This window comes from Hyaena hyaena, unplaced genomic scaffold (genome assembly GCF_003009895.1).
Source record: "Hyaena hyaena isolate Hyena2069 unplaced genomic scaffold, ASM300989v1 scaffold_112, whole genome shotgun sequence".
Lineage (NCBI taxonomy): Eukaryota > Metazoa > Chordata > Mammalia > Carnivora > Hyaenidae > Hyaena > Hyaena hyaena.
This window is the reverse complement of record NW_024080744.1, coordinates 906,998-1,176,830: the sequence shown is the minus strand read 5'-3', so window position 1 is coordinate 1,176,830 and position 269,833 is coordinate 906,998. Positions and strand designations below refer to the sequence as shown.

Genomic DNA, 269,833 nt, shown 5'->3' with positions numbered 1-269,833 from the left:
GTTTGATTTTATTTCCCACCTTCAATTTCTCCTTTTTCTCATTTCATCCATGAGACAAAAAAGGAGGGAGGGAGAGAGAGAAGTTGGAAGTAAGAGAAAGAGAAACTAGAAGTTCTGGTTAACTTATGCCATTTATCAGTTCCTGTCACATGCAAATGTAAGAGCAATGTCTACTTTATAAATAGTAAGATGACTTTCAAGGTATTTGTATCAAGAGATTCTCAAAGCTGAGACAGAGGCCAAAGAGTTAATATTTCCATTTATCTTGTCCCTATAATTTAATTGGATAATTTGATTGAATAGATATCCATTCCATTTACTTCTAGTCACTTAGAGGTAGAAGATTATAAAGACACCCATAACTGGAACCAGAAAGACTTCAGGCTCTTTGGTAGCCTGGGACCACCTTAATATCATCATAATTGACTTACACAATGGCATCCTTTCATTTGAGCTCTTTTCATGTCTCTACCTTTAAACTGTTAAAGAAGGAGACTCTTATGGGCTCAGAATGTCTTTCTTAGCTGGGCTTTGCTGATCAGGCCACACCTGGGAGTGACATTCTGTGAGTCATGTAACCATCTTTTACTTACCTTGCTAGAACAGGAGTCATGGGTATTAAAACATGATGGCCCAGAATAAGCTTTGAGCAAGACAGATTCTTTTTTTTTTTAATTTTTAAAAAATGTTTTATTTATTTTTGAGAGAGAGAGAGAGACAGCATGAGCAGGGGAGGGTCAGAGAGACAGGGAGTCACAGAATCTGAAGACAAGCTCCAAGCCCTGAACTAGACGTCAGTACAGAGCCCCAATGTGGGGCTCAAACCAACAAACCATGAGATCATGACCTGAGCTGAAGTCGGACGTTTAACCAACTGAGCCACCCAGGCACCCCACAAGACAGCTTCTTTAGAGGGAATGCAAACAAGCAGGCACTAGAAACATCAAGTATACCATGAAAGAATTAGATAGGAAGAGAGCTCTCTCTCCCCTTAACACCTACTAAAATTTGGGTCACCCTTCAAAGCTAGAGTCAATTCCCAGATCTTATGTAAGGCTTTGCCTATCTATCCTCAACCTTTCAGGAAAGGCTGATATTCACATTATGTATAAAAATGTAATTTTATGATCTTAGATCATCATCTGTATTAAAAGATCTGGTGGGGCAGGAACTGCTTATTCACGTCCACATCTCCCATGGGATTTGGTATGGTTCCTTTCCATGGTACTCTTAGTATTTGTTCTTTACAATGCAGAAATTGATACAGTCAGCCTTCCTACTAACCCACCACGTAAGTTAATAATCCTAACAGCAAGATCCTGAAACATACCCAAAATCCTGGGTTTTTTGTAACAGTTTCTGACCACAGATATTTCGATAATAATGAGGGAGAACCTCAGAATTATTTTTAAATTGAATAGAAATCAACCAATCATAGAGAGGAAAGAAGTATGTTCCTTGCCTCTTTCCTAGGCCCTTAATCCTCCTCCCACTGCCCTTTACTCCCTTATAGAGTCCAGGAAAGTCTCTGGTGACTGAAACGTCTAGACATGCCCTTTGCCTGTGTGTATAAAGGATGCCCTTTGGAGCCAATCGATGTGGCCACAGCCAGTGAGTCCTGACTGGGGCTCTTCTGACTCTCTACCAGGATGGATTTCCTGTCTGGCTGATACCCTGGTGTACTGATTCTTATCATTAGGTCAACACAGACAGGCTCCCACGAGAGGGCCTTTTTCCTGGTAGTGCATTTCCTCCCCATTCTTGCTTCGTCAGTTTGATATGCAAAATATTTTTTAATCCACTCTGATTAGACCCTAGAGTTCTCTACTGATTATCAAAGAGAGGGATGTACTGCCAAAAAAAAGTCTAGATTCAGCTCCAGTATAGGTTTAGGTTTAGGTCTGCTGCAGGAATCCTGAATTTGACTAAACAATATATATATATAGCTCAGGCCTAGGGGCACGTGGGTGGCTCAGTCGGTTAAGCATCCGACCTCAGCCCAGGTCATATCTCATGGTTCGTGAGTTCGAGCCCCACATTGGGCTCCGTGCTGACAGGGCAGAGCTTGCTTGGGATTCTGTCTCCTTCTCTCTATGGCCCTCCCCTGCTTGTGTGCGCTCTCTCAATAAACAAACAAACAAACAAATAAATATCAAAACAAAGGAATATAACTCAGACCTGTGCTCTTTAGTCTCCAGGGTTCTCTCTCTATGTGCCATTGAATTTGAATACTTTCAGATAGAACACGTGCTTCTCAATTCACCATACTCCTTCTTATCACTGGCCCTGGCACACATTTTCACACTCAGCAATTACTACCTTTCACAGTAACCAGCTACACTGTATCTTCTTGTCTCTGGAGACCCAGACTAACTCCAAGGGCTCTGGGACAAGCCAGAGGGGGCCTGGACATCTACACTAGCTTTCTGACTCTGTTGTAAAGAAAGCCAATCCTGTGGGATAATAGTTGGTGGGACAGGAAGGCAAAAAAATAAGCTTCTCTTTATCCTGATATGTACCTCTAAACAACAAATTTTTTTTAGTTTTTTTTTAATGTTTAATTTTGAGAGAGAGAGAGAGACAGAGACAGAGAGACAGAGCGTGAGAGGGGAAAGGGGAGAAAGAGACAGAGCATGAGTGGGGAAGATAGAGGGAGACACAGTATCTGAAGTAGGTTCCAGACTCTGAGCTGTCAGCAGAGTCTGACATGAGGCTCAAACCCATGAAATGTGAAATCATGACCTGAGCCGAAGTCAGATGCTTAATCAACTGAGCCACCCAGGCTCCCCCAAATAACAATTCTTTTAAAAACAATCACCACACCGATGCAATACCTTAAATAATTAACAGTAATTCCTTAGTATCATCAAATATCTAGTCACTGTTCATACTTCCTTTTATTGTCTGACAAAGGCTTTTTTGCTTGCTATTATAGTTGATATGTTTGAATCAAGATCCACATACTACACTTGGGTGTTTCTCGAGTCTTTTAATCTACATGTATGCCTTTTTCCTTGCAATTTATTTGTGGAAGAAATTGCCATTTGCCCTGTACAGTTTCCCATATTCTGATTTTTGGTGATTTTGTTGACTGCATCCCTATAATATCCGTTTTTCATGTTCCTGCTCCCTCTCTTTTCCTTGATAATAGTAGTAAAATCTAGAGACTTGATCTGATTGTGTGATTTGTTGGCAAGAATATTTTATTGGCAGTGTTGTGTACTTCCTACTTACATCACATGAGACATGATGTCTGCTTGACTCTCTTTTCTGTGATATTAAGATCAATCAGCGTTTTCCACCAATTGGGTGTTCTCAGCCTGGTCCATCTATTCTCAAGTTCCTCATCAGGGTTCAACAAACGATTTAACAGACCATTGATGAACATTGCCTGGATTTGTTATTTCATTAGAGGTTGTAATAGCATCCATTCCTTCCTCATTTCTTAGCTAGGATGTGTTTTTAAAGGAACTCTCTCTGATTATCTATTGGTTACCCTGGGGTACAGGAGGGTGTGTTTGTTTTTGTTTTTTATTTTTCAGGGAAGGCAGGATGTTTGCCTTTTATTTACTGGTTTTCAGGATGATAAGCATCCTCCACAGATAACCAAGGAATACTTTAGGCTTCAATCTTTGCGTCCTTATGAACTCATGGATTTTAGTGTATTGTCTGTATCTCAATCTATTACAGTTTGTTTTTGGCCACAGGAGCTGCTTTGGTTTTTAGAGATGAATGACCCATAGTCACATTGGCATTTACTTCCCAATATGTCTAAGAGCTACTTTTTGGAAACTTACTAGAGGATTTGTTATGAGTTACTTAAATCTGGTGTTTATAGAGAAACTCCGTGTGCGACTAGAGTTCAAGAGGATTCTGCATTCCACTGTGAAGTCCAGCTGTCATGCAGATGTCTGGAGTCAGCTCCAAATGGGAGAGGGAACTTCTCTTCAGTGTGTCACTCGTATTGGATTGCTCCTGGTTTTCAGGTGCTGTTACTCCTGCATGGACACTATGACTTTTATTTTATAAAACTGAGGTTGGGGAATGTCACATTTCTACTAACCCATAAGCAGCCATCCTGAAAAAATAATATCTACGTCTTTCTGAGCCTTCATTAAAATGGGGGCACCCAGGGGTGCTTGGGTGGCTCAGTTGGTTAAGCGTCCGACTCTTGCTTTCGACTCAGGTCATGGTCTCAAGGTTTTGTGAGTTCCATCCTCACATCAGTCTCTGCGCTGACAGCACAGAGCCTGCTTGGGATTCTGTCTCTGCCTCCACCTCAGCCTCTTTCCCACTTGAGCTGTCTCTGTCTCTCTCAACATAAATAAAGTTAAAAATAAGGGAAGTAAATGAATAAAGTAAGCACAAACAAGAACAGCAGCAACAAAATGCCAGAGATGAAGACAAAGGACAGAAAGACGAGAAGGATGTGGAAGGGAACCCCCAGATGACAAGCATGTTCCAGGCCAGGTTAGGGCAGAAGAATGAGAAATGACAGAAAATGATACGTTGCCTAATGTTTGAACCTATTTAGAGAGCCCTACTATGTAGTGAGAAAGTTTGAAGACGAATGAGTGATAAATGGGTAAAGAGAAAACTAAACAAACTTTTGGGGTTTTTTTAAGGTAACTCTAGAGAAAAAAAATCACTCATGAAAGGATTTCATAATTTATGTGAATAAAACTGGCCTAGTCCTAGAAATGTAAATCCTCTATAAGTAACCAAAATTGTGCAGTTGTGATATACCTATATCGAGAGGAAGGAAGGAGGGTAAAGTGTGTGTGTGTACGAGTGCGTACGTGTTTGTACGTATAAAGGAGTTGAACTTTCACCTCCATAGTAAGAAGTGTAAATAATATCTAAAACTCAAGAACTTCAGAAGTAGTATGAATACCTTATTTAGAATTATGGAGGTAAATGTGGGAAGAAACAGCTAAAAAAGCTGAAGGTGGCTGTTCCTGGGAAGGAGGAATCTACAGTGTGGAGGTGGGATGAGGGACTTTTATTTGCATTTCTACTTGACGTTTCAAATTATGTAACTATGTACATTTATAAATTAAGATATTTTTCATGAAAAACTTGTCACATTTCTATTTCAAATAATTCTACCGCCACAAAATTAATCTCAGTCATGATTTGGAATCCTCCTCTCCCTAAGGTCATTCAAGAGTCCCAGAAGATCTCGTGTATTCTGGAATGCATGGGGGCAGGTCCTCGGGTCTCTAGCATACATAGGTTCTCATGCCGTGTCAAAGCCCACAGCCTCTTCAGTTCTTGGTCCAAACTTGGACAGAGGAGTCTTTCTTTCACTGCTGCCTTCAAATCTTAGTGTCTCCCTACACTTTTCATCAGAAAGGTCTTGTCGCCTCTGGGGGCCCTACGTGGAACAGAACTCCATGGCCCCTGCTCATAGAACCTAATAACGTTAAGTACTGGCTCCTTCCCTACTTTCTTCTATCCTTTCTCTTCTGAATGAGCGTTAGAAACTCAGAGCCCAAGGGGTGGGGTGCAGAGGAGGGGAGACAAGATACCAATCAGAACCTAGGGTATACCTTAGTCTTACCCCCTAATCTGTGATTCAAACCTGTGACAATTTTGTAATCCGAGGTAAAGTTCTGTTTTTGTCTTTTCAGTTTTGTTTTAAGTAAGCGCCACACACAATGTGGGATTGAACTCATAATCCTGAGATGAGTCACATGCTCTGTGCTCTACCAACTGAGCCAGCCAGGGGTCCCTAGGTAAGGATCTGTGTACAGATAGCTTCGGGGGACTGGATCTCACTGACTCTGGCCCCTCCTCCATTTGCCCCCCTGTGAACCAACTTCTACAGTTCCAACAGAAGAGAGCCCCTTGAGAGCCTTGTTTCTTACTCAAGGTGCAATATTTGTTATATTTGACTTTGATTGTACTTGTGTAATCTGTGTATTGTTAACAATTTTTATTGTAATGTTGTTTCTCTCTGATTATAAGCACCCGGTTCCCCTACTCCCCAAAGGAGTGTGAAGAAATAGGTCCTTTGCCTCATTCGAAAGCCAGCCAGGACTAAGGTAGCAATGTCCAAAGGGGCATTGTATTACATCTCAGGGGTACACTTGGTGATCATTGGGGTGTGGAAAGACTTCCATTCATGTGTTTGCTTTCTATTTCTGTGTTTTCTAATGTATATAAAGTAAACTTCTAACAAAAAAATAATACATTTTGGGGGGGTGCATTCTCAAACTTTTTTCTCATTGATGAATTGTGTGAGCTGAGATATTTCAGAGTTATGTTCTAGGACAACACCGTCCAATAGAAACATAACGTGGGCCAAAAATGCGAGTCCCATGTGTAACTTTAGGTATTCCATAGCCACAGTTTTAAAAAGTAAACTAACCCAGGGGCGCCTGAGTGGCTCAGTCGGTTCAGCGTCCGACTGGCTCAGGTCATGATCTCATGGTTCTTGGGTTCGGGCCTCGCGTTGGGTTCTATGCTGACAGCCAGCTCAGAGCCTGGAGGCTGTTTCGGATTCTGTGCGTGTGTCTCTCTCTGACCCTCCCCTGCTCATGCTGTCTCTCTCCCTCTCTCAGAAATAAATAAAACATTAAAAAAAAAGTAAAAGGAGGTGAAATTAATTGTAATATATTTTATTTAGCACAGTATGTCCAAGGACACCCCGGTGACTCAGTCAGTTGAGCGTCCAACTTCGGCTCAGGTCATGATCTTGCAGTTTGTGAGTTGGAGAGCCCCACATCAGGCTTACTGCTGTCAGTGCGGAGCACTTACTGCTGTCCCCCTCTCTCTGCCCCTCCCCCGCTTGTGCTCTCTCTCAAAAAGAAATAAACATTTAAAAACAAACACACGGTGTGTCTAAAGTATTCTTATTTCAACATATCATAAATATACAAATTATTAATAAAAATGTTTACTTTTTTTTCTTACTAAGTCTTCAAAATCTGGTGTGTAGTCCACACTGCCAGGTCATCTGAATCTGAGCTAGCCTAATGCTCAATAGTACATGTGGCTCATGGCCAGCGCATTAGACAGTGCAACTCAGAGCTATTCAAGGGCATCTGAGAAGCAAGGAGACTGTAGAACCGCTTCTCAGATGGGGGCCCCCTGTGGTTAAGACAGGAGTGTACCTGCCTCATGCCGGCAGCTCACCCGAGGCAGAACGACAGTTCATGGAGTATCTACTCTGCACCGAAGCATGTTTTCCACCCATTTCATTTCATTTTCTAGAATCCTGTTTGAGATAGAGGTTATTAAACCCGTGAAATGAAGAAACAGAGACTTGGATCACAGAACTCGTTAGGATCCCAGCCTTCTTCATCCAAAGCCCGGAACTGCCGATTCTTCTGAATGACACTCCATTCCTCCCCCTAAAAGCTGCTGAACTGATTCCACTCAGCGCTGTGTAATGCTGTGGGCTGTTGAGACGCTTTCACAGAGCCAGCGGGCAAAATCTGCAGTAGGGCCGGAGCGTGGCCGCGATGCCCTCCCCCACCCCTTAACAAAAAATGCAAATTATGCCACAGGCCATTCTCCCGCCCTCTTAGACTCTCCAACTGTGCACTGTCAGATTTCCTAGTGCAGTACTCTTCTGGTTGGGGCTCCTTCATGTGAAGTCAATCTGCAGTAGATTAATTAAACACTGTATTGATTTTCTGTTCTCTGGGGGTATTTCTAAAAGGGCTATATTCTTGCAGCCCCTCCTCTGGGTTAGTAGAACATTTCCCTTTTGGAAATGTGATACTTGGAACTCAGTCACAGCCACCCCTACCCAGACATCACCCCCACCCCTATCGTTTGGCATAAAATCTAACTTCTTGCCTTCCCCCAAAAGACGGTTGTGGCAAGAAAAGGGGGAGGGAGCCCTGCTGGTTTTCAGGTCTTGTTGATTTAACACTTCATGATTTATGCATCCTGTCTGTCTTGCTTGTAGATTTTCATTTTTGCATCTTGCTAAATACCTTGCAGGGGTGTTGTTCCTCTTAATTAGTGAATGTTTGTAAGGCACGTTACAGATGAAAGTGCTGTGTCAGTGCTAAATATGAACACTCGGGTATCCTCAAGCTGTCCTTTGTCCGTCTGCACGGGGTTTTCAGTAGAAGACAAATCGTGAAAGATCTGCATGGGGAAAAGGCTTGGGTAATTCTCCTCTGAAGCGTAGATTACTAAAATATACATAAACTTGGGGACTAAGAGTGGCAATAAACACAGGGCTATTTGCATTCAGACAGTTTTCTGACCCCAGTGTAACAGTGCTTTCCTCACTTGGTCAAAGTGCTATGATGGTGGGGAGTGAACGAAAACAGAACCTTCCTTGTGAACCGTGCTGCCTTCGTGGCAGACCCTTCACCTTCCCGATATGTAGCCAGCAATAAGTCATTTTTTCGGTTCAGTGAGTGAGTGGCTGAAACAATCTAGCTGCATCTCCAAGGTGTCTGAGTAGGAAAAAAGAGTCATTTAAAATTATAGCATACTAGGGGCACCTGGGTGGCTGGGTCGGTTAAGTGTCTGACTTCGGCTCAGGTAATGATCTCACAGTTCGTGGATTCTAGCCCTGCGTCAGCCTCTGTGCTGACAGCTTGGAGCCAGGAGCCTGCTTCAGATTCTGTGTCTCCCTCTCTCTCTCTGCCCCTCCTCTGCTCGTGCTCTCTCTCTCTCTCTCTCTCTCTTTCTCTCTCTCTCTGTGTGTGTCTCTCAAAAATGAATAAACATTAAAAATTTTTTTAATTACAGCATATTAAATTAAGTGTTGAGCAATATTTCACTAAGAAAAAATTTTAAATACCAGTTTCACTTGCTTTTATGAACACCATCACTAAGCCTGACTTCATCAAATTTCTGAATGTGTAAAGAATCCTGCTCAGCATTCTTATTAAGGTATTGATTTTAGTGGCCCAACTTTGAACACAAATAAAAAATGTTTTCTTTTAGAAGATTGAGTGGCTTTATTCTTTATTGTTTTCTAATCCCTAGCTTTTAAGCTAGATTTATATTTCAGAATAAGAAAACTGCTTGAAACGGAACACAGAAAGTTTCAGGCTTATATTTTAATGGCAAGAGTTTGTGAAAACTGATTTTGGGGGTACCTATCATTTTTTTATCAACAAAAAACAGAACGTAAACCTACAGCCTAAAACCCACTTTAGAGTCCCTCTCAAATCCACAAAATGGCTGTTTCCTGCAAGTAATTTACAGTAATGTTAATAAATGTTATTTTTGCTGATCCAGATTTCATGCTAAGACTCTAGCAAATTGTCCTTCAGTTCAATTCCTTTGCAATGTAAGAACATTTTAGATTTATTTTTAATAATCAAAATTCCTAAATGCTCAAACAGGATCCTCAGTCAATGTAAATTTACATAATTCATCTTCTTCCACTCAACTTGTTTTTCTATAATTAGTGCAGCTGTCACCAGGGAGCCACATTCTTGTGGGCAGGTAGCTATGGGTACAGCAGTCAAACATTTCCTTTTAAACCATCCATCAGTTTTTTCCTTCATTCCAAATAAACGGGGTTCTTTAAAAGAGAATGTATTTCCTACCTGGCCGATTTCCCCTTTTCAAATTTTGAATATGATTTCATGATTTACAATTCCTTCTCCAGGTTCACCTAGTCCAAAGATATAAATGAAGGTCTGAAGAATTTCTTGATTAGGTCAACTTGTAGCCTGCATAGATGATATTTCTCTTTATAGCTGCCATATTTTTATGAAGACAGATCCTCATTTCAAAATGTAGTTATAATGCTGTTAAAAGCACAGCCATACCACATTATGGGTACAATGACAAAGCAAGCTTCCAAATGGTACATAAATATCTAGGATATTTATGGATCCTAGATATTTAGGATATCTTTCTTTCTAGGATAGATAGTCTTTAAGCAGCCTTTCTCTTTAGTTTTTGATAAACTTTTCCTCGGGAGGGCTATATATTTAGCCTTTTCTGTTGTCTCTTCTGTCATTGCTTGTTTGGTAATAATTATTTTAGGGGCTGAGTAGCCAATGCTTAAGTCATCTAAACCTTCACTTTAAATAGGGTTTCTCCTGGGGCACCTGGGTGGCTCAGTTGGCTAAGCATCCGACTTTCGGTTTCAGCTCAGGTCATGACTCCATGGTTTCACGAGTTCAAACTCCGCGCTGGGCTCTGTGCTGACAGCACGGAGCCTGCTTGGGATTCTCTGTCTCCTTCTCTCTCTGCCCCTCCCCCACTCACAGTTTCTCTGTCTCTCTCAAAATAAATGAATAAACTTAAAAAAAAAAGTAAAAGGGATTTCCATTAAAATAGTAAATGGATGAGGCAAGAGCTAGTATTGATTACATTTAGTGTGTGCCAGGTGTCATGGAGTAAACAAAGAAGCATATATGTGCCACAGTATTTAGGTTATAAAATACTCATTAAATATAGATCAAGAGTTTCCAACTTAGATAGGCAAGGGGTGGCAGGTCACCTACTTAAAAATAATCCCACCGTTACAAGGCTGTTGAAGTGCCAAATGAAGGATTCTTACTGAGTCTATTTTGTGTCAAACATGTCTTCCTTACTGCCTGGGACACAGAAGACTTCCTAGCTAGGGAGCACCTCACAGGAAGAAGCTGGGCCTTGGCCCCTAGGCCCCTAACATAGATGCGGTCTGCAGCTTGGGAGAGCAAAACAAGCTGAGTGTGCTTGGGTGTGAAATAGACAACTTCAAAAAGGCCAAACCAGCAACTAGCCTTGGGGGGAAGGTCAGATGGAGGTGAGGAGAACAAAGGAAGAGACCAAAGTGTCAAAGCCAATGGGAGGCCGTAAGGGGCTGCCACCTGGGCATTGGGGCATCAGGACCAGGGCTCAGAGCCCGGGAGCTGCTGTCATTAGGAGGAATACAATGGGACTCACAAGACCCTTGAGCCAAAAGCAGAGGAGCTCAGCAGACAGCTGACTAAGAGACCTGGAGACTCAGTGGGCACATCCTGCATAGCAAGGAGAGACTGTGAGCCTGAGGCCACACTGACTGGGAGCAGGGCACCGGAGGAGGGCAAAGGAAGAGGCTGCAAGTCCAGCTGAGCCAGGGACTGAAGAAGGAAGTCGAAGCAGGTGATAGCAGCAGGTACCAAGAGGAGGTTGTGGTGGCGACCCTCTGATCACAGTTTAGGACTTCCCACCTGATCTGTCTCAGTCTGAAACATAGGCTGATGTCCCTCCAAGCAGCAGTTCAGGGCCTCTCATCTGATGTGTCTCAGTCTGAAAGAAATTCTGCTGCAGGAGCGTCGAGGCACCTGGCAGGCCACCAATAGCTAGTTACCTCTTCTTCCTGGGCTCACTGCAGGCTGGCGTTCTTCAGCCTCCTTTGCAGTAGGAAAGGGCAAAGGACTGAGTCCTAGAAGAAGTAACGTGAGCCTAAGTGAGGCAAGCTACGTCGGGGCCTGGGCCATAGTCTGTCCTGTATGTACCTTCAGGCCTTACCTATTCTTGTGGTTTGAGGACGGCAGAGCCATCAGCAGCCTGGGTCCCGGAATGTCAATGGGAAACAGAACCCCATCCTTCCAGCTACAGACCCAGAGTATCCATCCTGGACTGTTAAGAGAGGAAGAAATAAACTTCCACCACCTTACAAGTCTATTTGTTAGAGCAGCCACCTATCTTAAAGTAATAGTCAGGCCACAGACTGACCAAGGCCCCAAAAGGATTGTCACAGAGAGAATGTCCCGGAGCATTGCCCTTATGTGTGTTATGTGTATGACCACCCATGCGTACACATAGAGACTGTTTCCACGGTAACAGTAGGTGTACTAGTTTGCTTGTCTGTTCGTATTTGGAACATAGAATATCTTTCCCCATGTACACGGTGTTAGAAATGGCAGTTGAGTCCTAACACCTACCGACAATTGCTTAACCTACAATACAAAAAGCAATAATTCAGTACGGTCCACCATCATTTATAACATCTCTCTCTGATGTCAGAGGGTGAAGAAAACAGGAAATTGAGAAGAGGAAATCAGACATGGTTTCTGTTAAGCTCACATTAATAGAAAGGGACTTTGTAATGTTACTCCAGGTTTTAAAAGGAGACAGATGCTCTTTTAATTCCCAAAGGCCCAAGAATCATGCTAGCAGAGAGAGTATGAATCTTAATTGTAAGACCTGGAAACATAGCCACAGGATATTAATCCTCACAGTGCAAGATGTCCGATTTTTCAAAAAAAAAAAGGAATTTAGAAGTGACCAAATATCAAAACAAAACAAAGGAAAGAAAAAAACACAGAAAATGAAAGCCAGGCAGATGCAATTCTCTTCTGCCCTCTGCCAACCCCAGAAATGCCTGTTTCCTCTACCTCTGTTTGCAGCAGAGATGGGATGTAGGGTAAGAATTGCAGTTACTCATGTGGTAAAGGAGATAGATTTAGGATGGAGAGTGGGGGGAGAGAAAGGGGAGCTCTGGTTGGGACATTCTCTAGGATCATAGAGAGCACCCATGTGAGGACACCCACAGGCCTGTGGCTAAAACCCTGGGTGAGCTTCTAGGGACAAGGATTCTAAACTAGAGGTGCAAGGCCTCTCATTACCTCTGCACACCCCAACCCTATGAAACCCCACTATGAGTAACCTGGAGTGCGGAACTAATAAAATACTCTTCTGGGTTCTGCAAATATAGGCTTGGAAGAGCCTTTGGAAGTGTCCCCTCTCTACCCTCAGGTGCATAGCAAGCAGCTATGGTACTTTCAATGCGCTAGACGCAGAGACAAAGGGCACAGAGTTGGGGAATCATTGTGCTGGAGAAAAAATATGTTCTCTAGGTCATCATTTCTTCTTCCCTGAGAATTTAAGTCCTTCTCTGAGGGGCAAAGAGAGGGAGCAAAATGGCCCATTTACCTCAAAGTCATTCCAGCAGAGGCTCTTCCATCAGCTTGTAGGAAGGGGGGGCGGGGGAATTAAGGTCCTCATTTCCAGAACAGTACTTCCCAGGTTTGCTGCCCAAATAAGACTTGACTCCAAATAGCTTTTGAGTATTTCTGAGAATCAAATCCACCTTCAAAGTATGAAAAGTGCTTCCACTAAGCATTTTCATTAGGATTTGCTTGGTTAAGGCGATAGAGGCAATCTATAAACTGAAATTCTTCTCTCCTAAATTCTTCCTACAAAACAGAAAAGTAACAATCAACTAAATTAGTCTATGCTTTGCAGTATCTTCAATATTTTGGAAGGCCCCCCCTTTTCCCCCAATTTCCATTTATTACCTGAGAAATTTGGGGCCTTCTCTAAAAGGTTCCGTTTACATCAGTGCTGGGGAATCCCACAAAACCCCAGAATGATTCACCTGCCCAACTGTAGCGAGAAGTTTCTTTGGCTTAGGTCAGCATTTAGCGTGTGGGTGAAGGCCTTCTCCTAGCTCAGTTTTCCAGTCTTTATTAAAGCAGAAGAAACATCTGCACGGTCTGTTACAAGTACTGGTTCCTTAGCCCCAACTCTGCTATGAGAAACTATGAGAGTTTCTCTGCCAATCTCTACTCATGGGGAAATCAGATGCCACTGGGAGCTTTCTTTTTCCAAAGTACAGAGCTCATGTTTGTTCATTTGCTCATTTATGCATTCATTTAATAACTCTTGCTGGAGGGTCTATGTGCCAAGCATTGCTCTTGGTGCAGGGACTACAGTGGTAAGTGAAAATGACATGGCCCCTGTCCTCATGCATCTCCCAGAGTGGTGGAAGTGACAGATGATAATAAAAGAAGCCAGCAAATGCATCAAAAACGCATGAAGTGCAATAGAGAATAGGGGAGGGGCCGCCAGCTGGTGTAGCCGAGGTTGTCCTCTCTGTACAAGAGACACATGCCTGAAGGATGTAAGGCGCCCACCCGCAGGGTGTGGGGGTGTATTACAGGCATGGGAACAGCACATGTTAAGGTCCTTAGGTGGCAATGGGTGTGGTAGAAAAAAGACTGATGAGAAAGAAGGGATGGGGGTGGTGTGTGGTTGGATGTGGGATCCTGAATCTGTGGAGACACTCCTACTTAGATTTAATGCTAAAGGTTTAGCATATGCCTGGCTCACGTCAGTTATTAAAACCTATAAATAATATTCCTTTTTCGGTGGACCCAACATCGAGGAGCAACTTTCTTTGGGAAACTGAAATTCCTCTGGCATCATTGAAAATCGAACAGAAGTAAAAACCAAACCAAACCAAACCAAACCAAAACAAAATACCAAGCCTCATTATAAAGTACAAGCTTTGACTTCTGTTTTTTTTTAAGTTTATTTATTTATTTTCAGAGTGGGGGGGGGGGTGTGGTGGTGCAGAGGGAGAGACAGAGAATCCCAAGCCCCGATGCAAGGCTTGAACTTAACGAATCTTGAGATTGTGACCTAAAGAGAAATCAAGAGTCAGTGGCTTAACTGACTGAGCCAGCCAGGTCGCACCTCCCCTCTATTAAAAAAAAAAAAAAGAAAGAAAGAAAGAAAGAGAGGAACTCTTACCCTTTCAAGAATACTTTGCAAGTGGACAACCATCATGCTTCCTAGTTACTCTTGCTACCACGTTACAATGTGCAGGCTATAAAGTGGTGTCAACAACAATCTAAAAAAGTTGTTGATGAAAAACCCGTGAAGGAGAAGGTGTGAAGTTGTTGAATGCAACTTAAGGCATCTTGTACAATTGGTTATTTTGGGCACTGAAGTAAATAACTGCCTGGAATTAAGGCACGGTGGAAATTTTCAGCAGGATTAACAGGAATATCTCTTTTCTTGGCAAATTGATGCTTTCAGCTATTTACCTCCAGTACAAGAGTGTTCAGTATTTGTGAAATAGCAACATAGTCAAAATTCTTCTGAAATCATGATTTTGATGGACAATCTGAACGTCTACCAATATTCATGGGTTAAATCTGTGATGCCATGCAATACTTGATTTAGAATTCCACAAATGAAAGAATGTGAACAATTTCTTGCATTTTGTTTTCACTGAATTTCTCAGCATTTAAATGACCAAAAACAGTCTTGATTTTCTTTTCAGCTAAAGGTATCCTCCATAGATGGAAAAATGTGCAGATAGCAATAAATATATGGCTAAATTCTTTCTTGATATATCACCAGTGCCTGGCACATAGTAGGTCCTCATTTGTGTTTAATAAATATGAAAGTTCTAACACCCAGAAGGCAGAGCCGTTCTATGAAAACTTGCCAGACTCCCACATATAACATATTTGAGATTTCCTCCAGAAAGGCAATTCAAATGTTGATTTCTGATAGTTCTGTAAAATTGAACTACACGTATTTAGCGCTGATGAAATCCTGGAATCTGTTGTTAACTAGCCTGTAGTGAATAGACTGCCTCTTTCAGAGGGCTAAGGTGCTGGTAACTCTGACCTTCATTACAGCAAGAGACTGGCCCCTGGTGGCGGTAAAGTGGATAGGATCACCATTCAGAGAAGGGATATAGCGCCGTCTCCCATTTCCATGCTTCAGACCTCAGTACCTGGGGAAGAATGTTAATTTTTATTTTAATCATAGGAGATATCCCCAACCTAAAGGGATAACATACACACAGAATTTTCTTTTCAGTTGAAGCCAGCTTTTCTGGAATGAATTTATTCTTTATGTCACAAATTCCTTATAATAAAATGTTTCTAAATCCTGAAGAATTGGTAGAGTGCTCGACACGTTGTAATGCCTCCAATAAATAGAATTAAAAATTTAAACGTCAAGAAAGTAGAATAATTTAGCAAAGCATCGAGTATTTGCCACAGAGATTTAGATTTCCTCACTAAAATATTGTTTCAAACTGGGTAAACTTTCAAATTGTTCACAAATGCACATCCTTTCATGATCCTTAAATTTTAAAACCTGACTTTTAATTAAAAATCTAGAGAGCCTAGAAACAACTTTTACTTAGAAAAGAAAATGTTCTGTAAAAGGCCATAAAATGTGAGTTAAAATAGGTTCTTGTACTTAACTCTACCTTTACCTGATTTTCCCCTAAATATATTATGAATAATGTAAAAAGTCACCAAGTAAAACCACCCACATAGCAGATAGTTTATATCATGTAAGTTTTAAATCTTGTTACGCAGCACTACCTCTAGAAACCCAGAGCTTACCTTTTATGGGAAAAACAAAGCATCTGATTTTCCAAGGATTTTGCTAGAGCTTTTCAACTGGCTCTTTCTTCTCTCCTTTCTAATGGGTTTTCCTACACAATCAGAATTTGCTTCTGATAAGCTAAATTGTCAATGACAAGATAAAGCTCTCTCAAATTCTCAAACCCATCTGGCATGGGTTTTAACTTTCAGACGTCCTATAAAAGATCACACCAAACACTTAACTCTTGGAAAAATTATAATTTAATTGTATTCAATAAATACATCAGGAATAGTAATTACAGTGAAAATAGTGTTAACGCCAGTAAGGCACATATTGCTACGTGAAGGTAAACCGTACTGCAAAAATCACTCTCAAATTCTGAGCTGGATTCATTTTAACCATAAATTTCAGAGATGAGTTGTACAAAATCTAATCTAAGCAGAAGCATCTAACAATTTTCTCTCCCATTCCCATTCATATTTCTGGGCACAAAAGCCAAAAACAATCAAATAAAAATATACAAAAGAATGTATGTGTATGTATGAATTCTTACTGTGTATATATGAATTCTGAAAGCTCTACCTACCATAAATCTGAAAAATATCTAGCATAAATTACATATGAATGTCAAGTAAAACTCATACAAGTTTCATTGATGAAGCTGATAAAACTATCATGACTACATAATGTATATTTTACTGCATTTATTTGGGTCCTATAACTGGACTATTTGCTCTACATATGAACATCTTTCTCAGTATGTTCATTCTGTGTCTTGAAGGTCAAGGGCAGAGATTGTCCTCTTTAGCACCATGCATAACAAATTCAGTATATTCTGGAACGTTAAACTATGGATACAAACTACTCAGACTATCTGCCTTAACTGATCCCTTAAGGGCTAAGGCAGAGGAGGATTAATCTACGAAGGGAGCTAGGCCATTGATAGACCAAATGACTCAGTATTGGGTGTTCAGAAACCAAGTTGCTGAATTTTTACCGATTGGAGATTAGCTTTGCCTTTCAGGAAGAAACTGGTTGCCCTCGTGACTGCCTTACTGCACCATTTCCCTAAAGCTTCAAGCTCCTCTTTGGACTCTGTTTCAGGATTTTGCTAACAAAGAAAACAACCAAATGTGTGATTTGGTACAGGGGTTACCCCGAATGGACCTTTGTTGATATTGTCTATAACTCCATTTTAAGCAGCAATTGAAATTAGGATAAAATAATAAGACAAGGGGGAGCCAGTCTAGCACAGCTGGTAGAGCATGCAACTCTTTTATTTCAGGATTGTAAATTTGAGCCCCATGTTGGGTGTAGAGATTAAAGTAAAATTTTTTAATTTGGGTTTTGTTTTTAATTATTTTTAAATTTTATATCCAAGTTAGTTAGCATATAGTGCAACAATGATTTCAGTAGATTGCTTAATGCCTCTTACCCATTTAGCCCATCCCCCCATTCCACAACCTCTCCAGCAACCCTCTGTTTGTTCTCTGTATTTAAGAGTCTCCCATGTTTTGTCCCCCCTCCTCCCCGTTTTTTTTTTTTTTTTAAATATTTTTATTTATTTATTTATTTCTAGGAGAGAGAGAGACAGCATGAGCAGGGGAGGGTCAGAGAGAGAGGGAGACACAGACTCGGAAACAGGCTCCAGGCTCTGAGCTGGCAGTCAGCACAAAGCCCGACGCGGGGCTCGAACCCACGAACCGCGAGATCATGACCTAAGCGAAAGTCGGACGCTCAACCGACTAAGCCACCCAGGCGCCCCTCCCTCCTCCCCGTTTTTGTATTATTTTTGCTTCCCTTCATGTTCATCAGTTTTGTATTTAAATTCCTCATAGGAGTGAAGTCATACGATATTTGTCTTTCTCTAATTTTGCTTAGCATCATACTGTCTAGTTCCATCCACATAGTTGAAAATGGCAAGACTTCATTCTTTTTGATTGCTGAGTAATACTCCATTGTATATATATACCACACCTTCTTTATCCATTCATCTGTTGATGGACACTTGGGCTCTTTCCATACTTTGGTGATTGTCAATAGCACCGCTATCAACATTGGGGTGCAGGTATCCCTTGGATAAATACCTAGTAGTGCAATTGCTGGGTCATAGGGTAGTTCTCTATTTCTGTTGTTACCTGAGTTGTTACTGTTAGCCATTGTGACACACGTAAGGTGGTATCTGATTGTGGTTTTGGTTTGTATTTCCCTGATGATGAGTGATGTTGGGCATTTTTTCATGTGTCTGTTGGCCATCTGAATGTCTTCTTTGGAGAAGTGTCTATTCATGTCTTTTGCCCATTTCTTCACTGGATTATTTGTTTTTTGGGTGTTGAGTTTGATGAGTTCTTTATAAATTTTGGGTATTAATCTTTTATCTGTCATTTACAAATATCTTCTCCCATTCCATTGGTTGCCTTTTAGTTTTGCTGATTGTTTCCTTTCCTGTGCAGAAGCTTTTTATTTTGATGAGGTCCCAATAGTTCATTTTTGCTTTTGTTTCCCTTGCCTCCAGAGTCGTGTTGAGCAAGAAGGTGCTGTGGCCAAGGTCAAAGAGCTTCTTCCCTGCTTTCTCTCTAGGATGTTGATGGTTTCCTGTCTTATGTTTAGTTCTTTCCTCATCCTTGAGATTATGTTTGTGTAGGGTGCAAGAAAGTGGCCCAGGTTCATGTTTTTGCATGTTGTTGTCCAGTTTTCCCAGCACAGCTTGCTGAAGAGACTGTCTTTATTCCATTGAATATTCTTTTCTGCTTTGTCAAAGATTAGTTGGCCATGCATTTGTGGGTCCGTTTCTGGGTTTTCTATTTTGCTCCCTTGATCTGAGTGTCTGTTTTTGTGCCAGTACCATACTGTCTTGATGATTACAACTTTGTAATACATCTTGAAGTCTGGGACTGTGATGCCTCCAGTTTTGGTTTTTCCTTAAAATCTTTAAGGGGCACCTGGGTAACTCAGTCTGTTAAGCATCTGACTCATGATTTCGGCTCAGGTTGTGACCTCATGGTTCTTGAGATCAAGCCCCATGTGGGGCTCTGCACTGACAGCACAGAGTCTGTTTGGGATTCTCTCTCTCTCTCTCTCTCAAAATAAATAAACATTTAAAAATCTTTAATAAAATATAATGATAAGATAGAGGTCAGTCTTTGGTGGTTTTCATATACAGGCCCTAGCTCTTTGACAAGTGTACTGAGAAAAAAGTCAAGGCTCTTAAAATTTCATTCTTCTCATGAAGGTAAGAAGACATGAAGTTACGGTAAAGAGGTTTGTAAGTGTGGAATGCCAGGCTCATGCATGTTATATATGGACACCAGCTACTATGCAGAAAGAAGTCCTGGAACTTTAGATCACTGTACAATATAATTTGGGAATAATCTGCTCTGAACCTGTTTAAATTTGCTTCCATCTTAAAACTAGTTAAAATGCTCTGTTTGGCTGAGTTTTTACTACTTTGTTTTCTAATAGAAGGGATGCATAGAAGGGCAAGCTTGAAAACACACTGAACAATATTTTATGCACACATGTCTGTAATACAGCATTAGTACTACCAGAATGCTGCTGTAAGTACAGCAAAATTCCACACTCTAAAATTTTTACTTTTCTCCTTGAACCAATTTTGATACACCCTGTTCTTACAAATTTGATATGCTACATATTAAACATGTTCCAATCTTGATTGAGTATTAAACATTTTATTTAAAGATTTTAAAGTAAAAAAAAGGGTACACAAATACAGATTATGTTATGATGACCAAGGCAGTATTCTGTATGACAAAAAGCAAAACAAAACAGAGTTTAAAAAGTAAATGTACAGGTACTGAACAAGTATAATACCTGATATCCAATTCAGGCTGCATTCACATAAAATGATCTGACCACATACATGCTTATGCAAAATAAATTTTTTCTTAGAACACCAAAATTCCAACCATTCTGCCAACTGCCTTATTCCCGCTGAGTATTTTGAGAGAACTTCTCTATAATATAAAAAGAATTGGCATGGCACTTAAAAACTACAAAAAACAGAACACAGTTAAAAACATATTTGTAATGCAATTCTGTATAAAATATACACAGTAAATGTTATTAGTTAAAAAAAATTTTTAAACACAAAAGACCACCCTGAATAATGGTTAAAACCTCATCACAGAAAAGTGTTCATCGTTTGTAATATTACTGATAGAAAATGGATGGAAATTTTTGGGAAAGAGAGATCTAACTTGAAGAGGTCATTCAAAATTTATTTAAAATTGTAGATAAGATAGCAACTCATTGCCTACCCTTTTCTCAAAACTTATCATGAATATTCTAATATATAACTACTGCCAAAATAAAAGAATAAGTCAAAGGAAGTGTTTCTCAAAATAAGGCCCAAAGACCCAACAGAATTCTAAGGTGGGCCCAGCAATGGGCATTTTAAACAAATGTCCCAAGTAATTGTTCCCCATTCTCAAATTTGAGAACTAATGCCCTAGGAGAAACAGTACCACTTAAAAGCAAGGTCATAAACATATTTCTGATAAGTCAGAACTTTCTAGAAGTTTATGATTTGAAGTGTATACTGCTTTTTAAAACAAGTTTCAGGTATTAAGAAAAACATTTATATACCTCTTACATAAACATGGGAATGTACATAAACTTTATCCTTTGAGGTTTTCATTGCTTTCAGACTGTCATTTGAAGAAAAAGGAGTACATGGACAGACACTTCAGAAAAATTACATTTCAAATAAAATGCAGCATCCAAAGAAAAGATGATCTTTTAAATGCCTATAAATTTTAAATCATTCTAAATTTAAGAGTAGATAGCTTTCCCCAAAATTAACTTTTACTAGGATTGGACAATTGTAGGTAATTTAGATTATTATTGTTATTTTTTACATCCCTTTTCATTAAAAAAATATTCAGGGGCACCTGAGTGGCTCAGCTGGTTGAGCATTCGACTTTAGCTCAGCCTGTAATCTCACAGTTTGTAAGATCGAGCCCCACATCAAGCTCGCCACTGTCAGCACAGTGCCCATTTCAGATCCTCTATACCCACCCACCCCCGCTCTCTGCCCCTCCACCATTCACAAGCTCTCTCTCAAAAATAAACATTAAAAAAATATTCAAAATAATCAGATGCAATCATAGGCATCCCTTTAAATAATAAATTGCTAAGCACTAGTATTAATAAAAAATAATCTGAAGAACTCTGCCCCTGAAATGTATTCCACTCTGATTATATGTGTTACCTACTTAACAAAAACTCAGTTGAGGAGCTGAAACTTGTGATATATGTATGTCTGTGTCCTGAATATTTGTTCATGTTGACCTTATTTTTTTTAATTTCACTGAAGACTCCGTACCACAAACAGGGTCCAAAAATATGGACAATGTGGTTTTGGTGAAGAAGTGAGTATGGATAAGACACTATTTGGAAGATAAATACTTTTTCTGTATACTAAATTATAAGGAAAAAACTGGATACATTCTGTCTCCACTGGATAATGGAATGCTTTTACAAGTTTGATAAGGAGTGTTTCCTTATTATCTAAAATCACAAAAAAATCATTGTGGGATTCACTGTTTAATAAGAAATAAATATCACCATTGCACTTTTCTGGGTTTTTTTTTTTAGATTAAAATTTTTTTCACTTCTATTTTTTTTTTCCTTTCTATATCCTGAGAAATGTTCCATTCAAATGCATCCTGGGTTCTTTCAATGACAGTTATTAACAGTCCAGTTAGAGTTCTGGCTAAAGGGATAAGGTCAGAAGCTGACACCCCTATACTAGGAAATCACTCTCATCAGTTTTTCAAAAACAGCTAATGATTTAGAATCTGATACTTAATAAAATGTACCTGCTTTTTTTCCTCAAGGAGAAACTGTATTTCCTAATTCTAAGCAAGTGACATCCTTTATTACCAATTTAATAACTGCTGCCTTAAAAATCAATAACTTAATTATCCAAGGCAATAAAATTTACAGCTGAATTCTTAAACACAAAGAATTGAGAAAGTAACAGGTAATATAATAAGTTGTTGTATTTTGAATTACTCTTCTATTCCAAAATTTAAAACTTTGAGGACTAAATGAAGAGTGACAAAAATCATGGGAGGCTTATGACATAATCCCACCACGTGCCTTAAAAGCGGTGGTTAAGTATTTCCTTTAAACACAAAGGACAACTTCATCACTCATCAGGAGGCTGCTGGATTACCAGTTAACTGAATGCTGACACCACCGTCTGGAAACTAGTTTCATTTTCTTTTTTCATAGTTAGATGTAATAATTGACTCTTACAGTCAACAACAGAAGATATTGAATGCTTTTTTTTGTAGGTAAGAAATATAAAATGGTTCACTGTATCCAGGCTGGTAACGGGTTTATTCATGCAGTAAATGGCAACACAAGCGAAAATGCAGTTGGAAAACGACGATCAGACACATTCTTCTGCAGACATCAAAAGAGGATTGATGTACTCAAAACCTTCAAATTCAGACTGATCGATCTTCCTCACAATGTCACTGTTGAAAAAAAATAAATTAATTTTCATAATCTAGACTTCTTCAACTTTTTACTTAACTGCTCAAAGAAAATTAAAAAACAAAACATACGGCTAATTTACATAAATTATGGGGGAAGAAATCTATTAAGTGTTTAGATGAATCCCAAAACATTTTCTAGAAGAATCAAGAGTACTGAAAATAAAAGATTAACAATCCTGTAAGAAGCTTTAGAACCAAAAGGTAGTCCAAAATTGAAGGCTAGAAATTAAAAGTCACTAATTGTCACAATTCTGGTTAATCTTTTGACCTGAGCAACATTCATACTTATAGGTGAACATCCAGGTCTCAATTAGCATTCAATTTAGTAGTCACCTCAACAGGAAGATGGTGATGAGAAACGCCCAGAAGTTCACCAAAAGGAAAAGGCAATAGGGACAAGTACACAGAAAGACCTAGAGTAAGGAGAGGACATCACAAGGAGGTCATGGGTCACAGTACAGAGACGTCAGCATTCTGCTATACTGGGCTTCTAATTCAACTGCAATAAGAGTAATAGCAATGAATATTGGAATACTTAAACGCCCACACCATACTGCAGAGCAAAGTTACAAAGGGTACAGTCCCTTCCTTCGAGGAGGGAAGGTACCCCATATAACGAAAAGCTACAAGGGAAAGCAGTACCTGCTAAGTTTCATACAGGACAGCTAAATCTTAATCTAAGCACAGTTCTGATGAGAAGGATGACTTCTGGTTGTGGAAATTGAGAAAGCCAGCATTCATTCCACAACCACTTACTGAATGGATTTATGAAAGATTAGGTCTGGGAGAGCGCCAAGTAATTTATTGGAGTTGAAGGCACAGGAGCAGAAGCATGTCAAATGCAGATGATCCTGGGAGGAAGGTAGTTCCTTCCTAGCAGATGGCCAGTTCAAGGAAGCCAGTGATGCTTACAGTAAGGAGTTTCACCTTGATTCATCAAAGGTCTGGTTGCATTTGAGGTAGCTCGGCAAGATGGAGAAGGTTTCAGAATATAAAAATAAAGGGGCATACAGAGGGAACAGCATAAGCAAAGGTAACAGCACACTATCCAGGGATGCGCAGTAATGGAGACTGGTCAAAACACAGCATTTGCGTTGCAGCACAGTGAGAGAGGACTGGAGAGTTGGGCGGGAGGAGAGGGTGGGAGGCTGTGGCCGTGACCGCTGTCTGAGATGACAGGTTTATCTGCTAGGCAAGCAGGAGGTTATTGGAGGCTTCTGACAAAGGGGGGTTAAAGAACTGGTAGTGCTGTATCATGAGAGGTACATGGTGGGTTGCAAAGCAAAGGAGGAGCCCGATGAGGAGGATGCTGTAATATTCTAGGCATGATTTGAAAGAGGTGTGAACGGGGCTGATGGCAGTGGGAACAGAAACAAAGAATCCGACACAAGTGAAGAAGGAAAGAAAGGACAAGGACTTGGCAGCTGAACATGTTATCGTTTGTTAAGGAAAAGGAGGCATCAATAATCATGGACATTTTGGATCTGAATGCAGGAATACATGATGGCATAATGAGCACAGAAAAGTAAATAAAAATAAGGAACTGACTGAGAGCAACAGAAAAAGAGACTTTAAAGAGTCATTTCATTTCTTTTCTTTCCTTTTATAAAGGAATTTCTAGGGGTGCCTGGGTGGTTCAGTCGGTTAAGCAACCACTTCAGCTCAGGTCACGATCTCACGGTTTGTAGGTTCGAGCCCTGTGTCGGGCTCTGTGCTGACAGTCAGCTCAGAGCCTGGAGCCTGCTTCTGATTCTGTATCTCCCTCTCTCTCTGACCCTCCCCTGCTCACGCTGCCTCTTTCTCTCTCTCTCAGAAATAAATAAAAACATTAAAAAAAAATTTTTAAGTAATTTCTACACTCAACGTGGGGCTCAAACTCACCACCCTGAGATCAAGAGTTGCATGCTCCCCTGACTGAACCAGCCAGGTGCCCCAAGAGTCATTACTTTTATTTCAGATTGTGTATGTTTGAGGTGCTTGTCTGACAAACTAGGGGAGATGTTTAAACAAGCAGACGGAAAGGCAGCACAGGAAAGGCACTGGGTGGGGGTGCTCTAGAAACTGTGGCTCATTTATTCTTCATAGCAGCCTTCTGAGGTAGGCAGTAAGAGAGGAAAGAGACTCAGAGGGGGCGCCTGGGTGGCTCAGTCGGTTAAGCATCCAACTTCGGTTCAGGTCATGATCTCACAGCTCGAGAGTTCGAGCCCCACATCGGGCTCTGTGCTGACAGCTCAGAGCCTGGAGCCTGCTTCAGATGCTGTCTCCCTCTCTCTCTGCCCCTTCCCAGTTCACACTCTGTTTCTCTCTCTCAAAAATGAATAAACATTAAACAAAAATTAGAAATTAAGAAATGAATTCAACCATCAAAAGCCAAAGAAGCAGGTTAAATTGTAAAGAGTTAAAGTGCTTTAAGTAAGAAAAGTACAAGACATTCAATGTTGACTACTTCGAAGGAGTTTGACAGAGATACTACTTATTTATTTTTTTTACCATGAGCATGTAGTAATTATCTTGAAAAGAAAATGAGGGAAGAAAATATGGTGGTTTAAAGATATGCTAAGATTCAGGGGGAAAATTAGGCTATCTGAGCATGTTTACAAGTAGAAGAGAAGCAGCAGGAAAAGAGAAATTAAAGAAGGTAGAGTAATGGACATAACTGACAAAATGAAATCCTGGCAGAAGCTAAGGAAACGGATCTAGGAAAATGGACCACCCTTTGCACAAGAGGGACAGCCTTCCAAGAATAGGGAAGAAGAAAAAGGAGGTGAGCGAGAGAGCAATTCTGAGATGCAAGGGGGTCTGTGACAGCTGGAAGGGAGCAAGCTCACACCAGGGAGGCCTCAATCCTTGCAGTCGAGCTAAGGCAAAGTTAATCCATCAGAAGTCGTGGAGGCAGGGGTAGTACTAATGGCTTTCAAAATATAGAGACAGTACGCACAGCTGCATGAGGAATGTGATAAGAAGTAACAAGACATAAGTGAAAACACTGCCGAGTACTAAGGGCCTCCTTGAGATGAGAGAATGAATCTGTAATGACAGGTAAACAATCAAATAGCCCCAAATTATTCTAAACCATACTTTTTTTTTTAATGTTTTTTATTTATTTCTGAGAGAGAGAGAGAGAGAGAGAGAGAGAGAAACAACATGAGCAGAAGAGGGTCAGAGAGAAAGGGAGACACAGAATCTGAAACAGGCCTCAGGCTCTGAGCTAGCTGTCAGTACAGAGCCCAACGTGGGGCTCGAACCCAGGAACAGGGATCATGACCTGAGCCATAGTCAGACGCCCAACTGACTGAGCTACCCAGGTGCCCCTAAACCATGCTTTTAAAAGATGAACATAAACGTAAAAAATATGTCAGATCACTGCTGGCTAGACTTGGTAAGTTAATGTAATCTTTTTAATAAGCAATTTGGCAATACATATGGAGAGCTTTCAAAATTTCATACTCTTTAGGGGTGACTGGGTTGCTCATTTGGTTTGAGTGTCCAACTCTCAATTTTGGCTCAAGTCATGATCTCAGAGTTTATGAGTTTGAGCTCCGCATTAGGCTCTGCATGGACAGCACGGAGCCTGCTTGGGATGCGCGCGTGCTCTCTCTCTCTCTTTGCCCAGCCCCACACTCTTTGACCTAAATCCTTTTCTTGGAATCTATCTTAAAGTAATACTCAGGAACTCAAAGACAATTATCTTCAAAACAGTGCAGTGCAGTAGAAAGAGCTCAGGCCTCAGTCAGACTCGGGTTTGCATCCTGACTCTGCCCCCTGATAGCCATGCTACTCTGCTTAACCTGAGTTTCAGTTTCCTCATCTGTAAGAGGAGGATGACAGTGAGTAGATTTATCAGGTTGTTGTGGGAATTAGAGATAAGGCATGGAAGGCAAAGTAGAAAAGGGCAGTTGTTATAATTTATAATAGTGTAACAGATTCAAATATTCCATAACTGAACAGCTAAATCAAGTACACTATAATCTGGTAATGAAGCACCGTGTAGCCACTAAAAATGAAATTTTCAAATCACTTTAGAAATATTTCAGTCTATAGAGTTACTTACTCATCGTCTGGAGTGAGCTGGACAGGTTCGTTAGTAAACTGAGAATCAAAGTTGTCCAAACCAAATTCCCCAGAAATATTTGGTTTAAAGGGAGGTACCACTTGCTTTTGCTCCATCTAGAAAGACATATTAGATGACAGCTCAAGCCTAGTTCTTAGAAAAATTCCACCTCTACATTCCTCCTCTTCCCTCAGATGTCTCCACATCCTATCACAGTGAGTCCCGAGGCAGGGTTCCACAGGATTCACAATGATGGAAATAATGTACAAAAGTGAACACTGCTGTAGGCTTTGCTAATATTAAAACCTGCTCCATTAAATTAATATTCTAAGCTCTTATTGTCTTAAAAGCTTTTTAAAAAGCATTTTAGAATGTAGTTTTACGTTATTTAAGCTATGATACATTTGTTTTTTCAACATTCTTTTAAGATAATAAAATTTGGCCCAAGATAATAATGAAACCTAATACGGAAAACAATGGAAATTTACATACCATATCCCAATCAACATTTCGAAAGAATGGGTGCCCCTGAATATCAGCAAATCCTGTTTGAGGATGACAACCCAATCGTTCCTTTGGGTCCTAGGACGGAAAGAAATGGTTCAAGAACTGAGTGGATGTCATTCTTTGGAATAAATAGATCGTCTTTGTGACCTGGGTCTTGTGTCTATTATATAATACCTTTAACTCTGAAATCACAACAGTCTATCTTTCACTTCTACATGGTATATCACTAGATTTAAATGAGGATCTGAAGCTTATGCCGAGTATGACTTCCTCATGGCTCTCTCTCCAGCTAACATGAGATTAGAGTGGACACAGGGCACTCCTTGCTACAGTAAAATGGGAGGAAAAAGAGAGCAGCAGAATCATTTCAGCAGCATCTACTTATTTCTTTCGCACAGGTTAGAGTGCTGGTCAAAATATATAAACCCGAAACTTCACAAGTTTGTTCCTAGCTCATTTGAAAAGCTCTATGTCCAATTACAGCAACAAACCAATATAATCTGTGTATAACCATGATACAACCATTTTGTGACCCACTGGACTAAGAAGGGGGCTGTGACTTACAAAAAAACAGTTGTGACTTATTCATTACAGTGAATGAGAACATTACCATTTTCCTTTCCAATAAAAGGCACTTTATTTGAACATTAAAACCTCTCACCATCAGTTTTTCAGTGTGCTAATACTTAGATTTCCATTTTAAATCTTTCTTCATATAAAGTACTCAAAGGCTTCAATTTCTCATTTTTTAAAATTCATCATTATCTATATTTATTTACCTTAGAAGGTAAATGCACATTAACCTACTTTTTCTAACCTACAATTTATTTAAGAAAAGACTTATGCTTGCCAAGATCACCGTGATATAATAACCATATCTGGTCTCTGTCCCAAATCCGCTGACACAGGTTCTAAAACCTGAGTGAGTAATTTCCAGAGTGATCCAAGTATCTTTTGTTATTCACAACAAATCCCTTTCAATTATGCCTGAGTTAATGCTAATAAGGTGACTCTTGGTGGGCGGGCAGATACCTCAGGATGGAAAATGGTTGCTGGAAGAACCATCCATGTGATTAGAGAGCTGCAACTTGTAGCCTCATTTTCAGAGGGGTGGAGCTCAACCACCAATAGCTAGTGATTTAATCGACTGTGCCAATGTAATGGAGCCTCCATAAAACCCTCTGAACCATGGGGTTTGGGGAGTTTCTGGATTGGTGAATACCTCCATAGCTGGGGAATGTGTGTAAACCCTAATTCCACAGGACAGAAGCTCCTGTGCTCAGGATCCTTCTGGGCTCCATCCCCTGTATCTTTTCATCTGGCTATTCATCTGCATCCTTAATAACAAACCAGTGAGAGTAAGTTAACTATTTTCCAGGGGTCTGTGAGCCATCTAGCAAATTACTGAACCCGAAGTGGGAGAATTGTGGGAACCCCAACTTTGTAGCCAAGTCTGACAGAAGTGTGGGTACTCGATACTTGTGACTGGCACCTGAGGTAAAGACAGTCTTATGGGACTAAGTCCTTAAACCCCTGGAATCTGATGCTAACGCCAGGTAGTTAGAATCAGAAGTAAACGGAATTGTAGGACACCCAGTTGATGTCTAAAAAGGTAGAGAATTGGTTGTTGGTGTGGAAAAAAACTACACATTTGGTGTTAGAAGTGTTATGAGTAAAGACCATTCAGAATCATAATATTAGATCCTAAAACTCTTCTAACCTACCGACCACAACAAAGAATTGAATGGTCTTCAGATTTCTTAAGAACCAATGACAGCATTTCATGTCTTCTGAATTTTAAGTGATTACAGGGCTTTTGACATGATAATCTGTAGAGAACACTACTGTCCCAAGTGCTCAATAAGAGATCTATGAACAACAATCCCAAGGAAACTGAATAAAAGAGCTGAAAGTACGATTGAGGTTATCCCCAAAGATGTAATTTTTCCCTGAGTACACGGGACATATATATCATTTACATTAAAAACCCATATGTAATATAGAGCTGACAGTGACTTACAGTGCCAAAATGGAAAGGAAATTCATCTCAGGATCTAATACTCCTTGGTAAAGAGATAAATTTCAGATCTAACTGAGAAAATTATATACTCTAGTGTTTTGGAATATTACACTGCCTGAATCTCTACTTAGTTTCATCTATATAGAGATAAATCACTGAAGATGTTTATATTCAATTTATACCTTGTTGAGAAAACTCTTCAGGACACTTGCTGCTTTTACAGACAGAGAACGTGGTATGCGGATTTGTTTTTCCAAAATAACTAGAAAGATAAAATTATGGCATTATATTTCACTTTTACATGGCTTCAATCTTTGCATTTTTATTATGAGCGACTTAAGGCATTCTGGCAGAAAAAAATAAGACATTACATATACTACTTCAGCGTCTCATGTGCTTTCCCACTCTTACCCCTCTCCTCCCTTCTCAGAGAGCCTCTTCTCTGAATGCTGTCCTTATCATTTATACACATATTTTATTTTTTGACTACCTTACTCTATCTCGGTTTCCTCACCCGTAAAATTAGAATAAAAATAATACCCACTTCCTAGGGTTGTTATGAGGTTTAAATGAGTTAACAGCTACAAAATGTGTGGTACATATTACTATACTCGAGCTTATTAGACATTGCCAAATTGTTCTCCAAAGTTGTTAAAACAATTTTCACTGCTCGCCAGCAGTCTATGAGGGTTCTGTTTGCTCCACATCCTCACCAGCCCTGGTATTATCGGACTTTAAAATTTTTGGCAAATGCATGGGTAGGAAATAGTAGCTTGATAACGTTTTAATGTGCAAACCCCTAATTACTAGTAAAGTTGAACGTTTTTTCATATATTCCATGGCCACCTGGATTTTCTATTACATGAAACAGCTATTCATTTCCTGTGATGGCCTTAATTGTTAAATGTAGAATTTCTTGGAAATCTTTGTACTTCTTTGGACTGTGTGTTGGGAGCAGGGGTGATCTCTTGTTGGCTTGTTTTTGTTCTGTTTGATTCTTTGTATTTCCAATTGTGGCCCTTCTTTTTTTCACCTTTTGATCCTCCTATATTCTTGGTACCCTACTTTTTCTCCATATTGTTCTTGGACTTATGCACTCAGCCTCAGGGTCCATGTGGAAAGATATTCCTCTCTAGCCACAGGATTCCCCCCTCTAATCTCTGTGATATACAATCTGAAGTAACCTCTTTGTTATATTTCTGAATATGAGAAAGTAGTTGGCAAATGGGACCGAAGGTGTAGAAGTAGGAAGATATATTTTTAAAAAATGAAGGGGTGCGTGGGTGGTTCAGTTGGTTGGGCATCTGACTCTTGATTTTAGCTCAGGTCCTGATCTCCCAGTTTGTGAGTGTGAGCCCCATGTTGGGCTCTGTACTGACAGTGCAGAGTCTGCCTGAGGTTCTCTGTCTCCCCCTCTCTCTGCTCCTCCCTCTCTTTCTCTCTCAAAAATACATAAACATTAAATTGAAGACTTACATATTAATAAGCATATTGTCCAGATTATTCTCCTCTTTCTTGCTCAAAATAAAAATCTGAACCATCCTCATTCACACTCTAGAATAGGTTATTCACAGAGAATCACTGTAAAATACTGCAAGTTACCTTGGAAAAGATAATCCTCTGTGTTTTGATCAGGGTTATCAGAGCTCCCAACAATATCAAATGGAGATCTTCCTGCCATCATCTCAAACATTAGTACTCCAAGAGCCCACCAGTCGACACTGAAACCTTCAAAAAAGAAATTTTTTGAAGCAACAGATTATCTATTCTGCATTTTTAAAAGTCAATAACTTGAGGTTCATTTCATTATACAATGAAAAAATAAACATAATGAAAGATAAACTCTAAATGCTTTATATCATGGTTGACAGTGAAGATTACAGGAATATTTCACTTATCAAAAAGGGGAGGTTCCTAAAAGATAACTTTAAAAATAAAATATTGGGGAAAAATATTGGAAATGAAACAAGTTTCTTTTCCCAAATATGCCTGTAATTTCAGACTCATGGCCTATATCTTTTCTTTTTTTGAGAGTGTAATTAAATTGTATTTCAGAATAAATTTCCTGGGTCTGAAACTTAATCTTCTGCTAGCTGATTAAAGATCCTTGAAGGACCTTGGAATCAGATTCTGAACAGCTGTTGAAAGTACCCATCCTCCTTTACATCTGCTGAAATCAGAGGGCCAGAACCCAAGAAATCAAATGTTTTAAGATAAATATATTCTCTGGTTCTTGACAAGCAGTCAACTTTTTCCTCGTTTTTCCAATTCCTGGAGGAAATATCCCAGGAAATCTTCCCGGAGTTCTTGACGCTGTAGTCACATGGCTAAAGTTTAAATCCCTACTCTGCCACCTTCTAGCTGTATGACCTCAGGGAAGTTATTTAAACTTTGTGTAAAACAGGAATTAACAATGCTTATCTCCTAGGATTATTGAGAAGATCAATTTAGCTAATATAATGTAAACTGCTTGGATTAGTGCCTAGAACTTTTAGTGTTGCCATTAATAAAATATTATTCAAATCTGTACCCACTGTCTCCCATTTCATGTTTTAGGGTTTTCATGTAGGTTTTAAGGGGATAAGGAAGTTTATATTAATAAGATTAGTATTTAAATACTAGAGAGTACTATAATGCCGTTGGTACCATATTTAACCACCCATCTAGCAATTAGCTAAAATAACACCTATTTATTTATTACCATAATCTTCTCCTCTTAAAATTTCAGGAGCAATGTAATTGGGAGTACCACAAAAAGTGCTGGTTGTATCTCCTGGCCGTAATCCTTCCTTTTAGAAAAAGAAAAAAAGAAAGAAAAAAGGAAAAAAATAGTTAAGATCAAAAACTTATTTTTTAAATTCATCTCTGTTATTTCATCTATTATATAAGCTCAGCATCTATAGATAAGAAACTTAAATAAAATATCACTTGTACAGATGTCTTTATTATTAAAATCATGAGTTGCCCCTAAATAGCTTAAAGAAAACCTGTCCTCATTAGATGCTGGTAAAGAGTCCAAGTAAGATAAAAATTGTACTTGAAATAATTTATATTCAGGCTAAACCCAAATATAACAGTTTAAATTATACTAGTAAAATGAATCATATTATATGAAGAAAACCACTATAAATCCCACCTGCTAACACAAGCACTGTTGGTTGTTTTCCCTAAAGCAGAAATTTTTTGGTTTTATTATTTCAATAGCTACCATATGGAAAAAAATTAAGGCAGAATACACTAATGTGTGTAAATAGAAAACTACACACTGACAAATGGAACAATCACCAAAACGTTATAACAAACTTATATGCACCTAATAACACAGCCTCAAAATACAAGGGGTAAAAAGAGACAAACTGGAAGAATTTCACAATCCCCGCTATGGAATGAACATCTGTATGTCCCCCAAATTCATATGTTGAAGCCCTAATGTGATAATACTGGGAGATGGAGACTTTGGGAGGTAATCAGTTATTAGGGATGATGGGATTAGTATCTTTATATGAGGAAGAGAACTCCCTGCCACGTAAGAATACAAGGAAAAGACACATCTGCAAACCATGAGGAATGCCTTCATCCATCTGCAAGCCATGAAGAGTGCCTTCACCCATCTGCAAACCATGAAAATGCCTTCACCAGACACTGGAGATCTGCTAGCACTTTGATCTTTAACTTCCCAGTCTCCAGAACCATGGGAAATAAATGTCTGTTCTTTAAGCCACCTAGCCTAAAGTATATTGATATAGCAGGCTGAACTGATAATACAATCCCCAATCATGCCAGGTGATTTCAAAACATCTATATCAGAAAATGATATATCATACAAAAAAATTAGGAGGAAAAAGATTTAGACCAAAGCTAAATAGATATCTTTTATATATATTATATATGTTATATACATAACACACACATGCTATATATGTATATTATATACATATAGAATATGTATAATCTATGTGCACATGAGGAGAAACAGGGAAGAGAGTGTGTGAAGGACACAGACTCCTTGCATGCAAAAAAGAGATTATATATCCTTTTTAAAGTACATATGGGATACTAACCAAATACTAAGTCACAAAGGAAATTTAAGTAAATGAAAATTCATTTTTGTGAGTTTCATTAAGTAATGCATACCCATTAAAATAACTTCAAAAATATGTAAAAGTAAACAGAATGTATGATGCTATTTAATAGAACATATAACACATATAGAAGCAGACAATGCCATACTTTAGAACTTTATTTAATGTTATAAACATTTTACATTGTTATGAACTTTTGGCAAACATCTTCTAAATGACTTTATAATGCTATGCTTTGTGGTCATTCTGTAATTTCTTCTAATTATTCTCCTTACTAGTGGCCATTTAGATTATTTAAAATATTTATCACCAACTACAAGAAAAAAATTTTGGTCATAAACCTTTTCTCATAGACCAAAATTCTCACTCAGAATATCCCAGTAGCAGAGAAGATATATGCAAATGACATATCAGATAAAGGGTTAGTATCCAAATTCTATCAAGAATTTATCAAACTCAACACCCAAAAAACAAATAATCCAGTTAAGAAATGGGCAAAAGACATCCAGATGGTTAACAGACACATGAAAAAAATGCTCAACATTACTCATCATCCGGGAAATACAAATCAAAATCACAATGAGATACAACTTCCCACCTGTCAGAATGGCTAAAATTACCAACTCAGGCAGCGACAGATGCTGGCGAGGATGCAGAGAAAGAGGCACCCTCTCGCACTTTCGCAATATTCAAGATAAAATGTTACAGACCATAAAAAGAAATTAACTCTTATTAAACACATGTAACAGTCACAGAAAATATGGAATTTTGTAAATGGTTACAAAATATGTATGTTTGTCTTTGTACTGAAATTCCAAAAAGCATCCCAAACAAGGTAGTAATGATTTCCCCATCTTCAAATATTTGTTATTTTACCAAAACAGTATTATGAGTTGCTGAGACTTTCTGATTAACTAGAAATTCCTCTTACCTTACACATGCCATAGTCAGTGAGTTTAATATGTCCTTCTGAGTCCAGCAATACATTGTCCAACTTCAAATCTCTATAAATTATCCCTCGTTCATGAAGATAATTTAATGCTAGGCTGATTTCTGCAGAGTAAAATCTAAAATGAAAAATAACTCATTTGATTCAAATTTTGGAATTGTGATACGTTTCTAGAAGAGGTATTTAAGTCCTATCCCCATCTGCAAATGAAAACACCAAAATCATGTCAAAAGACTTTTTTCTCCCAATGTTTTTAGAAATGATACCGAAACACAAATTGAAGTACCACTTTAAAATATCTGAGGGGTGCCTGGGTGGCTCAGTTCATTGAGCGTCCAACTTCAGCTCAGGTATGATCTCATGGTTCATGGGTTCAAGCCTCCTATCAGGCTCTGCGCTGGCTGCATAGAGCTTTCTTGGGATTCTCTCTCTCCGTCTCTCTGTCCAACCCCTGCTCGAGCACACGCATATGTGTGCACTCTCTCTCTCTCAAAATAAACTTTAAAAATTTTAAAAAGAAAGAAAGAAAAAAATATCTGTCCCCGAAACACAATTGTAAAAGTTTCAGTTTACATGAAACTCATACTTTTCAAAAATTATTAATTTGAAAGTCTCAAACAGAAGTTCTTAATCTGGGTCCTTGCATAGCCTTCAGGCAGTCCATACTGCTTCCACTGGAGGCTCAGTTGTGTGTACGTGTGTACAGCTACATCTCATGCTCTACAGAGTTTCCACAGCTTCTGTCACTTCTCTAAGAGACAAATGATCTCTCCAAATGCTAAGAATCACTGATTGGTCTAGAATAGAAAAAATACTAAAAGTTCTACTCAAAGTATAAAATCCATACCAAAATTCTAGAAAATGAATTAAAATAAATTATTCTACAACCATACCATTTAACATCAAAGAAAGAGTTTTTTAAAAAACTGCCACTAACTCACTGTGATAACCAGAACCTTTTGACCTGAATAATGAAAGTGAAACACTCAAGTTGGTTTATTGCCACTTTGGTGAAAGTTATCATGATCATGTTTGGAGGTGCATAACACAAATCTTCTAAGCTACTTAATTCTATGAATAGAGAACCTGAGCCCTAATTTTGTACTTTGGTTCCCAGAAAAGTAAAGATGGCACAAAACCAGACTGACACTTGAATACAGTAAAAACTACTTTCTCCAAGTCCACCTGAACAAACAAGGGACAAATACAGGCTCTGGTCACAATTAGAAATGTCACTTGTGGCTCTGTAATGAAGGGCAGCCATTTAATAAAGACTAAATAAATTAATATACAGGAAATTAAAACAAAACAAAACACAGTTTGATCTGAGATTAGCACAAGTTCTACCTTTTTTATAAAATTGAAGGATATTATCTCTTTTTTGATAAGAAAGAATCAATGTATGAGCAAGATTTTCACTAAATGGGGGCACGTGGGGGCTCAGTTGGTTAAGCATCCAACTTTGGCTCAGGTCATGATTTCATGGTTTGTGAGTTCGAGCCCTGCATTGGGCTCTGTGCTGACAGCTCAGAGCTTGGGATTCTGTGTTTCCCTGTCTCTCTGACCCTCCCCACCTTGCATTCCGTGTGTCTCTCAAAAATAAACATTAAAAATTTTTAAAAAAGATTTCCACTGAATAAGTACTTATAAAAATAAAATCTTTAACCTTTGTTACACACATATACAAACTCCTATGCCTCATCTTTTGTGGAGCACAAAAGGGTGAGAATTATTGCTAATTATGAGTACAAAACAAAACAAAACATGGCACTGATGAATTAAACTTCTCCTAGGCCATGACCCTTTCCCACCTAATTCCTCCAACATATAAACAAAATATTTACAATCTTATATAATAATATCAAATTAAGAACTCAAAATAAAGAAATAAATAATATTTAATGATCTTTCTTTTATTTGTCAACATGTATGAGATCAGAGGGAAAAAAAATCCAGAGGAAGAACAATTCAGAAATTAGAATTACAGAAAGAATTGTAATTCTTGGCGTGAGAATTACATAAAAGTTTAAAAGGAATTGTGTTATTACATCTCAAGTATATACAAATAATAAGTGCTTATAAATTCATCAATTATTTCGGTGGTGAATGTTGAACAAATAATTGGGTTTAGTAAACTAAAGGTTTCCCCTTGAATAGTTTTTATACTTTTCAATTACTTATATTAATATATGGAATATATAATGTTACCCATATATATTACAATATAAACTTTTAGCTTAGCCTCTACATGACTTACAAAAAATTAGCTAGTATCAAAATAAGTGATTTATCTACCCTGTCAACCACTGGCACATAAAAAGTTCCATGGCATCCCCTACCCCTGGCAAAAATCCAATACAAACAGTACCTGGCGTGTTCCTCAGGAAGTTTTCTTTGTCGCTGCATATGAAACATTAGATCTCCTCCATTTACATACTCTATGACAAAGAACAATCTAAAACACAAGAGATTTGAAAAAAACACATAAACATGGGGGGAATAAAAAGAGGGGCAAACCAAGAAACAGATTCAACTATAGAGAACAAACTGATTGTTACTAGAGGGGAGGTGGGTGAGGGGATGCCTTAAATGGGTGATGGGGACACACCTGTGAGGAGCACTGGGTGTTGGATGTCAGTGATGAATCACTAAATCCTATACCAGAAACTAATATTACGCTGTATGTTAATGAACTGGAATTTAAATAAAAACTTGGGAGAAGCAAAATTAAAAAGAGAGAAATACAGAAAATTAGCAGGGCTTAAATCTAGGAACTTTACATGTCAGCAGGCTTAAAAAATAAAAATTAAAAAAACACACAAGAGAGCTCATGACAGCAAGATCCAAAACAAGGCAGTGTAACTTTGCATTTTAAACACTATAGAGACCAGTTACAACACAGAGAGTATTCTAAGATTTATCCTGAACAAACATTCCAAGGAATTTAGTGGAAAGAAAGGGAAGCTGGAGTAGAAAACTGTTTCATCATAGAAGATACAAGAAAGCAAACCAGCATTAACTGTGCGAACTGCTTCTTCCATTTGGAAATAGTTACCACCAGCAATCCAGAGCCTCTTGCTCTCACTGCAACTTTGGCCCTTGTGAAACAAGTCCTTTTTAACTGTCACTTAAGATAAAGAAGTTAGGATTTCTCCCTCTAGGTGAATTCTGGGAAACTTTAAGTCCTAAAACTAGAATCTTGAAAATACTTTAAAAGTTAGATTTTTAGGGCCATAATTATGACCTGTTTTTTTTGTTGTTGCTTTTTTGTTTTTGTTTGTTTTTGGTTTTTTTGCCCAAAGAGGGTAATTTCCTACTGCTGATCCAATTTTAGACTGATATCACTGATTGGACTTGAGTAGCGGGAAATATTAAGCATAGTACTTTTATGTCCGTCTCCATGTCTTCTGCTTCAGGCTTATAGTAGAGAAAGCAGTTTTCATTGTGTAATATACCAAAATGTGTGGAGCCCAGGAATCATTTCATTATCTTTCGATCTTACCTGCTTTCTGTCTGAAAGCAAGAATGAAGCCCAACCAGAAAAGGATGATTGGATGCCTGCTCAAAAACATGCTTCTCTGTCTGTACCCAGTCAATATCCTATTTCAAAATATGAAAAAAATCTATGTCAAACTGAATTATCGTCAAAACTATGATAAATTTCTTAGTAATTCAATGATCACAAATACAATTAGTAAGTAGGCTACATATCAAAAGCATTGATAATCATGAAATGACAGCTTCTATACAAAAACACCAATAAATCTTTCAATATTCTGAAACAGTCTAGAAAACTTTTACAAAGATCAAGTACTTTCCCTTGATAATAATACGGCTTGGTTTATATTTTTTAAAAATCTGGTAATCACCAGATTATTTTAAATATACTGTATGTAATCTGTTTGAAGCATACATTTAGAAAAGTAGACTGAAATTATATGACATAAACATTGAGGTTTTGTCTGAAATAGTACACTTAAGCCAGCTTAACAGTTCAGAAGTATAAAACATCATTGTGCTTACCTCATCGTCATTGACCAGCTCTTTTTTCACAACTTTCATTGCATAAATACGATCTGTTTTTTTTAATCGCACCAGTAATACTTTGGCATAACTTCCTCTGCCTATTACCCGAAGCAAATCAAAATCCTGAAGACCTAAACTGGATGACGCTTTGCCACTTTCCCTGGTGTTCATTGCCTGTTGAGAACATTTATATCAGAGAGTTATACTGGGAGGAATTGTGCATAATACATTATATTTCCAGCACCTAAGATGATTGTTAAATATTTTCTGATTTAAGTTCTTAATAACTCTTTTCTTACTTCGTTCCAAACAATATAATCTAACTACTCAAGGGTAGGATGAATTCATGAACTGAGGTCAGAGGAGTACTGATAGGAATGGAAAAGGAATTGAAATCTGAGAAATGTTAAAGGAGGTCTTTAGATGTGATAACTTTGGGTATGGAGGCAATGGAGATACGTGAATTTAAAAAATGGCACTAACTTTGATGATGGGGAGACTGGAGGTACTACTGACAGAAAAACAAAGTGTGCACACAGGATAAGATTGACAGCTGTTGAGATAACGAGCTTGGTTTTTCATACTGAAGATACAAGATACAATGGGATATCAAAATTAGAGAGTCCACTGGAAGCTTGACATGTGAAATGTGAACTAATAAGCCAATACTTTCAGAGGTATTTTCGGAAGCTATAGACAGAAAATAAGCATGAGGCAGCTTGACTAATGGAAAATATTTTTTTCTACACAATACCAAGTTCCTTTCGAATGACAAAATTGGCCTTATAATCCATTTACAACTAGAAACGTAGGCTTCTGGTAATTTACAGAGAAGACCGAAGATAATCTGTTTTAACATACCTGCAAAATCCTCCACATACTATCAACAGATGTAGCCATAACTATTAAGTATGAGTTTTCTCAAGTGAAGAGTATCAAGAAAACAAAGAACAAATTGAGAAAAACTAGTAAGCACAAAAAGGGGGGGTGGGGAGTATGAAAACTGAAGGAGAATGACGTTTCAAGAGAAGGGTCATATACAAAAATCCAGAAATAATAATCTGATGTGGTAACAGGGATAAATAAAGAGGAGTGAAAGAAACCAGATTAGAGCAGATTAAGAAAGCATAGAATGGTAAGAAGAAAAAGTAATATACAGACTTTAAATGTGGTTAATGGGAAACTATAAAGGAGAATGAAATGAGACAAAAGCACAGTACCTTCACAGAATCACTAACAAGACAGAAACCAGAAACTAGTGGCTGGCATGCCACCTTCAAAGAATCTAAATAAAACATACCCTGCTGACCTATAAAAATAGCCTTCAAAATGAAAGTGAAATACAAACATTTTAGACAAACACAAACTAAAGAAATTCATCACTAGTAGCTTCTCACTAAAGGAAATATTGACTTATTCAAGAAAGATGATCTCATACTTAAGAACAGACATACAGGAAGGAATGTAGAACAAAAAGAAGAAAATGTAGATAAACCTAAAATGATTGACTGTGTATTTTTTTTAACATTTATTTATTTTTGAGAGACAGAGAGAGATAGAGCATGAGGAGGGAAGGGTCAGAGAGAGAGGGAGACACAGGATCTGAAGCAGGCTCCAGGCTCTGAGCTGTCAGCACAGAGCCGATGATGCGGGGCTCAAACCCACAGACCACGAGATCATGACCCAAGCCAAAGATGGACGCTTAACCGATTGAGCCACCCAAGCACCCCTGGATTGACTGTTTAAAAACACTAGTATATACACACAAAACGCACACAGAATTTTAAAATATGAAAGAAAAAAATGGAAAATATGAAAGAGGGGCGCCTGGGTGGCTCAGTCAGTTAAGCATCTGACTCTTGGTTTCAGCTCAGGTCATGATCTCACAGTTCATGAGCTCAAGTCCTGTACTGAGCCCTGACATTGCAGAGCTGCCCCTCCCCAATTTGTGCATGTGCAACTCTCTCTCAGAATAAATAATACATTTTATTATTAAAAAATAATAATAAAAATAAAAGCAAAGTAAATATGAAAGAAATAGCAACAAAGGCAGTAAGGGAGAGTAAGTAACTTTAAAGTATTCAAAAGTCCTTGAATATTCTGGGAAGTGGTAAAAGTATTATTAATAATTTGCACTGAATTTAAGTAAATTAAGGATGTAAGACACAGTCTCTAGAACATCTAGTAACAGAATAGCAAAAGAATGTCAAATAAGCAGGGCACCTATGTGGCTTAGTCGGTTGGGCGACCAACTTTGGCTTGGGTCATGATCTCACAGTTCATGGGTTCGAGCCCATGAACTGCTGTCAGCATGGAACCCATCTTGGATCCTGTCTCCCTCTCTCGGTGCCTCTCTCCCCTGCCCTCTCAAAAGTAAATAAACATTAAAAAATTAAAAAAGAAAAAATGTCAAACAAGCTAAAAGAGATGAAAATGGAATAATAAATAATTAACCCAAAGGAAGGCTAAAAGAATAACATAGTGAGACACAGAAAACACAGTAAAATGGAGGATTTAAACACAAATCAGTAATTATAATTATTATATATTTATTGTATAATAAATATATATTATATATAAATTATATAATTATTATATATAATATACATATATAACTTATAAATATAATTACATTAAATGTAAAAATTCCACAAACAGTAAAGCATGCTAAATACTACAGCCAAGGACTAGCAGACTAGAGGGGGAAAAAAGCTCAACGATATGATGTTAACAAGGCATACCTTAATTGTGTAGGTATAGAAAAGTTAAAAGGATAAAAAACCATATACCATGTAATTACTAACCAAAAGAGTTGTTATAGTTAAGCCAATAGAAGACAAAATAGTTGTAGCCTGCTATGGAAGGCTGACTTCTAAGATGTCCCCCAGTAATCCTCACCTCCTAGTAATCATGCCTTTGTGTAATCCCCTCTCCTTGATAGGCAAGATATAGTGACTTGTTTCTAATTTTAAAAATATGGCAAAAGTTATAGGATGTCACTTCTAAGATTAGGTTACAAAAGACTGAGGGGCGCCTAAGTGGCTCAGTCAGTTAAACATCCGACTTTGGCTCAGGTCATGATCTCATGGCTCATGTGTTTGAGCCCTGTGTCAGACTCTGGATTGACAGCTCTGAGTCTAGAGCCTACTTTGGATTCTGTGTCTCCCTCTCTCTCTATGCCTCCCCTACTTGCTCGCTCTCTCTCTCCCTCAAAAATAAACATTTTTTAAAAAGTTAAAAATAAAATAAATTCAAAAGACTTTAAGTCCTGTTCTGCTAGCATTCACTCTCTCTGAATTTTACTGCTTACTTGCTCTGATGAAATAAAGCAAGCTACTTTGTTGGGAGCTGCCTTACAAAGAGGCCCATGTGGCAAGGAAGAGAATCCTGCCAACAATTAGGAAGTATGGAAGCAGCTTCTTCCCCAGTCAAGCTTTGAGATAACAGCAGTCCTTGCCAGCACCTTGACTGCAAGACTGTAAGGGATTCTGAGGCAAAGGACCCAGATAAGTCATGCTCGAATTCCTGACCCATGGAAACCATGGCATAATAAATTTTGTTTTAGGTCATTACATTTTGAGCAATAGGGACTTTAAGGCAAAGGGCATTATTATAAACAGAAAGGGATATTTCATGATTAAAAAAAGGTTGATCCAATAGAAGATAGTATGATTGTAAATTTGTGTACTTAATAACATGGCCTCAAAATACATAAAGCAAAAACCAAACAAAAAAGGAACCGGCAAATCCACAATGTAACCTTGTGGTAGGGAAAGAACAAGCAGTCAGTGAAGTAACAGAGAATAAATAATATTGTTAATAATCTTGACCTAATTGACCTGTGTAGAGCACTGCACCCAACACCTACATATCACACAGTATTTAAAAATACTTATGGAATATATACCAAGGTCTATGTGCTTGGCCTCAGCAAGTTTCAATAAAATTCAAAGGATGGAAATCACATGGAATGTGTTTTCTGATTTGTAGCAGAATTAAGATTGAAGTTAAAAAAAATTTCCCAAATACATAAAAATCAGTATACTTTAAAATAATGCCAAGTCAGTTAAGCGCCTGACTTCGGCTCAGGTCATGATCTCACGGTTCATGGGTTCAAGCTCCGTGTCAGGCTCTGTGCTGACAACTCAGAGCTTGGAGCCTGCTTTGGATTCTGTGTCTCCCTCTCTCTCTGCCGCTCCCCCACTCATACTCACTCTCTCAATCTCTCTCTCTCTCTCTCAAAAATAAACAATAAAAGAAAAAAAGCAGACATTGCTAAACCACAAAAACAAAACAAGAACATCTATTCATCAAGAGATATCATTAATAAAGTAGAAATACTAGCCAGAGTGGGAGAATATATTTGCAATATATAGCTGATAAAAGGCTAAATAATGTCGAGAAATAAAGAACTTCTGTAAATCAATACAATAAATGCTGCCCACTCATTAAAAAAAATATACTGCATGAAAGATGATACCCAAATGGCCAAGAAATATATGAAAATTGTATAGCAAGGAAATGCACATTAAAAACTATAATGAGCTACCACTACACACTCAACAGGCTATACAAAGTGTTGACAAAGATTTGTGGAGCCAGTGAAACACAGTATTGGTGAAAGTATAAACTGATACAAGTGCTTTGGAAAACTGTTTGTTATTATCTACTAAAGTTCACTTACACATGACTCAGGAATTCTACTCCTAATTACATACCTAACAGAAATGTTTATTTATTTGTGCCAATTCACACTTAAAAGAATGTTCATACCAGCATATCACAATAATTCCTATCAGGGGGGAAAATCAATGGTAGAATAGATAAATTGAAAAAAATAGTGAAAATACATGAAATATGACCACCTGAAACATAACTGAATCTCACAAACACAATACTGAGCAAAAGAAGCCAGACACAAAAAAAATATATACTGTATGAATCCATTCATATAAAGTTTGGGGGAAAAAGCAAAATTAATTTCTGACATTAAGATGATAGTTACTTATAGGGAGAAAGGGGTGTTAGTGACTAGGAGAAGGTACAAGTCGGGCTTCTGGGATATTAGTAGGAACTATTTCCTGGTCTGGGTGGTCATCACACAGTGTCCACTCTGAACACTCATCTAGCTATATACTCATGATTTGTGTACTTCACTCTATGTTATTCCTCAATTTATTTTTAAAAATATTTTAAATGTTTATTTAGTTTTGAGAGAGAGAGACACAGAGTGTGAGTGGGGGAGGGTCAGAGAGAGAGGGAGACACAGAATCTGAAACAGGCTCCAGGCTCTGAGCTGCCAGCACGGAGCCTGACGCAGGGCTCAAACCCACGAACTGTGAGATCATGACCTGAGCTGAAGTTGGCCACTTAACCACCTGAGCCACCCAGGTGCCCCTGTTATTCTTCAACTTAAAACTATATTAAAAATCTTGAAGATCAAAGCAAATGAGTCTTGGGTAAACAACCAAACCAATAAATAATAACAGTAAAGACAATGAGACACTCAAAAAACCACAAAAAGCTATAAAAGGGTGTCAAGGATCAAACAGAAAGAAATATTAACTAGAAGAATAGAGAATTCGTTCCTTATTATTAGGAATAATAAGGATTATTAGGAATCTTTTTGAATGATTCGTTCAACTTGTGGACAAAATATGGAAGACATAGTTACAGTTGGAGGACAGATTATAGACATTAATCACCTTGACAATGTAAAGATAATAAAGTAGGTAAAAGAGGAAAATAGAGAGAAAGAGAAAGAATGGCTAAAGAGTCAAAGTTGACTTAAATAGAACAAAAACCTAAGATCTGAGATTAAATATGTAACCAACAGATAACACAAAATGTATACAGGAGTACATACAATATAGGAGTGAGGCAAGTGGACAGCCAAAACAACACTGGCCATATACTGATAACTGTTTTATCTGGGTAATGGATACAGGGGCTTTGCTATACTACTCTGCTTACTTTTAATTATGTTAGAAATTTTCCATAATAAAAAGTTAGGATTTTATTTATTTATTTATTTAAGGTTTATTTTTGAGACAGAAAGAGAGAGAAAGCACAAGCAAGGGAGGGGCGCAGAGAGAAAGAGAGAGAATCTCAAGCAGACTCCATGTTGTCAGTGCAGAGCTCAATACAGGGCTTGATGTCACAAACTAGGAGATCATGACCTGAGCTGAAATCAAGAGTTAGTTGGACACTCAACCAACTGAGCCACCCAAGCATCCTAAAGTTGGGTATTTTTAAAGGTAACCAAGAGAAAAACATAATATACCTAGTAAGTATTGGAAAGAGATGGGAAAAGGGGGAAGTATTGTGAAGAAAATCTTTCTGGCCTAAAATATATGAAGTTGGAAAACTGAAAAACAGAGGTACAAACATTATAGACACAACTAGAAATGATTAAAGAGAGTTGCCTCTCAGAAGTCAAAGCAGGAGTGGAAGGTGTGAAGCATGATAAATCTTTTCTTCTCTTTTTTTTCCCTTTAGGTTTATTTCTTTATTTTGAAAGAAAGGGAGAGCACAAGTGGGGGAGGGGCAGAGAGAAGGGGAGAGAGAGAATCCCAAGCAGGCTCCACACTGTCAGTGCAGAGCCCGACTTAGGCTTGAATGCACAAACCATGAGATCACAACCTAGGCTGAAATCAAGAGCTGGACACTTAAACAACTGAGCCACTCAGGTGCCTCTAAATCTTTTTCACTACAATCTTTTTTTAAAAAATTTATTACTTTCAATATTTTTAATTAAGAACTTACTGCTTTAAAAGTTGATAAAACATTTAATAGAAAAAATAATAACAGGGGCGCCTGGGTGGCTTAGTCGGTGAAGTGTCCGACTTTCGCTTAGGTCATGATCTCGCTGTTTGTGGGTTTGAGCCCTGCGTCGGGCTCTGTGCTGACTGCCAGCTCGGAGCCTGGAGCCTATTTCAGAGTCTGTGACTCCCTCTCTCTCTGACCCTCCCCTGCTCACGCTGTCTCTCTCTCCTAGAAATAAATAAAAACATTAAAAAAAAAAAAAGAAAAAATAATAACAGTGAAGATGCTTAACCATTTATACTTTAAATAACAACTAGCCCATAATATGGAAAGATCTATAATATATCTTAACATTACTACCAAGTATTCTAAACCTCATTCTTTTTTCTTTTTTCTTTTTTAATTTTTTTAATGTTTTTTTATTTATTTCTAGGAGAGTGAGAGAGACAGTGTGAACAGGGGAGGGTCAGAGAGAGAGGGAGTGACAGACTCTGAAACAGGCTCCAGGCTCTGAGCTGGCAGTCAGCACAGAGCCCAACGCGGGGCTCGAACCCACGAACCGCGAGATCATGACCCGAGCGAAAGTCAGACGCTTAACCGACTAAGCCACCCAGGCGCCCCACTAAACCTCATTCTTAATTAAATCACAATTTTTAGATTATGCTGTCTTAAAATAAAAATAAGTTATCACTGTATGGTATTAAATTTGATTTTCTTTTTTTTTTTTTAACAGGAGACAAAGAAAAGAAGTTATCCCACCAGATTTAGTTTAGTATATATGCAGCCGAAGCGAGCACCCACCAGATTTAGTTTAAATGAAATTAGAAATTATTAGATTAAATCAGAACAAAACTCAAGCATCATTAAAAATCATTCCTGCATTTTACCATTTTGATTTAAAATCTAAGCAAGCTAATTTTCATATTTTTAAACTGTCAAGTCTTAATAAAAAGGTGATAATGTAATATACAATAAAACTAATTATCTTACCTCCTTTTCTTCACCAACTTGGTCCAAACTCTCATGACTTGAAGGATTATATGGAATTACTGAAAATCCAATCCAAACATGGAAAGAAAAAAAAAAGGAGAAAAACAACAGTACCCATTAACGGAGCTTGACTTAAAATGTTCTCATGATTTAAGTTTTTATTTCAGAATAACTTTTCATTATTTTTTTTAAGTAGGCTCCACCCCCAGTACCGAACCCGACATGGGGTTTGAACTCTCAACCCTGAGATCAAGACCTGAGCTGAGATCAACAGTCAGATGCTTAACCGACTGAGCCACCCAGGTGCCCCTAAGTTTTCATTATTTAAAATGGAATATTTGTCCTGCTAGTAATAAATTGCATGTATTTATGAGTTAAATCCTAACCTTTAATGAGAGTAGACAGCAACAACCAATTAACAGCCAAGTACTGATTTCAACAAATATTTTTGTTTTTTAAAAAATATTTCTCCACTTCACAAATAATCAATTTCTTTTATAAGGGTGATTCCATAAACCTTAATTATTTTAGTATGACAAAGGCATGGAGATAGGGGCCTTTAGTTTTTACTTCTCACTTTCTTCATACTCAAAAATTGGATTATAGGCTTCTATTCCTTGAAGCTACTTGGAGCCAAAAAAAAAAAAAAAAAAAAAAAAAAGCACACATTTCATGGATTGCGTGAACAAGAGACTACATTCCATCCTTCCAGAAAAACTCCCTCCTCTTCCTTTTCTTGACTGTTCTGAGATCATTATGCTCCCTCCCAGAGCTCTCTGGGAATTTGCTCTCCAAATTTCCCAGATACATATTTAAGGTTCTGTGTATCTATTTGACATATGAACTCACATGATCTTTTCTGAACTTCCTATACTACATCTCTGGATCTTTTACATAATTTCTACTTCTGATAATAAAGCTTTTAATAAGAAACAGATCACCTGAACAGAGTCAACGTGGCCCACAAAATCAGGATGTTTTCATTATTGAAAAAACTAGATTTGCTGAACTTTAAAAAGGTCTCAGAAGAAATTTACCTGCATTAGAGAAGAGTTATTTGCTGTACTTTACATAGTTGTCTTCTTAAAATGCCACAGGTATATGTTAGATATTGTAACTGATAACACCATCACTAAATATGGTTACCTAACTTCTTTCAGCAACAACATAAATGTTTTTAAGCTTAAGTTAAAGAAAGAGTCATCTAAAGAAATCTTTAAATGATACTTTGTTGATGAACAATGGTTAGTCCCAATGGAATTCTTACCTGTCTGTGCGTGGTCCGAATGCATGGATGACTGATCCATGGACATCATTGGTTCCTACAAACATTCCCAAACATATAGTAATTTAGTGGATTCTTTTTAAATCCCAATACCTCTATAAATTCAGAAACAACATTTTGATGAGACACAGCATGTTAAAATTTAAGCTTGAAAGAACACAACTTAATAAGTGACAACTGTGTTTACTAAACTTAATTATATGAAACCATGCAATATTCTTGTGAATGAGGTAACATTAGTCACATTTTACAGATAACAGAAGAAACAAAACTTTCAGACCATCAATTAGAAATCAAATTAAACTTCTATATACTCTCATCTGTTTCCCTTTTACACTATCTATTCTTCCTTCGAGCTCCATACATTCACTTTACATCTCTGACAAAAGAAATCATTAGTATGTAAGTTCCTCAGCTGAGTCCAGAGATGGACTTCAAAATGGTGTATACAGCTAAAATTTTGTGGGATTCCCATTTTTCTGAAGATTCCCAAAGGTGCCAATGATCTAAATAAGGAAAAGAAATATCCTCTAGAAAGTGACTTAACCCACTAACTGCCAATAACCTTAGGAAAAATGTTAATTCAAACTAAAATGTTACTAATTCATTAATCTTGGACCCAGGTTTAATGAATACCAGCAATAAAGGGTAAACCTGAGAAGGAACTGTTATACAGTTATAGTTTCTTATTTTTAGAGGTTTTTTGTTTTGTTATATTTTGTTTTAAGTAATCTCTACACCCAACATGGGGCTCAAATTCATTCAAGAGTCACATGCTCTACTGACTGAGCCTGCCAGGCATCCCTACACCATTGCAATTATAAGGCTGTCTTAAAGACAACATCCAAAAGAAGGTACCATGAATAAACATGGTATACTCATTCTAGAAAGCAATTTAGAAAGATGTTTCCAGATCTCTTTAAAAATGCATATCCTTTAGACCAATAATTCTAGTTATGGATCCTTAAGGAAATAATAAGATTATTTACCAGAAAGCTCATTACGATTTTCTTTATAGGAAAATTCAGAAAACAACTCAAATGTTCAACCACAGGGAACATACTAAGTAAGCCATGACACAGACATATAACAAAGTATTATGCTAAAATTGATGAGGATATAGACAGACAGATATAGAAAGATGAACAAAATATGTAGTTAAGTGAGAAAAATGGGTTGAAAACAGTATATATATGATCTCACTTTTGTTAAAATGTAAAAGAATGAGACTAAATCAAACACTATGCACATTCTGATGAATAAACACCCCACCTTCTATGAAGCAGTCTCAGAAACAACCTACAGAAACCAAAACCCAGAATCTAATTATAGATTCAACTATAACATACAGAAAATAAAGAAGACAGGGAAACATTTTAAACATAACCATGGAGAAGCAAAGAGGAAAATTCTGTAACACTTGAAATGACAACATAACTTCTTCTACATTTAAATTTTAAGGGGGGAAAAATAAGAGAGATGGAAGCATCAGTAAGTTAAAAAATATCTAGGACACATATCAATCCACTGCAAATATGGACCTCATTTGGATCCTAATTCAGAATGAAAACCATAAAAACAAAATTTTCACATTTATGAGGCAACTGAAATTTTTAACACTGCCTGGATGAATGTTTGATATAAGGAATTTGTTTCTTAGTTAGTTTTGAAAAGAGCCCTTATCTTTTAGATTTGCTTCAAAATTATACAGGATAAGAGCAGGTCACATGGGAAGGTTGTAGCTGAAATATCAGTCATGAGTTGATACCAGTTAGAGCCAGATGATTGATATAGGGAAGTTCATTACACTGTTATATCTACTTTTAAAATATATTTAAAACTTTTCCATTATTCTACATGGAAAAATTTCAAATGTTTATACATATAAATTTGCAAAGAAAAAGAAAAAAGAAAAGAATATACACCAAAAGACAATTACCCTTAGATAGTAAATTTCATGGGGGGTGGTTATTTTATTTCATTTTTTAATTTAATTTTTATTTTTTAAGTAGGCTTCATGCCCAGTATGGAGCCCAATGCAGGGCTTGAATTCACAATGCTGAGATCAAGACTTGAGGTGAGATCAAGAGTCGGATGTTCAACCAACTGAGCCATCCAGGTGCCCCTCAGGAGGGATTTGTATTTAATTTTTCTTTATTCATCTGTATTCTCTATTTCTTCTAAAACCAACATGTTTTAATTGCATATTTAAATAAAACGTGAAAATAAAAATTTTTAATTCAAAAACTCTGCCTAGTAATCTCACACTTTTTAAAAAATAGTTTATTGTCAAGTTGGTTTCCATGTAACACCCAGTGCTCATCCCCACAAGTGCCCTCCTCCACACCCATCACCCCCTTCCCACCCCCCCATCAGCCTTCAGTTTGTTCTCAACTTTAAATAGCCAACATGATTCCTGATTCTTCTTACTTGATCTTTCTTATTGTGGATGCTACAGAACACTGGGAGCTACAAACTAATGAGTTTGGCTTAGAGAAGAGAAAAAGTCTCTTAAGTAGTTTTCCCTATCTCTTCCTAATTTAGACCAGATGATTTTGTAGCAAATTAAATAAAGAAGTTACCTATATACTACAATCAAATTTGTAATAACAATTCCCAAACTCACCTTATGTCAACCGGACCGTAAAGTTACATTTTGTAACAACACTGTTGAACTCGGATTCCTTACCACCTCTGGATTTTAGCCCTCTGTTCTAGAAGTGTTACTGAAAATGCCCTATTTAAAAGAGACAGTTGTGTCTTACCGGTGGCATAGAATGCCGCCCACATTCAATTGTGACAAGTTTGTGGCACTTCTTATGAACCAGGAGTTTGCAGTTGATGCACTTATATCCCTGGCGTCCAAGTCCCCATATTCGGTCAGTGCAGATAGCACAGTGGGCACGCTGGAAAGAGTAATTCAACAAACAGTATTTTATTAACCAAAAGACAGTCATAATCATTTGCCAACAGTTTGCTCATAAAATAGTGAAAATAAATGGCTTTCTTCTCTAACTTAATTCCCTTCATCATATGTAACTTTTCTAAAGCTACGATAGAGAATAAACAGAAAAGAGCTTTGTTTGCAAGAGTGAAATTTGCAAGCATGTTGTTTTCTAAGTTAAAGAATTTTTAGTCTTCACATAAATTCAGAATATTGATGAATTAAACTTGAAAACCATATAGCAGAAAAAGCTATGCAAGGACTCCCAAACAAACATAAACCTTCCAGAATATTCAGAGGTCAAACCAAAGCCCTGCTCTCTTAAAGAGTAACACCTAAAGTAATTGTTTATTTCAAGCTTTCAACTATTAGTGATAGTGGAAAAAGGATTTTTGGAAACCTCAGGTGGTGGCTTTTATTTACATTAACGAATTCAGAACATGGCACTAGTTTCACAATGGAAATGGGGTCCATATATTTGTAGTTCAAGAGCAGTGAAAAACATGGACTACTGGAAACAGATTTCTTTCAAACCTTGGCTCTGCCACTTACTAGCTGTGTCATCTTGGGCAAGTTTCTAAATTGCCCCACACCTCAGTTTTTTCATCTATAAAATAGAAATATATAGTACCTATCTTACAAGGTTGTTGTAAAGATTAAATGGGTTAATATATGTCAAGCATTTGGAAAAGCACCTGATACATAGTTAAAGTTAGGTAAGTGTTTTGCAATTACTATATTCAAAACAGTGAAAGTTAAAATTACAGCATTAAATGGTTTACAAAATAAACTTTATTTTCTGGCTGTCTGGCATTATATTTAAAAAGTCAACTTTCGGGGTGCCTGGGTGGCTCAGTTGGTTAAGCATCTGACTTTTGATTTTGGCTCAGGTCACGATCTCATGGTTCATGGGATTGAGCCCCACATCAGGCTCTGTGCTGACAGCATGGAGCCTGCTTGGAATAATCTGGCCCCCTCTCTCCCAGCCCCTCCTCCACAAGCACATGCGCACATGCTCTCTATCTCTAAATAAATAAACTTCAGAAATAAATAAATAAAATAAAAAGCCAACTTTCTTTTAGCTTGGGTAACCATATAATTACTCATATCTACTCTGGAGCATTTTTAAGAAAGGAGAGGCTATTAAAAAGTACATCAAGGGGCACCTGAGTGGCTCAGTCGGTTAAGCACTGACTTTGGCTCAGGTCATGATCTCACAGTTCATGGGTTTGAGCTCCACATCCTGCTCTGTGCTGACAGCTCAGAGCTTGGGGCCTGGTTCAGATTCTGTGTCTCCCTCTCCCTGCTCCTCCCCTGCTTGCACTGTCTCTGTGTCTCTCTCTCTCAAAATTAAATAAACATTTAAAAATTATTTTAAAAAATTACCTCAAGATAACAGGGATACTGCCCCCAGGGAAACTGGGAATGTTGTCACTCTACTTACTCCTTTAAAAATGAAAACAAGACTATCTTTCCTTCACAGTAGTGAGGGAAAAAACAGATACCTCAAATTATCAACATTTAACAAACTGTGGTTTACCCTATTAAAACGCTTGGCTTGAAAAGTGTGGCCGTTTGCACAATAAAGCTTTCTCCACCGGCGTGCACCTCTGCGGTAGATGGATTCTGAAGAGAGATAAAAAGTTAAAAAGAGAAAAAAGAAGAGCAAGTGTGAGTAAAGTCTTTTTATAATTAAGTCTGTGATTTTTCTTCACTACAAGAAAAAAAATATTTGGATAAAAACCTGAAAGTAAAAAGCTAAAATAGATTCATCAAGGGACTAAATGAAAACAAAGCCCATGGAGTAAAAATGCTGGAATAGGGGCACCTGGGTAGCTCAGTCGGCTGAGCATCCAACTTCAGCTCAGGTCATGATCTCACGGTTCATGGGTTTGAGCCCCGCATAGGGCTCTGTGCTGACAGCTAGCTCAGAGCCTGGAGCCTGTCTTCGGATTCTGTGTCTCCCTCTCTCTCTGACCCTCCCCTGCTCATGCTGTCTCTCTCTCTCTCTCTCAAAAATAAATAAAACATTAAAAAAAAATTTTTAAATGCTGGAATAACCATTTCAGCTTTCGTGTTTTTTAATTTTCTCCCAGCTTTTATTTTGATGAATTTTAAGCCCACGGAGAAGTTGAAAAAATAGAACAATACACACCTGCATCCTTCACATAGATTTGCCAATTACTAACATTATGCCCCATTTGCTTTCCACTTTATACACGTTTTTTTTTTTTTTCTTGGAATCATTTAAAAGTAAGTTGCAGACATTCCACTTCACCCTTAAGCACCTAAATATCCACTGCCATAGATTAAGGATGTTCCCCTACTTCTACTTAGGCACAATACCATTACCATGATTGAGAAAATCAGTATTAATTCAATTGGCACCTAATATACAGCTCATATGCAAATTCCCTTATTTGTCCTCAGAGTGTCTTTCATAGCTTTCTTTTCCCTCTCCAGGATCCAACCAAGATTCAAGCATTGCCATTTGGTTGCTATACCTTTTTGGTCTCTTTAATGTATGCTGAAATATTCACAGTGCCATATTTGCTGTTGTTTACTCTTCGTGATATTGACTTTTTTTTTTTTTTTAACAAGAGTCCAGTTGTCTTATGTTATGTCCTACATTCAGGATTTGTCTGTTTCCTCATTAGAATCAGTATTAAATACTTTAGGCAAAAATAACACATAGGTGATATGTGTTGCTTATTGTATCACATTAAGAGAGAGACAAATGTCAGATTGCTGACTCCCACTTACTAGTGTTCAGTCACTCTGTTAAAGGCAGTGATTCCTAGTTCTCTTCATTGTAAAGGTACATTTTACTTTTTGTAGGTGCTCTCTATAAGGGACGTTTTGTAATCACAGGTATATTAACTTCTCCAATAATCTTTTTAAAATTTTTTTCTAATTTTTTTTTTGAGTGAGTGAGAGAGAGAGAGAAAAAAAAAAAAAGAGAGAGAGAGAGAAAGCAGGGGAGAGGCAGAGAGAGAGGGAGACACAGAATCTGAAGCAGGCTCCAAGCTCCAAGCTGTCAGCATAGAGCCTGATGCAGGGCTCAAACTCACAGACTGTGAGATCATGACTTGAGCCCAAGTCTGACACTTAACTGACTGAGCCACACAGGCACCCCTCCAATAATCTTTAACCCAATAGTTTTTATATAATACTTTTTCTGAACAGATTAAGAGGTTCCACCAGATCAAATCTAATCCAGTTGTATAATTTTGGTTAAATCAATCACTATTATATCCATTGTCTATTTATAGTATATTCATCGTACACTATTATATTCATTGAATTACTATTCATTGCATACAATGAATATACTATTAATAGAATATAGTATATAGTGTCATTGTATATACATTGTATATTATATAAATTGTGTATTAATAATAATGTTCCACAGTGATAGTTAATACTGTGGAAAGATTCCATTAGGTTTTTAAACTCATGTTTTAAAGCAGATGTAGCACTTAATTTAAAATTAAGATAGAACAGACCAGTCGAAATCCTCTGAATTAGAAATCTTAAGGTGGCATAATACAGAACCCTAAATATAAATGTTTTTATTTAATTTATCTATTCTGTTAGGAGTAACCAAAGCAGAAAGTTTCCATTAATAAGATCTTAACCTAAAAAAAATCCTATTTCAGAAGCTCTCATGAACTACAAATTGATATACCTTAAATTTAAACATATTAATGTTGCCGAGGAATTAAATGAGCCAAGAGATGATATTAATAGTTATTAATTTTCCTCCATGCTCTAGTTTAGAAACATTTATTATACTGGGGGAGAAGTGGTATCAAATCCCCACCAGCAAATTTTAAATGTGAGATGAAATATAGTGAAAAGTTAGGAAATTATTATTTTATCTGGAAAGTGTGCCACAGACCCATAATCAATTTGGAGATGGAACTCTGGAACCAAGACCTGCTGCAATAGCAAGTCTTTCAAAAATGTGGAGACGAAGAACATAGCTAGCTGCCTCTCCAACAGCTCTGTAAAGGCAGCCTACATTGTCTTTGGTCCATCCACCACTGAAACTCCAGCAAAATATTAACCGAATCCAAAACTAAATTTTTCACTAGAGCTTCAAGGGTCTACCTACTTCCTTATGTTTCTCCCTCTTCTTATATAGTATATGACCCCTGTTCAACTGTATATACAAACACTCAGCTGTTTAATCTTTCCTTCTCACCAAGTTGCAGGAAGAGTCACAGAACTAAAAGTTTAAAACTTTTCACTTAATTCAAAGGAAAACATTTACCACTATTCTCTCTAAAGTCATGGGTAAGTGCAGAAACCACAAGTGAAAATGAGTAATATCTACAACTAATACATTATACAAGGTATCAAAAGCAGTAACTTATGACTCTATATAAGTTTGTATATTTAAGTTACATCAGACCAAATAGTTGTTTGACTCTTTCAATTTCTCTCACTAATGGGAACCATCAGCTTAGATATTCAAAAGAAGATCTCTAACAATTTCTAACTGCACATGTTCAAGTATTTAGAGATGAAGCATCATGTTACTTTCAAATAGTACACCAAAAAATAAAAATAAAACAAGCATGTTTCTTATGTATACACATCTATGCCTATGCGTGGACACATACAGATACAGAGATACAGGACACACAGAAAATGTTAATAATTGGTGAATGAAGGCAAAGGATATCTTTGTTTTCAAAGTTGTTTCAACTTCTACATAGGTTTGAAATTTTCCAAAATTAAAACCAGGATGAAACACGACAGAATTAACTTAATTTTCTTTTCAAATGTGCAAAAGACACTTATGTCAGTAACTTGTAACTAAGGACTGCCTGATTTTGATCTGGGAAAAGTAGAGTTTAGGCAGTTGCTAAGATATTCTAAATTAGACTGAAGAATGGAAAGGAAATCAAATGGACTAAAAGTTCTATTTTTGATTTCTTTTCACTTGTGCCACTGTATCATAAATAACTTTATCCTCAAAAATATGAATATATACACACTCACTATCTTCTCCTGGACAGGGCATTCCAGGACGTTCTGGTACACAGGGGAAGACTGAAAGAAAATAAACTAAAATTAATATAGCATATTTAAAACACACAAATTATACATAATGTCAAATTCTAATATAAAAAAACTGACCCAAATTTCAACCTGACTCTCTCTTAACACAAGACACTTAGCATATGGTCAATAATAATTTTTCAAGGGATCTGTTTTACCAAGTTTTTATGAAAGTGAACATCTAAAAACAAATGCATCAGAAACTCAAATTATTCATTCTAGTCCCTGTTAACATTACTAACTGATTTTCTTGTCCTTAGAAAAACTATTTCCTTAAATCTCTGTTGTAGTATCAAGTTTGCTACAATGAAGAATTAAAATTAAATTACAAAAATGTACACAAATATGAATATAAACCATTACAGTTTTCAAAAGATGTATATATACTAAATTTAAGAATAAATTTACAATAGTAACATGTACCCAATCCAACAAAATACAAATTTTATCTTAGAAACTATAAATTTATAAACATGCTAATTCAGACCATCATTCTAAAGAGACAGAATATAGAGCCATAGTATATGAACTAGACTACTAGTTGTAGTCTGTAATATACAAAAGGACATGGCTTAATAACGTACACAGAGTATGGGAAGCACAGTTGCTAATATATTCTTTTTTTAAATGTACATTGTAAACTTAAAAAAAATTTTTTTAATGTTTATTTATTTTTGAAAGACAAAGAGAGATAGTGCAAGTAGGGAGAGGGACGGAAAAAAGGAGACACAGAATTCGAAGCAGGCTCCAGGCTCCTGTCAGTACAGAGCCTAACGCAGGGCTTGAACCCACAAACTGTGAGATCATAATATGAGCCAAAGTTGGATGCTTAACGAACTAAGCCTAGGCACCCCGCTAATATATTCTTAAAAGTTGAAATATAAGCCAGTTTCTAAAAAGAGATCTGTGATATGGTATAAAAGTAATGAAAGTGGGGAGCCTCGGTGGCTCAGTTGGCTAAGCATCTGACTCTTGATTTTGGCTCAGTTCCTGATCCCACAGTCATGAGATCGAACCCTGTGTTGGACTCTGCTGTGTGTGGAGCCTGCTTAAGATTCTCTCTTCCCCTCTCTCTCTCTCTGGTCCTCTCCTGCTCGTGCATGCTCTCTCTCTCAAAAGAAAAGAAAACAAAACTTAAACTATTTAATATCATTGATCAATCACTTCTTTAAACATTCACTGTAGTTTTATTCTAAAACGAAATGACCCCAAAAATGGACGACCCCTAAAACTCTGCTAGGATCTCAACAAATTAGATTATGGATCCCTTTGGGAGTCACTATGTCAAATTCTGAAGATATATTAAACTCCTCACTTTAAAATAACACATTGTAAAGAGAGGTACAAGGGAATAACAAGGTGCTGACTCATTATTCTTATGGGAGATTCATATTTGTTTGGAGTTTTAAAGAGTCTGTCTGGTCTCCAAAATGTTACATGAAATATTGCCAATGAATTGCAATTAAATGCGCTATATTAAGGGGTTCTACATTACATGAAAAATTTGAGGAGTAGCACAGTAGAATGAAAAAAACATAGATTTGGAACCAGAATACCTAGATTTTATAACTAGGTCTACAGTGCACTAGTTACATGACGGCTGAGTTTCTTCTCTTCTTCTGTCCCACAATGTAATTTGCAGGCTTGCGGATAACTATGTAATATAATCTCTGTAACTATATAAATAGTTTCACTGCTAACCTTCAAATAAAAGAAAGGACACTTAAGATACCTTCACATTGGAGATCATTACTTGCATACATTACAAAACTGCATGGGAATGACTTAGAGAATTCTGTTGGGCACTCAATTTTAAATTCTACCCTACACTTTGCTGTGAAAACTGAGAGATGATCAGTGTAATATCCAAGAAGGCATAACTAAATAACAAATTTCCCAAGATTATAAGATGATTTTATTTTCTCTAGCATTTGAGAAACTGCTGAATGTGAACAATTACATAGCAGTGAGGGATAGAAATTAAGAAAATGACATCAGGATGATGTTTTAAAATGGTCAAGAACATAGGGTTATTTTTTTTAAAAAAATTATAGCTCTAAAAGAGTAAGAAATGACTATTCCTTTACCATGTATCAAGAGTTCAGAATCCTTGTTTAGCTCATAAAGCCTAAAGGCTTCTTCTAACTCCAACTGAGATGATACTGTACACGGGTCTCCTAAAAAAATATAAAAAGTAAAGTAAAGCTCACTTTTTAAATTCTCTAAAATGTGACGTTTAGTAAACAACTTCTATTACATAAAATCTTGAGCAAAAACAACTACATATATACATAGAGAAATACTTGACAAGCACAAATCTTTAGATATTTAAAATTCTATTCTCTAAAGCAGCTACATAACTTCCATTTCTATTTCCAAAAAAATATTGCATGAGGTTCATAGATACCAAATTTGATACATACAAGCCAATTAATTCTCAGTAACATATACAGTATATTCGAAATATAGCAAACAGAGCCTACCCTGACCACATTTGGATTGTCACTACAATATGACTAATTGCCAGGGACAAGCTTTCTGTTACCTCTTTAAAGGAGGAAGTGAAAGTGGTTCCCTTGCCACAATATGGTCGGTTAGAGGTCTCCATGTAATCATTCTGTCAAATTTTTCCTTCGCCTGAGAGCCTGCTCAAGAGGCTCACAGAAAGGAAGCACAACTACTAAAGTACTCTGGACTGAAGAGTGGTCCTATTTGAGTTGCTTTTAAATGTAAATGTATAGGGGCGCCTGGGTGGCTTAGTCGGTTAAGCGTCCGACTTTCGCTTGGGTCATGATCTCACTGTTCGTGGGTTCGAGCCCCGCGTCGGGCTCTGTGCTGACTGCCAGCTCAGAGCCTGGAGCCTGTTTCAGTCTGTGACTCCCTCTCTCTCTGACCCTCCCCTGCTCACGCTGTCTCTCTCTCTCTCTCCTAGAAATAAATAAAAAACATTAAAAAAAGTTAAAAAAAAAAATAAATGTAAATGCATAGTTTTAGTAAACTTCTACACAGAAAGACGAAGGAAGAAACACCTTCCTAGTCTACCAGCCAAAGAACTGAGTCATCCCTGGCAAACAAGGAGATGGCACGGCTCCCTGAATGATGGCACTCCTCGATGAAAAGTCATTTAGATCACAGCTGGGGCCTGAGCTGGGCCCTCCACACTGCAATGCTTTTGCTCATTCCTGTGGTCGCACCAAATGCTACCACACACAAGACGCCACCAACCCCATCCAAACCTCAGTCACTCTCAGTAGAGAATTATGTTTATTGCTTAAGAAAAATGAAGCCATCTCCTTTCCTCCAGTCTCAAAGAAATGAGTGCCTCTGTACCTTTCTCCAATTTGGGAGATTACCTTACTGAATTTCTTCCTTTTATCTTCTCTGGGCCTTATCCCATTAGCCCTTTCAGTACCATTTCAATTTTTTCTTTCCTTCCACTAGCTCTTAGGCACAGGCACGTTCGAGTCTCCCTCTCAACAATCTCCCTCACACTCAGGTTGCCATTCCATTCAGTCAGCAGCCACACGTCTCAAGAGCAAACTGCTGACTGAAACTGAAGGGGGTGGATAAGAAGGGGAAAAGTATAGGGTAGGGCCTTTGATTTTTGACTTCATACTTTTCTTTTGTACTTTTTAAGTCACAGGTTTATAATAAATCCTTTAGATTTATTAGAAATAACTTTTTAAAATCTACTTATTTTGAGAGATCGAGAGAGTGAGCACACGCACATGCACGCAAGTGATGGGCAGAGAGAGAGGGGGAGAGAATCCCAAGCAGGCTCTGCACTGTAGGCACAGAGCCTGATACAGGGCTCCATCTCACAAGCTGTGCGATCATCATCTGAGCCCAAATCAAGAGTCAGACACTTAACTGACTGAGCCACCCAGCTGCCTCTAGAAATCACTTTTCTTGTGGCGTGGGTGACTCAGTCGGTAAGCCTCTGACTTCAGCTCAGGTCATGATCTTGCAGTTCTTGAGTTCAAGCCCCACATCAGGCTCTGTGCTGGCAGCTCGGAGCCTGGAACCTGCTTCGGATTCTGTGTCTCCCTCTCTCTCTGCCCCATTCCCTCTCATACTCTCTCTCTCAAAAAAAAACATTAAAAAATTTTTAGAAATAAGTTTTCTTAACATTAAGAGTGACCCCACTCTACTTTCCCCATGTTCCTCTCTTCCATGAATGTCTCAAAATTCTGCCATCAGGTTTTAGTCCAAACACTCTACTAAACTGCTATATCCCAGGTCATGAAAAGAGCTGCTAAAACCTACAGCATCTTTTCTGTCTTTATTCTAATTGATCTCTGTATAGCATCTAACAAAGTTCCTTACTGACCATCTACAGAGTAGAATGGCATCTAAGTTTCTAAACACCATTCTCCTGGTTTATAAACTCTCTTTTCTAACTTTTCACTTTGGAATTTTTCAAACATATTACCAAATCTTGCTTCCTCCTACATACCCACTCATTCCCTTCCACCATATCATTGTGAACAAATCCTTGTAAGTCTAGATTAAAATTCCTTAACATAACCACAAAACCATTATAAACCTATAAAAACTAACAAGAATTCACTATAAAATATCCAAACATGACCAAATACAAAAGAATAAAGATGAACTTTTATCTTACACCATTAACAAAAATTAACTCAAAATTGATCGAAGACCTAAATGTAAGAATGAGAAGTATAAAACTCATGGAAGAAAACATAGGGAGAAAGCTTTATGACATTGGACTTGGCAATGATTTCTTGGATATGACACCAAAAGCACAGGCAAGGTAATGAAAAATGCCCATTTCTCCAAAGAAGATATACAAATGGCCAATGAGCACATGAAAAGATGTTCAACAGCACTCATCAGTAAGAAAATGAAAATCAACAAGATATCACTTCACCGTGATGAGGCTGCACAGATAGGGAGACCCGACTAGGCCTGTGTCCTGGGTGAGCCTCCATGTCACTTCAGACCCAGCTGCCACATGATTACCGCTGCATGAGAGTCCTCGTGTGAGACCAGCAGAGCCAGCCAACTCAGTGTGAGAGATTATGAAATAAAGTGGTGGGATTGGGGTGCCCGTTGGCTCAGTCAGTTAAGCATTTGAGTCTTTATTTCTGCTTAGGTCACAATCTCATGGTTCCTGGGTTTGAGCCCTGTGTTGGGCTCCCTGCTGGGCATGCAGCCTGCTTAAGATTCTCTCTCTCACTCTCCCTGTCTGCTCCTCCCCCTGCTTGTGCTCTCCCCCCACCAAAAAAAATTCATTAAGAAAAATATAAAATGGTGGGTTTTTTAAAGCTACTAAGCTTTGAGGTGATTTGTTATGTAACGAACACCTTACTACCACCTTTTAAGTTGAATCCTGAAATTCTGTGAAATCTTACAAGACCCAGAACAAATGCCACTTCTTCTGAATAGCCTTACCTAAGGGGATAATAGTTCACATTTTATGCAAAGCCTAAAGATAACCTGATTTTTAATAATGACTTTATTGAGATATAATTCACATAGCATTCAATTTACCCACTTGAAGTATATAATGGTTGTCTGTTCACAGAGCTGTCAACTATCTATATAATCAATTTTAGAACATTTTCATTACCTCCTCCTCAAAAAACCTCCTTTCCCATTAGCAGTCAGTCCCCATCTCCACCCAACCTCTCCTCCTACTACCAGACCTAGGCAACCACTGATCTATTTTCAGTATCTACAGATTTGCCTTTTCAGGACATTTCATAAATGGAATCACATAATACGTGATCTTTTATGTCTGTCTTTTTTCACTTGGAATATTTTCCAGTTTCATCCATTTGTAGCATGTATCAGTACTTCAGTCTTTTTTTATTAGTAATACAGTAAATATTCTTGAACTTAAGTATTTGTACGTTTGAATAACGTCTCATAATTTCCTAAAAGTAGGGTTAATTGGTTTAAAGTGTGCCCATTTAAAATTTTGACTATTCCAATATGGAAACCAACTTGACAATAAACTATTTGTAAAAAAATAAAATAAAATAAAATTTTGACTATTCCAAAATTTGGAATGACAGTAACTCCAAAAAGGTTACCGTAAACACAGTCAACTGAGTGTATCTATCCTAACTCCCCACAAGTAATCATTAAATTTTAAACATCTTCTAATCTGACAGGTGAAAATGTCTTCTTTTTAAATCTTTGTTTCTTTGATTATTAGTAATTTTTGAGCTTTTGTGTCATTTATACATTTTTTTAATGTTTATTTTTGAGAAAGAGAGTCAGAGTGAGAGCAGGGGAGGAACAGAGAGAGAGGGAGACACAGGATCTGAAGCAGGCTCCAGGCTCTGAGCTGTCAGCACAGAGACCGACATGGGGCTCAAACTCATGAACAGGGAGATCATGACTTGAGCTGAAGTTGGACACTTACCTGACTGAGCCACCCAGGAGCCTCCTGTTTGTCATTCATGAATTAGCTACCTACACCTCTTTAAGTAGATTTTTCATCTATTTCTTTTTGACTTACTTTATAGTAGAGATAATAATCCTCTGTAAATGTTACAAACATTTTGTCAGTTGTTACCACTCTCATATATAGGATGACGGTAATTTTTCAACACACAAAATCAAGTAAAGTCTTCCCTCTTTACATTTCCTTTTTCAGAATTTTCCTGTTTATTTTCCAGATGAAATGGTCAGTTTTTAAAAAATCCTATTAGGAATTTTTGGGGGGATCATGCTCTTTACAGACTGATCTGTAGAGAGCTCTCATTTTACATGATGCTTCTTCCTCACCCTATTCATTCACAGTTAGTTTTCTTTATATGGTTTCTACACATTTCTTTAAAAGTTTATTCCTAGATAGGGGTGCCAGGGTGGTTCAGTCAGTAAAGCGTCCAACTTCAGTTCAGGTCACGATCTCAGAGTTCATGGGTTTGAGCCCCATGTCAGGCTCTGTGCTGACAGCTCAGAGCCTGGAGCCTGCTTTGGATTGTGTGTGTATGTGTGTGTGTCTCTCTCTCTGCCCCTCCCCCACTCATGCTTTGTCTCTCTTTCTCAAAAATAAATAAACATTTAAAAAATTAAAACTTAGGGGCACCTGGGTGGCTCACTTGGTTAAGCATCTGACTTTAGCTCAGGTCATGATCTCACAGTCGTGGGTTCGAGCCCCACATCGGGTTCTGTGCTGACAGCTCAGAGTCTGGAGCCTGCTTCAGATTCTGTATCTCCCCCTCTCTCTGACCTTCCCCTACTCACACTGTCTCTCTCTCTCAGAAATAAATAAAACATTAAAAAAACCCACAAATTTATAAAAAAATAAAAATTAAAAAAAAATAAAGCTTATTCCTAGGTTAAAAACAAAATCTATGTTTTACTATGGATGAAATCTTTTCTTCCAGTATACTTTCTGATTTGAGCATTATCTACATAAAAGAAAGGTTAGTTCTCTCATATACTCACTTCATAACGTGGTATTATTGGTATCTTAAAGATGCTAGATGAAAAATAGGTCAAAATGATTCAACCATGTTACACAGATAAACCATTTTTGGATTAACACTCAATACACTGAAAATAACAAGTGTCGGTGGGGATGCAGAGAAACTAGAATCAATCCTTATGTACTATTGGTGGGAATGTGAAATAGTGCTGCCACTTCAGCAAACACAGTGGTAGCTCCTTAGAAGATGAAACATAGTTACCATATGACCTAGCAGTTCCACTCTTGGTATATGAAAGAGAAATGAAAACCTATGTCCACACAAAAAGTTGAAACCAAAAGTTCACTGCGGTATTATTAATAGCCAAAGAGTGGAAATAACCCAAATGTCCAACAAAATTGAGTAAGTACTGGTATGACATGTTTAGATTAGGCAAATCTGTAGAAACATGAAGTAGATCAGTGGTTACCTATATCTGAGGGCTGTGGAAGGTAAAGAGCTTAAGGGGAAATAGGTAGTGAATGTTAATGACCATGGGGTTTATTTTTTGGATGATGAAATGTTTTAAAATTGATCGCAGTGATGGTTGCACAACTCTGTGAATATACTACAAACCACTGAATTACACACTTTAAATAATAAATTATATCTCAGTGCAACTGTTTTAGAAAAAATGTTTACTGCAGCATTTTTATCAAAGTGAGTCTGATAATAAAGTAACATTCTAGTAAAAAACAAAATCTGTCTTAGCTTGCCTCAAAGAAATAAAATTACTCATTTACACAGACTCACTTTTTTAGTACACAAATGTCTTCCATTTTGCCACATTTATGAAAGTGAAAGTCAATATAATTACATTTCATTTTTGACATAGGTTTAAAAAAACTTTTTTCTACAGAAGTAGATTTAAGTTTAAGTCAAAAAAAAGCAATATAAAAAATAATGAAAATTTCACACATAAATAAGTGTGTAAATTATTCTTTCAGTTAGACAAAGAAGCTGGTTGAGTAAATTAATTCTATTTTTTTAAATGTTTTTTTTTTATTATTTCTGAGAGGGAGAGAGAGAGAGAGAGTGTGAGCAGGGGAGGGCCAGAGAGAGAGGGAGACACAGAATCTGAAACAGGCTCCAGGCTCTGAGCTGGTTGTCAGCACAGAGCCCAATGCGGGGCTCGAACATACGAACTGCGAGATCATGACCTGAGCCAAAGTCGGACACTGAACCGACTGAGCCACCCAGGCGCACCAAGTAAATTAATTCTAAATAATAAAATATACAAAGAATTCTAGAAATAGAAGGAGTCTGAGATTTAATTAACACTTCATTTCCAATTATCCAGGTGAGGAAACCAATACCTTTTAAATACATTTCAGCTCACCTCAGATTGTTTTTAAACAATGAGGAATATATGGCATTCATATGTATATAGATCTATGTATGTATGTGTGTGTAGATATATATATATCTACAGAGGACTATTACCTATATTGTGAGGATGATGGGCAAACTAAAGATCATATATTTAAAGTTAACTCATAGTATGCTTGGTCCATTATACATGTGACTTTTATTATTGTACTTTGATTAAATGCCATGAATGGAATTAATTATTTTTAAAAGTATCATTATAACCAGGGGCACCTGGGTGTCTCATTCAGTTGAGTGTCTGACTCTTGATTTCGGCTTATGTCCTGATCCCAGGGTCGTGGGATTGAGACCCACATTGGGCTCTCTGCTGGCCGTGGAGCCTGACTGAGATTCTCTCTCCCTTTGTCCCTTCCCCTCTTGCAATGCTCTCTCTCTTTCTCTAAAAAACAAAAAAATTAAAATTTAAAAAAAGTATCATTATAACCATATTTTAAAAAATCAATCTTTCCCTTCTGCTAGACACTGTCTTTTTACCAGACCAGGACCTTCTTGCTGTTGGTTGAAACCCAGACCAGGTAAAGTATCTGCATGCAGTATTTACCTAGCGATTGGCACTTGTGAATAATCACAAGGAAGTGTGAAAACAGGAGTTAATTCTTGACATTACGTATACTCAAATCTATTTTATTTTTATTGGAATGAATGTCTGTGGTTCAAGTATCACCCTTTTGAGCCAACTGTTTAATGCCTGATAAAGCAGGACACATAACTCAGAAGTAAAACATTCCATGAAGAGTAATCATGAAACAAAGGTAGGAGGCAAAGCTATTTCTGACAGCCTACTGTATTACTAAAGTACAAATGCATATCCTAAAACAAGCATACCACCAGAATGAGATCCGCTCAGATCAATGAATTTCAAGGTAATAAAAAATATATATATTATAATCAGCAGATCAAGTATTTCTTTCAATGCATCTGCATGTTCTTTTTACCTATAAAAAGAAAGAACCAAATTTGGGCATTGGGCCTCAAGTATTTAATAAATACGTAAGATTCAATTACTTATAAAATAACCTGACAAAATGCAGAACTTAAAACACATATGTAACACTTGTTATATTAGGTATCCCAGCATATTGCTCAGTTCAGTGCCCCACACTTGAAAGAATCTATACAGCATAAAACCAAGGCTGGCAACCTTTAACATTTGCCTGAGATAGCATCACAACACTCCTCTCCCCAATGTTTGAGTCTGTCATAGATCTGGACTCATTCTGTTCCCACCAGATGTTTCCACTGTCATTCCACCTCTGGATACTGGGTTCAGAACATTACATACCATTTGTGAAATTCCCTGTATGTATTCCCTGCTCTGAAGGGCTGCATTGCTTAAAATATAGATTTGCAAAATTTTTCCAAGAATGCTACAGTGTTTAGGTGATCATCCTTTCAATATTAGGCCCGATCACAACAGTAATGCATTCCTGGTTTCTTGCTTCTTTCTTTCTAGGAGGTAGAAATCAGTGGTTACAGAAGCATATGCTATCCTATCAAGCTGCCCATCTCCAACTTCCACTTCTGGAGATGATGAAGTAATAAGGACTGTTTTAACCCTCTACCTAAAACACAAAAAAACTATACAAAACAAGTGAAAAAAATGGTTCAAGATACTGGAAATAAGCAACAAAAGATCAACTGTAACTTAAATGTATACCTGAACAAAACACAAAAATATTTATAAAACCACAAATATATCCAATACCCAATAAAGCAAAAGCACAATGACCAAGATCCAATAAAATATACCCAGGCATGTGAAGCAGAAAATATGACCTATGACAGGAGAAACATCAATCAATTAAAATTGACCCCGAATTGACAGATGAAAGAAATTTATAGAAATGGTTACTGAAAGTTAAAATTATATCCAATATATGCTCAAGAAGCTGGAGGTATTGGGCATGTTAAGTAAAGATGGAGGATATTTTAAAAGGCCCAAGCTATGGGGCGCCTGGGTGGCTTAGTCGGTTAAGCATCCGACTTTCGCTTAGGTCATGATCTCGCGGTTCGTGGGTTCAAGCCCCGCGTCGGGCTCTGTGCTGGCTGGCAGCTCAGAGCCTGGAGCCTGTTTCGGAGTCTGTCACTCCCTCTCTCTCTGACCCTCCCCTGCTCACGCTGTCTCTCTCTCTCCTAGAAATAAATAAAACATTTAAAAAAAAATAAAAGGCCCAAGCTGAACATTTAGAAATAAAAACTATACTGAAATGAAAACTATACTAGGTGAGATTAATGGCAGATTATACATTGTAGAAGAAAAAACTAGTGAACTTAAATGCAAGCAATAATACTACCCAAAATGAAATGCAAAGAAAAAGACTAGAAAAAAAAGAAGAGAACTTTAGAGAGCTTGATGACACCTTAAGAAGCCTAATATTCATGTTAAATGCAGTCCCCTGAAGGAGGGACATGGTGACAGAAAAAAATGTTTGAAAAGATAATGGCCAAAATTTTTCTAAACTTGATGAAAACTATAAAAACCCATGGATCCAATAAGCTTAATAAATCTTAATACACGAAACATGAAGAAAAGTGAACTAAGGCCTGTCATGATCAAACTGCTTAAAACAACGATAAAGAGAAAAATCAAACTGCTTAAAACCAACGATAAAGAGAAAAATCGTAAAGGCAGCCAAAGAGACACATTACATAGAAAACAAAGGTCACTGCATTGACCACAGACTTGCATCAGAGACAATACAAGCTAGAAGACAGTGTACAGAATGCAAAAAAAAAAAAAAAAAAAAAAATTGCTAACCTGGAATTATTTGCTCAGCAAAACTATCTTTCAAAAACAAAGGTGACCTAGAGACAAATTCATAGTAGAAATTCATAGGAAAAGAAAGACCAATTCACAGAAACAGAAAGTGTAAGACAGGCATGTGGGGAGTTAATAAGCAGAGTTTGTTTGGGGTGATAAAAAAAATTCTGGATTGGGGCGCCTGGGTGGCTTAGTCGGTTAAGCGTCCGACTTTCGCTTGGGTCATGATCTCGTGGTTCGTGGGTTCGAGCCCCGCGTCGGGCTCTGTGCTGACCGCCAGCTTGGAGCCTGGAGCCTGTTTCAGTCTGTGACTCCCTCTCTCTCTGACCCTCCCCTGATCACGCTGTCTCTCTCTCTCAGAAATAAATAAAACATTAAAAAAAATTAAAAAAAAAAAATTCTGGATTATGGTAGTGGGGATGTTTGCATAAAACTATGAATATGCTTAATGTCACTGAGTTGTACACTTAAAAAAAGGTTAAAATTTTATGTTAAGTATATTTTACAATAAAAAAAGAATTAAAAAAAAGAAGCACATTAGTTTTCTGTGCTCATGAAGAGACCTCAAGACAATGCCCAGTGAAAAAAGGGAAGTTTCAGAATATGTGCTTCAGAAGAATACCAGTTGTATGAATTGAAAAGCACATAAAAGCACTGTACTTTGTTACTTATATATATAGAAAAGTGACAGAAAGTGTATCAGTTGATAATCAAACTTTTTTCTCACCCATATCCTCCAGAAAACGGGCAATGGAGGGATATGGGTGAGAAAAAAGTTTGATTATAAACTTAATCAATGGTAGCAGCTGCCCCTTAGAAAGGGAAGGAAGACCATGTAATTGGAGATGGAGATGCCAACAAGGACAGACCTTGCCACAGACCAGAGCACAAGTTTGGGAGTCCTGGGGCCCCGAGTCCCCTTGCTTCACCTTTTAACTCATCTTCATCCTCCCACTGCAAGGGATTTCTCCTGGGTGGGCCCCCCTTTGATCCCTTTGCCTTTCAGATATCTACACAGCCTGCTGTACAAATGGCAGCAGCCAGAGTTTACCGGGCAGAACGCCTGAAGCACAGAGTTGGGGCAGAGGCCAGAACCAAAAGAAGCGCTTGAGTACTTCTCTAAGTCATCCAGCTGTCTTCTGTGTGGAGTACTGTACCCCTGGGAGTGCAGGAAGACTTTCCAATGATGACCAGGCATAGATAGTTTTTAAAAGGTATCAATCCGCAGGGATGCCTGGGTGGCTCAGCTGGGTAAGCATCCAACTCTTGATTTCAGCTCAGGTCATGATCTCATGGTTTGTGGAATCAAGCCCTACAATGGGCTCTCTGTGGAAGCCCAGCGCCTGCTTGGAATTCTCTCTGTCTGCCCCTCCCCTGAGTGTGCACGTGCTCTCTCTCAAAAACAAAAACAAACCAAAAAAACCCTGTATCAATTTCAAGATCCTCAACTTCCATGTAAACTCCTCTCTAAAAATCATCAGCCCGAGAATGTGCCTGGAGTACATTACCCCACCTCATCTCTTTTTCAAATATTTCTTTTCCTACTTAATTTTTTTAAAAAAAGATATTTATCTACCCTATGATTCAGCCATTCCACTTCTAGACATACGCCCATGAGAAAAGGGAACTTATACCTATACAAAGACTTATACATGATTGCCAAGAGGTTTTATTCATAATAGCCCCAAACTGGAAACAACCTCAATGCCCATCAACAGAGGAACAGATAAACAAATTGTAGTAGATCCACATAATGGAATACCACTCAATACAAAGAAATGAACTACTGATACACACAACACACATATCAATAATACCGCCAAATGAAAGAAGCCAGACCAGCCCTCCCCCTCAAAAAAGAGTACATATTGTATGATTCCATTCCTACAAAATTCTAGGAAATGCAAACCAATCAACAGTGACAGAAAACAAGTCAGTAGTTGCTTGGAATGGATGGGCAGGAGCCAGGAACTGCAAAGCATACAGCAACACTCGTGGGTAATGCATATGGTCTCCACCTCGTGCGTGGTGATGTTTTCCTGGGTGTCAAAGTTGATCAAATTATACGCTTTCAATATTAATATGTACAATTTATTTCAGGTGAGTTATGCCTCAAAAGAACTTTCTTTTTTTAAGGTGAAAAAGAAGACATGAAAAAGAGGAAAGAATGAATGAAAAGCAAACCTCTATAGGAAATGTTGAAAGAAGTTCTCTAAGTGGAAGGAAAATACCAATTACAAAACAAGATCTGTTCAAGGAGTATTTAGATTTTTTTTATTAATGTCAATTTTCATTGTTTAATTTTCAGGTTTGGATCCACAATACTGCTCTCTAGGTAACTGACATCACACTGAACATAGATTCAGTCAGAAAGTTTTCTCCTCCCTCTTCCTTCTGACATGTTACTGCTTAATATAGTGCCAATATACAATGTGGGGTAATAGAGAAAAAGTATGAAGAATGATTTGCTTTGTTAGTTCCTAACACACCAGCTAAAAGAAAATCAAATTAAAGGTATTTGGAAAATATCAGGGTGCCTGGGTGCTTAGTCAATTGAGCGTCCAACTTCAGCTCAGGTCATGATCTCACGGTCTGTGAGTTCGATCCTCGCATCGGGCTCTCTCCTGAAGGCTCAAAGCTTGGAGCCTGTTTCAGATCCTGTGTTTCCCTCTCTCTCTCTGCCCCTTTCATACTTGCACTCTGTCTCTGTCTCTCAAAAAAATGAATAAACATTAAAAAGCTTTTTAAAAGATGTTTGTAAATTATCACATAAGAGAAATAGGTTTCCTTCCATTCTAAGTATGGTTTTGTTACATCTTGACACTCAATAATATGAACACATCAGATTTAATAGTGCAAGCCAGGAAGAAAGTTTAACCTCATAGATTCAGAAACACTGCACATATACTCTTTATGTCAAAGAATGCTTAGATGCATTTCAAGTTTCCATGAATCTACCTACTGAAGTCAACAGTACATGAATTAAAGAACTACATCCAAATTACGTCTTCTCCCACTCTCTGCAAATCATCTACTTTTTCCCTCACGTAGTTTTTTACAGGGTGTAAATAAAATAATTTACATATGTTATTTCTGAAACATACAACAAAAAGTACAATATTTTTGGACATCACTTCCAGGCAATTGACCCTATAAAAAATACAGTGCAGATACCCCCAAAAAACATATGCACAAATATATTCTCTGCTCTAATATTTTTATACACTACAAATAATCCAAATATCCATCAAAGGTGGAATGATTAAATAAATCATGTACAACCACATTCTGTAAACTACATTATATAAATCTATATACACTGATATAGAAAGATATCCACAAGAGGTTAAGGGGAAAAGTGGGTTAAATAACAGCTTGTACAATATTTGGCTACTTGCAAGAAAGAAAAAAAGTGTTGCCCTATCCCTTCTAATTGTACATTCACAGAAAAAGACATCTTCAGTTTATAGCAGCTATTAGGGGATCTGAGGGTCCTTAGAGACACCTTTTCCTTCAAGCAAATCAAGATTTCTGTTAACAGGAACTATTTCTTTTATTTTTTTATTTTAGAGAGAGAGAAAGCACAAGCCAGGGAGAGGGGTAGAGTCATGATCTGATAGTTTGACTTCGGGCTCCCTTGGGATTCTCCCTCCCACTCTGCCCCTCCGCCCACCTCGCCTCACACAAGTGCACAAGCACGTTTTTTCTCTCAAAATAAATAAAGAAAGGAAAAAAAAGAAACGTAGAAAATACTTAATAATTGGTTGTAAATAAAAAGTACATCTGGGGTGCCTAGGTGCCTCAGTCGATTAAGCAGTCAACTTCGGCTGAGGTCATGATCTCAAGGCTTGTGAGTTCAAGCCCTGCATCAGACTCTGTGCTGAAAGCTCAGAGCCTGGAGCTTGCTTCAGATTCTGTGTTTCCCTCTCTCTCTGCCCCTCCCTTACTTGCCCTTTATCTCTCTGTCTCTTTCAAAAATAAACAAACATTAAAAAAAATATTTTTAAAGAACATCCTTATAGAAAAACAGTCACAATTAAAATATGATGAACTAAAAAGTCATTTATCATTCTCTGCCCCATATTCTTTCTTCATATGAGAAGGGAGGTATAATTGTTACAAAATTACTATTCATTCTAAAATGTTTAGTTAGATTAAGCAAACCAGTTTTTCCACAGGCACATCAAATCAGTAAAACTGGTTTTAAACGCAAGGAAAAAGAATGGTTGTCATGAATCTATTTAAAGAAATGAAGCAAGCTTATGATCATTACTTGCTCTAATATGAAATCCCACAATTAAAAGCTTAGCTTCTAGAAAGTGTTCCTCATAAACCAGAGAAATTATAGTCCTGTCTTCCACAGATTCTAGAGAGAATTTTTTTCTCCAGATAAGCAAACCCCAGTGCTTATATGGCTAAAAATAAAGGTAACACAATTACAACTGAAAAATAATTGCAAGGAGCTTAAAAATAATTACTATTGGCTCTATATTCCTAAAATTAAGAAAAGACTGGTATCAGAATTAACCAGGGTAAGAAGGATCACATGGGAATCAACACACCTTAATAGAAAGTTTAACCTTTTATTTGAATGAGGCTATAGTTTTGTAAAATTAGGACGCTTAATAGCTATTTAGAGAGAAAGAACTTTGAATTGCATTATGAAAGGTAAGAGGTTTCATCAGAGAATTAATTTAATTTACTATGTGAATCTGTTAATTAAAATATGCTATTATGTTAAGAAAAAATAGAACAAACCATAACTCCCCATACTTAAATCTCTAATAAAGAACATAAAACTACATTGTGGAAAGGCTTCTTGCTATTAGCCTTCTGTACAATTTGCAAATGTTTTCTGAGCGTACTATTATTCAGTACTGCTCCAGGCTTTGGATTTCCAAGGCAAAGGCAAGAACTCTGTTCTCATGGAGCTTACATTCTACCATATAAATAAGATACAAAGCGAATAGGAGTGAAAAGCTTCTTAGAGACAGGACATTTGAGTAACCTGAATGACAGGAAAGAGACAGCCATGTAACAATCTGGGAACAGAGCTCCCCAGATAAAGACAATACAAAGTATAAGAGTATAAGAAAAATTTTTAATGGATCATCTCTAAATCAATTTCTTTTAATAAAATGCATTATCTGTGATTCATTATGTGCACCAACTTGAAAACCACCAGCTGCAAAAATCTTAAGTGGCAAATAAATGGCATGAAATGATCAGGACAGAATTAAAATGAGAATAACACTGGGGTGCCTGGCTGGTTCAGCTGGTAGAGTATGAAACTCTTGATCTCGGGGTTGTGAGTTCAAGCCCCACATTGAGTGTAGAGCTTATGTTAAAAAAAAAATAAGAACAACATTAGTTCATTATAATAATCAAACTATTGATGCTAACTATATTGTATGTACCGTGCTAAATTATAGACTCATTTTCAGACTCCAGATATACTGTGAGGTAGCCACACCATTTAGAATTAACAATATTTAAGTTAACTTTGTGACAAGTCAGAAAGTGGTTGAATAAAGATATTCAGTCTTAACCTTAAAAAATAGAAAATTTCAAAGACCAAGCCTGCATTTCACCAGATTCCAAAATAAAATGTTAAACTCATGAGGTTAGTAAGAGCAAGAGCGAAAGGATGCTCTCATTCAATGTAGTTGTGCCATAAATTGGTTTAAACATTTTTTGATAGCAAATTGTCACTAGCTACCAAAATTTATGAAGGATATGTTCTATGAATTTGCTAGAGAGTCCCACACAATAGCACAAAATTACATATAAAGATGTTCATTATGTACTGTCTTATGGTAGCAAAAAATTGGAAATAGTCCAAATATCCATCAATAAAGGGTTAAATAAATAATGAAATACTTACAATGTGGAATATTATACAGTGTTTAAAAAGGTAATGATGCTGGGCACCTGGGTAGCTCAGTCAGTTAAACGTCTGATTCTTGAGTGATTTCCACGCAGGTCATGATCTCACGGTTATGAGATAGAGCCCCGCATCAGGCTCCTTGCTGGGTATGGAGCCTGCTTAAGATTCTCTCTTCCTCTTCATCTGCCCCTCCCCCACTTGCAATCTCCCAGGCTCTCTCAATCTCTCTCAAAAAAAAAAAAAGGTAATGGGTGCGCCTGGGTGGCTCAGTCGGTTAAGCGTCCGACTTCGGCTCAGGTCATGATCTCGCGGTTCATGGGTTCGAGCCCTGCATCGGGTTCTGTGCTGACAGTCAGCTCAGAGCCTGGAGCCTGTTTCAGATTCTGTGTGTGTCTCTCTCTCTCTGACCTTCCCGTGCTCACACTGTCTCTCTTTCTCTCTCTCAGAAATAAATAAAAAACATTAAAAAAATTTTTTTTTAAAAGGTAATGATGTAATTTCACGCAGACTTAAGTGAAAAAATGTTCAATTTACAACATAAAAGGAAAATAATACTTAATGCTTTATATGGTTTCATTATTTTTGTACAAAGAAAGTATACTTATAAATAATGCACAGAAATAAGAATGTTTATGTAAGCAGAGAAAATATCTCAAAGGATATAGACTAAGCTGTTATCAGTGGTTTTCTCTCTTACTACCGGGACTGGTGAGGTAGGAAAAAAGAAAAGGCGGATAGAAGACTTTTTAAATTTCATAAACATCTGTACTACTTTTTTCCCCCCAAACAGTGAATTGTAAAGTAACATGGATTACTTTAGAAAAACTTTAAAAAGGTTTTTAAAGGGGTGCCTACCTGGCTCAGTCAGAGGAGTGTGTGGCTCTTGATGTTGAGGTCATGAGTTCAAGCCCCACACTGGGCATAGCAATTAAATAAAACTTTTAGGGACACCAGTCATTTCAGTGTCCGACTTCAGTGCAGGTCATGATTTTGCGGTTCATGAGTTCAAGCCCCACACTGGGCTCTGTGCTGACAGCTCAGAGCCTGTAGCCTGCTTCAGATTCTGTGTCTCCCTCTCTCTGCCCCTCCCCTGCTCACACTCTGTCTCTATCTCAAAACAAAATAAACATTTAAAAAATGAAAAAAAGAAAACTTTTTTTAAAAAATGGTTTCAGGCACCTGGGTGGCTCAGTTGGTTGAGCAGTCCGACTTCAGCTCAGGTCATGATCTTACAGTTCATGAGTTCAAGCCCCATATCAGGCTTTCTGCTGTCAGTAGAGCCCGCTTCTGATCCTCTGTCCCCCTCTCTCTTTCCCTCCTTTACTCATGCTCTCGATCTCTCTCTCAAAAATAAATAAGCATTTAAAAATAAATAAATCAAATAAAAATGTCTTTAAAAAATGACAATGGGCTTGAGTTTATCTATAGCTTGTAGCTGGGATATCTTCCCAGTGCTCTCATCAGAAAACACAGAAATAGCCCCAAATATTCAACCAACTATTATAATGGCATTCATTAAAATGAAATTCCATTCACAGTACAATTAATAGAAGGCCCTAATACAAAACTAGTATATATAAGGTATCTTTATTTTTTTTAATGTTGATTTATTTATTTTGAGAGAAAGAATGCATGAGTAGGCGTACAGAGGGAAGGGGCAGAGAGGGAGGGAGAGGGAGAATCTCAAGCAGGCTCCACACTGTCAGCGAAAAGTCAGGTGTGGGGTGATCCCACAAATCATAAGATCATGACCTGAGCCAAAATCAAGAGTTACAAGCCCAACCAACTGAACCACCCAAGTACCCCTATTTAGGGTATCTTTAAACTATACTTCAATGACATTCTATCATGGAAGAGAAAGTCTAATGTGGTTTGCAAAGCCTTCTAGGATTGGATCCTAAGCTTCTGAAAGTTAAATATTCGTGCAACTCGGGGCACCTGGGTGGCTCAGTCAGTTAAGTGTCTGATTCTCGATTTCTGCTTAGGTCATGATCTCCGGGTTCGTGAGGCTGAGCCCTGCTGTCAGGCTCAGCACTGAGAGCTTGGAGCCCGCATGGTGTTCTCTCTCTCCCTCTCCATCCCTCCCCAACTCATGTTCACAAATGGTGATCTCTCTCAAAATAAATACACTTTATTTACTCTTAATAAATAAACTTTAAAACAGTATTTATGCAACTCACCTGTAGTTCCTATTAAAGTGTAGATTCAGATCCAGGGATCTGTGATGGGGCCTGAGAGTCCCATTTTCTGAAAATTCTACAGACCACACCAAGGAGCAAGGATCTAGCCTTGGTTTGTACCTTACTACACCTTGCACTTTAACTTAGTGCATTACTGTTCTTCCATATACACCATGTCCTGTCTTTTTTCTATCTTATTCTTCATCAAAAATGGTTTTCCCCTCACCTCCTCACTTCAAAAACTTTTACTCTTTGTCATATTTTTAGTCCAAATATCACAAATATTTCAGGGGCATGCAGATGCTGCTTCTTTTGGATTCCAAGACGCCTATGCATTTATATTCAACTTATCACATTGGTTATTTGCATGTCCACCACCCTATGAGACTATGAGTTTGAATATAGAAAATTTCTATCTTCAGCATGCAGATATTCTATAGATGTTTTCAGAGTCCAAGTCAGTAAGGCATCAAGTTTCTGCCACCACCTTTGAAATCATGGCTATCACAATCACTTTTATTCTGTATTTGAAATATGGGCTATCACAGTCACTTTTATTCTGTATTTGAAATCACAGCTATTGGGGCACCTGGGTGGCTCAGTCAGTTAAGCATCTGACTTCAGCTCAGGTCATGATCTCATGGTTCATGGGTTTGAGCCCTGTGTCAGGCTCTGTGCTAACAGCCAGCTCAGAGCCTGGAGCCTGTTTTAGATTCTGTGTCTCCCTCTCTTTCTGACTCTCCCCTGCTCATGCTGTCTCTCTCTCTCAATCTCAGAAATAAATAAAACATTTAAAAAAAAAAGAAAAAAGAAATCATGACTATCACAATCACTTTTATTCTGTAACATTTTCTTTGAAGTATTTAAAGTATTCAGCAAAAACAATACTGCCAAATTATTGAAGGTAATCTCTAAAATGTCAGACAATATTCATATTCAAAATTCAAGTGAAATATAACACTACTTGTTTGATGAGATGTTTATATTCATGGTGGAAAATAAGTCACATTAATTTTACTCCATTTTGGAGTAAAAAGGACAAAACAAAGATTGTTCCCTTTGGTATTTTCATTTAAGTCCTTGAAGCAAAGTAAGAATAATATCAAATTTCTAATATACCTAGTAGTCCTAAATAATTTGAACTTTTATTACATTTTAAAAAGAAATGACAGGGGTGCCTGGGTGGCCCAGTTGGTTAGGCATCTAACTCTTGATTTTGGCTCAGGTCATGATCTCACGGTTTGTGGGATGAGCTCTGAGTTGTCAGTGTAGAACACTTGCTTGGGATTCTCTCTCTCCCTCTCGCTATGTCCCTTCCCAGCTCACATGCATGTGTGCATGCTCTTTTTCTCTCTCTCCAAGTAAATAAATAAGCTTTAAAAAAGAAAACAAATAAATGATGAAAAGTCTCTTAAATCAAATGCTTACACGGGCAGCCCTCTTTACCACTCACCTTCCTCATCTATCCATTTCATGGTGAAAAGCTGTTCGTTGTCAAAAGAACACATGTCTCGAACCTCACTGCAAAGACCCTCAAAGGAGATTGAAGGTTCAAAATGTGTTATCATGATATCCCTGGAAAAAAAAAAAGGAGTTTTAAGTGTGACAATGACTGAAACTAATGATGTACGTAACACTACAAGCCTGACAATCAGATGAACATCAGTTATTTGGTAAGTGTATCAACATGCATTGCTTCGAGTAAACAATCTCTATAAAGGTAAATTTAAAATTCCATATTAAATAATGTTTAAAAGTAAAAATAGTGGGGGTTCCTGGGTGGCTCAGTTGATTGGGCATCTGACTTGGTTTCAGCTCAGGTCATGATCTTTTGGTGTGTGTGTTCAAGCCCCACAGTGGGCTCTGTGCTGACAGCGTGGAGCCTTCTTGGGATTCTCACTTTCTCTCTCTGCCCCTCCCCCACTCACGCTTTTTCTCTCTCAAAATAAGTAAATAAACTTAGGAGAAAAAAAAAGTAAATATAGTGGATTTGTGAGAAACTTTCGTTCAATCACCCTTCTCATTCAGGAAGGCCACCCTAGCTGCTCTGATGGTTGTCCTACTTTTGCTTTAATATCAGTTATCAAAAGCACATTCTTTTGTGAGGCACTACACTCCACAGATGAACAGCTCTATTATTAATGAACTTACACTTAACTGAACTCTGTTCCAATTACCAGTCGCAGATCTCTCCTCTCCCAAAAGTCCACCCTTCATCTAAGAAACAGTTCTTCAATAATCCAACAAAGATCCGTCAAGTCCTCTTCCCCAGCCATCACTTCCACAGGTTCACCACCCATGAGATTGTTACCCATTCTGTGTATGGCATGATTTTTAGACCTTACACCTTCATTTTCACCATTTCCCAAATTCCCATTTGCCACAATTGGTTTTAAAATAGGGCTAATATTTTAAGGTAGATACCCAAAGAACATAGGAACAGACATAAATGTGTATTTGTTTGTATTAGTGTTAGATAAGCAACCATATTCAAATAAAGCTACCTAGCAGCTATTTACTATAAAATTTAAAACCGTGACAAAATGTTTTAGAGCAGAGGCCTGGGCCTTCCTCCAAGGAACCAGGAGAAGGTTCCCTGTGGTCACATCTCTACCCAGTAGCCAGCCATAGTCATCCTTTCAAATGTAGGCCAGACTGCTGAATGACCCTAATAAACACTTACAGAGTGATGTCTATGTGTGAGATTGTGCCCTAACAGTTTTACAACACTAATGTAGTTCATGTTCTTTCTGTTTTAAACTCTTCGAATGCCTTTCTCTCTCCTGAATAGTAAAATCTAGTCCCTGGCCAAGTCTACAACACCCTGGCTACCTCTCTGACCAACCTCTTCTATTACCTGAGCAGGTAAACCAGTGTTTATAGTCTACCATCTACCCCAGCTAGAATGTAAGTTTGGTGAAAGTACAGGTTTTATTTTGTTCATTATATTCCTAGCAGCCAAACATAGTGCCTAGCACAGAATGGATGCTTAAGAAATATCTGTTCAAGAAAGGAAGGAACTGTGAACAGACATGGGTAGCTGGAACACAGAACACAGAGTTGGAAATAGGAATTTCAAATTTTAGTCATCTGCAAAAAAAAAAAAAAAAAGCTTAAAACTGCAGTCTTTATGGGCTATCAAAGGTAAGCAAAGAGCAGAGCATCAAAACGGATTGCCCTTTTCTTGATAATCATTCTAAGCATCTCCTAGGTTTTTGTGCCCTGCCTCTGAGAACTTGCCGTGGCTTTCACAGCTTAAGGCTCCTTCCATCTTCAATCGCAAGGTACTCTTTCCATTCTCCCTCATATTCATCTTCTGTCATTCTTACTTTTTCTCTGAAACCGAAGTCACAGTCAATGTTTTAACTGCAATCTCTATGTAGAGGTCTCCTAAATCCGTAATTCTACCTCTCTGTGTGGTATTTCAGTCTTTTGATAATCTGGTTCTAATTCCCATTCTCAACTTGACCCACCATTCCCACCACAAATACTCTACTGCAGACATCGGTTTACTCCTAACTCCTACACATAAGACCTTCATGATCCAAGTTTTAATGCTGACCTTTCCTCAGTTCAAGGCCCAGTTTATAGAGGGAGGTGGGGATCAAGTCTCTAATAGGCACTTCAACATCAACTTCCATTAAGCTGTTTTCAACCGCACAAGCCCAATGCTCCATACTTTTAAACCTGTCCAACATGTATCTTATGTTTCATCTTGTTATTTAACTCATATACTGACAACACATCCTCAATTAAATTGTATACAACCGGGAGACAAAAATTTGCAGACTTTTCCATAGATTCACGTAGCTATTATCATAATAAGGACTCCAAGACTACACTGTAAATTAACTAACTTGAGAGTAATAGATATTAATTAAAAAGTTAGATATCTAAAAATTAGAAAGCCAATTGTCATGGTAGTAGATAGCTACAATTTGGAAGAACCTTAAAGCATTTTTTTTGAAAGTAATAAAAACAATTCTCTTATTATGACTCACAATTTCCTCTAATAACAGTACTTTAAATTGTGTGTATACATGTATGTATATTATATATGTGTGTATATATAACATATATACATTACAGTTTACAAATTTTTTTAAATTATAATAAGGACTCAAGCATTTCTTAATTGAATATAGAAGAAATGCTTACTAGGAGAAACCCATCTTCCAGAAAATGTACTTTTGACAAGGAAATATCACTGTTTATTTCCTTTGCCTATAAACATTTATAGAAAACTGAGTGTGCTCTGGGTGTCTAAACAAACTTTATCTTATATAATCTTCACAATAACTGTCAAACTAGACATACTGATCTATTTTACAGATTTAAAAATCAAAACACAAAGGAATACTTGCCAGTCTCTTACAGTTAAAAAATAGAATACAGATTCAAACCAAATCTCCTAATGACACCTGTGGGGATGCTATGATCTGACTTTCCTCTCCCCACCCCACCCGAAAATCCCCCATTAACAATGGGGCACTTATTGTACCAGCTGCTGGACATGTTACCAGTAGATAATCCCCAGTTGTCAGCCTCTTTCAGAGATTTGAATCTCACCTATGATCACACCCACAGCGAATGACTGATTCCATGTGAGGGCTAAAGGTCATAAACAACTCAGGAAAGTTCTCAAGTATCAACTCATCTTCAGAACTCCTAGGAGGGTCAATTGAGGCTTCTACTGAGACTTCAGGGCATCTTGATTTCCTCCTACCTACGGCTGCTTCCTTCCCTTGCCTTCCCCTCCATAGCTGTCCACCTGAGTAAACCTCCTGCACATGAGACACCACGTTCCACAGCAGCATCCACCCAATGCACAGCTATTCCTAGATGGTTTTTTCACAAAAACATACTGGTTAATCTCACTTTTAAAAGACTGGCTAATGAAAAATGGAACCCCTGGTAAGGATATTAAATTAGTCTATTCTGGGGTGCCTGGGTGGCTCAGTCACTTAAGCGTCTGACTCTTGATTTCAGCTTGGGTCATGATCTCCGCCACATCAGGCTCTGCACTGCAGCATGGAGCCTGCTTGGGATTCTCTGTCTCCCCTCTCCATGCCCCTCTCCACGCTCATGCTCTCTAAATAAATAAATATTTTAAAAAATAAATTAATTACTCTACTTTAGTACATGAAGCTGGTTCAATTTTTTTAATGTTTATTTATTTTTGAGAGACAGAGCTCAAGCGGGTAAGGGGCAGAGAAAGAGGGAGACACAGAATCTGAAGCAGGCTGAAGGCTCTGAGCTGTCAGCACAGAGCCTGATATGGGGCTCGAACTCACAAACCCTGAGATCATGACCTGAGCCAAAGTCGGAGGCTTAACTGACTGAGCCACCCAGAAGCCCCGCCCTGCTAGTTAAATTTTTATTCTTCAGAGACAATACTTTGCCAGCATATATAAATTATACAGATTTTTATAGTCTATCTCCCTTGACTAAATGTAAAATCCATGAGAGCAGGCACTTAGTTTTGCTCACTGCTATGTCACCAATAACTGAAGTAGTGTCTGGCTCAGAGTGGACGTTCAATTACTCTAGGCTGAGTGAATGGAGTTGTCACATGGTTGGACCCTACGGGTTCACGAAATGTAAAAAATACTATATATATATATATATATATATATATATATATATATATATATATATATATGTAAAACTTTAAATAGAAATGAAGCCTAATTAGAGACATAAAAAATCATCTAACTTTCTGAAATCAACACTCAGATACTTCTGGTACATTATGGCAGAGGGAACACGTATCTATATCCTTTCATTTGAAGGGTCCATTGAAACAACAGATAACTGAAATGACAAATTATCAAAGTCTTAGAAAACAAAAAAGCCACCAGCAACAGAAGAGAAAGCAGAAGAAAATCCCAGACGACTGAAAACAGATGAGATAAAAGTGACTGAGAAAACATACTAGCCCCAAACACAAATTTAAGAGGAACCTTTAAAAGAGGAAAGTTTTATTGACACAAGATTACTTTTCTTTGTCTAAGTATCTAACCATACTACTTATGTCTTCAGGTGCTTAACACTTACATAAGCATTCATTTCTTTAAAGAAAAATGTATAAGTTAAAGAACAGAATAATGTTACAAACCTTTACAATATAAAAATTACTAAGAAAAATCAAGATGTGGATAAAGTAAAAGGACGTGTAAATTCAAAATGTGTTTTTCCTAGTGGAGAATCAATACTCTATCTAAAACCAATAATTTAAAAAAGCACAGAAAAAGAAAAAAAATTAATGCAAATAAAAGATGGGCAAAGGACTTGAACCTACATTTCTCCAAAAAGGATATACAAATGGCTAACAAGCCTATGAAAACATGTTCAGGGTGCTTGGGTGGCTCAGTTGGTTTAAACATCCAACTTCAGCTCAGGTCACAATCTCAAAGTTTGTGGGTTCAAGCCCCGCACCAGGCTCTGTGCTGATAGCTCAGGGCCTGCAGCCTGCTTTGGATCCTGTGTCTCCCTCTCTCTCTGCACCTCCCCGACATGCACTCTGTCTCTCTCTGTCTCTCAAAAATAAATAAACATTAAAAAAATTAAAAAAAAAAAAAAAGATGTTCAACATCACTGATCATTAGGGAGATGCAAATCAAAACCAAAATGAAATATCACCTCACACCCGTTAGGATAAGTACTAAAAAAAAAAAAACCAAAAAAAACCCCAGGGGCGCCTGGGTGGCTCAGTTGGTGGAGCATCCGACTCGATCTCAGATTGTGAATTCAAGCCTCAGATTGGGCACTGAACCTACTTTAAAACAAAACAAAACAAAACAAAACAAAACAAAACAAAACAAAACAACCCAGAGAATCACAAGTGTTGACAAGGATGTGGAGAAACAGAAGCCTTGTGCACTGTTGGTAGGAATATAAAACAGTGCAGCAGCTATAAAAAGAAACAGTATGGAGTTTCCTTAGAAACTTAAAAGTAGAATTTCCATATGGTCCAGGAATTCCACTTCTGGGTATATGTCCAAGAGAACTGAAAGTAGGGACTCCCAACAGATATTTGTATCGCCATGTTTGGAGTAGCATTACTCACAACAGCCAAAGGATGGAAGCGACCCAAGGGTCCACTGACAGAAGAATGGATAAACAAAATGTGATATATAAACACGAGGGAATATTAATCAGTCTTTAAAAGTAAGGAAATTCTGACACATGGATGAATCTTGAAGACATTATGCTAAGTGAAATGGGCCAGTCACAAAAGGACAAATACTGTATGACTCCACTTAATTGGAACAGTGGTTGCCAGAGGTTGGAGGGAGAAGGAAATGGGGAGTTGTTCAAAAGGTACAGTTTCAGTTTTGCAAAATGAAAAAGTTCTGGAAACCGGTTGCGCAGCAATGTGAATACAGTCGACACTACTGAGCTGTACACTTAAAAATGGTTAATGTGGTAAATTTAATATTTTTTAACCACAATTAAAAACAAAAGCAGAAGGTACATTATTTAAGTTAAAACATAACCATTAGAAGAACTAAACATAGGCAGAAGAAATGGCGATGAAGTAGTACTAAATTTCTCATCTTTCATATCTATCAAAAGATATAATAAAACAAAACAAAATTTTAAAAGTAGTTAACTCTAGGTAGTGTAACTGGGAATTGAGGAGAGACTACAGATGGAAAGAATATGTACTTTGTACTGACCTATCTGAATGGTATAGATTATCATTAATTTCTCTACCACATAAGCTTCTGCACAGCCAAGGAAACAACCCAGAAAATTAATAGGCAACCAACGGAATGGGAAAAGATAGTTGCAAATGACATATCAGATAAAGGGTTAATATCCAGAATCTATAAGGAACTCACCAAACTACACGGCCGAAAAACAAACAACCCAGTGAAGAAATGGGCAGAAGACATGAACAGACACTTCTCCAAAGAGGACATCCAGATGGCCAACAGACACATGAAACGATGCTCAGCATCCCTCCTCATCAGGGAAATACAAATCAAAACCACACTGAGATACCACCTCACGCCAGTCAGAGTGGCTAAAATGAGCAAATCAGAGAACTCTAGATGCTGGCGAGGATGTGGAGAAACGGGCACCCTCCTACACTCTGGGTGGGTGGGAATGTAAACTGGTACAGCCCCTCTGGAAAACAGTGTGGAGGTTCCTCAGGAAACTAACAATAGAACTCCCCTATGACCCGGCAATAGCACTGCTAGGAATTTACCCAAGGGATACAGAAATGCTGAGGCATAGGAGCACGTGTACCCCAATGTTCATAGCAGCACTCTCCACAATAGCTAAAACATGGAAAGAGCCTAAGTGTCCATCAACAGATGAATGGATCAAGAAGATGTGGTTTATCTATACCATGGAATACTACATGGCAATGAGAAAGAATGAAATCTGGCCATGTGTAGCAACATGGATGGACCTTGAGGGTGTTATGCTGAGCGAAATAAGTCAGGCAGAGAAGGACAAATATCATATGTTTGCACGTATAGGAGGATTAGGAGGAACTTGACGGAGGACCAAGGGGGAGAAGAAGGGCGGAAATGGTGGGGGAAAAGGAGAGAGGCAAACCATGAGAGACTCTTGAATGCTGACAAAAACTGAGGACTGATGGATGTGGGGGGGAGGGGGGATGGGCATGGAGGAGGGCACTTTGGGGATGAGCACTGAGTCTTATGTGGAAACTAATTTGACAATAAACTATTCGTAAAAAAAAAAAAAATTTCTCTACCACATAAAGGTGTGATTTTATTATAAAATTTACTTTCTAATAAAAAAATAAAATAGAGAGCAATTTTTTGAAGTTTATTTCAGAGAGAGAGAGAACACAAGTGAGTAGAGGAGGGGCAGAAAGAGAGGGAGAAAGAGAATCCCAAGCAGTCTCTGTGCTATCAGCCCAGAACCTGACATGGGGCTTGATCTCACAAGCTGTGAGATCATGATCTGAGCCAAGACCTAGAGTCATATGCTTAACTGACTGAGCCACCAACATACCCTTAAAATATACAACAGATTTAAAATGACTTTTTAAAAATAAAATGTTTTAAATATGTTAAAATTTTATTTTAAAAATACAAATTAGTTCCTTCTTCTAACAACATTATTAGAGAACGCTTACCTTACAGCAACTTTTCTTTCAAAATACCCTCAAGGTTACTAGTATAAGGGATATAAGGATTAGGAGAACGTATTTTAAAACTAAGTCAGAAGAGAAGGAAGGTTCCCAGAGAATTCCTCTAGCAAAGAACAAGGATGACATCTTTTTTGAATGCAAAGGAAAAAAATTAATATTGGACACCACTGAAATACAACTTTCTTAGGTCCACACGGAATTACAATTAACACATATAGAAGCATGTCTGTATACAATAGGGATTTTTAAGAAATCTTGTTTTTCAAGGACTAAAAAGCACTTATCAGAACATACAAACATTTTTTTAAACATCTGCATGATCCTTAAAAAAACGTAAGTACAAACATCCTAAAGAGACTCGAGGAAGGAATCATGCTTTATCAACGGGCACTCCTTAAGTTCCAGGAACTAAAACGTTTAAGGGAGTTTTATATAAACACTTCTCAAAGTAATTGAGAAAGCACCATGTTCGGACCCTCAACAAACACCAGATTCTTATTATAGCACTAAAGCTAAAAATGAGCTGTAAAATAAAGTAATTACATTGTAAAGGTATAAAACAAATTATGCATGAAAGATTTTTTTCCTCTGGTTTTAACTTCAGTGTTAGCATAAATTATCTTACCACTGGTCTTTGACAGAATATATTCTGCTTCACCACAAAGATTCCGAAAATGGAAAATTTAGATATAGTTTTAGCTGAATTTTTTAAAAAGGAAAAAAAAAGGCAGTTTTAATTTTGCTACTGGGCCTCAGAAGATAAACTGCTTTAAGCATTCATTATGTTCCTATGTTCTAAAATATACAATCTAAAGTTTTTCCTTAGGACTAATTGCTTTTAAAAATAAACCAGAAAAAAGAACCACCAGTTCAGTCCTTCTGCTATCTCAAAATAAGCTTTTTCTCCAAAATTAAATGTAGTATAAACAGAAAAAAGTTTTATTTGTAATCACTGATACAAGAAATTTAGGCAGAATTATCCAATAATGGTAAAATCACTGGGCTAAAGATTCTGGGAAAGAGAATATTCATACAAATCATAGTATCATTCCTCAAAGTAATTGTTATTCATTGAAAGGCATAAAGAAAGGCATATTTTTTTAATGATCAAGAAGACAGAAAATTGGCTCAAAAAGAACTGTGAGATATGAATTTGACAATAGCACAAAAAGGTGATTTTTAAAAGCCCCATCAATATAGTAAAAAGGAGAAAGAGAAATTTTTCTGAAGGGTAAGACTCAGTTTTGTACGGTGGCTTACTAAGCCTCAATGTTACCATCCATATGATGCAGAGGATGATACCTGCCTCTGAATATTGTTGTGAATACAAATAAGGGCAAAACACTTATCAGAGTTCTTGACACAACTGAGTCCATTATCAAAGTTAGTTTCTATGCTCTTTAGCATACTTAAAAGGGACAAAAGGAGACTGGGTATCCTTGAAGATAATTTGTGAAATTTTTCTAATTACTGATAATATTTTAAGATAAAAGTTCACTGCTAAAATTCAATACTGGAAAACCTAGCCAATGGTTAAGATAAGAAAATGGGCACCTGGGTGGCTGAGTCGATTAAGCATCTGACTCTTTGATCTCGGCTCAGGTCATGATTTCACAGTCCATTGTGAGATCAGGCCCCACCTGGGGCTCTGCACTGAGCATGGAGCCTGCCTGGGATTCTCTCTCTCTACCCCTTCTTCACTCGTGTGCATTCTCTCTCTCTCCCAAAAATAAATAAACTTAAGAAAACAAGAAAAAGAAGATAAACAGTAAAGAAGAGGCACAATTGTTATTTGCAGATGACATGACATTCTCTAGCTATAAATTCTAATAAAGTGAACTAAGAAATTATTAGAAAAACGTGACCAGTTCCAATTAAATATTCAAAAATAGATGGTATAAAATAAGCCTACGAGAATACAAGATCCCATTCACAAAAGCAACAAAATTATAAAGCATTTAAGAATCAATTTAATGGGAAATGTGCAAAATCTAAGGGACAGGAACCTTACCGAAAAACATGTAAAAAAAAATCAATAAATAGGTATTATCCCACATACTTATAAGGCCAGCCTCAGTATTAGAAAAATTATCAGTTCTCACATTCATCTATAAATTCAATGCAATTCCAAATCAAAGTAACAATAAGATTTTTTTTTTGAAACCTACAAAACTTTCAAAAACTCATCAAGAAGATAAAATAAATGTGGGGCGCTTGGGTGGCTTAGTCGGTTAAGCGTCCAACTTTCGCTTAGGTCATGATCTAAGGGAGTCTGTGACTCCCTCTCTCTCTGACCCTCCCCTGCTCACGCTGTCTCCCTCTCTCTCTCCTAGAAATAAATAAAACATTTAAAAAAAAAAAAAAAAGAAGATAAAATAAATGTATAAGAATAGCCAAGAAAATCTGGATATAGAAAATTAATGAAATGACCTTTCTATAACATATTATCAAAATTAATCATGATAATTAAACCAATGCAAAAACAGATTCCTCCCCCAAAATCAATGAAACAGAATAGAAAGTACTTATGTTCATCTGAGAAATTTAGTATAGAACGAAGTTGTCCTTCAAATAAGTTGTGAAAGAACCTATTCAATAGCAGTATTAGAATACATCTTAGAAAATTAACTTGTATCAGTACACCACAAATAATTAAAACTGCCAAATATCAGATTTATTGATAACCACTGGAAAAGCTGCATAATAGATACAAAAATGGAGTATTTTTGGATGAGAAACACATTTACCTAAGAGAACACAGAAGCCATAAACAAATTGTATCAAGGACAGATTTGATTAAAGAAAAATGAAAAACTCTAGACAAGCAACAGTTTAGAGCAATGCAGGTACCTTTTTAACAGACAACATGTCAATGTCTCTTCAAATAAATTCATAAGAAAAAGAGAAAGAACCCAAGAGGAAAACTGGGAAAAAGATATGAACAAACAACCCGGAGAGGAAATACAAATGATGAGTAATATATAAAAAGCTGTATAAAAAAGTTAACATTTGTTGCCTATTCTATTAGGAAAATTTTTTTTTATTTTTTTTTAATGTTTTATTTATTTCTAGGAGAGAGAGACAGCGTGAGCAGGGGAGGGTCAGAGAGAGAGGGAGTCACAGACTGAAACAGGCTCCAGGCTCCAAGCTGGCAGTCAGCACAGAGCCCGACACGGGGCTCGAACCCACGAACGGCGAGATCATGACCCGAGCGAAAGTCGGACGCCTAACCGACTAAGCCACCCGGGCGCCCCTCTATTGGGAAAATTTTTAAAGACCAAAATTGTACAACGGGAAAAAAAGGAAAACACTTCATTGTACTTATTGTCGGGAACGTAAATTGGTGAGTGTTTGGAAGACAGACAGTATCAAGTTTTAAAACAGGCAAATTTTGGACCATGTTTGCAAGAATATATATTAAATATAATTATGTTCCCTCAGCATAGTTTGAAATAGTGATTTAATGAAAGCAACTTTTTGTGCTTATCAATTAGGAAAGAAGATTAAATTATGGTGTGTCAATACTATAGAACACCATACGTCAATTATAAAAAGTAAGCAGATCACTCTCTATGTATGTATCTACTTATCCCTGTCCATCCTACCATGGAAAGATGATTGTGAATGAAAAAAAAAAATCAAGTTGCAAAAATGTGTGTAGAAATATGAACCTGTTTACTTGAAAAATAAAAGGGTATGTGTGTATCTGTATCTATACTTAGAGATATATTAATACAATGTAGAATATCCCAAACTGTTAGTAATGGCTACCATTAGGAAGTGCGGGTGAGAAGCTACAAGGGGAACTTTCCATTTTAGGTATAACTGTGTCTTTAAATTTTAGTTTCAGTGCATGGTCTTTATCATCGGCATTTGGTCACTAGTGGCATTTTAGTTTCTGTCGTCATCATTCTCAGCCACATTCCTATGTAGGTTAGCTGTCACGTACAGGGCTTGGGACATACAGCAGGCACACAACAAATGACTGTTCAGTTAATGCTGGACATTTCTACCTGGATGTCCCCAAAGTATGAAGAACTAAGATTTCAGTTACTTGTTCCAGGAAATGAGTTACCTCCTGTCACTAATCTCTTCCTTCTATATTCCCTCGTCTTTCTCAAATAAGTAACCTAAGAGTTGTCAGATTCCCTCTCTCTTCCCCACAGGCAATCGATCTGTAATTCATATTGATTCTATACCGCCTAAAACTGCCATTCAATCCATATCCTCTTCTCCTCCCCTGAATCTCTCACCTGGACTACTTCCAAAGCCTCCAAATCAGTCTTCATCCATTGCTAATTCATCACCCATACTGGTTCCAAAAGTGACCTTTCTAAAATGAAAATCTCAGTATGTATACCTCTTACTTAAAACCCTCGCCAGTGAGAAAAAGTCCAAAGCCCCATGTATAATATTCAAGAATCTTCACGGGGCGCCTGGGTGGCTTAGTCGGTTAAGCGTCCGACTTTCGCTTAGGTCATGATCTCGCGGTTGTGGGTTCGAGCCCCGCGTCGGGCTCTGTGCTGACTGCCAGCTCGGAGCCTGGAGCCTGTTTCAGTCTGTGTCTCCCTCTCTCTCTGACCCTCCCCTGCTCACGCTGTCNAAAAAAAAAAAAAAAAAAAAAAAAAAAAAAAACATTTAAAAAAAAAAAAAAAAAAGAATCTTCATGAGTAGCGCCGTGAGCCTTCTTAGCCTCACTTCTTATCAGTGCCCGCTTCACACTTCATGTCCTAATAAGGAAGGACCATGGCACTAACAACTAAACTGACCTGAATTCCCCAAACATATCACACAGCTGTGCAATGCCCGGAATGACCCCCACCCCCAACATCTTCATCCACCAGCCAAACCTCTTTATCTTTTAAAAGCCTCAAATATGTCGTCCTCTAGGAAGGTTTACCTTTACCCCACTTTCCCAATATCCATCCCTGCAAGTATCTTACACATAAACACATACACACTCCTTTATTAATTCTTCTAGGTCTTTCCTCCTATAAGTCTCTCAGGTCTTCAAGGGCAGAGCCATCTATTCTCCAGCTCTACCTCCGCTGTGCCCACCCTAGTATCACGTGCCTGCTTTCTAGTAGGCAGTAGGTGTTCAACAATATTTATCAAAGTGAGTTTAAACACACTTCAGGTAATACGTGAAATCCTAAGCAAGACTGCAATTTTAAAAATTCAGGTTTTAATTATGCTCATTTCAGCCGTAAAACAACAAACACTCAAGTTACCTTAATAAGAGGGTTGGGAGTTGTATTAGAAAGCTTTCACGGGGGCGCCTGGGTGGCTTAGTCGGTTAAGCGTCCCACTTTCGCTTAGGTCATGACCTCGCGGTTCGTGGGTTCGAGCCCCGCGTCGGGCTCTGTGCTGACTGCCAGCTCAGAGCCTGGAGCCTGTTTCAGAGTCTGTGACTCCCTCTCTCTCTGACCCTCCCCTGCTCACGCTGTCCCTCTCTCTCTCTCTCTCTCCTAGAAATAAATAAAACATTAAAAAGAAGAAAGAAAGCAAGCTTTCACGTTAGAATCCAGGAAGGATTCTCCACAAGCAGCTGCTTCCTTCTCTGTGTTCTCAGACCTGCCGTTTGTACATGGTTGGTCTTGGCCCCACTAACCTCCCACTTAACTCTTCAGTTCCAGTGTTCACTGCTAACAAGCAATTTATCTCTTTGTTACCTGATTCAGATTTCTGAGAGAGCTGTTTTGGTTTCTGGCACTAGGCCACCAAGTCCTTTCTCTTTCTCTGATAAAACTACAGATCAGTTGTCCTGTGGTTAGGTGCCAGGCCAGAAGCTCCAGGACCGGTACCTCACATTCCCCCAACTTCCAACTCAACAGACTAGTTGTATTTCCTTAGAACATTAGAGTGATGTACTTTGTATTGCTAAAATTATTTTGCAATACTTTTAAAAACAAGTCTTGCCAAGACTTGTTCACAGAAAAATCCTGCATACTTCTTCACTGAACCAGCTATACATTCCAAATAATACAAGTAGTTAATAATCTCTATTTGTAGATGTTCACAGAAAGACTCCTCTAGATTATTATAACTGTTCAATGGCACTGGTTTAAAAAGCATTTTTACAACCTTTTTGCAGAATTTTCCATACATCTATGATGTAAAGAAATGAGCAGTCTAGATATTTTCTTGTTAAACTCTATCCCATAATATCAAGTAACTTTAATATAAGGATAAGCACATGCAACAGCAATCTATCACTAACCAACAAAACCTGTTTCTCTTCCTCCTAACACTACTAGCTAATGATTGAAGGAAGGAAGGCCACTTACTGACAGGCTCCTGTGTCAAGGAAAAAAGGGTGTATAGGCCGTCACAGAGCCACTCTTAGGTGGTCTCCAATATAATCAGAGTCTTAATGCTATTAATCTCCTGCTTAAAAAGTAGAAAAAGTCCAATTAAATGTCTGTGATATCTAGGGAGACACCACATTTGCACGAGGAGCAAAGTTAAGTGAATGAGAACACTACACATATCTCTGAAAGAAGACAAGTTATTCACTAAAAAATTCTGGCTATTCGAAAATTCAGCGTTCACTGGAAAGAAATACTGTTAGAAGGGGATAAGGAGAAAGCTTTCTGATAATGGCCTTTCATAAGATTTGAAGGAAAAGAAACTTTTTCAAACGCAGATTGTCCTTACATTTCTTGGTATAAAGGAAGGATTTTCTATTTAAGAAGCAGGTAGGTGTTCTAGTTAGCCAACTTGTTTATTAGCTATCCTTGTTGGTGACTCATTTTAGTTTCATCTGTAGTAATGAGCAGCTGACTATGTAATATCATAACCACCAGTTTAGACTATTGTTAATAAACATATAATCTTAACAGATTTAATTTCAGGGGACAGAAATTGGTACAATTTAGAGTGCCGATGTTGTCTTTAAATAAGGCTTGAAATGAAGGCACTATTAGAAAGCTTTCAGTGAATAAAAAGCACTAAAGGGCAAAGGCTTGATTCTTTCATTACTTAGCAAAAATTCATAGGTTTTAAACAACAAAACGTTACTTGAATGTCTTGGAAACATTTTATTCAGGCAGTAAAAGAGTTATATGTCCTTATTCTCTTTTATAAAAACAACTGTAACAATAAGTCAAGAAAAAATGATGCCTAAATTCCTAAAATATAGCTGACTTTGATTTCTTTCCAAAGTAGTTTACAATGATTCTAATTTACTAACTAGGCTTATTTACATTTGTCAAACCAATAAAAATGGGAAAATAAAGGAAGAAGCACTAATTTCTTCCTCTTCATTGTTAAAATCATTGGAAACTGTCTAAATTTAAGACAAGAATTTATATTATTTAAAGTCATAAAGGTAAACCAGAAAACTAAAAATAATAGTTTAACAATTAAAAATTGAGAAGTATCAAACAGGAAAAAGGCAAGCAAAAGGTAGTATTCACCCAATTTCTTATCTTTCAGAGAAAGGAATCAATAGGTACTATCTAAAGTTAAATCACTAAACAGAAGTATAACTTTTTAAAGTAAAAAAGACAACCGCCAGGAGAACAGAAATAAACTCTCAACAGTATACCTCTGAAAGTTGGAAGGACGGGATGGAAGACCCTTTTTATTTTATAGATCTACAGAGTGTGCACATTCCCACCACCTAAGTATGCTCACTTTTAGTTTTTTCAACTGTCAATAATCAGACGCCTTTAAAAAAAGAAACACATACTACATATTTTACTCTCTGTACCTAACAAGTCATGGTCTGTCTACTTTATAATATGGAAAGTGAACTATCTCATCTATCAAATTAAAGGTAAAGGAGGCAAAGCTTTTCTCCCCTACAGTGCAAAGTTCATAGCTGACCATACTCAAGTCAAAACAGCTCTTGTGACCACTACAAACTTAAAAAAAAAAAAAAAAAACATACACACACTTCTTGGTATTGTTTTAAAATGAAGACACTGGTACTGTCCAAAATAATTCTTGTAAACTACTGCTGAAGACAGTCAAGCTAATAAACGAGGTCAGAGGCTACATGGCAGCAGGCAAACCAGCAAGTTGTTACATCAAATCAGTAAGACATTTCAGGGCTTCTATTTCCCTTGAAATCAAAACAAGAGAGGCATTTTGAAAGTTTGCTATCTTCACTGATCCTCTCAGGAATGTAAAAGTATGCACTGCAGTTTTAACCTCCTAGTGCTTGAGTTTTGTTTTTGTTTTTTTTTTTTAAAGCAATTTACTTCTACTTGAACAAGCAGTAAGACAGGCCCAAGCCATCGGGTTTTCTGTTAACCCTTAGTTTCAAAACTTCATGCCTACACTAACATTTCACCTTTCTAATGCTCCTAAATAGAATTCTTTCAAATTTCAAACCAAGACTCAATTCAAGGGACAGGGAATACTTCAGGGCACTGATTAGAAAATCTGATTTAATACAACGATATTAGGACTGGATTATTTCTGTTAAGCACGGGAATTATAACTTAGGTAAAAATATGACTAAAAATCACAGATTTCAAAACTCGGTTCGTCCTATTTCTCTCTTTGCAGTATCTCCCTCTATCAAATGGTCCTTAAAGAAACACTGACAAAGAAGCGTTCACAAATTTTTAATTTACACACATATAACCTAATCTTGGCGACGTATAAGTACCTAATGCACATCCCTGAAAACGCATCCACTTTACTCTTAAATAATAACGCCTATGTTTAATACACTGGCATCCGGATACACTTCATGAACTCTTCTAGGCGATGAAGATAAACCTGACTTAGAGAACCAGAGCCTTTGGGCCTGGTAACCAAAAGGGCTGGCATACTGAAGTCCTGCCGTTTAAGCCTATAGCAAACTCAGTTAATTAACTAAGGCATCAGTCGTAATCAACTCTCAACCCCAACACATTCAGACTTAATGACGTAAAGTCCTTGTGAATCTCTTAGCAGGCGAGTCTCTCTCGAACCCACCAGGTGGACCTACTCTCTTCCAAGGCTCCTCCCTGGGACCCTAATCTTGACCAACAGCCGCGCGACTCCCGGGCGCCCTGCAACACACCACGGGGTGCCCCAACCTAGCGCCCCATGCTCCTCCCCCGATCGCTTGGTCACCCACCCCGAGTCCCCAGAGTCGCCCGCCCAGACCAATCCGCCCACAACATCTCCAGCCCCTCACCCTCCCCTCCTCCAGTCCAAGTCGAGCGGGCCTTTCCTCTCCCCTCCCACTCCCACGCCTACCCTGGGAGACTCACCCGCGATAGTAGGCTTTAACCCGGACCTGGTGAGAATGGTCCCCGCTGCCGCCGCCTGCGATCGGGTGAGCCATGGTACTGCTGTCCCTCTGGGTCGGCATCTCTTTACTCCCCCGCCTCAACGCCGGAGGCCGAGGCTGCGCGGTGCGCGCCGGGCGCCGAGGGGGACTCCGCTGCCCGAGCTTTCCCCCGAGCCGCGGCTGCGGCTTGCCTACCTGTCCCCTCCGCCCGCGGCGCGGACCCAAGGGTCGGCTCGCCGGGGCAGCCGGAACCGCGCGGCTCCTCCCGCCGCCCGGGCCCAGCACGCCTCCCCGCCGGGGCCCCTCCCACCTCGCTTGCTCCAAAGGCCCACATTCCGGGGGAGGGCGGGCGCAACCATCGATCCAACTCAAGGAGCCGCAACGCCCGGCTGAACCATTCTTACGGGGGCTAGGAAAAGGGAGAGAGGGGACGCGAGACGCTGCCTGTCACATCAAATAGGCCGGGAGAGGGCCTTTCGTGGAAGCTGTGGCTGAGAGAATGCCAAAGGTCTCCGTATAAAGTCCTCTTCCTACTGGGAAAACAGTAGGTGACAAACACTGCGCCATCTCCCCACGGTGTCCTAACTTGGTCGCGTCCACGGTCAGCCGACGAGGGACTGGGGGTAGACTCGCCCTGCGGGTTTCTGGGATTTGGAGTCCCGGTGGGATACCGGGACTGGCGGATCGCTGTGTAGGAAACCGTCCTCCCCTTCTGGCCGACTGAGTCTGTCACCGGCTTGCACGCCCCCGGGAGTATAGGAAACCCTGAATCCAGCTTGGTTATCTGAGGTCACTGGGAATGACTGGGCTTCGTCACGATCTACACTTTGTTCTCTGATGAATTTTCCCTTCCAATTGCATATATCATCTCAATCATACAGTGCCTTTTTTGGGAACATTGGTTACCGACTCAGCACAGGCTCTTTAAGGGAAAGAATTTAGTAACATATGTAACAAATGTGATAATGAAGGAAGGAGGCAACTCATCTAGAAGGTATAATGGAAGGCCGACGTTTCTTCCTTTGCAGCCCCCGTATCCCTTGTATATTGCCACTGCAAAGAACAGTTTCACGATATTTATCCAATGCATCCATCGGCATGTTTTTTTTTTCTATTAACACTGGCTCACCAAAGATTAAAATATAAAGAATCCGTCCTTGCAGACTAGTCTCTGACCTTCCACTGATCTTGGCTGTGTCATATTGCAATTACAGGTAGCATAAATCCAGCTCCTGCGTAAGTCCGGGGACCCACACATGCTGAAAAGGTTGGGATAGTCAGGGTAATAACTTTCTTTACTATGATAAAATAGGGTTGGAGGATTAATTCATCAGAGTTAGGTGTGCCACGTAGTCTGCATGATGTCCTTCGACTGCTACAAATTTGGATTATAGGGGTGCCTGGGTGGCTCAGTCGGTTAGGCGTCCAGACTCTGGCTCAGGTCATGATCTCATGGTTCCTGGGTTGGAGCCCCGGGTGGGGCTCTGTGCTGACAGCTCAGAGCCTGGAGCCTATTTCAGATTGTGTCTCTCTCCCTCTCTGCCCCTCCCCCACTCGTGCTCTGTCTCTGTATCAAAAATAAATAAACTATAAAACAAAATTGGATTATAAACTCTTCATAAAAATTCCTATCAGGTGGCGCCTGGGCGGCTCAGTCCTGGAGCATTCAGCTCTGGATCTCGTGTTTGTAAGTTCAATCCCCATGTTGGGTGTAGAGATTGCTTAAAAAATAAAATCGTAAAAAAAAATAGTTTGGGGTTTGTTTAGTGCCTCTTCTCTATCTATTGAGATAATATAATCATGGTTTTTTTTTTATCCTTTATTCTATTGATACGGTATGTTACATTAACAGATTTTTGGACATAGGCCAACTTTGCATTCCTAGGACAAATCTCAACTGGTTATGACATATAATTCTTTCTATAGGTTGCTCCATTCAGTTTGCTAGTATTTTGTTGAGGAATTTTGAAGCTGTACTCATAGGAACTGTTTCCTTTAGCTCTTTGAACATAATTATAACAGCTGTTTTGAAGTCTTGGTCTGCTAAGTCCAATGTCTTTGTCCTCTCAATGGCAGTTTCTATGTGCCTGGGTCCCCTCGCCTATCTGTATGTCTCACTACTGTATTTACATTTCCATTTTAGCAACTCTGGAGACTGATCCAGACTGGCTCCAGGGCTTGTTGTCATGGTTGTTGTTCGCTTGTCCATTTGTTTAGTGACTTGGCCAGACTAGTTCAGTAGAGCCTATGTCCCCCACAGTGTGCAGGAGGCTCTGATGTCTCCTCAGTGCTCGGCGTGCACACTGTCACCCTGACTCCTTCTCCCTCCCCTGGGGATGACAGTGGTTTTAGCAGGCTCTCTCTGACTATCCCACATCACCCTATCAAAGACTTTGGCTGGTTTGTCTTTATTGATATTACTCCTAACTGTGAGCCTCTACTAATTGGCAAATGATTGCCCCAGTACTTCTGACAATGCCCTGGGGCATAAATTGCTCCATGGTCTGAGCCAATGGTCATTTTTTATTTATGATTGTCTTCAGTTATGCCTGTGTCGCTGGGGAGAATATATAGGGAGCTCCTTGTGTTTCCATTCTGGAAGTGCTCTGACATTGATCTTTTAAAGTCAATGTGGTACAATTAAAACAGATGGAAGGCACAAAGAATTATGCATATAGGGTGATCAGGTCACAGAAATCATGTTATTTTTAGTAACAACAACAATAACAACAACAACAACAAAAAACCCTGGCAATTATTGAGCCATCTATTTAGCTTGGAGAACACAGAACTCTGTAAAAAGGTTTAAAAGGAACCTGGCATCACATGAATCATCTTTAGGAAAGTTTGACTTCCTTTATACAGATTGAGCTGTTCTAATAAAAATAATCAGAAGAGGTTGACCTTTAAGTTCAGTCTCAGTTAGCCTCACCAGTGTGGCCTGCAGTCAGGATCAAATCTGAAAATTTGTTTGCCATGTTCTTTACGTCGTCTAATAAATCCTGATCCTGGATTTCTGAGACCTCTTCCTCAACTGAGGATCAAATGATATAAAATGTGAAGTCAATGGCAGACTCTGTGAACAAGTCTCCCACAGCCCATTTTCTTTCTGTTGTTCTTAAAATAGTGCTTACTAATACCCTCAGCTTTGAGTAAGCTTGCTGCTCTTAACCGAGCATTCTTCAGTGGTTACAGTGAGCAGGGGATCACGTCATTAAAAAGAGGAAAAGAAATTTTAAAGATTTTGGCCAGCATTTTCTCATTTTGTGATCGCAAGAGTACTTGTCCCAATGTAAGGCAAAAATAACCTGCTTGGAAAATGGTGAATGATGAGGTGCCTGGGGGCTCAGCTGGTTGAGTGTCTGACTTCGGCTCGGGTCATGATCTTGTGGTTTGTGAGTTCAAGCCCCATATTGGGCTCTGTGCTGACAGCACAGAGCTGGAGCCTTCTTCAGATTCTGTGTCTCCTTCTCTTTCTGCCCCTTCCCTGCTCATGCATTCTCACTCTCTCTCAAAAATAAACATTTAAGAACAAAGAAAAGAAAATGGCAAATGAGATAATAAATAGCAGACACAGGTCCTGTGTGATAGTGTCTTAGTATTTATTATATTGTTTCATTTAACCTTCAAGAGCAGAAGCAAAACTCCTACTTGGAGTTCTGACAGCTGAGGTTATTGAGAGAGTTTAGTTTTTACTGTGTTAACCGTGCCACTTTAGAGTGGAAAGCTGACAATACCCCCAAGACTTCCTCTTCCCCCTTCTTGTGTTCTTTCACTGCCTCACTGACATTGCCGACTTTATCTCCAAGTTATCTGAGTATTCCCTTCACTCTAGCCTTGCAAACTTATTTCCATTATGGGTCCCCAAATTCACTCCCACAGTACAGATAATGGCATATAGCAGTTTTAGCCTTAACTCATTTTGCTTTTGGAATAAAATGTCTTTACTTGGAGGTAGCTGGCTGGCTCAGTTGGTAGAGCATGCAATACTTGATGCTGGGGTGATGAGTTCCAGTCCCACACGGGGGTGGTGGTAGAGATTTAAGGTAGAGATTACTTTAAAAATACAATCTTTGGGTGCCTGGGTGGCTCAGTTGGTTAAGCAATGGACTTCGGCACAGGTCATAATCTCATGGTTCATGAGTTCGAGCCCCAGGTTGGGTTCTGTGCTGCTGATGCAGAGCCTACTTCAGATCCTGTCTCCCTCTCTCTGTGCCGCTTCTCTCTCTCTCTCTCAAAAATAATTAAACATTAAAAAATCATAGGGGTGCCTGGGTGGCTCAGTCAGTTAAGCATCCGACTTCAGCTCAGGTCAAACTCTCACGGTTCTTGAGTTCAAGCCCCATGTCAGGCTCTGTGTTGAGAGCTGAGGGCCTGGAGCCTGCCTCAGATTCTGTGGTCTCCCTCTCTCTCTCTGCTCCTGGCCTGTTCGTGCTCTGTCTGTCTGTCTCAAAAATAAACATTTAAAAAAATGTAATCATAAAAAATTAAAATAATAAAATCTTTAAGGGGCACCTGGGTGGCTCAGTCAGTTAAGCAGCCAGCTCCTGATTTAGGTTCAGGTCATCATCTTCTGGTTAATGAGTTCAAGGCCTGCATCAGACTCTGCACTGAGAGTGCAGAGCCTGCTTGGGATTCTCCTTCTTTCCCTTATCTCTGCCCTTTCCCCCCACTCTCTCTCTCTCTCTTTCTCTCTCATTCTCAAAATAAATAAACTTTTAAAAGGTATTCCCTTTGGGGCGCCTGGGTGGCTTAGTCGGTTGAGGTCCGACTTTCGCTTAGGTCATGATCTCGCGGTTCGTGGGTTCGAGCCCCGCGTCGGGCTCTGTGCTGACTGCCAGCTCAGAGCCTGGAGCCTGTTTCAGTCCGTGACTCCCTCTCTCTCTGACCCTCCCCTGCTCACGCTGTCTCTCTCTCTCTCTCTCCTAGAAATAAATAAAAACATTAAAAAAATTAAAAAAAAAAGGTATTCCCTTTGAACTTAAAGTAATTTTAATATTCATGTCATATGTTCCCTGATAATCACAGAAAAGGAAGCTCATGTATGCCAATAACAACATATCCCTGTCTTTGTATAGATAGTACCATATATAGGACCCTCTGCTTAGTCTGAAATGCCGTCCCATACTCAGTCCCCACCAGTCCTGGCCGAATTCCACTCCAGGAACCATTTACAAACTCACCTCTGCTTCTTATGCCATTAGGTACCCTTTCTCTTAATTTTTCCTCTTTGTGTGTACTCCTGCTCTACTTTCTGTTATCAACTACAGCACACGCATTGCACAGTATCATAGTTTATTTTCTTGCTGGCATGCTCATAATGCTGGAACTGTAATTGGTTCATCACTGTGTCCTCTGGACCTAGCCCATATTGGGTTCTCAATAATGTCTATCGACACTGAACAATACCACTCTGCTTCATTTTTCTTATCTGGAAGAAAAGGATAAGCTTTTGATGTATTTGATAAGGATGTCCTCAGGCTGGAAATTCTTTTTTTTTTAAGTTTATTTATTATGAGAGAGAGCGTGTGCACCAGGGGAGGGATAAAGAGAGAGGGAGAGAGAGAATCTCAAGCAGGCTCTGTGCTGTCAGTGCAGAGCTGGATGTGGGGCTCAATCTCACTTCCCAGAAGATCTTGACCTGCGCCAAAATCAAGAGTTGGATGCGTAACCAACTGAGCCATCCAGGAGCCCCTAATTATTTAATTCCTAAAATATAATGTAACACTATGTTAATACAAAAAAACACCTGAAAGAAGAGGTTTGTCTTAATGAGCCATCAATGGAGAGTTCCATTAAGTGGTAGAGTCAGTAATGCAAAAAATTATAAAACATTTACTTAATGAAAGTTGCTGAATACTCCAAGAGGTCTAAGAAATCTCAACATAATTAACTCCTATCGGGTTAACTGGTGCCAGGCACTATTGTCTCCTTTTCAAGAAAGGTACCATCCAGATAGAATGTCAGGACGTATACCAATAAAGAGAGAGAAAATGCCAAAATAGTATGTGTACCAAAAAGTGATAAAGAAAAATTGCAACAGCTCGTGAATACCACCTTGTCTTCTTTGGGATCCAGAAGAACCCTCTTGTGTCTGGCTAGATTGAAAGGCCCAAAGCTGACTGGTAAATTGACATGTTGAAAGAGCCTCCATTAACATATAGAAACTTGAATTTGAAGTATCAGTGTCTAATGGTGTTTGCATACCAAGTAGGCTGTCGCTAACAGCAAACAACCATTAAATGTAAGCAACCCTCCAAATTTGAAAAAGCACACCTGTCCCTAAGGCTGGCATATTTCAACTGAAAATGTAAACCTTGTCTAATAAATTCTCTGTGCTCCAGCCCCTCATCCACCCCACTACTGGCCTTTTTCAGTAAGCCAGTTTTCTCTTACAGCCTCTAGAGTAACCCCTCTCCCCTCCCACAGAGGACTTGCTTATTTTCTCTACAGCCACCACCTACTTCCCATTGGATTCAAATGCTTTCATATTGAATTTCTGCTGACCTTGAATTAAACCATATTCTATTTTGGGCCACAGAGAAATCAGAGGAAAAAGGAGAGCTCATAGTCTATAATGATTTCTGGCTGCTTAATCACACATACAGTGTCAATGGGAACAGCACTCTAGAGAAAACGCTGCCTGTTAGGTCACCTACACCCCGGGCTTGTTATCCTGCAGCTTGAGCATGAGATATTTTACTGAATTGGTATGGCTTCTTATTCCAGATAATAACAAATTATGAATCAGTCTACAATTAACTCAGCAAAGGGCTGCAGACACAGAGACTTTCAGAGCGAGGCTACTATCTTCACTTGGTACCTCAAGAGCAGGGATCCTACCTTTTCATTTCTTTTGGCATTTGGAAAATTCTAGATATCCAACTTATATTACATTGCTTAATTTGACACTTAAGTAATTTTATGTCGGTTTATGTCTACGTAAATACTAAAATTAATCTTAGTGAAAGAGGAAGGAAGCTGGCAACACCAAACCCGCAGAGCAAGTCTTTATTTTCTGTTTGCCTTTAAGCTGTTAAAGACGTGACCTGAAAAGTTAGTTCAACTTGCTGAGCAATCTATTTACTCAAGTCAAACACAACTTGTAAAGAAGGGATTTTCATTTTACCCAACTTGGAATCTTTCAACTAGAATCATGAGTTGGTAGAATTTACTAATTAGAAGTTACTTTATTTCATCTCAGTCAGGCTTCTCAGACTTTCCCATGCATACAAATTAGGTGGGGATTTTATTAAAGTGCAGATTCTGATTTAAAAGGTGTAGAATGGGACCCAGATTCTGCATTTCAGACCAGTGTTCGTGGGTTGCTTATGCTGCTGGCCCACTGATGAGTTTGAGGAGCAAAAAGTCTAGGCCTCATTTTGTCCAGAGAAGTGAAATGATAACAATGATTTTATCATCATGCCAAAGTTCTTCATTTATTAGCATAATTTTTAAATGTCATGAATTTGAAATAGGGGATGAGCGATTTCTGGCAGATGAAGAAAAAAATTAACTTTACAAAATTCTTAGATTTGTTTTTTGTCCCTTATTTATTTGTTTTTCATGATCTAACCATGTGGGAACATGCTGTCTGGATTTGTTGTAATTAGAGAATCACTTTAACCCACACATAATTTGTTCTCATCACAATCAATTAATAGGCTCCTGGTGTACTGAATGAATATCATGTCATGACATACGCATTCTGCCTCTTTTTGCAACCTTTTATTTAGTCTTAATTTAAAATTTTAACTTGGAGTGCCTGGCTGGCTCGGTCAATAGAACATGTGACTCTTGGTCTCAGGGTTGTGAGTTTGAGACCCACGTTGGGTGTAGAGTTTATTTAAAGGATAAAATCTTTAAAGGGGAGTCTGGGTGGCTCAGTTGGTTAGGCATCTGACTTGGCACAGGTCATGATCTCACGGCTTGTGGGTTCAAGCCCCGCATCAGGATCTGTGCTGACAGCTCAGAGCCTGGAGCCTGCTTTGGACTCTGTGACTCCCTCTCTCTCTGCCCCTCCCCTTCCCTTGCTCATGCTCTATCTCTATGTCTCTCTCAAAATAAAAAAACATTAAAAAATAATATCTTTAAAAATAAGTAAAATTTTAACTTAATTTCAAAGATTTTGGTTATGTCCTGCAAGGCTGTCTTCTTTTTTCCACCTTATAACTAGAAAGCAAGCCTGAGATAAGAAGAAAAACAGGATGTCTTTCTCTACTTCTGACTCAGTAATTTGAAACTATAACTCAGAGTTCCCTTGAGAGTTAGTTTAATTTACTCAGTTCCTAGGGGAACGCTGCCAATCGTTTTTCATCCCTTTAATAGAATTTAAAAGCTTTAATAGTAATATAAAGAAATATTTAAGTATACATCTGTACTAAATGATTGGGTCTCTCGTCTCTCCATTCCTCTAGGAAAGCAAGTAGAGAGGCACTAGAAAATTTCCCAACAATAGAAGGTTCTTTTCCCTTAGAGACTCTTACCCTGAGCATCTGAGAAAGCTGCCTTATATTATCTGTGGAACAGGGAAAACAGAATGACACTTAGGCTGACTAGCTTCTGATTTTAAACATGAATTATTTAGATATGCAAATAATATCAAGAAACATGTACTGCATGTCTCCTAGGTACAAGGCTCTATATTTCATACAATAAAATGTAAAATCCAATTTTTGCTCCTAAGTCCAAGTGGGCTAGTCTACTTAGGAAGGTCACACATAAACCTGTGATAGATAATAATTCAAGATTATATAACAACTCAAAGCAATAGGGCAGTAGAGAAGAAATTGCTAATTTTGTAGAAGAGCAAGTATGATCTATAGAAATTCAGAGAGAGGAGTAATTATGTACAGCTAGGTTGGAGGAATTTTTTTGCAATCTCTGATAGCAGTTATCTCAGAAGATAAGTGTGATATAAAACAGAAGCAGTTGTCTTTCATCTGGAAGGGACTTTATCGAGGACTAACTGAAAAAATGCTTTATCAAGAACTCACTGAAAAGTCCTTTGTTAACTTGTAATAGGATGTAATTTCAAAGAAACCTGGGTCCTTCTGGCAGATTAACATGAGATAGGCCACAAGCTGCTATTTAGCCTTTCAAGGTCTGCTTTTGTCTTACTGAAAAATGAGGGGGCCCATGATCTCCAAAACTCATTCCAGTCTAGAATTATAAGATTCTGGGGCCTCTTAGAAACTTCTGTTTTGAAAAATTCACTTGACTGTGAGCTTTCTTTCTGTATTAAACTTCCCCAGCACCCAGCAAAATCTACGACACTTAATATTTGTTGGTTGACACTAGGAATTTCCAATCAGCTTTTCACTCATAGAACATGTTAGTTGAGGGTTCACTATGTCATACTCCCATGCTGGACATGGAGATAGGAACACAAAAAAAACTCACCCCAGGAAGTTCACAGTAGTAGTTATATGTCAACAATTATTTAAAAACATGTGGTCAGGGATGCCTGGGTGGCTCAGTTGGTTAAGCATCCAACTCTTGATTTTGGCTCAGGTCACGATCTCATGGAAGTTCTTGGGATAGAACCCTGTGTTGGGCTCTGCGCTGACAGCATAGAGCCTGCTTGGGATTCTCTTTCACTCTCCCATTGTCTCTATCCCTACTTGTGAATGCTCTTGCATTCTCTCGCTCTCAAAATAAATAAATAAACATTAAAAAATAAATAAATAAAATCATGTGGTAAGGGCCAACCCAATTAAATTGGGGGAAATAATCGTTGTTGTTCTTGTTGTCTTTTAACAAATAGTGCCAGAACAACTGGATATCCATGTACAGAAAAATGAAGTTGGACCCCCTACCCAAACCATTTACAAAAATTAACTGAAAATGGATTAAAAATCTAAACGTAAGAGCTAAAATTATAAAACTCATAGAAGAAAACATAGTAAATCTTTGTGACCTAAGATTAGGCAATGGTTTCTGAGACTGACACCAGAAACACATATAATAAAAGAAAAAAGATAGGTTGAACTTCATCAAAATTAAAAATGCTAGTATTTCAAAGGATGTCATCAAGAAAGTGAAAAATCATCCCACAGAATGTGAGAATATATTTGCAAATTAGATATCTGATAAGGTACTAGTATTCAGATATTTATGCAACTCTTACAACTAAACCATAAAAAGACACATAACTCAATTTCTCTTTGTGGGCAAAGGATTTGAATAAATATTTCCCTAAAGAAGACATACAAATGGCCAATGAAAACATGAAAAAGTATTCATCACCAGTCATTCAAGAAATGCAGCTCAAAATCACAATGAAGTACTACTTCACACCTATTGGTGTGACTATAATCAAAAGGTGGATAATAACAAATGTTGGCAATGATGAGCAGAAGTTAGAACCTTCATACATTGCTGGTAGGAATCTAAACTGGTGCAGCTGCTTTAGAAACAGTTGGACTATTCCTTAAGGTATAAAACACCAAGTATGACCCAGACATTCCACTCTTAGTTATATAACCAAGAAAAGTAAAAACATATGTCTGCACAAAAACTAGTATATAGAGGTGCTATTTGTAAGAGCTGAAAAGTGAAATCAAACCAAATATCTATTCATTGAAGAATGGATAACAAAATGTGGCATATTCATAAAATGGAATCATATTTATCTGTAAAAAGAAATCAAGTCCTGAAAGATATTACAATATTAATGAACCTTGAAAACATTATGCTAAGAAGCCAGATACAAAAAGCCACATACTGTATAATCCATTTATATTAAATGTCCAGAATAAGCAAATCCAAAGAAACAAAAAGTAGAGTAGATATTGCCAGGGGTTGCAGAGAAGGTGAATGAAGAATGATTGCTGGGGTGCCTGGGTGGCTCTGTTGGTTGAGCTTTGGACTCTTGATTTCAGCTCAGTTCATGATCTCACAATTCATGGGTTTGAGCCCCACATCAGACTCTGCACTGACGGTATGGAGTCTACTTGGGATTCTCTCTCTCTCTCTCTCTCTCTCTCTCTCTCTGCCTCTCCCCTACTCACACTCACTCTCTCAAAACAAATAAATAAACTTAAAGAAAAAGGAATGATTGCCTTATGATCATGAAGTTTCTTTTGGAGTGATGGAAATGTTCTGAAATTAGATAGTAGTGATCATTACACAACATTTTGAATATACACTGAGTTACACGTTTTATTGTTTTTTTATGTAAACTCTACCCCCAAGGTGGGACTCAAGTCCCACATCAAGAGTCACATGCTCTACCAAATGAGCCTGCAAGGTGCCTCATGAGTTGCATACTTTAAACAGATGGATTTTATATTCTGTAAATTATATCTCAATTAAAAATATATGTACTCATAGAGGAGTATAAACAGAGTACTATGGGAGCAGCTAACTCCATCTGGGAGAGGCTGTGAAGGCCAGAGGAAGAAAACCTTGGGTGGGATTTGAAGGATAATGCTGGATGACAACAGTGGATGGAGAGAGTCAGGCATACTGAAAAGGACAGAACACGTATGTTGGAATTGGACTTCTGTTCCTAAGCTAGTCCTGCTACATACTAGCTGTGTGACCTTGAACAGGTTACTTAATCCCACTAAAATAAATATCCTCATCAGCAAAACGGAGGATGCCTACTTCATGGGTGCAAATTAGACAGGATACTGTATGTAGAACACTCAGTAAGTATTCAACAAGCATAGCCCTCTCTTTCTACCCTCAACCTCATACTGCTATTTTAGGTGGAACTAATGTTAAGTGTAAAGGCAGAGCAGGAAAAAGGCCTAGCTTGGGTTTGAATGGCAAGAAGTTCAATAAGGCTTAAGTATAAAGGCAGCTAGAAACAGAAGAAGGTGTTTTAGTTAGAAAATAGAGACTCTGAGGATGCCTGGGTGGCTTAGTCAGTTGAGCATCCAACTTCAGCTCAGGTCATGATCTTGCAGCTAGTGAATTCAGGCCCCACATCAGGCTCCGTGCTGACAGCCTGGATGTCTGTGTCAGATTCTGTGTCTCCCTCTCTCTCTCTGCCCCTCCCCCACTTGTTCTCTCTCTCTCTCTCTCTCTCTCTCAAAAATAAAAACAAACAAAAAAATTTTTAAGTGATTAAAAAAAAAAATAGAGACTCTGTAAGCCAAAGAAGGAGCTTTGGATTTGGTCCTATAATTTAGTCCTAAATCCACTGAAGTTTTAAAGAGAAGAGGAATGTGAAGATACTGGTTCTTTAGATGAGAGAAGAGGGAAGGGCGGCCCAGAGTAGACAATAGTAGCAGCTCTGGGACCTCAGGAGAGGGTGTTGATTTTTTAACTATATTAAGTGTAAACCAAATCCATGCATATTAGGATGTGGCCTATTTGCTTGATGTGGCCTATTTGCTACTGAATTGTTAATAATTATTTGGTGACAGGGGCACTTGGGTGGCTCAGTTCGTTAAGCATCTTGCTCTTGGTTTTGGCTCACGTCATGAGCTCATGGTTTCATTCAAGCCCTGCATTGGGCTTTATGTTGGCAGCAAGGAGCCTGTTTGGGATTCTCTGTCTCCCTCTCTCTACTCCTCCTCCAATTGCTCTCTCTCTCAAAATAAATACACTTGACAGATTTTCTATATTTTAATTGCTTACTTCAGTTAGTATTTTGGTAAAACCAAATCTTAGATAATTCCAGTAAAAAAAAAAAAAGTGCTTATTGTTGAGAACAGTACAATCTCCAGCCTAAGCACTATGTGGCTAAATTGAAAGACTTGGCTCTATTTTTGACTGAAGCAGGTTATGTAACGTGCTGTGAATTTATTTCCCTTTCAGAGAATAAATAATGACAACGTTAACCTGGCTGACTTCAAAATATTGTGAATATAAACAAACATCTCAAAGCTCTTTGAAGTTCATTGATGGAAAGTACCCTTCAAATAAAAAATTTCATTGTATAAATAGACAGTGAATTATTATTCTTTTCCTGAATCAATTTTTAGTGTTCCTTCCTCTAATCTTGCCCTTGAACATTTCTACAATTACAACAACAATGAAAAACCTTCTGAATTCTTTATTTTTTAATGTGTTATTTATTTTTGAGAGAGAGAGAGAGACAGAGAGAGAGAGAGCATGAACAGGGGAGGGGCAGAGAGAGAGGGAGACACAGAATCTGAAGCAGGCTCCAGGCTCCGAGCTGTCAGCACAGAGCCCCAGGGGTGGAGCTCGAACTCATGGACCTTAAGATCATGACCTGAGCCGAAGTACGATGTCCAACTGACTGAGCCACCCAGGCGCCCCTTGAATTCTTATTCTGAAAAAGTCCCTGCAGTGTATTGCAGTTAGTAAATTCTAAACACATGTGCATAGTGCACTGCAGTTACAAAACACTTTTACAAATACAGTCACATTCAGATTAATTGATTTCTCCCAATAAGCTCATCTGGTAGTGTTGATGAACTTGGTATGCGAAGAGGTGAAATGAATTGACTAAGAGCACCCAGCTAGAAATGAGCAGGACCAGTGCTTAAACTCAGGTTAACTCTAGATTCCAAGCTTTGCCTATCTCCATTAAACTAGGCAAAGATTCTTACACACACACACACACACACACACACACACACTTAATTCCCTACAATATGTTCCATATTTCTTATAAAGAATAAGCTACTTCTTGGGGTGACTCAGCTGGTTAAGCATCCAACTCCTGGTTTCAGCTCAAATCGTAATCTCATGGTTCCTGAGAGTTCTACATTGTGCTCCATGCTGACAGTGCAGAGCCTGCTTGGGATTCTCTCTCTCCCTTTCTTTTTGCCCCTCGTATGCTTGTACATGTGGGTATGCTCTCTCTCTCTCTCAAATAAATAAACTTAAAAAAAAAGAATAGGGTGCTTCTGGGCTCTTAAGTACTATATTGAGACAGGGGTAATTTAAAAAAATCTTTTATGTTTATTTTTGAGAGAGAGAGAACACGCAGAAGTGAGCAGGGGAGGGGCAGAGAAGGAGGGAGACAGGACCCAAAGTGGTCCCACAGCAGACATCCTGATGCAGAGCTGGAACTCAGGAACCTTGAGATCATGGCCTGAGCCTAAGTCAGACGCTTAACTGACTGAGCCACCCAGGTGCCCCAAAACAGAGGTAATTTATTTGTAGATCAAATAGTACTAGCTAAGAGAAATTTATCAGCTTTTAAATGTTTTAATTTATTTCTATAAAACTACTTTAAATGAGTAACCCAAGCATTTCTCAAAACATGTCAATATCACACAAATTATTTGAATCGATATATATTAAATCATTATAGCAGCAATTATTCTGAAATGAACGTACATATTATACTACTCTCTGCATAAATGTATAGCGTATTTATTTTATAAATAGTTTATTGTCAAATAAATATATAGTGTATTTAAAATACAACATAGTAATAATGGTTTATAGTCAATTTGAAGAATTCGATCAGGGAATAAACTTTCATAATACCTAAATTGGACATGTATTAATCATGATTTTTTATTTTGTATATTTTGTGAGGCTTTGACATCTTGCTGGCCTTACTGACAGAGGAGTCCTCTCAGGGCTAATTCCTAGAGATAACAAATGACTCCCCAGTGACCGTACTTTTCATATGCAAACCAACCCACCCAAAGTTTATATCCCTAAGCACCTCCTTTATCTAACTCATAGACAAGCCACTATTCTCCCTGCTCTAAATTACTCCAGGGAAACTAGAGACCACCCTATAGACAAGAACCTGCTAAAATTATTCAAATTATCCAATCCAAAATTTGCTCAAACTTTCTTACACTGCCTTGTCCACTCCTTCCTGCAGACGCCACAATAAATGCTCTGGCCCTGCTTTCTCTTTCACTCTTTTCTGCCTCTTACTTGACTCCGGTACTTCCCCTGTGGCCCCCATAGTGTGGCATGCCCCCCACCCTAGAAGCTGTAAATAATAAACTCTTCTTTATTGTCCCTGTGTCTGTCACCTTACCATACCTAACTAAAACAAATCTCAGGTACAAATCAAGACAACTGTGGTATTGTTCCTTAACTAAGAGTAAATAAAGAACTGGGAGAAAAAAAAAGAAGGCGATGTTCCATTCATTACGTACCAGAAATGAAAGATCAAAGACGAATTACACTTTTTTGGGTGAGTGACTTCTAAATTTATTTATTCTTCCAACATTTATCTATTGAGAGTTTACTAAGTGCGTGGCGCTGTGTTAGGCAGTGAATATACAGTAAGGAAGAAAACAGATTTAATCCCTCTCCTTGTGAGATTCACAGTTTAGAGAGAAAAGATCAGCAAGAAAGCAAGTGAACAAACACATAACTACAAAGCATGCTACACTTCCAAAGCCATCCAGGTGCCCCTGATTTACAGTTTTAAAAGCTTACTTACTGTGTAGAGAATAGACTGTAGCGGAACAAGACTAGACGTTGGGTGACCTGTCAGGAGTCTAGTGCAGTAGGCCAGGAGAAAGATGATGGTGGGTTGGCCTAGGTAGATAATAGTGGAGATGGTCAGATTTGGGGGTGCCTGGGTGGTTCAATCAGTTTGGCGTCTGACTCCTGATTGAGGCTCAGGTCATGAACCCAGGGTTGTGGGATCCAGCCCCATGTCGGGCTCTGTGCTGAGTATGGAGACTGCTTAAGAATCTCTCTCTCCCTCTACCCTTCTCCTTTGCTCACACACTCTCTCTAAAAACTAAAAATAAATAAAAATAAAATGAAAGATTGTTAAACAAAAAAGAGAAGAAGAAGTGTCAGATTTGGTTAATTTCTTGATGATTTCATGCATGGTGTGGCCAGAGATGAGGTGATATTTTGAAGGTGGAGCTGACAGGATTGCCATGGGTCACACGGCTAGTGAGTGGTGGGGGCTTTATTCAAATCTCAGTTTGTCTGATTCTACAGCCATGCTTCTAACAATACTAGGCTGTTGCAATGCTGAATGACAAAAGCATAAATGCAGAAAGGAAAGTACAGAGTATCTTCAAGTCTTGAGTATCTTGAGCCACTATATGCTTGAGGTAAGGCTTTGTGGCACAAGGCAAAAACAAAACCTCTGGACTAGATGCACAGGAGATCAGGGTTCAAATTCTGCTTTTGCCTTGGCTTCTTCATCAGCATGGATCACATGGCATCTAATGTCCCTTCTAGCTTTAACGCTCTGTGTTTCTACTATTCAGCTCCTGGGGAGATACAGCTGACTATGTATGGTGCCACCCACAGGTGTACAAGGGAAGATAAGAAGGCTTAGCATATGATTAGCATACTAATTACTGCAAGAGCAGATGAGAGGTGCAGGACTAGAGACTGTCTTCAGTTTCAACACTATTTGGTTTAGTAGAAGTACTTGGTTTTAGTAGATTGCTTTCAAGGAAAACAGAAAGCAGGTCTATACATTGTTGTCATTCCAATTTTCAGGATATGCTAGAATTTTACACTTCATTCATCCAAATATTCAAGCATTTATTCCCTCAATGAGCATTTAAAACCTATTGAGTATTAGGTGTACTCAATAACATTTATTGAGCAAATTTAAGTGAAGTTAAAAAACAAACAAGAGAGGGGCGCCTGGGTGGCTCAGTTGGTTAAGTGTCTGACTTCATTCAGCTCAGGTCATGACCTCACAGTCCGTGGGTTCAAGCCCTGGATTGGGCTCTGTGCTCAACACTTGCTCAGAGCCTGGAGCATGCTTCAGATTCTGTGTCTCCTCCTCTCTCTGCCCCTCCTCTGCTTGAGATCTGTCTATGTCTCTCAAAAATAAATAAATGTAAAAACAAACAAACCAGGACTTTTTTAGACTTTACATCTGGCTTTTTAAGACTTTAAAACGATCTTATACGGTACTGTTGGGCAGTCTAATCACTTGCCCAAGGCAACTCACTCGGTAAGGTAGTGAGCCCAGTATTCATATCTGGGTCTGCTGGATTTTTTGCCTCACCACATAGGAGCTTATGAAAGCGATCACAGTCTAGTTGGGGCGTGGGACAGTGTGTGTGCTGTATTAACTACCCTGAAAAGGTACAGCATGGAGTGATCCATGGTCTAGAATAGAAGTCAGCAGACTTTCTCTGTAAATGGCCACATAGTATGTGGGTCATGATAGGGTCTGAGGCAGCCACTCAGTCCTGCTGTTGTAGCACAAAAGCAGCTACAGACGACAAAACATAAATGAATGGGCATGGCTGTGTTCCACTAGGACTCTGCTTCATGGATAATGAAATTTAAATTTCACATAATTTTCACTTGTCACAAAATATCATTCTTCTTTTGATCTCCCCCACCCCAATCATTAGAAATGTAAAAACAAATTCTTAGCTTGAGAGCTGTAGGAAAAATAAGTGGCAGGCTGGATTTGGCCCTTGGGCTTGTGTTGGCCAGTTTGGGGTGCTATGACAAATACCACAGACTGGGTGGCTCACACAATGAACAATCATTTCTCACAGTTCTAGAGGCTGTGAGGTCCAAGATCAAGATGCTGGCAGTTGTGGTATCTGGTGAGAGACTTATTCCTGCTTTGCAGACAGCCAACTTATTGCTGTATCCTCACGTGGCAGTGAGAGAGATCATCTCTCTCTCCTGTCTCTTCTTCTAAGGGCATTAATTCCATTTATGAAGGCTCCTTCCTGATGACCTATTTAGCTCCCAAAGGCTCTAAATACCATTACAGTGGGAATTCAAGCTTCAACATACAGAGTTTGGGGACACACATTCACTCTGTAACAGTTTATGAGGAGGTCCTGGCATCATGAAGATTTCTGTGATCATTCTTCTCTGCAGGCCAGACTTCACAGTAGGAACTGCAGCAATGGATTGGGAAACTAAATGCAATAGGAGTAATCGTATCCTTGCACAGCAGGGGCCAAGTGTCAGCACTTAACTGCTAAGGGCTAAGTGGGCATGGTTGCCACAATGGACAGCAGAGTCAAAGCAGTAATTAGTCTGACTTGTGCAGACCTATGTCATTGGCTCGTCATGGTGTTCCTAGAAATGAAATAGATAGGGCGCTTATTAAAGTCTTACTTGAACTGGATCAGTAGAGAAGTCCTTGGTTAAGTAAACAAAAGACTAGCCTGTATCATAAAAAGAGAGTCACAGCCTTTCAATCAAATTCTCAGACTCCAGCCGGTTTACAGACCCCAGAAACGCTTAAATGAAGGGGAGGCTACATCCCTTAGAAGGACGACATTGGGAACTACCAAAAATTTATAGTTAATCTTTCTCTAGCCTCTACCAAAGGGACTTACAACCTTTACTAGGGTAACTGTGCACTGGGGGAAAGGAAACAATCAGACCCTTTGGGGACTACTGGACAATGGGCCTGAACTGACATTGATTCCAGGAGACCCAAATGTCACTATGGCCCATTAGTCAGAGGAGAGGCTTAGAGAGGTTAGGTGATAGGTAGAGTTTGATCTCAGGTCTGTCTCACAGTGGACCCAGTTGGACCCCAACTCCATCCTTTGTTAATTTATTCAGTTCTGGAATGCATACGTGGAATAGATATACTTAGCAGATAGCAGAATCCTCGCATTGCTTCCATGACCTGTGACATGAGGGCTATTATTGTAGAAAAGGCCAAGTGGGAGCTCCTGGAACTGCATCTACCCATAGAAATCGTAAGTCAAAATCAATAGCCCATTCCTGGAGGGGCTACAGAGATTATTGCTACCACAAACCTATTCCACCCCCCTATCTGGCTTGTGCAGAAGACAGATGGGTCCTGGAAAATGACAGTGGACAATCAAGAGCTTAACCAGGTGGTGGCTCCAGTTACAGCTCTTGCACCAGATGTGATTTCCTTGCTTGGACAAATGAACATACCCCTGGTACCTTGTGTATAGCTGCTGATCTGGCAAATGCTTTTTTTTCTTGATACCTGTTAGTAAAACCTACCAGAAGCAGCTCGCTTTTGAATGGCAAGGTCACCAATATACTTCACTGTCCTACCTTGGGGTACATCAGCTCTCCAGCCCTATGTCATAATTTAGCTCACGAAGATCTTGATCACTTTTCCCTCCCACAAGGTATCACACTGGTCCCTTATATTGATGACATTATGTTGATTGGACCTAGTCAGCAAGAAGTAGCAATGACTCTAGACTTATCAGTAAGGTGTTTGCATGTCACAAGGTGGGAAATAAATCCAAAATGATCTTAGGGGCTTCTACCTCAGTGAAATTTCTAGGGGTCCAGGAATACAGAGGCAACATATTTCTCAGTTGGGTGTTCTACTCCATGCTACTTACTGAGCAACCTAAAAAGCTGCTAATTTTGAATGGGGCCCCGGACAAGAGAAGGCTCTGTGACAGGCCCAGGCTGCTGTGCATGCTGCATTGCCAACTTGGGCCAGATGATCCAGCAGATCCAATGGGGCTTGGAGTGTACGTTGCCGATAGGGATGCTGTTTGGAGCCTTTGATAGGCCCCTAGGTGCATCACAATGCATGCAGGCCCTTAAAATTTTGGGAAAAAGGCCTACCATCTTCTACAGATAATTCCTTTTGGAAACAGCTCTTGGCTTGCTACTGTGCCTGAACAGAGACTAAATTGTTCACCCAGTTACCATGAGACCTGAGCTACCCATCATAAACTGAGTGTTGTCTGACTTACCAAGCCATATAGTTGGTTGTGCATAGCAGCATTCCACCATCAAATGGAAAGGGCCCAGCAGGCCCTGAAGGCACAGGTGTGTTACAGGAAGAAGTGGCCCGTATGCCTGTGGTTCCCACTCCTGCTCCAATGGAAGGATCCAGCAAGGAGGCAGCTGTCTGCAAACTAGGAAGAGGGCTCTCACTAGACACTGAATCCACTTGCACCTTGATCTTAGACTTCCCAGCCAGCCTCCAGAACTCTGAGAAAGAAATGTTGTTTAAGCCACCCAATCGAAGGTGTTTGTTATAGTGGCCCAAACTGACTAAGGGAGAAACTGTAATTTGCCAACCCCTGACCTAGAGTCCAGACTGGCCCTGTCCAATAGAACTTTCCGTAACAATGGAAATATTCTATACCTGCTCTGCACAATATAGTTGTCACTAGCTACATGTGGCTATTGAGCACTTGAAGTGTGACTAATGCAACTAAGGAGCTGAAATTTTAATCTAGCCTTCTTTTCCATTCCTGTGGCCCTTATCATTTCTCGTAGGATTCATATAGTTCTCAATTAGCTCCCCTGTCTCCATTTTTCATTCTCCTCCAATCCATCCTTCACAAGGCTAGAGGGGGTTTTCTAAAACCAGCTAGGACCCTAGCACTTCTCCAAGGTTATGATTCCTGGAAATTTTAGAAAGAAGTTCAATTCATTAACATGCCATGTACATACTTTCCTTAGGAAATCATACCCCAAAAACCAAGAGCACACTTTACACACTGTATATTAGACAATTTGACAATAAATTATATTTAAAAATAGTGAAATAAAAAAAGGAAATCACAAAGAAGTAAAATACCTTCCTTTGATAAATTTTATAAGAGTAGTCCCTCATCAGGGCGCCAGGGGCGCTTAGTTGGTTAAGCGTCCGACTTTCGCTTAGGTCATGATCTCGCGGTTCGTGGGTTCGAGCCCCGCGTCGGGCTCTGTGCTGACTGCCAGCTCAGAGCCTGGAGCCTGTTTCAGTCTGTGACTCCCTCTCTCTCTGACCCTCCCCTGCTCACGCTGTCTCTCCCTCTGTCTCTCTCCTAGAAATAAATAAAACATTAAAAAAAAAAAAGAGTAGTCCCTCATCATACTTTGTCTCTTCTAACATTCCGCACAGTGGCCTTCTGAATGCTACCATGAAAAAACTTGGCTTTGGAAATGGAAATTAGAATCCTGCTTCTGGTACATTCGAGCAGAGACAACATGGGTTCTTAATCACCTTGAGCCTTACTATACCTCTGTGCTAAATGGGAATGGTGTTAATTATATCAAGGGTTTTGGTGAGGATTAAATTAGTCGGCACTTAGTAAAAAGGCTGTATACATGATTGCTCTTGTTATAATAACTATCAACTTTAGAAATGTTTCTCAAAAAGCAATACTGGTCTGACTTTACCTAACATGTTTATCCCAAACACTCCTTTGACATTTTCCATCTTTAGGTTCAAGACTGTAATTTTTCCTCACTTGTTTCTCTAACCAAAATTTTCAGCAATACCAATGGACATTTGATTTTTGAGAGTCAAATGACAATGCCATTATATAAGCATGTCAGAAATGAAAGAAAAAGCAGTAATATTTTAAGTACCCATAGGGACTTTTCAAAGGGGACTTTCTCAGTGAGTTCTTCTAGGAGTAGTAGGAGAGGCACTGCCCTCAGAGAGGAAAATGAAGTAAAGAAACCACATTTTCAGGGGTGCCTGGCTGGCTCAGTTAGAATAGCGTGCTACTTTTGGTCTTAGGGTTGTGAGTTTGAGCCCTATCTTGGGGGTGTGGAGATTACTTAAGAATAAAAATCTTTTTTTTAAGGTTTATTTATTTGGGGAGAGAGAGAGAGTGCATGAGCAGGGAAGGGGCAGAGAGAGAAAGAGAGAGAGAGAGAGAGAGAGAGAGAATCCCATGCAGGCTTTGCGCTGGGCCTGATGCGGGGTTCAGTCTCATAACTGTGAGATCATAACCTGCGCCGATATCAAGAGTGGGACGCTTAACTGACTGAGCCACCCAGGTGCCCCAAGAATAAAATCTTTAGGAAAAAAAAACCAAACAAACCTATGTTTTCAGAGGGGGTAAAAGAAGTGACAATTTAGTTTATATTGAAAACGTTCTTTTGCCTTCCCTAGGGAGAGCCTGAAAGCACAAGATTTCTAAGATTAAGTATACTTTTCATTAGTCCACATTACACTTTATGATGGATTTATATCAATAGTTTATTTATCAGGTCTTGAAATCAGTGCAATTCCACCATCTTAAGAAATACCAAAAGAAGACATTGTCATCAGTATGCTTTAAGGGCAGGACATTGTCATCAGTACGCTTTAAGGGCAGTAAAGATTGATTATTACGTGAACTTAAGGTTTTCAAAGCACAAACTGAATCTGTTATATTGAGGGATATCTCTACAAAAACACCCAACTCTCAAGGTTAAAATTTCTTGGAAGACAGGGACTTTTTATAATCATCTTTACTTATTTGTGTCAGTCTGCCTCAGTGTAGTTACCATATATACTGCACAGTAAAACATATTAGGAAACTGGTAGCCATACCTGCATATTCTCTCTGGTGCTCAAGTTTGCAATCCCTACTAAATGCTCAGTAAATTCATGCCAAAGACGTGAATAATATTCATAGGGTAATCATGGTGATTCCTTAATCTCACCAGCGAGTGGAACACAATTTTTGAGCCTGCGAGAGGACTGCTGGTTTGTACCCCTAATCAAGAGCCCGAAGAAACAAGCCCTGTAGCCACCAAGCCGTTTTCTTTTCCGCTGAAACTTCAGCCTCCAATCTTGGTTGTATTTTCTTTCATTTTACTTACGGCAGTTTGCATACACTTTGGTATATTTTAGACGTTCTTAAAAATTTTAACTGTCCAAGGAGAACTTTTTGTATCTTGGTTACACACCCCTTCCTCAAGAAGGCCATCGGCAAGACAAAGAGAGGGACTGGAGGGGAGGTAGGGGCATTTAAATTGGAGAAACCTGGTCATTTCCCAGGGCGACCAAGGCCTCAGGTGGGAGGGGGGAAATGGAAGCCGAGAACGCCACGTGACCTTGGGGGCCCCCGGGCTGAGTCGACCCCGCCCCTCCGCTCGCCGCCGGGGGGCGCATGCGCAGCCCGTGTTAGTGATGGAGGAGAGAAGATGGCGGAAGCGGAGTGAGTGACTTGCTGGTGACTGATGTCGTAACCGGGGGGCGAGTGGGGCAGCGACATGTCCCCTGAGGGGAAAGCTCAAGGCTCTTTTGCGGGCAGTTCAGGGAAAGGGAGACCCAAGAGCTTCCTTATCTTGCTTGGAGGAGCCCGCTTGGCCCATATGGGGGGCGGAGGCTAACTGTAAGGGTCTAGTTACCTCCAGGCGGGAGCGCCCCTTCCGCCGTGTGATCCCGAATCGGCAGGGCCCTGCCGGCAGAGTCACCCCAGGGACTCCGACCGCTGGGGTCTTCCGGGAGGTGAGCCCCAGGGGGCCCCTCAGGCGCTGTCATCCCTGCAAGTGGGCCCCGCGGGGAGCCTTGTCACGGATGCCCGCGCCAGGGGCCCGCGGAGGCTGGGTAGGGTTGGGCGGGCACTGCCAGGCCTCCTTAGCGCTCCCCTCCTTCCCGCCCCGGCGTCACCCCACTCCTCCTCAGAGGGAGAACCTGAGACGAAGCTGCTCACCGCCCTCCCCCAGGAGGCGTGGAGAAGGTGTCCTAGCGCGGGCCTTAGCGCGGCGGGGGCTCCTGCGGGTCTGGCCAGGCTGTAACACCCCGGAAAGAAAGCCCTTATTTCCCCCTGGGTCTCTGGCTGCAGTGTTGCTGCCTGCGTTAGAGGGCCATGTTCTTGCGTGGCGGTGTGGTGTGACGGTATCCTTAGTTAGCTACTCAAACTTCGTGTTTCCTGGGTAGGCCTCTTGTGCACCAAGACTGCCAGCTGTATTTTGCAGACAGTACTACGCACAGACGGTGGAGTTAGTAAAATTGGTTTTTTTGTGCCAGGTCTCCAAATGCAATACAATGGTTTGGTCATTTCTACTCACTGATGTTTAGATTTGGGCCTAGAATTTGGATTATCTGTGACCATTTTTGGTTTATGTTAGTGAACGAACTCACCGTAGGGTTTCAGTTTGAGGACATGGTTGTGCAAAATAGCAGTCTCAAAGGACCAGGTTTTAAACTGGCTCTTTGCATATCACTGCTACACGGTTAAGAAGTTTTGACAGCCAGCAATTCAGCAAAAAGTGTCCCTTATCTACCTCTAAATCTGTATGCTGTTAAACAGTTACCATATGATTTGATGATTGGAAGGCATTTTGAAAAGCTATTAAACAATCCTAGAGTAGTGTAGAGATGTGTGAGTCATTTACTCATGAAAAAAGTGAAGTCAGCTGTTTTCCTCGACTATTTTCCTTTCATTTTTCCTTTCATTAATTGAGTTTTTGTTTCTTTTAATTCCTTGGAGAGCATATAAATACTATTTGCATAAATGATGTAAAGAACAAAGATAATTTGTACGTAAAGGGACACCATATGGGAATAGTGTGTGTATGCACAATTAGTGCGAAATTCCTTTGTCTTTCCATGAAGTAGAAAGTGTTCTTGTTACATCCTTGTCAATGATTCTGATGTGATGTGTGTCAGATATTGTTTCTCAGAAGAAAAGACAGGATAAGAAAGGCAGATAAAATTAGTATATCTTCGAGTGTGCTTTTCACTAGTCTGGTGCATTTCTAACCCTACAAAAACTATTGTAGTTTTACTTTAGAACCATAGTGAGGCCCTCAGATTTTACTTAAAATGTTGTTTGAATTTGTTCAGTTATAGATTCAGTGTTAAGTGGAATTTTATACCACAACAGTGAAGTGACTTTGAAAGAATCAAAGTCTGGTACAAAAAGGGCCTTTACTGTCCATATATGAGGAAAATGACGTAATTATGCTGTTTTCAAAATTTGGAGCAATTCTTTGTGAAAGGAGTTTTTGGAAGGAAGTGAGGAAATTGTTGTCAGCTGCTTCTCTGTTTTCCAGGAGTAATCTGCTTATAAGTATAACCAGAGTCAGTAGGTGTATTAAGGACCATGTTGTAGACTAATTAGGGGAAAAACCAGTGTGAGTTAATAAAAAATTATTTTTACTTTTTTTTTTAAAGTGTTTAGTTTTGAGAGAGCGAGAGAGCGTGTGCGCATGCATGAGTGGGAGTGAGATAGAGGACCTGAAGCCAGCTCTGTGCTGATAGCAGAGAGCCCAACACAGGGCTCGAGCTCATGAACCGTTGAGATCATGACCTGAGCCAAAGTTGGGTCGCTTAGCCAACTGAGCCCGGTGCCCCTACTTTTTTTTTTTTTTTTTTTTTAAATGTAAGCTCTGTACCCAATGTGGAGCTTGAACTCACCATGAATCTGAGATCAAGAGTTGTATGTTGTACCCACTGAGCCAGCCAGGTGCCCACCCCTTGGAGGCCCCACATTGGGTTGTAGAGATTACTTAAAAAATAAAATCTTAAATTATTTTAAAAATTAACTTATTTAGTAAGAGAACGTATTTTTAAAGCAGAGTGTATGTGGTAACCAGAAATAAGCTAATGAACGCAAGTCCTTCAGCATCCTATTTTAATGAATAGATTAGAATGACTTTGGTCGAAGGAAAGTAAAGAAAAACTTTAAAGTATTCTGAGGTTGCTCTAGTATTTATCTTTTAGGTATAGTATTCTCTTATAAGCCTGTTTTGTTTTCAATCATCTTTCAATTATGAAAGATAAACTTTAGGCCAGGATTTATTAAAGTTGCATATCCTGAATTATTTGAACTCAAATTTAGAAGAAATTAACTATCAAACATGCTAAATGTTGTGAAGTGCTTTTCCTTTCTAAGTGCTTATGGTAACTGTGTGCCATCTGTGCTATTTTATGAGAGTTGCCTTAAAATTTTAGATTGTTGCTGATTATTTCTTTGAAGTAATTAATATTCTTTAAAGCCTATAATATAATGCTTTTGCCAATGCACACCCTTTGTGTTATCTGACAGATTCAAGGACCACAATACAGCTATGGATAGTGAGGCAAACTCTGGCACATCTTCTGTGTCGACAACAACCAGTAGTACCACCACCACAACTATCACCACTTCCTCCTCTCGAATGCAGCAACCACAGATCTCTGTCTACAGTGGCTCAGACCGACATGCTGTACAGGTATTTCAGTTATAATGAAGGGTGCACCGGCTAAGACTTAGGATGCCATTATTTTTCTCTTAAGCCTGATGAACCTATTGTTTTACACCCTCAAATGAGTGAAATGATATTTTCTAAATGAGTACAGTGAGAATACTTAATATTTGAAACACTCAAAAGTTATTTAATAGTCACTCTTGAGAAGGCTGACATTTGTCAGCATGTGGCTTAGAAAACCATAGGTCAGGAAAATTATAATTGGAAAGTCTCTAGGTGGCTGCTACAATGTGGAGACCCTCTGTCTACAGCCTTAATATGCTGAATGGATCTAGGTTTTTGTAGGTTCTTTTATATTTGAACCCAAAACATAGACTTAGGAAGATCTATTCAGGTCTTTGGATGATTTAAGAGGTTCATTTTATTTATTTATTATTATTATTATTATTTTTTACAAATCGTTTATTGTCAAATTGGTTTCCACATAACACCCAGTGCTCATCCCCACGAGTGCCCTCCTCCATGCCCATCGCCCCTCCCCCCCCACATCCATCAGTCCTCAGTTTTTGTCAGCATTCAGGAGTCTTTCATGGTTTGCCTCTCTCCCTCTCCCCCACCATTTCCCCCCTTCCTCTCACCCTTGTTTCTCAGTTAGGTTCCTCCTAATCCTCCTATACCTGCAAACATATGATATTTGTCCTTCTCTGCCTGACTTATTTCACTCAGCATAACACCCTCAAGGTCCATCCATGATTTCACTCAGCATAACACCCTCAAGATCCACCCATGTTGCTACACATGGCCAGATTTCATTCTTTCTCATTGCCACGTAGTATTCCATGGTCTAGATAAACCACATCTTCTTGATTAATTCATCCGTTGATGGACACTTAGGCTCTTTCGATGTTTTGGCTATTGTTGAGAGTGCTGCTATGAACTAAGAGGTTCATTTTAAACTCAAGTGGCTCAAGAACCTAAGCAGAAGAAGCCATTTAAAGTTGTTAAGGGCAGAGGGGGAAGGGTATATTCAGGAAAAGTTTTAGTTTCTTCACTTGGTTGACAAAATTAATTTTGGTTAACTTTTATAATGAGGTTGAGGCAATATGGTATTTCATAAAAAGGGCATGGGTATTATAGTCTGATATGTTCTTTGTTTGAATTCCATTTTCTTTTTTTTTTTTAATATTTTTATTTATTTCTAGGAAAGAGAGAGAGAGAGAGCGCGCGAGCAGGGGAGGGTCAGAGAGAGAGGGAGTCACAGACTGAAACAGGCTCCAGGCTCTGAGCCGGCAGTCAGCACAGAGCCCGACACAGGGCTCGAACCCACAAACCGCGAGATCATGCCCTAAGCAAAAGTTGGGTGTGTAACAGACTAAGCCACCCAGGCGCCCCTGAATTCCATTTTCTTAATCCTTAGTAGCTATGTGTCTTGGCTGAGAGGCATGATCTCTTTGAGCATCAGGAAACTGTAAAATGAGGATGAGACTACCTACTTCCTTAGTTATTATCATTTATGGAAGCATTAGAACTGTGTGGGGAATATTATATATGCCTAATCAATAACAATAGCTAATATTTATTGAACAATTACTATGTGCCAGGTATTTGATGAATGCTTTACATGGATTATCTTTTTTAAAGTTTATTTATTTTTGAGAGAAAGAGAGCACAAGCAGGGGAGGGGCAGAGAGAGAGAGGAGACAGAACCCTAAGCAAGCAAGGTACCTGCCGACAGCACAGGGCTGGATGTGGGGCTCAAACCCATGACCCATGAGATCATGACCTGAGCTAAAATCAGGAGTTGGACTTTGAACTGACTGAGCCACCCTGGGGTGGGGGTTCCCTCTTTTTTTTCGTTTTTTTTAAAGTTTATTTTTTCTGGAGAGAGAGCATATGCATGAGCAGGGGAGGGGCAGAGAGTGAGAGAGGGACAGAAAGAAAGAATCCTAAGCAGGCTCTGAACTGCCAGCTCAGAGCCTGACGCAGGGCTTGAACTTACAAACTATGAGATCATGACCTTAGCTGAGGTCAGGAGTCAGATGCTTAACCTACTGAGCCACTGAGTCATTTCTGGATTATCTCCTTTAATCCTCACCACACCTCTATAAAGTGGTTGGTGTTATTAGCTCCCATTTTACAGATAGGAAGGCTGATCTTTTAAATAGATTAAATAACTTTTCCTAAATGCACATAGCTGGTAGATTGTCTGGTTTTAGAGCTGTGCCTTTAACCACTCTGAGTTTTTATTTTTCCCATTATATCTGCTTACTCTTTCTACAGTCTCCACAATTTCATTCTACTCTGAAAATATTTTAACCTGTTTGCAGTATAGTCTTGACTTCCATTTTTCTAGATTGGATATCCCAGCATAATGGCTATTTAACTGTTGTGTTGTTTTGGATTCTGAAGTTACCATGGGGTGGAATCAGTTGTTGGAAATTGAGTCAGTCCAGCAAATGTTCAAACTGGAATGAGGAATATGTTTTTAATGTTCTTTACCTTCTTTGCGGGGGTATAGGAGAGAGCATCTAGATCTTTGAGCATGCAGTTGATGTGGTATTTTAATATGATATTTTGATCTCTAGTTTTTATCTAAGCCGGATGTGTTAATAAAAAATAAAATGTTACTGGAGATGGATAGGTATAGATATATCTCACAAATAGCACTTACACTAGTTCTTATGAGATCATAGAATTGCTTCCCCTAAAATACAATCATATCAATATTTATTGAAATACCTAAGTAGTTCTTTAATACCTTCCAGCATTATTTTCCAGTACCGTGAATTCTCTTTACCCTTTTTGCTTCTTTGAAGAATAAGAGCAATGTGTTGTACCTTTAACTTGTCTTCTAGTAGCCTCTCTCCCATGAGTGTATCATTGAATGATAATGAAAGACTACGTTGACAATAGGAGAAATGGCTACCCTCTGACAAAAATGTGTCAAATAGATTATTTAAGTTTGCTTTTAGTTTTGTTACAGAATTTGAAGAACATACATAGATTTACCTGACCCAAAAGATGTACTGCTGTAATTCTAAATTGCTTAATGCTGGCCTATATATAGTCTCCTGCAACTAGAGGTCAAAAGCCTACATTGATATTGTGACAGGAGTCTGTAGCAGATATAGCAAACTGTAGTTGGAGAGATGAGATATGAATACATGAAAGTAAACAAGGAAATGTATTTTCTTGGAATTTGGATAAAGAGATTCATTGCTTTGTGGTTCATGGTGTCCTGACTCAGACCTCAAGCTATCGGATAATGACTCTGTTACTCCCTTAGTTCTGAACACCGTGGTTTGATCCTGAGATTAGGGTTCTGTGCTGTTTCAGATCACTGCGGGCATGATGTGACTTTGGAATGTGGTTGCAGAGGACTGATATAGTCTGATTTACGGGTTTGGACAGATCAAGGAGTTTGTCTCTAGAATACTTTTCTACATTTACCTATTTATGAAGTTTCAGGCTCAGATTTTATATTTTATTAATATTCACAGTAATTAACACTTTTTCAAGAATTTTTAGTTAGAATAGTTTTATTTTATGTTGAAAGGAACCCAACATTTAAAAAACATTTAAAAAGTAATAGTAATTTAAAACATGAAATGGCTTTATAGTTTTACATGATTATTAATATAATACCTACTTCCAGATTTTTTTTCCAGATATTTACAGAAAAGTTCAAATGAGAAGGTAAAAATCTTCTTGAATCTAGCTGTCTATTGGTAGTCTTTTAATGTTTTTCTGAATATTCTTTCAAATATTTTTATATAAAAATGGTATCTTACTTTATACACTATTTAATATGTTTTTTTCACCAAATGATATATTTGGGATTTTTTTTGTTGGTAAAAGTAGAAATATCTGTGCTTTTGAATACAGTAGCTCCTAGGTGCTTGTGGCCATTTATATTAAAATTAAAATTTAGGAAAATTAAAAAGTCATTTTCTCAGTTGCATTAGCTGCATTTGTTAAGTGCTCAGGAGACACATGTCGCTAGTGGCTGCTATATTTGGCAGTGTTGATCTGCATTATTATTTGTAATGGCTGTAGAGTTATGCATATTCCTCTCAATACCCAACCCCTGAGTTCCACCAAATTTTGTCTAAAACACCATGCCTATATACATTCTTACTAACACTTTGAGAGTTATCTACTTTCCCATTTAGTGGTAATATTCTTTTAAGTTGGTTGTTCATCTGAAAGTTGGAAAATAGTATCATGTTTTAATTTGTAAATTTTGATGACTAATGAGATTGAAGATGTTTTCAAGTGCTTATTTGGCTCTTTTAGATTGTTTCGTGAATTGCCTCTTTTGGGTAGTTTTAATTTGTACAGATTAGTGAATCTTCGTCATATGTAACTGGGAGAGCACTATATTAATAAACTTGACATTGAATATTAAAGTAGTGAAATTTTAAACTGCCACTTGTTTTATACTTTATAGTTGAATTAACATGAAGATCATGATTTGACGTTGGTTCACTTGACTCACCGCAGGTGATTCAGCAGGCGTTGCATCGGCCCCCCAGCTCTGCTGCTCAGTACCTGCAGCAGATGTATGCAGCTCAGCAGCAGCACCTGATGCTGCACACCGCCGCCCTCCAGCAGCAGCACCTGAGCAGCTCCCAGCTCCAGAGCCTCGCTGCCGTCCAGGTGAGACTTAACTAAATTCAGGCTTTATGAGGCTAATGGTGACATAATGTTGACATTATTTGCAGATAATTACTGAAAATAAATACATTGGTTATTATTTCAGTTCTCAAATGCTCTGTGATTAGTTTTCCTTAAAGAAATTAGTAGGCTGCCAAATAGAAATTAATAAAAAATATACGGATAGGTTTTATATGTTACTCTGTTGCTAACTTCCATCCCACTTCTTTTCATCTGCGTTGCAGAAATACTATGCTAGTGTCATGGTTTTGTGGGTAATACAATTCTGGGTACAACAGTGAATACTTACGGTTATAGGAATTGTGTTTACATTTCAGTGAAAACAATTTTTTAATGTAAATAACTTACATTAATTAAAAAAATCTAGCAGTATAAAATTGTTTATAAGAGGCCAAGTGGAGATATTCCTTTTCCAGACCTACTACTGTTTTTCATTCTTTACAGGTAGCCACTGTTTAATATATATTTCTCCAGAAATTTTCTGTATAAAAGTATATGTACATGCGCCTTTCTTATATCCAGTCATACTGTTCCTAGTGATAACAGGATAGTTTTATGATTAAATACTTGTTTAAAAAAAGATTGTCATTCTTATTCTATTTATTTAAACAAGACTACATGTGAGATTTAATCTTAAATCTTCTTATGAGAGGAGGATTTCAGTTGACTGAACCTGAAAAAGGTTTATTTCTGTTAGGAACACATCCCCAGCTGTTGTGTCTTCTTCACAGTATGATTTTAAATAACGTGTTCATGATGCAAGTTAGGAAACTGAAACCCACTGGCACTTGATGTAGCTCCGATTTCTTTTTCATAACGTTGGAGTGGTGGTTCCACTTGAAAGAAGAGAGACTTGTAGAGTAAAACTGACAATGAGTGCAGTTATTAAAATAAGATTAGCCTTTGGGTCCTTTGTTTTCATCGTTCAGCTTTTTGTTTTTTTCCCTTAATCTTTTGGGCCAAAACTTAATCTCTGTTGATTGTGAATTAGATTGGTTCATACCTAGACGTTTTGACCTTTATTGTGATTTTTTCTGGTATCTTGGTACCAGAAAGTTTTTAACTTCAGATTTTTATAGACATGTTATAAAGATCTTATTATTTTAGGCAAGTTTGTCCAGTGGAAGACCATCTACATCCCCTACAGGAAGTGTCACACAACAGTCAAGTATGTCCCAGACATCTGTAAGTGCCCTAAATTTTTTCCTGGATTTAAAAATGTTAATTACTGCTTTACAGACATAAACTTAATGTTTACAAAGTTGCTGTTGTATGTTTGTTGATTGGTACTTAGGTGATAAGCGCCTAGAAATAGAAAGAAGTTTCAAGAATTCAGAGCTAATGTTAAGCTTCTGAAAATCTGAGTCTTTTTTTTTTTATACAATTTTTTTTTAAATGTCTGTTTATTTTTGAGAGAGAGAGAATGAGCAGGGGAGGGGCAGAGAGAGAGAGAGGGAGACACATAATCTGAAGCAAGCTCCAGGCTCTGAGCTGTCAGCACAGAGCCCGACACAAGGCTTGAACTCACAAACAGCAAGATCATGACCTGAACTGAAGTCAGATGCTTAACCGACTGAACCACCCAGGCGCTCCAAAAATCTGAGTCTTGAAAAAAAAAATGTTTTTGTTTTATTTCTAATACATGCTTTTCCACTGATTTTGTTCAGATCTTATGTGATTCAAAATGATTACAGTTTTCAATGTGTATTGAAAGCCCGAAATGTACAATGCAGGGGTATTAAGCCATACATTTACTGTGATGTATTAAAGAATGTTGACCCTTAGTACACATCTAAATGTTTCTAGCTTTTTGGACACCTCACATTTTAGAAATTAATACTTTTCAATGTTTGCTTACTTGACTTAGCTTGGCAAATTTACAAGTATCCATTCAAGATAATGTAACTTTTAAAAAAAATTTTAAATTTATTTATTTTGAGAAAGAGTGGGGTGGGGTGGGGGCAGAGAGAGTGGAAGAGAGAATCCTAAGCAGGCATGCACTGTCAGCACAGAGCCTGACACGGTGCTTGATCTCAAGAACTGTGAGATCATGACCTGAGCTGAAATCAAGAGTTGGACATTTAACCGACTGAGCCACCCAGCACCCCTAAGGTAATGTAATTTATTTTGAGGAAGGAGTAAATCTGATTTGCTATATTGCACATATATACTGGGAAATTGTGCAGAGTTTCCCAGTTAAAAGAAATTTACAGGCATGTAATACTTGCTTAATTTTTATATCTTGATAGAATTTCACATTGTAAGAATATTGAAAATTTCTGTATACTCTTTACTCAGATTCACCAGTTGTTAGCATTTGGCTCATTGCTTTATCATTCTTTCTCTCTCTCTCTCTCTTTATATATATATACATATAGACAGATATCTTTTTCTGAACCATTTGCGGTTTCCTTTATTCTTAAATACTTTAATATGTATTTCCTAGGAACAAAGTTGTTCTTTTATAAAACCACATGAAAATGATCAGATGCAGGAAATTTAACATTCATACAGTGTAGTCCATATTCACATTTCATTAGTTCCAGATTGCTCTGCCTCCTCACTGTAGACGTTACTTACGGACCAGATAATTTCTTGCTGTGTGTGTGTGGGGGTGGGGGGTGGTGGCGGGCTATCTTGTGCACTATAGGATCCTTAGCAGCATCCCCTAGCTTCTACCCACTAGCTACTAAGTAGGGTATGGCTCTCCTCTCTGCCACAGTGTGACAACCAGAAATGTCCCTAGGTACTGGCAGATGTTTTCCTGGAAGGCAAACTGTCCCTGGTTGTAAACCATTGAGTTAACCTAGTAATATCCTTTCTAGCTAATTTTTCCTGATCCCGGATGATAATACTTTGATACTTTGTAAAATTGACTGCTGTAGAGTTTAGTTGTAGATTGCTAAGGAATTGAATACTTGTGCTGTATTTCTTTAGCTAGGGATATGGTTTTTGCTAAGTACATATATAGGAGCATACTATTTTTATGGCTTTTGATTGACATTTTTAATTTAAAAATCTATTTTTTTTAGCATGGAAGTATCCTGGAACATGAGTAAAATTAGGTAAAAAAAATAGCGCCTCTTGCTCAGTCAGTTAAGAGTCCAACTGTTGACTTTGGTTCTGGTCATGATCTCATACATCCTGAGATCAAGTCCTCTGTCAGGCTCTGTGTTAACAGCGCATGCCTGTTTGGGATTCTCTCTTTCTCTCTCTGTCCCCTCCCCTTCTGTCTTTCTCTCAAAATAAATAACTAAACTTAAAAAAAAAAGATACTACTTATGACTTGAAAAAAGATGGAAAATGAAAATTTTAAGTGATGTAATCTAGCCCTAAGCCTTGATACTCTAATTATGGTATTGATGTCAGATATGTTTTTAATTAATACATTGGTAGTTAAGGCAAGCACTATAAACATTTGTGGACTAATTAAAAAAAATTATAGGCAAATGTTTTTTATTCTTTGGAATATCATAAATATCAAAGAGAGATTTTCAAATTATTAAAAGGTATTCTTTTAAACTATTTTTCTCTCATGAATTTTTGTATGTGACTTTCACAGAAATTATGATTCCAGTGCTTGTGCTTATTTTTTATGACATTATTAGTGCTGCTTATCATAAACCAAGCAAGCTTGTATGTATGATAAAGTATGCCAGATCCTGTGATCGGTTGGTGGGGGAAAAGAGGTAAGCACGGAGAGCAGATGTCCAGGGGAAATAAAAGGAATAATGCACTGCATTTGTTTTATTTTCTATCCCAGTTGAGCAATAGCTCAAGTGAGTTGACTGGCTGTCCAAATTATGATACCCAAGGTAGCCTAGGAAATATGGGTCAGTCTCCAAAAGAGGGGCAGAACGTGATAGCAGAAATCTCTAGGTAGTGATACTCATGAGCCATGTCAGGTGGCAGTCTGGTAGTTTTCAGAGTTTTGGTTATTTCAAGGTAGGGTTCCAGATTAACAGTGAAAGCCCATCAGGAAGGGTCCAGCCTCCAGAAGGAAAAAGGGTTTAGAAGGTTGTCAAATCATCAGCGAGATAGACTTAAATTTAGAGTAGGAGTGGGATCCCAATGGAAAAATGGAATGTTATTAAACAGGGGAGTCAAAAGTTCAATCGTTGCGATCAGGGGAAACTGTGGAGAAAGCTATTGTTAATTAAATATATAGGTAATCAGTGGGTGCTAGCATCTTGTTCTTTCCAAGTCTCATTAAAACAGACTAATTCTAGATTCTGATCAGTAGTGTGAGTGGTGATTTTATGATTGTTTGGCTTTTAAACTAGTTGGGACTGAGTGTTTAGGTTGATGCCTTTGTACTTTTACTGAATGGAACTTAGATTTAGTTAAATTTGATTGCCAAAATGAAGTCTGAACCAATTAAAAACTCTTTCTGCAAAAAAAGCATCCACAAAGTTAAAAAGCAACAGAATGATGAAAATACATTTGTACCTTGTAGGTTAACCAGCTTATATTTGTGAAATAACAAGGACTCTTTTATAGTAGTAAGGTAAACAATGAGAATTCACAGAAGACCTGCACTGGTAATTTTCAAAGAAAAATTTCTGGCTTCTCAACATATAAAAATGTATTTGCTGTATTATTAACAAAGAAGTATATGTAAAAATAACATCTCTCAAATTAGAAAACAAGGAACAGCATTGGGTCAATACCCATTGTTGGCAAGGATGTGAGAAAGTAGACATACACTATAAGTGGGAATGTATTGGTACAACTTTTCTGAAGGATTATTTGGCAGTGTGTATGAAAATCTCAACTGTGCATTCCCTTTTTAGTGATGTCATTTGCTAAAAATGACAGATAATTATGACATAATCATGCAAAAATGGCATAATTATGCAACTGTGGCTGGTTTATAATTGTGAAAAATTATAAATAATATAAATAAGTGCCCATCAATTAAAGATTAGTTAAACAAATTATAGTTATTTCATACAGTGGAGTATAATAGCTACTGAAAAATACTGCACGTGTGTATACAGAGAGACTTAGATTTTCTTTAGGTATTAAGTGAAAAAAGCAAAAAATTATAGTATGATCTCATTTACTTATTTAAGTTATTCTGTTTTTTTAGTTCTAAAATTTCCTTGTGATTCTTATTTTTATCTTCTATTTGCTGAGAGTTTTTTCATTCGGGTGGGGTCACGTTACTTGTTCAAAGCATTTTTATGATGGCTGCTTTAAAATCTGTCAGATAATTTTTTTTGTCAGATAATTTTATCTTCCTTCTTGGTGTTGGCATCTGCTTATTGTCTTTTTTATTCAGCTTAGGTCTTTCTGGTTCTTCATGTGATAAGTGATTTTTGATTGAAACCTCAACATTTGAGTATTAGGAGACTGTGGATTGATCATATTTAAACTTTGTGTTTTGGCTGGCTTCTGAAAGGGAATGTATGCCACCTCCTTATTACCGTCTGAGGGTAGAAAGTCCACGTTACCCATTTGGTCTCTGTTGACACCTTAGGGGATGCTTCACATAATTGCTGAGTGGTGGTGAGAGTCCTGGCTCCTCGCTAGATCTCCACAGATGCCTCCCTGGCTGGCGGGAACGAGGGAGGAAGAGTGCCTGTATCGCTCCCCATGTGCAGGGATGCGGTGGGTTGGTGGTGGTAGTCTTACTGCCTGGCTGGGGTGAAAGTCCTGGCTCTCTACCTTGTATTCATTCTCTGATGCATATCCATTGGAGGGATTAGGAGAATTGGGGTGCCTCAGTACATCCTGGTGTAGGTGGAAGTTTTTGCGGGGTTCGGTGGGGCCATGGTCTTTTCTGTGGTGTTTGGCTAGAGTAGAGCAATTGTCTAAAATTTTCCATGTTGCTAGGCAGCCCCTTTCTTGGTCTTTCGGCTAGAAAGAACAGGCTCCTTTTGGGGCTTTTTTTGTTTGCACACATTTGTATTTCTGGGTTACTAACCACTTCAACTTAAAAGTTTGGGTTATATAAGACAATAAGAAAACCTCACAACAACATGTTTTAGTGGGTTCTGAGGTCCCTACCCAGTCTGTTTCTCTCCACCTTTCGGGATCTTCTTATGCTTATTTTATATGTAACATCAAGGGTTTTTAGTTTTATTTAGTGGGAGGGATACTGAAAAGTATGTCTATTTATCTTCCTGGAAACAGAATTCCTGTCATTTAACTTATTTTTTTTAAAAATTCTATTTATGGGGTGCCTGGGTGGCTCAGTCGGTTAAGCGTCTGACCGGCTCAGGTCACGATCTCATGGTTCGTGGGTTCGAGCCCCACGTCGGGCTCTGTGCTGACAGCTAGCTCAGAGCCTGGAGCCTGTCTTCAGATTCTGTGTCTCCCTCTCTCTCTCACCCTCCCCTGCTCATGCTGACTCTCTCTCTCTCTCAAAAATAAATAAAATTTAAAAATTTTTAAAAATTATCTTTATATTTCTGCCTGATTATTCAGGAAGAAAATCTGTGATACACAACAAATTGTTGGTCATTGGTTATCTCTGAGGAAGTAGACTGAAGAGCTTTATTTTGTTAATATTTATATTGCCTAAATAAAACACGAATGTACACTTTTGTCTAAGGGATATATTCTACAAATGTTACGGTAGAAGGGACATCCCGATTCAGTAGTCCCTTTGGCCCTGAAAAAATTTTGTGTCAAGCTTTCGTATTTTATTACTGTATGTTTCTATACATAAATGTAAACAGGCGTATATAATTAATTTTATGTCTATTTTAATGTAAGTGAAGTACTATCATTCTTATATACTTTCCCCTTTATGGGCATTTTCAGCTGGAAAGGATTATGTGGCTGAAAATTGTAATCATAAGTCTCTAAATGACTCAGTGGGTTGTTTGTATCTCATTCCCTTTCTCTGCTGTTTTTTGGTTCTGGAATCTACATTAATCTCAGGTGTTTTGATTTTCATTCACTGTACTATTTAGTTAAAATGGGAAAAATGTTGTTTGTGATAGCTTTCTAGTTACGGTGCTAAACAAGGTAAGCTTTTGATGCCCAGGTGTATGATTCTTTTTCATTCATACATTTCACTCATTCATACAAAAAAATTTATTAGCATTTAATATGTGCCAGAACTCGTTAGATGCTGGGAACACAGCACACAAACTCTGTCCTTATGGAGCTAGGGATAGACAGATGGTACGCTGGTATATAATATCTCAGATGGTAAGTGCTATAAAGAAGATTAATGCAAGAAAGGGGAATAGGGAGAGGGAATTTGCTTTTTTAACCAGGGTGGCCAGGAAAAGCACTGCTAATAAAGATGGTATTTGAAGGAGAGTGAGGGAGGCAAACATGCTTAAGGAACAGAAAGGAGGACAGTGTGGCTGCAGTGGAATGAGAGAGTGGGAGTATGATTTAGAGATGACATTGAGAGGTAATTATAATCCAATGGGAAGAGATTATGAAACTTTTACTCGGATTTAATTGGGAAGCTATTGGAGAGAAGAGCTATTTCAGTAGGGAAGCCACATGATCTCAAACAGGTTTTAACTTAGTGACAGGTTTTAACTTAGTGACAGTGTTAGATTCTAGGGGGCAAAGACAGAAGCAGGGAGACCAGTTAAATGGTTCTTAATGCTTATCTGAGAGAGATTAGTGGCTTGGACTGATGGTGACAGTAGATGTGGTGAAATGTGGTTGGCCAGATTCTAGATATTTTTTTTCACCAATATTCTATTAATGGAAATTTGGATATGTTTTAAAAGTAGAGTTAACAGGATATGCTGATGGATTGAATAAAAGATGTGAGGAAAGGTGAAGAGTCAAGGATAATTGTAGCATTTTGGCCTGAAACTCTGGAAGGACCTGCCAAAGCAGGTGTTGGAGAAGAAAATCAGGAGTTTGGCTTTAGACATTCTGAGTTTGTGTTGGAGATTAGATACTCACTTGTAGATGTTGAGTAGACATTTGGTCTCTGGGTTTGGAGTTCATGTGGATATCTGGTGATTAGTGATGTCTTGTGCATCTACCCAGAATCCTTGTGTTGAAGCCCTAACCACCATGTGACTGTATTGGAAATTTTGCTATTATTAGTAAATCTGCACTGAATATTCTGTTCTACATCTTTGTTTGCATATCTAGTTATTTTCTTTTTAAAAATTTCCTAAGAGTATACTTATTGGGTCAGTGAGATTGTTTTTAGATCAATCTTAAAAATGTTTACTTTCCTCTAAAAATGTCTAAATCAGGTCAATCACATATCAAATGAATCCATTGTAAGTTTTTCTGAGAGAAAATTACTTGCTTATAACCAGTCATTCTCAGTGTTCTATTACTAGTGTCCTCATTCTCTTTATTTATTGAGGGAGACAGAGGATATGTCTCCACACTAACAGCAGAGAGCCTGATGGGGGGCTTGAACCCCTTGAACCATGATACCATGACATGAACAGAAGTGGGATGCTTAGCCAACTGAGTCACCTAGCTGACCCTATTTTAGGAGTTACTTTAATCAATATATATATTTTTTAATTAAAAAAAATGAAAACTTTCCATTTATTTATTTTTGAGAGACAGTGAGACAGAGTGTGAGCAGGGAGGGGCAGAGAGAGAAGGAGACACAGAATGCAAAGTAGGTTCCAGGCTCCAAGCAAGAGTTCAGCACAGAGCCCAACACAGGGCTCAAACCCATGAACTGGAGATCACGATTAGAGCTGAAGTCAGATGCTCAACCTACTGAGCCACCCAGGCGCCCCTAATCAAGGATTTTTAAAAATGAAATTTCAGGTGATTGAGTGGATCCATTCCAAAACTTAATAACCATCTTAAAATAAAATTGTAGCCTGAATATTTGTATGATCTTGAGCAGCTTTACCACATTCTTGTAAAACATTGTAAAAGTACAAAAGCGCCTAGTGGCTCAGTTGGTTAAGCGTCTGACTTCTGCTCAGGTCATGATTTCATGGTTTGTAGGTTCGAGCCCCGCATCGGGCTCTATGCTGACTGCCAGCTCAGAGCCTGGAGCCTATTTCAGATTCTGTATCTCCCTCTCTCTCTAACCCTCCCCTGCTCACACCTCTCTCTCTCTCTTCTCTTCTCTCTCTCTCTCAGAAATAAAATATTTTAAAAAACCATTCTAAAAGTACAGAAATAGTAAGAAAGTGTTAAGTCCCCTTCAGCCTTCTTTCAGTCCTCTTCGGTCCTTCTGACTCCTCAGTTTGCTGGATATCCCTTCACACATCTTTACCTATGAATTATGGACATACAGAGCATAAAGAAATGTGTGTAGGGACACCTGGGTGGCTGAGTCGGTTGGATGTTTGACTTTGGATCAGGTCATGATCTTATCATTTGTGAATTCAGGTTCCACACTGGGCTCGCCGTTGTCATCACAGAGCTGCCTCAGATCCTCTGTCTCACTCTCTGTTCCTCCCCTGCTTGTGCTCTTTCAAAAATAAATAAAATGTTAAAAACAACAGAAAGGAGTGTGTATGTGTTAACATTTTTTTTGTACTGGTAACAGTGTTCTGCATTTTGTGTTTTACACTCCATGATGTCTTGAGATCTTTCTGTGTTAGCATACAGAGCTCAATCTTACTCACGTAAGCTATTGCATGGTGTTGCACAGTATGGATGCACTTTATCTTATATAACCATCTCTGTTGCTGAACATTTTAGATTACTTACAATATTTTAATTGCTTCAGCATTGCAGTTTTTCTAAGATGTCAAAATCTGAAAGCAAATGGGAGATTATGAGGTTTCTTGTTTGTTTTGCTATAATGTTTATAGCTTGTATCTCAGATAGTAGAAATAATTTTTTTTCATAGTATTAAAAGTGTGCAGTCTCTGAAAGGAAATCCTTCATGGGTAGATATTATTTGAAATATTAATATAATATTTTATTCTTCTAGACACTTGAATTACCCACCTACTAATACCCACTGAATAATGAGGCAAGAAAATGTATACACTGCGTTGAAGTGGTAAAAAGAAAACAGTGTACTAAACATTACAAAAAAAAAACAAAGTAACATTTCTTTTCCTATTCTAAAGGTAACACCTACATAGAAAAAGACAAAAAATGGGGTGCCTGCGTGGCTCAGTTGGTTAAGCGTCCAACTTCAGTTCAGATCAGGATCACATGGTTTGTGGGTTCGAGCCCTGCATCAGGCTCTGTGCTGACAGCTAGCTCAGACCCTGGAGCCTGCTTCAGATTCTGTGTCTCCCTCTCTCTCTGATCCTCCCCTGCTCATGCTGTTTTTTCTCTCGAAGAAATAAATAAAAAACATTAAAAAATTTAAAAAAAAGAAAAAACAAACACACATTATCCCAAATTTTACCCCTAGTGGAAATTAATCACCTTTAAATTGTAGTGACTGTTCTTCCAGAGGGTCATGTGTGTGTGTGTGTGTGTGTGTGTGTGTGTGTATGGGCATATATATATATATCAAATTTAATTACATACATTTTTATGAGTGCATTATTATGTGTATATACAATGCATTTGTTTCTCTCTCAACATGTTTTTCACACGTGAAGACGTTTTCACCTAACTATGTAAGTGGGATTGTAGGGAATGTACTCTATATGTTATTCCATAGTTTTTCATTCAACAGTGGGTCGTAAAGATATTTTCATGTCACTGAAAAATACAGATATACTTTATCCTTTTAATGTCTGTGAACTATATCTCTGTAGATATACCAGATTGATTTTGAACGGTAAAATTAACAGCAGTTCTTTTTTTTTTTTTGAAAGCTAGACAGATTGCAAGTGGGGGAGGGGCAGAGAAACATGGAGACAGAATCCAAGGCAGGCTTCAGGCTCTGAGCTGCCAGCACAGAGCCCGAGCCTGATGCAGGGCTTGAACCCACGAGCTGTGAGATCATGACCTGAGCCGAAGCCGGTTGCTCAACCTACTGAGCCACTGAGGCACTCCCCACCCCTAGCAGTGGTTCTTAAATGGGGTTTGGCTCTAGGGAGTACTCTGGGCTGAGGCCCTAAGTAACCTCCTTTTGGGAAGATACCAAGATGGTTGGGAGTCAAATGGCTATTCTTGGTGGACTTGTTTATTTTTTGGTGACTCGGGATTAGTGCTTCCAATTGAGGAGAGAGCTTCCAATAATAAGGGCTCAGGGAGGGAGTTCCTTTATGTAGTATGATCTTGGGGTATGAGGTGACAGGATTGGCCAAGGCTTTAAAGTGAGAAGGAATTAGGAATGTTGGGATGGCATTAACAGAATATAATATGAACAGTTAAGGGCTCTGGTTCAGGTCAGTAGACCAAAGCAGAAAGTAGAGGAGAGCCTTCTACTTTAGTTAGGCGAGTTGTGGAGATGGACCTCTAGCAGAGATACATTTGCCTTCATGGGTTGGGCATTTGTGAGGAGACATTTCCTACATGGAACTTAGAAATAAACATGACATTGGTTTTTTAATCTCACAACCTGGACAAATGAAATGAACGTGGTTAGGAAGTTACTATTTAGTTTTCTTCCTTTTTTTCTTTTTTAAGAAAAAGAAAAGCATTCTTGTTTGTACTTTGTGTTTTGCTTCCTTTAAAGAGCACTCTCAGGCCTTTTAGCTACCAGCAAATCATTTTTAAAGACTTGTGTTTCTGTTTAAAGAGTGTGTGGTCTATCCTTAATAGAGTTCTTCCTTTCCACTTCCCTCCCCTTCCCTTATTCCTTCCACTGACTGGAAAAGAGAGCCTTGGCGCTATTACTGCAGAGTGACCCAAATTAGCAAGTGATCAGGGTGTAGGCGATGACTCTGAACGCCAAAACACGTGGGTCCAGTTTTACCCTGCCAAGTGATTTTAATCTTTGTAGCAAGGCTTCATCCAAAATGTCCATTTGTAGAGATACAGGAAAATAATAAGTTTTGGGGGGCCTATTAAGAATTTATTACAGAACACATCTAAAATAGAGTTGAACTAATATCACCACACTGCCTCTGCCTTTTTACTCTGCTTTGTTAGGGATTGTACCAAAATTGTTTTTTTCTCTCATTACACATCTACTGATATTCTTTGTGTTGGACTTATATATTAATTAACATTATGAAGTATGCCTTAAAATAACATGGTTTTCGTTAACTCAGTAAATCTACTGAGTGTGAAAGTACTTTTGTGAATATTGGATATATGATGGTGAATGTCCATGATTCCCACCCTTATAGAAATTATTGTTAAGAGTGAGATAGAAGCAAATGCTAGAAGAATATGGATGATAACAAGCAAAAAGGAAAGGGAAATAGTTCTACTGTGGGATGTAGGGATGCCTGAAAAAAGCTTAATAGGCAGATGATTTTTGAAAGAGGATTGTTTACTACATAGGTGCAGATGGGGTGGGGTATGGGGCTAACAATGCTCAGACCAGTCCAGAGCATCGTTACTAGGGCCACAGACCGCTGGGACATTATGATATTGCAAATAGCTTCATATAGCTAATGTGAAGGATGTGTATGGAGGAGTGGGAGGAGATGATGCTGGAGAGGTAGGCAGGGGAGGTTGAAGTTATCCAGATTTTTAAATGGTCAGTTAATTAAATCAGGGAAAGATTATATGGCAAGTAGGAGGAAACAAGATTTCAGGCAGGGAGGTCAGTTTGCAGCTGCTAAAGTAATCTAGCTGGAAGTGCTTAGGCCCAAACTCTCAAACTAAGTGATTAGAAATCAGAATGAAAATGAAGATAAAGTAAAGGTGTATAAACAGTAAAGCGTGACTGATTTTGTATGTCGGTAAAGGAGAAGGAAGAATCCGGATGGCTTCCACACAGTCTGTCTTGTGGGATTTTAGAGGATACCTGTGGCCATTTGAGGAGAAGCTGGTTTACAAAGGAATTATATAATGAGTTTGGTGTATGAACATGTTGAATTTGAGTTGATAAGAGATATCCAGAAAGATGTGTTCTGTAGGTATTTGGATCTGAAGCTCAGAATGAATTTACAGTGAAGGATAGAGAGTCATCAGGTTTGAGTTTTTTGAAACTGTGGGAGTATAGATGTGATAATCTAGGAATTCAGGAAGAAAAGTTCTGAAAACAAAACATGAACAATATGGAAGTGGGCCAGAAAGAAGAGCTGGTTAAGAAGATTGAGAGGGAATGGCCTGGAAGGAATCCACTGAATTTGTCAGATGGAAGGCATTGGTGATTATTGCTAATGGGATTTTAGTGGTGTGCTAGAAGTAAAAACCATATTGCAGAATAATTCTATGTACAATATTCATTGCCTTTATGCACTGAATTCTAGATTTAAGTACATATATTATTTAGTTTATTTTTATTTTTTTTTGTAAATATTTTTTACCATTTATTTTTGAGAGAAAGCGCGAGCAAGCAGGGGAGGGGCAGAGAGAAGGCAAGACAAAGAATCTGAAGCAGGCTGCAGGCTCTGAGCTGTCAGCACAGAGCCCATATTTTTATTTTTTAAAATGTTTATTTATTTTGAGAAAGAGAGTTTGGGAGGAGCAGAGAGAGAGGGAGAGAGAGAGAATCCCAAGCAAGCTCTGAGCTGTCAGCACAGAGCCCAGCGTGGGGCTTATGCTTAATCAGCTGAGCCATTCAGGTGCCCCAGTACATATAGTTTTTTAAATTAAAAGATACAGATAAGTTTAGAGAATTCATTAACCGAATCTGTGTACCTAGTATACTGTTTTTTTTTTTTTTAATGGTTTTATTTTTAAATAATTACAAACTCAGGAAGTTCTGTAGAACCTCCAGAATAGCCTTCACTTAGCTTCCTCCAGTCACTTGTTTAGTGTAACAGATACCTTGTTTGGTTTAACAAATGTCCTGAACTGGCTAAAATGCTAATAATTTTGGGATGGGTTATGGAACTGCAGGTAGTGTAAATTTGATTTTGTATCCTCCACATGGTGCAGGCCTGGTGTTTTGATTCTCATAGGAGTCTCTCTCCTTCCACTGAGGGAAGGGCAGATGGCAAGCTTCCTGGCTGCTTCTGAGGGCACATGGGTGGAGCTTTTCCAGCTCCCTTTTCACATACTGAGCACTGCTTTTGAAGATCTCTTTTTTAGATCTCCGCTCAAAATAGGGGTTTTACCTCCAGCTCTTGCCTGAAATAGGCCCAGAATCAGGTTTCTGTCTCTAGGCCAGGATCCCCTGAGGCTGCCTTCGTGTCAGCTAGAGCTTACATCTTTCGAGTTTCTTCCTTTCTGGAACTTGGGACTTCTACCCCACTCCCTGCCCTTTGTGAGGTCAGCTGTATTCTAGTTTTTCATGTTGATTTGGCATTTCAGTGAGTGTCTTTGGGCACATGGTTATATTAGTCTAGTCTACTGTGTTGTTTGGATCAAAAATCTAATAAACTGCCTTATAATTTATTCCTTAATTTTATTCTCTGTCCACAAAGAGTATTTGAGGTCAGGTTATATTACTCTTGTTAAAATAATTTATTTTTAAACGGATAATACATAAACATTAAAAAAATTCTCAATAGACAAAACACAAAAAATAAGAAAAAAGGATAATATGTGCATGTGATATAAAATTGGAAAGATAAAGGGTATGCATGTTTTCCTTTGCTCTCTTCTCTACCTGCCTCACCCAATTTGCCTTTATTGATAATAACCATTTATCAGTTTCTTATATATCCTAGAGATAGCCTGTGCACTAGTTTTCTTTTCTTTTTTAAACAGCATTGTTAACTTTAAAGTAGTGCTTATAATTCAGTTTTGTAACCAGTATTCAGGATTTTTCCATCTGTTTGACAAGTAGTAATTGTACTTTCTTCTTCTTTGAGAGCTTTTGAGGGAGAACGTGATGCTAATTATGTGTTACGTGTGTGTTTATATATATGTGAATGGATTATCTGTGTTTTAATTTTTGTTCACTTGAGAAAACCCTCAAAATGTGACAGAATCTGACAAAGTAGTATAAACTGTTGATTCAAATGTTTTAAGGTAATATGAGGAATATTAAAATAATGAAACATTAACCCTAATTTTTAGAAAGTAGTGGAAATGATATTTTAAGATACTGAAATCTTATCAAAACACCTTGAGGATATCCTTAAAAATTATCCTCATTACTAATCATTATATACTATTGTTTGCATATGTGCAAATAATTGCCCATAGAAGTGAAGGAGGCTCTGTCAAAGATGAAGCCCTCTCTTTTAGGTTCCTTAGCCGTAGTTTATACCATTGATTGCCTAACTGCAGCTTGGTGAGATTCACTGGCATGGAAGCAAAAAATGGAAGCCTATGACCTAATATGTTTTCTTCCTTAGATCAACCTCTCCACTTCTCCTACACCTGCACAGTTAATAAGCCGTTCCCAGGCTTCCAGTTCTACCAGCGGCAGTATTACCCAACAGACTATGTTACTAGGGAGTACCTCCCCTACCCTAACGGCAAGCCAAGCTCAAATGTATCTCCGAGCTCAAATGGTAAGATATGAGCTACCAAATTTTTTCAGTGTTTAAGGACTTGAGAGAGATCAAAATGTTTCTTGATTTGATGCAATAAGAGGCATTTTTAATATTTAAGAAATGTTTAACAAATTTTTTATATGTGTGCTTAGCTCTTATACATATATGCCATAAAAATTCTACTTTTAATTGGTAGGCCTTCTTGGTGTATCAAATAGTAGCAACATTGGGAAACTAACAGATTCTGTAACATGGAGTGATGATTTTTTAATATCAAATTTTATTGATTTCAAACCTTTTTCACATTTTAACATCTCTGAAACCGAGATGCATTTATAACTGATAGCATCTTACAGTATTATAATTGATAGTTGTAGTGATATATGAAGTCATTGTGTATTTTTGACATTTTAAATTTGATGAAATAGTTACAAGTGTTAAAAACTTGGTGGTGAAGATCTTCTGAAATCTGGATTGGAGTTCCCGGTAGTTTACCAGATGGTTTTTAGCTTTGGTTATTCCCGTCTCAAAATCTGTGACGTATTTGTGTTCTTATACTCACTTTGATCTTTTGTTAATACAGGAGTGCTAATTTGGCTATTCTGTATTTGAGTACCTGCTGATTTCCTAATTTGACTGTTGAACTTCTTTAAGGAATGTAGAAATTGTGTGACCTTTGTTTGGTGTCTTTACAGGTAGCTAGACAAGAGCTCTGGCCTGATATATATTTATTTATATTCTTTTTTTGTCCAGTGAATGGAATATATATCTGGATCACCAGTTTTCCACTAAAATGACAAAGTTTTCCATCATTTTTCTAACAGGAAACCATGACATGGCCCTCCTTTTATTTACAGATTATTCAGTAGACATTACCATATTTCTGGTTTTATTTCCCCAGGAAATCTTATTTAATTAATAATATGCTTTAAAATTAGACTGAACTATTTGAAATGAACACTTTGACCTCTTTATAAAACTTGCAGGTTCACGTGGTTCAGGCTACATAGAACATGTTCTCTTTAGGTTTACTGCTTTCAGCTGTTTATTCCGGAAATTACCTTCTTGTGAAAGTTATACTTGGTTGTTTAATTCACTTAAATTTAGTACATAAAGAACTGAAATTTTAAAAATCTCTTAATTGGTAATTTAAACAGGAATGGTTGGAGGAACTGAATAATTTGTAATGCAATTTTGAAATAGAGCATATACACATTGTTTGAAATGACTGTCGTCATTTACTAAATTGGATTGGTTGATCCAATCTGAGTGGATTGTATTGCCTTTTTAAACTAATAGCATTCTGTTTCAGTATTAAAAAATAACATTTGAAGAGGTGGTGCTGATAAATCGAGTATGTCTTTATTTATTTGATGTGAAGCTTTTTTGCAGGCTGTTTCGTTGTTGCATTTTGACGTATTGTGGCATTTATATTTGGAATGAATATTTCTTTATGAACAGTTTTAAAATCAAGAACAACCTGGGTTTGCACTATAGATTCCATGTGGCTGAGTGAAATACTATAGTGTAGTATGTAGCATAGTTATCTTTTGTGATGAAGAACACTGAGAAGACCTTTGTGTTTCTTTTCAGATTTCTCACTGAAATTTGTATTCAAGAGTAGTGACTGTGGTTGTCTACTATAAATAACTTCCATTTTAGGAATCCTGTTAGAGTTGGGAAAATTTTAAGCATAATAATAGCTTATTTGGGGCAAAATTTGATATGAGGATTTCATATTGCCAGAATACATTTTCTTTTTTGAGCACTGATTTATTTTTCTACTCATCAGAATCATGAGCTGTTTCAAAATGTTTATGGTTTTCTTTTCCCCTATTAGAAATTTCTCTTTGTCATGTAAAACCTTTTGCTTAGGAGACAATCCTAAACTGCATTGTCTTTCTGTCACAAATTTCAGTCTTTCTTGCCTGCTATACATTGTGTGTGGGACACGTTCTTTTGTCTTAGGGTATTTTTTTGGTTTTTCTGTCTGTACAGCTGATTTTCACACCCGCTACCACTGTGGCTGCTGTACAGTCTGACATTCCTGTTGTCTCGTCGTCATCGTCATCTTCCTGTCAGTCTGCAGCTACTCAGGTGAGCTTGTCTGCTTCATAATGTACTTGAGGTCTGGATCTTCAGGTTAAAGAAAAACATACATTGTGTTTAAGTTACAGATGGTTTCAGTGCTCTCTGTCATAGGTTTCAGATTGGAATTTAATAAAATACCATGAGAACTTAAAGAAGGGTTTTTGGTTAAATACAAATTTTATATTAAAACAAAACAAAACCGATCAGAATGAAACAAAAATTATTATATTACCATTAAACACCAATATTTAGGTTTTTTGACCTTAGTGAAAGTTAGTGAGTTTTTGGTATTATATATGTTTGTTTTATTATAAAGCAGATTTATTGCTCTTATGTGAGTGGTATTCTGTTCTGTAGATTCTTTTGCAAGCAGTTGTGTAATAACTGAGTCAAGATAGAGTTTAAGTTTAAAAATGAATTGGGGCTATTTTTAATTTGAAAAATTGAATAGAATATTGCTTTGGTACTGTGAAAGAAACAAACTTTAATTTTCTCACCATTCATAAAAATAAACTAGAAGTGCAATGTAGACTTAAAGGTAAAAGCCCAAACTATAAAATCTCTACAGAAAAACCTAGTGTTATCTTTACAAGGCAGGCAAAGCTTTCATAAAAAGTACTAATCATGAAAGAAAATAATAAGTTGGAATTTATCAAAATTAAAATCTTCTTCAAAAAATATTGGTTACCAAAGTGTAGAGGTGGGCCACAGACGGAGGAAAAATTTTCATAATACACATATCTGACAAAAGACTTGTATCCAGGATATACAAAATATGCTTATAGTCAATAAACCATGGGCAGTTCAGTTAAAAATGGGCCAAAGATTTAACACTTTGCAAAGGAAGATATACAAAAGGCTAATAAGCAAATGAAAAACATGCTCAACATCATTAATCCTTTTAGAAATTAAAATCACAACCATAGTGAATATCACTACACACTCACTAGAATGGCTGAAATGAAGGAGACTCCTAATACCACATGTTGGTGAGAATGTGGAGCAACCACAATTTCATAATATTGCTGGTTAGATTGTAAAATGGTTCAATGACTTTGGAAAATAATTTGTCAGTTCATTATAAACATATACTTAACATATGACCCACCATTTCTGCTTATAGGTGTTTATTCTGAGAGATGTGGAAACATATCCATATAAAGATGTGTAAATGAATGTTTGTGGCAGCTCTATTCAAAGTAGTCCCAAACTGGAAGCAATTAATGTCCTTTAACTGGTGAATGGATAAACAAATGTGGAATATTGCTCAGAAATAAAAAAGGACAAACTCCTGATGCAGCTCCGGAACATTATAATAGCAAAAGAATGCAGACACCAGACAGTACTTACCTTGTGATTCTGTTTATACAAAATTCTAGAACAGGTACAGCTAATCCAAAGTGAAAAAAAAAAATAGATTGGTGGTACCCGGGACAGAATGTGGGAGAGATTGACTGGGGCAGGGTATGGGTGAACTTTTAGGGTGATGGAAATGTCCTATATTTTCATTAGGTGGTGGTAACGTGGCATATACATATATCAAAACTCGATACAACTGGTTTATTCATCATACTGTATGTAAGTTATACCTCAGTAAAGTTGATTAAAATAAATGAAATTGAATAAATTTTATTTTATTAAATAATCTCTACATTCAACATGGGGCTCAAACTCACAAACTTGAGATCAAGAGTCCAGTGCTCTATCCACTGAACCAGCCAGGCACACGTAATAAATTTTAAATTACAACAATTGTGTAGAATATTACTTTGTAAGATAGATACTGTTTTGGTATTTTTCAGTAAAATATGTTTGATACATATGGCAGAAATAGGTATGTCTTAGAGTCATCCTTTGCTTTTTATTTTTAATAATCTAAATTTTTGGTAAAAATTAAGAAATGAGACAGTAGTAATATTCTATGGTACTTTTTGTAGAACCTCTTTATTCTTTTATTGAGTAATAGAGGCCAGTTTGCATATATTAGCATATAAAGATGGTGATCAGTTAAACTCAGGTTTCTCATAATGTGCTCTTTGATCCTCCACAATTCTTTAGTTGTACTTTAGTTTCCATATTTACAAAATGAAACCTTTGTTAACTTTGTTTTTTGAGCTCCAGTCTTTTTTTTAAGTTTATTTATTTTGAGAGGGAGGAGTGAATATGTGTCTGCGCACACGTGGGAGAGGAGCAGAGAGAGGAAGAGACAGAATCCCAGACAGACTCTGCGCTGACAGCACAGAGCCCTATAGGGGGCTTGAACTCATGAACTAAGAGGTCATGACCTGGGCCATGAGCTTTTATGATATCTCTTTGTGGAGTGAATTTGTTGAAGTAATGGTCTTCCTGTTTTCTTTTGGTTTTATAAAACCTAATAAAGGAAGACCATTATCAACCTCCAGAGTTTGCCTGATTTTATTTTTATTTATGCTTGACTTTGTCCCAACTAAGATTCTAATTGATTCACAAGATGCATACAACAAAACAAGGTAAAATAAATTGGAAACATGCATCAAAAAAGCAGAAATTAAAAAAGGAAAGTGGCATGGAGTTAGCAGTGAGGCTCCCGAATCAAATTACATGCATGAAGTCCTCCATGGACTTAATTTCATCTCCCACTTCAGTTATTTATTAGTTGTATAATTTTAGCCAAGTTTTCAAACAATTTTAATTGTCATACATACTTGCGGGGTAAGTTGAAGAATGAATAACATGTATTTAGGGTCTAGAACATTATAGGTACTCAGTACTTTTTTTTGCAAAGGGAAGAATAGAGAGACCTGGGTTCAGATTCTGACTTCAGCACCGACTGCCAGCTTTGTCACCTAACAGTTGATTGATTTTGGACAAGATCATAGTGTAGCATGGTGTTATAAGTGTGGCCTCTGGAGCCATAATCTCCCAATTCATATACATGTTCTGCCGCTTTCTTACCACGTATCATTGATCTCTCACCTCAGTTTCAACAGTATAAAATAAATATTTATAAAATGCTTACTTCAAAGCACTGTAGGAAGGATTAAAAATGTTAATAATTGAAAATTATAACAGGATCTGACACGTAGCACTCATTAGATGTTAGTTTTTGTTATTACCTGTGCTGAGCCTCACTTTTTTTTTTAATGTGTTTTTAAATTTATTTCTGAGAGCGAGAGGGAGGGAGAGGGAGGGAGAGGGAGGGAGAGGGAGGAGGAAAAGGAGGGAGAGGGAGAGAAAGATACAGAATCTGAAGCAGGCTCCAGGCTCTGAGCTAGCTGTCAGCACAGAGCCCAGTGCAAGGCTTGAACCCACAAACTGTGAGAGCATGACCTGAGCCAAAGTCGGACGCTTAACCGACTGAGCCACCCAGGCACCCCCCACCCCAACTTTTTTTTTAAAGTAAGCTCTGTACCCAGTGTGGAGCTTGAACTCTCAACCCTGAGATCAAGAGTTGGCACTCTCAGGGCACCTGGGTGGCTCAGTTGGTTAAGCATCCAACCTCATCTGAAGTCATGATCTCACGGTTTGTGGGTTTGGGCGCCATGTCGAGCTCTTCACTATCATTGCAGAGTCTGCTTGGGATTCTCTGTTCTCTCTACCCCTCCCCAACTTTTGCTCTCTCACTTTTTTATTTTTTTATTAAAAAAAATTTTTTTTCTTAAATAGTTTATTGTCAAGTTGGTTTCCATATAACACCCATTGTCCCCACAAGTGCCCTCCTCCATGCCCATCCCTCCCCTTCTCCTCTCCCCTACCCCCATCAGCCCTCAGTTTGTTCTCAGTATTCAAGAGTCTCTCATGGTTTGCCTCCCTCCCACTCCCCAACTATTTTTCCCCTTCTCCTCCCCCATGGTCCTCTGATAAGTTCCTCCTAATCCACATATAGGTGCAAACATAATGGTATCTGTCCTTCTCTGCCTGACTTATTTCGCTCAGCATAACACCCTCAAGTTCCATCCATGTTGCTACAAATGGCCAGATTTCATTCTTTCTCATTGCCATGTAGTTTTCCATTGTATAGATAAACCACCTCTTGATCCATTCATCCGTTGATGGACGCTTAGGCTCTTTCTATGTTTTGGCTATTGAGAGTGCTGCTATGAACATTGGGGTACATGTGCCCCTATGCATCAGCACTCCTGTATCCCTTGGGTAAATTCCTAGCAGTCTCACTTTCTAAATACATACATACATACATACATACATAACTTTAAAAAAATTTAAAAAGTTGTACACTGTACAGACTGAGCCGGCCAGGTGCCCCAAGCCTCAATTTCTTCACTGTAAATTAAATAGCTCAGAGTTGTTATAAGGAATAACGAGACAGTACACATAAAGTACTTAGCATAGTGCTTGGCACCTATCACCTGCCACTAATCACCAATTTTGTTATACATTGTCTAAAGATGAGTCCTGAATTTGGTTCTTAGGTTTCAAGTAGCTAATAGTGAAGAGAGAAAGACAGCCATTTAAATGATTCATAGTTTCCAAGGTAAAATAAACCAATTGTTAAGGAAACAACTAATGTGCTCTCTGGAGAGTGCTCTAGAGTACATCTTGTTTGGTGTTCATGGAGAAAACATGGTGTCTTTAGTAGTATCTTTAAATATGAGCATAGCCAAAATAATTTATAAAAATGACTCTTTGGGATTTGGGTCAGTGTGATACAGGTATTTGGCTCTGTGATAATCTGGATTAAAGGATGAACTTTGAGAAACTAAAGGAATGGATTGACCTTTAGGAATTTATCTACAAATGTTTTTTTCTTTACTGTGCTTTTGAAATGGCAGTGAATGAAACTGGCAGAGGTAGGGAATGCTAATACTTTGAATCTTCTTTCCTCAAATTCAGGGCTGTTACTTTTGAAATAATTGTTTTCTACTTTGTTAATTTTTAAACTTATATTTGAAAATTTTCTTATATCTAATTTTTTTTTAACATTTATTTATTTTTGAGAGGCAGAGACAGAGCATGAATGGGGAAGGGGGAGAGGGAGACACAGAATCTGAAGCAGGCTTCAGGCTCTGAGCTGTCAGCACAGAGCCCGATGTGGGGCCGAACCCACGAAATGTGATGTGAGATCATGACCTGAGCCAAAGTCGGACGCTCAACTGATTGAGCCACCCAGGCACCCCATATTTGAAAATTTTAAAACAATGAATTTGTAACTGAGAAATACCAAAGTTGACATTTTATTTTAATACTCTTTTATAGAAGTTGGTAAAACAGTTAATTTTTCCTTAAAATTTATTAAAATTTATTTGTAGTATACTGTCCAAAAATAAGAAATTTGGCATATCTTACCCTTGATTACTATTATTTTTTAAAACATTTTTTGTAATGTTTATTTTTGAGAGAGAGAGAGTACATGTGCATAAAAGTGAGGAAGGGTGCAGAGAGGGAGAGAGAGAGCATCCTAGGCATGCTCCCTGCTGTGCGTGCAGAGCCCAGTGTGGAGCTCCAACGCACGAACTGTGAGATCATGACCTGAGCTGAAATCGAGTTGGACACTCAACCTACTGAGCCACCCAGGCATCCCCCGTTATTTTCTATTTTAAGTCCTCCATCCCTTCTCCATACCATGACCAAGAAAATAAAAATAAGTAAAAAATCTAACTTTCAGAAAGATATAGGAGTAAAAGTAACAAATCATACTTACTAATGCTATCTGGGGAATGCTTTTTAGAATTGTAAAGAAAATAGCCCTTTGGATTTAAAAGCTAGAAACTCAGGAGCACCTGGGTGGCTCTGTTGGTTAAGCTTCCCACTTCAGCTTAGGTCATGATCTCACTGTTGGTGACTTTGAGCCCTGTATTGGTTTCAGTGCTGACAGTGCAAAGCCCGTCTGCAATCTCTCTCCTTTCTCTGTCCCTTTGCCTCGTGTGCTCTCACTGGCTCTCTCTCTCAAAAGAAATAAAATAAAAGCTAGAAACTCAGCTCTGCTGTTAGCAGTGTGACATTAAATCTTAGTTTCCTCATCTGCAAAGAAGGCATGCTACAGTATTCACACAGTATTTGTTAGAACCAAATTAGATAATTGATGTATTTGAGGAATCCACTATGAAAATGTAATGTGTGAAATTAGCAGAAATAAGTCATGTGAAACCTAGACTTTTTATAAAGTCAGAACGTTTCTATAATTTGATCATGGGAAAAGTTCAGAGGAAAGAAAATTGGACATTAGAGTGCCTTACTATTCTGTATTTAGAAAGGTTGGGTTTTCCTCAAAAGAGAAGCTCTGTCAAGGAAATCTGAATATGTGATCTTTCTATTAACAGCTAAATTAACTCTGTAATATACTTTGTAATTGACATGTTTGAATTTTATAAACATATAAGCCAACATGACCATGGCTATTATAGCCATATTGTAACATTTATCTATTCTTATAAATAATACATAGTTTATAGTATATATAATAAGCATACGCATATATTTTCTTTCAGAATTCCAGAAAATAAACTTAGAAGAAAGAGTGTATGATACTATAGAAACGGACTGCTTCAGGTTTAGGGTTTATAGTGTGAAATCCTCGTTTACTGTGAATATGCTCTTCATTTAAAAGAAAGTTTTCAAGTTTTCCAGATTATAATTCAGCCTTTGGTTATCACTGTGATGTGGTTCACCTTATAGACCAGTTGTGGCAGATGTTAAATTTTATGCTCTTTTCCCTTTCCTGAAAGATTCTAATGTGCCTCCACTGGATGTTTGTTAAGATTTTTTTTTTTTTTTGGTTAAATATGAACAGATTTTAATGTTGGCTAAAAAAGAACATAAATAGAACTAAATACTTACCAAAAAAAAAAAAAAGGCCAGTTAATATATATTTTAATATCAGAAATAGAATATCTCAGACTGGTGGAGTTTGTTATGTCTGTAGCACTCAACTGTGGAAAGTATTAAAATGAGTATCAGAGTTGAGAGCCTGCCAGCCAGAGTCTCAGCATTTCACTGACACAGACATTAGTAATTCTAAAATAAGCTAGATATTTGTCAGTGCTCTAGGCTAATATGATCCAAATTCTCTGGGAAATGCATTCAAGACGGGAGGAGAAATGATTTCTAACTAGGGACTTTGTAGATAGGGACTTTGTAGAGATTTCTTTGGGAGAGTGAGTGTGACTTCTACCGGGCCTTGAAGAATGGATTGGACTTCAGGAAACAGCCTTGAGGAAGTATGTGGCATTTTAGGCAAGAAAAACATGAACCAAGGGCTCAAGTACACCAGCAAGCACATGAAGTACAAGGTGTGTTTGGAGAAGGGTGAACTGAACAGTTTGGCTAGATTGAATACTGTGGATTGGAGTAGTGGAGGATGCACTTGAAGTGGTTTGGGCCTAGACTGGAGGGCTTTCAGTGGTAAGCTGGGAAACCTGGATTTTAGCACATTCTATTTTTGCATTAAATTTGAATAATGCAGCAATTATTAGTCCACTTACATTGCCATGAAATATTTGACAAAAATCCGAGAAGATGCTCCATGTGGTCTCACTTAGAAAATTTTTTCAGTTAGTTAAAATAGAATGATTTAAGCTTCAACTGCTCTGAAGTAAACATTTATTTCATATCTGTCATTGGCTGAACACTGCATTTGGTGCTTGTGAAGAGAATGTATAGCCTGTGAGTATCAGTTAATGATAGAGTTGTAGAGACCAAACATACGTGACTGAGGAATGTTCATGAAGCAGATACATCTCACTTGCTTTGTCGTCACTTTAGAAACTTTTAGTTCATTTCCTTCTCATGGCCCGTGCTGGCGTAAATGTATTTATCGCATTCATTCCAATAAGGTGAAAGGTTAGGCAGCTATTGGAGAGCCATTTTCTGCCTTGCTGTTTGAAAATGTTATAAACCTCAGGTGAGAGTCATTGGGATGATCCTTGATACTATCCAGACTGGCAATATGTTTAGAGTGATCCTGGGTGCAGACAGGAGCCATGACATAAGCCATTTCAGGTCTGTGCATGGTCTTGTCAGTTCACAAGATCTAGTTCTCAAAGGCAAGTTAGTATTCCATAACAACAGGATTTTATTTTATTTTATTTTATTTTAATTTAATTTAATTTTTATTTTATTTTTTTTAATTTACTTCTAGGAGAGAGAGAGACAGTGTGAGCAGGGGAGGGTCAGAGAGAGAGGGAGTCACAGACTGAAACAGGCTCCAGGCTCTGAGCTGGCAGTCAGCACAGAGCCCGACGCGGGGCTCGAACCCACGAACCGCGAGATCATGACCCAAGCGAAAGTCGGACGCTTAACCGACTAAGCCACCCAGGTGCCCCAACAGGATTTTAAAAAGGAGTTAATGGGAAATGATTTTCATAATTATCACAGTGGGGTAGGTGTAGGTGATTGCTTATTTATGAGTGTCCCTCCCCCTCAAAACACTCCAAGAAACAAAAAACAAGAGTTGTTCCCATATAAACTCTATAGAATGGGTAACAGTTGTTGTTGTTACCTCTTTCTGATCTATTATGAGGACTACAGTATCGTTTGTGCAGTCTCCTAACTGTATGTGTAGTAACTTCTCACAAGAGTGTGAGGCACTTGTACCCTGTAGTGTTTCACAATCTTGGTCTAGAGAAGTTAGAGTGAAGTTGAAGGAATTGCTCCTTCTTCCCTCGTGCACCCTGGGCTCTTCTGCCTCTGCACCTTTGCTCAAATTTTCCCCTTTATCTGGAAAACCCTTCTTTCTCCCTGTCTCCCTTTGGCTGTCTCTTAGCTGGTAACTTCAGAATGCAGTATGTTGCAGAGTAATTTCCTCATATTCATAGTTCATTTGTTATATATATACTATTTTCATTTTGTTCTTAATGATTCCCTTAATGTCTTTTAAAAAAGGTTTTCTTTAAGGTATGATTGCTTAGAATAATAACTCCCTTTTCCTTTAGGATTAATCACTTGTTTGGAGCTTTATGTATGAAAAGCATAATATAAATTTGTTCTCGTTGTTATAATGGTAATGATTATCACATCTCAATTAATACCATCTGTTTCATCCTTATTTTTTTGTTGTGTGGTTCTTAGGTTCAGAATTTAACATTACGCAGCCAGAAGTTGGGTGTATTATCTAGCTCACAGAACGGTCCACCAAAAAGCACTAGTCAAACTCAGTCATTGACAATTTGTCATAACAAAACAACAGTGACCAGTTCTAAAATCAGCCAACGAGATCCTTCTCCAGAAAGTAATAAGAAAGGAGAAAGTCCAAGTCTGGAATCACGAAGCACAGCTGTCACTCGGACATCAAGTATTCACCAGTTAATAGCACCAGGTGGGATAAAACTTGTTGAAAATAGTTGCATTATTCATTTTATTAGCAGGCAGAGCAAAATGAAAGAGGTCTACTGCTTGAACAAGAACAATGCTTTTAAAACATTTTAAAATGTGAATTTCATGAGTTTACAAAAAGACAAAATTGTAGCTTGAGAAAGAGAAACCAAAGGAACCCAACTGCTAAAACAAAATAATAAATTTTTTTTGTCAGTTGACATTTGATTAACATCTACATTGTGTGCTGGTCTCCCATTATGTTGGTAAAACCAATTATTATTTACTTATTTAGAATTTTTTTTTAACTCCTGTATGGTCATAGTGTTAGTTTCAGGTGTACAGTGTAGTGATTCAGTAATTCTCTTTACTGCTCACTGTTTATCAAGATAAGTGTATTTTAATCCTCATGACCTGTTTCACTCATTCCCCTAATCTAGTCCCCTCTGGTAAACCATTTGTTCACTGTCGTTAAGAGTCTTTGTTGTTGTTTTTTTTCCTCTTTTTTCCTTATTCATTTGTTTTGTTTCTTAAATTCCACATATGAAGACTTCATATGGTAGTTCTCTTTCTCTTCTTGTACTTAACATTAAACTCTAGTTCTGTGTTGCAAATGGCAAAATAACATTTTTTTTTTGACACATCTTTATCCATTCATCTATGGATGGACACTTGGGCTGCTTCCATAATTTGGCTACTGTACATAATGCTGCAAAAACAGGGGTGCATGTCTCCTTTCGAATTAGTGTTTTCATATATTTTTTAAAATGTTTTTATTTATTTGTGAGAGAGAGAGAGAAACAGCGTGAGCAGGGGAGGGTCAGAGAGAGAAGGAGACACAGAATCCAAAGACAGGCTCCAGGCTCTGAGCTAGCTGTCAGCACAGAGCCCGACGCGGGGATCAAACCCACGAGCCGTGAGATCATGACCTGAGCCGAAGTCAGATGCTTAACCGACTGAGCCACTCAGGCGCCCCTGTTTTCATATTCTTTGGGTAAATACTCATTAGTGCAATTACTGGATTGTAGGGTAATTCTATTTTTAATTTTTTGAGGAACTCCATAGTGTTTTCCACAGTGGCTGCACCAGTTAGCATTCCTATCAGTGTAAGAGGGTTCCTTTTTCTCCATGTCCTTATCAGCACTTGTTTATTGTAAAACCTTCTAGCTTAAAAAAATATATTTGACTGTAGTTTATTGAATATACTTTAGTGGAACAAAAGTAAAAGCTCTTAAAACACACATATTTTTTGTTTAAAGTTGTCATTAGTGAGTAGAGTTTACCACTTTCCCAAAATAAGGATTTTGTATAATTATTTCCCTTACGATGTTGCTTTTTCCCCACCTCATTTCATTTCTGAAAGGAAGATGTCAGGCAGTCAGTTAAGTCGTATTCATTCTCATCAACCTTTGAAACCCTCTGCCATCCACAGGTAACCTTGTTTCATGGTTCTCATGCTGAAAATGTTGGGGCCATCTGGGGCCATGAGTTTCCTTACCATCTCTTCTGTTCATCCCAGAATTTCTTAGTGTGGAGCTGTCTTCACTTCTAGTAAGATAAGGAGTTATCTGTATACTGTTTACTTGTGTCATTGATTTGCATTTTTTTTTTAAATAGCTCCTGACTTTTTCATGTTGTTATAACATCCTTTGTCTCCCTCTTGCTGGATCCTTTCCTTTGCTTCTCATGCATACTTAGATCTTTCCTATAGGTAGTGTATCTGCATATGTTTTATTCCAACTATTGTTTATTGAAAGTGTGTGTCATTCATCGGGCTAGACATCACGTATGTTTCATTAAAAAAAATACTCCTGGGTGGCATAGTCATTTGAGTTGTCTCACTCTTGGTTTTGGCTCAGGTCATGATCTCATGGTTTGTGGGTTCAAGCCCCTTGCAGACTCTGTGCTGACAGCTAACTCAGAGCCTGGAGCCTGTCTTCGGATTCTGTGTCTCCCTCCCTCTGGCCCTCCCCTGCTCATGCTGTCTCTATCTCTCAAAAATAAATAAAACATTAAAAGAAATTTCTAATAAATCTCTTTCTTAAAATAAATAAACTTAAAAAAAAACCCTCCTTTGATCCAACTTCATCAAGTAAGCATCTTCTTTCTTTTTAAAACTCTGCATTACTTTTTAAAGATTAATTTTATACTAGTGAAGTCTCCATTTTCTCCACCTAAACCTATTTCTTTGCATCTTTCCTCTGTGCTAATATTGCTACATTCTCAGTAGCACCCAACCTCAATGTCTTGGAGTTGTTTGATTCCCCTAGTTAGAAATCTTTCATCACTTTTAACATATAGCACTTTTATGCTTCTTTGTGGTCCTTTTTCTTTTATAGTTATTTATATACTTATCTTACCTTTTCTACTAGATAATAAACTCTTTGAGAGTAGAATAATATTGAGCACTTACATGTCAAGTACTTTACAATTAATAACTCCTTTAATCCTTTTTCAGAGTCACCTTTTCATCCTTTAATCTTGACAAGCACTGAATTGTAACTTATATGTACTTATCTACAATAGGTGGGCAGTAAATCTTTGTTGCGTTAATAGTTGATTTTTTTCCATTTGAATTTTGGAAATTAAGTGCAGGCTTTGTTATAATGTATGAATTAATACATTCATTGTGTAGTGTGATGTGAGGTACTTTTTTTATAAACATCTGCTCTCTGTATAGCTTGATAACAGGATTTTCATATTCAGCCTCTGGCCAGTGTTGATAGAGGACGCAGTGTGGACAACAGTGAACCCCACTGTGCTTGAAATGACTGCTCAGGGGACAGTTTTTAGTGACTCTTATAATTTTGATAGGTTATAATGAAGGGTAGGTTAATCTCTTTCCAAAGAGAATGCTACCTTCAAAGAAAGCTAGGACCTCTTTCAGGGTTAGTTCAAGCAAGGAAGTCTACTTTTAGATTTTCAGTCCTCCTGAACTCCCAAAACCTGGTTTATTTGTTGTTTTTTTTTTTAATTTTTTTTAAATTTATTTTTGAGAGACAGAGACAGTGCAAGCGGGGGGTGGGGGGGGTGGCGCTCAGAGAAGAGGGAGACACAGAATCTGAAGAGAGACTCCAGGCTCTGAGTTAGCTGTCAGCACAGAGCCCAATGCAGGGCTTGAACCTACTAACTGGAGATCATGACTTGAGCTGAAGTCAGAAGCTTAACCAACTGAGCCACCCAGGCACCCCCCCTTTGTTTTTTTAAGTTTGTTTATTTTGAGAAGGGAGGTAGTGGCAGTGTGAAGCCTGATGTGGGGCTTGAGCTCACGAACCCCTAAGATCATTACCTGAGCCGAAATCAAGAATCCCTATAGTTGGTTCTAAGTTGACAATTATGCTTCCCTTTTTTTGTTTTTTGTTTTTTGTTTTTTTTTTTTCCATTGATAGTGTGATAGTATCCCTGTAGTTGTCTTTCTTGGTGGGTATGGAGGAGACTAGTAAACTAAAACCATCAGAGTCTCAGGACAATTCAATTTCAGATTTAGACCTCTTAACATGTACTTACCAAACTCCAAGTTTCCCATAGTGTTGTTGATTAGAAACAAAACCAAATGAAACACCCTCAGCCACAAAAACCTTTGCAGCTACCAAACTTATAAATTCATTCAAGCCTTACACTGCATTTTCAAAGTAATTTATATCTTCTGGCTAGGCAACAGCTTTATTTTTCCACTCTTCTTTTTTCTGCTCTTGTTGGTGGGAAGTTAGTCTGAAATGATTTTTTTTTTTTAGATTCTTGAATCAGTAATTTGTCCTTTTCCTTAGAAAGATGCTTATTCCTATAGGCTGCTTTCAAACATGAGAAAAATCTACTGGTGTTCTAATGCAGTATAATATAATATATAATATGTAAAAATATAATTATTGTAATGGACATTATTATTTCCTTATAGTTATTTATCGGGTGCTAAAATCATTTGATTTTCTTTGTCATTTAAAAAAAATTTTTAAGTGTTTTATTTATTTCTGAGAGAGAGAGAGAAACAGACAGCGTGAGCAGGGGAGGGTCAGAGAGAGAGGGAGACACAGAACCCGAAACAGGCTCCAGGCTCTGAGCTGGCTGTCAGCACAGAGCCCGACGCAGGACTTGAACCCACAAACTGCAAGATCATGCGGTTAAGTTTATTTTTATTTATTTTTGAGAGAGAGACAGAGTAAGTGGGGGAGGGGCAGAAAGAGAAGAATAGAGAAAATCCCAAGCAGGCTTTGCACTGTCAGCACGAAGCTAGATATGGAGCTCAAACTCAAACTATGAGATCATGACCTGAGCTGACATCAAGAGTGAGACGCTTAACTGACTGAGTCACCCAGGTGCCCCTCATCATTCCTTTTTGAATGTGTAGTTCTCACTTCATAGTTAATATATTTTTAATATATAAGATAAAGGTGGACTTTAGCCACATGTCTGGAAATTATGAAATATATTCGAGTTCAAGTCTTTATAGCAGGCTTTAGAGCTTTTATGAAATTAGTTGGAAAAAATACATACTGCTTTCTGTAGATAATTAATGTAGTGAAAAGCCTATGCTAGTCTGCTCTGGCTGTATAAAGGATACCATAGACCAGGTGGCTTAAACAACAGAAAATTATTTTCTTTTTAAAAAAAAATTTTTTTTAATGTTTTTGTTTATTTTTGAGACAGAGAGAGACAGAGCATGAGCAGGGGAGGGGCAGAGAGACAGGGAGACACAGAATCCAAAGCAGGTTCCAGGCTCTGAGCTGTCAGCACAGAGCCTGATGCAGGGCTTGAACCCACAAATGTGAGATCATGACCTGAGCCAAAGTTGGAGGCTTAACCGACTTAGCCACCCAGGTGCCCCCAGAAAATTATTTTCTTACCATTCTGTAGTCTGTAAAACCCAAGGTCAAGTCGGCAGTGTTTGGTTTTTGGTGAGAGCTCTCCTCCTGGCTTGCAGATGACTGCCTTCTTGCTGTGTCCTCACATGGCCTTTCATCTGAGTGCCAGGAGAGAGAGGATATTGAGCTTTCTGATGTGTCTTTTTGTAAGGGCTCCACCATTCTGACCTCATTTGTCACATTAGGGGTTAAGGCTTCAACATATGCATTTTGGGGGACAAAAACATTCAGTCCATAATAGGAACCTAGACTCAGCTATAGGACTATGGGTTCTTTTAGACCCAGTGCTGCTCCTTAATAGCCAGGTGATTTCAGGCAGTGCACTTAACTGCCCAGTTTCTTCACTTGTAATATATTGGATTATCATAGTGCCCTGTTTGCTTCATGGGGTTCCTGTAACTATTTAATAAAATAATGTTTAATAATTTATAATAATAATAATGTGCATTTAATAATATATTTAATTGTAAGTAATTAAAGAATTCTACATATGTGAGAGATGGTAATTATTAACTCTCCAAATATAAGGCCATCTTGACAGTAATAAAGTATTAAAATCAGAGAAGTTAACAAACATATTCTCTAGAACACTAGGGCTTTTCTTGTAAAAAGAAGTATTGCTTATTATTCTGTAATATATGTGCTTATCAGTTGGACTTATGGACTAAAATAAAATATATAGACTCACATTCTGATCATAGAAAAATTTAATTTAGGTGAAGAGAGTATTAATTTATTGAATTATCAGCTCAGAATATAAGATTGCTTATTTGCTGGAGTTGAGAAGGAAGTTTTATTTCCATTACTATGTTATACATTGTACTTCAATAATATAAATTTTGGGACACTGAGTGGCTCACTCAGTTGGTTAAGAGTCCAGCTCTTGACTTTGGCTCAGGTCATGATCTCACAGTTAATGTGTTCAAGCCCTGCATTGGGCTGTCTCCCCCTCTCTCTTCCACTTCCCAACTAGTGCTCTCTTTCTGTCTCAAAATAAATAAATAAACTTTAAAAAAACCTTAAAAGAATATGGTAAATTTTAATTATAACTTAAAAAATTGAATTAAAATGGGCCTTTGCTGTTATCCTTGCAAAAACTCTATTTCCATATATTTAAAAGAGGAAAAATAATATCTTGAGCCCTTTGGAAGAAAGGCACTCTGTAGAATTCCAAGATTTGGGGGCACCTGGGTGGCTCAGTAGGTTAAGCGTTTGAGTCTTGATTTTGGCTCAGGTTATGATCTTACCCTTTGGGACCTCAGGCCCTCCATCAGGCCTGCTTTGGACTCTTTCTCTCTCCCCCTTCCACTTCCCCCTGTGCGTGAGCCCTCCCTATCTGTCTTTCAAAATAAATAAACATTAAAAAAAACTTAAAAAAAAAAAGAATTCCAAGATTTTATTGAATGCTCTATAATATAGTCTTTATCAACACATTTATAAAGTGCTAGCATAAAATTTTCAGTCTTAATTTGAAGTGCTAATCTAGTTATGTGAGAAATATTTTGTTAATTGAAACTTTAGATTTAATCTCCATTTTTCTTAATACAATTTGTGGATTTGTTGAATCCTCTAAATGCCTCTTTTGAGATGTTAATCAGATGTTAATTTCCTTAAAGGATCTCCAAATTTTAAATGATAACCAATCCAATGCAAGAATGTTAAAGTTGTTACAAGGTTTCATAAGGCCTTTTGTCACAAATGTGGCTAAGTATAAAAATAGACGGCAAGATTTATCTTAACATTTTGAGGTTGTGCTCGCTTCGGCAGCACATATACTAAAAACATTTTGAGGTTAAAAAAAAAAAGTTGCCAAGTCTTTAGACGTATTTTAAATGTGTATAGCTTTTACATAATATTAAGCAATCTTTTTGGTTTATCTTCTAGTGAACCTAGTGTCCATTTTTAGGTAAACAGAGAGGATTTCCTAAGCATCTCTCTCTGTGTAAACATACTCACTAGTGTGTAGAAGAAGCATAATGATGGGACAACTATTTACTACTAGATTTTGCTAATTCTTATGTATATTATCCCTGTTGTGAGTGACTCCTCTGTGGAGAAAACTGATAGTATCACTTATAAATTACTGTAGGTTATGTTGTTGTTGGGGTTTTTTTGGTGGGTGGGGAGAGAAGTAAAATAAGATCATTTATTTAGACAGCATGGATTCTCTCTGTAAACAAAACTAGCGCTCTCCTAGATTTGGAGTGGCCCCTGAGATTTTATTTCTTAGTTACAGTGATTATTGAACAGCGCTATAGAATTCACATGTGTTTTGCTTAACTGAATTTACTTTTTATACAAAACATTTTCTGAGTCAAATAATACCAACCAATAAATACCAACTTTTCATCCTGGATGAAATTTGGAAAGTTATATGAGAAGCTTTATAATTATATAATATAAATATATAATTCTATTAGTTGGAAGAATATTCAGACATAGATTGGAAAAGATGAGACATTTATTTTGTGAATTTTAATATTGCATATTTATTTATTTATCTATATAACATTTGTGGTACTCCTTGTCCCAAAGAAGGAATTCAGATGGCTAAATTTTGTTAAACAGTTAATGCAGATATTCTGGTGACCTCTAAAATTTAATAAGAATAAATCATGTGTATATTTCAGATGTATGAATCAATTGTTTTAGTCAGTGTTTTCTTTTGAGCTTCTCAGAGTACAGCTTATTTTAGGAAAGCTTTATAGTTTTCCGAGGAAAAGTTGTTATTATATATTCAAATCACTCTTGTCTGGAAGACTTGTAATAGATTTCTGGTGATTATGATATTCTGATGTGAAAACTTTCCTCCTTTAGATTTATTTAAAAATGTTTATGATATTTTTGGAAAAAATACTAATTGTCATTTTTTTCTCTCACAGCTTCATATCCTCCAATTCAGCCTCATCCTCTAATAAAACATCAGCAAATTCCTCTTCATTCACCACCTCCCAAGGTTTCCCATCATCAGCTGATATTACAACAGCAGCAACAGCAAATTCAGCCAATCACACTTCAAAATCCAACTCAAGACCCACCCCCATCCCAGCACTGTATGCCACTCCAAAACCATGGCCTTCCTCCAGCACCTGCTAATGCCCAGTCACAGCATTGTTCACCGATTCAGAGCCATCCCCCTCCTTTAACCATGTCTCCTAGCCAGTCACAGTCGGCACAGCAGTCTGTAGTGGTGTCTCCTCCACCGCCTCATTCACCAAGTCAGTCTCCTACTATAATTATTCATCCACAAGCGCTTATTCAGCCACACCCTCTTGTGTCATCGGCTCTCCAGCCAGGGCCAAACCTGCAGCAATCCACTGCTAATCAGGTGCAACCGACAGCACAGCTGAATCTTCCATCCCATCTTCCACTTCCAGCTTCCCCTGTTGTACACATTGGCCCAGTTCAGCAGTCCGCTTTGGTGTCCCCAGGTCAGCCGATTGTGTCTCCAACATCACACCAGCAATATTCAACCCTGCAGTCCTCTCCAATCCCAATTGCAACCCCTCCGCAGATGTCGACATCTCCTCCAGCTCAGATTCCACCTCTGCCCTTGCAGTCTATGCAGTCTTTACAAGTGCAGCCTGAAATTCTATCCCAGGGCCAGGTTTTGGTACAGAATGCTTTGGTGTCAGAAGAGGAGCTTCCAGCTGCAGAAGCTTTGGTCCAGTTGCCATTTCAGACTCTTCCTCCTCCACAGACTGTTGCGGTAAACCTACAAGTACAACCACCAGCACCTGTTGATCCACCAGTGGTAAGCCCTTGGAAGCTCTTTGACTTTCTTGCTGAACTGAGAGTAAAAACTTTTTTCCCACATTATGTTATGTTGCTAGAACTAAATGCCTATGAATTTAAAAAGCTTGAAATTTCCATCTGTCAGTGTCTGACAAACATGCTATATGGGCAAGAAAAAAATGCCATTTGTTGTAGTATGGTTGCATGCTTGATAATTTGTGATGGTTATTAAAGTCCCTCGTTAATTTTATTACTATTTAAACAAATCCATCTGCTATCTTTACAGAGTTGATTTTTTTTCCCCAAGGGAATGCATTTGAACCAGTGTCATCTGCACAAAGTTTTTTCTCTTAAGGTGATTATCCTTCATAGATCCCTTCTGTTGGCTTGTATGTTCTTAAACGTATGGTTTATCTACCTGACCTTTTTAGTTGTGTGTATTCTGAAGTCCTGGGCCTTTAGGGGCTTTGGTTTCAAGGTGGAGGTATGCTTGTATGATGTAATTTTTGGGTAAGATTATATTTTGTAATTCAGTGTTGTAAGAAAACATCTACCCTAGGAAAGAATCTAAGTTTGCAAAAAACATTAACTGTAAACCATCTTTTAGAATTAAAAACTTGTGATTTTTAAATTTCTATGAAGGAAAAATATATATTTAAAATTTCTCATTTAAAAGCTAAAAAAACTGAGTGGATGAATTGAATACTAAAGATGAAAAAAATCCATTGGAGGAGTCAAAGTTTTGAATAATTGAGATCGTGGTGAAATTTATCAGAATAAACCTCCAGCAGTGGTACATGTTGCCTAGAAAATTATCTTGGAGAATTTTTTAAATATTCTCTAAAAGACTGTTTAAATTTATAAAATGATTTATAAAAGTTGAAGTAAGATCACTAAATGTTTAGGTAGAATGATCAAATTCATAATTAGTTTATGGCTGAAGAAAACAATCTTCCCAAAGGAGGTTTTGTATTTAACCTCCCTGAAGAGATTTTATCACTTAAAAATTAATCATTACTAATTCAGAAAGGAAAGGAGTTTCAAATTCTGTTCCTCAATGGGAAACATTTTGGTTCACAGGATGCAAATTTATAGATTCTTTATTCTTGTCATCCTCACTGATGTTTATATGCATAAAGAGATTGAATTCCACTTCTGATTTATTTATGTTTTTTTTTTTAAAAACAATTTGACAGATGAGTGCCTCACTAGCTTAGTTAGAAGAGCATGCAGCTCTTAATCTTGGGAGTCGTGAGGTCAAGCCCTGTGTTGGATGTAGAGAGTACTAAAAAAAATTAATAAAAATAACTTGACAGAAATAATAATAGGCATATAGAAATAAGTTTGTCATTCAGTTATCATGTCTGTATATCTTTTAGATTTTTGAATAACTTATAGTGGATATTGTAACATAAAAATACAGGCTTCAAAGTGTACAGTAATTTCAAAGATGTCAAATTTAAATTTATATTCTTTCTGGTTCAGTGGGTTTTAACAAGTAAAAAGTAAAATTTCTTTATATGCCTACTGTTTTTCTAATTATTTTTGTTAGAGAAACTTTGGGATAGAAATATCAGGGGCGCGTGGGTGGCTCAGTCAGTTGATACCATAGTTTGTGGATTTGAGCCCCATGTCGGGCTCTGTGCTGACAGCTCAGAGCCTGGAGCCTGCTTTGGATTCTGTGTCTCCTTTCTCTGCCCCTCCCCTCCTCGTGCTCTCTCTCTCTTTCAAAAATGAATAAACATTAAAAAAAATTTTTTTAAAAGAAATATCAACACAGTAAGATATTTTTAAAAAAATTATAAATGCTCATTTTGGAGAGAGAGCATGCACGAGAGGGAGGGAGGAAAAAAGAGGGAGACAGAGGATCTGAAACGAACTTTGTGCTGATAGCAGAGAGCTTGTGTGGGGCTCGAACTCACAAACCCTGAGATCATGACCTGAGCTGAAGTTGGATGTTTAATGGACTGAGCCACACAGGCACCCCTAATAAGACCGTAAAGCTAAATATTTAAGGTCTTATTTTGTTACTTCTTGATCTGCACTCTTAAAAATAATTTTTTGGGGCACCAAAGATTGAGCCTGGGTGGCTCAGGCAGTTAAGTGTCCAAGTCTGGCTCAGGTCATGATCTCATGGTGTGTGAGTTCAAGCCCCACATCAGACTCTAACAGTTCAGAGCCTGGAGCCTGCTTCAGATCCTGTGTCTCTCTCTCTCTCTGCCCTCACCTGCTTGTGTTCTCTCTTCTCTCCCTCTCAAAAATAAAAATAAACATTAAAATTTTTTAATAATAATTTTTAAAAATGTATGTTCTCATTTTGGGAAGTTTATTCCCCCCATGAAAATAGGAACTTTTTCTGCTATCACTGGTGTGGTCATATTCACTATAGATGTTCCTATGTTATCTTATTTTTTATCTTTCTCAAACAAGGATAAACTTATTAAATTACTATGTTTTTCTTTTATTACCTTTGATCAAATCTAATTTTTTTATCAAATCACATTTTTTTGTGAATTACACATTTCTTCAGTTTCCTGCCTGTTTCAGATATTTAAAGATAGCAATATATATTTATTTCTTAAGAGATGTGACAATTTGAAAGATAAGTATGAATATCTAAGTTAAATCAGGGTATTTAAAAAAAAATTTTATTTTAGAGAGATTGTGGGGGAGAGGGAGAGGGGAAAAGAGAGAATCCCAAGCAGGCTCCACACCCAGTGCCGAGCCTGATGTCAAGCTTGATCCCATCTGGGTTCATGACATGAGCTGAAATCAAGAGTCAGACAACCAACTGAACCACCCAGGCACCCCCATCAATGTATTTTTTAAAAATATATATTATAAAAGATACATTTATGAAACTAAACTTTTCGATCGATGTATGGGTATGATAAGTAAGATATGTGAGAATAGATAATTTAGAACCAATAAATGTCCCACAGTTTATTTAGGAAAAGGAGACAGATGGGACTAATGTACTTTATTGAGGTAAGTTTGGCAGTCATTGCTAGTTTTAGAATAGCTGTAATTACAGGCTAAGCAGAAATCATGTTGTGGAGTTTCCTAATCTTGTGAGTAAAACATCACTTCTTTGCCATATTCAGTATTTTTAGTTGTTGCACTTAGATTTTTTATGCTAATGGTGCCAGATGTCTGTGATAGATCTGTTTTTGCCTCTGTGTTTTATTAAATTATTTTGCCTTTACATAGCAGATTTGGAAGAAAGTATGTGTAGTTAGACTTATCTATAAAGAATGAAAATTATTTTATAATATTCTTTGATAGATTATTTCAGAATATGCTATTTATGTTAGGACTCTTTATGCTTTCAAATGCTTTCAGTATTTTTAAAAAATCAGAGTTCTTTGCATGATTAGAATTTGTGTCAGCATTAATATTAGAGAATTTCAGCATTTTAAGAAAATGTCTAATAAACGAATACTACACAGGTATACCTGAACTGGTTGATAAAACCATACTTTCTAATTACCTCTGATCAATATCCCTGCCACTGTCAAATTAAGGTAATACTATGCCAGATGCCCCTCGTCAGAAGATTTTATTCTTCCCTTTAACCCCCAGGACATTTCTTTTGGACGACTTTCCCTGTATGGGACATTATCATCATCAAAAAAAAAATTATGTAAAAAGATACTGGCAGCTGTCCATTATTGTACTGTACAATAATGAACAACTGCTTTCACTTCTGAGGACCCAGACCTGAGGCAAGGAATCTCTCTTGGTGAAACAAGTTTCCAGATGCAGGGTTGGGAGCAAATAACTTTAAAAAATGTAGCCTATTTAGTTGATTCACATCCCAGTTCTGGATGTCATATTTGGTATAAAATTAAAATTTTATTTTTTTAGGGTTTTTAAATTTTTCAAAAGAAAAGATATTTTCTCCTCCTCCTCCTTCTTCTTCTTCTTCTTTTTTTTTTTTTTTTTAAAGATATTTTATTCCTAGGTGGGTCAGTTGTTTAAACATCTGACTTTGGTTCAGGTCATGATCTCACCATTTGTGAGTTTGTGCCCTGCATCAGGTAAGCTCGAGCCCCACTTTAGGCTCTGTGCTGTCAGCATGGGATTCTCATTCGCTCTCTCCCCCCCTCCCCCTCTGCTTCTCCCTCACTTTCCCGCCCCCACTCTCTCTCAGGGGAAAAAATAATTATTCTTAGAGGCTTTAGAAGTTAGGTGTTTTGGGTTTTTTTTTAATTTTAGGTTTTTTTTAAGTTTATTTATTTATTTTGAGAGACAGCATGAGCGGGGGAGAGGCAGAGAGAGAGGGAAAGAAGAATCCCAAGCAAGCAGGCTCTGCACTAACAGTGCATGACACATGGCTTGAACAGATGCATGGCTTGATCTCATGAACCATGAGATCATGACCTGAGCTGAAATCAAAAGTCAGACACTTAAATGACTGAACCACCCAGGTACCCCTAGTTGTTTTTTTTTTAAACTGTATTTCTGTTAGCTATGCCTTTGTAAATGAAACTTGATAGTCCCTTTTATAACACATGGCTTATGCTGGTTTTAGAAATCTTGATCATTTTTATATTGACCAAGATACACTTCATATCACCAGGCTTTTTCAGTAGTTTGATTAAAAATACATACAGTGTAAAAAATATATATAGTATTAGATATCACTTGAAGTTTTTTTGTGAATGTTGAAAGGTTTTTTGTTTTAACATTTATTATAAATATTAATCAGTTTAAGTTAAGTAATCTTAAAAACTTACAACCTTTGCAAATTTAAGTAATAAGTGTATATAAAAGAAAGGAACTGTTTTTGTGATTTTGTTTTTAGTAACTTACCATCTTTCAGAAATAATGGTTAAATAGGGGCGCCTGGATGGCTCATTGGTTGAGTCTCCATCTTTGGCTTTTAGGTCATGATCTCACAGTTCGTGGGTTCAAGCCCCATGTTGGGCTCTGTGCTGCTGCCTCAGAGCCTGAAGCCTGCTTCAGATTCTGTGTCTCTCTCTCTCTGCTCCTCCCCCGCTCATGCTCTGTCTCTATCTTTCTCAAAAATAAACGTTAAATTTAAAAAGTTTAAAAAGCTAATGATTAAATAATGATGACAAAATAGTCTAGAAGTGGACTTTGAAAACTCAGCCTTAAGTTTAATGAAAAATTAGTTATTTTTAGTTACATAGTACCTTCTCAGATTGAGATTTTAAGTATATTCTTTAGCATTGGATTACAAAGATTAAGTTAAAAAATTAAAAACTTTGTATAAAGCAGTATTAAAGAACTAAAAATAACATGTCACATGGCTTAGGAGGGGTGGGTGTGGGTGAGTATTAATTTAAAGACTTATATTTTCTGTTTACCTGATATTAGCTTATAAAAATTCATTAGATTCTTGAGTAGATCAGAAGATTAAAGAATTAAAGATATAATTGCATGCCTTTTTTGTATGTTTTCAGATGTTACTTTTCATAATGTAATCTTTAATTCACATAAATATAATAAAGAAGAACCTGAGGTGTAGTCCTTTAAGCAGTTCCTGATATATTATGTGCCATTTTGGAGAATTACTTAATGTATTTTTGGAAAATGCTAGTATTTATTTTGATTTATGACAGTTGGAAGTTAATAGAAACAATAGCAAATTCCCCAATCAGTTATTGAATATATAAGTTCAAAATATTTTTTTTAATTCTCAAAATTAAGAATATGTCTTGACTTGACTGTCACCTTTTGGGAAACTTTAGTAATTTGTAGCATAGATACTGATCCGCAACTTGCTTACAGTGAAATATTTTCAAGCATTATGAAAAATCTCTGTTTTAAAGTTTTCTTTTCAACCTGTTAAATATTAATTTTGCCTTTTTAAAATTTAAAACACTTAGAATTTATTTTTTCAATTAAGTTAAGAACACCTTAGTAAATATATTTTTAGAAACTTTTTAAGGCAGTGTGGTTTGTCGTTGTAGGTTTATCAAGTAGAAGATGTGTGTGAAGAAGAAATGCCAGAAGAGTCAGATGAATGTGTTCGGATGGACAGAACGCCACCGCCACCCACACTGTCTCCAGCAGCTATAACTGTGGGGAGAGAAGATTTGACTTCTGAACATCCTTTGTTAGGTGAGGAAATACCTAAATTTGGGGAAATTTTCTACTACGTAAATGTTAGTAATATAAAGTTGAGTAAAGTAAAATTGTGAAGTGTAATAAAGTAAGGTTAGTAAAGTCCCCCAACCCCCTCCACTGGAGATGGTATTAAACTAATTTGTTATGTAACTAATTACAGCAAAGTGTCATAGAATTCAAGATGTTCTTTTTTTTATGAGAAACAAAATGATGAGGAATTGTTTAAAGTGTGAAAAACATACTTTAGCCTTCTAATTTTTAGTGGTTTGTATAGATATGTTTTATATGCCCATTCAGGTTCATTGGTCAGAAGCTATTTCTAAGCTTAAAAATTAGGGTAAATCAAAGTTCTGTTAAATGATTTCAGTTATGTTTTCTAGAAATCACAAAGCATTCTGAGTCATATCTAACATTCCTCGTAATTGCTTGTGATCCAGGCTTAGTATGTTTTTAAAAGTGTTCTTTTCCCCCAAACAGTTCTTAAATTAAGCCTCACTAATTCTTATTAGAGATATGATTAAAAAATCGTTGGCCTTAAGCATTTAAATTTTTATTCACTACTTTAGTGCTACTCATGAGGTCAAGTAAATCTTCTAGATGCTCCTCCTCATGATATTAAAGTGACTGTAAATCCTAGGTCTTTTACAACATTACATTTACAACAATCCTAGGTATTTTAAAACGTTTGCTAAAATAAAACTCAAAGCCCTGCGTCTAGGTCTTAAAAAAAAATGCATCCATGTTAGATTTTAATTAACTTCTCTATGTATCTATTTAATAAAAGCTTTTCTTTTTTTTTTCTTTTTAAAATAACTTTTTTTTAAGTAAACTCTACCTCCAACATGGGGCTCAGAGTCATGACCCCAAAATCAAGAGCTGCATGCTCTACCAACTGAGCCATCCAGGTGCCCCCATGTTAGACCTTTAAAAACTATGAAGGTTTAATTAGACCAGGGTTGGCAAACTATAGCTCCTGCTTTAAATCTTTTCTGCGGTCTGATTTTGCATGGCCCATGAGCTGAGGATAGTTTTAAAAGTTTTAAGTGGTTGAAAAAAATCAAAAGAAGAGTAATATTTCATACCATGTGAAATTATACAGACTTCAAATTTCATTGTCCATAAGTAAAATTCTATACAACGCAGCTACATTCATTTATTCAAATATTATCTATGTTTACTTTTGTATTCCTGTGGCAAAGAGTAGTTGCAGAGCCCATATGGTTCTTTACAGAAAGCTTGATCCAGATAATACTCATCTTGATTCAGTCTTCCTTGTAAGTATTCAGTCCTCTTGAATATCTCGGGACTCTTGTGATTATTTATAGTAAATAAGAACCCCTACGACAGGTACAGACACAGATTGTAATAGGACACTGACTTTGCTACCAGAGATACTCTTGCCGTCCCTTTGTTTCAAGTGTGCCACAACTCCAACCCTTCCCTTCTCTCCAGATTTTATTCTCTTACTATCCATGAGAATCTCTGGAAAGCACAAAAGGGGAGAAATCGGTTTTTCCAACATTTTCTCCCACCTGGAAAACAGAAAATGTTTAGTCAATAAAATCATATAAAATATTTAAGACAAGTTTAATAGTATTGCCTTTGTTTATTCAAAGAAATACCACAAAAAAATAGATTTAGGGATATCTAACGATAGTATTAAATCTTTGTAGTTCTTTACACTGAAAATGGATTTAATGTTGCTGCACATTTCCTGGAGTTTGATTTAAAGACAGAAGTAAAAGTTTAATTGGATACTAGCCTTACATTGTGACTGTGATTGAACTACCTAAAAAGCATTACTCATGGTAACACAAAAAAAGTTTAAACACTTTTGAAATACCAGAACACAAGCACAGCTTCATATTTTTTTCCTCAGGCACACAGTTCAAGATCCTGTCACTCTTTTTCCTCTGGCTGAATTGTCTAGGTACAGTGTAGAGAATCTTCCTCTAATTTACTTCATACCCACTACTCCTCTGTAGTGTATATGAGGGGGCAAAGCAAGCACAGGTTGGTTTTTAGAATAGCTCTCAGCAAATCAAAAAATAAGCTAACCTGCAAAAATAGAGGGATTTGTTTCCATGCAGTATGCAGTTTTCATAAATCTCTAAAAATTCCTTAAAAGTAAAAAGCATCCATTAGAAAAGGTAGAAAAAGCTCATTGATCTTGTTCAGAAAATGAGACTAATAAGCAGAGCGGCTTGTGGCAAAGTTCTATTACTTGTGTTTTCTCTCACAGTTATCTTAAATCTAGAGAATGTAATAATTCTTTCTACTATAATATGTCAGTGTTTCTCACATGCAAATAATAGGTATTAGCTTCTTCAAAAAGTCAGTAACTTACAACTCTGTTTTTAACAGCACTTAGGACTCTAAGATTGGCGCATTTATACGTATGATCTAGAAATTAACTGGAGCATATACCAATATTTTCTGAATAAACCAAATTATACTTAATGCAGCTTTATATTTCTAAAGTAACAAAATATCTGTAAATCTGTAAGGGACATTAACATTTTATCTTATTTTTTTAGGGATTTGTATTTTCCTCCAAACACAAAACATGGCTTTCAGTCCCACTTTTCAAATTTTATAATTTCTTATTCCTTTTATTCTAGGAGTAAATGTGAAGATTTGGTAATGTGGGATAGAATTTTTCTGGAGTTCCTCAGTTTCATAATGGATGCATATAATAATACTGTGTGTTCTCTGAAATCAGTAGCATTTTCTGTTGAGTTTCTTGTTTAGATTTTGCTGAAGAATTGTGTAATTTTAAACTGGTTTTCCAGTTCAGTTTATCTTGGTGGATTATTTGGTGGAACTAGGTTAATAAATGGTTTATAATAATACTGCTGTGATCAGATATATGATATTAATCACATTGATATTCCTGAGTGTGAATTGTTAGCTTTTCCATTTCTGAGATTATACAGATGATCATTACACTATTTTGTTAGCTGAAATTTTTGTTCTTTAGGGATTCCTATTCTTTTTCTCTACCAAACTGGGCTATATTTTGAGCATCTTTGATAGTGATGTCAACCCTTTTCATACTGATGATGGAGAGGCATTACCATAGCATTAATAACTGTCTCAAGAACTGATTTCCTGGGTTAATATCCCACCAACTCCATAACTTAATTAGTTGTGTGCCCTTTGCCAAGTTTCTTCATCTTTTTGTTTCTCTTGGGCTAGTTTCGAGGATTAGATGAATTACAAGCTATGAGGCATTTACACAGTACTTGGCATGTAAGTGCTTAGTAAATCATACTATACATACTTTGCGCATGTGCTGCTTTTTTTGTTGTTGTCGTTATTTTTCTTGGACCTCTGTAGTCACTGCTATGTTTAGCTTTCAGCCGGTTCTATTTTTCTGTTTAATACAGTCTGTAAAGGTTTGATGCTATCGTATGGCTAGATAGAGTCTCTCTCATAGGCTGTGGGATTTATCTTAATGTAGCCTTCAGAGTTTGAAGGGGAGGAATCACAGTGATCCAGCCCAATATTTCACAGTTGCCTGGTACTAAAGTGTTCCTTCAAATTGATACACAGTGCCTCTGAAGAGTTGTGTAAAAAAAAAAAAAAGTGTACATGGATTTGGATTAGCCTTACTGCTTGAAATAAAGGTGATGGATGCTGTGTACTCTTTTAAAAATCTCTACATACTCTATGGATTTTATGATCCTTTTTTATTTAAGTGTACTTTCAGAGTACTCCCCACCTACCCACCCCACTCATGCCATCTGGAATATATAAACAGAAACATAGGGAATTTAATATCTGTTTAGCTTAAAATTTGTTAAAACAACAACAGTTTTCATATTCTTAAATTGACATTCTAAAACATTTTTGTATTTCATGGGTCAGTTCTTTGTAACTAAGGTTGGAATGATAACTTTTAGCAAGTTACCCCTTCTGTAAAGTGAGGATAATAGCTTTTATCTCATGAGATTAAATGAGATAAAATATAAAGTTCTTAGAATGGTGTTTTAAAGCATTAGATCTTAACTATTATTGTTAATAATGTTTATTCTTGAATTTTTTCATATTTGCCTGTACAGAATGATAAAGCTAAAAAAAAAAATGACTTTTCTCTTTCAGAGCAAGTGGAATTACCTGCTGTGGCATCAGTCAGTGCTTCAGTAATCAAATCTCCATCAGATCCTTCCCATGTTTCTGTTCCTCCACCTCCACTCTTACTTCCAGCTGCTACCACAAGGAGTAATAGTACATCTGTACCCAGTAGCATTCCCAGTATAGAAAACAAACCTCCACAGGCTATTGTTAAGCCACAGATTTTAACCCATGTTATTGAAGGCTTTGTGATTCAGGAGGGATTGGAACCATTTCCTGTAAGTAGTAAGCAAATTTGTATTTTTTTAAAATTATTTATGTATTATTTTTAAATGTATATTGTTCTTTAATAAACTGCTTATATTTTTATTTCAAAAAAGTTGTTGAGGTGCCTGGGTGGCTCTACCGGTTGAGCATCTGACTTTGGCTCAGGTCATGATCTCATGGTCTATGAGTTCAAACTCCATGTCAGTTTCTGTTCTGACAGCTCAGAGCCTGCAACGTTCTTCGGATTCTGTGTATCCCTCTTTCTCCCCCTCCCCAACTTGTGTGCATGCTCTCTCTGTCACAGAAATAAACAGTAAAAAAAAAAAGTTGCCTATCTCTTGCCTAGAACTTCTCTCTATATATATTCTTTATATATTTCCAAATGTATTTCTAGAATTTTTATGCTAGCTATATATAAACTAAGAAAATTTTCAGGATATTAAGGATATCAATTTTATAATTTGTAGAGAAAGATAGTTGGAAGTTTATTCTACTGGAATAAATTTTTAATTTTTTTCTAAGGGGACTGAAATTACACCAAAGGTGCCTTATTTTTCTAAGATGGTGTTTCTTTCTCTCTCTTGGTTTTTTGAAGCTTTTCATTCTTTTTATTTTTTTTCCTTAAATTTGTTTTGAGAGAGAGAAAGCAAGTGGGGAAGGGGCAGAGAAAAAAAAGAGGGAGAGATTGAATCTCAAGCAGGCTCTGCACTGGGGCTCGATCCCACAAACCATGAGATCATGACGTGAGCTGAGATTAAGAGTCAGATGCTTAACTGACTGAGCCATGCAGGCTCCTAAAATAGTGTTTCTTATATAATGTGATTACTTTGTGAACTTTAACTTGAGTGCATAAGGTAATAACTTCCCAGTGACCTAATATTTCTGAAGTTATCCAGTTGATGGTTTATAATTAGCAAATAGATATTCTCATTCTTAAGTCTCTGCCTTCAGTCATATTTTAAAAATGTTTTAAAATCTTCAAGGAGCGCCTGGGTGGCTCAGTAGGTTGGGCATCTGACTTCGGCTCAGGTCATGATCTCATGGTGCCTCTGTGGGTTTGAGCCCCACGTCAGGCTCTCTACTGACAGCTCAGATCCTGGAGACTGTTTCGGATTCTGTGTCTCCCTCTGTCTCTGCCCTTCCCCTACTCACACTCTGTCTTTCTCTTAAAAAATAAGCAAACATTAATTAATTAATAAGTAAATAAATAAAATCTATAAATAAATAAATAAAATCTTCACTTCAAAATGGAGGTGCCGTTCCTTGAGCCTCTTTCCGATTCTGTATCTCCCTGTCTCTGCCCTTCCCCTGCTTACACTGTGTCTCTCTCTCAAATAAACAAAAATAAACATTCATAAATACATACATACATAAAATCTTCACTTAAAAATGGAGGTGCTGTTTCTGTCACTAAAAGTCTTACAATTTGAGACTAGCTATATGTAATTTACATGTTAATATCTAGAGAAGAACATTATTCTTAGAAATTAAAGACAAGTGGCCAAAGTCAAAGACAGATAAAACAAGGGAACAAAATAACTCATTTCAAAGGCCTTTGAATCATCTGGTTTTTTAGATTTATGGTTGGTGAAGATCTTGCATTGCGATGGTGGGTTGCCTCCTCATCTGCCTTTGTTTTCAGTCAACTGTGTATTAAATATGGATCTCCTATAGGAAAGCTGATAGTGGAACAACAGTCTTTGTTCCCTGTTCCTCAGGATTTGGATCCTGGCAGTTCTGTGTACTGTAACTTTTGTTAAGTCACCCAACTGTTTTGGTCTTCATTTTTGTTCATCTAGCAAATGGAGATGGTACTTTGCTTTTAGGGTCGTTGTGAGGATTAAATGTGCGTAAATTGTTATGTGCAGTGCCTGGCACTTAATACCCATAGCTGCTATTATTAATAATTACTAGTGTCAACCATAACTTTTTTTTTTCCTGGTTACAAAAGTAATGACATTATTTTAAATGGAAAATATGGGAAATGTACACAGCAAATAATCCTCAGTAATACCACAATGTGTATTGTTTTATATATTTCATATTATCAAGGTGGTCATATATATAGTTCTGCATCTGTCACATAGTATATTTAGAGTATTTGTTTTCTAATATTAATGGTACTTTAGGACTATTTTGAAAGGTTACATAATACTCCACTTTATGAACAACCATAATTTATGTAATTTTTCCATTATTGTTGGGCATTTTAGGTTTCTATTATTTAATAATTTCTTTGGCACAGTGGGGTGCCTGAGTGGCTCAGTCAGTTAAGTATTTGACTCTTGATTTTGGCTCAGGTCATGATCTCACAGGTCTTGAGATCGAGCTCCAGGTCAGGCTTTACGCTGACAGTGCAGAGCCTGCTTGGGATATTCTCTCTCACTCTCTCTGCCCCTCCCCTGCTGTGTGTGCTCTCTCTCAAAATAAATAAAAAGTAAACAGTAATAATTTCTTTAGGATGAATTCCTAAAAGTACAGATAGTGGATCACATTACATATGTACTCATAAGACTCCATAAGAAGACTCACGGTATATATTGCTAAATTGTTTTCTGGAATGATTATTTAAATATATGCACACACCAGAAGTGTAAAGTCTTAGTAGCACTGCCTATTACAGTTTCTTCAGTAATACCTTTTGTAAATTTTACTTGAGGCATAATGTATATACTAACTGAAATTAACAAAATTTAAAAGTTCATGGGTGATTATTTTCTATAGTTAAATGTAGAATTTATAGTAAGTCTTCATTCACCGTCTGGCAGATACTCAAGACTTAGCGAGCATTCTTAAATAAAAATAGGAGGTTCTGTTTCAGATGAGCTGAAAGTTCACTAGCAAGTCAGTATTGGTTTTGGTCTGGATTGTTTTTGCTGAAAATAAGTATTCATGACTTAACCAAGTATATTGAATATAAGTGAATATTTTGTTGTTTATTTTAATGTTAATATTTGAGGATTTTTTCTATGTCTTATGATTATAGTGGATTAGGTTGCTGGACTAGAAGTCAGGAGACTGAGTTCTAGTCCTGATTCTGCTTTTGTAAAGAAATCACCCAAACACTTTCAACATTAGTTCTCTTGCTTTTTAAAAAAATATTTATTAGAGCATACGCACACATATGCGAGCGTGGGGGTGGGGGAGAGGCAGAGAGAGGGAGAGTGAGATGCAGAGAGAGAGAATCCCAAGCAGGCTCTTTTGCTCTGAGTGGAGCCCAATGCAGGACTCAGTCTCACAAACCATGAGATCATGACCTGAGCCAAAATCGAGAGTCTGATGCTTAACCACCTGAGCCACCAGGTGCCCTGTAGTTCTCTTATTTGTAAAATGCATACAACAGTGATCTATCCTAAGGAGACAGCCCTTCAAGTAAAAAGTTTTGTACGTAAAGAATTTTAAAAGTTGTTGAAGAAAAAAAAATAGGTTGATGATACTGGCTGATCAAAATTTATTACATATCTTTAAAGACATTAAAAAATTGTTTTTAATGTTTATTTTTGAGACACAGAGTGCAAGCTGGGAAAGGGCAGAGAGGGAAGAAGACAGGATCTGAAGCAGGCTCCATGCTGATAGCAGAGAGCGCAATGTGAGGCTCAAACTCACGAACCGTGAGATCATGACCTGACCTGAAGTCAGATGCTTAGCTGACTGAGCCACCCAAGGTGCCCCAAAGACCTTTTTAAAACTACTTGCCTAAACTAGGACACTAGGTTCCATTTGACAGATTTTGAAGCATCCATATTGCTAATGACTTGAAATACAAACTGTTAATGTCCAGGTTGCCTAAGATTTTCTTAAGGAATAAAGCACTTAATGAATGGACCTGATCGGTTGAACAAGTAAATTATCACAGTTACTATTCATTTTAATAGGTTTTTTAACTAAGTTTTTTCTTCTTAAGATTTTTTTTATTTTTTTAAATATTTATTATTGAGACAGAAACACAGCATGAGTGGGGAGGGGCAGGGAGCGAGGGAGACACAGAATCTGAGGCAGGCTCCAGGCTCTGAGCTGGCAGCACAGAGCCCAGCGTGGGGCTCGAACCCATGAACTGTGAGATCATGACCCAAGCCGAAGTCAGACGCTCAATCGACTGAACCGTCCAGTCACCCCATAAAGTTTGTTTTGAGAGAGAGAGAGATTCCTAAGCAGGCTCTGTGTTGTCAGTGCAGAGCCAGACATGGGACTCAATCTCATGAACCATGAGATCATGACCTGAGCTGAAATCAAGAGTCGGATGCTTAACCGACTGAGCCACCCAGGCGTCTCTTAACCAAGTTATTTCTGAAAAACCTTTTAAAAGATTATTTTATTGTCTGTCTCATTTAAAGGTGAGTCGTTCGTCTTTGCTAATAGAACAGCCTGTGAAAAAAAGGCCTCTTTTGGATAATCAGGTGATAAACTCTGTGTGTGTTCAGCCAGAGCTACAGAATAATACAAAGCATGGAGATAACTCATCTGACACAGAGATAGAAGACATGATTGCTGAAGGTTTGTGGATTTTACTTAAGATACTGTTTAACTTTGACTTTTACTGCTTGAAACACAATATAGATTTTTATTCTACACATATTTTCACACACTGGGAAGTACTCACTTTTATTCTTATATAATGCATTATTTGATGAAAATAAATGGAAAGCTAATCAGACCTTTAATGGCTAAATAATTCAGATGGCCAGATGTTTAATTTGCATAATGTCAAATTGACTTTTGAAGGAGTGTAGGATGGAAGAGTTCCCCTATATATGAAAGTAATTCAGAATTTTAGCATCAAAGCAACCATTTCTCTGTCTCTTTGTAAGCAGACTTAAGTGAGTGACTGTTTCACTGAGTTTGCTTAAAATTTTGCTTAAAAGCTCCTGGGTTGTTTGGTTTTAGACTTTCCATATTCTGATGTTTCATGTCAGGTGGGAACTACAGTTGTATTAAGTATGTACCTGTCAATCAAGAGGTGATTAAATTTGTTCAAAGAGGAAAATATCACTAAATCTTATTGTTAGAAATTCCTTTTTTAAAGACTTTAGTCTAATAGTGAATATTCCAGAATAAGCACAAATACATGCCGAAGTAATATCTTTTATCTTTTATTGATTCTGATCACGGTCCTGTAATTGCAATACAGTTTATTCAAATAACATTTAGTGTAGCCAAGGCTGCACAGTAGTAATTTAATTAACATCCATGTCAAAGTCATTATCCTCAGTATCTTAGTATATTTCATCTAAAATTAATTTTCAGATATTTACTGAGTACTGTGTGCCTGTACTTTGCTAAATTAAACAAAATAGCATGCTGGTAAACAAAATAGATAATTGTCTTTGCCCACAGTTTGCCTGATTATGAAAAGCACCTGTGTCACTGTTACTGCCTTACACACTGTTGCAATGTATTCATCCCTGGTTTACTTTTTATTTGAACAGTGAAGAGTATGATAGTATAAAATTTGGTTTTACTGCTAACTTATATTTAGATCAGTTTGATTTTTTTTATTTTAAAAAATGTTAACTTAAATGAAAAATTCAAACCTACACAAATTAGAATTGTATAATGAAACCTCATTCACCCAGACTCAACACTGTTACCTGATTTCAAACATTATTTTTGGCACACTAGCTTCATCCATCTCTTTTGTTTTCCTCCCTTCATTTCCCTCTTTTCTCTTTCTCTGTCGCTTTTCTTTCTCTTCTTCCCTCCTTTCTGTTAAAAAAAAAAAAATCACAGTCCTCATTTCATTTCACTGGTATATAATTCATTGTGTACTTCTAGAAATATATATGAGGGACCTGGGCGGCTCAGTCAGTTAAGTGTCCAACTTCAACTCAAGTCATGATCTCGCAGTTCATGAGTTTGAGCCCCATGTTGTCCCTGCTGTTGGCACAGAGCCTTCTTCAGTTCCTCTGTCCCTCTCTGTCTGTCCCCCCCTCTCAAAAATGAGGATTAAAAAAAAAACCCACTAAGTTAAAAAAAAAATTTTAAATTAATAAAAATACATACATTTTTTATATATAATAACTATAATGCTGTATCACACAAAACAATAGTAAATCTTTGAGGTCATCTAGTACCTGGTTCATATTGAGATTTCCTCAATTATATAAATTGTATAAATATTCTTTTATAATTATTTTTCAAATCAGAATCCAACAATGTCTACCTTTTACCTTTTGTTATACGTTTAAATTCACTTAATTCCTGAATACTTTTAGTTATGCATACTATTCTGTCTGAGGAAAATGTTTCATTTGTGCTGAAGAATAGTAAAGGTGAATGTGCAGGGATTTTTCTTTTTTTCCTATCACTCTAAGAGGTGTATACATGAACATTCTAGGCTAAAAAACACGTATAGTGTGCCCTTTTGTGTGTCCACATTGGAGAAAAATGGAAACCTGTTTAGGAAGCTTTATAGCATATGTCATATACTCATGGTTTATAATATAATAGACATACAATGTATGTTAGACTGTGCTAGAACCTGAGAGGAGCTTTTGATCTAGTAGGAACCAGCGAATCTAATATAACTAAGGAGTAACATATGGTTAAGTTTTAAATGAATTAAATAGACAGTAAGAACTTGGGACTTTAAAACTAGTTTTAAAACTAGTTGAGATATAAACCACTAGTGAGTTGAGGAGTCATCTTACACAAGTCAGAATGGCTAGTATCAGAAAGACAATTAACAAGTGTTGGTGAGGATGTAGAGAAAAGGGAACCCTCATGCATGGCTTGTGGGAATGCAAATTGGTGCAACCACTATGGAGAGTAGTATGATGGTTCCTCAGAAAACTAAAAAAAGACATAACATATCATCCAGTAATTCCACTTTTGGGTATTTACCCAAAGAAAATGAAAACATTAATTTAAAAAGATATATGCACCCCTGTATTTACTGCATCATTATTTATAGTACCCAGGATGTGGAAGTAACCCGTGTCCATTAGTAGATGAATGAATAAAGATGTAGTATATATGTATATAGACACACACACACACACACACACACACACACACACATACACAAATGGAATATTACTCAGCCATAAAAAAGAATGGAATCTTGCTATTTGTGACAACATGGGTGGACCTATAGGGTGTTGTGCTAAATGAAATAAGCCAGACTGAAAAAGACAAGTCATCTGATTTCATTTACATGTGAAATCTAAAAAATAAAACAAGCAGGGGAGCCTGGATGGCTCAGTTGGTTGAGTGTCTGACTCGACTTAAGCTTAGATCATGATTCCAGTTGCAGAGGATCGGGTTCTACGTCAGGCTCTGTGCTAAGCATGGAGCCTGCTTAAGATTTCTCTCTCTCTCTCTCTCTCTCTCTCCCCCCCCCTCCCTCTCCCCCTCCCTCCATCCCCTGCCTCGACCTCCTCCCCCCTCTCTTTTTCTCTAAAATAAAAAAAATTTTTTTTAAAACAGCCACAGAAAGAAATAGACTTACAAATATGGAGAACAAACTGGTGGTTGCCAAAGGCGAGAGGATGGGAGGATGGGTGAAATTGGTGCAGGAGATTAAAAGGTACAAACTTCCAGTCATAAAATAATTAAGTCACATGGCTGAAAATACAGTATAGGGGATATAGTCAGTAATATTGTTATATACTTGTAAGCATTTCATAATGCATATAATTGCTGAATGACTGTCTTGTGTACCTGAAACTAATTTAATGTCAATTATACTTCAATTAAACAAACCTGGATGATGGAATGTTGTGACTATGTCTGTTAAATCCATCTGGTCCAGTGTATCATTCAAAGCCACTGTTTCCTTGTTGATTTTCTGTTTGGATGATCTGTTCTGTTCATCAGTGTAAATGGGGTGTTAAAGTCTGCTACTACTATTGTATTACTGTTGATTATGTCCTTTGTATTTGTTATTAACTGTTTTATGTATTTGCTTCCATGTTGGGTGCATAAATATTTACAGTTGTTTTAACCTCTTGTTGGATTGTCCCCTTTTAGTGTCCTTTGTCTCTTCATACAGTCTTTGTTTTAAAGTCTGTTTTGTCTGATGTAAGTATTGCTATCCTAGATTTCTTCTGACCTCTGTTTGCATGGTAAATGTTTCTCCATCCCCTCATTTTCAATCTACAGGTGTCTTTGGGTCTGAAATGAGTCTTTTGTAGGCTGTATATAGATGGGTCTTGTTTTTTTATACACCCTGTTACCCTGTGTCTTTTGATTGGAGCATTTAGTCATTTACATTTCAAGTAATTATTGATATGTGTTTATTGCCATTTTGTTACTTGTTTTATGGTTGTTTCTATCGAACACTTGAAAAGAGTGCAAACTGGTACAGCCACTGTGGAAAACACTATGGAGGTTCCTCCAAAAAATTAAAAATAGAACTACTTTACAGCCCAGTAATTGCACCATTGGGTATTTACCCCCAAAATACAAAAATGCTAATCCAAAGGGATACATGCACCCCTATGTTTATTGCAGCATTATTTATAATAGCCAGTACAGGAAGCAGCCCAAGTGTCCACTGATAGATGAATATATAAAGAAAATGTGGTATTTACATATAATGGAATATGATTCAGCCATAAAAAGAATGAAATCTTGCCATTTGCAACAACATGGATAGAGTTGGAGAGTCTAATGCTAAGTGAAATAAGTCAGTTAGAGAAAGATACCACATGATTTCACTCACATGTGGAGTTTAAGAAACAAAACAAATGAGCAAAAGAACAAGGAGACAGACCAAGAAACAGAGTCTTAACTATTAAGAACAAACTGACGGTTACCAGAGGAGAAGTGGGTGAAATAGGTGATGGAGTTAAAGAGTATGTTGATGGAAAACAGCAACAACAAACCTGGCTGATATTACTACCAGTTTGGTAAGTTTTCTGTGAAGGTGGGATTTGACCTGGGATGATAAAACATAGATTTAAGTTAATGAACAGGAAGAACCTTTTACGTTGGAACCATGAATAATAAATGTACAAAGGATGTGCAAGTAACTTCATAAGGGGGCAGCAAAAAGTAGACTGTTGAGTTAGAGAAGTAGTGAGAAGTAAGACTGGCAGAATCAGATTCTAGAGCATCTTGGATATTTGACCAAGTAGTTAGGAGTTATCTTGTCAAGAGAATGGTTACTGAAGATTTTTAGTAGGTAGGCAGGTAACATGAAAAGTGTGTTTTAGGAAACTGGTGGTTATCTGTAGGATGAAAATAGGTTTGGCATGTAATTGTTACTTGTAGTTATGTTGGGAAGAGGAAGGAAAGGATTTATGCAGGACAAGGCAAAAAGGGTAGTTTAATAGGATAAATTAGAGTAAGGAAAAGGATGATTTAAAGGTGGTTAATCTGGGCACAGAGTAAGTAGTAAATAAACCAGAGATCTCATGCATAGTATAATTGCTTAGAGAGTAAACTCGAGTATTCCAACCACTAAAAAGGAAAGATAATTATGTAAAATGATAGAGGGTGATGGCAGTGCTAAATATTGCTACAATAGCTATCATCATATATAAATGTAACAAATTAACACAGTGTACACTTAAATTTGCACAGTGTTATAAGGTAAATATACTCCATAAAAAAGATGAAGCTGTTTCACAGTGGAGATATATTTCCATAGACTATGCCAGATTTTTAAATACTTCATAATTTAATTTCCCAAGGTAATTTTATAAAGTATATTACTGTCTACTTCAGTGCTTATCAGAAGTACTATAGGGTGAAATGGTGAGGTCATTTATTTAGTGGCTTTAGTAGTATATGCAGTTTAATTCAGTAGAAAAAAACTTTGTGTAAGGATTATTCTGGCACCTTACGCTGCCAGTGTGTTATGGCCCTGGCATCCCTAGAATGTTGTTTTCATTTCTAAGATAGTTAATCTTCATTTTCACATTCTAAAGAGTGAGTTGAGGGAAAGGGCACCACCTGGAATTGGCAAGCATTTCCATTCACACGTCATGAATGGCCACACCTTGGGCAGAAACTACAGTTTTTATTTTCAGAGGCCCTATGTCTTGCTAAAAATTAGGATTTTGTTGCTATCGGAGAAACATGAAGAATGGATGAGGGAGAATTACGAGCTATCTGTGCCAGACTCCCATCTTTATTAGCTGAAACAAGAGTTTTTGAACTCTTTTGGCTCGTAATTTATTATTATTATTATTCCACACTTTCACAAATGTGGAAAAGTAGCCTTAGTAACATTACCAAATTTGTTAAAATTCTGACAAACAGTGGAACAGGGATTTTTGAATCTGTTAATGTTCCTCTCTTCATTATGAGAAATAAAACTGATGTTCATTTTTTGTTAGGTTGTTAGCCCTTAGACCATACCTGTTTGGACCTCCCCTCTCTCACCAGCAAAAACATTTCTTCTTTATAAGGTATTCTGACCTATTCTCAAATGTTGCATATTGCTACATTAATTAATACAGACTTTTAAAACAAAGCTTTCAGTATAGTCTGGAAATGGAATAACTTGATGACCAGACCTTTGGGGCCAGATTGGTGACTGTGGTAGGTGAGTGAGAGGTTCTGTCTCCTGTAGAGGCTTTTCAAAGTTCATTCGGGTTTCAAGCATGACAAAGTGAAAACAATACTGGAAGTTGTGACGTTGGGTCCCAGGAATGTGTTGTTGAGCCACAGTTGTGTAAAAGCCATTTCTAGGTCATTTGAAGGAGCAATTTTAATTTTACTTATTTTGAGACCTTTTTTTTTTCATTGCGACTCACCAGATGAGTTTTACTTATGAAGATAGCCCTGAAAAAGTTTTTAAATGACCTCTTGCTAGCTCATGGTTTGGTCAGTCATGATGATGTATTTGGATGTCCCTTGGAACTTTCACTGTGTTTTTTAGTAGTTTAGCTGTCTTATCTTGATTTGGCCCTTTGCCATTTGCTTCTCCAATAACACTAGGATAAAGTGACTGCTTCAACTTCCTGAGTACTCTACATTTCAGAGTCCCTTTCTTCATCTTAATAAGCCTTTGGTTAAATGAATAACACAGAAAAGCACACATGGAACTCATAGCTAAAAGCTTTACTTAGTAAAGTGTAGTTTTTTGCATATTTTATATGACTTGGCATAGGAATTATGGTGATGCAAGAACATGGTAGAATATGGTGGGTTTAAGAATGTTAGCAGGTTTTATTTCTTAAGTACTTATTACTGGTATTGGTACCCTTAAGTCTCAAGTGGAATATAGGAAACGGAACTGCCTCTTTTTTATGCCAACTTTCTCTTGTACTCACATAGTCATCATTGCAGTTCTTTGGGAACGGTATTATACACCCCATTTTATAGAGGAGAAAGCTGTGGGCCATGAAGATTAAACTGCTTGCTTATAGGTGATTGCTGCTGAATACTGGAGGATTTAGGTAGGAAGTTTCCTTGGGTCTAGTGATACAGCTTGAAGAAAATTATGGATATAGAGGGGGAGGGAAGGATAGTCTAACTTATTAGTACTCTGACAAGAAGGAGGTCAGAAATTACAAAATTAATTCTGATTTTTAAGATTAATATAAATCATTTTTGTTTTTATATGATACATATAAAAGGGACCATTTTATAATTGGGTATCTATATCTTTATGTTTTCTATTAACATTGCAGATCTTTGAAAAGGTTAATTATCTTACATGCTCCTCTAACGTCAAGTATATCAAAATCTTAGCCCCTTTCTGAAGGCATCCTCATTCTCTCCAGTTACAATGAAGTGTTCTCTGCTATATATCTTCATAGCACATTGCACCAAAATTAATATCCTATGCAGTGCTTTTTGAAAGTGTTCCTCCTGAAGGATGTTACTTATTCATCTTCACTTCTTTTAATACTGCTCCGTAAAGTTATTTGCACATTTTAAGTATGTTGGATTCTTAGTGGAATGAACCTTTAAAAATGCATTGCTTACTTATGTAGAGAAAACTCCATAAATTTTTTCTGGAGGAGCAAGAGGGAATTGATGGATCCAGTTGTTCTTGGAATATTTTCCTTGCCAAAGAGGCTATGGATTGAAAAGTTAAAAGACCGTTTCTTTAAGTTTCCCAGAGGGACTGAACTAGCTGCATCCAACCAAAGTAGAGACTTATAGAAAATTTGCCACAATTAAATTTTTGGACGTTTTTTCCTTTGTTTCCTTCTTTTTTTTAGAGACATTAGAAGAAATGGACAGTGAGTTGCTCAAGTGTGAATTCTGTGGGAAGATGGGATATGCTAATGAATTTCTTCGGTCAAAACGATTCTGTACTATGTCCTGTGCCAAAAGGTATTTCTGTTCTCTTGACTTTCCTGAAGCATAAACCAACAAGTACTGTGACAAAACCAAAAACCCTGTGGAGCTTACCAGTGGCCAAAAGTACATATTGTAACATACAGGAAGAATATCAAGTAGGCATTATCTGAAGCTACTTTGATATTTAGATATTAAATTTTGCTCTTTAAAAATTACATATTCATAACATTTTCAGTGAGTTTTACAGCATATTCTGATATTGACATCTCATGTTAAGAATATGCTTAGGAGAATCTCTTCTGTGTCCTTAACGTATCAAAACAGTTTTTCTTTTATCACCTGATTATTTGATCAATATTAAAATACCAGGATTAACTTTGTTTTTTGTTTATTTTATTTTTATTAGAGAGCATGAATAGGGAGAGGGGCAGAGGGGGAGAGAGAATCTCCAGTAGGCTTCACTCTCAGCGCAGAGCCCAGTGTAGGGATTGATCCCACGACCCTGGGATCATGACCTGAGCTGAAATCAGGAGTCAGATGCTCAACCCACTGCACCACCCACGTGCCCCAGGATCTGTTTTGTTTTGTTTTAAAATGTTTTCATTATATCCTATTTATTTTAGGTTTTTAAGTGGGACGGCTGCAGCATAAGTTCTCCACATTGTTACATTATCAGAGAGCAAAATATGTCTTTTCCAAAACTGTATTTTCAATAATAATAATATAGATAAACAGTACTGATAACAAAAGAAATATTTAATATCTTCATTGTTCTTGTCGCAGGATTAGTTTACATAAAAAAAAAAAAACCCTGATGCTGATAATAAATCTTAATATAAGTGTTTACCACTGGAGGTGAGGTGTATGTACAGATTATTTTGAAATTTGTTCTTTGTTCCAAGAAGTGATTTTTCAATCAAAGAATATAAGATATTCTTTACATCTAAGGATTTTCTTGCTTGAACATACTATTTAGTATGGTGCCACTTAAATATACATAACAAAACTTAAATAGTAATAGAAGTATTTTCCTCCAAAAAGTGGCTTCATTTGCTTTCTCTCTTGTTAATCTTTTATTCACATATTATCTCATGTTCTTGATAGCCGTAAGCAAGTTTTGTAGCTCCTGTTTTAACTTGGGAGTTTTCCACAAGGAAAACCAGTGGCTCTCCAATTTTAAGTGATTAGGAAAAAAGGCAGTCTTTCAGAATATTTTAAATGTCTTGATTATTTACAAATATTTCAGAACATTTAATGCCACTACCATCGCTCCTCCCAGAGATGATTGCTGAGTTGTCAAGTTATTGTACATTTAGGTGAATCTCTTTAGGGGGTTAGGGATCCTAACAGAGAAATGCAGACACAGGTCAGGTCAGGGAAGAAATGCTGCTGTTTACATGTCTGCCTTGGAGATTTAAATATTTAGGGACTAAACAGGAAGTGTAAGGTTAGTCTCTCTTCTCTGCTCGCTAGTCTTTGAGGAAGGAAGGCTTGTGAATGGAAATCAGAAACCTACAAGCTGAGCCCAGAGAGGAGCTGAGCCCACAGATCAGCATAATGAACACAGCAGGAGCTTGTTGAATTTTTAGAGTAAAATGGCCATTGGACACTTTTTTTTAGGTTTATTTAAGAGAGAGTGAGTGTGTGAGTGGGGGAGGGGCAGAGAGAGAGAGAGAATCCCAAGCAGGCTCTGCCCTGAGTTCATGACCTGAGCTTAACCAACTGAGCCACCCAGGTGCCTTGTGGACACATTAAAAAAATATATTTTTAGAGAAAAATATAGCTTATTCATTTTCATGGTACTCCTTCCACCTCCTGGTGTTTTCATGAAACATAGGTGAGGAAAATATTTTTTGGTATCTCTATATTGGTCGCAGGATAGTTCTCAATAGCAAAGTTAATTGGGATTTATTCTTGTCATTTTCCTGAGAAATCTCAGAGAAAAAAGTCTTGAAAATACAAAGTTACAGTGCAAGGTTTTTTCTTAAATATTTATTTTTAAGAGAGTGAGGGGGTGGGGACAGAGGATCCAAGGCGGGCTTTGTGCTGACAGCTAAGAGCCTGATGTAGGGCATGAGCTTATGAACCATGAGATCATGACCTGGGCTGAAGTCAGATGCTTAATCGACTGAGCCACTCAGGTGCTCCTACTGTAGCAGTTTTATATATATTAAAAAAAGAGGAACTGTATGTATTTTTCTTAGCCTTTCTTCAGCTTTTCAAAAATTTGTTTCTTAGATTATTCCTTTTTGCTCTTTTTAAGTTTGTATATTTTGAGAGAGGGAGAACGTGAGTGGGGGAGGGGCAGAAAGAGAAGGAGAGAAAAAATCCCAAGCAGGCTCCACACTGTCAGTGCAGAGCCCAATGAAGGGCTTGATCTCACAAACCATGAAATAATGACCTGAGCCAAGCTCAAGAGTCGGATGGATGCTTAACTGACTGAGCAACCCCAGGTATCCCCTGCTTTTCTTTTGAGGGAAGGGTGTTGGTAAACTGTACCCAGGCCCAGTCTTTCATGTATCCCATTTTTGGATGGCCTCTGAGCTAAGGGTTGTTTTTAAATTTTTAGGGGGTTGGAGAAAAAAAATTAAATGAAAAATAATATTTCATGACACATGAAAATTATGTGAAATTCTAATTTTACTCTAAAATCTTACTGGAACACAGCCATCCTCATTCATTATTGTTCATGGCTGACAGCTGCTTGCATGTTACAGTTGCAGTGTTGAGTAGTGTGATGAAGTCTTGTATTGTTCGCAAAGCCAAAAGTATTTACTGTCTGGGCCTTTGTAGAAAAAGTTTACCAGCCCTGTTCTAAGGCCTTGAAACCCAGTAAACAGCACAGGACTTTTTAAAACTGTCATCATGCCTTTAAAAGTCTATATTTTATTTTATTTTATTATTATTTTTTTTACAAATAGTTTATTGTCAAATTAGTTTCCACATAACACTCAGTGCTCATCCCCACAAGTGTCCTCCTCCATGCCCATCCCCTCCTCCCCCCCACATCCATCAGTCCTCAGTTTTTGTCAGCATTCAAGAGTCTCATGGTTTGCCTAAAAGTCTATATTTTAAAATATTAGTCCAATGAAAGTAATCTTTCAGCCAGTTTTAAAGAATTATGTGTATTTGAATTTCCTAAATAGTGAGAACTATGATGAATTTGTGCAACTTTAAAATCTCAACTTTACGTTTTCACTCTTTAATTTCAGTATTATTTGAAAAATCTTTTACTAGGGGCACCTGGGTGGCTCAGCCAGTTAAGCGTCCGACTTCGGCTCAGGGTCATGATCTCACGGTTCGTGGGTTCAAGCCCCACGTCAGGCTCTGTGCTGACAGCTAGCTCAGGGCCTGGAACCTGTCTTCAGATTCTGTATCTCCCTCTCTCTCTGACCCTCCCCTGCTCACTATCTCTCTCTCAAATAAAACATTAAAAAAATTAGAAAAAAAAAGAAAAATCTTTTACTAGCCATTTGAGATTTCCCCCCTGTACTATACTAACCTGTTTATATTAGTCTCTCTTCAGAAACAATTACTTGGAAAAACAGTTTGAACATCTACACAATTAAACTTCTTTTTCTCCTGGAACCTTGAATTATTTTGCAATAAATTGGTTATCTTCTGTATCATGCTGTTATTAGGAGAAAATATCAATACTTATTGGTGTCTAATAACAATTGAGAGCTATATTATGATATATAGAGGCCATTTTTTGACTGTCAGCATAAGTAAATCCATTGAACACTATGGTTTACGTTCTGAGGTATTACAGTCCTTAATGAAATATTTGGCACTTACTGATTCACAAGTGCACTTTAAAGTCATAATTAAATACTAAATGGAGTGTTCCATATATCATTTAATATTTTTTTCTTACTTGAATTTCTTAGGTACAATGTTAGCTGTTCTAAAAAATTTGCACTTAGTCGTTGGAATCGTAAGACTGATAATCAAAGTCTTGGGCATCGTGGCCGTCGTCCAAGTGGCCCTGATGGGGCAGCAAGAGAACATATCCTTAGGCAGGTCTGTAGAAACCTTGCTTCAATGTACAATACCCTTTTCAGAAATGTAAGGAAAGTGCAATGCTGTATTTTACTTGTACTACATTTTCCAGCTTCCAATTACTTATCCATCTGCAGAAGAAGACTTGGCTTCTCATGAAGATTCTGTCCCATCTGCTATGACAACACGCCTGCGCAGACAGAGTGAGCGGGAAAGAGAGCGTGAGCTCCGGGATGTGAGAATTAGGAAAATGCCCGAGAACAGTGATTTGCTACCAGTTGCACAAACAGAGCCATCTATATGGACAGTTGATGATGTCTGGGCCTTCATCCATTCTTTGCCTGGTATGTAATTCACCACTTGGCCTTAATATTTTTCTTGTGCATTCACACACAGGAATGATGTTAGATCCATCCACACCTATTGCACGAAAGGGCTAGAGAAGTACTATGTATATGTATTAATTAAATGGCATTTGCTATTGAAATGTGATCTGTTTCCTCTCGCTTATTCCCTCAGCACAACTGGGTATTTTCTCATACCCCCCAAGTCGATAAAAACTGACTAGTCCTGCTTCTGCTGTGACACCTCAGCCGGTGAAGATATTAAAGGTGCTCTCTTCTCTTCAGTCTGATTTCTCTCGAGAGGTCAGTAGAGAGATTGAGTCAGACACTTCTTCCCTTCTGCTCTATTTTTCTATTCCATTTCCTCTTTATTTCCTAATTTAACCTTTTTAAATAAAATAAGAGAGACTATATATATTTATTTTTTGCATTTTTGAAAGCTAATCAAGACCTTTTAGAATATGATAACATTTTGGTTTCTTTTTGAAAAATCAAGCTGGTTCTTTTAAAGGAAGCTGCATTCCTTGATTCTTTTCAATAAGTAGACATCAAGAACCCTTCTGAAATTTGTTTTTAAGGAGACAACTAAAATTCAGTTAAGATATTCAGTTCCAATATTGAGGGTAACTTTCTTATTTATGTTTTTTCTGCTCTCTCATTTTGGTGACTCGTTCCATCAGCTTAATTCTTTATGTTCTTTATCTTTTTTCTTTAATGCAACAGTCTTTTATATCTCCTTTCTCCAAGGGGCTGGTTACTAAAGATAACTCCAACATTGCTCATGATGAGACCCACACTGATTATATAAAGACTATATTTTTTAAAATCAGCAACTCTTATTCATTCCATTATGAATATGGAAAACAAGATTTTTAAAATGTTTGCTCCATTTTGATTTTATTGTGAATCATACTATTTCTCTTGACACAAGCTTTCCAGAAAAATATATCCCCTTTGAACTTGTCTACAGACTTATTAAAATTAATCCAACTATTTTTGCTGATTAACCTTTCTATGAAGGTAGCCACTATCTCAGAAGCAAGCTTACAGTTAATGTACTGAGTGAAGAAGGTATATTCAGAACTATTAACTACTTTAAAAAAAAAAAATGTCATTTTACCTTACATACAGAATTCTAGGACACTTTATTTTCTTTTTTTAAGGTTTATATATTTATTTTGACAGAAAGAGAGAGAGTGGGGAGAGGGCCAGAGAGAGAGTGAAACAGAGAGAATCCCAAGCAGGCTCTACACTGTCAGCACAAAGCCCGATGCAGGGCTTGAATTCAAACCACGAGGTCATGACCTGAGCTGAAACCAAGAGCCAGTCACTCAATTGATGTGAGCCATCCAGGCACCCCATTTGATTATTTTTCAGTACCTTGTTTTAGAAATGCTAAATAAGTCTTTTTTTAAACAAGATATGGTCACTTTTAAAGATTGCAATTGTTTAAAAAGAGGATACATTTTTCATAGAAGATTTTTAAGCATGCACCTAAGAAAACTTAGGTGTGAGTTAATTGCTGACCATAGAGGTTTAGAATCTGCTTTAAAACTGATATGTTAGAGGATGGTGAGTCTTCACTGACTGTGGTTTTAATATATAAGGACTAAAATAAATTTTAGTTTTTAGGCCAGTCTGGATATCTTGAGAATTAACACTGGAATCTTTATTGATCCCCCAGAGCTTGACTTTGATTCTGTCATCTTCAGAATTAGTCTGTCTTCCACATGGGGGTGTGAACTGTTAGCCTGGTTTCTCATTTGGGGGAAACTGTTTCCTTTCCTTTGGGGACAAGGGTTCGTTCATAACCTGAGGAAAGTAGTTGGTCAAATAATGAACAACTAATAGATATCTGATTCTTCTGTCATTTCATATGCTTCTTTTAGGGCTAATTTTCTAATTTTGCCCAACATCCAGTTGCCATGAGGTTACTTTTGGATGCTTTTATTAGAACAAAGGCTAAATTCCTTTGTCTCATTCTTGCTTCTTCAGCTGAAAAAAAATATTGCTTATAGCTTGAAATGCTTATCTTACTGAGCTCATCGAGACACAGTTTTGCCAGTTATTTAGAGAACGTTACATATCATTATTTAGAGAACATTATAAACTGCTTTATAATTTAGAATTGCTTGGTACTGTGTAAGTCTGCTTAATGTAACACTGCTTTCCTTTTACTGATTAAATGGGAGTATTTTCAATGCTTTGATAGGCTAAATAACAAGCTTAATATCTGTGTGATCAGTTCTATCTTCTTTCACAAAGTTTCTCTCTGAGTAATACCTGTGACTTAAAGAAAATTTCATATCAGAAAATGCTCTAATCTTCATTTCTGTTTACTCCTTTGGCCTTTGTAAACTTCTTTGAAACCTCTTTCAAGCTCATTCAGGACTCTGTTGGGTATTTTCTCCCCCTAAGTACTATTTTCAAACTTTTCTCATAGAAGGAACAAACTTATAAATTTTGTAATCTCTTATATTTTCATTCTTACCAGTTGAAATAGGCTTCCCTCTTTATATAGGGCACTCATATTTACTCGTAGAGTTTTCTCTTCTCTTTGTATAATTTCATCTTGTGAACCATCCTGGTGGGATCGTATTAGAGCTGGTATGCTATATACCCAATCTCAGAGCTGTCACCACAGTGGAAAATTATTTTCTTCTCAATTTGTGTGTATTCAGAAGTTCTCTAGAGGAACAATTCTTATTTTCAGTTAACTGCAGTTCTCTTCTTAACTCTTGATATGGTGCAAAACATCAGTTTATTCGGTATTTATCGATTTGTGAATCTGTAGTAGATTTGTTTTTTCTTCAGGCATATATAGTAGGAATTATCTAAAAATACATGATTATTGGTTTTCATAATACTAATATTGGGACTTGTTTACATTAAGTGGCAGGTGATCTATTTCACCAGCCTATTTTGTGTAGAGTGTTCTTATTTTGGGTATTTAGCTGAAAGAGTGACCGAACATTGCAAAGTTCAGCTGTGACTTGTGTCCATTGGCAGAGGCCCATGCCCATCTTGATAGCTGTTTCTGGTGCCATAAGCCCAGCGAGGCTGACTGGTTGCTGCAGGTGGGATATGTTTGGTAGGAGTCCCTGGAGTACCAGCCATTTTATAGAAGTAGATTCTATAAAACTACTTCTCAGTTTTATAGAATCAGTACCTTGAGCATCTAAAGGTATTTTGAAAATTCGTTTTTCTCTAATGAGTTTCTGGAAATGTATTCACTTCTGCCTCCCCACCCTCACTTTTTCTTTTTTTAAGTAATTTTATTTTTTCATTTCTATACTAATGTATAGCATAACTACCCTTAGTTGTGGTTGGCTTAAGAGAGTTATGATCCAAAATCTGAAGATAATGCATTCCTACTCAATCATGCAGTTTCCCAAAACATTTTTGTTCTTTATTATTTTGCTAATCCATTTACTTAGTACAGGAAGACATTTGAAGAGGATCTCACAATACATAGGAACAAAAACATTCTATACATTTCCTCATGGAGAACTCCTTGTTTCTATTCCCAAATGTAGCTCTTACAGTCCTCATTACTTCTCATTGCTCCTGTTTTCTGAATCTAAGTAAGTTCCGCCCTATCTTTCTCTCTCTTTTCTTTCCTGTGTCTCTTGTAAGTAAGACTGAAGAGAGAAGAACATTAGTTCTTTCATAAAAAGAAGGATGGAGTCACAACTAGATGCAAGATTAGTCAGTTTTGTGTGCCCAGTTTTGAGAGCTACCTCTGGGAAAAGAAAGGGAGCTTTTTCTATGGTGAGTAATCCCATTTTAACTGTATAATTTCTTTTATATGGTAAATGGCAAAGCTGTAACAGTCTGCGTAGGGTACTTTTGAAAGGTCAATTTTTAAGTCTGAGAAATTAAAATAGAGAAGTTGAAAAGCTGGTTGCTATATATAAAACAGGAAAGAAACCGCTAACAGAGAAGATGGGATAAGAAATAACCAAGAGAAAAGATGGCCATACAGCTGAATACAGAAAGAAGTGTATTATTATTATTAAAAATAGCTCCTCCGTAGCAGGTTCTGTTTTTGTTCATTGTTTATCCGCTCACCCAATCCTTCATTTATACAAAAATGTATGTGTTTAGCCCCTAACAATGCTTTGTGCTTAGTGCTGGAGTTCTAGGGATGACATCATTATCTTATATAAACAAGAGGATGACACGTTTGCAATAGAAAGGATAAGCATTCCAGCTGACTTGTGCTATCCAGAGGTGTAATATAATCATTTCTATTTTTCATTATCTTTGTGTTTTCTCTTAGAATGCTGATTTAAATAAAATAGATTTGAAGCTGTTAGTTTTTATTCTTAAATTCATTTTTATAATTTCACTCTTATAAGAAAGCTTCCACATTACTGCATTCTCTCCTTTCTTGGTTCCTTAACTCATTACCTTCCCTGGTTGTTTCTTTTTTTTATTTTTTAATTAAAAAAAATTTTTTATATTTATTTCTGAGAGAGAGAGACAGCATGAGCAGGGGAGGATCAGAGAGAGAGGGAGACACAGAATCCGAAACAGGCTCCAGGCTCTGAGCTGTCGGCACAGAGCCCAATGCAGGGCTCAACGCCACGAACCATGAGATCATGACCTGAGCCAAAGTCGGACGCTTAACTGAGCCACCAAGGCACCCCTTCCCTGTTTGTTTCTTTACCCTTCGTGGGGAAGTTTATTGAGCAACCTGGCTGTGCAAAATTTGATAGATAATAAAAACATTTGAGGTTCATGTAGATATTAGCATTGTTAACTGCTGAAGCACCTGGTTTACACTGTGAGATAAAATATTGATTTGGCAAGAGATGGGGGGGGCAAGCTTATAATTTCAGTGGGGATTTATGTTTTCTTACCAAAAATGGAGACGAGTCCAGTGATGCTAAGATATGAAGTTGAAATTACAAGTCAAGCAGTGTAATACATTTCAGCAGCATTACAGTAGATTGATACTACAGTCTTGATGGTTTGGTTCTTTCTTGAGTGAAAAATAAAAATGTTTAAATGTGCTTGGCAATTGAAGGTTGTAAATTCAAATAAGGTACAAATGATAATGAAAGGGCACTCTGGTACTTGAGAAAACACTTCTAAATTGTTATTCAGATGGCAGAACATTGTACTTTATTCCTTCGTACCTAGATGTGAAGGGTTTATTATACAAAGTTCATGAGATGTAATAACTAGTTAATCCAAACTTGTTATGTTTGTGGCATGCTTTGAGGTAATACCATTATCCTTTTTGTCAAGGTATGTTAGTTATAACTGGACTGATGAATCTACATTTTTCCTGACTCTTACTAATTATTTCTGTATTATTATTTTTAGAACAAGAATTCCAAGTAAATTGCTTTACCTGGCTATCAAATTAATTCTTACTTTCAGAATGCCAAGAAATACTCTCTTCTTCAGGAATGAACCCAAGATGACCATAAATTTCATTTGTTTTCTAGCCTGTATTTCAGATACTCAAACCCATTGAGAGAATAACTGTCACTGTTAAAATAACATCTAATTGTTACGTATTAATGCTAACTTCCATCCTCTCATCAAATTCCAGGCTGCCAGGATATTGCAGATGAATTCAGAGCACAGGAGATTGATGGACAGGCCCTTCTTTTGCTAAAAGAAGACCATCTTATGAGTGCAATGAATATCAAACTAGGCCCGGCCCTAAAGATCTGTGCACGCATCAACTCTCTGAAGGAATCTTAATAGGAGCATGAAGCTGTGAGAAAACAGCAGTTTTACTCTTCTTAAACAAACTTGTAAGGTAAAGGCTCAAGCTGGCCTAGAATGTTATCATATATTGTGGTGGATAGCCAAGCACATTGGGATCTCCACATCAAAAGCCGACATTTCTTCTACAAATAGAGTAATTCATCATACATTTTCATAATTAGCCAACATTGATAAAAGTAATTTTACAGGTTACATGCAACATTGAAAGACTTGATATAGAGGGCCATGATATTTTTCAAAGAAACGTGTTATACTAGATAATTTTTTAAAGGTGACGTTTATCATTAATATAAAGAATCCTTTTAAAAGTAATTTAATGATTTACATTTTTCCTCTTTTGATTCGGTTTTCTTATACATTTTTCTACCCTGTAAGTTTTCTATAGGTTGTCATGAGAGATATAATTTAGGAATAGTTTAGGAGTCCAGTGACTGGAATTGTATGCAATGAGATATCAGTTGTGCATTTTAAGAAACATGTCTGTCAGACAATTGCTTTGTCTGTAAAAAGGATTGCATTCTAGCATGAATAATACTAATCTGGAAGTCAGAGGAGTTGGTTTCTATTCCAAACTTGACCAAGAATTTGATGTTGCTGAGAAAAGTTAGTTTTCTTCTTAGTTTTTTTACATTTAGAGCAGTGGTTCTCACCAGAGGTCAGTTTTGCTCCCCAGGGGATATTTGACAGTGTCTAGGGACATTTTGGTTGTCATAGCTTGGAGGAGTTGGGGAGGATTGGAGGACAGGGACATTGCTAAGTATCCCACAGTGCACAAGACAGTCCTCCAAAACAACAATTTAGCCAGTCGAAAATGTCAAGTCGTGTCAGGGTTCAGAAACCCTGATGTAGGAGTGATAAATGTTGTTCTTTTTTTTACCCAGAGGGTTATTTTGAAAAAATGAGACATAATAAGGAATATATTATACAATGGAAGTATTTCAGATAGCATTAATGTTCTGCTGAAGTATTTTTCCCAGTTTTATGCATAGTTAAAAAAAAGGGGAAAATCCACTAAATTGACCTGTAAAATAAGGACTAGCATACAAATAATTTGAGTCTCAGAAAGTAGGAATTCATATTATCTTTCATCTCTCTTTGCTCCTCTGCACTGATGAAGGCATAATATCATTATACCTTATGAACCAGTGCATGGCCTTTGCTGGCACGATAGTAGTTTGTAGTGGGTATGTGGGTGGTCTTTGGATTTTTTTCTAATGTTGAACATGCTGGGTCTAGCTTGAATGCACATTCCTTTTTCCTTGACTAACCCTTGCATGCTTCCTACAAAGTACCCACCAACTAGTATCTCTTGGATTATCACATCTAATTTTGTATGTACATGTTTTAGGGAAAAAACATTTTAAAGCAAAATTTTTCACTGAACAGTTTGTGTTCTGTCAGAATTATGACATTAAAACAAAATTGTTATGGGAGCCCTGAGAACCTTACTGTCCTGGACATAAAATATTTGTTTTAATCCTTTTTATCTTTACCACACGATGGAAATATTTTAAAATAGAAGGAACATACACAGATATTTGGCAGACATTCAGTAAGTGGGGACGAATCCATGGGTTTCAGTCATTGTCACTGCTCTTTTCAAAGATTGTGTTGAGCTAGTAGAAGACTAAAGATGTCATTAAAGACATCACAGATGTTTATCTTTTGGCTTTGTGTACATTAGAGAATGTTGATTATTTTTATACAAAAATACAGCGGGTAATTTTTTTAATCTTTAGATGCCTCTTGTTTGAATGTATGCTTTGTGGGATTCTTTTGTGTAGTAATGTTTAAAAAAAAAAGATGTTTACTGATAGTTATGTGTAGGATTAGAATGCGTAATATAGTGTAAGGCTCAAGTTCCAGACCTACAGTAGCTTGTAGTCTATGTTACATATTTCTTTATATCACATTTTTAATTATTGGATTAAAGTTTCAAGGAAAGGTAGGAGCTCTATAGTCAGTTTTCATTTATTAGCAGTTAATCATTATGACAGAGTTGTCATATCCTTGACTTTTCCCCCTCATCTTGGTGTTTCCAAACACAAGTGTAGGCTAAGCATTAATAGGATGGTCCACTGTGTGTGGGAGGCAGAGGGCACGCAGGAAAATCTCCCCTGGAATTAAAACTTTGTCATAGATAATCCACAAGCAGTGCATTTCAGGCTCTGTTCGCAATAATGGTTACCTCCCATAACTGAATTTTCTATATTGCCTTTAAGGTATTAACTCTGAACTGTGTTATAGGATCTCCTTTTCTTCACTGTCTTTTCTGATATCAGTCATTATATACGGATTGAAAGCCCTTGTGCCTAGCACCATGTTAAATATCCAAGAAAGCTTACCAGAAGGAGGATTTCCATTTGAGAGCACCTTATCATCTTAAATCTTGTAATAATCTCAAGAGTAGTCCAGATCTTCTTTTGTCCTCACTCAAAACATACCCAGAAAATATACTTGCATTTTTTTCAAGTGAGCTATTTTATTTAAAAATGGCTCATTTGCTTTCAACTGGCAGTTTTCCCTTTTGATGCAATGGTTTTCTCTAGAGGATTTAACCATCTTAAAAATCAAAGCCTCAGTTATATATGATGAATATAGATAACACTGGGTGTCCACTTATAAGTTCTAAGTACAGTTCTGGTGTGAGGTGGGTGGGGAGAGTATTCTTTTCTCTTTCCTTCATGCTATTGCATTGTTTTAGGATTTTCATTGATGAGAAGGAATGACAGAAAAGGGACATGGGAAGTTCTTCCTACTTTTGCTAAGTGTACATTTTCTGACTTCTTTAAACTGATGCACTCTTTTCCCATTGAGGGAAATAAAAAAACCTACAAGTTTCAAATTTTTTTTACTCTAGGCCATGTGTTCCCTCAGAAAATAAACAAACTGAGAAAGCTGCTTTGTAAATGTTTTAACATGACCTGGATTTTCATCAAGCCTTGGGTAGGCATGTGTCGGACGGGCTCTGCACCTTTGATGTAATCACTGTCGTATAAGGCAGAGTGCTGTCCCAAAACCTGTCACTTTTTAAGCAGTGTATAACTGTTTTCAGGATGGTACTTCTAATTTGCTGTGGCATCACTAAAGAGACGTTTTTCTTAGTCTAGCTTAAGGGCTGTCACGTGGGAGTGGAGAAGGAGGAATGAGGGAAAGACATGTTAGTGAAGCTGGAGAATGGGAGAGAGGCAGACAGAAGAGACCTGTCACTTCACTTGTCCCACTTCAACACTGAACAAATTTCTGCACTTTTGAAGTTAATTTCATGATTTACCTTGTTTTAAGTAGAAATGATTTTTTTAGGTAGCCTATTGTTTTTGTTTCCTAGTGTGTTGAAACACTTCCTTAGAACTGTTTGAAGTATTGCTGCGCCCATGCCTCTGAATACTTTTTTGCGTGAAATTATAGTCAGACATTTATTCAAATACCAGTCCTAGACTGAAATCTGTCACAGTGTCCCCTATCACTGACTTGTTCAATCAAATGTTACGAAGTCCCATTTGCATTTGCAAGGTTCTGGTACCATCATGGCACAAGTATGGTAGGAAGGCAATATATAGATTGTATAATCTTAGGTTGTTTACATGGGTGTAAACAGTTTTGGAAAGAATAAACTATTGTAGACGTACGTGAATGATGCCACCCTCACAGCCATATTGAGTAGATGAAATCCCTGGATGGACACACTGTTAAAATGTTTTAAAGACACATTTTCAACTAGAACAGACTGATTCTATTTTGTGGTTTGAAGGTCTTCACCCTTAGTGAATGGCAGGAACACATGCTGGCTGTGTGCAGCTGGCGCTAAACATTACCTGACAGCATGGGTGGGCCTCGCTCACTGCTTTCTTCCCTAAAGCCTATTCTAGCCCTGAGGGAACTGTGCGAACACTTCTTAAGACACCTTTGCCTGAAAATCCTTAGAGAGGATTTTGTAGTAGCGTTCATTTTAGGAAGGTAATTGGGGCAGGACTTTCTAACACCTAACAGTCATGTGTCAATGAAACCTTTGGGCAGTGGAAACTGGCACAGTGTTTGTTCAGTCTGTTTCCTATGCACCATGTATGTAGCTGGGCCTTAAGGAAGGTTTTCCAGGGTGAAGGATAGGGAACTATAGGAAGTAACAAATAGGAGGAAAACATTCTAGACCCAAGAGGATAATAGTACAGTTAATGGAGTGAGGTTATATTGTATAGACAGGATCTTCAGTAGTTCAGAATAATACATTGTAATCGTCGGATCCCAGTTACAGCAATAAGATTCACCTGTAATCATACACATTCTTTCTCTGTCCAGTGATTCTGCCCCTAGGAGCATATCAGTAGTTCCAGTGATACAGAAGTTAGTGATTTTTGACTTCAAAAAAAAAGGTGACCACTATTGTACTTGGAGAATATTTGTCAAAAACTCAAAGGTTAATTATTTATAATTAAGTTACTGGAATTGTAGAAGAGAGTATCCATTTTCAGATACCACAGTTGAATCACCCTTTTAGATTATTATAAAAGGCATTTTAAGATGGTATTTTATTTGTTAGATTGTATCTTAAGAATTGGATGACTAAAGAGCTATCTTTCTCTTTATCAGTGTGGATTTCAACAGAAGCCTACCTCTATTTCTTTGATGCACAATAGTGTGGATCATAAAATGAACTGTTTAATTCACATTCATGAACATTGGTATTTTATGAGTCTCTTTAAAAGCATTTGATTCACCTTAAAGATTGTGATTCGAGTTAGATAAGCACAAATACAGTATTAGGAAAAGTAAAATATGCAATCTTACTAAAATTTAATTTCAATCTATTAGAAGCTGTACATCTTTAAAAAAAAAAACTGGGAAGATATTCCTCTTTTGTTAGTTCATAATATGTACCACTATATAGTTTCCTCCATAGCAGCAGTACAAGCCATTTCATCAATAAAAAAATGTTGAAAATTCTATTATCTTCTTTGGAAAAAGTCTCCTAAATTTTTAAGAATTTAATTTTTTAGAGCTTATTTAATCTATTTTAAAATACTATGAGAAAGCTTTTTTTGAAAGTTATAAAGCACTAATACAAATTAGCATCATTTTCCAGAGCACAATGTTTGGCTTTTTCTGAACTTTCACTTATTTCACAGACATTAAAAGGGAGTGGCCTCCCTCCTTCTCAGATCTGAGGCCTAGCTTCTCTCATGAAAACCCCGTTCTACTTGAACCCATGAACACACACCTCTTAAGTGCCATGTTTATGGGACCTTTTGGGAAATGTTTTCCATGAATGTTTAATTTCTTTTTTTTTAAAATAGCTTGTGAACATTTAATTTTATTCAAAGATGACAGTTTTAAAGATCGCAGATACTGGAGAAGAGGGTACTCCTTTTGAATAGTATAATTTTGAATAGTATAATTGCTCTCAGTGATATTGACGGCATCAGTATGAATCTATAGAAAAAAAAACCTGTACAAAGGTTTTAAAACGCATTGTTGATAAGCATAGTGATGAATTTTAATTTGGAAAAAACGCAGTATAAAATATTGCTAACATGGCATATTAAATATGAGTAATTTACTAAGTCCTTTTAGACCTCTTATTTAAATTGACCCCAGTAATCTTCTGAAGGATTGATAGTGGCCATCATTTATTGGCCTAAAAGTTAACTTTAAGGAATATATATTATCAGTGTTAAATCCATGTTCTGTGGAGCTTTAATTAATGGAGGTGAAGAGGTTGGTGTTCATAAGATAGTGGTGGGGCTGGTAGTGAAATAAAACATCAATCTGTTTTAGAAAGAAGGAACTTTTTAGTCTTGCCTCAAGCAAACCAGAAGTGTCCATTGCTTAAAATCTGTTCTGAATGCTGTTTATTAAAATCTTCTTTTTGCTTTAGGTAGTACTAAATAATCTACTTCGATAGTAAATAATAGGTGAACATAATCATTAAATTAATGAAGGCAGGCTGCGGGGTTGGGAGTTCTACTTCCGGTTGGTGAATTGGCTGGTGAGTGACACCTCAAGGCAATTACTTAGCCTTTAATTTGTTTCCTCTTCTGAATATACAGTATGGAGCCTATGCTACTCAAAATGCTGACTTGGGTTTAAATCATCTTTAAGGTACCTCCCAGATCTAAAACTATGATTCTAGGTATTTTTAAAGTTGCTTCTACTTAATGCTCTTTCCCTTTTTAATGGTTCCTTTCATGCTTAAGAGCTTTTGCTAAAAGATAATTGTTAAGCATCCATTTCCTGGGTCACCTACATACAGTCTTTGTTCTCTAAGGATTAAAGTAGAGAAGAAAAATTACACAGACAAGCAAATGAGGACATTTTTCTAATTGCTTCTTGCTAGTTAACCACTGAACCTGTGAACACATATGAACATTGTCATTCATGCATTTATCCATTCATTCAGCAAGCCATTTGAACACTTACTATGTGAAATGTGTGTTATACATGACTTGAGGAACTAGTAATAAGTAAACAAAATCTTCCCAAACAAAATTCTAATTTCAGCTTAAACAGACATGGACATTATTTACTTATTGTATTGAATGTAAAGCTGGCACTGGGAGGGAAATTTTTATGCACTGGGTACTTAGCTAGATGACATCGAAGGGGGGGTCTGAGTGAATCACAGCACAATTCCTAAAACCCATTTCACATACTAATCAGCCAATCATAAACCTGATTAGGTAACAAAATCAAGGGTACCTAATAAGGATTTACATTTTGAGACTTTTGTGACAGCCCATATTTCTCAGAATTATTTTGACACTTGAATCTATTCCAGAGGTGTTGCTATACAGGGTGTGTGACAGAACAACACAAAGAAGCTGGTGCTGACTTACTATACATTTTTAACTACAAAAGCTTTACATCCACTATTGACAGTGAAGTGACTTTCTAAAACTGAAAAGTCTCAAAGGAGATCGCTGAACAGGTTTGTTTTTTATTCTTTTGTTTTTAAAGTAAGAAATTACACAAAATAAATTTTATTTTTATTACAAATACTTTTTAGAGAGCACACATGTATTACATAGGAAAACGGTTTCCTTTAAAATGCAGAACTGGTAATGGTAAACATAAAACACTTCCATGCTTCAACTGACAACTATTTGGGGAGTAAACACTGAATGGCATTGATTGATTGGGTGAAGTTTCCTTACCACTTGGGGATTCTGTGAAATTATGTTGTAATTCCTGTTGACCCAGCGATACAGATTAGCATCACTTGATGCTAACATTCTCCATAAAGATACAAAATGAAAATATATTTAAGAAGATCTCTTATGCATCATAGTCACAGCTTTTTAAAGCAGGAAAATGTCAGATACATAATAGATGAGAATCTGAAACTGACTGAAAATAGAACACTGACATCCAAGTAACCAGTTAGTCTGGGCTTAAAAAATTTTGCCATTGTATTGGTTAAAAATGTACTTTTAAAATGCTTTAATTTACCTAATTTTCAAATATTTTATGCGATTAAAATATCTACTGCATACTTTCTGTACATGTATTTTTAAACTTTAAAAAAATTAACGGAGTGTGCAGAGATGGCATAATTTTAGATGTCTCATTTCCAAGACACCTTTAGATTCCCAATCACTTCACTCAAAAGCTTGGTCTTGTTTTTTCCATAGGAAAAAGTCAAAGTGAGTCTAAAAACTGTCCTCAGAGTAAGGAGTGCAGTGCGGTGCAGACTGGACTTGCAGACAGTGTGCAGGAGAGGCACTGACACAGGAGAGGCAGGCATGTCAGGCCGCTGTTAAATTACTGCTTTTGTCTTCTTGCTTGCTAAAAAAAAAAACGGTCTCTTACTGATTTAACAAAGGCAGATGGTTGTAATTTTTTTTTTCTGATGCTTTAAGCACATGTTAACTGATTTCTTAATTCCTTTTGGTTCCTCCCATTGTTTTTAAAATAGGACTTTCATATGACTATAACCTCAAAAGCTGACCTGCCCAGGTTGAGCAGAGCATCACCAAGGGGAAGGGAAACCTTTTTTAGTTTTACAGAAACAAATGTTTAGATTATATATACATGTATTCTTTACATTGAATATTGTATTAGAGTCCTCCTTACAGGAAATGAAATAGTTTAGCACTCTTAGCATTAGCGTTCCTAGATTGGTGTCTATAGCTACAGTTTTAAAATGTATAACCTGAAAATGAAGTTAATTTTGCATTAATAAGAGCACACCATGATCTATGTAAAAAGACTGTCCATTTGGTGTATTTTTTTAAAAAAGAAAGCACTTTCATATTAACAAGTAGCATGTGTATGAATTTTAGATTTTCATATTTGTTGTGTCTGTATTCAGTGAAGTAAAATTGAACATTCAGATGTTTGTTGATGGCAACATTAACTGTTAAATTAAAGCACCTTATATTCTGCTGCTTAAACTTGCTTGTAATTGCACCTTTGTTACCTGCACATTTTCACATAGAATATTGTTGTTAACATTGCCTCATGTGGGTCTGGATGGAAGGTTAGTGGGCCTACAGGATCATTTATTTATATTGTTTATATTACAATAATATATTGTAGACCAGTTGTAAGTTCATTTCTTTACAAATAAAAGCCTCTTCCATTTGGCTGGTCTATTGAATAATTTTTTTTGCTTTAAGCTTATGAGGGCTTTGAAATAGTTACAAATTTGGCTATTTGAAATCTGCAGAGTGTAAATATTTACTAATTAAGTACAGTATATTTTATAGTATCTCAGTCCTGGGGCATCTGGCTGGCTTGGTTGCTTAAGCATCTGACTCTTCGGGTCATGATCTCACCGTTCGTGAGTTCGAGCCCTGAATCAGGCTCTCTGCGGGCAGTCCAGAGAGTCTGTCTCCCTCTCTTTCGGCCCCTCCCCCACTCGCTCTGTTTCGCTCTTTCAAAAAATAAATATACTTAAAATTTTTATTAAAAAAGTATCTTAGTCCTATGTAATGGTGCATTAGGAAGCGGTATACTTAGAGAAGAAGGGACCAAGTTTAGAAATTGTGACAGGGTAGACAAAATCTGTAAACATGACTTCAAGTGATTCTGCCATTTGGATTGCTTTACTCTAGCATTTCTCAACTGAGGGGCAATTCTGCCCACCAGGGAAGGTTTGGCAGTGTCTGTCTGGAGACAGTTTGATTGGCATCTAGTGGGCAGAGGGAAGGGGTGCTGCTAAATATCCTACAGTGTGCAGGGCTCCAAAAATTATCCAACCCAAAATGTCAGCAGTGCTGAGGAAATAAAGCCCTCCTTTACTTTTACAGTGTGATACATTGCCAGTGTGATTATGATTTGACATTGCAAGTATGTGACATGTAAGTTATAAATGAAAGTGAATCTGGTATGTCATGGAAAGAGACCTAGTCACTACTCCCAATTCTGTAAGGTGAGCAACTAAAACTTTTCTTCCAGGATTATCTGTGTTAAGAACAGAGATGTATTTTTTTAATTACCTAAATTTAAACTGAGCTAATCTTCCCCTTATGTTGAAGAGTATTTATATCAAATAAGTTTCAAAAAATGATCTTGATTTTCTTGCTCTGAATTTAATAAAAATGTTTATTTACATTTGTATGTTATTGGCATCGAATCTCAGATTTACATAACAGTTTGCATCCAGTAGTTTTTTGGGTAACACAAAATCAGTATTACTGGCCAAAGAGTAACTCGTTTTCACTTCTCTGTTAAGTCAGTATTTGTACATTTAGTGTTACAGAACAGGCATAAACATTTTTCTTGGAATTATCTTGTTTTTAATACTACAGTCCCAAAAGACACATTGTGAAAAGGTATGAAAGCTTTCGGAGTGGTGGGGAAACCAGTTCAATCTTTATGATTCTTATTGTAGTTGTCAGTTTGAGTTCGTTTTCACATGGCAACATTAACAAATTATTATTGATATAGGGTTTTCAATTTGCTCAAGATTATGAATTGTAAGTGGAATGAAGCAGCATTTCCAGTTGACGAATGGATCCGCAGGTAATGCAACGTCTCTTAAATTAAGCTTGTGACAGTTAAACCAATAAATTGTAGCACTGAGAAAACTATTGACAAAGTACAACCACGGAATGTTCATCTCAATATATGCTGGAATCTCTACTTTAAGTAGAAGGATAATTACTTGAAGTAGTACAAATGGTAACCAGGTACCAAGAAAACAGATGATGAACTTGGGCAAGAGTGTTTTTTTAGAGCTCAGAGTAGAACTAGAATGGGAGGAAAAGGGAAAATATAGAATAGTCTCATTCATGTAGGAAGTCAGCCTAACAGCCTGTACCAAGGCAATAACTTCTGACCAAGAGGTTATAAAAGCCATAAGTAAAATCATCAGCATGGAAAATGACAGCCAGTAACTCTGAATGCTAATGTAGAAAGGACATTGGAAAGAATAAACACTCTGTGCCTTCAGGCTTTGATAGATACCTGGGTCCCCCAAAACATAAGCAAGGACTGAAACCCAAATTAAAATTACTGTAAAGAAATAAAATAGTTTTTGACACTTCAATGCAAGCCTTGCAGTTTTAGAGAAATTCAGGTAATAATCTATAAACGCTATTAGGAAAACTGGAATATGCAAAAAACCATAAGTAAATGAAATAATTTGAGTAAACAGGCAGATGTGATATTTAGTAAACCTAATGCCTAAAAGTACAAAATCTCTGAAGTAATATATAATGGAAATGCTTACTAAAAGTAAGAGATCAGTGAATGCTAGTGAAAAGCAAAAATATTCCATAAAATTGTGATAGCTGTTTTTTCTTCTCATTCCTAGTGTGAGGATATTTAGTAATACTTTCCCAAGTATTATCAAGAATAGCAGACAGTTACCATCTAGGGGCTGATTTGCTTGACGTAACTGGTACTGAAAGCAGTTCTCGGAAGAAAGAGCAGTCATGTTTTCAGCGGAGCTGCAGAAGGCCTGCTGAAGTACATACAGTAAAACACCACTTCCCTTTATTTTCCATCCCTGTAAAGAAAAAGGGAAAGAAGACCTTGATGCTATGTTTAATTTAAACCTTTACAAAGCAAGCACCTCTAGTCTCAAAGAACAAACTAATCCAATCATTTCCCGAAATAAATTATAGCTGACCCTTGAACAAGAAGGGGGTTAGGGGTGTTGATCCCCGGTATAGTGAAAAATCTGTACGTAACTTTCAGCTCCCCCAGAACTTCACTCCTAATAGCCTACTGCTGACTGGAAGCCTTACTGACAAGTCAGTGAACACATGTTTTGTATGTTTTATATGTATTATATACTGTATTCTTAGAGTAAAGCTAATGAAAAGGTTAGGAAAATCCTAAAGAAAAAACATTTACAGTACTCTACTATATTTATTGAAAATAGTCAACATATAAATGGATCTTTGCATATCAAACCTGTGTTGTTCAACGATCAACTGTAAACATATAAATAGGAATTTAAATTTCTCATAATGAAGAATATGATCAAGAAGAATTAATGTGTATACTTTGGTCATTTTTTTTTGAGACCCAGATGGTTCAGAACTTTAGACCTCTAACCAAAATGTTACATAAAAATTATTCAACTTCTGTGAAAGTACAGATTTTAGTAATTTGTGGAGAGAGGTAGAAAATCTACCAGAGCCAAAAACAGGCTTAAGATAGCAACCTGATAGTAATACTCAGGACAATAACTGATGGCTGTTAACCCAGTCTCACTATGACTCCAGACAATGAACATTACCCCAACTCAACTCTTTGTCGTTTTGTCAGTGAAACTTAGGAATTTTCGAAGCGTTTTAGCTGTGGACCATCATCATTCTGAAACTCAAAGATATAAAAACAGTAAAGCTGAAAATTAATAGGGACACAGGTAAAGAAAGATAAAAGATTTATCATTGGACATGATCTTCCAGGTATGGCACCTGGACAGATGAGAGAAAGAATCCAGGGAAGGAACAGAGGCTGAGAACATTAAGAAGTGCTAGGTAAAGGCAAAGGAACAGGAGTTGAGGCTGGAGTGATTAAGGCATTTGGTGGCAGGAAAAAGAAGATGAAAAAGGTCAGAAGGGAAGAAAACAGGAAAGAATGGAAGGAGGGGCACCTGGCTGGCTCAGCTGGTGGAGTGTGCAACTCTTGATCTTGGAGTTTGAGCCCCATGTTGGGTGTAGAGATTACTCGAAATGAAATGAAATGAAATAAAAATAAAATGGAAGGGGCGCCTGGGTGGCTTAGTCGGTTAAGCGTCCGACTTTTGCTTAGGTCATGATCTCGCGGTTCGTGGGTTCGAGCCCCGCGTCGGACTCTGTACTGACTGCTGGCTCAGAGCCCAGAGCCTCTTTCAGAGTGTGACTCCCTCTCTCTCTGACCCTCCCCTGCTCACGCTGTCTCTCTCTCTCTCCTAGAAATAAATAAAACATTAAAAAAAATTAAAAGTAATAAAATAAAATGGAAGGAAATTTGAGGAATTTATCATAAAAAACCCACAACTGACCAAAAGTTTAAGACTATTCCACCACAATGTTTATATAAACAAGAAAACAAAAACAGGAACAAACCCACCCATAAATGCCAACAACTGGAGATGGGTTAAAAATGATTGATGGCACATCCTAATGATGTACCATTATGCAGCTATTAAAACTGATTCTCGGGATAGGAGGAAGATTTAGTTTTCACTCTTCCTCTTCCATAACTCGTGAAATGTTAACCTTGAGTTTGTTACATGTTAAAAAATATAAATTTCTACAGGATGTTTGAGTGAATTGCAGTTTACAAAATTATGCAGGAACAAATCTAAATATTAAGACATTATACATATACAGAAAAATGACTAAAAGGGTACACATTGAGTTATAGGTGTCTCTGAATTTCTCAAACTTGAAGGAAAACAATTAGTAAGGGAATACAAAGCCTGAAAAGTAAAAGAACTGAATTGGCCTAAAACCTGTTAAACAATGATTAAATTGTACTCAATTAATTGTACTCAAGGGAGTAGTTGAGGATATTATCGGAGGGTAAAGAAAGAAACCAGTGTGAAAGAAAGCTATCAGTTCCTTGGACAGATTGAACCCTAACTTGACAGAGTCTTTCCATGTTGAGGAGAGAGTTCAAATGCTTTCTTGAGCTTCTGTGTTCATCTTTTCATTGTCCCAACTTTCGCAAGAATCCTGCTAAGTCTGGTGAGCCAAAATCTGACCTTCAATATCTGGTTAGGTTCCTCAACCCGCACCACCCCTCAGCGATGATCTGTCACTCTGGCCTGCCTTTAGCAAGAATCCCTCCTTATCCCCGATGTTTCCTCAGTAATACTCCATCTACTAACCTCCACCTTGGTCCTTGCCTATAAATTTCTACTATTCCTTGTTGTGGTCAGAGTCAAGCCCAATCTCTACCCCACTGCAAAACCCCATGGTAGTGGGCCCTGCACCTAGTGCAAAATTCCTGAGTAAAGTCTGCCTTACAATGAGAAACAGTGAAATCTGGCCATGTGTAGCAACATGGATGGACCTTGAGGGTGTTATGCTGAGTGAAATAAGGCAGAGAAGAACAAATATATGTTTGCACGTATAGGAGGATTAGGAGGAACTTGACGGAGGAACAAGGGGGAGAAGAAGGGCGGAAATGGTGGGGGAAAGGGAGAGAGGCAAACCAGGAGAGACTCTTGAATGCTGACAAAAACTGAGGACTGATGGATGTGGGGGGGAGGGGGGATGGGCATGGAGGAGGGCACTCGGGATGAGCACTGGGTGTTATGTGGAAACTAATTTGTCAATAAACTATTTGTAAAAAAAAAAAGTCTGCCTTAACATTCTTTAACAAGGGTCATAAATATTTTTTCCTTTAACATACTGTCATGGCTATAAATCTACTATGTCATAAGCTGATTTACTAAGGTACACAAATTATGTATTCACACACACACGTGTGTGTGTATATATATAAGACAGTTACAAAAAATCAGTTATACCTATGTTTATAATTACAGGTAGAAAAAAACCACTGAAACAAATTCTTTTGTATGCTCAATTTTTTCTATACTCATATATATATATACACATATATATATAGTTTAAACATATATAGTTTAACTTGACCCTCTCCCAAAAAAGTTCCATTAAGATTTGATGTACAAAACATAAAATCATGGCTATCACCTTGACAAATGCCACTGACCTTATCAGTGGTGTTGTTTGGATAAGAAAGCCCAGATGGAATGATAAGAATATATGAAGTCATCCTTGTGACAAGAGGGGGAAAAAAAAAAAAAAGGCTGTTTTAAATAGCCAGTGTTGGAGTGCCTGGTTGGCTCAGTTGGTTAAGCATCCAAGACTTAATTTTGGCTCAGATCATAATCTCATGGTTCATGAGATCGAGCTCCGAGTTGGAACCCGCTTAAGAGTCCCTCTCTCCCTCCCTCTGCCTCTCCCCTGCTCACATATGTGTGCACTCTCTCTCAAATTAAAAGTAAACATGGAAAAATCATAGCCAATATTCATTCAAAGTGGGTGTGAAAAAGGTAGAGTGGGTTTATATTTAGACCCATCTAAAAAAAAAAATACCTTTAGTATAAGAGAAACAATTGCCTATATAAAGTAATTTTAACCTTTATAACTCATCCAAAATAGATTAAAGAAACCATGTTTAAGTGGTCAACATCCAAGGGATGTTTCCTGAGAATCCATTTCATCACCGGCTCCAGAGAGGGCCCACTGGAAGGACAGAGAAGCAGTCTAGTCCCTGGAAGAAGAAGTAAGAAGGGACGATGAGGATACAGATCAGTTCTAGCCACCAATGTACGAGCCACGAGCCTCTTTAGAAGAGGCCTGGAAGAACGAAGACAAGTTGGAATGTGTAAGAGAATCACGAAGCTGAAAGAAACTAGAGATGGGGCGGGGAGAGACCCTGGTTAGATATGCAACTGAGGCAATAAAAAGCAGTCGAAAGAAGTATATCGGAACACAGGGACTTAGTCATTTTCCGATAGTCCCTGAATATATAGTGATTGTGGGAACAAATCAAAACTTCCTCATACCAATTTTATGTCCCACTTTCCCCGTAAACCACTGAAGAAGTATTAAAAATTCCAGTACTTTGTTCTTTAAACGACCTCCCAAGCAAGACCAGATAAAAATCCTTTGAGAGGCTACCTGTGCTGAATTTTCCCTTGAAAAATGTCCACCTGGACTGCAGGGATCCAGAGATTTGTAAGATACGGCTCTTTTCCTGAATGACTTTTTAAAACTATTTATGAATCCATTCATATACAATGTAAATAGCTAACGGAGAGGTCCTTTTTAAGGCACCTTTGGGCTTGCTTTGCAACCTGGCTGGTTTGGAAGAATTGGCAGGGCCTGAGAGGGAAACAAACCATGATTTCTTTTAACTGATCCTGTCTCTGGTTTCCTATTTAAAACCCAATTAATTCTTCATAACACACAATGCTTAACATACTTACTCTGCTTTCTCAGGTAGGTCTTTCTTGGCTGATAATCTTCCAATTTCAGTTTTACTGTCTTTAGTGATCTTACTCTTGGTACGTGGCATACCAAAATGCTTATGTGAACAAGCTCTGTGTGAAAGACAGAAAACAAAAATAGCCATCGTTAATAGCAGTCTTAATGGGACTTCAGCGTCACCTACTGGCCCCAGCGCTCTGCTCGGAGAAACTAGAACTTTCTGTGGGATTAGGGCCAGTAATTAACTGCCTATATTCTTTTTTTTCCAGGAAAAGGAAGAAAGGGGATACATTTAAGTTGAAGTCCCCAAAAGACACTGAGATATGTGTACATATAAGACCCATGTGTATAACATGGCACCTATTTTATAAAATCTTGTTTGCATTGCAGTGTTCACCTCCAGGCTTCAGAGGCCAAACCAGTAGTTCCCAAACTGGTTTCAGGACCTTTTGACACTTGCTGCATGTTAACATAAGTAACTTTTTATGAAAAATCACTATTTTACCAAACAAAAAAATTTAGTGAGCACAGTGGCATTTTTATCACATTTCACAAATTGCTCTGGTGTCTCGCTTGATAGCAGACCACTGAACCCTCTATATTTAATCAGTTGCGATATCACCCATCATGTAGCTTTTACAAAGTCCTGTGTGCATTCATGAGAATTTGAGAGTAAAATAAAAAGGTATGTACATAAAATTATAATCAAATAGTTGCATCATGCAATCTCAGAAAAGCTTGACAGAACGATGTGCATTAAACAGCAGTATGCAAAGGGGAGCGGGATTAATGTCCTGGTCTACTCTCCCACAGAAGATGGAACTGGTACTGTAAGGTATGCTGATTCCAATTCGTGGAGCAAGTCTGTGGCTGAAATAATGTACTGAGCTTTGTCCAGGGCCTTATATACTTTTTACCTTCCCCTTACAACAGTCACAGAAGGTATAGGTACCCCCCCCCGCCCCGACGCCCCATGAGGAAACAGGCTCAGGGGTTAATAAGCACATTTCCTGGTTAGATGACTGATAAATGTGGGAGCGGAAGTTCCAGCGCAGCTCTGATTTCAGAGCTCATGTTCTCCAGGAAGCTACATTAATGGCTCAACTCCCCACTGGGCCTGGAGAGAGGGACCCAATCTATGTATGTGAAAAAGCTTTCTGAAAAGGTAGCATCCAAGTAAAAGTGTTTATGTTGATTACTGGTACCCAAAGGACCATAACTAACTGATCTACTTGGATAATGTAATTTTATTCTTCCAAAAGGTAAATATAAATAAACTCTTCAAAATACCGTCCTTACTTGATAATATCAAAATTCAGTGAAAAAAACAAAATGTCATTCGATCCTGACAACTTTTAAAGAAACAGATGTTTTTATTCATTTACATAGTATAATTCAATTCAATATAGGAAGAAACTGTAGAAAACAAGTTTTTATTTAACTTGTTTTTAAAAATAGGTAACATAATTTACATGGTGTGAAACTCAACAGAAGTGTCCGCTATGAAATTTATTCATCCTGCCCACCCTTAGCGCCAACTAATCACTTTCCAGTACAGTTCCCTCCCTAGAAAATACCATGGTTACCAGTTACTTCTGTATGCTTCAAAGATACTCTAAAGCAAGGTTTTAAAAAGAAATTTGAAATTTCCATGTAGCAAAGGATTCTTGATTTGCCCTTTCCCAGGTCTCATTCATATACTTATAAAATCACGTTAGAGCTATAAAGGTAGAACACAACAAAACATCAATCACTGATCAGTCAGATCACAGGAGTAATTCCCACCAACCCCAGACATAAGGCTGGCCATGAAGAAGGTCAGCAAGGCCAGGCAGGAATACAGTTAAGTAGGGATTATCTCACAGTAGAATGAGAAGTAATCTCTATTTTTTTCTGAAGCATAGGAATTACAGTGTTCGTTCCTACCTACTTCTCTGCTTCTAGGCCCATGGAAAGATTTCAGACTGTTACAATTAGGTGGGCCTGTGATGTGGCTATTTCTGGCCAAAGGGCTATGAGGCCAAAACATTTCATTGCAGAGGACTCTGTCAGCCTGAGTCCTTGGGGGGCTGTGTGGTGCCAAGTCCTTGATGATTCATGGTGGGTGTATGGTATGAGGAAGAAATAAAAGTCTATTGTATTAAGCTGCAAGGATTTTGGGTTATTTGTTATGGCTTATTCTAACAAACACAATTCCATATAATTTGACATTTTTTTAATATTATTTACATAATCAGAATTTTAAAAAACTATAATAGAAAACAACTTTGAAAAGCAACAGTGCAAATGTCAGAAAATTGGAAAAATAAAAATTCAGTTTTAATTTCCAATACATGAATTGCTTTTGCAGTGTTTCCCCAATTGTATCTGTCTGTATTGGAAAAGAGGGTCTCAGTTGAGTTTCCACCTTTAAAAAAGGATTTGGGTGCCTGGGTGGCTTAGTTGGTTAAGCGTCTGACTCTGGATTTCAGCTCAGGTCATGATCTTGTGGTTCGTGAGTTCTAGCCCTGCATCAGCTCTGCACTTCTGCACTGATCGTGTGGAACCTGCTTGGGACTCTCTGCCCACCCCCCCCCCCAGAATAAATAAATAAGCTTTAAAAAAAAAAAGGGGGGGGGTGAATTAAACCCAAAGTAGGCTATACAGAGCAGAAAACAATGAAATTTATAAAACAGAACAACCAGTGAATCAAAAGCTGTTTGTTTTTTTTTACTGTTTTTTTTTTTTTTATTTATTTCTAGGAGAGAGAGAGAGAGACAGCGTGAGCAGGGGAGGGTCAGAGAGAGAAGGAGTCACAGACTGAAACAGGCTCCAGGCTCTGAGCTGGCAGTCAGCACAGAGCCTGACGCAGGGCCCGAACCCACGAACTGCAAGATCACGACCTAAGCGAAAGTCGGACGCTTAACCGACTAAGCCACCCAGGCACCCCTAAAAGCTGGTTTTTGGAAAAACAATAATAAAACTGATAAAATTTCAGCCAAACTATGCAAGAACTTACCAAACTTGGGAAAGAGACCACCTCACTACGCATGCTACAAACATTACAAGGATAATAAGGGACTGTTACAAATAATTTTAATAAATACAACTGTCATGAAACAAGTTTCTAGAAGGACATTAACAAATCTCATTCAAAAAGATCCCTAACAACTTCTATTAAAGAAACATTTTGCACTTAAAACCTTCCCACAAAGAAAACCTAGGCTCAGATGTCTACACGGGTGAATTCTAGCAAACATTTAGGGAAGAAATACCAAACTTAAAGAAAACAAGATGACAGAAATACCTCCTAATCCTTCACAAGACCTGATCACCCTGATCAACACCAAAGACGTTTCAAGAAAACTAAATTGTAAATCAATATCCCTCAGGAACATACAGTCAGAAATCCTTAACAAAATTATCAAATTACACCTATCAATATATAAAAATAATATACCCTAATACATCACAGCCAATGCAAGCTTGGTTTAACATTAGAAAATAGGGGCACTTGGGTGGTTCAGTCGGTTAAGCGTCTGACTCTTGGTCTCAGCTTGAGTCATGATCTCACGGTTTCATGAATTCAAGCCGCACCCCATGCCGATAGTGCAGAGCCTGCTTGGGATTCTCTGTCTCCCTCTCTCTCTGCTCCCACCCCACTCACGCTCTCTCTGTCTCAAAATAAATAAACTTAAAAAAATATTTCTATATACTAGCAATAAACAATTGAAAAATGAAATAAAAACTAAGAGCATTAAAAATATAAAACATTTAGGATAAATTTGACAAAGTACGTGCAAGCACAGTATTCTGAAAATTTTAAACAATACAGAAAGATCTAAGCCAGTGAAGACAATTACCATGAGTTGAAAGACTCCGGTTTTTTTGCTGTTGAAATTGGCAAGCTGATTTTAAAATAATATGTGATTTTATTAACAAAACTTTTTTAATGTTTATTTTTGAGAGCAAGACAGAGCATGAACAGGGGAAGGGCAGAGAGAAAGAATAAGACATAGAGTCCATAGCAGGCTCCAGGCTCTGAGCTGTCAGCTATTCAGCCCCAAGGCGGGGCTTGAACTCACAACCCGTGAGCTCTGCCTGAACCAAAGTCAGACATTTAACTGACTGAGCCACCAGGTGCCCCTGGCAAGCTGATTCTACAATTTGTATGGAAATGTAAAGAACTGAGCAGAGCCAAAATGATTTTTAAGAACAAAGTTGGAGGACTTATACTACCTGATTTTAAGACTTGTTATAAAGGTACAGAAAGAGAAAAGAGTAGTAGTATCAGCATAAGGAGAGTTCAATAAATCAATGAAACAGAAGAGGATCCAGAAACAGACCAGACATTTATGGTCAGCTGATGTTTAAAAAAAAAAAAAAAAAAAGTGCAAGGTAATGCAATGCAGGGAAAGGACAACCTCTTCTAAAATTGGTGCCGGAAAGTGGCTATTCATATGGGAAAAATTAACCCTTACACCACACCATACATAAAAATAAACTCAAAATGGATCGTAAGACTAACCGTGGGGGGGGGGGGGGGGTTAAAGAGGTGGTAGGGATTAAGGAGTGAACTTGTGATGAGCAGCGGGTGATGTATGGAAGTGCTGAATCACTATATTATACATCTGAAACTAATGTTACACTGTATGTTAACTAGCTGGAATTTAAATAAAAACTTGGGGGAAAAAGACTTTAGAAGTGAAATTGAAATTTCTGGAAGAGGGGAACCTGGGTGCTCAGTTGGTTAAGTGTCTGACACTTGGTTTCGGCTTTGGTCATGATCTCATGGTTTGTGAGATCAAGCTTGGTCAGCACAGAGCCTGCATGGGATTGTCTCTCTCCCTCTCTCTCTGCCCCTGCCCCACTCACATGTGCACACTCTTTCTCTCCCAAAAAAAAAAAAAAAAAAAAAAAAAAAAAAAAAAAAAGAGGGAGGGCACCTGGGTGGCTCAGTCAGTTAAGCGTCCAACTTCGGTTCGGGTCATGATCTCACAGTTTGTGGGTTCGAGCCCCGCGTCGGGCTCTGTGCTGACAGCTAGCTCAGAGCCTGGAGCCCCTCTTCAGATTCTATATCTCCCTCTCTCTCTCTCTGACCTTCTCTTGCTCACGCTCTTTCTCTGTCTCTCTCTCTCTCAAAAATAAAAATAAAAAAAAAAAAAAAACATTAAAAAAGCAAATAAATATACTTTAAAAACCTTTTCTGGAAGAAAAAAAGAAGAAAATCTTTGTGATCCTGGATAGGTATATTTGATTCCTAGGGCTGCCATAACAAATTAACCACTGGGTGGCCCAAAATAACAGGAATTTATTCTCACAGTTCTGGAGGCTAGAAGACCAAGATGCCAGCCAAGATACACTCCCTTTGAAGGTTCAAGAGAAGACTCCTTCCTGGTCTCTTCCAGCTTCTGATGGCACTGGCATTCTTTGGCTTGTGGCAGCATAACACCCATCTTTGCCTCCATCTTTACATGGCCTCTGCTGTTGTGTCTCTTTTGGCCTCTTTCCCCTTTCTGGAAGAATACTGGTCGCTGGACATAGGGCCCACCTCCTATATGACATCACCTCAATGATATCTGCAAAAAGCTATTTCCAAATAAGGTTGCATTCCAGATGGACATGAATTTGGGGAGATACTAGTCAATCCACTGGTAGGCATAGCCTTTCTTAGGACATGCATGTGCACACACATCAACTGACAGATTGGGCTTGTTAAAAAATAAGCACTTCTTGTTAAAAGCATAGTCAAGAAACTGAAAAGGAAAGCTACAGACAGAGAAGATATTCATAATAAATCTGTGACCAATGACTTGAATCCAGAATGTAAAAGGACTCCTACAACTCAGTAAGACAGTTAGCCCTTTAGAAAAATGGGCAAAAGATTTGAACACACTGAATACAAATGCAAATGAAAACCACAGGGAGACACTACTGCACGTCCACTAGAACGGGGACGTTTAGAAGACACAGTACACAGTTGGCAAGGAAGTACAGCAACTAGACCTCTCAAACACTGTTCAACCCACTTGGAGCTTTCTTACAATGTTAGACATTCAATTACCATTTCATCCAGTAACCCTACACCTAGCTATTTACCCAAGAGAAACAAAAACATATGTCCACAAACGTGGACACAAATGTGTGCACAGCAGCTTTATTCTCCAAGGGTCTAAACTGGAAATGTTCCATACGTCCATCATCAGGAGGATGGATAAACAAATTGTAGTGTAGCCGTACAATGCACGCCTCAGCGATAAAAAGGAATGTAGCACTGATACATGCTGCGGAGAGAGAAATCTCAGAAACATGCTGAATGAAAAGAACCCGACAGAAAAGAGTACAGACTGCATGTTTCCAATCATATGGAATTCCAGAACAGCAAAGTAAATCTGTAAGGCCAGAGAGACCATCAGTGGAAATCTGGGGCCAGGTTGGGGCAAAGAAGCACCAGGGAACTTTCCATGGAGATGGAAATGTTCATTATTTGACTGGGGTGCTGGTTCAACAAGAGAATACATTTTTCATGATTCAAACTCTACACTGAATATGTGTGTATTTTATTTATTGTTAAGGATGCTCATCTCACAGTACTGATATACAAAGTGAAGGCCTAGTGTTAAGTTCTATATCCAACAACAGGAAATGGGCTACATAAATTATGATACAACTTCCAACAAAAGATGGCATTTTGAATAAATGTAATTACCTCTACTAGCTCTTATAGTACCACTAAACTAACAGTAAATTGAATTTGTACTTGATTCTAAAATAAATAAGTAGGGGCAATAGAGGTGGCTCCATCAGTTAAGCGCTCACCTCTTGATTTTGGCTCAGGCCATGATCTCACGTTTGTGAGATCAAACCCCGCGCCAGCCTGTGCTGACAGCACGGAGCTTGCTTGGGATTCTCTTTCCCTCTCTCTCTGCCCCTCCCCTGCTCACATGCTCACTCTCTCAAAATAAATAAGTAGATATTTAAAAAAATAAACTGACAAGCAAATCTCATTTGTCATATGTGAGTACACCAGGAAACCAAATCACTGTTTTTAAACTGGTAAAAACAGGAAAGAACCAAGCATTTTTTTTCTGCCTTTTCTATATACTGATTGTACTACTTGGTGACAGAATAGTGAGGGGGATGTTTGCTTTAATAGAAGCATCCTAATGAGTGAATAAGGAATAATAAAATTTGAAAATCACCATTCTGTAATTCCTGATATATTAATGGAGGCACCCAATGATCATCAGTTAACTATTAACACCCAAAGGGAAAGACAGAAGGATGTACCACAACCTATGAAATAGACTTGCTAAAACGTAGGACCTAACCAAGCCGGCAGATTCAACTACTTACTTACCAAAAAAAAAAAAAAACAGAGGACAAAAGGACATGTTAAATAACCCCATGAGATAAAATAAGCAAAGTCCAGGTGGTGGTAAGGTAAGCTCTGCCAGACAAACAACTGATATGTTCAATACACTGTATCAATAACAAAAGATTAAAGGAGACTTCGGATATATCAACTTAGTGCAATGTGTAGAACTTCCCTGAATTCAATGAAACAACGAATTATAGGACAACTGGAAATTAGACCGCTGCTGAGAAATTTGAGGGTACTAATGAGTTACTAATTTTTGGTATTAAGGGTATTTTGTGATGGCTGAACTGTGTTCCCCCCTGTGTTCAAAATTCATATGTTGAAGCTCTAACCTTTAGTACCTCAGAATGTGACTTTATTTGGATATGAGGCCTTTAGAGAGATCATTAAAATTCAATGAGGGTTACTTGGGTGGGACCTAATCCAATCTGACTGGTGTCTTTGTAAGAAATTTGGACACACACTAGAGACACCTGGGCTGGATGCACATTGAGGAAAGACCATGTAAGCAGATGACAAGAAGGTGGCTGCTGTCTATAAGCCAAGAAGACAGGCCCCAGGAGAAACCCAATCTGTTGAAACCTTGATCTTGGAATTCTAGCCCCCAGAATTATGAGAACAGATTTGTTATTTTAAACCATTTTTTTTAATGTTTATTTATTACTGAGAGATAGATAATGAGCAGAGGAGGGGCAGAGAGAGGGGGAGACACAAAATCCAAAGTAGGCTCGAAGCTCTGAGCTGTCAGAACAGAGCCCGACACTGGGCTCGAGCTCACAAACCTTCCCATCCATACTCTCTCTCTCTCAAAAATAAACATTTGGGGCCCCTGGGTGGTTCAGCAGGGTAAGCATCTGACTTCAGCTCGGGTCATGATTTCTGGGTCTGGGAGTTCGAGCTCCGCACTGGGCTGTGTGCTGACATCTCAGAGCCTGGAGCCTGCTTTGCATTCTATGTCTCCCTTCCTCTCTCTGCACCTTCCCCTCTCCACTCTGTCTCTCTCTCTCTCTCAGAAATAAACATTAAAAAATTTTTTTAAATAATAAAAATACATCCTAAAATACTTACAAATAAAAAAGTTCTCTGGAATTTGCTAATAATAACATAGTATATGCATTTGGCTGGAGTGAAGGTTGATGGGAGTGTAGATGGGGCAGGAATGACCATGAGTTAATGGTTACTCTATTTATCTGTATGTATCTTTGACATTTTTCATGAATCAAAAAAAATATATGTTTTAAACTTTATTCATTTTTGAGAAAGACAGAGCATGAGCAAGGGATGGGCAGAGAGAGAAGGAGACACAGAATCTGAAGCAGGCTCCAGGCTCTGAACTGTCAGCACAGAGGCCAACATGGGGCTTGAACTTGTGAGCTGTGAGATGATGACCTGAGCCAAAGTTTTACGCTTAACTGACTGAGCCACCCAGCTGCCCCTTTCATGAATTTTTTTTAAAGGCTAAAACCTCCAAGGACAAAGGCATTTGATAGTAGACACGGTGGTGAAGGGGTGGGGGAGGATGGTAGCCCAGAGGGTGGAAAGTGAATGGATGAATGGTGAAAGACTTAGCATCTTGCTACAGAAAGTATGGTCTGAGGAGCAGAGGCATAATAAGCATTACCTAGGAGCTTGTTATAAATACAAAATCTCAGATTCCCATTTGGACCTACTGAATCAAGCTGCATCTTAATGTATTTTATTTTTATTTAACATTTATTATTTTGGAGAGACAGAGCATGAGTGGGCGAGGGGCAGAGAGCGAGGGAGATACAGAATCGGAAGCAGTCTCCAGGCTCTGAGCTGTCGGCACAGGCCTCAAACTCACAGACTGCGAGATCGTGACCTGCGCTGAAGTCGGACGCCCAACTGACTGAGCCACCCGGGTGCCCCTGAATCAAGCCACATTTTTAATAAAATCCTCAAGTAAACCACATATAATGATAACAGTCTGAGAAAAGCTAGCAATGGAGCAGGCACAGTGGCAACCTAATTTAGACCTCAGGGCCCTCAAAAAGCCCGAGAAGTGTTGGCTCAGGTCACTTTGGCAAGGGATATAAAGATGGGGTTAAAACTAGAGGACTGGTTACAAATGAAATAAACAATTAGATCCCAGATCCTTTCACTGATTCAATGCAACAGACAACTGTGTCTCCATGGTCCCTGGACTCTGGAAAGAGTGGAGAATGGAGGGATACCATGCTGAAAACAGAGACCAAGGAAAAATACACATATTAAAGGTTGACATCTCTCCAGCCTTCTATTCCCCACTTGGATTTTAGGAATACTACGATCACAAAAAATATCTAACAATACTGACCTTGAATCTTCCCTAGAGAAACATCCTAGATAATGCCCTATCAATAAATAGGACTAGACATCCAAAGATCCCCAGACATTCAAAGAAAATCTCTATTATGAAAAGAAAAACACACAAGCAGAAAAAAGACAACTTGGAGGAACGAGCCCCAATCAATATTAAAAGAAAACTTTACATAGAAATTCATTGTTGGGGGGGAGAAAATACTGCATCCATTAAAACAAAAAGAGAGGCTTTTTAGAATAAGAGAAAACAAGAACGTGCTTTTGGAAAATAAAAATATGACCATGGCAGAGAGGACTTAAGATGGAGGAGTAGCACAGAGATCCTCAGCCTCTCCCATCCCTGAAACACAGCCAGATCAGCACCAAGCCATTTTGAACACCTAGGAAGTTGATCTGAGGATTAACACAATAATTTGCATGGCATGAGCCACAGAACTTGACAGGTATGCAGAGAGAGGTGAAATGAGGGAGAGAAAAGCCCCGGGGGTAGGGAACTGTTTTTGTGAAGAGAGGACAGTAAAGGGGAAAGGGAGAGTGTGTGGTGCATTGGGATTGTGCAAGAAAAGCACTCCCCCAAAAGTAGCGAGAGAGAAAGAGTGAAAACACCCACCAAGGACTGAACAAGAAATCTGTTCCCAAACACCAATGACAGCGAGAAAGGAGAGGGTTTCAATACCACCAGGATTCTATAAATAGTGGAGTGCAGAGTCTAAAGTTTTGGAGCTTGGTGCCTGGCAGTGCTCTAGTGAGGAGGCAGGGAGAATATCCAGGAGTAGCCAGTGTGGTCTGAGGGGTCCATGTGCCACCCAGGAAGAAATGGTTCCCCGAACTGGAGTGCATGTGGTAGAGGCCATAAAGCCTCCCCACAGCCAAAGGTCCCAGCGGACTCTGGAGAGCAGCCACATTTGCTGGTGCTGGGACAAAAATGTGTGTGATGAAACCTGGCGCCAGCTGTGGTTGGTGGTTTGCCATATCGCTGAACCTCTGGCACTATGTGACCACATAAACATTTTCTGGGGCAAGCTGGCACCCAGCCATTGCTCAGCAAGACCCTCCCCTAGAGAGTCGGCCAGGGTCTAAGCCACAGGGGTCTCTGAAGTGTGGGGTTTTGAAACACAACCCCATCTGAAATAAAACTCTGGAGGGAGATGCTGCTTGGACATGGACAGGGTAGAGGCAGGGAGTGGACAGAGGCTTGAGACAGAGGAGGGGTGCTTGCACAGGTAGGTGAGAGCATGAAGTTCCCATGCCAGAGACGAGGGAGCTGAGTAAAGCCATTTCCTCCTCTCCTGGGCATGTTCATGCCCGCCACACTGATCCACTACAGTAAGCTAAGCAGCGCCCCCTAGTGGAGACCGGAGCTGTTATACCAAGCCCAGTCCAATTGTACCTTCCAAGCACATCCCCTAGAAGACAAGCAAAAGTCACTCCACCTGCTTAGTGTATGGACTGTAGGACTATAGAAGGCATAGTTTCAGTTCTAGGGGAAACAGGATGTAACTTCATTTGGGTTTCATTCTGTTTGCTGGTTTATTCATTTTCTTTGCTTCTGTTTTTTGCTTAGTTTTTTCTTTCTTTCATCCTCATTCTGGATACAGAAACAAAAATTTATTTTTATTATTTTTGTACTTTTTGTTTTTAAAATTCCTTGTTCTATTTCCTTTTCCTTTATGCTATTATAATTTAATTAAAAATTTTTTTCTTTCCCCTTTTTCTATGTTCTATCAAGATTCATTCAACAAGCAGACCAAAACACATGTAAGATCTAGCTTCCTTTATATTCTTGTTTTGTTTTTAAATTTTTAATTTCATTAATTTTTTTCTTCCTCCAAAAGACAAAATGGAGGAATTCACCCCAAAAGAAAGAACAGGAAGAAATGACAGCGAGGGGCTTAATCAAACACAGATATAAGCAAGATATGTGAACTAGAATGGAGAGAACCACGATAACAAGACTACTAGCTGGGGTTGAAAAAAGCATAGAATCCTTCCCTGGGAGATAAAAGAAATAAAATCTAGTCAGGATGAAATTAAAAATGCTGTAACTAAGATACAATCTCAACGGATGCCACGATGGCAAGGATGGACTAGGTAGAGCAGTGAATCATCGATTTAGAAGATAAAATTATGGAGAATAATGAAGCAGAAAAAGAAGAGGGAAACAAAGGCAAAAGATCACAATACAAGATTTAGAGAACTCAGTGACTTATTAAAAAGGAGTAACATCTGAATCATAGGAGTCCCATAAGATGAAGAGAGAGAAAAGGGGGTGGAAAGTTTATGTGAGTGGATTATAGCAGAAAACTTTCCTAATCTGGGTAAGGACACAGACATTAAAATCCAAAAAGCACAGAGAACATCCATTAGATTCAACAAAAACCAACTATCACCAAGGCATGTCATAGTCAAGTTCACAGACAAGAAAAGAATTACTAAAGCAGCAAGGGAAAAAAAAGTCCTTAACCTGTAAGGGAAGACAGATCAGGTCTGCATCAGACCTGTCCACAGAAAGTTGGCAGGACAGAAAGGAGTGGCAGGATATACTCAACATGCTGAACTGGAAAAATATGCAGCCAAGAACACTTTATCCAGCAAGGCTATCATTCAAAATAGAAGGAGGGATCAGGGGTTCCCGAAACAAAAACTAAAGGAGTTTGTGACCACTAAACCAGCCCTGCAAGCAATTTTAAGGGGGACCCTTTGAGTGGAGAAAAGACAAAACAAAAAGGCCAAAAGCAACAAAGACTAGAAAGGACCAGAGAACATCACCAGAAACAGCAACTGAACAGGCAACACAATGGTGTTAAATTCATATCTTTGAGTACTCTAAATGTCAATGGACTAAATGCTCCAGACAAAAGACACAGAGTATCAGAATGGATAAGAAAACAAGACCCATCTATATGCTTACAAGAGACTCATTTTAGACCTAGAGATACTGCAGAATGAACCTAACAGGATGGAGAACCATCTATCATGCTAATGGTCAACAAAAGAAAGCTGGAGTAGTCATACTTATTATCAGACCAACTAGATTTAAAATAGTGTAACAAGAGATGAATAAGGGCATTATATCATAATTATGAGGTCTATCCACCAAGAAGATCTAACAATTATAAATATTTATGCCCACAACGTGGAGGCCCCCAAATACATAATCCAATTAATCACAAACATAAAGAAACACATTGATAATACCATAATAGTAGGGAACATCAACACCCCGCTTACAGCAATGGACAGATCATCTAAGCAGAAAATCAGCAAGGAAACAATGGTTTTGAATGACACACTGGAACAGATGGACTTAACAAATATATTCAGAATATTTCATCCTAAAGCAGCAGAATACAGTGCACATGAAACATTCTCCAGAACAGATCACACAGTGGGTCGCAAATCAGCCCTCAATAACTACAAAAAACAAACAAATGAACAACAACAAAAAAACCCCATACCTTGCATATTTTCAGACCACAATGCTATGAAACTAGAAATCAACCACAAGAAAAAAATCTAGAAAGCCCATGAATACTTGGAGATTAAAGAATATTCTACTAAAGAATGAATGGGTTAACCAAGAAGTTAAAGGGAAATTAAAAAGTACCTGGAAGCCGATGGAAATGAAAACACGACGGCCCAAAACCTCTGGGATGCAGCACAGGTGGTCTTAAGAGGGAAGTACATACTAATCCAGGCCTTCCTAAAGAAAGGTCTCAAATACACAACCTAATCTTACACTTAAAACAGCTGGAAAAAGAACAGCAAATAAAGCCCAAAACCAGCAGAAGAAGGGAAATAAAGATAAGAGCAGAAATCAATGATTTAAAAAAAAACCTAAAAACCAGTGGAATAGATCAATGAAACTAGAAGCTGGTTCTTTGAAAGACTTAACAAAATTGATAGACCCCTAGCCATACTGATCAAAAAGAAAAAGGAAAGGACTCAAATATATAAAATCATCAAGAGGAGAGACAAGCAACACCACAGAAGAGAATATTGTAAGCAATTATATGCCAACAAATTGGCAATCTGGAAGAAAAGGACAAATTCCTAGAAACATATAAACTACCAAAACTGAAACAGGAATAAACAGAAAATCAGAAAAGACCCATAACCAGTAAAGAAATTGAATCAGTAATCAAAAATCTCCCAACCAACCAGAGTGCAGGGCCCGATGGCTTTCCAGGGGAATTCTACCAAACATTTAAAGAAGAGTTAAGACATATTGTTTTAAAACTATTCTAAAAAAATAGAAATGGAAGGAAACCTTCCAAACTCATTCAATGAGGCCAGCATTACCCTGATTTCAAAACCAGGCAAAGATCTGACTAAAAAGGACTTAAAAAAATAACTATAGACCCATTTCCCTGATGAACATAACATGGATGCAAAAATTCTCAACAAGATACTAACAGACTGGACCCAACAATACATTAAAAGAATTATTCACCATGATCAAGTGGGATTTACACCTGGGAGGCAGGGCTGGTTCAACATCTGCAAATGAATCAATGTGATACATCACATTAATAAAAGAAAGGACAAGAACCACATGATCTTCTCAACAGATGCAAAGAAAGCATTTGACAAACTACCGTATCCTTTCTTGATACAAACCCTCAAGAGAGTACGGATAGAAGGATCATACCTCACAATCATAAAGTCTGTATACAAAAGACTCACTGCTAATATCATCCTCAATAAGGACAAACAGAGCTTTCCCTCTAAGGTCAGGAAATCGACAAGGATGTCCACTCTTATCACTGTTCTTCAATATGGTGTTGGAAGTCCTAGCCTCAGCAATCAAACAACACAAAGAAATAAAAGGCATCCAAATTGGCAAGGAAGAAGTCAAATTTGCCCTCTCCACAGATGACAAGATACTCTATGTGGAAAATCCAAAAGACTCCACCAAAAAACTGCCAGAACTAATAACATGAAAACAGCAGGATATAAAAATCAATGTACAGAAACTTGTTTCATTTCCATTCACCAATAATGAAGGAGCAAAAAGAGAAATCAAGGAATTGATCCCATTTACAACTGCACCGAAAACCATAAAATACCTAGGAATAAACCTAACCAAAGGGGAGAAAATCTATACACTGAAAACTACAGAAAGCTTATGAAAGAAATTGAAGAAGACACACCAAAAAATGGAAGAACATTCCACGCTCATGAACTGGAAGAATACTATTAAAATGTCAATCCTACCCAAAGCAATCTACATATTCAAAACAATCCGTATCAAAATAACACCAGCATTCTTCACAGAACTAGAACAAACAGTCCTAAAATTTGTATGGAACCACAAAAGACCCAACGAGCCAAAGCAATCCTGAAAAAGAAAACCAAAGCTGGAGGCATCACAATCCTGAACTTCAAGATATATAACAAAGCTGTAACCATCGAGACAGTATGGTGCTGGCACAAGAACGGACACACAGATCACACAATCAGAACAGAGAACCCAGAAATGGACCTACAAATGTACAGACAACTCATCTTTGACAAAGCAGGAAAGAATATCCAGTGGAAGAAAAACCAGTTTCTTCAGCAAATGGTGTTGGGTAAACTGGACAGTGACATGAAGAAGAATGAACCTGGACCACTTCCATACACCATACACAAAAATAATCTCAAAATGGATGGAAAACCTAAACATAAGACAGGAAGCTGTTAAAATATTGGAAAAGGAAACAGGCAACAAGCTCTTTGACCAAAGCTGCAGGAACTTCTTACTTGACATGTCTCCAGGGGCAAAGGAAACAAAAGTAAAAATGAACTATTGTGACCTCATCAAAATCAAAAGCTTCTCCACAGCAAAGGAAACAATCAGCAAAACTAAAAAGGCAACCTACAGAATGGGAGAAGATATTTGCAAATGACATATCAGATAAAGAGTTAGTATCCAAAATCTAAAAAGAACTTATCAAACTCAACACCTAAAAAACAAATAATCCAGTAAAAAAATGGGCAAAAGACATGAATAGACACTTTTCCAAAGAAGACATCCAGATGGCTAACAGACATAAAAAAATGCTCAACATCACTCCTCATCTGGGAACTACAAATCAAAACCACAATGAGATACCTCCTCATACCTGTCAGAATGGCTAAAATTAGCGACTCAGGAAACAACATATTTTGGCGAGGATGTGGAGAAAGAGGAACCCTTTTGCACTGCTGGTGGGAATGCAAATTGGTGCAGCCACTCTGGGAAACAGTATGGAGGTTTCTCAAAATATTAAAAATAGAACTATATGCTATGACCCTGCAATTGCACTACTAGGTATTTCTCCAAAGGATACAGGAGTGCTGATTCGAAGACGTACATGCACCCCAATGTTTATAGCAGCCGTACAAACAATAGCCAAAGTATGGAAAGAGCCCAAATGTCCATTGATGAATGAATGGATAAAGAAGATGTGGTATGTGTGTGTGTGTGTGTGTGTGTGTGTCTGTGTGTATATATGTGTGTGTTTATTGGATTGGTAATAATCCAATAAACAATGGATTATTACCCAGCGATCAAAAAGAATGAAATCTTGTCATTTACAACAACATGGATGTAACTAGAGTATATTATATGCTAAGCGAAATAAGTCAGAGAAAGACAAATATCATATGATTTCACTTATATGTGGAATTTAAGATACAAAACAGATGAATATAAGGAAAGGGAAGCAAAAATAACATAAGAACAGAGATAGAGACAAAACCCTAAGATACTCTTCAATACAGAGAACAAACTGCTGGAAGGATTTCGTGTGGGGTGGGGAATGGGCTAAATGGGTGAGGGGCATTAAAAAGGACACTTGTTGGGATGACCACTGGGTGTTACATGTAAGTGATGAATCACTAAATTCTATTCCTGAAATTATTATTACACTATCAGTTAACTTGGATTTAAATTTTTTTTAAGTAAATAAAAAAAATTAAAAAATAATCATGGCAGAAATGATACGCTGAACAAAAGAGCTAGAAAATTCGGGAAATTCCCTCAACAACTTAGGAGAAGAAGATAAAAGGACACGAAAATTAGAGAACCAATTCAGTAGGCGTAAAATCTCAATAATGGGGTCACAGAAAGAGAATGAACTGGAGGGTAAGAAATTAAGGAAGAAAAGACTGTAACATTTTCTAGACTGGAGGTTTTTCAAGAATAAGAGTCTCTCAGAGCCCACCCTGAGGGAGGAACACAGACACACATCACTGGAAATTTAAACATAGTCACAAAGAGATTACTAGTTCTCCAACAGAAAAACAAAAACAACAGGTTTCATACAAAGAAATGAGAGATGGAATGGATACCTTGAAAACAGGTAAACCTAGGAGAGAACAAAGCATTCACCCTGCCCCATATGAGAGGAACCACTGGGAAGGGTGTTCCAACTTGCAATATGAAAAATAAACTGTAGACTTCGAATTCCATCATTTTGCAACCAGCTCTTCTTCTCAACCTCCCACCCATGAACTAACAGGTGTGAACACTAAGCACCTATTGCTGTCATCGTCACAACAGGAGAGAAAGTAGACATTTTGTGCCTCCTACAATTGGACCCTAAGACTGATAAAATCTCTAGATCAGCTGCCAACTTTCAAGAAATTCAGAGGACACAGAAGCAACCCAAAGATCAACAACTGAATGGATAAACAGCGGTGTAATCACACAGTGGAATATTCCTCAGCAAAAATAAATAAAAATAATAATAAAGTATCAAAGTATCAAAACTTGCAACAACACAGATGAATCCCAAAATAATTATGCTGAATGAAAGAGGAGGCCGGGCCAAAAGAAAAAAATAGTGCATACCGCATGATTCCATGTAGAAAATCTTAGAAAATACAAACTTGTCTGTACTAAGAGAAAGCAGATCATTAGTTGCAGAGGAGCCAGAGAGAGGCAAGAGGGAGAAATTACAAAGGGACATAGGGAACTTTCGGGAGTGACAGATGTGTTTAATATCCTGATGCTGGTGATCTTTTCATGGTTACAGACATACGGCAAAAGGCATCACATTGTACACATTAAGTACGTGCCACTTATTGTATGTCAACTGCCCTTCAATAAAGCTGTTTTTAAAAAAGGAAGGAAACACAGAGGGCAGCTATACTGTGAGTGTGTAATCAGCAAAAGTCACACTGGAAAACTCTGAAGGTCAAATGCTTTGGTGCTTCAGTAGAATTAGGGAAGAAAGGAATGGAGAAGTAAGTAGTCTACAGAGTGAAAAAGAGACTTAAGATCTCAAATAATTTTTGACATCGGCTCAGGTCACGATCTCAAGGTTTGTGAATTCGAGCCCCGTGTCAGGCTCTGTACTGACAGCTCAGAGCCTACAGCCTGGTTCAGATTCTGTGTCTCCCTCTCTCTCTGCCCCTCCCCTGCTCACATCCTCTTTCTGTCTCTAAAAAAAAGAAGAAAAGAGGAGGAGAGGAGAGGGGAGGGGAGGGGAGGGGAGGGGAGGGGAAGGGAGGGGAGGGGAGAGAAGAAAAAAAAATCACAAATAATTTTCTTTAAAGAGTAAGTAAGACTAAATCAAATTCTCCAGGAATACACGTTGGGTGATAAAAATGATCTTTTAGAGATGCAGGAAAGTGACTGCTCTTGGAGCCATGTTACTTTGGGGGAAGAGGGCCAGGAATGGGAGGGGTCACACAGAAAGGCTGTATGCAGCAGAGGCCTAGTGCTGAGTGCTGGTTACAAGGGGGCTCGCCATATAATTCCTTAAGCTCTACATTTTTGTGTATGGCTCTCTGCGTCAGTATTATTTTTTTTAAAGATATGTAAAACAAAAGAATGAGAATGGGTTCAGGCTCCTCAGCAACACTGGAAGCCAGAGATACCTTTAACTCTAAGGGGCAAGTTCATCCAAAAAAAAACCAAAAACCAGAAAACTTCAGGGCATAAAAACCATAGGCAAAATCTAAAGCAAAGAACAAACAGGGAGGAAAAACCCAAACATTGTAAAATATTAATCTCCCTATATAAAGAACTCTTGGAAATCAAACAAGAAATCAAAGCCCAGTAGTGAAATTGTAAAATGAGCAAGGGATCTAAAGAGAAAATTCACACACACAAATAAAATGGGCCGTTAAACATATGAAAAGATGGTCAGCATCACTTAAAAAACAGCAATTTAAACTATGCTGTTTGCCTCTTACAAACTATACTGTTCTGCCTCCAAATTCATCAACAGAGTATCTGTGAGGCTGTTGGAGGGTAACTGGGAAGTAGAACTCCTGCGAAAGCAATTTGGCAGTATCAAAATTACAAACACACCAATGTTCTTTGACCCCAAAGTTCCACTCCTAACAATTTATCTTCTAAATGTACTTGTGTGAATGAAAAACTAGTTTATAAGATTTATGCACAGAAGTACTATTCATAATAAGAAAGGAATGGAAACAAGTACTATTCATAATAGGAAAGGAATGGAAACAATCTAAATGTCCATCTATAGGAAAACCTTTAAATACATATACACCTAACCACTGCAATACTATGCAGCCATCTCTCAAAAATGAGGAAACTCTCCACATACTGATATGGGCATGTCTCCAAGATACAGACACTCTAAAGGAAAAAGCAAGACACAGGATGGTACACAGAATATACCACCATTTGTGTAAAAGGGGAGAAAAAAAGGATACACAGTCAAAAATATAGTCCATAGGGCGCCTGGGTGGCTCAGTAGGTTAAGCCTCTGACTTCAGCTCAGGACATGACCTCATGGTTCATGGGTTCAAACCCTGCATAGGGCTCTGTGTTGACAGTTCAGAGCTTGGAGCCTGCTTCAGATTCTATGTCTCCCCCTCTCTCTGCCCCTCACCTACTTGCGCTCGGTCTCTAACAAAGAAATAAAAACATTTATAAATATATTACAAATATGTATACACACAAATATATTCTATGTATGCATAATGAAACCTTGGAACAACACGTAAGAAGTTAGAAACAGTTACAGAGCTTCATGTAGGTTTGGAACTTGGCAGACGGGATCATGGATGGACACTCTCAATATACGTTTTTCCTACTACAAAAGTTCTCCTAACCACATGAATATATCACGTATTCAAAAAATATACTAAATAAGGAAAAACTAAGTTATTTACAAATTGGTACAATGCTCAACTATACAAATGATTTAAGTACTCAACTTGAAAAGCTTTTGTCTTTAATGAAAAAATTAATTTCTAATGTAAAATTCTACACAAAGCTAAATGGTCAAGACATAAAGCAAAGCCATTTTTAGGTATGTGAGGGCTCAAAAAGGTCCGCATCACTTGAAAGTTCTTAGGAAGTCAAGAGAAAGCATACCCCATCAAGAAGGAGAAAGACATACAATTCTGGAAACAAAGAATGCCTTTGAAGAGGGGAAGAAGGATCCCTAGGTGGGAAGAAAACTGTATTTATACATCAGTTATAGAGCACACCATCTAAATCAGAGTAGGGCATATATATGGCTATGTGGATAATTTCTAGGAGAAGATGAAATTTCCAAATACCTTTGAATGTACTTGAAGAGATTTACAGAATAGGGAAGCGTTCTTTTTTTTTTTTTTTTTTTAATGTTTTATTTATTTCTAGGAGAGAGAGAGAGAGACAGCGTGAGCAGGGGAGGGTCAGAGAGAGAGGGAGTCACAGACTGAAACAGGCTCCAGGCTCTGAGCTGGCAGTCAGCACAGAGCCCGACGCGGGGCTCGAACCCACGAACCGCGAGATCATGACCTAAGCGAAAGTCGGACGCTTAACCGACTAAGCCACCCAGGCGCCCCGGGAAGAGTTTCTAATTGAATTAGTGATAAATATAAAGAAATAAAGATGAAAAAAGACCAGGGGCCTGGGTGGCTTAGTCGGTTAAGTGTCCGACTTTGGCTCAGGTCATGATCTCACAGTTTGTGAGTTTGAGGCCCGCGACGGACTCTGTGCTGGCAGCTCAGAGCCTGAAGCCTACTTTGGATTCTATGTCTCCTTCTCTCTCTGCCCCTCCCCCACTTGTGCTCTGTCTCTCTCTGTCTCTCTCTCTCTCAAAAATAAATAAATGTAAAAAAAAAAAAAGAAGAAGAAGAAGAAGAAGAAGAAAGACCAAAGGAAAACAAAAAAGGTGTTCAGGAAAGGTTATGCAACTGTAATCATACATAGGTCATTGGTTAGCTGTGGGTGGTTTTTGCAGAGTTCTATAAATGTTAACACTGGACACAGCTCTAACTAATTCTAGCATTACTAGTCATATGGATAGCATGGGACCTGGGAAGTGTGCATGGGTATAGTGATGGTGGTAGTGGGGCTTCCCAGCAAGCCAGAAGAGGATTAATTAATCACCTTCCCTTTAGGAAGTAACCAGGTAATGCTTAAAAAGTGAAAGATGCAGTATGTGTAATAAGCATGTTACCAGAGGTATGAAGGTAAACACCATCAGCTAAAGGAACTAAAGTTGCCTGTAAGGAGTAGGCAGAGGAATGGCTCGTTTTAACTCCTGGAATAAGCCTGCGACCCAACTAGATAATCCTTTGACTAACATACCTGTTACTTAGGCAGAAATTAAAATTTATTTGAAAATCAAAAAAGGGAAATTTTACTTTAAAACAAAAGTCTGTATTTTCCCTGTTTTTAGGGCACACTGTTCCCCAACATTTTTTATCTCTTAAGTCAGGATGCTGATGGCATCTCACCATCAGTTAGGCGGATGGTGGTTGTGAGGCGTTCGTCGTGGCCTGCGCAGGAGTGAAGTCTGTGGTTACTCCTGGAAGCACGACTGGGCCAACACAATCAGTCAACGGTTTGGTCAAATACCATTTAAAGACTATTTGAGGAGTTTTGATTGCTGTTTGAAAATCTCTGTTGGCACTTTCTGGTAAGATCAGGAAACAACAGCATCAGAATATGTGGCTTGAGGAAAATCCCAGACATAAAATTGGAACACTTTTTTGTTTTTAAAAGCTTTATTGGAATATAATTCACATATACAATTCATCCATCTAAAGTGTAAAACTCAAAGGGAGTGGAACACTATTAAACGCAGTGCCATGTAATGCTTTTGATGACAGAAAGAGGAAAACACAGGTACTGAAGACTGAATAGAAATGTAACTAAGAAAAGTTGTACACTCAATGTGAAGCAGTTGTAGAAATACCTTAACCAATTTATTTTCCTTATATGGTCCTAAGTGTCCATATACAAAAAATATATGACAAAACAACTTATGATCAATCAAATGAAAGGAGCTCTTTCAATATGTATAACAATTCTAAGCAAAAAGCACTGCAGCCATAATTTGGTAGGATAGTTTTCTTTTTTAGTGGTATATAAAACAATGATGCCTTACAACTGACACATTAGATGAAATATGGTAACAAATTTCATAAATTTGTATGTAAATTTATGTAAATAAACACAAAGATATTATATAATCATTTAAAATAACATGAGGACTACTTAATGAAACAGAAAAGTATAAAAAATATAATATGGAATAAAAAGAAGCAATATAAAAAATCATATATGGTACAATCCAATTTTGTTTAAGTATATGTAGACTGGATAGAAATATACTAAAGCTTAACAGTGGTTTATCCAAAGTCATTTTATCCCTGTATGTTGCCACTTCTCCTACAATCATTTTTTAATTTCATTACTGGATAGCCATTTTCCTATATAACTACAATACCATTATTTTATCCATGAAATTAAATAGTAAAATAATAATACTATCTAATAAATAGTTCATATTAAAATTTTTCCAGTTGTTCCAATATTGTCCTTTATAGCTTTACAAAAAAAACTCCAATCAAGAATATACATTCAATTATCTTGTTATTTTCTCTCTTTTAATTTAGAATAGCTCCTCTGCCAGTATTTCTTTTTGATCCTTCTGACACTGACACTTTTGAAGACTCTGGGCCAATGGTCTTATAGAGAGCACTGCACACTCTAATTTGTCTAATTGTCCTCAGTATCAAACATTTTTCACAAAAATACTATCTAGATGGTGCATCCCCTTATAATCTGTTTGTCTCATTAATGCTCATGTGAAGTTAGATTATTTGATTAAGGGGTCTGCCATATTTCTTTACCTTAGGGATACCTTTCCCTCTTGAAATCAGTAAGTAATCTCTAGGGTAATACCTTGAGACTGTTAGGCTATGCTGTTCCACAACAAAGTTTCACCTAATAGTTTAGCATCCCTTAATTATTCTTGCCATTAATATCCATTAAGTATTCACCACACCGGGAACTGAAAAACAGTGATTTTTCTAATTCTACGATTCATTCTGCTTTGACCAACTGACAATTTTTTTTCCTGGAAACATACTATGGATTTGTTTTTATTCAATGTGTTATAATCCACTGCCATCATTATTCTTTGGAATGCCTACATTTCCCCAAATTCATGTCATCAGAGTTCCTTCAAGTTAGCTCCTTGGTCCTCTTGACAGACTCATTCTTTAAGTGCTTTTTACTTTCTGGCATCTTGAACTTCTGCTGACCCAGTCATTTTTTCAAGGAGCCCTAGTTCCTTTTACTGAAAAGATGGTATTTAATAGAAACCAAAATCTGGGCTCGGCATGCATACTGCACTGTGGTTTCATTGTGTCCAGGCCCTTTCAGTACATGGGGCTAGAAATTAATTTTTGTAAATCAAGTGTTCATACTGATAACCTCCAATTCAAAGCCAACACCATGGGATTCTTCCTCACCTTCTCTTAGTCCATATTTTTATCTCCTTTCCCCCACAATGAGAACCTGGTTCCCAATTACATTAGTATATTGATTTATTTGTTCTAACTACAACATATACTAAATAGTTTCTGATTTACTACACTGACACCATGGTCAGCAGCTAACCATGAAATAAAGGGCAACATTTCTTTCCCACTCTTTTTGTCCCTAGACCATATCCCATTCCAGTGTACAGTCAAAACACTGTGTTGAAAGTTACCTGAATTCTTTTTTTTTTCTAAGTTTATTTATATATTTTGAGAGAGAGACAGAGAGAGAGAGAGAGAGAGAGAGAGAGAGAATCCCAAGCAGGCTCCTCGCTGTCAGTTCAGAGCCTGATGCAGGGCTTGTTTTCAGGAACCACGCATGACATCATGACCTGAGCCAAAATCAAGAATCAGACACTTTGACTGAGCCATCCAGGCACCCCAAATTCCTTTTAACTTTGTGTTTATGCAATCAATTTGTTTTTATCAGTTGCTCTTTATATATTCAATTACAGGATTTGCTTTTTCTTTAATTTTATGTAATTAAATATGTAAAATATTTACATGGCTCAAGGTCAAAACTACGTACAAAGAGATAGTCAGAAAACTCCCATTTCCCTTCTCCAACCATATCCACCACCCATTTACAAGTTGTTTCTGGTTTATAGTTCCTAAGTATCTTCTACGAAAGTGACTTGTGGAGGTTTTCCTCTGGAAAATTACTACAAGTGCAACTGCTAGATCAAAGGGGAAATGCTTACATACTTCTGTTAGGCATCACCAAATTCTCCATAGTAACTGTTGATGTCCATTCCTTTTTTTTCCTCACCAGAATAACTCACCATTTGTTACTATACAACATTGCTACATTATTATTAAATACATATATTACTTTATAACTGGAAGTTTGTTCTCTTAATCCTCTTTACCAATTTTGCCCATTGCACCACCCATCTTCCACCTGGCAATAACCAGTTTGTTCTCTGTATTTAAGGTCTGTTTTCTGGTTTGTTTTGTGTTTTAGATTCCACATAAAAGTGAAATCATGTGGTATGTGTCTTTCTCTGATTTATTTCAAATACCCTCCAGGCCCATCCATGTTGTCATGAATGGAAAGATTTGCATGGCTGAGTAATATGTTCATTGTGTATATACTTTTATGTATCCATATACTTTCTTTACTCATTCATCTATCTTTGGACACTGGGTTGCTTCCATATCTTGGCTATTGTAAATAGTGCTGCAATAAACATAAGAGTGCATATATTTTGTTTTGTTTTGTTTTTTAAAGATTTTTTTTAATGTTTTATTTATTTCTAGGAGAGAGAGAGAGACAGTGTGAGCAGGGGAGGGTCAGAGAGAGAGGGAGTCACAGACTGAAACAGGCTCCAGGCTCTGAGCTGGCAGTCAGCACAGAGCCCGATGCGGGGCTCGAACCCACGAACTGCGAGATCATGACCTAAGCGAAAGTCGGACGCTTAACCGACTAAGCCACCCAGGCGCCCCAAGAGTGCATATATTTTGTATTAGTGTTTTTATTTTCTTTGGGTAAATAGCCAATAGTGGAATTACTGGATTGTATGGTATTTCTAATTTTACGTTGTTGAGAACCTTCTATACTGTGTTCCACAGTGGCTGCACTAGTTTGCACTTCCACCAGCAGTGCACGTGGGTTTCCTTTTCTCCATACCCTCACCAATACTTGTTGTTTCCTTTGGGTTTGATTTTAGCTATCCTGATTGCTACGAGGTGCTATCTGTGGTTTTGGTTTGCGTTTCCCTGACAATGAGTGATACTGCGCATCTTTTCATGTGTGTTTGCCCTCTGCATGTTTTCTTTGGAAAAACTGTTCAGGTCCTCTGCCCAGTTTTTAATTGGATTACTGGCACTGAGTTGCATTAGTTCTTTATATATTTTAGATATAAACTCCTTATCAAATATATAATTTGCAAATATTTTTCTCATTCAGTAGGTTGCCCTCTTGTTTTATTGATGGCTTCTTTTGCTGTGTAAAAGCTTTTTATTCTGATGTAGTACCAATAGTTTATTTTTGTCTTTGTTTCCCCTCCTTGAGGCGACTCATATCTAGAAAAATGTTGCTAAAGGCAATGTCCAAGAGATCACGGCCTATTTTTCTTGTGGGAGTTTTATGGTTTCAGGTCTCACATTTAGGTCTCTAATCCATTTTGAATTTATTTTTGTGTATGGTGTTAGAAAGTGGTCCAGTTTTCCCAACATCATTTATTGATGGTAGTCTTTTCCCATGTTACATTCCTGCTGCCTCTGTCATAGATTAATTCATTATATAAGTGTGGGTTTATTTCTGGGCTCTATCCTGGTCCACTGATCTGTGTGTCTATTTCTGTGTCAGTACCGTACTGTTTTGGTTACTATAACTTTGTAGTCTATCTTGAAATCTGGGATTGTGATACCTGCAGCTTTGTTCTTCTTTTTCAAGATTGCTTTGGCTATTTGGGGTCTTTTGTGGTTCCATACAAATTTTAGGACTGTTTGTTCTAGTTCTGTGAAATATGGTACTGGTATTTTGATAGAGATTACACTGAATCTGTAGATTGCTTTGGGTAACACAGACATTTCAATATCAGTAATTCTTCCATTCCATGAGCATGGAATATCTTTCCATTTGTGCGGTCTTCAATATCTTTTGTCCGTGTCTTCTAGTTTTCAGAGTATAGGTCTTTCACCTCCTTGGTTAAATTTACTCCTAGGTATTTTACTCTTTTTGGTGCAACTGCAGATGGGATTGTTTTCTTAATTTCTTCCTACAATTTCATTATTAGTGTATAGAATTATAAAATATTACTGTATGTTAATTTTGTATCCTTTAACTTTACTGAATTCACTTATTCTAATAGTTTTTTGGTGGCATCTTTAGGGTTTCTATATATAGTATCATGTCATCTGCAAATAGTGACTGCTTTCCTTCTTCCTTACCAATTTGGATGCTTTTTATTTCTTTTTCTTGTCTGACTGCTGTGGTTAGGACTTCCACTACTATGCTGAAAAAGGGTGGTGAGAGTAGACATCCTTGTCTTATTCCTGATCTTACAGGAAAAGCCCCTTTAAGTATGATGTTAGCTGTGGGTATATATGGTCTTTATGATGTTGAGGTATGTTCTCTCTACACCTATTCTGTTGAGGGTTTTTATCATCAATGAATGTTGTACTCTGTCAAATGCTTTTTCTGCACCTATTGAAATGATCATGGTTTTTTTTTAATCCTTATTCTTGTTAATGTGATGTATTACAATGACTGAGTTGCAAATATTGAACTGCCTTCACACCACATAAATGTGGTGGGGGATCTTTTTAATGTATTATAATTATCTTTGCTAATACTGCATTGAGAATTTTTACGTCTATGTCTATCAGGGATATTGACCTATAGTTTTATTTTATTTTATTTTATTTATTTATTTGTTTATTTATTTATTTAGTAGGGTCTTTGTGCAGTTTTGGTATCAGGCTATTTATTTATTTATTTATTTAGTAGGGTCTTTGTGTAGTTTTGGTATCAGGCTAATGCTGGTCTAGCAGAATGAATTTGGAAATTTTCCTTCCTCTTTTATTTTTTGGAACAGTCTGAGAGAATAGCTGTATTTACTCTTCTTAAAGTGTTTGGTGGAATTCAACTGTGAAGCTCCTGATCCTGGACTTTCGTTTGTTGGGAGTTTTTTGATAACCAATTCACTTTTTAAAAATGTTTATTTATTTTGAAAGGAGTGGGGAGAGGGCAAGGGGCAGAGAGAGTGGGGAGGAGCCAAGAATCCCAAGCAGGCTCCGCAATGTCAATGCAGAGCCCGATGTAGGTCTCGAACCCACAAACAGTGAGATCGTGACCTGGGCCAAAATCAAGAGTGGGACACTCATCTGACTGAGCCACCCAGGTATCCTGATAACCAGTTCACTTTTGTTACTAGTAATCAGTCTGCTCAAATACTCTATTTCTTGATTCAGTTCTGGAAGAGTGTATGTTTCCAGGAATTTATCCATTTCTTCTAGGTTGTCCCAATTTGTTGGCATATAATTTTTCACAGTTCCCTCTTATAACCTTTTGCATTTCTGTGGTGTTGGTTTAATTTCTCCACCTTCATTTCTGATTTTATTTAAGTCCTCCATTTTTTTCTTGGTAAGTCTGGTTAAAGGTTTGTCAACTTTATGTTTTCAAAGATAAACTATTTTCTATTGGTTGGGTTTTTTTTTTTTGTCACTTTGCACTCTAATCTTTATTATTTCCTTCCTTCTACTAACTTTGTGGTGGTGTTTGTTCTTCTTTCCTTTAGGAACTGCTTTTGTTGTGTCCTAAAGATTCTGGACGATTATGTTTTAATTTTCATTTGTCTCCATGTATTTATTTCTTCTTTGATTTCTTTGTTGACCCCATTGGTTGTTCAGCATCATGTCTTAGCTTTCATTTGTGTTTTTCTAGTTTTTTCTTGTAATTGATTTCTAGGTTCATCCCATAGTGGTCAGAAAAGATGTTTGATATGATTTCAATCTTAAGTGAATTTTATTATAATATTTTTGTTTTATGATCTTTTTTAGATATCTATCTCCCCTTTTTATTATCTATCCCAATGTGGGGGCTTGATCTCATGACTGGAGATCAAGAGTTGCATACTCTACCAACTGAACCAGCCACACACCCCTGATTTCAATCTTCTTAATTTATTGAGACTTGTTTTGTGACATAAAACACGTAATCTATGCTGGCGAACATTCCATGCGTACTTGAAAAGAATGTGTATTCTGCTGTTTTTGGACAAAATGTTTATAGGTCTGTTAATTCCATCTGGTCTATATGTATCATTCAAAGTCATCGTTTCCTTGTTGATTTTATGTCTGGATGATCTCTTTATTGATGTAAGTGGGGTGTTAAAGTCCCCTACTGTTAGTACTTTCAATTTTTCTCTTTATGTCTATTAATATTTGCTTTATGTGTTTAGGTGCTCCTATGTCGAGTGCATAGATATTTACAATCATTATATCCTCTTGTTAGATTGATACCTTTAAGATTATGTAATACTCTTCTTTGCCTCTTGCAGTCTTTAAAGTCCATTTTCTCTGATTTAGGTTGCTACCTCAGCTTTTTTTCTTCCATCGAGAGTATCTTCTTCCATCTCTTCAAGTGTCAGTCTGTGTGTGTCTTTAGGTCTGACATGAGTCTCTTGTAGGCAGTATATAGATGTTTTTTATCTGTTACCTTATGTTCTTTGATGGGAGCATTTAGTGTATTTAAACTTAGTTATTGTTGATAGGCATGTACTTATTTCATCTTTTTCATTGTTTTCTGGTTATTCTTGTAGTCCTCTGTTCCTTTTTACTCTTGCTCTCCTCTCTTGTGGTTTGATAACTTTCTTTAGTGCTTTGCTTGGATTCCATTCTATTTTTTATGTATCTATTATAGGTTCTTGATTTGTGGTTACCATTGGGTTCATATATAACATTCTATGTGTATAACAGTTTATATTAAATTAATGGTCACTTAAATTCAAACACATTCTAAATGCACTAAACTTCTACTCCCTCCTCCACATTTTATGTGTATGTTGCCATATTTTACATCTTTTTATTTTGTGTATCCTTTGATGAATTGATTTTGGATAGAATTGATTTTACTACTTTAGGGTTTTAACCTCTATACCTGGCTTTATTAGTGGTGAATCAACTACCTTTACTATATGTCCGCTTTTACCTGTGAAATTTTTTCCTTTCATATTTTTTTTTCTATTTATGGCCTTTTCTTTCCACTTAAAGAATTCCCTTTAACATGTCTTATAAGGCTGGTTTACTGGCGACAAACTCCTTTAACTTTTGTTTATCTGGGAAACTCTTTTTCCTTCAGTTCTGAATGATAATCTTGGTGGAGAGTATTCTTGGCTGTAGTTTTTTTCCTTTTAGTATTTTGAGTATATCATGCCACTCCCTTCTAGCTGAAAGTTTCTGCAGAAAACTGAGCTGATAAATCTTATGGGATTCCCCTTTACATAACTATTTTCTTTTTGCGTTTTTTTTCCCCCCTCAAGAGAGAGAATGTGTGCATGAGAAGGGAGAGGGAGACAGGGAGAGAATCTTAAGCAGGCTCCACACTCAGTGTGAAGACTGATATGGGACTTGTTGCCATGATTCTGGGATCATGACCTGAGCTGAAATCAAGAGTCAGATGCTCAACTGACTATGCCACCGAGGCACCCTTCTTCTGTTTTTAAGATGCTCTTTATCATTAATTTTTGCCATTTTTATTATTGTGTGTTTTGGTATGGCCCTCCTTGGGTTCATCTTGTTAGGGTATTTCTGTGCTTCTTGAACCTGGATGTCTGTTTCCTTCCCCAGATGAGAAATTTTTCAGCTAACATTTCCTCAAATATGTCTTTTGCACCCTTTTGTTTTCTGGGATCCTTATAATGTGAATGTTATTATGCAGGATAATGTCACAGAGCTCCCTTAACCTATTCTCATTTTTTATTCTTTTTTCTTTTGGCTGTTCAGCTTGGCTGCTTTCCATTATCCTTTCTTCCAGATTGCTAATCCATTCTTTTACATCTTCTAACCTGCTATGGATTCCTTCTAGTGTATTTTTCATTTCAGTTATTGTATTCTTCAGCTCTGACTGGTTCTTGTTTATATTTTCTATCTTTTTGTTAAAGTTCTGAGTTCATTTACCCATTCTTTTCCCAAGTCCCATAAATATCTTCATGATCATTACTTCGAACTCTTTATCAGGCATACTGATTATGTCCATTTCATTTAGCTCTTTTTCTGTGATTTAGTCGTGTTCTTTCATTTGGGGCATATTCCTGTCTCTTCATTGTGTCTAACTCTCTGTATTTGATCCTATGTATGAGGTAGGTCAGTTCCTAGTCTTGAAAGGAGTGGCCTTGTGTAGAAAAGGTCCTGTGGTTCCCTATAGCATAATCCCTGCTAACCACCACACCAGTTCTCCAGGGGTATCCCCTTTGAGGGCTGCATCAGCCTTCCTGTTCTGACTGTGCCATGATTGCTATGGGCATGATGGTGGTTGGGGCTAGCCTTCAGCCCAGCTTGCTTCAATGACCTGCTTCACCTGCTATGGGTGCACTGTTAAAAGGCCCATCTGCAGCTATGGTAGGCTCACTGATGGCTGGGGCCTACACTCAGCCCAGGTATCTGCAATTAACCTCTGCCACAGCTGCAGGCACACTGAAGGGCAGAGCTTGTTCCCTGCCCAGTGACCTAAGAGGCTTGGCTGCAGGAACTCATGAGTATTTAAGTGTGTGGCGTTATTTCCTCTGTCTCCTAGGGTATGAGTTATTTTGCAGTGGTGCCTGCGAAGGTGGGTGGGTTGGGTGGGGTTAGTCTGCAGGGGAACTCTGGGCCAGAGCATACAGTGCCAGCAAGATAGATGGAGAATGTTAGAAGTGCTCCCACGTTGCTCTAGAAAACAGTGTGGAGGTTCCTCAAAATATTAAAAAGAGAACTACCCTACAACCCAGCAATAGCACTACTAGGAATTTATCCAAAGGATACAGGAGTGCCAATTCATAGGGGCACATGTACCCCAATGTTTATAGCAGCGCTTTCAACAATAGCCAAATTATGGAAAAGAGCCTAAATGTCCATCAGCTGATGAATGGATAAAGAAGATGTGGTTTAGGGACACCTGGGTGGCTCACTCAGTTAAGCGTCCAACTTCAGTTCAGGCCATGATCTCATTGTTCCCAAGTTCAAGTCCCACATCGGGCTCTGTGCTGACAGCTCAGAGCGTGGAGCCTGCTTCTGATTCTGTGTTTCCCTCTCTCTGCCCCTCCCCCCCCCAAAAATAAATAAAACATTTTTTAAAAAATTTTTAAAAGATGTGGTTTATATATACAATGGAATACTATTTGGCAATGAGAAAGAATGAAATGTCATTTGCAGCAACATGGATGGAACTGGAAGGTATTAGGCTAAGTGAAATAAGTCAGTCAGAGAAAGATATCATGTTTTCATTCATATGTGGAACTTGAGAAACTTAACAGAAGACCATGGGGTAAGGGAAGGAGAAACATAGTTTCAAACAGAGACGGTGACAAACCATAAGAGACTTTTAAACAGAGAGAGCAAACTGAGGGTGGATGGGGGTGAAGGGAAGGGAGAAATGGGTGATGGGCACTGAGGAGGGCACTTGGTATGAGCACTTGGTGTTGTATGTAAGGGATGAATCACGGGAATCTACCCCCCAAACCAATCTACACCACTGTACACATTGTATGTTAGCTAATTTGACAATAAATTATTTTTTTTTAAATTTTTTTTTTAATGTTTTATTTATTTCTAGGAGAGAGAGAGAGACAGCGTGAGCAGGGGAGGGTCAGAGAGAGAGGGAGTCACAGATTGAAACAAGCTCCAGGCTCTGAGCCGGCAGTCAGCACAGAGCCCGACGCGGGGCTCAAACCCACGAACAGCGAGATCATGACCTAAGCGAAAGTCGGACGCTTAACCGACTAAGCCACCCAGGCGCCCCAAATTTGACAATAAATTATATATTAAAAAAAAAGAAAAGAAAGCAGCCCTGATTTGTGGGGAAAAAGAGAAGGGGCTCCTACAAGTGTCTGGCTGTCTAGGCTAAGGGAAGGCAAGAAAAATGGTGCCCACCCATACTTCTGTTCCAGGAGGAATCTCCTGCAGACCTCTGCCCCCACAGCACACGTTATAAAATTAGTCAGTGACTCTGCATCACGTATACCCCAGGTGCTCTTCAAAGTACTGGTTCTGTGCTGGGTCTCTGGGGAAGTTATTTAGCAAGCTGGCTCCTTAAGGGCAAGCAAGGACTTGGTTTCCTGTCACCCACTGGCACTTCCAGAGTTAAGCCAGGGCTAATTTTCAAAGCCAGATATTAAAGGGACTTGTCTTCCCAGTGAGGGTCCTCAGGGCCAAGGTCTGATTGGGGTCTGATTCCCTCAGTCTTGCATGCTTGTGAGGTCCTTCCCGTTTGCAGTTCGTCAGGCCAAGGAGTTTGGTTCGAGACTGCAATTCCACCCATCTAACCCTTTTCGATACAACGGCCTTCTCTCTACAACTACCAGATTTGTTCTGCCAATCTCCACGTTGTTTTCACAGTTAGTTGCATAGATGTAGTTATTGCTTCTGTGCCTGTGGGACGAGGTGAGCTCAGGATCCTCTTACTCGGTCATCTTTCCCCTTTCTGACCCTCATTCTTGAATGATAGTTTAACTAGTATTAAATTCTAAGTTGAAATATTAGTCTCTTGTGTTCTAAATTCTATTGTTGGCGAGAAAGCTGTTGTCAATTTAGCTGTTGTTTCTTAGAGGTATGGCAGGCACTGTTAGCTCTCAAAATCTATGTCCCCTCCCTTTTCTGAAGCACCTATATTTATCCAGGACACTCCCTTGCTGTTAGGTACTACACACAACTGATATCTAGCCAAAGGGAATGTGAGCAGGGTGATATTAACCACCTCTGGGCTGAGCTCATTCCCCCTTCCCCTGAGGACAGCCAGAGCAACTCTGAAGAACAATTGTGAAGGCAGCAGAACTACCATCAGCTGGGTCCCTGAGGGCTCAGAGCCACCCAGTGACCTGAAATACCCACCCAGGACTGTGAACACGAAAGAAATGAACTAGATTTGAGCCATTACATTTTTGGTTTATTTTTACAGCATTTTAGCCCATCCTACTTAATATAAAATATTTCTTTTTTTATTATAAGTTTATTTATTTGGAGAGAGACAGAGACAATGTTAGTGGTGGAGTGGGAGAGGGGATGTGAGACACAGAGGGAGAGAGAATCCCAATCCCAAGCAGGCTCTGCACTGTCAGTGCAGAACCTGACACGGGGCTCGAACTCACAAACCGTGAGATCATGACTTGAGCCAAAATCAAGAGTCAGACGTTTAACCAACTGAGTCACCCAGCTGCCCCAATACAAAATACTTCTAATTGGTTCTTTTTCCTATCTTTCCCTTCTTGCTGCGTATGTTCCTACTTCTATTTCAAAATTTTTATTCACAATAAGGCTTCACTGTATCTTCTGCCTGCTGTCAGCCTCATATAAATATTCTTAACTAGACCACTGACTTATGAAATGTGGTATGCTGCATGTACTTGTATTATAGTTATTGATGGCTCAACTACCTTGTGATTCACCATGGCCGGAGGGGCTTTTTCTGCCAGGCACAAAGTCAATCATTTACCAATGTGAACTTCCTACTTATAAAATCAATTAGCCTTCATTTGACTCTGTCCAATTTGCAAGTATGCATTTTATCCAGGTTATTTTGACTTGTTTCCAGTATTTCTGGCATACAAATAAACAAATAAACAATACATTATTAGTCATGGATTAAAACAAATTAAATAGAACTAGGTCTCACCCTGACCTCTGAAAGGTTACAACTGATAAAAACTATCTGCACCTGCACCATATCCTTAATAACATTTCTGTATGACCTTCCCACCATCTAATCGTGGTTAGCATCTGACCTAAACTATGTTTCCCTGGGTTGCTGATGATTACATTTTCATAATTAAATCAACAGTATGAGAAAGTTAAAACATATGTGCCCTGCTTCCTCCAGATCTTTCCAACGTTCTTGAAAAAATTAGGTTATACTGATATGATTCCGTTTTCCACATTAATTTTTACCCAATGTCCTATGTTTGCTTAAATATAGTAAATTAACATTCTGGTGATGTATATTTTAACGTATCTTTTCCTCACAAGGCTGTGTCTTATTTACTGCAAATTCTACACATATATTCACCTCTTCATCATTCTGGTGGGAACAGATAATTGTTACAAGTACAAATCTCAGAATGATGGATAAAGGACTTCTATATGTTGTATTACTTACTTTTTGGTACCACATTTTAAGACATCAATATACCTAAAGAAACTGACAAATACAGGACAGGGACTCATAACGGTAACAGGTGAAGGGCCCTAAGAATGGGAGTTGTTCCAAAGAAGGATATGTTAGTTTGGGAACTAGAGTTTGCACCACCACCAGAAATGTCCAAATACAGATAACTGCTGAGCAAACAAACATGCTCATAAAACAGGTTTAGTCATCAAAAGACATCTGAACTAGAGACTGCTTCCTAGTTCTCAGTGATTATCATCACTTTAGTTTTGCTCTTAATGACCTGGGAAATGCTAATCAGAAATATGTGCTCAGTAGTTTCTGAGGTCTTATTCGGAAATCCCAAACTACTGAACACAGCTCCTGGGATGATTCAACCAGAGAGGATGACACTGCTCAAGTTCCAAGGTTTGTGGCTTCTAAAACCAAGGATCTGTTTGTCGTTGCGGAGAACGTGAGCCAAGCCAGTCACTCGAGGGAAAGCCGTTTCTCGACATCACACAACTTGGGACTGCAAAGCAACCACAATGGCATCTGACTTCCGTGCCAGTTTACTCTACTACCATAAACACTTTGTTTCCACTCCCTCAGGATTCAGAAAATATAACATACACATCTCCTTAGACTGATTTTTTTTTAAGGCATAACACTAATGGTAGAAGTTTCTGAGATAAAGACAAGTTTTGGGGATAAGCAGATCACTTAAGTAAAATAATTCTACCTAAATACATACAGTGCTTTTCAGTTTATAAAGTATTTTATGGAAATTATGTGATTCAAAGTGTCTAAATCATGCTTCTGAATGTATATTCCACGAATGATGCCAAGATGTTCAAGTGTTAAAATTGAGTGATCATTTTTTCCCTAATAATTTTTCCTTAATTTGAGGAATAAGTGTTGTATGTAAAAGAGACAGTCATATTAACAGAATAAAGGAAAACAAATCACATGATAATCTCGAGATGCAAAAAAAGCTCTGACAAAATTAAACACCCATTCATGAAAAAAACCTCTCAGCAAAGTAAGAATTATTGGAAATTTCCTCAATAACTTGAGAAAGGATATCTATCATCATACTTAATTGTGAAAGACTGACCACTTTCCCCTTAAAATTGAGAAAAAGGCAAGAACATCTGCTCTGATCACTTCTATCCAACATTGGAGGAGGGGCCACAGAGCAGAGATTAGGAAGGGAAAGTAAAACTATTTGTAGATCATGTTTAAATATTTTTTTCTTAATGTTTATTTTTGAAGGAGAGACAGAGTGTCAGCAGGGGAGGGGCACAGAGCGAGGAGACAGAATCTCAAGCAGCCTCCAGGCTCTGAGCTGCCAGCACAGAGCTCAACACGGGGCTTGATCCCACAGACCACAAGATCTTGACCTGAGTGGAAGGTGGATGCTTAACCAACTGAGCCATCCAGATGCCACATTGTAGATCATGTTTATACACAGATGACCCTTGAACAATAAGGGTTTAAACTGCACAGTCCCATTTACATGTGGATTTTTTTTTTCAATAAAAATACCAGAAAATTTTTTGGAGATCTGCAACAATTTGAAAAAATTCAGACACAAACTGTGTAGGCTAGAAATATCGAAATAATTAAGAGAAAGTCAGGTACGTTATGAATGCATAGAGGTAGATGTATCATATTTGTCTGTTTTATCATTTACTACTATGAAACATCCACAATAAACATCCACAAGTTTATTATAAAAAGTCAAACTTAATTGAAACTTACACACAAGTACTTAATAGACCGTACAGGGCACCATCTGAGGTTGAGAGAAATGCAAACAATCACAAAGATGCAGTATGGAATCATAAATGCATAAAACTGTAGTGTGTACTGCATGATGTTGTCATCTCACAGCCACCTCCTGTCTTGGTGGGCTCAAGTATTGTGCGTACCCCTTTAAGACACTACATGATGCTGATCATCTCCGCATGAGTAGCATGCCTCTCCAGTGAAATGCATGTCGCAGTAAAAAATGATTTCTCACAGTTCTCACATATTTTTCGTCGTGTTTAGCACAATACTATAAATCTTGAATAACACCATGAGACCCATATGAAGTGCAGCAGCCCATGCTGGAGTGCTCCCAAGAAGTAGAGAGAAGTCATGACATTGCTAGAAAGAGTTGTATTGCTGGGGCGCCCGGGTGGCTCAGTCGGTTGAGTGCCCGAGTTCTGCTCAGGTCATGATCTTGCAGTCCATGAGTTTGAGCACCGAGTAGGTCTCCATGCTGACAGCTCAGAGCCTGGAGCCTCCTTGGGATTCTGTGTCTCTTTCTCTCTCTTCCCCCTCACCCGCTTGCATTCTCTGCACCACCCCCCCAAAAGTAAACATCAAAAATAAAATTAAGAACAAGTTGAATTGCCTTGATATATACTGTAGACTGAGGTTTGCAGCTGCCCACCATTTCAAGATGGCTGAAAGGACCATTATTTAATTAAAAAAAAAAAAAAAGGGAAGTTTGTGAAGTCACATTGGCAGGTTCAAAATCTTACACTGTTTGCAAAATGCCTTTTTATCTTGTATTGAAAATGCAACTTTTAGGTGGGTGGAGGATTGCTATAAAAAAGGCATACCTATAGACTCTAAAGAGATTCAAGAAAAAAAAGTTACATGACAACTTAAAGCAAAAGGAAAGTGAGGGATCTCAAGTTGGAGAATTTAATTCCAGCAAAGGGTGGTCTGATAATTTTATAAAGAGATATGGCTTAAAAAAAAAAGTCAGATAAAAGGAGAAGCAGCCTCTGCCGACCCATAATAGCCAGCAGATGAGTCCCTGACCCCATAAAGAAAAGGGTTTGGGAGAAAGGACATCTGCCTGAACAAGTTTGTTTGTTTTAAGTTTATTTATTTTGAGAGAGAGAGACAGTGTAAGCAGGGGAGGGCAGAGAGAGAGGGAGAATCCCAACAAGGCTCCAAAATGTCAGCATGGAGACCAATGTGGGGCTCAAACTCCCAAACCATGAGATCATAACCTGAGCTGAAATCAAGAGTCGGCCACTTAACTGACTGAGCCACCCAGGCGGCCCCTGAACAAGCTTTTAATGCAGACAAAAGTGCCTTATTCTGAAAAAACAAAAACATGCTACAAAGGACATTTACTAGGAAGGAAGAGAAATGGGCACCAAGATTTAAGGCAGGAAACAACAGGCTAACTCTACTTTTTGTGCAGATGCAGTCAGGTATATGATAAAGACTGCCCATATCTATGAAGCTGTTAACCCCAAAGCTTGGAGGGAAAAGATAAACACCAGCTGCCAGTCTTTTCGTTGTACAGTAAGAAGGCCTGGACAACAAGAGCCCTTTTTCTTCCATTAATTTTTTGTCCCCGAAGTCAAGAAGTACCTTGCCAATAAAGGATGGCCTCTTACAGTCCTTTTGATATTGGATAGTGCCCATGGCCACCCACAACCCTAGGAGTTCAACACCAAGGCATCAAAATGCTCCCTATTTGCCCCCAAAAACATGTTTAATTCAGCCTCTACATCAGGGGATCATAAGGACCTTTAGGTACTCTATGGAAAGGACTGTCAACATGATGGAAGACAACTGTGATGGAGAGAACATCATGAAAGTCTGGAAGGATTACACCATGGAAAATGCCATCGTTGCTAAAGAAAAAGCCATGAAAATGCCATCAAGCCCGAAACAAATTCCTGCTGGAGAAAACTGCATCCAGATGTGCATGACTGCACAGGATTTACAACAGACACCATGAAAGAAACTACAGATATGGCCAAAATAAGGTGGGGGTAGAGAGTTTCAAGATACGGATTCTGAAGAAATTCAAGAGCTAACAGACACCACACCAGAGGAATTAACAGAAAATGAGTTGACTGCTTCCAAACCAGGGCCAAGATGAGGAGGAAGAAGATGCAGAAGCAGCAGTGCCAGAAAATAAATTGACTTCAGACAACCTGGCAGAGGCGTTCTGATTATTCAAGACTGCTATTTACTTGTATGATATGGACTCTTCTATGATACGGGCACTGAAGCTAAAGCACACGGTGGTAGGAGGATTGGTACTGTATAGAAACATTTGTAGAGAAAAAAAGCAAAAAATATCAGACAGAAAATATGATGTATTTCTGTAAAGTTACACCAACTGTGCTTGCCTCTCCTCACTCCCCTTCCGTCCACCTCTGCCACCCCTGAGACCAGGAGACCAATCCTTCCTCTTGCTCCTCTCCCTACTCAGTATGACAACGACGAGAATGAAGATCTTTATTTTTTTTAATTTCTTTAATGTTTTATTTATTTTTGAGAGAGAGAGATAGAGGCTGTGAGCAAGGGAGGGTCAGAGAGAGGGAGACACAGAATCCGAAGCAGGCTCCAGGCTCTGAGCTGGCTGTCAGCACAGAGCCCGATGCAGGGCTCAAATCCACGAACCATTGAGATCATGACCTGAGCCAAAGAAGGACGCTTAACTGACTGAGCCACCCAGATGCCCTGAGGATGAAGACCTTTTTAACGGTCTACCTTTACTTAATGAATAGTAAATAATCATCATGCCATCCAGTTAATAAACTTATCTGTTGTATGTATGTGGGGGGAAAGAAGTGTCTTCGTGTGAAAAATCTAATAACTGTATGGCAAGAATTATACCACACATTTTTGTTTCATCAATATCATCACCCAAATATTCATCATGTAAAAACATCATGTACAAGACTTGTATGAAAGTGGATAGCCTCTTCTACATAGGCATAAGCTGAGTGATAACTAATATAAAATTAAATAACGTGTTATTTTTCTTATTGTTTTAAACTTTGTTTTCAGAGAATAACTCTACCATACAGTATGCCCCTTTCTCTCATTGGAGAAATTATATATCAGCCTATCATCACAGGTAAGTGTTTTTTTGAAAACATAACAATGTTTTTGACACTGTCATACAAATATGACTATAATACTGTACGCCAACAAATTTTTATAATGATTCTTTCATTAGTGCATAGGCTAGCTACCATAAAGCAATCACATTGTTGCTTCTTTGTTATCAGTGCATGAATCATTATACCTGCAAATAAACAGAATTTCTTTTTCACATTACCTTTCATTTTTGACATCTAGTGTTAGTAACAGGTATAACAGCTAGAGTGTTTGTACCATATAAGACGATGCTGATGTAGGTACTGACAGATGATTCATCTTGTAAACAACATGAATGTGTGATTATCAATACAGTATAGTACTGTAAACGCATTTTCTCTCATCATTTTCTTTTCTCTAGCTTACTTTATGAATGCAGTATATAACATACAAAATATGTGTTAATCAACTGCTTATGTTATTGGTAAGGTTTCTGGTCAACAGTAGGCTATTAGTAATTACGTTTTTAGGGAATCAAAAATTATATGTGAATTTTTCACTACATAGGTTTCTCCACCCCTAACCCCCACATTGTTCAAGGGTCAACTGTATACAGAAATCCTAAGGCATCAACAATAAACTTAGTGGAATTAACAAATTAATATTATTAAGGTTGCAGCTCAACTTAAAAAGCTGAAAATACACACATGCATACATATAAACATTTTAAATTGTAAAAAATATCATGACTCAAACTAAAAATACACAGAAACAAAACTTTAAAAATATGCACAAACATCAATGCTAAAAACTATAAAATACTGCTGAGAGAAACTGAAGAAGACCTAAATAAATGACAAAACATACCATGTCCATGGATATTAGACTGATATTAAGAAAGCAATGCTCCCCAGATCGACAGATTCAATGCAGTCCTAATCAAAATCCAACTATGCTGGGGTTTTTTTGTAGACAAACCAACTAAGTTACTTCTAAAAGGTATACGGAAATACAAAGGACTAAAATAGTCAAAAATTTTTGAAAAAGGAACAAAGCTGGAAGACTTACAATACCTGATTTCAAGACCTATAAAATGCAGAACCAAAGACAGGGTAGTACTGGCTTAAGAACAAACAAACCAGATTAGAGGGCCCCAAAGGCTCCCTTGATTTACAAGAAACTACCAATGCAATTCAATGGGAGAACAGAAAGTCTTCAATAAATGGTGCTGGACCAAGTAGATAACCATGTCGGGGAGAAAAAAAAAAATGACCTCAATCCTATTCATACCATACATACAAATTAATTCAGGATGGATCACAAGTTTAAACATAAAAGCTAAGACTACACCCTCTAGAAGGAAAACAAAGGAAATCCCCTTGCAACCTTGGGGTAGGAAAGAATTCTTAAGCAAAATACAAAGCACCAACCATAAAAGAAAAAAAAAATAAATCAATAAAGAAGACTCAATAAAAGTAAAATCTTCTGCTCTTAAGAAAATGAAAAGGCAAGGTGCGCCTGGGTGGCTCAGTTGGTTCAGCGTCCAACTTCGGCTCAGGTCATGATCTCACTGTTTGCAAGTTTGAGCCCTGTGATGGGTTCTGTGCTGACAGTTTGGAGCCTAGAGCCTGCTTGGAATTCTGTGTCTCCCTCTCTCTCAGCCCCTCCCTTACTCATCCTCTCTCTCTCTCTCTCTCTCTCTCAAAAATAAATAAAACATTAAAAAAATTTTTAAAGAAAACTTATGTCCACACAAAAGACTGCTCAAATTGTCAAAATTTAGAAGCAACCAAAATGTCCTTGGATAAACCTTTATTATTCAATGCTTTAAAAACAAAGCAAAACAAAACTATCAAGCCACAAAAAGACATGGAGAAAACTTAAATGCATACTATTAAGTGAAAGAAGCCAATCTAAAAAGGCTACACACTATATGATTGCGAGTGCATGACATTCTGGAAAAGGCAGAACTATGGAGATCAGTGGTTGCCAGTAGACAGAGGAGGGAGCGAAGAACAGGTGGAACAGGATTTCCACCATCACTCTATAGAATAGTACATTTGTGAATACAGGTCTTTATGGATTTGTCCACACTCATAGAATATATACCCCCAAGAATTGAGTTGAATAGAAACTGTGGATTTGGGGTAATTAGTAATGTGTCAGTCTAGGTTCAGCAATGACAACAAATGTACCAGTCTGCTACAGGAATGCTGGTAACCGGGAAGGCTGTGCATGTGTGGAGGTATATGGGGAATCCCTGGGAAACTGTACCTTCTGCTCAAGTTTGCTATAAATCTAAAATCACTTTAAAAGATAAAGTCTGGTAAAAAAAAAAAAAAAAAAGGCTTGTAGGAAGTCAGAAAATATTTCTTAGATACCTAATTAAAAGCACAAACCATAAAAGGAAAAAATACAGGTAACAGATTTCATCAAAATTTAAATTTTTTTTCTTTAAAACATACCATTAATTGGGGTGCCTGGGTGGGTCAGTCAGTTAAGCATTGGACTTCAGCTCAGGTCATGATCTCATGGTTTGAGGGTTCAACCCTGCACTGGGATCTGTGCTGACAGCTCAGAGCCTGGAGCCTCCTTCAGATTCTGTGACTCCCCCTCTCTCTGCCCCTCCCATGCTCATGCTCTGTAGCTGTCTCTCAATAATAAAAATGTAAAAAATTTTTTAAAAAGGCACCATTAAGAAAATAAAAAGCTAAGTCATAAATTCAGAGAAAACATTTGCAAATCATATATCTGATAAAAGACTTTTTAAAAGACTTTAAAAACAACTGGATATTTTTATGAAATGTTTTAATTACTATTTAAAGTGTTTTGAAACTAAGATAATAATGACAACCCAATTTTTAAAGTGAGCAAAATATTTTTAAGAGAGAGAGAGAGCATGAGCAGGGGAGAGGGGCAGAGCAAGCAAGAGAGCGAGAGCGACAATTGTAAGCAGGTTCCACGCTCATCGATGACCTGACATGGTGTTGATCCCATGACCCTAGGATCATGACCTAATCTGTAACCAAAAGTCAGCCACTTAATCAACTGAGCCACTCAGGCACCTCAAAATGAGCAAAAGATTTAACTAAACATTTCACCACAGAAGATATATGAATGACTAACAAGCACATGGAAAGGTGCACAACATTAATAGTCATTAGGAAAATGTAAATTAAAACTGCAATGAGAGGAGTGCCTGGGTGGCTCAGTCACTTAAGTGTCTAACATTGGCTCAGGTCATGATCTCAAAGTCCATGAGTTCGAGCCCCGTGTTGGGCTCTATGCTGACAACTCAGAGCCTGGAGCCTGCTTCAGATTGTGTGTGTCTCTCTCTCTGCACCTCCCCTGCTCTTGGTCTCTCTCTAAGATAAATAAACATTGAAAAAAATTGTTAAAGACTGCAATGAGATATCACCACACATCCTTTAGATTGGCTATAATCTAAAGAACTAACAATACTAAGTGTTGATGAGAATGTAGAGAAATCAAAACCCTCCTACACGGACTCTAACATTGTACAGTCACTTCTAGAAAAAGTTTGGCAGTTTCTTAAAAGGTTAAACTGATCATATGTTCCAGTAATTACACTCCTAAGAATCTACCCAAGAAAAACAAAAACATAAGTCCAAACACCTGTGCATGATTTATAATGGCCAAAACTGAAAACAATTAAAATGTCCAGCAACTGATAAATGGATACACAAAATATGATACATCTGTGAAATTAAATACTATTCAACAATACAAAGGGACAAGCTATTAATAGATGTGGCAACATGGACAAACCTCAGGACTATGATGCTAAGTGGAAGAAGCCACAACAAAACTACATATTCTAGAATTCTATTTATAGGAAATATCCAGAAAAGGCAAGCCACAGAAAGAGTAATGGCTGTCCCGGCTTAGAGGAGGGGACTGACTGTAAACTGGCATGAAGAAACCTTGGGGGTGACAGAAATGTTCTAAAATTAGAATGTGGTAATGGATGTAAGTCTGTAAAAATAATAGAACTGTACACTTATGATAGATGGGTTTTATGGCATGTAAATTACACGTCACTAAAATGGTTTGTTTTAAAACCTTGTACAAGATTGTTCATAGCAGCTTTATTCATCATAATGGCCTCAAACTGGAAACAACCCAAATGGTCTTCCAAGGAGAATGGAAAAATAAATTGAGGTATACTTAAAAAATGGAATATTAGTTATTAATAAAAAACAAATTACTGAAACACACAACATGAGGAGAATGGAAAAATAAATTGAGGTATACTTAAAAAATGGAATATTAGTTATTAATAAAAAACAAATTACTGAAACACACAACATGAGGAGAATGGAAAAATAAATTGTGGTGTATTTAAAAATAGAATATTACTAATAAAAAACAAATTACTGAAAGACACAACATGCACTAATCTCAAAAACGTGTTGACAAAAGAAGCCAGTTTTGTTCTAATATATAACATAGTCCATCTACAAAAGACTATACTGTGTATTATGTTTCATTTATATGAAGTTCAAGAACAGGCAAAGCTCACTTATGGTGCTAAAAATCAGGACAGCAACTGCCTCTAGGGTAGGGAGATTGACTGCAAAGGGGCACAAGAGAACTTTCTGGAGCATGAAAATGTTCTGTATCTCGACAGGGTTGTTGTTTATATGGGTGCATACACTGATCAAAACACAACACTTAAGATCTGTACATTTTACTGTATGCATCTCAATAAACTTTTAAATGATTAAAAGTTACTTCTAAAACTCCATAAAAACCTTATTATTTAGACAAACTCTGAATCAATCAATGACACTTATCTTTCCAGAAGGTATGATATGTGTGTATCTATTTGGAAAGCATAACATATCAAATAGTTAATACAAATGAATGGCTACTGATTTAATACTCATTTTTAAATGTTTTAATTATGTCATACGATGCACACGTATAGATTCAACTTCTGTATGTTATGGGAACAGAATCAAACTCATTTATTCTTTGTATATTCACTCAAAATTCATTCACTCCAAAAATATTTATGGAGGACCAAAAATATTTTCCAGGCATCCAAGTTCAAACTGCAACTCAATTACAATGCTGATATTTCACTCTTTATGTCAGAATTCTAGTATACTTTTCAGAATGTTTGCTTAATGGGAGTTTCCTGGTCTGGTCATGGGAAGAAAAAGTGCCAGACAACCTAACAGTCTGAGGCTTAGGAGCAAAACCAAGTTTGGTGCCAGTCAAGTCCAGTAGATTCAGGGCTAGTAAGCGAGGTGGTCATTTCAGGCCTCCACTAACTACCGGTACACACACACACACACACACACCCCCTCCCCCACCACTGTAAGGTGGTCCTGGAGCTGCTCCCTGCTCAGCGGCATCTCTTACAACTCAGGACTCAGGCTAGGAGGAAGGCAATGCCAATGCCACAGGAAGCTACCACCCTTCCCGTACCTTCCCTTCCACTCTCTCAATCCCCCTTAGAGTCACAGCCTAGAGTTGGCTCCAAGGCAGGCCTGGAGGTGTGATGCTGAATGAGGCACAACCTCTGCTCGCTGGAGAGTCCGTCTACAGACCACACTAGACAGTGCGCAGGACGGCTCGGCGTCAGGGTACTTCCTACACTCCTGGTAGATTTAAAGAGTGTTTAAAATGTTCATGGCTTTTGACCCAGTATCTCCACTCCAGGGATTTATCCTAAGGAAATTATCAGAGTTGAAGGAAGGAAGTACTGTGCGAGCAGCTCAGTAGGGCATACTTATAATAGCCTACAGATCACTCTCCTCCCTCAAAAGAAAAAAAAAAACTTAAATGCCTAAAACAGGGAAGTAGACGGATGAATTATGATATCACACTATCTACAGCCATGAAAGACAAGCTCTGCAGCAAAGCGTATTGGAAAATGCTGACAATCTGATGTTAAAGGGTAGAAACAAGCTAAAAGTTGTATATTATCAGGGCTTCTCACAGGGGGGGCAAGTGGAATTCCCCCCGTTTCCCAGAGATTCTGCTGATCCCAGAATCTGTGTCACTGAGGGGAGTGAGCTCTTGTCCTCAGATAGTCTTAGGGTAGGGGGGATGGGAGGCTGAAAACCAGCGGGAGAGAGTACTATGCCAATACTGGGTGAATAGGAAAAATGTACGTATATACACAGGTCAGAGGTGATCAATGCCAGCCCCTGTGACCAGCAGGATCATGGCCTTGTAAACCAATACTTCTCAAACTTGAATGTGGGTTTTGTTTAAAAAAAAAAAAAAAAAAAAGGACCTGACTCAATGTCTGGCACAGGCCTGAGATTCTGCATTTCTAACAAGCTCACAGGTGATGTCCAGCCTACTGTCCACGGGCCAACCATGGACAAGCAAAGCTGTGGATGCACTCATCTGGCAGGACGGCCAAGCTACACCAACAGGGACTTTCTGGTTGGTCACAGGATGGGCGCATTTACTTTTTACATCCCCACGCCCCACACTTACTGGAGACTTCGGCAATGAAAATTCATTGCCCTTGTAATCAGAAAGAAAACTTCTTACTATTCAAAATCTGGGACTTGGTAATTATTCTTACAGAAGTCCATCCAAATAATGTGCAATGGAATCAAAAGGTTACAGCACCATCTCTACGCAGAACTCTTCTTAACACCAAACGTGTGAGGTTTTCCACACCAAGCAGATCTGACCCCACCCAGAGTTAGGGGAGGCCCCACAGGGTGAGGGCTCAGCCCCACAAGAAGGCTGCTTCCCACTTCAGATGCCAGCCACAAGGCCAGGTTGTCACCTACATGTGTACCAACTTAAAAATTGGGGGTGCCCACACCCCCTCCTTAGGCTCATTAACAACTCTTGGAACTCAGAGCAACACTTTACTATTACTGGTTTATCAGAAAGGATACAATTCAGGAACAGCGAAATGGAAGAGATGCACAGGGCAAGGTACAGGAAAAGGGTGCAAGGCTGTGCCCACTTGGGGCACATCACCCTCCCAGCATCCTGGTGTGATCACCAACCGGAAACTCTCCAAAAGCCATTACATAGGCACGATTGATTAAATAACTTGCCATTAGTGATGAAGATGATCTCCAGCCCCTTGGAGGTGAGGGCCGGGGGTGGGGAGGAGGTTGAAGGGAGCTGGGCGTTGCTGAAAGGTCCAGCCGTCTAATCACATGGTTGACTCCCCGGACAACCAGCCCCAGGAGCTGCCTCATTAGCATAAACTTGAGTAATGGAAAGGTGCTTATTCAAGATAACAAAAGTCATTCCTCTCCCCAGTCTCCCCAGGAGCTCTGTACCAGAACCGGGGATGAAGACCAAAAATATTTATTTATTATATCACAGAATCAAAGGTTTATGTACGTGCAACTTGGAATGATTTACAATACCAAAAAATAAGCAACCACCTAGTTCTCTAATATTAAGAGGATGGCTAAAAAAAAAAAAAAAAAAAGCCCGAGATAGCACACAATTATTACAGATGACATTTATAAACACACCAAAAAATGCAACAATAAATTTTAATCACCGTATGAGAACTTTGTTAAAAATGCTAACTTAGGGCGCCTGGGTGGCTTACTCGGTTAAGTGTCCGACTTTCGCTTAGGTCATGATCTCGCGGTTCGTGGGTTCGAGCCCCGCGTCGGGCTCTGTGCTGACTGCCAGCTCAGAGCCTGGAGCCTGTTTCAGATTCTGTGTCTCCCTCTCTCTCTGACCCTCCCCTGCTCACGCTGTCTCTCTCTCTCTCTATCCTAGAAATAAAAATATTTTTTTAATGCTAACATGAAATGAATTAAATGTTTATAAAATGTTAAAATCATTTTTAAAGCAAATAACAAAATGCAACAAAACTGGCAAGAAATATACCAAAATATTCATTCTGGTCTTTGAACAGTGGGGTAATAGATGATTTTTTTTTCCTTCCTCCTTTCCAGAATTAAAGAAAATTGAAAGGAAGGAGCTTGCCCATAATTAGGATAATGGATGCAAGGATACCAATGGAAAATGGAGGTGGCAGCAGAGAAAAACCCATTCAAGGGCTGGTTACGGGCGTGAGGGAGCATAAGTCAAGCTGACAGGCCGCAAACACCCCCTGCCCCCGTGGGACATGCGTGATACTCCTCCGGCACTCCTGGCTGCCCAAGAACAAAGGAAAGGGGGAAACAAATGGTTAACAGATGGAGATCATAGTCCTGCAGGACCTAAGTCTCCATCACCCCCTCCATACTGATGTGGGAAACAAAGGCAAAAGGAAATGGCAGATAGAACTAAATTTCCTCATAACCCGCAGCCCATTGACAAATACTTGAGGCTGGCAGAGTGAAATGTTTCTCCAGGAACTCCCACCTTCTCAATGCTAATGCTTTGCTGGATGGAAAAACCTTAGCTTGACAATGGCGAGGCCCCCAGTATCCTGGGACTTCTTTAGCATAGGAAAATCTCACTGGAAACGTCCCCGGACTTTACCTCCCCCAACTCCATAGTGTAAAACCAGCCTCTCCTCATGGTCCGAGGGCAGCTCTTTCTGCCCACGGGTCCTATCCTCGCACTTCAGTAAATCACCTTTTTGCACCAAAGAATTCTTTCGTGGTCATTGGCTCCAGACCCCATGAACCTCAGGTCACCCCAAAAATCTCATCATAGGAAGCAGGCTTGGGAGCCTATTAGTTGGGGGATGGGGTGGGGGCACTGAGGCTGTAAGAGGGCTCACGGGCTCACCCTGCTGGGAGTGGAATGAGAAATGAGAGAAGGCCAAAGGCAATGGGTTTAGCGGGGTCTGGACAAGGGGCAGGAGACCAACCGCCCACTACCTTTCTCCCTGCCCCCCAGCTCACACTTACACCAATAGGTCTGGGCAGAAGCTGTCAACAAGGGCAACCTCTACCTAGGTTGGTTGTGGGGGTGGGTGCTGGCCACCCCTCCATTCTGCCTCCCTGGACAGAATGGATGCTTTCTGCCTCCCAGGAACACCCCAACTATCAATCTCTCCCTTTCCCTCCCCCAGATGTCAGGCTCCTCAGGATTCCTTAAGGGTAGAGGGAATACAAACTCACGTTTACCTTCTCTAATAAAGCAAAAGGAATAGCTCGTTGCCATGTTCCCATTTCTGGGCTCGTTTCTGGCCCGAACCTCCCTTCATTTTTGTGCCTCTCCTGATAAGCAACAGAAGGCAATAAAAACAAATACAAACACAGAAACCTGCACCGCTGGTCGATGATCAAATTAGATAGCTCTTTTTTTAAACTACAAAACGCTATGTAAATGTTAGTTAATCGCCTCTTTATTACTTCTCCGAGTTAAAAGGTAAACCTGCTGGCGAGCCTGCTCTATGATTTCACTGCTAACAAGGAGCAAGTAGGACACAGTACTTCACTGTACCCAGCCAGGATGTCACAAAATTGTTGCTAACCTCTCACAACACTCCTATGAGGCACGCTTACCCCCAGCTGACAGGGGGGCGCCGCCGCAGGGTGCTCGGTCTGCCGCAAGCCCCCACAAAGCAGTGGCAGGGGTGAGTCTGGGACTCCTGCGTCCCCCTCTTCCACGCTGACATCAGCCTGACAACACAATAGAGTCCACACCCACACGGAACACCAGGAGGGTCCGTCTCTTTTTCAGAGTCTGTGCAGGTTGTAATTCCCCAACAACAGAGCCAAAGCTCGGGGTTCACAGCCACGGGCTCAGGCCTAGTTCTCTTCATCAACTGCAAAGCCGCGGCCACACCGGACACCCTGTTAGCGTCTGTCTCGGAGAACATTTCCCTTAGGCCACGAGGCCGCTGGGAAGGACAGCGCTTGGCTCACTCTGAAAACAGGGAGATCAGAGCTGGGAACCATCTCTACCCTATGTATCACCTGCCTTCTGAAACCATAGGGCAAGTCCTGCAAATAAAGGCAAAATTGAAGGAGGCAGGGCTCTAGCAACAACAGTAATAGCTGACCCGCCGTGAATCCTTGTTCTGTAACACCTGACGGGCCATGGAATACACACAGCCCTGCACGATGGGTATTATTATTTTACACAGGAGAAAACCGAGGCTCAGAGTTGTTTAAAAACAGTAGGTCAAGGACACACAGCAAGGTAGCAGAAGAACCGAAGATAATCCCAGTGATCTGGTGATAGTCCACACTCAGGATCGTACCGCCTCACCTCTGACTGGTGCAGCCAATAAGCAATCAACCCGCTTTCCCAACATCTGTTGGTCTCACCAGGGCCTTCATAATCACCTGAGGGAACAAGCACTCACAAACCTGGATCCGAGTTCTCCGGAAAGGATCCAATCAACCAGCTGTTGTAGCATTTCCCACACACCTCAGTCTCTAAACTTTCAACTAAACAAGACCTTCTACTTGCAGCTCTCTCCTTTCGTATCACGCTAGGGTAAGTACATGCCTATACAGATAGTTCTAGTAACAAATGCCTCAAAACACCACCTGACATGTCCTCAAAACCACTCCACAGGGTTCCATTTATGGTATTTTCTCTTCCTTTTCTACCCACCCCCTAACATCCCAGATCTATAAACGCTCACTATTCAGGGGAAAGAAACAAAGACCAAAACAGAAGCTTGGACTGTAACAAAACTCCAGATATATACAGAGGTGAGAACATCTGTTCCATGACCCTTTTTTTTTTTAAGGTTTTTTTTTTATTTATTTCTAGAGAGAGAGGGAGTCACAGACTGAAACAGGCTCCAGGCTCTGAGCTGGCAGTCAGCACAGAGCCCAACGCGGGGCTCGAACCCACGAACCGTGAGATCATGACCCAAGCGAAAGTCAGACGCTCAACCGACTAAGCCACCCAGGCGCCCCATGACCCTTAACTGAAAGTCTCAAGATGAGGAAATCAGGCCATCCTTCAACTTGCCTCACAGGTTCTCTCTCAAAGGCTGGGTTGTGGGCACCTCGGTTCCCCATTCCTGCAGAGGCTTCAGACAGGGCTATGGGTAAGCAGTGGGTAGGAGGGGACCTGTCACTGGCTGGGGATGGGGGGGGGGGGCGCCTTGCAAGTCCCGGGTACCCTCGGGGCGGCTGTGGAGAGCCAATGCACAAGGAGCTGGAGGATCATGTGGGTCCCAAGGTCAGGCTGCTTAAAGAGAGAGGGCTCTGTGGTGTGTATCCCCACAGAACACCTTGGGGCACAAGACCCACATCCCCATTCACAGAGAGCTAGTGGTCTGAGTATTGGGGGCACTCTTTTTCTCTGCTGTGTGTCGCCCACACATTCGGCACTCCATCTGTGTTGTACAGCAAGGGTAGGAAACTCGCAAGTTCTGTGTAATAAGCACAGCAGGCAGGGTGTGGGGGAAATGATAACATGCCGTGTATTTTTCTGACATAGAAACACTGCAGAGGAAACAAGACTCTTCATTCCCTCAAGTGAGTATATGCTTTCCCAATTTTTTTGGACAAGAGCCTCTCAACCGTTATCCCCTTCTGGACAGACACACAAAGCCTGCACGCTTCAGGAAGTAGCGGAGGCCAAGGGAACAGGGGCGCACAACTCTGCTCCAGAACTGCCTTTGGGAATTCCCGGGGGCAGAACATGTGAAATCTCCCAATTTTCTTTTTTTTTTTTTTAATTGTTTAATGTCTTTATTTTATTTTGAGAGACAGAGACAGAGAGCAAGCAGGGGAGGGGCACAGAGAGAGGGAGACACAGAATCGGAAACAGGCTCCAGGCTCTGAGCTAGCTGTCAGCACAGAGCCCGATGCGGGGCTCGAACCCACGGACTGTGAGATCATGACCTGAGCGGAAGTCGGACGCTTAACTGACTGAGCCACACAAGCGCCCCAGTGACATCTCCCAATTTTCAACACCGGTTCAGTTTTGTTTTGTTTTTTTGTTTTTACTTTCTGCTGGCAAACCATGTTGGTTGCATGCGGCCCAGGCAGTTGAATGTGGTGAAAAGGCAGTTTGCCTAGACTGACTAACCAACTCTTGGTGTGTAGCTCAGTCATCTGCAAAAGGCAGTGTGGACAGCATGGAGGCTGGAGAATCATGTAAATGATTTGAGTTTGAACCCTGGCTCTGCTTTTATTAGCTGCAAGACCTCAAATCCACTATTAACCTCACTTAGCTACAATTCCATCTGCAAAATGGTCTGATGGGAGATTTGTGAGAATTGAAAACACGTGTGGGTGAAGACAACCATGACCTCTTCATAAAGGTCAAATTTCCTTCCCCCATAACTCTAAAGAAACAACTTAGCCAAGTCTTAGCTTCTTCAGATTTCATTGCTTTCATCTGTTAGAAACGAGAATAATCCTCCAGCACCGAGGCTCTACCTCACAGGATGGGATGAAGCGGTGCAGATAAATGCAGGGTGCTTACAACTTAGAAAAGTATGATTGCCTTGACTGCCAACACCCTTTCCTCTCATTTCAAGGCCAACAAAGCAGCAATCTGCTTTCCTAATGTGTTTATCCCCTCTTCCATAACGTGCTGTGGGGAGAAAATGGAGTCACAGTTGTGATAATTCCCTAAAGCGGCTATTAGCAATCAACTCCCCAGGGTCCAATCCCACAATCCTTACACAGAGGCAAGGAAACATTAGGTCACTGCCTGGTCACTTAAGGGCCCAGCAAATCTGTTTTCTCTCTCCATGCTCTTGTTTTAGAGAACTGAGGCAGAAAATAAAGTCACTTAACAGCTGCAATGTTTCTTTTACTCACACAAAGAAAATTGAGCCACAGTCCAAACAACTTCACTGAAGTACCATTGCTCTGACATTTTCCAAACGTAAGGGGATTTTTGTCAATTCTCTTATTTTCCACACCCTCTGACAAAACTGGGACATGTGGCATTTCCTCAACTGACTGATTTAAAGCATCTTTACAACTTCTTTTACACTAGTGGGACTATACCAGCAAGAGAAAGAGAGAGAAAGAGAGAGACAGAACACAAAGTGGGGAGGGGCAGTGAGAGAGGGAGACACAGAATCTGAAGCAGGCTCCAGGCTCTGAGCTGTCAGCACAGAGCCTGATGCAGGGCTTGAACTCACAAACCGTGAGATCATAACCTGAGCCGAACTCAGACACCCAACCGACTGAGCTCCCCAGGTGCCCCAACACTTCAACTTTCAACTATTACAGATAGGTTTTCTCTTAAAAGCAAAGAGGCATTAAAATCAGTTCCACTGAAGCTACTAAGGAGTTTTATCTTTCAGGAGTATGCCTCTCCCCACCCCAAACTTTAAAAGCTCCCTCATGCAATTGCCACATTGCCAAATTACCAATCAAGTATGAGAGAATGAGCCAGTAATAATGATAAATCTAGAGAAAATAAATGACCAAGTTGGATGAATATATAGATATTACTCTCCCCACCCCACCGCCCATCCCTCTTCTTAAAAGCAAGCTTCTTGGAAAGGAAAAAGAACACTACAGAAGGTTTTACAAGTCATTTCTTTGCTAAATACATGTTACGATGCCTGACAAACAGGGCAAACAGGTGAAAATGACAATACAAACAGGAAAGATCTCTTTCAGGCAATAAGTAGATCTCCACTTACCTTGTGATTTGTTTTTATAACGAACACTTTTTACTGATGCATACTATGCTTCCAGAAGTATACACAAATCTTAAATGGATAAGGATTATATTTACTACTCTGAGTTCTGTTTCTTGAAGTATATAACTTGGAAAGGATTTGGGTAGCTCAGAAAAATTGCTAATACATTTTACACAACCTGTTTGTCTGGACACAACTCAACCCCCAGGCTTGCTAATACCTTTTGTATAAAAAGGGCTGACCCAGCATCCACCTGCATCAACTTGATCCCCTCAATTCTGTTGCACTCAGCAAACACCCTATGCCTTCTGAGCCAAATAAAGCAGCACCCCACGAGAGAGAAAAAGAAGTTTTATGGGTCTGAAGAGGCAGGTTTTACACCTGCTTTACAAAGAGTGAGGGTCTGTGGAAGGCCTTGAATCTAGAAAACACTAGCAGTGCCTTCCAAACCTACCGTCAGGAGAGAAAAAAAACAAAAAGAAAAGCTCCACTGGCAGTGGTGGTGGTGTCACTTTTAAAGGAAAATGCCAAACCTAGGAAAGTAGAGACAACAGAGTAAGGAATTCCATACCGCACCCGTCATCCCGCTTCAACGATTAACAACTCACAGCCAATCTGCTTTGGAGCTCCCCCTCACATTTCCACTAGCAGTGTTCCCCCAAAGTGGTTTATTTTGAAGCAAATCCTCCACCTGCATTTCAACTTCAGTATGTATTCCTAAATGTTTTTTTTTTTTTACAACCACAATCTTAAGACTATTACCCAAAATAACTGAACAAAACTAATATTTATTACAATCAACTAACCAGTACAAATTTCTTTCGCTGGCTCAACTTTTCATGAACTTCTCCCCTTCAAATCAGGATCCAGCCAGCGTTCGCACACACTGCACTGCTGTGTCACGTCTCTTCAACAGTGTTTAAACCTCATCCCCTTCCCCGTGATTCTCACAGCAGCCGCGCTGATCCCCAGTGGCAAATTCCCAATAACTCGACTCTGGGGATACCACACAGAGACTCCAGTCTTAGAGGTTTGTTAACAAAAGTCAGACACGTATATTAAGCAGTCGTTTTTGTAATTAAAGAAGTTTAAAAAAATAATAATCTGAAAAGCACAAGCGAAACGATTAGACTTGAAGCGATTAGCAATTCTCAAGGCCACTCAAGCACGCGCGTCCTTTGCAATTCTGATCCGTGAGAGTTTATTTCTGAGGTTTCAACATACCCCCACCTTACCCGAGTCTTTTGCAAACGGTGGGGCGGAGAGAGCCGGTTTCCTCCCAGCAGGACCTTCCTCAGCCGGCTGGGTCCCGGCGGTCGCCTCCGGAATTCAGGGGTTGGACCCAGCCGCCACCTCCCAGGGCCACCTGCCCAGGTGAGAAAAAGGGAGCTTCAGCTGACGAGTTACGGAGGGCAGGCCCAGGTCATCTAGAAAGAATTCTGAGCCAGCCAGGATAGAGGCACCAACCAAGACACCACGGTCTCGTAGAAGAAACAGCTCTGGAAAATCTTGGGGCTTAATCCCAGCACCCGCGCGCGGGGGCACGGTCCCCAACGCCGGAGGGAACGCGGAGTCCGCGCCAACGAACACACGTGCGTCTGTGTACGTGACTGATTACATCCACCTCTGGGTGCAGGGGAGGAAAATTACACCGACCTTTTCTACAACATCACCTGTTTTATGTTTAAAAGCTACCTCCACTGGAAACAGGGTGCGAGTGTCTGGCCAACACAGGCCACCAGAAACCATCCATCCACCGACCCCCGGACCCGAAACCCACTACAGACCGCCGGCGCGAAGGCTACGCGATAATCCCTAACCCGGGCGGTCAGGCTCGGGCGTCTGCAGCTTTCGGCCACGGGCCGTCCGCTCCACTCCAGGACCTAAGAGGTAAACCCCAGCCTCTGAGTCCCTAGAACAGAAATTCGCCTCCTTCCTCGACGCGCACAGCGTCCGGACCATTCCGGACCCCGGGGCGGGCAAGCAGCTGCGAACCTCGGGGCACCGGCCCCCGCACTCACCCGAAGTGCCGCGGCCCCCGGCTAGCGCTCCACGTTCCCAGCGCCGGGTGCCAGACCAGACACACACCTGCGGCCGGCCGCAGGTGACCGCCGGGAGAGGGGCTAGAGCTCCGAGCGCCCGCCCGCCCGGCTCCGCCCCTATTGCTCAAAGGAGGAGGGCGGGGGCGGAGAGCCGGACCCCTCGGCCCCGGCTGCGGCCCGCTAGCCGCCTGGTGCCAGGAAGTGCGGGCGTCCGCGGCCGGCTGCCTCTGAGCGCGCACCGCCCGTCGCGACCCCGGCGGGAGGCTGGCCGGAGGGGCGCCGCCTGCCGGCGGGGCGGCGACAAACGATGGAAGCCGCCACCCCGGATCCGTGGGAGAGGGGTAGAGGATGGGGAAAGCTAGAGCCTCCCGGCATTTAGTGAGACCCCCTGCCGTGTACCAGGCCTGAGATCCCAGCCCCAACCTAAGGAGCATCTGTGCCCCCGGTAGGGTGGGCAGGGCCATTGGCAGTTGTCTCCGGATGAAGGTCCATGCAGGGTGACAGAACCTGAAACATTCATGGCACTAAGCAAAGCCTGCAGCACTATGAAGTCAGTTTTATATGAAAATCCGCACATAGCACATTTGCAAGCAGCACAATTATACTGCTTGTCTTTTTTTTCATCAACCATGGTGCTAAAACGTTGTATTTATTCAACAACTATTTGTTGAACACCTACAACTTCCCAGTCGTCTGAACGTTTAAAATGGGGCACAATTTCCTCCCCCTTTTCATGCAGAACCTTTACCGAGGGGAGTTGCCTGGGCCTTTTTTAACCCCTCAGAAAGCCTGGACTGGCTGTGCAAGGAATCTAATAAACGCCCACCAGAGGGTGCAATAAGAACCGAGCGTTGGTAGAAGCGTTAAATGTGCGCTGCTGAGGACTTGCCCAGAGAATTCCTGAAGGCGAGAGGTGAGCTGGTGTAGTGAAGAACTACAGGATTCACCAGACTGTGAGGTGGTTCAGCCGCGATTCCACCGTGAGCAAAGCCAGAAGCCGAAAGCTGGGCAAGGGTGTGCACGTTCAGTTAGAGGAAAGGCATGTGAGTCAGTATAGCTGAGGAGGAGAGGACGTGAGCTGAGTTAGAGAGGGAGCGTGGGGGGCCAGATTATGTTCCTAGCAAAAATAACAGCCGCTATCTATGGAGTGCGTATAAAACAGGAGCTGGACACGCATCACTTCAAACTAGGCTCACACCAGCCCTACAAGGTACGGTTATTACTCATCCAAGAGGAAAATGAAGACTTGCTAGCGACGGGGCTGGGAAGAGGGGACTCTGAGGGGCTAGCCTCACTCTTACTGACACTTTCCAGGCTCATCCAGGAGGCTGAATTTGTCTTCAGATGCTCCCAGCATCCCCAAGTATCCTCGAGTGCCTACTGCTCTCTCTCCATCCCCAAAGCTTGAGTTAACAACTGCCCCAGACCTCGCCTGTCTAGAAAAGGTTCGGAGCACAGGACTGTGCACATCAGACCCCTTCCCAAGGGGAACCCTGTCTGAGGTCTATGGCGGGACTGAGACAGAGCTCTCGGTTGTTCCCCAATGTCTATTCTCTTCTTCCATAGTAACAGAATTGAAGCTGAGCCCAGGGCTGCTCAGAACATTTCCTTGCGTCTCTTGCGCCAAAACTCATCAACAGTGTTGCCCTGAGCCCATAGAATCCACTAGATCCGGCAGCACTTCTAAGGTCACTGTTCCTCCCCCAGCTTCCTTGTTCTGTGTGATATTCTTCATGGGGCAGAATTGCTCTCTGCCTTCTTGATACCCATTTCTTCTACGTTTCTGAGAGTACCCAGAGTTTGTTCAGGGAGGCGGTCTGTAGCGCGAAGAGCGCGCATCTTCCCAGAGGGCCTCGCGCGGCGGTCACGTGACTTGATTCCGGCCAATGAGATGTAGGAGGAAGTCGGCTTGCGGGTCCTGAGAACGTGTTACTGTTTAGGACCCTCGCGCAGTTGTACCCCTTTCCTCCTGTTTCTCTCTGGCTGTGAGGTGGTTGTGAAGTTGGAGGGGGTGCAGCTGTTTTATGGCCACAGAGCAACACACTAGCAAAAGGAGGAGCAGCACTTAAGACATGAGGAAAATAATTCCTTTACGTTTAAAAAGAAATGTTTTAAGGTTTACTTATTTTTGAGAGATAGAGCCTTAGCGAGGGTGGGGTGGGCGGCAGGGAGAGAGGGAGACACAGAATCTAAATTCATGACCTGGGCTGAAGTTGGCTGCTTAAGGGGCTGAGCCACCCAGGCGTTCCCACCCCCTCGCCCTTACTTGTTTTAAGTTCTCTCTGCCAGGGTTTGTTACAAACAATTGAATACAGTCCTAATGGATACATTATTCTTTCCAAAGAAAAGCCTCAAAAATCGATCCTGATTGATAGCCTACCCGATATAGAGTATTCGAGCCGAAAGAGGATGGGTTTTGGTATGAGACAATCAACAGTCCAAGTATGAGTTTCCCCTCTTTTTTTTTTTTTTTTTTTTTAAGCTAATGACTGGGCAAATTTGTGCATTTAGTTTATGTATTGTAAAATTAGAAGTTGTAATAAAAACACAAGACGCAGTGCCTGGCATATGGTGTGTGATTAATAAATGATCATTGATATAGTTCTTATCTAATAGTTTTTAGCCTCCACCAGATGGATGGATACCTAGCCTTATGTCAATTCACAATCACATATCCACTTTCCAGTTTCACTCCTAGACAAATCTTTTTACCTATTCTGATCTTTTTTTTTCTTTTTTTAATTTTTTAAATGTTTATTTCTGAAAGAGAGACAGAGCATGAGCAGGGGAGAGGCAGAGAGAGAGGCAGAGACAGAATCTGAAGCAGACCCCAACATGCGGCTCAATCCCACAAATGGTGAGATCATGATCTGAGCCAAATCAGACACTTAAGGGACTGAGCCACCCAGGCGCCCTAAACCCTTGATCTTAGATGTTTTGTAACAAACACAATCTTAAAGTTTCAGTACAAACCATCATTTGTCTTGTATCTTGTTTCCTCAATTTCTAGATTATATCTGCTGTACCAAAAAAAAAAAATTTTTTTTTTAAAGAATAGAGGGACACCTGGCTGGTTCAGTCAGTAGAGGAAGCCACTCTTGATCTCAGGGTCATGAGCTCAGGCCCTCCTTTGGACATAAAGTCTACTTAAAATAAATGAAAAAAATTTTTAATTAAAATGACAGAATTGTGTGCTTTGTAATGACTAGTCATGAATTACTGCTACCCAATTTTTACAAATACAGGTGCATATTTCTGTTTGAATCTTTTTTAAAATAAGAAACTTTAATTTCAATGCTTCTAAGTTCGCATTTTTAATTCCCAAACAAGATGTTTTCATGGTCCAATAACATGCTTTTGTTGAAACTATATCATATCCCTCTTTGCTGAAATTGAATAGCATTAAAAATTAGTATTATTCACTTAGATTTTTAGTTTAAAAAGTACACATACTTTCAACAGCAGTTTTTAAGTTAAAAAAAAAAAGTACTGTAATTTTATTGCGTAATCATTTAACCCGCCTTCTATTTCTAGACATTTGCATTGTTTTTAGTTTCTCTCAATTACAAACAACTGAACATCTTTGTTCCTATACTTTGGCCAATTCCTGTAAGCTGACCATGTCTCCCCACTCCACTGTTACCTCCCCACCCCACCAACTCCAAGCCACTAGCCACCTTTTATTGTATTATTGGAATAGCCTTCTGAACAGCTCCCTGTAGTTTCCCTTGCCTTCCCTCAATCCATCTACAACACAGTAACTAGAAGAGTCAGGTTAAAATGTAGGTCAGATATTATCCCTCTCTGCTCAAAACTTTCCAGTGGTTTCCTTCTCATTTACAGTGAAAACCAGTCCTTACAATGGCCTATAAAGCTATACTGTCTGCCCCCAATGCCATTACCTTTCTGAACCATCTCCTTCCATATTCCACTTTGTTCCAGCCATACTAGGTTCCCTGTGGCCTGTTCTTTATGTGCCAGGTACACTTCTGCCGCAGGGCCTTTGCACCTGCCATCTCCTCTTTTTGTAACTTTCTTCCAAATACCATATGATTTAATCTTCTACTTCCTTCGAGTCTTTACTCACATGAGTGTCTTCCCTGAGCACAAATTATCAAGTGCCTGATACCTTCTGGTTCCCTTTCTTGGCATTCTCCTTTCCCCATAGCACTTTTCACCTTCTAACATATTGTATCTTTGAAGTGTTTACCTTCTTTACTGTTTTCCCTCCACTTTTCCACCTCAGAGTGTGAGCTCCAAGAGGGTAAGGATTTTATTTTACTTTGGTTTTTTTTTTGAGAGTGGGGATTTATTTAGTTTATTGCAGTATCTTCAGCAACTAGCAGTTTTTTAGTAGTGAACGTTGTGTTTAAGTATGTATGATATAGGTTCCTAGAAGAATAATTTTTGGGTCACAGGGATTTATGTTTAAATTTTTAATCAGCACTTCCAAATTGCCCTTTCAAAGGTTGGAACAACATTCCTACCCAACTGACCAGTGGTTTCCCCATCACACTCACCTCTGTGACCACATACTTGTCTGTCTTTTTTTTAGTAAGTTATTATTAATTAATTAATTAATTAGAGACAGAGACAGCATGAGTTGGGGAGAGGCAGAGAGAGAAGGAGAGAAAGAGAACACCAAGCAGGCTCCATGCTGCCAGTGCAGAGCCCAACTCAGGGCTCAAACTCATGAAACCAAGAGATCATGACCTGAGTCAGGAGTCAGACACTTAACCAACTGAGCCACCCAGGTGCCCCTCTTTCTTTCTTTTTTTTTAATGCTTATTTATTTACTTTGGCAGAGAGCGCCAATGCGGTAGAGGCAGAGAGGGGGGGAGAAAGAGAATCCCAAGTAGTCTCTACACTGTCGGCACAGAGCCTAATGAGGGACTCAATCCCACGACTCTTGGATCAAGACTCAAACAAAACTCAGGAGCCAGACACCCAACTGACTGACCCACCCAGGAGCCTGCATACTTGTCTTTCTTAAATGCTGTGTGAAGGGCTCTAAAGTCTCTATGACAAACAACAGAATCCACTCTAGCTAATTTAAGCAGAAAAATAAATATTTTAAAGGGAACCTCACACAACCTCTGGGCAGACCAGAGAGCCAAGTGCACGGTTGCAGACAGGAATGATGTCCATATGCTCCGATGAATGCCTCACTGCTGGTGTCTCTGGGCCCAGATGCCCAACCTGCTCTCTTAGACCACCTGATTAGTTGTTTACGTTCATGATGTCAACCCTACAACAGATTGTAATAATTCTTGCCGTTGTTTACCTTAGTTTGATATTTAAATAATTCCTTTCTCACCAACGACCCATTAAGGCAGTGTCTTTCCCATTCTTGAATTCCTTTTCTTTAACTGTCTTTTGATTGTCTAGATTTTGCCAGTAACTTTTCCGAGAAAGGTTGATAGGTGTCATATTTTGAATCACCCGTCCTCATATCTATCATCTTGACTCATTGCCTTTCCTTTACCTCTGATTGCTATATTTTCTGAAGCCCGTCTTCCAAGTCATTGATTCTTTCCACAGACATATCTGTACTTCATAGCACTTCTGTTGTGGTTTTTATTTCCAAAAGGTTTTCAGTATCATTTCATATCTTTCCTGGTTAATGCCATTTTACTTCTACCTTCATTTATGATCTTTCATAAACTCTTAAAAGCTTCCTGAAGCTTTGTCTTCCTGAAGCTCTTGAATCATAGTTTCAATGAATCATAGGTTCTTTATTTTTTTATGTTTTCTTCAAATTTTTATTTAAATTCCAGTTAGTTAGCATACAGTGTGCTCACCATTACACCATGGAACTGCCAGGAGAAGTAAACATATGGGCCAGGCATAGTTCTAAGTGTTTTACAGCTATCACCTGATTCAATCCATACAATTGCCCTAGATTTTATGATCCTCATTTTAAAGATGAGGAACTGACAGCACAGAGAGATGAAATAACTTGCTCAAGCCACTTGACATAAAGAACAGAACCAGGGTTTAAGTAACCAGAGCCACTGTGCTTTACCATACTTGTAAATGAAGAAGAACTCAGGAACCACTAACATGCTTTCTAAACGTGCTATCGTCTTGCACAAAATCCTAAGAGCCACATTTCTTCATAGCTCAGGTTCTGGAGGTTGTAGTTATTTCCTTGTTTTTAGATGGACTTGTCTAAATTTTTTATTGTTGTTTTCTCTAGTTCATCTCAGTAGATTTCCTGGAGAAGCCCAGCATATACATAATGCACTTCAACTTTTACCAGAAATCTTTAGTAGCATTATTTTCAAGTAAATTGCAATGTAGCTGTTGACTCCACTACCCTGGGTTCCCGAGAGCTGCTCTATTCAGTACAGTAGCCACTAGTACATATGGCTATTAAGCCCTTAAAATATCAGGGGTCCGAAGTGAGATATGCTGCAACTTCAAAAAAACACGCTGCATTTTGAAGACTTAGTATAAAGAGTAGAAAATAAGATTTTAAAAATAATTTTTTATATTGATACCATCTTGGAATATTTTGTACATATTAGGTTAAATGAAGGAGAAAATTAAAATTAATTTCACATTTTTTTCTTCTTACTTTTCACAATGTGGCTTCTAGAATGTGTAAAAGTACACCTGTGGCTCACATTATATGTGGATTAGATCTTGGTGTTCCTTTCATGCAGCAATGGCTTAGGCAAGGCAGGGAGACCATACAGATCCACAAACAAATGACTTCATTACATTGGCGGTGAACATGCCAGAGGGGGAGAGCAAGAGGCAGAGGTGGTGTGCGAAGCCGCCACCTCACAGGGAGACTCCCCATATTCCCTGTCCCCAGCCCAAACTCCCCCCACACGGTGCATTATTGTGTTCTTGACAACTGCTGCCAACATTCCAGGCCAATCCTCCAGTCTTTTGTGTGTCAGAGCCACACAAGCTACTCCTCTTCCTTGTTCCTGTTTCCCCAAGTATCTTGCTGACCAAGTCGTGTTTATTTATTCTATTGATTCCATATTTCTACATTTTTACCAACAGAACATACCATTCAAAATATTCCCAAACACGTTTGCTTCCAAATAAAATAAGAGGGGTAGAAGTTGGTGGCAATACCATGAAACAAGATTGGTTATGAGTTGATAATTGTTGAAGCAGGGTGATGGGTACAAAAGAGTTTATTATACCATTTGGGCTACTTTTGTATATGATGGAAAATTTTCTTAATAAAAAATTTAAAACAGGGGTGCCTGGGTGGCTCAGTCAGTTGAGCATACGACTTCAGCTTGGGTCATGATCTCCAGGTTTGTGAGTTCGAGCCCCACATCGGGCTCACTGCTGTCAGTATGGAGCCCACTTTGGATCCTCTGTCCCCCCTTCTCTCTGCCCCTCCCCTGCTCGTGCTCTCCCTATCTCAAAAAAATAAAATAAAATAAAATAAAGCATTAAAAATTTAAAAACAAATTCGCAAATATGCATAATTAGTAAAAAGTTGTTTTTCATGGTTCAGAGTCCACACATGTAATTTACCCTAACAATTTCTCCCTTTTAAAATACAATGAATTTTCTCTTGGTCAGAACCCATCTGTAGGAAAGAAGAAGCAGACAAGATACACTGTACAATGAAGGAAATCTGAAGAGCTTTCAGTCTGGCTGAGAAGACAGGCTAAGTTCTCAGCCGGCGGTGACTTAACGACTTGAGAGTTTCTAGTTTATATGTCCTTAAAGGAAAGATTTGGTACAAAGTTCAAATTCAATGGTTAGTGCCTTGGAAACACAGGAACCTGACCTTATCAGTAACAGGTTTTTCAACAGATGCTGTTTTCCTATGAAAGTGTGTACACACGGCTCTGAAACCAGGGCACCACGCAGAAAGCACTGGTGAATTGCGAAGTGTCCTTTATTTTACTTTTCCTTGCAGCAGTACTCAAACATTACTTGTCAGCCCCAATGAAGAGTATTGGGGTCCTCCCTCTCGAGTTGGGACTCCCTGGTTTCAAATCCTGGGTGACTTAGACTTACCTAAGTTTTTAATGTCTTAGTAGTTTTAAAAATTGGCAAAATGGGAATAAAGCATATCTGAAAGGGTATAATAAGGATTAAATGACATCATGTGTGAAATATGCTTTTT

At 38.3% G+C, this 269,833-nt stretch overlaps 3 protein-coding genes across 17 annotated transcripts; 1 reads left to right on the top strand and 2 right to left on the bottom strand.

Moving 5' to 3' along the window:
• Positions 1 to 21,679: 21,679 nt before the first annotated feature.
• Positions 21,680 to 93,578, bottom strand: PRKCI (protein kinase C iota). Of its 2 annotated transcripts, none has more exons than XM_039236540.1 (18): positions 93,274 to 93,578; positions 76,379 to 76,500; positions 57,348 to 57,437; positions 55,201 to 55,251; positions 51,728 to 51,813; positions 50,009 to 50,149; positions 47,226 to 47,280; positions 45,959 to 46,017; positions 38,201 to 38,377; positions 37,680 to 37,777; positions 36,546 to 36,632; positions 34,160 to 34,295; positions 31,848 to 31,935; positions 30,749 to 30,874; positions 29,329 to 29,408; positions 27,112 to 27,201; positions 26,620 to 26,735; positions 21,680 to 22,547 (listed from the first exon to the last, which is right to left on the bottom strand). In XM_039236540.1, the coding sequence occupies exons 1-18, from the start codon at positions 93,372 to 93,374 to the stop codon at positions 22,460 to 22,462; spliced, it is 1,791 nt and encodes a 596-aa protein (XP_039092471.1). In that variant the 5' UTR covers positions 93,375 to 93,578; the 3' UTR covers positions 21,680 to 22,459. The 2 variants fall into 2 exon arrangements, with proteins under 2 accessions (XP_039092471.1, XP_039092472.1); XM_039236541.1 differs by lacking the exon at positions 93,274 to 93,578 and adding an exon at positions 89,293 to 89,311.
• A 22,399-nt stretch (positions 93,579 to 115,977) lies between these two features.
• PHC3 (polyhomeotic homolog 3) lies at positions 115,978 to 200,266 on the top strand. Of its 11 annotated transcripts, none has more exons than XM_039236499.1 (16): positions 115,978 to 116,029; positions 118,868 to 119,033; positions 123,513 to 123,668; positions 124,794 to 124,871; positions 138,881 to 139,039; positions 141,020 to 141,118; positions 150,116 to 150,362; positions 158,100 to 158,971; positions 159,260 to 159,307; positions 164,892 to 165,042; positions 169,153 to 169,403; positions 173,727 to 173,886; positions 181,512 to 181,626; positions 185,484 to 185,616; positions 185,708 to 185,939; positions 191,506 to 200,266. In XM_039236499.1, the coding sequence occupies exons 1-16, from the start codon at positions 116,016 to 116,018 to the stop codon at positions 191,658 to 191,660; spliced, it is 3,036 nt and encodes a 1,011-aa protein (XP_039092430.1). In that variant the 5' UTR covers positions 115,978 to 116,015; the 3' UTR covers positions 191,661 to 200,266. The 11 variants fall into 11 exon arrangements, with proteins under 11 accessions (XP_039092430.1, XP_039092434.1, XP_039092432.1 ...); XM_039236503.1 differs by lacking the exon at positions 191,506 to 200,266 and adding an exon at positions 186,115 to 186,204; XM_039236501.1 differs by lacking the exon at positions 124,794 to 124,871.
• Positions 200,267 to 201,209: 943 nt separating this feature from the next.
• On the bottom strand, positions 201,210 to 261,906 carry GPR160 (G protein-coupled receptor 160). 4 transcript variants are annotated; one of them, XM_039236545.1, is made up of 5 exons: positions 261,703 to 261,906; positions 260,917 to 261,047; positions 260,488 to 260,677; positions 207,088 to 207,201; positions 201,210 to 202,635 (listed from the first exon to the last, which is right to left on the bottom strand). In XM_039236545.1, the coding sequence occupies exon 5, from the start codon at positions 202,561 to 202,563 to the stop codon at positions 201,550 to 201,552; it is 1,014 nt and encodes a 337-aa protein (XP_039092476.1). In that variant the 5' UTR covers positions 202,564 to 202,635; positions 207,088 to 207,201; positions 260,488 to 260,677; positions 260,917 to 261,047; positions 261,703 to 261,906; the 3' UTR covers positions 201,210 to 201,549. The 4 variants fall into 4 exon arrangements, with proteins under 4 accessions (XP_039092476.1, XP_039092475.1, XP_039092477.1 ...); XM_039236544.1 differs by lacking the exon at positions 260,488 to 260,677; XM_039236546.1 differs by lacking the exons at positions 207,088 to 207,201; positions 260,488 to 260,677.
• Between the last annotated feature and the right edge of the window lie 7,927 nt (positions 261,907 to 269,833).

Excerpts from the sequence above, each read along its gene's own strand:
- PRKCI (XM_039236540.1), bottom strand. The coding sequence starts at position 93,374 with ATGCCGACCCAGAGGGACAGCAGTACCATGGCTCACCCGATCGCAGGC. Across the intron at positions 37,778-38,200 it reads AGCTGGTCAATGACGATGAG|GATATTGACTGGGTACAGAC; the intron begins GTAAGCACAATG and ends ATTTTGAAATAG. Across the intron at positions 31,936-34,159 it reads CTGACTATGGCATGTGTAAG|GAAGGATTACGGCCAGGAGA; the intron begins GTAAGAGGAATT and ends TTTTTCTAAAAG.
- PHC3 (XM_039236499.1), top strand. Across the intron at positions 124,872-138,880 it reads CAAGTATGTCCCAGACATCT|ATCAACCTCTCCACTTCTCC; the intron begins GTAAGTGCCCTA and ends TTTCTTCCTTAG. Across the intron at positions 159,308-164,891 it reads ACAAAGTTTTTTCTCTTAAG|GTTTATCAAGTAGAAGATGT; the intron begins GTGATTATCCTT and ends TTGTCGTTGTAG.
- GPR160 (XM_039236543.1), bottom strand. The coding sequence starts at position 205,868 with ATGACTTCATATATTCTTATCATTCCATCTGGGCTTTCTTATCCAAAC. Across the intron at positions 202,636-205,805 it reads CAAACAACACCACTGATAAG|GGATGGAAAATAAAGGGAAG; the intron begins GTCAGTGGCATT and ends TTTTCTTTACAG.